This window comes from Falco biarmicus, chromosome 4 (genome assembly GCF_023638135.1).
Source record: "Falco biarmicus isolate bFalBia1 chromosome 4, bFalBia1.pri, whole genome shotgun sequence".
Taxonomy (NCBI): Eukaryota; Metazoa; Chordata; class Aves; order Falconiformes; family Falconidae; genus Falco; species Falco biarmicus.
Genome location: NC_079291.1, coordinates 69,420,471 through 69,708,828, shown reverse-complemented (window position 1 = coordinate 69,708,828; position 288,358 = coordinate 69,420,471). Strand labels below are relative to the sequence as shown.

General features: G+C 38.4%; 7 protein-coding genes and 2 long non-coding RNA genes across 26 annotated transcripts in view; 4 read left to right on the top strand and 5 right to left on the bottom strand.

The window, feature by feature from the left end:
• The window catches only part of LITAF (lipopolysaccharide induced TNF factor), a 14,670-nt gene extending 1,734 nt beyond the window's left edge, over positions 1-12,936 (bottom strand). The window contains exons 1-6 of one of the 3 annotated variants that reach the window (XM_056335912.1): positions 12,797-12,936; positions 8,382-8,450; positions 8,038-8,147; positions 3,297-3,379; positions 600-782; positions 41-197 (exon numbers count right to left, since the gene is read on the bottom strand). In XM_056335912.1, the coding sequence (XP_056191887.1) occupies positions 41-197; positions 600-777 (335 nt within the window). In that variant the 5' untranslated portion in view covers positions 778-782; positions 3,297-3,379; positions 8,038-8,147; positions 8,382-8,450; positions 12,797-12,936. Of the gene's footprint in view, positions 1-40; positions 198-599; positions 783-3,240; positions 3,264-3,296; positions 3,380-8,037; positions 8,148-8,381; positions 8,451-12,796 lie in introns of those variants that run through there. The other 2 variants (XM_056335914.1, XM_056335913.1) reach the window with 2 other exon arrangements.
• A 70,441-nt stretch (positions 12,937-83,377) lies between these two features.
• Positions 83,378-92,058, top strand: SNN (stannin). Of its 4 annotated transcripts, XM_056337749.1 has the most exons (4): positions 83,495-83,531; positions 84,059-84,315; positions 85,380-85,424; positions 90,526-92,058. In XM_056337749.1, exon 4 carries the CDS (start codon positions 90,602-90,604, stop codon positions 90,860-90,862), a length of 261 nt encoding a protein of 86 aa, XP_056193724.1. In that variant the 5' UTR covers positions 83,495-83,531; positions 84,059-84,315; positions 85,380-85,424; positions 90,526-90,601; the 3' UTR covers positions 90,863-92,058. The 4 variants fall into 4 exon arrangements, with proteins under 4 accessions (XP_056193722.1, XP_056193724.1, XP_056193723.1 ...); XM_056337747.1 differs by lacking the exon at positions 85,380-85,424 and having other exon boundaries at positions 83,378-83,503; positions 84,062-84,315; XM_056337748.1 differs by lacking the exon at positions 85,380-85,424 and having other exon boundaries at positions 83,507-83,531; positions 84,062-84,315.
• Positions 85,436-127,680, bottom strand: TXNDC11 (thioredoxin domain containing 11). Of its 4 annotated transcripts, XM_056337742.1 has the most exons (13): positions 127,451-127,680; positions 122,519-122,735; positions 121,694-121,791; positions 119,624-119,753; positions 112,035-112,128; positions 110,054-110,166; positions 108,622-108,822; positions 105,245-106,028; positions 102,689-102,834; positions 101,348-101,457; positions 99,784-99,864; positions 93,186-93,846; positions 85,436-86,388 (listed from the first exon to the last, which is right to left on the bottom strand). In XM_056337742.1, exons 1-12 carry the CDS (start codon positions 127,594-127,596, stop codon positions 93,219-93,221), a joined length of 2,748 nt encoding a protein of 915 aa, XP_056193717.1. In that variant the 5' UTR covers positions 127,597-127,680; the 3' UTR covers positions 85,436-86,388; positions 93,186-93,218. The 4 variants fall into 4 exon arrangements, with proteins under 4 accessions (XP_056193717.1, XP_056193716.1, XP_056193719.1 ...); XM_056337741.1 differs by lacking the exon at positions 85,436-86,388 and having other exon boundaries at positions 92,629-93,846; XM_056337744.1 differs by lacking the exons at positions 85,436-86,388; positions 127,451-127,680 and adding an exon at positions 123,025-123,140 and having other exon boundaries at positions 92,629-93,846.
• A 303-nt stretch (positions 127,681-127,983) lies between these two features.
• On the bottom strand, positions 127,984-158,089 carry ZC3H7A (zinc finger CCCH-type containing 7A). Of its 3 annotated transcripts, none has more exons than XM_056337740.1 (23): positions 157,970-158,089; positions 151,003-151,106; positions 149,809-149,848; positions 148,774-148,971; positions 148,086-148,244; positions 146,376-146,456; positions 146,246-146,287; positions 145,397-145,427; positions 144,605-144,885; positions 142,638-142,845; positions 141,595-141,659; positions 140,668-140,860; positions 138,845-139,006; positions 138,043-138,239; positions 137,727-137,824; positions 136,543-136,724; positions 134,376-134,452; positions 133,722-133,855; positions 133,260-133,365; positions 132,439-132,547; positions 131,840-131,976; positions 131,345-131,508; positions 127,984-130,038 (listed from the first exon to the last, which is right to left on the bottom strand). In XM_056337740.1, the coding sequence occupies exons 2-23, from the start codon at positions 151,068-151,070 to the stop codon at positions 129,849-129,851; spliced, it is 2,922 nt and encodes a 973-aa protein (XP_056193715.1). In that variant the 5' UTR covers positions 151,071-151,106; positions 157,970-158,089; the 3' UTR covers positions 127,984-129,848. The 3 variants fall into 3 exon arrangements, 2 of the variants coding, with proteins under 2 accessions (XP_056193715.1, XP_056193714.1); XM_056337739.1 differs by having other exon boundaries at positions 157,966-158,078; XR_008821666.1 differs by lacking the exon at positions 127,984-130,038 and having other exon boundaries at positions 131,369-131,508; positions 131,840-131,992; positions 157,966-158,080.
• Positions 158,090-158,550: 461 nt separating this feature from the next.
• Positions 158,551-179,139, top strand: LOC130148784 (uncharacterized). Of its 3 annotated transcripts, XR_008821669.1 has the most exons (4): positions 159,441-159,674; positions 159,822-159,957; positions 174,019-174,622; positions 177,080-179,139. It is a non-coding gene; the product is annotated as an uncharacterized LOC130148784 (long non-coding RNA). The 3 variants fall into 3 exon arrangements; XR_008821668.1 differs by lacking the exons at positions 159,441-159,674; positions 159,822-159,957 and adding an exon at positions 158,551-159,434; XR_008821667.1 differs by lacking the exons at positions 159,441-159,674; positions 159,822-159,957 and having other exon boundaries at positions 164,706-174,622.
• A 1,521-nt stretch (positions 179,140-180,660) lies between these two features.
• Positions 180,661-191,638, top strand: PLA2G10 (phospholipase A2 group X). The gene is made up of 4 exons (XM_056336867.1): positions 180,661-180,988; positions 185,369-185,534; positions 188,303-188,409; positions 190,990-191,638. The coding sequence occupies exons 1-4, from the start codon at positions 180,910-180,912 to the stop codon at positions 191,133-191,135; spliced, it is 498 nt and encodes a 165-aa protein (XP_056192842.1). The 5' UTR covers positions 180,661-180,909; the 3' UTR covers positions 191,136-191,638.
• LOC130148385 (uncharacterized) lies at positions 183,264-185,362 on the bottom strand. Its single transcript, XR_008821548.1, has 2 exons — positions 184,585-185,362; positions 183,264-183,809 (listed from the first exon to the last, which is right to left on the bottom strand). It is a non-coding gene; the product is annotated as an uncharacterized LOC130148385 (long non-coding RNA).
• A 614-nt stretch (positions 191,639-192,252) lies between the features above and the next one.
• BFAR (bifunctional apoptosis regulator) lies at positions 192,253-201,876 on the bottom strand. 3 transcript variants are annotated; one of them, XM_056336863.1, is made up of 9 exons: positions 199,506-199,727; positions 199,362-199,411; positions 197,988-198,316; positions 196,945-197,146; positions 196,410-196,579; positions 195,575-195,719; positions 195,157-195,327; positions 194,423-194,625; positions 192,253-193,544 (listed from the first exon to the last, which is right to left on the bottom strand). In XM_056336863.1, the coding sequence occupies exons 3-9, from the start codon at positions 198,251-198,253 to the stop codon at positions 193,352-193,354; spliced, it is 1,350 nt and encodes a 449-aa protein (XP_056192838.1). In that variant the 5' UTR covers positions 198,254-198,316; positions 199,362-199,411; positions 199,506-199,727; the 3' UTR covers positions 192,253-193,351. The 3 variants fall into 3 exon arrangements, with proteins under 3 accessions (XP_056192838.1, XP_056192839.1, XP_056192840.1); XM_056336864.1 differs by lacking the exons at positions 199,362-199,411; positions 199,506-199,727 and adding an exon at positions 201,557-201,876; XM_056336865.1 differs by lacking the exon at positions 199,362-199,411 and having other exon boundaries at positions 199,506-199,728.
• A 225-nt stretch (positions 201,877-202,101) lies between these two features.
• Positions 202,102-262,461, top strand: PARN (poly(A)-specific ribonuclease). Of its 4 annotated transcripts, none has more exons than XM_056335485.1 (24): positions 202,102-202,215; positions 202,573-202,650; positions 203,510-203,589; positions 205,426-205,493; positions 205,588-205,669; positions 206,413-206,473; positions 207,166-207,331; positions 207,530-207,595; positions 208,351-208,389; positions 210,240-210,282; positions 210,932-211,012; positions 213,136-213,192; positions 214,266-214,343; positions 215,475-215,518; positions 216,006-216,048; positions 217,778-217,853; positions 220,067-220,177; positions 220,261-220,330; positions 226,933-226,988; positions 231,195-231,281; positions 238,795-238,869; positions 253,178-253,367; positions 260,150-260,343; positions 261,515-262,461. In XM_056335485.1, exons 1-24 carry the CDS (start codon positions 202,197-202,199, stop codon positions 261,565-261,567), a joined length of 1,917 nt encoding a protein of 638 aa, XP_056191460.1. In that variant the 5' UTR covers positions 202,102-202,196; the 3' UTR covers positions 261,568-262,461. The 4 variants fall into 4 exon arrangements, with proteins under 4 accessions (XP_056191460.1, XP_056191461.1, XP_056191465.1 ...); XM_056335486.1 differs by having other exon boundaries at positions 202,117-202,202; XM_056335490.1 differs by having other exon boundaries at positions 202,164-202,219; positions 203,510-203,570.
• Positions 262,462-288,358: the final 25,897 nt, after the last annotated feature.

Here is a 288,358-nt window from a genome sequence, read left to right as displayed (position 1 = left end):
TAAGAAGAGAAAAATAAAGTGCAAATTGGAATCAACCTACCCCAGCAGGCAGAGGCCACCACATGACAGCCAAGTCAAAGCTCCTGAGTCATATGAGAGACGTGTCACAATCATCTGATTACAGGAGGGGCAGCACATCTGAACTGGGCGGTCATAAAATACTACTGGCTGCTGCACATACACTGTCTGAACTGTAACTGAGCAGAGAAAAATGCTGTTTATTCAATGGGTAAATAAGGAAAAAAGGATAGCTGATCAACTTCTTCTGAGCTAGAACCAGCAATTACTCCAAAAAATTTCACGCTCAGAGCAATGAAACACACAGTGACAATGAGAAATCACCATGGCGTTTCCTAATGCAGAAACACACTGTCTTAAGAACAAGGCTGCATTAAAAACTGCAGAAATCCAAATTATGTTATTGATATTAATACACACTGAAGGGTTCACAAGAATTGAGTCACCTTATTCCCCTCAAAAATATTTTTTGGAAGGCAGGGAATGCCTGTGAACCATGATCTTTCATCTTCTGCACAGCACCTATTGCCACAGCCACTGGACACCTTAACATGAGGTACAGCAGAGTTTTTGAGGCTTACTGGGGTTATTCACTGGTGCAGGCTGCCCCATGTATGGGGGCGGGTTCATTCCTTTTCCATCTGGTTTCTGGCCAGGTTCTGGGACAGGATAGGGGTGAGGATAGCTCACATTGATTCCCGTTGTTTCCTCATAAGAAGGTGGTGCCGATGGGACAGGGCTGCTAGTCAGAGCAGACATTGTATCTAAAATATAATAAAGAGAAAATTACAATGAAAGGCATTATTTACTGAGTGCAAGTGACAATTAATTGGGCTCTATTCAGACAGAAACAAAAAGATAACTACATTAAAATGCACCTTTACCCAGCATAAAACTTATTGACTGCTATTTGTTTCTGATAGTATTATATGTTAGTCTCGATATCATTGTTGTGGTTGCTTTCTTCCCTCTTCCTTTTCGCAGGGCAGTTTTTACACTTTTTCCCACATCAATTCTTCTTTTATGAATTAAAAATACTAAAACAGGGACATGAGGCACCTTTATTAGTGTATATATATAAAAAATTCTCAGCATAAAACCTGTCTAATCCTTAAATTATTAAATTGCCCTTGGGGAATGTAGTTCCTGAGAAAATGGAAGTCATCACTTCTTTCACACTCAGATCAACACATGGTCACAGCAGACAGTGGGGGAACAGCAGTCAGCAGAGAACCAACCTACAACTCTTGTACAGTGAACAACCTAATGCATAAGAGTTTCCCACACAGTGGCCTGAATAATCCTTTCAAGCTAGAATGATTACTTTATCAGATAATTTATTATTCCAAAGAAGAGACAACTGTTGTAAAACTATGCATCTACAACTACCTTCTCCCAGATTATTTTATTCCGTTCCATTGAAGTGTGCAGGTGAAGTCCAGAATTTGTTTGCTGTTTTCAGTGTATTGTAACATTTACAAACACCAGTTTAACAACCATTTGCATCAACAAGATTAATCCCAGGAAAGAATGTAGCTATTTTGTGCACAGTCTGGAACTTCTCCACTGCACATTCTGGAAAAGGTTTTTCTCATCACCATTTCAAGACATTTGTGTAACAGCCACCCTGAGACCAAAGCATCCTGGACTTCTAAATTAACACACAGAGTCCTACTATTAGTGAGCTATGGAAGAACTGCCTAACAAACTCCCTTCTTCCTTTGGTCTCCAAAAATCTGGCTTTCTGTACTTTTTAATATGTACCTTTTCCCACCTATCAGCCTATAAATATATCGCATTCCCCATTCAGAAGAACCGATCACTTTGGCAGCTAGACTGCAGAGAAGGATCCAGCAGACCTACCAGGCCAGAAGCTGAATGTAATCTGACTGTGCCATGAAAATAGCAAACGTCATGCAGGGATGTGTAAGCAAAACCAGTACCTGTATGGCAGCTGAAAATGTGTTGCTGCTCTGGGAAAGCCCCCCAGGAGTACAGTATCTAAGAAACAAATAGGTGAACAGATTCCAAAGAAAACAAAGCACCAGGAACAATCACAAAGGCTAGAAAAGAGGACTTCTGACAAAAAGCCAAAGAAATTGAGTTTCCTTAGTTTCAAAAGACCAGAGAGAATAATGAAGACAGAGAGGTAGCAATGAAAAAGAACTAAACTTCTCTGAGAGTAAATTTTAAGGAAAACTAAAAAAGCCTTTTAAATAATAAGCTTTTCCCTATGCCTATTAATAATACTATCTAAGCAGTAGATAAATCGGCAAGAGAGTTGTGAAGCCTTCCCTCCTGAAAGTTTTAGGAACAGTTATTGTCTGTCAGATGTTATGATGTTATGTCAGAAATTATGTATCATTCAGCGTTAACTGGATTTGAGAACCTCTTCACATTCCTTCCAACTGTATTTTCCATTATTTCAACACTTGCTTTTGAAAATAAATACAACGCCGTTGATTTTAAACACCTATTTTTATGTACGCTGTTTCACAAGTGAGATGCTACACCTTTTTAAGAAAGTAAGGCCCAATCCTGAACAAGCTGCTTGCAAATTAACTCCCTGCTCCTAGATAGAGCTCATTGCAAGACTGGGACCAGAGCTAAATGAAAACCAGCTTCCCCTGCCTAAATCCTCCCACCCCCAAAACCAACCAACCAAAAAAATCCCCAAACCAACCATGATTACGTAGAGTTGCTGAGTACCAAAATTACTCAAGCTTCAGATAAGATAGTAACTGCAGTAAATTGATACAGCAAAAAACATTAACTCAAGGATTAGACAATAATGAAAACAGCAGCAAGAGGGACATTCTAGAAAGGATTTTCAGCATTTTATTTTACCTTAGGTGAGACTTACAGCCTGGGTTAGTAAGTAAACTATGTGTTATACTTCCCTATGCAATCTTTTAAAGCACTAACAGACTTTCTATAATTTCCACTCACACTTTGCTCTCTGCAAATAGGTACAGAGCAGCTTATAACTTTAATCATAATGTTTTACAGATAACATTCTTATATAAAATACCATTGACACAGACATGTCTGGGAACAGCCTAATTACAAAGAGGACAAAAGAATAATATTACAAACCAACCACAGATCATATAAAAAGTGATACAGAATCTTAAGCATCTATATAGAATAGGGAAGACTTTAATTTCTAACACCTTAGCAAACTGTACCCAGCTACTTATGAAACAACAGTAATTCACTAACTGAAAGATAAACAGGCACAAAAGCAAGCTGATGGCAGAAGCAGGAACTGAACCCACCTGTTTTATCTTCTTAAAGCAGACTCTCAAATGCTGCTCCCAAATAATTCAAAAGGGAAGGCTGTTCAGTGACAGGTACTCAACTGCAAGACAAAGGATAAGACGGGTAACAGGGAAGTCAAATACACCAAGAAGTTATCTGCAGGTAGCATATATGCAAATGATTAGGCAACATTAAAGCTATCTCAAATCAGGATATGCAAACATTGAAAAAACAACAAGCACACTAAATGCAAGACTGGGCTTTTTACATGTATAAACAAGAAGTTTCCATTTACATCTGGAAGTTTCCGATCCAAACACCATTAAGCACAGAAAAGAACTAAGCACTTCTGGCTTCTTTTCCCAGACTCTCACTACTCTTTTGAAATGTGGTAAGACAAAGACAATGGCTTCAGCTACTCATCCCCTCATTCTTGTACTCCAGGTGCACAATAGTAAAGTGGGCATTGACTCACTGTGCCCAGCTGCAGTCTTTACCTTTACGTAGATGAATTGCTAGACTCCAGAGAAAAATTAATAAAGCAGCAAAAGCACCAGTTCCCTCCTCTGAGTGGATTTTTCTTTTTTGTTCATTCACTCAAGAGAAAGAATCACAAGTACTTAGAGCTGCGAGCACTTTTCTCAGCCCAAATTTCTTTCATAAGCACACGTTGGAACACATCGGCATGGGACAAAGCGCTTTTCCAGTTCTTTCCTTTCTGCAGAGGTCTACTGCTCTACGTACAGAAGAAAGCTGTCCTGAAGGGAAGGAAAGGGCTGGTAAAAGCCACAGCATTCACAAACCACGCTATTCAAATGAAACTGGATTGATTACTTAGGTTAGCTGGAGAGACCAGGAAGACAAGTAACAAATTCCACTGACAGAACGATGCATGTATACCCTTCTCTGCAAGCGCGGCTCTGTCACTTTTACAACTGCACTAAAGCCAGGTGAGTTTTGGGAATGGAAGCTTTTTGAAACTTTTGAATACTTAGTGAAACTCAGCAGTGTGTGGCATTTTTTGCAGGCTTTTGCATTTTGCAAAATTATATTTCAACTAATTCAAACACTCCCCCCATTTTAATTCCTTAAACCCTAACTGCATGCAGCAACTTAAAACCTGAACTGCCATTTCAACACCGCAAGAAAATTTGCAAGCTGTACCTGAAAAAAAAAAAAGCACACCAGGCTAAACTTTCCTTTTATCTTGCTATTGGAAAAAGTGAATTAAGTGAATCAGAACTTCTAAGGTAACTTACCTGAAGAACTTATTACCCAAGCATTCATTATAATGCCAAGATTTTTACAGCCATCTACCATGGGCTTCAGGGTTTGTATCTGACAAAATCACCCAAGATGAAACTGACTTGAAACTAGCAGTATGCTCACAGGCAGCTACACATTGCAGAAGGATTCAGTGGGGTTATAGCTCATCAGACAAGACAACTGTCCAATAATGTTTAAGTAACTAATTAAAATATAGGCTATGACCTACATAGTTGGGGTTTTTTAATAGCTGCATAGCATTCCTAAGTACACCCTCCTACAACATGGGTTTGTAAAAAGTTGGACGGTTTCTCCAGAGTGCTAACTGAAATACCAAACTGTAAAACCAAGTGTAGGTGAGGAAGACTCTTACTCTGACCTTCTTCATCAAGATGCATACAGATATTACAGGAAAGGTAAGAAAGAACTTATGTTTATCACAGTCCAGAAGCCACGCAGGTCTTAGTGGACACGCCCAAAACAACAGGTTGCCCTGTGATAACCTATGACTGCTACATCTGCCAGATAATACACATTTGTACCTTAACTTGTGCCATTGCCTGTTCCAGGAAGGGAGATGTATTCAAGATTCCCTTCCTCCAAGGGGCAGATTTACTGTAAGAACATTAGGGCGCCATTATCTGTGTCATGCTCCCAAATACAGAGACTGACAAAGCTGCAGGGCTGCAGTCATCTTGCCCTACCTCTTCATTCTCCATTCATGATGCAGGCGACTCAGGCTCAGTCTGGCTCACACGCTTTTCATGCGTCTTCACCTAATGATAATCACCATAACTACAAATCGTCCCCCCCACAGTCATAACTGGACACAGACTTATTACCATTTTCTCACCATTGGATGCATCCCCCATCTTATGAAAGTTTTTGATATTGCCCACATTGGTATGTTAATGCCATGTAGTTTGAAATAGCAGCCTTTTTCTGAGGACAGGATGCAAATGTGTATTCTAAGAATGCAGAAAAATACCTTTTGCCCAAGGACACATGGGGGAAAAAAACAGGAGGGGAAATGAGTCAAAAGCGGAAAGGTAAGTCGAGCCATTCATGCCTTACCCAACAATTACACATGAATCATTAGGCAACAATTTTTTTAACCTCAGCTGGTTTCCCTGACCTGCACAAGAGTCTAGTAGAAACGGATTCCACAGCAGCACGCAGGTTACCAGCAACAGCACCTCAAGGATAACTGCGGGTAGGTAATCTCTTTGCTCCTCATCAGGAGGGGAGGAAAAGAAGGTCTGTGCAGTCCTCACACTTAACATTCCACTTGGGAAGAAACTTACGTGCAGAAGTGTTGCCCTTGGGAGGCTGGAGAACATGGAGGAATTTAGTCATCCCTCTCTCCCTGTCCAGCCAAACCTGAGCCTGGCATCTGCTTTTACCACAACAGCAAGTACTACTCTTTAAGAATAGAAGAGCAAATAACACTCGCTACCTTAGAGAACCATTTTTCTTACCTGACATCTTCCTTAGCCACTCAGGTACAGACCAGAAACGCTCCACTGGCTTTTAAACAGGCTTCCCTGAAACTAAATAATTATGTCTGTATTTGTCTGAAGTCCTTTTGTAACAAACTTTAGTATAAGAAAACACAATTTTTAGTTTAAGTCAGAGTGTATATCTCATAGGAAATTTTTATAAAAGATAAGCATAGCTGTCTGTATGAAAGTTTGAACTAAGAACATTTTCATTGTTTGGTATAGATTTACAGCTTTCCTGGTTTTAATCAAAAGAAATTTCTATCCTTAGAATAGCGCAATAGCAAATGTCCTAAATCAATCTAGTACTATTTCTACCAAAAGATCCAACTTGCCACTTCCAGCTGGCTAGTACTAGGGAGTGAGTTTTCAGCAACATCAGTTCCTTACTCTCATCAGCCACAGAACTGCATAAACACTAGTGTTACAAGGGAAGATGGCAACAGCTCGTGCAAGGGAATGTAAGCAGATTGTGAAACCAGACCCAGCATCTCAGACCATCTGTTTTTATTTTCATAGAGCATCATTCCAAAACTCAGAATCAATACGTATGTGCTCTCAGCAAGAGGAGGGACATTCCCATTACACACATTTATTAGGATGACTTAGAAAAGTAGTAAATAGTTTATTTTTATCTTCCACTATAAGGAAAGTTGCTGAATGTGAATTTATCTGAACGCATTATGTAAAATTGCTTTCTAGAGAATTTCACTGAGAGGTACAACACACTAGCAAAGATAGTATGCAAGACAAGGCAAGGACAGGAAAATAAAGTAAGCCTGTAACTGGCTATCCAAGTTGACTTTTTATAGGAGTGTAAGAAGTGATTATTTTCTTAGATTTCTTAGCAGTTTTCATTTCTGGGGGGACACTTTTTGAATGGTATATATGTTGGATGAAAAAACCCAAGATGTGTAAATTTGGTCATTCACATTGATAACAGAGGAATTTCACCAGTGTGCTTAACTGTAACTATTGCAACTAATGTATCCATGACATTGCTGAGCTGCACAAGGCTGTATTATATAGTTTAGCTACTAAGTATATAAGAACCAATCCCAAAACAAGACATGAGCCAAGAGTGCTGAAACAGGGCCAGAAGGAAAGGTCATCAAAAGGACAAGAAGAAGAGGAAGATGATGAAGAAAGGATGAAGATGTCACATACGATCACCAGAGGACCCATTAGACTACACATGCATAGTAAGAGTGTAGATATGATAAGTAGTTCTTGGAACTGTATGAATATGCTAATAGTTTCTCAGAAATGTCATTAATATGTATAGATTGCCTATATAAAGATAAACTGTGAACAAAGTCAGTATGTACGTTGGGCAGAACCTATCCCCTGTGCATCCAGCACTGAAAATAACGAATGCCTGCTTTCTAACACTCCAAACCGGGTATTGGAGAGCTTTGTCTCTGATTTTTTAATATCAACATTTGGGCAGAAGACAGTAGATCTCAAGCAGGGACATACGAGGTTCCACTCAGAATGAAGACACAGTGCTGCACATCACTTGTTGGGCGCACAACAAAGGAGGTGGCAGGAGGAACAGGGCTGGAGGAAGGACGCAAACCAGCATGGCATGAGGGGCTTGAGCTGAGCAAGGGAGCAGACACCACTGAAAGAACAGGAGATGCGCATGGTTGCCAGGACCATGAGTGCCAAGCCACCGTCTCCCTGCCACTGCCATCCAACCCTGAAAGCTTGAAGCTTCTCTCAGAAACTCATGCCAGATTCTCAACTTCTGCTGCTCTATTCCCAGCCCAACTGCCTTCTCCTGGATGTAACATCCTTCCCATGTCCCCACTGCCCAAGCTTATTCCAAGAAGCTATGCATCTCAATTTGAAAGACATTACGTAAGCAGGCCTCAAAGCACAGAGTACAGCACCGCCTGCACTTGGCGGGGAGAGAAATGGGGCTGGGGGGGAAGTCTCAAGCACTAAGAAAATTAAAAAAAAATTAAAAAGAAAAAGAGGTTTGACTTACTTGGATTGTTGCACGTTTGTAACACACAGCAAAAAGTTTCTGGCTATAGACAACGGTGGTATCTGCTCTTTTAAATCCAGGAAAACACCCACTGGGATTACCAGCAGAATCTGTAGGCAACACACACAAGGGCAAAGAACAGATTAGTTGGAAGGAAACAGAAGCAATAATAGGACAGGTTTTGCTAGAAGCAAACAAAAAGTACAGTAAACATGCCAGCTAATAATGCAGAAATTCCCCATCTGGCTGTAAGTAATTCCACAACAAGAACAGAAGCAGCGAACACACTTTGGAATAGAAAGCTGTAACAGAATACGAAGTCAAAGGGCCTTGAACAACCTCACCTGTGTAGGTCCTAAGCAGGTGGCTGATCCAAATGACCTCGAGAGATTCCTTGTCCAACCTAAATTACTCTATAATACCACAGAAAACAGAAGTCAGATTACTGTACTAGAAAACGATTACAAAGGTCCAGTTCTGGTTTTAGCCATACACTAGAGACTAAATACTAAGTTATGACAAAACTGATGCAAAAGATAGCAGTCATGATGTAAACAAAACAAATTAATTTGCTTTAATGACTTCTTCACGGAGGACAAGTCTCCAGAAAACTGCCTTAATTGCCAGGCTGTATTGATTGCTGCCAGCTTGGTTCAGGTCACGGACACACTAACGCATCCCAAGTACAGAGACTGGCAGCAACAATAGGAACTGTATGTCTGTTAAATACTCATGCCCCAAGTACTGTTGTACGCCCAGCAGAATGCAGATTCTTGATCAGTATCTTGATATCAAAATATTAATGGACCTGACATGCTATTACTTTTCTTTCTTACTTCACAAGACATAATGTAAATATATCTATTTGAGAACACAGGAATTTCACACCATTTTAAGACAAGCTTGATTTTTTTGCTTTTTTGTGAGATGCTCCAGAAACTCCCATCTATTATGGTTCCAAACTTTGTAATAAGTTTTAGGCTTAACTCATAACCAGCTTCTCTTGTTCATCCTTTATATCATTCTTTAAGCAGTTATAGATCCTAAAGTTTTTCTCATATACCTCTACTAGCACAATTTCTCAGCTAGAGTTCTCAACCACTGCCTCCTGCCTGGTAAACCTCTGCTGGTCTTACAGTGTCCATGTTGCCTCCTCACCACTCATGTCTGTATCTGTCCACGTCCACACTGCTACCCTCCAAGATCACCCATCTTCTCCCTTCCACGCTGTACCTAGGCACAATCAACTACCACCACGCACCAGCTGAGCAAGCACAGAGCTCAGTTATGCAGCCAGTCACCCTCAGTGCCTCTGCAGCCATGTGGGCCAATTCCTCCACTGAGTCAGTAGCCAGTACTTACCTTCCTTATCATATATACCACCTACATACTTGCCCACATACCAAGAAGAAAAGTCGTCATCTAAAGCTGTTGTGGTTCCTGCTCTGAGAAGCTATTTATTCAGCCTTTCTTTCCCTCACTATCCAAAAATACCTGCCTTAAACCTTCAACTACAAGGATAAGGCTCTGGGGACACATCTCCAGACTGCAAACCTCAAAGAAAGTCAGTATTATTTCTACACAACATAAGTTCATTTGTAATCCATGACTGCTTTCATCCAGCCAAGCCAATTCCTGTACATGTTTCCACAGTCATTCTTAAAAGTTTTAAAATAAGCCTCAGGTAGCATCTCCTAATTTTACACTTTTTCTGACTATGTCCCTCAAGTCAAAAAGTTCTTTCAACACCTGAAAGATGCCTACAGAGAACTTTGCAGGTACAAAAGACAACACATAAAGAAAAAGAATTTCAGGCTTAAGGATCTGATTGGGGTGGGAGTCACTCCATCCATGCAAAGTATAACTAAGACCCAGCACAGACGCTTCCCGACAATGACACAAGCCTCCTCGCTTTCACAAAGTGCAGAAAAGTCTCTGCAACACTGCCGACTGCCTCCCTTTCACCACACAGCTTTCACCAGGATTTCAGTGAAGCCTATAAACATTTCTATAAAGAACTTAACACAAGTTTGTTCACTCTTCCAGGTTACACAGGACTACTCTGCTGCACTGGAGGCACGGCAATATATCAGTAAATGCTACTAATGTTTGTACATTTCAGTAGTCCCATGGTCTTCCCAGTAGACTAGGCAGAGAGGCGGAAAGGTTTATTAGAAAAGCAATTGTGTACTCAGTCCACTGCAGGTATTACAGTAGCCACGTAGCTAGGGCAAACACAGGAGCTGGTACAGAAGGACAGAGGTGGCTACAGGCACAGTGTGTACACAGCAACAGTACTTGTGGTAACCCATCATTTCCTTGAGGACAGGCATTGTTGCTGTTTCACACCATTCTCATACACTGCAGCTTTGGCAGACTGAAGAGGGAACAAGACAGCACAGATGACTAAACTCAGTGATGATATTTGTGGTATCAAATATTCCACAGCTGTATTTTTAAAAACCACTGACCTCCTGTTTTCTTTAGAAAAAGCAAAGTTTCCCCTTGTGACTAAACTACACAGCTGAATCCTGATCAACTGCCCCCAGTCACAGTGCACTGGTTTTGGCTGGGGGTGCATAAAAAGTTGAGAGAAGCCAGCTGGGACAGCTGAGGGGAACAGATCAAAGTCCATACTGTAGGATCCCATGCTCAGCAACAGACCTAGGGGGAAGGCTGGTGGGGAGCTCACTGCTCAGGGGCTGGCTGGGCATTGGCTGGTTGGTGGGGAGCAATTGTTCTCATTAGCATCACTTGTCTTTCTCGGGGTTTATTTTTCTATTATTTTCCTTTTCATTGCAATTGTTATTATTTTTACTTTATTTCAATTATTAAACTGTTCTTATCACATTCCACGAGTTTTCTCCCTTTTACCCTTTCAATTCTCTTCTCCCCCATCCTGCTGGGTGGGCAGTGAGCAAGTGGCTGTATGGTGCTTAGCAGCTGGCTAGGGTTAAACCATGAGACACAAGTTATTTCTGCTGCACAGACATTGTGTGACTGAGATGTCCTCACCTCTGCTTTACTGAAGAGCAAGTTCCAAGAAATCAACACCCTTTCATAGATTTAAAAATTGTCACGATCATAACTTCCAGCATGAACACTTCTAGTCTTGATATGTAATATTCAATACTTATTTTTAAATGATGATGCATTTTTTATTTCTTACCATTGACTAGTTTTGGAAAGCTAGTTCAATTTTAAAACGCTATGCTTTTTCACCTTTTTCTTCCCCCCTTCCTGGAGCCAGATACAAACAGGTCTCAGGTCTTCACAGTGCTTGGCAGCACCCCTGGCATGGCAACCACCTCTCCTGTGCCTTCCTTTTCTTAAAGTTTCAAATCCAAAGCACAGATAACATTTACAAAGTACTCCAGTGACTTATAAAACTATAACCAAGTATCAGTCCCTTTAAGTTATCTATCAAAACAGAAATTCCTAATAAAGAACAAGATGACATCAGGACTACAAATAACCTCTCCAAAATACTGAGTATTGTGGAGGTAAACACAACTTCAGCTTTTCAACTTAGTTTTGCTAACGTCCCTTCTGCTTTAAATGTCAAGAGATATTTGAACTATTGCTTCACACAGGCAGTACAAACGTGTCTCTCACCACCATGGGCACTACTTGAAGATTAGCCTAGTGACAAGAGAAAGAGGTAATAACCCATCTCTGCTCAGTATACGACAAAACAACAACAAAAACCAAACCCCAAAACAAACAAACAAAAAACACACAAAAAAAAACCCCTCCACAAAACACAAACAAAACAACCAGAAAATAACTGCTTACAAATACAGCTTTCCTAAGCCAGCCTGGCCAAGCAAATATGTTGTTGTGCTTCCCCTACTCTGTCTCTTGATAAAATTTGACGCGATTTAATCCCTTAAACAAGTTCTACTCAGCCCTCTTCACTAGAAATCCCCAGTTGCTCTCCAGCCCCACAGCAGGGGCTCCCTGGCCCGAAGAGTTTGCCAGCTGCTGACCGGCAGCACCTGGAATGAAACACAGGCTAAAGGCTAATCTTTTTGTTAAGCCACCAGGCAGGAGATACAGGTTTATCAGAGCACTGGGGAAGCCCCAACACAGCACTTGCTTGAGCCACCATCTCGGTTACCCGAGGGCCTGACATTAACTTCCCTGTTTACCGTCAAGAAGCATTAAAGTTGTGTAAATTTCTCAGGCGTTCACGAGGGAATGAAACTCAAGAATAATTACCAAAAAAATAATCCTTATTATTATTTTATGTAAAAACAACCAATGCCACTTGGGTCGCACCGGATTTTACACTAGGAAAACAGAAATGCTGCTGCCCAGCGTGTTCTCCCCAGCAGCTGATGTTACCGACGTTTAATGCGGGACTTGCACCAAGTCCCCAACAACCCCGGTGCGTGGCCGGTGCCCCCCGGGCAGAGCCCTCCGCCAACGAGCCGCCGCCCCGCCCGCTCGGGGCAGGGGCCACTCCGCCCGAGCCCGGCGCCCGCCGCCCGCCGCGTCTCGCTTCTCCCGCAGCCCCTCCCGGGCCGCCCCGCCGGGACGGGCGCCGCTCGGCACACGGCCGGCCCCGCACCAGGGTCCGGCCCCGCCGGGGCGCCGCGGGAGGGCTGGCAGCGGAGCACCCCCCCGCCGCGGAAGGGCTGGCAGCGGCCCCGGCAGCGGAGCACCCCCCCCGCCCGCCGCGGCAGCGCGTCCCGGCCGGCAGCAGCCGGGCTCCGGGGCACAGGCCGGGCGCCCCGCATTGCCCCGCCGCTCCTACCGCTGGCAGCGGGCGCCTCCTGCCCTCCTCTCCGCCGGAGCGCGGCCTCCGAACCGCAGCGCTCGGCCCGTCCCCACCCTAGCTGTCCTCCGCCCCCTTCCCCCGAAACCGGGGAGGGCGGCCCGTTGGCCGGAGCGCCGCCGGGGGGCGGGAGCCGCACGCCCCCGCTGCCCCGCAGGGACCGTCCGGCGGGGCCTCAGCGGGGCGGCAGGAGGGCCCCGGGCCGGCGCTCCCTTTGCAGCCCTGCCCGCAGTAGCGGCTGCTCCTCAGCCGGCCCCTGGTCGGCGTAGCCACACGCCACGTTTGGTAGCGCAGGAGCAAAACGCCCTCCCCCAATTCTCCCATACCTGCTGCGTGAGCAAGATCGGTGACTTCAGACAGCACCTAATACAAGAAACCATAAAACGATCAAAGAAATCTTTAACAGATACAGTGATCTTAACTAGTGCCTTTACAGACGATTACATGGGATTCACTTTTTGGAAAACACAGAGTATGTCACTCCATCCTCTACCCATCCCAGCAGCACCAAGGTAACACAAGATGCCTTCCTGGCCAGGTAGCCTGGGAGGGACGCGGCAAGGACCTCCCGCTGCGGCTGGTGGGCCCGCTGGCGAGAGCTGGGATTTAAGTGCTTTAATCTACTTTAGACTGAAGGGAGTCAGTAACTCCTGGGGGCTCAGCAGGGATTGTGCGTTAGGCCTTTTGGGCAAAAGCATCTAAAATCCATTAAAGTCCTATTTTTCTGCTTAAATCTTTTCTTGGACCTCACCCTAAGTAACAGGTATAAAGGCTCAAGGCAAACGAACCCCAGAGCCAGGATTCAGGTTTCACAGGACAGGAGGGGCTCTCGCCCCAGGTGGCAGCAAGCCCAGCAGTGAGCTCAGCTCAATCCCCTGTGGGTACAGTACGGTGTTTGGGGGGCCTCATCAGATGGTGGGGCAGGAGGGCTCTGGCAGCATGAGTACTCCCAGTCCCCTGATCTGGGGGAAGGGGGTGATACAGCAGCGTTCAGTCCTTCCTGCCAGTTAGCATCTGAATCTGAGAGCAGAACTAGACTTGGAGGCTAATAAATTTTCATCATTATCAAGAAATCACATGAGATATTACGATACTTTTCTCAGGAGCAGAATATGAGTAATTTTGGCTTCGGTGCCCTGGCTTAACTAAAATTGGAATAATTGTTCTCTTTGTAACTATATCCCCTTCCCCAGGTGGCTATGAGCAGCTTAGAAGCTGCAGGAGAGAAGCCATGACTGAACACATCTCCCAGGGTGAAATAAGACACAGCCTTCAACTCTGAGCCTTCTTACCCTGACTGCCATGCTCTCCTGTGTTTTTTCCTTTCATCTAGTTAGAGGCTGGCTCATGCTACAGCTTTTACACCTCTTCGGGGACCTCAATAACATTGCTCCCTTTTGCCCTGCTGCTGTTTCCACCAAGTGTCCAAATACAGCAGGCAGTCAGCATCCAATTACCTGTGCATGAGCATATTTCTTCTTACTGTCCCTCCTCCTTCGCACCTATCTCGCCATTCACCAGTTTCTTCCTTTCCAGTCCTTTGCCGGCTAACACTGGGTGACAGAAGCATCAGCTTTAGCAAGTCTATGGTGGGCCAGGCCATTGCAGCATCTATGAGCTGCAGGCCACTGGCCTGCCTGGGTTAGCCAGGGTTTCTGCCCACCCTGCAGGGAAACCCAGCACAGCTTCTCCTAGGTGGCCATCTGTGTGGTGGGACCCACAGAAGTTCTCTTTCTGCAATAAACCGAGTGACTGCGTGGGGACATGGGCAGCGCCAGCTCAAGGCATGCTTGGGGAAATGTGGTTAGAAATTAAGAGAAATCTTTACTATGTCTCCCCCACTCCCCATGAGCTGTTTACCTGAAGATTATAATTTGTTTTAAATAATCATATGAAAAAATGCCCCATGGCAATTTCAGAAGCCTGAAGCCTGGATGCAGTATGCTGTAACTGCAAGAGCCCCACTCCATTCCCTGCCTGGTGGCATGATGTGCTAGGCAGCTCCACCTGCTGCATTTTGGCTGTCAGGCTTTTCTCAACTCTACCGGTAAAGTCATTAGCAGGGCTGCTAAAAGCATCATGGAAACGTACACAGAATATTGTGTCTATTTTGTCATCACCATATTACAGAACACCGGTAGATGTCAGTTCAGCCCACAAAATGAGTGCATGCTAGCTGTATTAGCTTTTGCTTTTACAACAGTAAGTTTCCACCAAAGAAATTAAACAACGTTTAGAAGTTGATGTACATTTAAAAGCCTGTTAGCCATATTTCACATACTGTAATATGCCCTCTGTGTAAAATAAGCAAATCTTAATGTCACCTTATTTTTCTTCTGCCTGGAAATCATAGGACTGGCACACATACAAGTCGACTTTTTGTTGTTGTTCTTTTGCATATATTGATTTGTTGAGGCTAGAAAAGAATTTCTATCAGTTTTGATCATTTCAGTGATACTGGATACTTAGAGTTGTGTCAGAATGCAGTTTCAGACCAGCAATCAATGTACACACATAGATTTACAAAGAAAGCAAGGTACATACATTAAGACGAATGATATGAAAGAATGTTTGCTTTTTTCCCCCTGTTGCAATGGCTGATTCAAGTTGCAAAGCAAACAGAACAATAACTCAATTTAAACAGTTAGTACAAGCAAAATACAGCCAGTCATTTTGGTACTGCAACTGCTGGTCAACATCCTGACTTTTTTAAAGCTAAATTTTTATTTTTAATTTTTTAATTAAAACTACATTTTTAAAGCTAAAATTTAAGCCACTCGTAGGTTTTGTTTAACAATATAAACATTTAAAAAGAGAAACAGGCAAATCTGATGGGGTTAAAAAAAAAGGAAAAAAAAGACACACAAACAGCAGCACCATCTAGATAAGCAACACTTCCAAATATTTTGGAAGATTTATGTTAAAGTAATGAACAAAACCAAACCAGACCAAAAATCCAGAATTATCATTTCTATGTAATTCACTGCTGCAAGCACCAATTGGTTGAAAAAAACCTAATTCAAAGTCCCAAGGGCATGAACTTCCAGAAGGGATCAATACTGATGAAGAACAAATTATTTACACTTACAGTGTCAGGTGGTCAGGTGGTATTCAATCAAATTCAGCTTCTGCCCCTGGGAATATTGATTGCCTGAGAAAGCCGAGCTTTTTATTAAAGTGGTATAGCTTAGTACTGATTTTACTAATGCTAAATCTTTTCTCTGCGCCTCACAGCGAATTTAGTTCACCTATAAGCTAAATTCTTTTTCATGTAACTTTGTGTATAACACTGACAAAAAGTTAACTGGAGAGGATTTATGTGTAATTATTGGAGTCAAAATAGTCTTTTTTCCCCTCTTGTTCTCTTGTTTTCCATTATCAGATACTGTTATGCGTTACTTCTAAAGAATTTGGATAAAGAGTTTTCTGGGAAGTAAGGAAGTTCAACAAATGTAATTGTACGTATTTGTCAAAACAATCGGTATATAGAATGCACAGTTTTTTCTTATGTTCCTCCTTAATTTGGTAATACTAATATAAAGATAAGTATTTAGTGTGATTATTGAGTCTCTTTAATTACGGAATGATAGGGTTTCTTCAAGTTTAGAAAACTATTGTGCCAAATCACTCACTGGATTATAGGAAGAAAGTATCAGATGGTGAATGAATGATCTTTTAATCAAAGGGAGAAAAGTATAGTAAAAATCAATGTTCACAGCACAAAGATAGGAAAATCAAGATTAATGTCTTATTTTTCCATTTAAATAATTAGGTGATAATTAGCTGGAACAAGCTAGCTGAAGAAATAAGAGTTTCTACATCTTTTGATTAGTTCCAGACAAACTTTGCTGACTTTCTGGAAAAAGACATTTAAGACAAGCCTAGGTCATTACAAAGCATATATGTCACCCACATGTTGTAACATAACCACATGTCCAACTGATTAGCAAATAATCCCATCTGGTTTAAGAAATAATGCATCAATTAAAAAACAAAACAAAGAGAAACCAAAACCCCCACAACACCACAAAAGACTAGTACCACTTGCTATTATGTCATTTGATTTCTAGGGACTCGGGTCAAACTTTGCTTCTTTAAAATTCACCTGTGTTTTAACAAATAATAAAACACATATACTGTCAGTGCCACAAGTGTAAATCAATATTCTGTTCTACAGGTCTAAGGTACAAATGGAGATGTTCTGCTGCCTCTGGCTGACAGCAGCCAATCTTCAAGGGAGGTTCTCTCTCACTGACTAGCCAAGCCACCGTGTGACAGGAGCTTTGAGGTTCACACTTCAAGCCTCAAAGCCGAAAACAAGCTACACATCCCACATTTCAGTGTAAAGTGTATGTTCAATGTTGCTGAGGTGTCCTCCAAGCACTGGTAATACTTAGCTGTCATGAGCTGGGCACCCAGTTTGCCCAGATGAGATTCAGTTACCTAAGCAGCTCCTTTGTAGTAGACAGGAACATGAAAACGGGAATTTTGGCTGGCTGAGAAAAGCCTTCCCGTTGGGGGTGTTAGCTGCACTTAGACACCGGTGTGTAAGGCGGGGGTGGGGGGGCGGGGAAGATTGGAGCTTTCTTTGAGACTGCCTGCTGAGGGACAGGAAAAAACATTAGGTACAGAGGCAAACTGACGGACCTTTGTGAGGCACTGTGGCTTTGTGAAGGTGGTGGTCGCACACGTGTATTCAGTAGCCACAAAACTCAGTTTGCGTATCCCTACCAAAGTAGCAAGAGCTCCCTTGTTAGCAACCAGTAAATTACCGCTATGTTGGCTGAGGTTCTGAATGCAAACCACTCAGGGTAGAATACAGTCCCCTTAACTAATTCTATGGGGTTTTATACAGTGCTTTGAACGGTTGGCACTCCGAGTGTTTGTTGACCAGGAAAGAAAAAGATAGTGTCATTGACTTTCGCTTTGAAGTATGTTCTCATTTAGGTTGGATTTAGGGCTTAGAACTTTGATAAAACAAAGACTGGGACAGCATATTAGTTGATTTGGTAAATACTAAAAAAACCCAAAAATTAAAAATCTGCCAAATGCTTCATGAGTCAAGGTAATGAAGGAGAGGCAAGAGCCACATTTTGAAGGAATAATGTTACCATGTAATAATTCTGTGTACTCTGAGTTAACTCAGTTAACTTTAGTGCAGAAGTTAGTTTCAACTTCTGCATGGCCTTCTCCCAGCCTGTTGGGCAGTGAAGCAATAGCTAAAGGAACCACTTGAGCCTCAAGATTTTGAGCTCAGTGGTTTAGGGTTTCATCACCTTCCAAACCCACCCTGCAGTAACTTCAGCACTTTCTGATTGTACTGTGCAGACAGCTTCAGTTTTATTCTCTAAGCTACTTTTAACGGTGAGCGCACATAAAAATGTCTGCAATAATTAAAACCAAGTACCGCCATAATAATGGAGGATAAATACCCCATGACTGACAGCATCATTGCTTCAGTTCATGTACCGAAACAAAACTATTGCTCCACACCAGTGTGGAACTGGTAGGGAAAAAAAAAACAAAGAAAGCCTCACGATAGATAAATAATGACTTCAAGTCAGCTGCCAGACACATGTTATCTTACACAAAACCATCTTCCTTTTCAGTTCCCATTTTCTTCCAGTGTCTTTTACACTTCCCCTGGTGACCCCACACCCACCAACTCCCTACCAGCCCCTGGTGCTGGAAACCAGTGGGATGAAAAGGGTGAAATCTCCAAAAGTTTTGAGCTTTTAAACTGCTCTCAGGTCTCTTCACCCCCCCACACACCCCTCACAGAAGCCACTTGGACACTTCTGCCCGGTGCTCGGCTGAGCGTTTCCTAGTAGTGCTGTTCTCTCTTTTGAGGCTGCAGCTGCCCCTTTACCACCATCTTGGCAGGTAGGGAACTCCTTACCCTAGAGGCTATCCATGTGCCAGGCAGATGCACTGAGGTGGGCTTCCCTGCCTCCACAGAGCAGGGTCAGACTGCTTCTCCCAGGGGAGGCCAAGGTATCGCAACAACTTCTCTTGATACTAAACACCTGCAATCCTCTTTCACAAGCGTGAACTCTCCTCACTGTATGTGCCTTGCCTAGCATGACCATTAAGGAAAAAAAGACATTTATTTCATCTGCAAGTTGGTAATACGTGGGGTAATATGCTTGTGGAAGACTGAAATATTAAGGGAATTATTATGTGAAACAGAAGTAGCATATCAAGTCTGAAACTGCAAATGATCCCCCAGGATTACAGTTGGTAATTGCTAAATTAATCCAAACCTTATATTGTCTTTCTTTTAGTACTGGTTCCTTCTTAATTAGCAACTCCCACAGTCTTAGTTGATCATCATAACAGTTAATAACAGCTGCCAGATTGCAAAACACTATTTCATATTACAGCAAAACATTTAAGTGTGTAAATCATATTGTCTCCCCTAGAGAGCGACACAGCAGTGTGCTGTCAGAAGAGGTAATTATAGATTTATTTTTCTCAGAACAGTTGGCACTTCATGCAAAGGGTTACAAGAAGACCAACCATTCACTGCCAGTAATGGGTCTTCCAGTATAAACAACAAAAAATAAACAGTTATGATAGAAAAGCTTCACATTTAAAAATGGCAGATTTGTGCTGATTAAGTCATGCATTATTTGATGGATTCTCTAATGAGGCCATCAGAAAACAGAGGGGAAAATTATGGTTCTCCAACAATTCACCCTTCAAACTCATCTCCCTACTTCCTTGACAGGGCACAGGAAGGATGTGATTTTAAAAGCAAAGCTGCCTAATTATTTTTCCTATAGACAGAACTGAAGCATGATTTCAGCTGCTGTGATTCCATTGCCGAGTTAAGTGGTGCAAAAATCCCATCTTCTCACCCTTCCTCCAGAATAATGCCTGACCTACTGTTTGGCCAAGCTGTGATATGGTCTTGGCTGTAAATCAGCTGTGCTGGCTCATACTGTATCTGACCAACAAACCCACTGATCTAAATCTTACCTTTAAGCTTCCTGTTGTTTTACTTTAGGCAGCAGTCAAACTTACTTTAATGAACTGCTTTGATCTAACTCTGTGGATCTAAAGTGAGTAAGGAATGATACAGTAGTCTCTTGTGCATAATTTTAACATAATAATCTTTCACACAGCTGTTGTCTGGACACCAGAATTATTACAACCTAGTTGGGGTACAGGCAAGAAATACAGAAATATATCTAGAGATTAAGATTGTGCTGCTAAAAATTCATAGTTATCCAATGAGGCTTTCCTTAAGTCCAGATATCCACTTCTCTGAAACTCTGTTCCCAGCATCACTCACTCGCTATGTGCAAAGCTGGATGCTGGTAAGTGTTTTCTTATGCTACTCTCACTTCATGGTACAAACATTTGAACTTAGTGATACTTGATGCGGTTCTAGCAACTGCAAAGTTAATTGCTATTGAATTGTGTCCTGGTTTATAATCTCCAGTTGTCATAACTTATGTTACATGATATAAGAATAGCTTTGACATAATGTTTAATATTTCAGTTCCCCACTTCTGGTAGGACTGCCTTCATTAAAGGCACTTTAGTGAATCTCTCAAGTCTGCATATAAATTAAATGGCCAACAGTCTTAGCTGAGAAGGTGTCAGTTCCTGTTCAAGAAACTCAGATATTACGTACCATATCTTGTCACTTGATATTGCTTGTCTGCAGGACACAGCAAACTGGGAAGCTTACCATCTGGAGACAAAATCAGTACAAGTGTCATAGCTACAGAACTAAACCTAAACCAGCAATAGCGATGTGAGGATTAATACCCATTTACCAAAACAATGACTAATTATGGTGAAATGCTAGCTCATCATCTATAGCTACACATTAAGAAAGCACTTCAGCAAATTTGCTGGCAGCCTTGAGTGGCTTGTTACACATGGATACCAAATGTTCAGGACACTCCTCAGCTGAAACGAAACCTCTGTCTTTTCAGACTAATCCTTCGTGACAAGCAAGGCAATCGGTAAACAATCGAATATCCTTACAAACACAAGTAATAAATATAAGCGAACCAGAAACTCTCATGATGGCTGAAAGCACTTTGGGATTTGGAGAGCTGGCTGCTCTGCGGTATGCATAGATGCTGCAAGTCTTGATTGTACGTGCAGCTCCTCCTGAATTTGCCCTGCAGAAAAATCATGTGATCCATGTTACAACCAGAACGGAATCTACAGTAACTAAAAATAAACTGCTGCTCCGCAAATTCATGGCTCAGTTTAGTCCAGCTCTTAAATAACTCTACAGCACTGGCCAGCAAACACAGATCCTTACGATTATCAAAACATGCATGACCTCATTAATTGTCATCCGGGTGGGTGATGTTAGTATCTTTCAATACTTGCAATACTTGGTTGGGTTTGGTCCCAGATGTTTCTTTAGTAAGTCATGAGTTCTCTTAGCATCTTATGTTACCCACATTTGTAGATCTCAACAGCAGAACCACCTGATCCAGCTGCTTTGCCACTTGCTTGGTAGCTTTCACTACTTCAGAGGTACCTGGTAATATTGGGTGACAAATTATTACCAGCAGCTGCTTACACCTCTGTAGCATTAATGCTGTTATACGTGAATGGTGGGAAAGCTTATTAATTACCCACCTTTCTAGTATCTCTGCCTGACCAATTAACAGGAACATCTACCCTAAAACTAGAAATGGCTCTGCCTACCTGCAGGACAGACAGAGCTACCAGCACAATGAACATTAAAGTTTCATTAATCAGCATGTGATCGACACCATTTTATATTTCCAGCAATTTTTATTCATTAGATCAAATTTAAATTACAGTATCTTTTTAAACATAAAATTGCTTCTGAGTTCAAATTAGATTTTAAGTTAAATAACTTATTTGAGGCTTTTTCCTATTGGAATCATATTTTTAAGCTAACAGCAAAAACTGCACCTTTGTAACCATTGATGTTTTACTTTTTACAAACTTGGTTTTGGTAACATTTACCATAAGCAAGTCTTATTTTAAATTTTAGAAGAAACAGGCAACGGGCTATCTCTAAAGGACTTCTACAAGAGAAGATCTGTTGACCTCTGTGATCTCTGCATGAAAAGGGCAGTGATCTCATTCAGCAAGCATAATATTTTGAAAAACTTTGGGGGTTTTAGAGCCTTCCCTGTAAAAAAAATCCTTATTGCTTTTGGAAAGGACTTTTCAGTCACTAAAGAATGTCTTAAGAGTTGTCACTTGCTTTCTACCAAGAAAGAATCAAGTTAGTATGGTTCAATAAAGAATACTGATGTCTTAATTTCAAATAAAAAAAAAATATACTAGTTGCTTAAGTCTCTAATAAGAAGAATATTTTTGCTTTTATTTTTGAAGGAAGGAAATTTCTAAAATTATTTTCTTTTTATTATTATTGGCGTGTAACAATTATGCTCCTTTGACAGATGTTTCTCTGAATTATTTCTGATTTGTTCCCAGATGCACATAATTCCAAGTTATTGATTCAAACTTCATTAAGAAGAAAACTGCAAATTATTTTACTTTTGATAGTTTTACATGTGGTAACAAGTGATTCATGTGATTCACACCCCAGCAAAAGAAATTCAGCTTTCTCAAAAGTAATGGAAGCAAGTGAACTCAAGTAACTTCAATTACAAAATCAGTGTCAAAGAAGAGGGATTGTTTGCCTTTAGCGACAAATATGTACTATTATTGTGCAACTAAGCAATTTTATCACACGCACACAAAGTGTAATGGTTTTAAGTATTTGTCTCAAGGATTCAGACATGATGTGGCTTGTCCACAAGGTGGCGCACGCTGCGCCCGAAAGGAACCGACACACAAAACGCTTTGCAACTTGTACGGCACAAAAAAGCTTCAGGGTAATTATCCCTCTTCGTTTTGTTACAAGCACGGAAGAAAATCCGTCTGTAATTATTTTAACGATTTGCTTATGTAATCTAAAAATCTGCTTGCCTCAGAGTACGCAGAGACTTCAGTTCACATGGTAAACAGAAAATACCTGTCATCCAGGGGAAACGGGTTTTCTCTTTGACATTTCAGGTGGCTGTAACCAAGGTAAATCATACACAAGAGGCAGAGGCATAGCAGGGAGAAAGGTTATAACCTTACCAAACGTCTGGTTTTACCCGTGCCTATCTCACTGCCTAGGGAAGCAGGCAAGCGCAGGAGGATAAAGAGCTTAGGGTTCTGAAAGTACTGACCAAACCCAAAAAGACCCAGATGAAGACAACAGCGTTTCATAGGAAGAAGAAACTAAGAACAGTCTAGAGGAATTTATCTGTACATACCTGATAACTAAAAGTGCATCAAATTCCTAGAGTTCTCAGTAGGTCTGTTCAGATTAAAGATAAAACAAAACACAGCTCCCCACCCCCACCCCCCACCCCCGTATCCTGTCACAGATGCTGCCAGAGACAGAAACACTAAGCGAACACAACTGACCCATCTGTCCCCTTTGGATCTCATAGTTTCATTGGACTACACTTTTTGAGATAAAGTTTGCGCAGAGAGGTAATATTCTTCTATTAGACTCACTTACGAAGCTCACTTTCAAGTCTACATGCTCACCTTCAGATGAGGCCCTATGTACCTTAAAGTCACTTTGTTTACATCAGTTAGCCTAGTAAAAGTTTGACTAACTACTCTGCAAAGTTGACCTTGTTTCCACCTATCATAACTGTAGCATTACTATTACTATAGAGACAGCACTGCACATTTTTTGTTTTTGGTTTTGTTTTGTTTTTTTTTTTATATATGATGAAACCACTACAGTCCAGGAGAGTTTCCAAGCCACAGCTAAGGCTGAAGCAATCATAAGCATATGACCATGTCCTTTTGACACCACACTGAAGAGGCGAAAGGCCACAGAGCTGGCTGGGCTCCAGTACGAAGCAGTATTTCCCAGCTAAGCTCTGGCACCGAGTGGCTGAAGCATTAAATGACAGATACACTTACCAAGTAGCCAGGCTTGCAGGTTTGCTCTTACTATAACGTATTTTCCACTTTTTTCTTAGAGTGATCAAATAATAATCAGAACATGTGCAAGTGCCCAGAAATGCTACAAGATAAATAGATATGTACTAATGGCACTTTTTTTTTTTTTACATTTAAACTAAACAGACTGAAGAAACTAGGTGCTGGATTTCATCTCACACAAGGTTAGGGCTCTTTGTGAATACTGAAGCGTATTATTGCTTACTAATATCACTCACTTTCACACAAGGTTAGGGCTCTTTGTGAATACTGAAGCGTATTATTGCTTACTAATATCACTCACTTGCCCAGCTTCTACTTTGCACCCCTATGCTTTATTGTAGCTAGTAAGTTCTCTAAAGCATATATCAGGTCTTCTTACAGGCTTGGGGAAAACAGGAATGACAGAGAACTCTCAACAGCAAGTACCTGAAAATAAGAAAGGTATGTGAGGGGACAGCTGGTAGGTAGAATATAACATTGGTAGTCAGAATATCCAAGTTTAGCTTCCTATTTCCTTTACTGAATTGCTCTGTAACAGAGCAAGCAATTTCACTGAACAGTACTACCACTGATAAAAGGAGATTAATTGCCTTTACTGAGAAAGCCCACAAAGCTGACCTCCAGCAAATGATACAGGAAAGCCAAGTCCACAGTTGCAAGATGAATCAGTACAGTAGGAACGCAGAAGTTCTTCTGTTGTGGATGACTATTATAGGACTGTGCTTGAGCAAATATAATGGACTGTCCATTATTTACAAATGTGTTTCATGACAAACAAGAGGGGGAAAAGATCAATTTAAAAATCTCCCAGGTGCAGAGGTAGAAGTTAAACCCATTGTTCCTCAAAAATAATAAAAAAAACCCCAAACCAACCCACCCTGCCCCCAAGCCTCCCAACAACTTTATACCACACACATACCCAAAACACAAATCCCTGCATAAATTATTCCAGCTTTAAAGCAGGAACTAGATGTTTGTGTAATGTCCCCTCTATGTTTCAAACACAGATAGTGTGCAATGGAAAACCACCATCAGAAAAATCTTTTACTCAGACACAGAAAATTCTCTTTGGTATTCCATCTTATTTGAAGTTATACTGCTTCTGGTGACTGCTGGCAACAGTATCAGCATACTGCCTATCCTGAGAACTTGAAAAATGAGATCAGAAGTTGCTCTAGCAAACCAGGCATTTTATTTTCTTTTCTACAAATCAGTATGTGTGGACTTATAACTGTACATGATACTGTTGTCATACTGTTATCACATTCTCCATTAATTTCTGAGTTGGAATATGCCTACTTTGTTCCAAAATGCTCAAAGCATTCGGTGTTCAGCCATTCTTGATTAGTTCAGACACTGGGTTTGGCTACCCAGAGGAAAGGCAGAAATGTCATTTACAGGAGCAGAGTGGAAGAGTAATGTTAAAACAGTGTGAGATCAGCATCTAACTTCCCCATGTAAAGTAATAATGGCAATGCTACATACTTTTGTATGTAGTATGAAAAAAAGTATTGTTGATATTTTTCAGATTAGTCATGAGTATGAAAAATTCCTAAGAAAACTGAATTAAAACGAACAGATTAATGAAATTCCTACAGACACATTTCATTTCTATTCTCAGTGTCCTACCATGAGCATTCTAAGGAACTATACCATATCTTACTATATTAATGAATCAACTTACAGATTCTGCATGCGAGACATAGAGCAAAATAATCTATTTCTTCCAGTTCTCTCAAGCCTATTCCCACAGAACGTCTCTTGTAGTACTATATAATAAAGGTTTAGTTTAGGCTGAACTTTATTACAGATTCAGTTTTAGTTGTTTCTTGGGTGTAACGGAATGGGTCCCATTTAACGGGAATTAATTAGTTATGGTGGAGAAAAATAAAAAAAACTCTGAAGTGCCTTTTAAACTAAATTAGTAGGAATTGTGTTTTCTTACCACTATGCCTTGTACCTTCCCTGAAAAAAGGGCTCTGTACAGCAAATTTGGATTAGATAATTGTTTCTACCTGTAGCAGCTTCTGCTAGGTCTTGTTGTTGCTAAAACATGGAAAGATTTAGGCTTTTTTTTTTTTTTTTCCCAATTTGACAGCCTGAGTGCAAGAACTCAGTATATTTCGAATTATTATTTCAGAAATCCCACAAAATGTATTATTTGGGGATTATCATCAAAAGTCTCCAAACACTTTGCACACACAGAGCTCAGTTACAGACATCTCTGAAAGTGGTGAAGTTACAGAGGTTTCAGACTCCACTGTCCAGAACTGCTCAAAGAGACAGGCTGATTACAGTGTACCAGGAAAAAACATGCAACTGCAGCTGGCAGTGCAACATCCCTCTGACGGTCAGCTATTATATGTGGGTCAAGAATAGAGGACTCCATACCAGAATTTAATTTTAGTAGTCCTAACAGCACACTGAAACTTTCAAAGGAAGCAGTCAACTTTCAATACTGCTTTAAAAATCACAGGGGAAAAACACTTTCACTGATTTAATAACAGACATGAATTTACTCCAAAGACTCTTACTAATTTCCTAAATTCAGACTAACAAGATTAAGGCATATTTTGAAACGTCCACCAGGCCAAGCTCCACCACAGTCAGGGTTTTACAGTGTTAGTCTGTCAGAAGGCAGCAATGTTGCAGACAGCTGGATGGATCAGGAAGAATCTATTCACATGGTATCATGTACTTCCCCCCGCAGCATAGGTAGAAAATGGATGCAGGTATGAAATATTACATAGATTCAAAGATTTCTCCTTTTTTTTAAGAAGCATTGACCATTGTGTGTTAGAGTAGTAAGGGCTGAAATTACTTATTTATAAACACATTGCTGTGTTAACAGGCTGCTGGTGGACTATTTTAATTTGGTAGCAACAGCCCTATGTTGAGACTGGAATTCAGAGTGCCCTAGTGTTGAACATTTAACCTGCAATACCATCCTTCTGGAAATGCAGCTGTGTTTAACCATACAGTATTATTCTGAGGACCACTGACCTGAAAAGAAAGAAAAAAGCCTTGCTTGTCTTTGCTTCAGTACAAGCACACGAGACGCTTTTACCTGTGGTTATCTGAAGCACTTACAAAACCTCAGTGCAACTCAAAAAAATCTCTTTCTTCAGCAAGAGCTGCATTGAATTCTCAATTATACAGCAAAAACTGGATGGGTGACAACAACCCTGCCAGGACTGTAACTGACAATACTTTAGTCGCAATTCTGCTCTTTCAGCAGTGATGTGAAAACAAACTTGAAAATACAAATGAGTCATGGAAAATGGCAGGATGTATTAGTTAAACCTGCCCTATTTGGGTTTCCAGGATAATGCAAATCCACTTCACAGTAATAGAAATTATCACAGCACCCTTTTTTTTTCTTTTTTTCCTTGAATTAGATAAAATTAGCATCTGAGAAATATGGTAGTGCAAAAAGATACAGCTCCAGCACTTCATCAGGACACTCCATATCAGAATCCTACAAAAAGGACTCAGACATCATCTTTTAGGCCTTCTTTCAGGTATATATTTTCAACACAGTGCTAGATGTTCTCCTTTTAAGCAAAAGGCCAGAGTGCTGCTAGCAGCTAAACCCCCAGATTACTAATTTTCACAACAAAAGTATGAGATCAGCACTAAAAGGAGTGGGTGAAAGATTCTTGAGAAAGCACACTACTTGGGGTAGGAGTGGATAATCTCTCTGCTTTTCTAATCCTTCAAAGGTGTATTTCTGTGGGCGCTAAGGTACCTCCTGACACTTATCATGCTGCTAAATTTGGGAAGCGCATGAGGCTCCCCATGGCAAGATCTCCCTGGTGCCTCACTCAGTCTGATGCTCTGCATGAATACCTGTTGGGAGTATGCCACATAGCTTCAGACTTCACAACAAGAATGTGGCAGCACCCAGATGGAGAAGCAGATAAGAGGCACTAAAACCCCTATGCTGTTGTAGCCTTTGACAAACCTTCGATAGCAATGGAAATAGTAAAGGTACACTTTTCTCCTGTGAAAATCCCAGTTACTCAAGTCAGCAAGGCATCTGTGTTCTCCATTTTCACAATACACGTCTAGTGTCTACCTTTTATATAAGGGAAATGGAGTGGTAGTAAGTCACTTCTATCCCACAGAAAGAGAGGCTGTACAAAGGATGTTAAGATACATGTTAAGACATACTGGTTGAGGGTTATATTAAGTAAAACAGTGCCCTGTTAACTCTCCTCTACTTCCATACTCCCTCTGAGTTCTCATGAAATAGGACTGTCTCCATCTCTTGAGATCTAGAAATAGCTTTGTAGACATTTGCTGTCTTTATGGTCATTTCTTCTATGCTGTTATAAAGACTGTGTGCCACTTGTTACCTTCTACGGCATATGTCAGAGCATGTTTCTGCTGCAACGTGCTGTTGAAGGTTTAGTTACTGTGGTGCCAGACCACGGGATAAGTAACAGAAGGAGCTGTGTCTGTAAAAAAGCCAAATGACCACACCACTGCCAGAAAGCACAACAGTTGTGAAGTTGTCTGGCCACTTGTTTCACAATGAAAAGCAAACTCTGCTCAGCACCAGAGGCTGCATTGCCTGCTCCTCTGTCCTCTCATTAGATTGTAACCTGTGTGCCAGTAAGCAAACATATTGTGTCCCTAACTACCAGCTATATAGCATCTGTAAAGTTTTGCTATGCTGCACGACCTTGCAGCCAGAGTAGAGGAGCCAATGTGCCTGGTCCTTGCCCACGCAGCAATAGATATTTTTAACTCTGCGCAAGACTGCAAACAAGGCAGACGCACCTGCAGCCTGGGTTGGAAAACTAAACAAGAATTTTTACCTTCTTCCCCGAAAGAAAAAAAAAACCAAACCCAACTTCAACACCTTCAGTCTGTTACATTCAATGTATTTATTAGGGGATACAACTTGGACAGATTTCTTGACTCTGTCGAAGAGAAGTCACTACTACTGGTTAAGGACCAACAGCACATACGTAGCTGTAGATTTTCTTGCCTATTTTATTTTGTATGAATTGCCAAATAATGACAATGCTGCATGCAACGCACATAGCTCCTTGGCTCATAGCCCTGTTTTAAACTCAGCTCCACTTTCTAGCAAAGAATTTTCTTAGAATTCTGTTTAGGTGGAAAATGAGATTCCTTTACCTGACACCCAGGTTTTTCAGGCTCACAAAAAAAAGCACCAAGAAAAGGTAAAACATTTTACAACATCAACTTGCGGAATTATCTTAGAACTTGAAATTCAATTTCTGAAAGACAAGACATGCAAAATACTAACTATAGACAGCAAAGATTTATTAAGACAGACACTATTTCAATGGATTCTTACAACTATTTCCTTCCTGCATGTATTACTTTCTAAATGGATTTCTACACCCTTTCCAAGTTGTATGGCATCTATTTTTTCCCCAGCTGCAGGAACTCTTTGTAGCTACCCAAATCTACTAGCTTGCTACAAAACAGTATCCTCTTCCACATTACCTGTGCCCCTTTTTAAAATTTTTTCTTTTTAAACTTTTACAAATAGATTCTTTCAAGATGATACAAGCTATTCCCTATATGTGAGCTCAATTACCTTTTCCTTCCTTCTGCTTTTATCAGGATGGCAGAACTACCATCACCTGCTTTTGCTTTAGCTCCTTTCTTAACTAGACACAATTGTATGACCCCTACTAGTAATTAGAGCATGACAATAAAAAATGAACTTCATTCCACTTCATCCTTTGCTTCTACCCATACATGAGATATTATTCCAAGTCCTGACAAGACCTTTCATCAACTCCTGATCCTTCAGTCATCTTTCATCCTTCACCTTGTGCCCCTATGCCATCCCACCTCTGGAAGCACAGCAGCTCTTCTCTGACCCCAGTCCCGTAGCACACAGCAGCTGCAGGGTCTGCAGCAGGAGAGCTTTGGGAACCAAGGGTGGGACAGACTCTGGGCCTACAATCTTGTCTTATTCCATCTTACAGAACCACTCATATATTCCCATTATGCAGGGCCTGCTTGAAACTCCACAAGATATTGTTGTTTCTTCAAACCATTAAACATGTGTTCAGAGGTGAATTTATACTCCCAAGAATCCCTGCTGACAACAGGATTTTCACAAGTTGCAAATTAAAGAACCTATTTGCAGAAAATTGCTGTGCAGCTGCTGCACAGTAATTACTCTGACAGCTCCTCAATCATCTCTTTCAAAGTGGCACTAAATGCATCAGAGTTCAATACCTGTTTTAAGACTGAAAGAGTATATAGAACAAAAACAAACAAAAAAAGAAAAATAGTAAACACATGAAGGCATTCTAGATCATTGGTAATACAGAATGTTATCCTCTTAGTCAATGGAAATGGCTGAAACTCATCAGCTGCCTCTAAATAATTCAGAATGTTGTTTGACCACAACCAAGATCAGTGTTAATTTGTACTCTTGCTTTCCTCTTGAGTATAACTGAACATTGATTTAATTCAGTGATTAATCTCAAGTAGAAATAAAGTAAATAGTTTGAAGGGGGTTATAACATAGTCACAAGTGGGTTTAAGCATGGTAGCATGCAGTCCTTTACCAATGACATTCAATTTCAGTTTACTAAGATTTTACTTAGATTCACCCTGAATTGTGTACAAACACGTTCCTCCTTCTTTCCCTTTAGAAATCCACAGGTTAATTTGGACACTGCATCCATAGATATAGCAGTTTGGAGAAGCTTTATTGTAAATGGATATTGCAAATGCATGTTCTTATAAACTAAGCTATATTTTTTAAAAAAAAGTTTTGCCGGTATTTTGAACCTTAAAATTATTATGGATGTACCAGGCAACAATAGTAGATGAACGAGAATTCACCACTTAATATGAGGATGGTAAAAGATGTTCATCAAGAAGGCAAGTTTTATCCAAGGAGATAAAAGAAAGGAGTAAGAAACTTCATGGTCAAAAATATTTAACTTTGCCTCTATCAGAGCACAGATTATCTTGCAATTTAGGAAAGAGTTCGCTTATCATGCACAGATGCATGGTTACTAAAGCCATGCCTGAGTGAACAAAGTGAATGAATCTCATGTATCAAAAGTAATGGAAGTAGCATTTCACCACAGATCTTAATACCAGCAAGCTTTACACTCTGCCGGTAAGTCTCTGAACAAATGACGACAGGAAACGTATTCTGAGTCATGAAATGAGAACGCTCTGAGAGAATTCTGTGAGAATTTGGTCATACTTCCACAAAGAATGGCAGCATAAAAACATCTTACATTTTAAAGATGTAAGGATAAAGGATGGGATAGAAATACTTTTTTTATAGCACCCTGTCACTTTTCCAGTGTCACTGAGAAGTCTTCCAAATCACAATTCTTTTGTAAATATAATACACATCCCTTTGTTCTCCTTTGCAGTTCCTGTATGCATGTAACACTCACCCTGTATCCCAAGCTGCTGCAGAATACTGGAGTCTGTTCAGGCACCTCCCAGTACAAACACCCTGAGCTCTCACAGATCTGCTGGGCTGGGCAGCTCTATAGAGTGGATGAGATAATGGTTTCCAGTTGAGAAGATCCCTTTGAAACAAGCTGGTTTTTTTCAGAGCTGCATACAGCCTATTTACTCTAGCCCAGCTCATCTGGAAAAGCAGAGATAATACAAAGGTTCCCACTACTCTCCCATGAATTGCTTGAGTTATTGAAGTCCTGGACATGACAAAAAAAGTGGACTGCATAATTACAGGTGTTAGGATTTCATATACTAAAATATTTTCTGTTCAATCACAGGAATAACTAGGGAGAAAATTGGAGAGTTGAAAGCTGGTGTCTTTAGCAATTTTCTTTCTAGGGCATGTAATTCACCATCAAGCATGCCTAGATAATGCCTTGCAGCCAGTAGCACCGAGACACATACTGAGCTTTGTAGTTCATGTAAGCAGAGAACAGGGTAGTTTGTATCTAGGACATAATTGCTTAGCAATGTTTTAAATAACATTCAAAAACCTTCAATAAAGTGAAAACTAGGCTTTATGTATTAAAAGCCTGCCTAGAATTAGAACGCCCAGTGAGCCACAATCTCTTTTAAATTTAACAAAACAATTGCAAAGATCCTTCCCCCGAAAACCTTACGGTAGGTACATTAATTTTCTGACCCTCCATTGTTTTCCTCACCCAGGAGAGAACGCTGGGTCAAATGACCTGTGCTAGCAAGGCCTAGGGCAGCACTCTGGGGATCTGAAGGTGCGCAGCGGAGGCAGCCACACAGCAGAGCTTTTGCACCCTGTCCTGCTCACCGACCTCATGGACAGCAGCACAGCATGAGGAATCTCTTTTGTCATCAGTAGTGGTAAAAACGTACACTGGCTAAAAATCAGACTAGAAAAGTAACATCTGCTACATAGGTTTGCTTGGTATTGGGAAAACTTGAAAAAATTATTTAAAAGAGCTTCAAAGCCCAGAAGAATTGTCTTTTCTTATATCCAGAGCATTCAGCTGACACTTTCAAATACAAAACCAAAACACTGATAAATCTCATACACCTCTCTGTTACATTCCATACAACTAGACTGACTGTATACTGGTAAATACTTTACCCTTTCCAGAGTTTTAATCATAAAATGAAAGCTTTCATATGCAGGTTATGAATATGAGTTAGTGAATAATAATACTTCCTGAAACAGTCCAACAATACATCTGAAGACAAAAGGAAGAGCTATACTTCCAAACCCAGTACCCAAGCCTAAACAGCTAAATTAACCACTCACTATTATCCACTCTAAATGCCCGGTGACTGTAGGAAATTAGTAGCATGGCTTTTTAAGTGATGCCCCTAACAAAACCAGAAGATAACACTACAGCCTGGACCATAGATGAGAGAAACCAATTTAAGCCTCACAGGAATTTAAACCAAAAAACCCAAACTCCAAACCAAAACAAAATTTTTAAAAATCAGGTTATTTGTATAAGTACACTTTTAGTTATGGCCTGAAATAATTTTTTATTCTGCCCAAAATAGCTAGGCAGTATGGCATATGATAAAATCACAAAGTTGCATTATAGGCTGAGTGCATTTTTTTAGTTTAGAGAAATTACTTGAGCTTTTCATAAACCAGGCTGAAGCCTTTTTGGCGTCATTCTCCATTGTTAAGCACACAGCACACAGCACTATATAAAGTTCTGGTATAAGTACAAGCACTTGTATAAAGTACTAGTACTTATTTATCTAATAACAAAAATCTGATGGTAACAGCACATCTCTTTTTCCCCTTCTCAGTCATTTCAAGTACCTGTTCACTTGGAACTATGTATTCCATTCTCCTTCCATGGAAATTAGCACTGACAGTGTAGAACTTGCTGCAGTGCCCACACAGCACTGGCACTTATACCTCGGGCAATGATCCAGCATGCACTGAAAAAGTAGTGTCTCTTTGTTTGGCATAAATCTTAAACACTGGTCCATTTGTGTGTCTAGTTGGTTGCAGACTTTATCTTTACTACAGTTATTTTCAAGCACTGCTAGCTGCAGAAGCCATAGCAAGTCAGGCAATTAGCTTAAACTGGTTTAGACCTCTATTCATCCTACCCAATTTCAGGCAACTAAGGCGTCTCAATTCTTAATACAGCCACCTGTATTGCAAAGAATAGATGCCCCAAAATCAAGCTTAACCCAAGCATTCTTTAGCAAGTGCTCAGCTTTGTAATTTATGATTTATTTTAACACACTCTCTGTGTAGTTCAGTGTTTTGTTTAATGAAGGATTGAAGCTATTCTTTTCTGCAGAAGTTCTATCATTTACAATTAGAACTTACTGCATCACTGAAACTGGCATGTTTTGAAAGTACTTGAAGTCTGTACTTCCAACAAAATACAGGTGCAAAGTGCACTAAAGAGAGCACACCCATGCCTTGAGCTCAGACCACAATCTGCCTCACTTCCAAGAAACTTCTGGGAAAAATCTGAGAGTGTCTGCGAATAAACAAAAAGAAGACAGATGTCTTTTGCATTGATTCACTCCCTAGACTCATGCTGCCAGTTTCATGGCTGCCAGACTGTAAAAATGGCTTAACCACAGGTCTCATGTTACGACTTGGCACTTAGGTATCACCTCATCCTATTAAAAAAAAAAAAAAAAGATGCAATTTGAAAAGAAGTGGTCTTGAATGTTCTGGACTGAGTTAGGCTGCAGTCTGATGTACACAATTCTGAGACCTTGCTCACACACAAAAGTTACAGAGTTTAAATTGCAGTTTAAACAAAAATAAAATGAGTCATATCCAATCTAGTTAAATCAGTGGAAATCACTCCAATTTCATTAGTACAGACTGTCTCATTCCAGCTCAGCTATTACAGATACTCATAGTTAAACATTAAAAGCTGCTTCAGACTCTTTTCAGGAGTGAATCTCAGTGTGATTTGGGCCATTTGAAAGTTCTATTTATTCTAAGCTATAGATGTCCATATACCTTCTTGTACTCTAAATGCTCAAAAATTACAAGCTGAACAAGTGTAAACAGCTTGTTCCTGGTAATAACCAAAATTGTTGCTGGGGCTCTTTCATTAAAAGATCTTCCAGTCTTTCTGACAACACTGACTTACACACATCTAGTGAGGCTGTCAGTTTACTTAGAGACATTCAGCATTTCCATTTACTGTGAAAATGGAACTTTGCACGTGCAAGTATGGATGATGCAAGTAGAGACCTACGTACAACATAATTGACAGAAGAATCCCCATGAAAATAGGAGAATGTGATAAACTGTATCACAGAAATGGACACAGTTAATATGAAATTAAAATCTACATATAGATCACCAAGGTATCTACAGCTTGAAAAGTGGGGAAAAAGCTTCCTATCTATCCTGCTTCTGCCATGTAGGAATGCAAAACATTAGACCTCCAACCCACACAGGTTCTTTCTTCTGAAGAAGCAAAGTTCCCAAAGGGCTTCTGTGTGAAAATGTTACCAATGCCTCCCGGCTCATCACTGCAGCAGCAGTGTTGTACAGCCAGCCACCTCTCATTTTCATTCCTGTAGATGCCCCTCTTTCTGCAATTTTCTCCACAGTTGCTTGCCTCAGTAATATCACTTTATCTTGTTAGTTTTCACCCTGTTTCTTCATTCTTATTTGGTTCTGGTTTTTTTTCAATGCTTTTGCTATGGTGATAGTATATTGTGCCAGGACTCTTTTCTCTCCTCATTCCTTCATTCTGGGGATCAAGAGACAAATTCTACCTGATCACATCGGTGTAAATCACACTTTGCTAGTGAGAATGGTATTACTGCAGATTTACGTCAGCATCAAAGAACTTGGCTTCAGATTCTTTCATACACTTCCCAGATGCCTCTTTTTTTCCCCTCAAGAGTATTGCAAGGCATTATCTACACTGTAATAAAAGATTAAAAAGCTTTAGGTACATAGTTTATTGCCTATTGTAAGAAAGTCAGAATGCCTTGGTCTTTTAATTGTTTCTGTTTGCATGTTTGCCTTATAGAAGTGAAGCCCAAACCTACTTTTGATGCTTATGTAGGGCTTAAGTCCAACTGAATTGTTTACAAACACAGGTCTCTCTCTGGAGTATAAAATCATGTCTAGAGGCTACCCAGGTTGTGCCCAAAGCTTTGAAGACCTAAGTAATACCAAAAAAGACCTGCCCCTGTTTCCTTTTCTTGTGTCGTTTTCAAGTTGGTCTTGTAGGCCTCATCCAGGACAGCAGCTGCCCGTCCCCCACCACAGCAAGAATTGTTAAAGAATGAGGGCCAGAGCATCCTGGAGCTCAGCACTGATTAAGGGAGGAAATGCATGCTTGTATCGTAAACATCTTCTGCTGCTAACAAAGGGTTAAATAACTTACTCAATTGCAGTCTTCTTTGACAGCATTAAGAATAAAAAAGTACTACCTGGGAGCCAATAAAGCATTTTTCCCAACTTCAGCATATATTCAGAGGATCTGTGCTTTACGCAAGATGGCAAGAAAGAAGCAGAACAGTAGCAGATTTGACTAAAGGAGCGGGCGTTAACAGACTAGGTCTGACATCACGCAGAGGTGTGAAACAGGCCTAAAAGCGTAACATGTAATAATTCAAGGTCAAAGGAATTCAACAGTAACTTACTAGACAGGATGATAAATTGGGAAGTGAGCAAATTGTGCCTTTCTCCAGTATTAGACAGGATGGTGCACATTCCTTAAGCCTCAAAGAATTTAATCCCAGAATTGGCAGGAAGGGTGGAATCCTTTATGTGGTCTGCAAAGTACCTGGAGACACTTTGGGAATTGAAAGGAAATACATAAATGTAAGTTATTTCCCTTGTTAAGGAAGTTGTCATGAATCAACTCTTGCATTATATCTATTGCACTTAATTTCCTTAAGCACCTTTGGATTCTCTGGCAGAAAGGTGGGTTGGAGAAAGTGGGCAGCTCAGGAAAGTTGGAGATCTAGAAGAAAATGGGGTCTCTTTCAAAAACACTTCAGTGAGAGCTTTCAACTCTTCTACTTTATATGCAAAAAACATACTAACATTGGAAAAAAAGGTGACTAAATATATAGTGTACTGATTTCGTTCCCTATCTGACAAATTGTATCTTCTGTTGGGCTGTAATGAAATTTGAAGTTAAATGACAAGCTTCGTTCATGCTGCCAAGATCCTAATGAGCTGCATTCCCAGCTTGCTGAATCAGGAATGAGATCCCTTTCCCATAGAAAATGCTGGCGAGCAGAGAGGCAGCAGAGACAGAAGTGGCGGAAGGGCTGTATGACCTGCAGCACTGGCTGGGGAACTCAGAAGGCAGTGGAAAAGGAACATTGTTTCCCTCACAAAAGAGGCAGTTATAATGACAGAAGACTCACAAGTGAGTATTAGACATCCCCACACCAAATGCACAATACTCCATTCATTCCTTTTCAAGAAATGAACTATTTTCACCCAAACACAAAACAAAACCTGGATTTCCTACAAGAAAAGTTTAGTAGATGTCAAAGCCTACATCACTGCATCACTGATAACCAGCCTTGAAGTATCAAAAGGAACATACCTTTTGTTTTGTTGATGGATTGCAGAAACATTTCTCTTCCTATATGAAATGGTAAACAGGACTTCGTTTACACACACGCATACATGGAGGCTGGTATGCTCTCTTACCTAAACTCTGCAGGAAACTGGCCAAATGCTACAGGAAGTTAGGATCTGTCACTTTTATGGTAAAATCTCTTCTTTGTAGAGCTCTCCTTCAACTGCATAAAATATGGCCCTAGAAAGAAGAGCTGAAGAATAACATCCCTAGAAATTACAAATGAAGGAGGTCTCTTGACTTACTGGGTTTTATACATGGACTTTTCAATAAGGTAGACCATGATCTTCCTATATCCATGAGCAATGCCTGCATCCAGTGCTTCCATAAAACTGAGCGTGGTGGGTTTAGATCCATGCAGATTCTTACATAAGTGTTCAATTTTAGGTGTGAGTTGTATGCACGTAATTTTCTTTGGAGAAGCCCAATATACAGACTGAACAGATGAAAGCAATGACTCTACTAGGCAACGACTAAGATGTTCTTGTCTTTGTCAGTTTATCACACCTTAGCTGGATAGTCTGAACTTAGCTATACAAACAGCTTAGAAACAAACAAGCAAGGAATTTGTGGAGCAGTTTGCACACGTTTTCACAATTTCTTGCAGCTTTCAAACAGGGACTGTCTTACTCCTTTAAGTCTGCTAGGCAATTTGGAAGGAAAGGTATTGAAAACAAACTGTGGATGTTCCGTAATATTGCCACAGAGAGTGGAAGGGAGGTAGCAATACCTGTTGCTGTACCTACACTAGAAGTTCCTAAAACAAGAGATGCTCAAGAGGGTGAATAAGCTGCCATCTTCCTTCTTTCCTAATGCTCTGTAAGTCATTTTTGGCAGAGATTTCAGGCCGAAAATTTGTTGTTGATTTCAGCAACAATACATCCTCCAGGAATTATTCTGAAGATGGACATCTCTGGTTTATAAAAAGCTTTCTATACCACATCATTTACACAGAGAAATGAATTAACTCATATCAGCATTAAATTATAGGCTGTAGTTGTATTGTAAATTTTGCTGGTGAATCTGCATTGTGCAGTTCAGTTGCTAATCAGATCTTCAGTTTAATAAAATTGTTTCCATTTACTGTTAATCACATTTGCAATTTGCTGCTAACAGAGTTTCTGATTGCTGTTAGTAAAGGCTTTCAGGACACTGGGGGACTGCACATTCAGTTCTTCATCTGATCCTACTTTGTACGCCATCATACAATGGACTGCTTAAATAAATATTCTAAAGTAGTTTTGTGACTATTCAGCTGCCGTTCTACATCACAGACTATAGGGAGATTGGATGATGCCCTTTTAAGACTGATGCATGACCAAGAACTCTATTTACTAGCAAAAACATTTATGGAAAGTGAATTTCAAAGCAATTGCAGCATGCTGACAATCTGTGTGTGATCATTTAAATCACTGAAGTACCACCACAAGATTCTCAATTAAGCACTAATGCCTAAATATAGAGATTGCGATTGAAAAATTGGAGAAAGCTTGGAGTGATTTGAAGATTGAAAATTCATCAAAGTAAATAAATAAACTTTAATTCTGTGCAAAAAGTCACTAAATTGGAAATAGTTTTCTCAAATCAATGTGTTTGTAACTCTGCAAAACTGTGGCATGAGTTTTCCCCTTACACAAGAATTGCATGATGAATAGAACAAACACGTATCTCTTCTGACAAGGGCGTATTTGAGTTTGGAAGTATTTCTTATACCTTGTGCTTGAAAATGTATGACAAAAGCAGAAATTAGTCATGGAATGCTGCTAAGAGTTTGCCCAACAAACCAGTTGAGACATGATGGACTTACAGAAAATCTGTGTTCAGGCTTTGGATATAAAAATAGTCCTGTGTCAGCAATGAAATAATCTTCTGTCTTAATTTCTCCAACTCATCCTTCAAAAGTGGTTTATCACAAACACACAATTGTACATGACTAGTCCTCTAAAATCAGTGAGAATGCTAAGATTTCTACAGGACTGATAGCTCAGTCTGCTTACTTCTGTCTTGCATACAGATTTCTGAACAAATTAGACTTTATTTATGTGAGAGCCTTAAATTTTGCTGTTAAGATGTTGAATGTCCTGTAACTAATTAAAAATATTTTTTGTTCCATATAATTGCAAATGTAGCACTCCCTCTGTCTCTCCAAATGCTGGAATTAGTTTTGCCCTCAGCTGTATCTATTCAATTTCCACATATTATAGCTGCAGTTAAAACTGCAAGGGCCTTGTTTTGCTCCACTGAAATCGATCCTAAACCAGCAATTTAGTTCAATGACAATGTGCACTAAATCTTTGCTATCTATTGAAGAGAGAGGCTAGGAAACAGGGACTTGCGGGTCCTGGCTAACTATCCCTGTATGAGCTCCTGCATGACTGCTCAGATCTTCAGCTTGATGCTATAATGGCAGGAGTATTAGCAGTGAGATAGTATTAGAGACAGCATGCTTCAGAATTTCTTCCAAATGCTCTGAAAATATTACTGAAGAACTCGTATTCCTTGCACTTTGCTGTTTGATGTACTTGGATATTATCCTATCCTTAGGTTTGTTTGAGCTGTTTTTTTTTTTTAATTTCTTGCCATGCAAGAAGCTTTAGAATCCTTTTACTAAGTATAGGTGAAGCTAACAGAGCTTTCTCTCTCTCCTCGTTAATTCTGTTTTATTCTTACAAAGTACTTTCGGTGCCTGTCAGGAGAAAAGTCCTCACACACTGAAAACCACTGAAATATGTAGAACGGAATGGTAATGCAATCTTAAAGAGATAAAAAAAATCTTTTGAGCACAGATGTTATAACACTACACTAGTTGCTAGTTTCTCATGCTTTAGAAGTTGCTTCATTGCTACAGAACTACTCAGGATTCCTTCTCTTGAGAAACAAACATCCTTCTCAAGAGAAACAAGTTACAGACAGTATCAGATTTAGTGATAGATGCAGCTAACCATGCCTTCCTTCCTCCAGCACCCCTGAAGTAGTGAAGACCTCCGTAGTGCATCAGGATGGGTCCAAATTAACTCCTCTTTGGTCTTATGCCATTTTTGTACAAAGCAGTAATGTGGCATACTGATAAGAGAAGACAGGAAACAGTATAGCTGACATTCTGCTAGAAATTGTGTGTGTGAGGATGTTCTCCATAACTGGGGGCACTTCTCTCATGCTTATTTGGCCATGCTACTTTACCCACTCCCATGTGAAAGTGGGAGATGTGCACCTGCCAAAGAGCTTGTAGAGCCAAACTCCTGCAAAGCTTTTGGCAGAGTAGCAGTAATTCAAGAGGAATGCCACTTCTTGGCTTCTGGGTTGCACAGATCTTTACCTTAACAATAGTTCAGATTCAGTTAGGGAAGCAGATAGGGGAAATCATAGTTAAAAGCTCAGTCAACTCAAACCCTGCCAAAACCACACAGCATGAAACCCTCTGGAACCTCTCTGGTTTGGATTTCCATCTCTTCCTGCCTTACCACTGTCTGAAGGTATGAAAAAAAAGAAGAGTCCTAGTTTAGTACCACCATCCATGGACCACACAGCATTCTCAGTTTGAAAATGCTGACCATGCTGTTCTGTTGTTCCCACTTCTCTGCCTGTAAAGACAATTTTTGATAGACTAATGAGCACTTTGCCAACCTTTCTGCCTTCTGTCCCTTCCCACACCATACAGTATCTGCTTTCACAGTAACTAGAATAAGCACATTCTTATGCTCTCCTGGAATGAACATAGAATTTTGGTCTATCCATCCAAGCTATCACTAAACCATTTCCCCTAAGCATCTGTAGCAATTTCAGCAGCACAGTGCACTTCTACTGTATGGTGTTTATTTTTCATTTACTCTTGTGCATTTATTTTGCCTACAGCTGTCTGATCACAACACAGATGGCATTAAATTCATTGAGCATTCAGAAAAGCATCTTTCCTGTGGGATGACAAAGTCTCATTTGCCGTGCAAGTTTAATGCACTCTATAGTCTGAAGAAGAGCTGTGTGCATTTCCTTTGCATTTCTTCCACCAAGGCTGCAGTCAAAAGGCTGAACACAAAATCCAGAACATGACCAAGGAGGTTTGTCTCACTGTCTCCCACTTGGGTTCTGTGCTTTAGAAATGAGCTATAACAGTACAAAACCGGCATATATTTGCTCTGTTTGTAGCCAGTACTTGCTTTCCCGTGAGGTGAGTAGTGTCTTGTGGGTGTTCCTTGTGTATGGCTCTGTGGCTTACACAGCATTGCTATATTGGCACAAAATCTTTTCAAAAGGACCGAAAATCACCGTATCAAAATGTTTCTCTACACTAATATTCCACGTGACAACTATTAACCACTCCCTTTGCCATCATAGATGCACAAAGACACTACCTGGACACATGCCAGAGACATTAATGAATCATAGAATCACTTAGGTTGAAAAAGACCCTTAAGATCAAGTGCAGGGGACGAAGCTTAAATGCACTGTGGAATACATAAACATCTCTCAGTCCAAACTCTCTCCTCAAGCCAAACTATAAACCCATTGAAACTCGGGTGGAAAGAAAGCAAAAATGGAAGGATTTTCTCTATACATGTGACACCCCCCAGAAATTCATTAGGCCCTCTTCCAGGGAGAAATGAACAGAACATAATTGACATTAGTATTCTAGGAAGCACCTGTCACTAATCTATCATGTTTCTATGTATATGTTTGTCTGTATATACATATAGGCAGTGTAGCAGCCCCTCAGTTCTGTAATGCTAATATAGCATGTACGTGTGCTAACACAACAAAACAGAAGGGGCAGCTGCACTGTCGGAGCACAGACATCCCAGTTATATGTTAGTTCCCTCCTGTTTCCTGTCCTAGGTCCCTCAATAGAAACCCAGTGTGAAATAAGACATTTCTCTCTTTACTTGGCTGTGATGTGTGGACACCAAGTGGCTGACAGTCAAGGATTATGTGGGACATAGATCTCCAAGCACAGTATCACAGCATAGACTACAACTCAGGCCAAACACTCTGTAGTTCACTCTACAATGCAAAATCTCTGTCAACTCCATAGCTACAAGCAAAAGAAGTTGCTTTGTTCAAAAAAAAAAAAAAAAAAAGAAGAAGACACCCACCCCCCCCACCCCCCGGAAGTTCAGATATTACGTGTCTACAGATGGGCTTTGGTCTGTAGTCAGAGCAGCAAACAGGCTCTTTGTTAATGTGTAAATATTAAGGACTCACAGTTTCCACTGCAGCTGCTTAGTTTCCACTATCCACTCAATCGAGAAATGACATTTGATTGACACTTAGAGTGCTCATACTGCAAATATTAGTTTGGATTCCCTGGCCCCATTATGTCCAAATACATTGGCAACACATTAATTCTTATATATAAAAAAAAAACAACACCAAAAAACAACAAGTGGCAAAATATGTAACAAAATATGTAACATGCTTGTATTACATTTTAAAGATAAATACAGAACGTGTTAGTTGACAAATACAATATTAAGCCAAGAAGTCCCTTAAATAATGTGGCGGTCCGACACTAAATATTACTATTGTTAATTCATTTTTATTCTGTCAAGATATCCAAGCCAAAACAGATCACAGGAATCCATTGACTTGAAGTCATAGCTTTATTCAGGGAAATCACATCTTTTATCTCTGCATGTGAGATGACCATGCCGTGCAACCATTTTTTCTGATAACTTGTGTGGGCTGGTGATTGTTGTAATAGCAAAGTATTGCTGCCTGAAATAACACAAAGGAAATAGGTCTATGAATCTTTTATTCTCTGCTATGGGTCAGAAACTGTTTTTCCTTTTGATGCTTCTCACCAGTTGGGGGATAATGGTTAAGGAATTTTTTTAAGGTATGTTAATAGCTTAGAGTAAGGCATGTACATTGTTGAACTTGCAGTAAGATCTACGTCACACATCATTCTAACACAGCAAGCACTACCTCTGCTCAGGTGGCAGCCTGAGATGCTTGCTTTCCTGTGAGAGAATGAACAATGATAATTGTAGGAATCCTTACTGCCTTTAGACCACAAAGGATTAAGCAACAGTAGGAACAGATGTGTTTGCATGCTCTATTCTCAGCTAATACCCTGCCATTAGGCAACACACTAGCAATAATTCTTTGGCAAGATGAGGGTCCATCAAGATTTAATGAGGATCAGTATCTGCAAATGGCATAGCAGTGCTGCAGAAGCGAGAGTCATATTTTTAGAGATTTCCTCAAAGTTAATACCAAAGTTTCAAAGAAAAGGCTTTAAGAAGAATTTAAAGAGATGCTGGACTCTGGAAATTTGTACCAAAGCAACTAGAAATTTTTGAACGTGAGTACTTTCAACTCCAAATAGGCAGAAAGAATGACTTCCCCAGCACATCCACTGTGGAAGTGCAACCAATCCGCCCAGCACCTTGTGTTCAGTACTGTGAATGTGAGAGTGACTGGTAATCACTTCTCATGAAATCCACATCCGCACACGGATTTAGCGTTAATCGGCACAACCAGCAATTGAAACAAACCACTTTTGCTGCTGCTGGAGGATATGAGACCAATTTCATACAAAGTGCACAGGAATTGCAGATCATCAGCAACCATATTTAGACACTGTTTATTCAGGTATAAGTGAGCACTGGGGTAAATGCAAACTAGAGGGAAAATGTGGTTAGTATCCTGGTGATGTTCATGTGGTAACAGTAATCCCTCAGTAATCTAACACTGGCACAACATTAGATTTCTGTTTGTCTGAGGACTGACACCTGTGGAAACCATTTTAGCTTGCAATCTGATTTCCAACCAGTATTTGTTAAGACAGAGAATATTTGCTATTCCCCATATGTGCTGTGTTGTTGCTAAACTTCCCTGTAAGATGCAAAAGACTAATTGTAACTGTAATGACGTGCGGAATTAAACTTTATAACTCAGGATAGGTTATAAAGCAGGTATGTTTAATTCACCGGCGGGCATCAGGGTGGATAATTCCAAAAGCACCTGCTGCCTTGACTTTTGTGCACGTGTGATTTCAAGTATACATTCATACGTATTCAATAGATGCCCGAGAATAGGTTGGGTTAGGATAATTAGTCTACCGAGAAGTCATTAACATAAGTTTCCTCCCATTTGCGCTTGGGCACTGTCTCCTGGTGGTGGTTGTGGTGGTCATTGAGGATGAAGGCTTGGTAGTCTCCCGAGTTTCTTCGAAACCAAAAAACAGGACAGATCCAGTTTTCCTATCTCAAGGTACAGGTGTTCGCATACTAGTGTCTTATCAGCACAGGAGTATCCCAGGTCCATCTTATCAGTACAAAGGGCCCCAGGACCGGGCCTAATTTGCAAAGTCACACTGTGAAGCTCCTCTTTGTACATACAATGAGAGTCTTAATTATTCTAAGTTTTCCATATCCTATTAATCTAGTTATTTCTAAGCTTTCTATCAGTAAAATACTTTCTGCAGGGCTGAAGATAATTATAATTATAATTATTTATTTTAAAATTTATAATTTATAATCATTTATAAAAATAAAATAAAGTTAAGGTAATGCTTTTGAAGTCAATACACCTAGGTGGGTATAACAGCTTTTAGTTCATTTGCTAAATGAATTCAAACTGTTTATTTTATATCATATTTGCTAATCTCTGACTGTTCCTTTGCCAAATAAATATCATATTTCAGAGGTTGCAGTCATTGTCAGATCTACCTCTTGCTTTATTTAGTTTCTCTTAATCTAGCAATAGGACTACATTATATTAAAGCCCTTTCCTGTTTGACAGCTATGAGGACATATACCTTCCTTTCAATTTCAAAGACTTCAAAATAGTCAGATAATACATAAACTGCATCTAAAAGGCTCCATCCTACTCTGATGAAAAGTTATACTTTTTTTTAACATGATTACAGTTTTCCACAGACCGGTGAAAATATTAGAAGTATTTAAACACACAATAGCATAACCAGCAGAGGTAGAAATAATCATTATTTTAACATTTTCACATGCACTCACCTTCCAGGTTCCCTTTTCAATACTTAGAACATTCAGACTGACATTATCAAAGCCTGAGGCTGCCTGAAGATGAATTCCTCTATAAACAAAAAAAAGCAACTAAGCAGTTTCTAAGGATCAAGTGAAAATAGGAGATTTCACCCATTGTTAAATGCTATGCAATTTAATTTGAATGGGGCAGCAAATGAGGTATCAAGAAATGGTGCCTGAAAAAAAACAAAGGATCATTTTTGTTGAATAACAAGTTTCTGAACATCACAGATTCATTTTTTAATAGAAGTCTCATCTCTAACTTCACAAAATGCTTAGAGGGTTGTAGCCAAACCATGCATTTATAAGATGCGTTTCCTTTGTTTCATTGTTCAGTTTTACTCTTTTGCAAAATTAATGGCATTTCCAGTTGCTAACCTATCATGAGAAGTGTTTTGTTACATCAAGGGGAAAAATCAGACACTAATTTGTTTTGCAATTCTTTTTTTCATTACCTGGATTTAGCACGTTAAATTCTGCTCCCAGCTGCCCTCCCATAATCTCAAAGTACCTTGCGAAGAGTCAAACTTTGTTAATACAGATCTGTACTGTTAATTTAAAAAAAAAAAAAGGAAAAAATTGCCCACCACTGAAGAAGTGCAAAAGAAGCATGTTTACTTCCTTTAAGAAAATTTCTCCATGAGTGGGACAGACTATAACATTCAATTTCAAATTGTGAAAGTATTAAGAGATTACACAAACAAGCCACTTGCTCCAGAAAAGCTTCAGTGAAATAGTATCGTGTCAGAAAAGGCAGTCAGTGTTCATGGGCAAACATAAGTGAGCAGTTTTCCTCTTGTCCCTGACAATCTGTTGACATCTGAGATTTACAAAAATAAATGTTTTTAGCTACTGTTTCCATTATTAGATGATCTAAACACGGTGGGATTTAGGTGTATGTAAGTACAACAGCCTACGTAAAGATCAGCAGCAGATACCCAGACTGCTTTGCTACAAAATGCAGATATTCACCTTGAGCTTTCAATATTTATATATAATAACTCTTAAGTAACAATGCTGGCAAGATCTGTGGTTATAAAACCTCCTAGTTACAATTCTGCTTCTAAGACCATGTATAAATTACTAGCAAGAGCTGGAAGGAACTCAGATACTCTTTTGAAAGAGCGCAAGATAGAAGGAGGCTCTCATTTAATTACATTCAATGTGGCCACATGAAATATCAGTTATCTGGAAGTCATGCACAGTGTGAATAATACCATTGCTTGTATGCATTTTCAAAAAAGAAAAAGTCTGCTTCTGTTAGAACTAGTGTTAGGCCAGGCCTGTTCAAATCGTCTATACCAACATGAAGGGCCAGAGCCATGGAGGGGTGACAGAGTAGCCACTGAGCCCTGTCAGCTGCTGTCACACACAGGCAGCGACGGCAGGGTCCCTTGGAGGCAGTAGTTCAGAAGCCAGGAGCAATGTTGCCATCACTCAGGGCTAAGGCTAATCAGTTATGTCCTCCTTCAATCAGAAGTGACACAGACTAAACCAACACAGCTGTGAGATACTCCTAAGTAGCAAGCCAATCTGAAGAAACTCAGAGCATAACTCAAAATCCTAAAGCCTAAATTAAGTGTGCAAGTGCTACGAGTTCTCCCTTTTTAGAAAACCTAACTTGAAACAAAGATAGGGACAATTTTGAGTGCTCTTACATACATTAACTTAAATCAAATCACCTTTTATTCCTTTGAAATGTGCCAGCTTCAGAACATAATTTTATTTTATAATTCAGTTCCATCAGCCAGTTTATGCCTGGTCTCCATTAAGGAACCACAACTCAGGACAGATATAAGAGCTAAGTGAGATTTAGCATTTATCACAGAGCTGTCAGTAATTCATATCATAAGGGCTTAATGTGTCTTCTCAATTACTCCTGTGCCCCCTTATGGTATGTAGAGAAAGGTTATTTATTCCAAAATCTCAGCTATACTATTTCCAACTTGGTTTGATACAAGCAAAGTTAACTTAAAAGTAATAAAAGGAAGTGCGCAAGCAGTTTTTTATCTCCAGTGAGAAAAAGTTCTGCAATCAAAATTCTTTCTTATGCGGTAAAAATTTCAATCTTGCTAAATTATTTCGATTATGTAATATTAATCTTTGAACAGTAGACCAGTGAACACTGCACTCTATTAAGCTATTCATGATTACAGATTGGTTTAAAATTAATAGGGAAAAATCAGCTATTATTAGTCAATGTAATAGGAATGAGACTACTAGATTTTCTTATTATAATACTGTGTCTTCTACAGGTGAATACTACAACCTCCATGTGCAATACCCCAATTTAAGTTTCAAGCCAGAGAAGATGAACTGAGCAGTAATATTAATAGTTTTTTAGGCAAAAGACCTTACAGACTAAGAGTGTTTAGCTGAACACCTTAGAAGCCTTTACCATACAGTGCATTCCTCGCAGGATTTCCCTCTATCTGCCAAAACTCAGTTTTGCTTCAGACAAAAAAACCCTGGAAGCTAGTCTCCTTCAGTTGAATAGAGAGGAAAAGGAATCTAATTTCCACACTATAACGTTGTGGTTTTTCCTCCTTCATGCCTGCTGCCACCTCTGTTCAGACTTCAGCTTTATCACAGCTGCTGCAGCGGCCGGGAGCACTTTTTGTGTTGCATGGTTCTTGCTGCTGTTGTGGAGGTGCTTCCTGATGAAAAGACTTAAGCGGATAACTGAGCAATTCAAATCATACACAGACACTTTGATTTCTATCCCTCCCCCATTATTTTAAGAAGGTGCCACAGCCACAAAGCTTATCTTGATACAAGATATTTTTCCTTTTAAAACTATTGTTGATCCTTCACCAGAAAAGCACTGGCAGTTGCAGTTTTCCTAACAGCTTTTGAAGGCAAGATGAGAAAGTAGATGATCTATTTACCGTGGACATTTAAAAGAGGCATGCAACACTGGTCTCAAGACACTCACTTCACACTTCTATATTAAAGACTGCTAGTATTATTCTGAGCAATTTATGCATTGTGCAATGCCAATATACAATCACCTGTAGCATGCATGGAAGGCTACTAGACTGGTTACAACCTTGCAATTATTTAATCCATTTTGTATTTTCTGAACCAGATTTTTCTGCTGAATAAGAAATAGCTACAGTAAAAAAATACAGTTGTAGCATTAAAAACTTTGACCATCTCTACTCTAACCGTGGAGGTTTACCTGCTGTGTGTAGCACAGAGGAAAAACTCCAAGTACCATCCTTGTGTGCACGTGAGGCAATCAGAGCCCATAGGCTTGAAAAGTGACAGGAAACTCAAAAACCCAGAAACCACTCATTACTCATTTTAATGTCTACAAAACACAAGCCCTAGTAACACTCCTTTTTATCTTTGCCATCTAACCATTGCTTACATAGCTGGAAGCTAACTATATTTTAATCTTTAAAATTTTAGGTGCTTACATATACTAATGAGGGACGAGATAGGAAATGGAATAAAAAAAATAAGAAAATTCTGGATATATCATAGCATTCCACTTATGAGATTGCTAGATGTATATGGAGGCCATTCTTAGATCATTTGCAGCATGTTTTTTTCCTTTAAAAAATCTTCTGTATTGTGCAATTTACTGTCTACATTATTGATTCAATGAAACCACAAACTGCCATCTCTAATCTCCTCTGAAGACAGGCTGGGAGAGTTGGGGTGGTTCAGCCTGGAGAGGAGAAGGCTCCGGGGAGACCTTACAGCAGCTTCCAGTGCCTCAAGGGGCCAACAGAAAAGCTGGAGAGGAACTTTTTACAAGGGCATGTAGCAACAGGCCAAGGAGGAATGGCCTCAAACTGAAAGAGGGTTGATTGAGATGAGATATTGGGAAGAAATTCTTCCCTGTGAGGGTGCTGAGGCGCCGGCACAGGCTGCCCAGAGCAGCTGTGGGTGCCCCATCCCCGGCATGTCCAAGGCCAGGCTGGACGGGGCTGGGAGCCACCTGGGCTGGTGGGAGGTATCCCTGCCCGTGGCAGGGGGCTGGGACTGGGTAATCTTTAAGGTCCCTCCCAACCCAAACCAGTCTGTGATTCACATTACTTTCCTGAGGATGACTGAGTAATTGAGACTGATAGAGGTGTCATCAACACTGGAGAAAAGTACAGCTTGAGCTCTGGTTACAATAATATATCCTGCTGAAGTTTCAGGTAATATCTCTGAAAGTGTATCCTTCTGCAAAGGAACTTCTAACTTTTTCAAAATCAGGATTTTTGTTTCTGAAGGATTTGGCATGGCTCAATTTCCTCCTTTGTCACAATCTGACAATTACCTAGTTAAGACTTTTCAGAATATTTGATATTCACAGTACATCTTTCTGTATTTCATACATACTCGAAAACATTTCTTCCTAAGGCACTGATACAAAGGCTGAAAAATAACCCTTTTGTCATTGGCTTTCTGGTAGAAGGTCATTTTGACTTAATTTTTCTTTTTTGTCCTGCACAAAGGAAGCAGATATATGTGGGCCAAATAATCTTTGCAGTAACTCCAGAATGTTGATGCAAACATAGGAAGAATATTCAGGGAGCAGAATATTCTAAAAAGTTATGAGAATTAACATCAGAACTTTGCTGTTTTGATTTTGGACATTTTAATGATATGCTGCTCATGGCATTGGTGCAAGTGCCAGACAGCAAAAATATGCAGGAGAGAGAATAAAAAACCAATAAGTTTTCCAGTTGAATACACAATCCTCCTGCTGCCTGAGGCAGTCAATATGACTGCAGTGCACGCATGTCAGCATGGGTCTACAGGGTACTGCAGGCTTGAGCTAGTCCCTGTACCATTTACTATTTATCTTCAAGAATTAGATTTTTGCAGATGTTTTAAGACTTATTCAGTACAGAAAATCTCTCTGCAAGTAGAATAAGGACATTAAAAGAGGATGATGAAAAGCAATTAGTTTAAATTAAAAATTACTACAGTCAGTTCAAGATATTTAAGAAGAAACTAAGACAACTGTTTTACCCAGTCTGAAATGCACGTTTCAAAAAACGAAGGAGGCATAAGAATTCTATGCAAAGGCAAATGTTAAATAATTTTTTTTGCTGGCTTTACATTTTTCTCCATGGAATAGTGGATTAAAAAGAAACAAGTGAAATGCGTTCTCCTACACAGAACAAGATGGCCAAAGAGGCATTGGTTGTATACAGATGCTGCATAGCACAGCTGTACTGAGGTTTAGCTTAACTTTTGGTGGAGATGGAGGACAGACCCAGAAAAGTGAAGCATATCTTTTGAGAAACTCAGCATTTACAATGTTATATGTAATTATCCCACAAGAATGCATGCACAACACTCAGCAGCAGAGCTATTACTAATAATTACATAGTCAATGTAGTAGTGGAAAATGTCTAATATAAAGTCTTTCAGCATGATTTGACCTGCTGCATTCCTACAAATGTTTATTCACTGAAGTAAAACAATATTAATAAGTTGGTTATTTTAAGCTATGACTGTGAATGTTATCCTGTTCAAAAGAGTAAGCATATTTTCATATCCTTTGCCCATCCTTTATGAGCTACTACTATCTGCTTTAAATCAGCTGAAATTAGCTGCTGCTTGGGAGCCATAAAGAGCTATCAATTACTTTTTTCTCTTGTATTAAATGAACTGTGGTTCTTCATATTAGCTGAGGAGTAAGTTTATATCGATACACCTGTATCAAGATGGTCCATATTTATACCTTATGAACAATCACCTGGCTATGACAGTTTCGATGCAAAAATCTTGCTAATGTCAAACAAGCTGATACCATACTGCACCAGCACGTTTGATATCTACCTGTCATCTATAAAAGTTTTGCCTGAAATCTGAAGTTCAGTATGGCTTCACACTGATCTTGGACAGTAGATCAGAAACAAAGACTCTTCAAACTCAGCGTGCACTTATCTGTACTCCAAGCACACTGATTACACCATGTCCCAAACCAGCCTCCAAACATTTCATGCAGTTTTCCACAGGTATTCAAAGCAGACGCCCATTCTGCATCTCCCTTGGCAAGTCCCAAAGTCCAGCTGGGGAGCATTTGCACTAGAAGCACCATCACAGGTGTCATGTTCTGTGAAGTTACCTTTTAAAAAGCGATACATATGATGATGGACCTATGTGAACCATTTAAAAAATGAAGGGCTCATTTAAATGAAAATACTTTTAAATTTTCATTAATGGAAAACTGTTGAAAATCTACAAAATGTGTTTTTGCTGTAGATATGTTGGACTTAATTTTTAATTTTCCTTTCACATCTGGAAAAATTAGATCTTATAAATGAAGCTTCAACAAGGCGAGCAGATCTTTTGTCACCTTTAAAAACAATTTGGCAAGTTGTTTAAAAGCGTTAATTATCCCCAGCCATGCCATAAATAGAAAGGAACAGATGAAGACATTGTCCCTTTAGGCACTGACTGGAAAGCAAAGTGTAGGGCCAATGTTATTTTTCACAGAAAGAAACTATACAATGATAGTACCAAAAATATATTTCAATCTTTCTCCTTGGTTTTAAAGGCTCTAGACTTCTTTGTAGCATGGCAAAAAATCGAACAAATATATTGACTCTATTGCCCAATCCCCTCTGGTGCTAAACTTGTGATTCCTGTGCAAAGCAGGGCCAGGCAAGTTCTGGGCACCTTCTGCAGGCTGAGCACTTTCTTAGCAAGTTCTGTGGAGCAGAAAATGCAAATCCATTCTGCTGGCTGGGATATTTTAAGCAGTCGTTGAGAGGGAAGAGAATAAAAATAGCTTTATTATCACAGCCTTTGAAAGGCTAAAGTGCATACAGCTGGCTTAAAAATGTTCTGTACATAAATAAGAAAATTAAATCTTTTGCTCTTCCACACCTATATGTTAGGTGGTTTGTTTTGGCTTTGCCGCATATTTTGAGGTTAGTCTGGCAAGCAAGGCATTTCACAGGAAACCTAATACTTTTACACTGGCAGAGTGCAAATTCACATCAGTCTGGGGGCTTTTCCAGGAATTCCATGGAAAAGGCAGACTTTTTTCATGTGTCACATGGACAACATGTCTGCAGCAGACTCCATGTGGTTCCTTCCCCCTCCTTTCTCCTACCCCTCTCCCCTCCATCAGGTACAAAGATAATGATGACTGTCTTCAATCACAGACTGATTAATAACATTTCAGATCTGCTCTTTCCCCATATTAATGCAGATTGTATTTGCAGTTCTGATCTGACCTGAATGATTGAGAGCAAATAATTTTTCAGCTCTATTACAGTATATTTTAGATACCATCAAGAAAGAGTCTTCCTTCCAAATGTATAACCTTTGATATTAAACCTAGGTATAGATGCTCCCTAAAAATGCAAATGAGTCATTTTTGTTTGAAAATGTCAGCATCTGTTGAGACTGCAGATTTAAGATTTAGTTCAGAACTAGTCCAGGCAAAATAAATCTTTACAGCTGAAGGATAATATGACAGGAGAGGTAAATTTAAGCATTAGGAACCAAGTAGCTCCTTTTCTAGAAATTACAGAACTATAGAAATCATACAAGTTCTTATTGGTCTGGACTTCTCAATACAGTATCTACATTTGGAACATTATATTAAAAAGAGTGGTAAGGGAAAAATAGATAATCTTTTGAGTTATTGTGTTCAAAAAGGCAAAGTCATTATTATATCATCTAAAAGATGGAATTTTTAAAAGACATTCTTGACAAAAAACCTAGCAGAACTATAGAATGATGTTTGAGATTTGCATTTTATTTTACCAGTTTATCTGTGACTATATAAAAACTTCCAGAGGCCAGTGAATCATTATACAGTATTTTAATTAAAAACCTCTCCACTGACTGAGTGCATGAAGCTCTATGTAACACAGTATCTATATTGGTAGAGCCAATACAGTTCGACCTACCATCTCTGCACAGGGTAGATGGAATACAACCAAAAAGCACATTAGAACAACACAGCTCAATAAATATTGGATTCCAAGTCCAATCCAGTTCTCTTCTTTCACCAAGTAGTCCAAGAAAACTGAAATTTAATAGGCTTAGATACAAATAAAACTATGCATTCTAAAGAATATTTTGCAAATATAAATCCACTCTAAATGAGGACCGAATTACAATCTTCACGACTATTTGGATGATATTTTTCCTCTAATCAACCTGAGTTTTAACTGCTACAGGCAGGATTATAATAACAAAGAGATAATCAATATTAAGGAGTAAGAGTGTTTTGGACCTCAGAATAATTTAGATTATTCACATCTTACATTACATAGGCATAAAAGCATGTTTCCTTATGATGCCTATCAAGTCAGCATTTCAGTTTCAAGACATTCTTAACACACAGAAGGAACATCAGGCAAATGGTTATTGAAATTACTGATAAAGCAGTAGGAATACGCCTTTCACATTTCACGCTTCTGTTAATGTTGGGGGACTGACAAGACAAAACCAGTAAACTTATACTTCGTACTGTTCATCCGAAAGTTTGAAAATAAACATGTTAGAATATTTAATAGAGCATTTTGCACGTTTCTAATTGCTATGTAAATAGACACACTGGTTCATTAACACCTCACGGTAACTCTGGGAAAGGGGAACACTGACAGACAACCTGATCTAAACTAAACCTATGGATGGTCACATACAGATTGTGTTAGAGACAGAATCAGAAAACCTGTTCTGCCTAAGTGTTAGCCACGAGCCAGGAGCTATGCCTCTAACAGAAGAAGACTGGGTTTCCTTGCCATTTGCTACACCTATAAGAGAGTCAAGTTAAACATATCAAGGATGCATCAAAAGTCATTTTTTTGACAGTTATTTGTGAACAAATCCCATTTAGGTCATACTTGCTAGAAAAACTGAGTAAGGGAATAATTGGATTGGGTAGCATGCAAACTAGTACCCACTCAAATGAAAAGAAATGACCTACTTTCACTTTTATTTCAGGCCCTAAGCAAGGATTACAATGTTCTAGCAACAATATGCTATGAGCAACTTATCTTTCCCCCTGCTAATACAGTGCTGCATTTTTTAGTTGAATTGAACGCTTTTCAAAGGTCATGGCTTAGATCTGAAAGCAAACTTTCTTGCCTCTTACTTTTTAATTCCTGAGGCTACTCACCAAATCATCTCCCTTCTCTCTCACAACTGTACTTAACTATCTGCCCTAACTGCATGTCAAAGGACTGACTGGTCATTAATGTACTGCTGAGACTGAGACACCCTGTGTAGCTCGGAACAGAGCAATGCCTAATCATCAGCTCCTTGTACATAAATAAAGAACATTACTTCTTTTGTCCCATGTCCAATCTCCTCCTATCTACTCCTACCTACTATAGATTACGTGAGTCAAAGTATGTTCATAAAGACTCGGCCATCAACTGATAGCTTATTCAAGACTGGTCAGCCTAGCAGATCCTGACACATTTTTCTTTGAGGACTTCTTAAGCGAAGCCAGATTCATCATTGGCATTATTCCACTGGCTTTGCTAAAGCCACAATATGGGTTAGCGTTTAGCTGAACTGAAAAGTGTATTACTAACAAGTGCTGAAGAAAGCTAATTAATACGGCTCATACATACATGGTATGAACGTTTGCATTGTAAGGAAATTCTGTATCTCCTGTTCGCTTTGGTAAAAACAGAGACTTTACAGGAGTCATAGTCAAATAAACATGGACATTATCTGTCTTGCCGCTTTTATTTTTGCTTAACTGTTACACAGATGCCACTGTAAAAATAGAGGAGTAAAGTTAGCCAGTGTTAACTAAAACTTCTGAACTACCAGAGTACTTCTGCTTAGCAACAGTTTTTCAAAGTAGATTTAAATACTATCTAATCTAATTAATCCAGCTTCACACATTATTGATAATATTTTGCGTTTGTGGAATTTTGTGAACAAAATTGATGACAATAATGCAGCATTAAACCTCTCATTACTACACTTTGGTGTAGAAAAAGTGCCTAGAGAAATCCTAAGTTCTTAGAACACTCAGACCAGAAATAACACCCGGATACTCTGAGACCTACTATATTTTTCTAGCCAAGACTTTCCTGCTCATAATTTCATACATCTATAAATTTTTGCCTTTCTGAAGGTGGTGTACCCACTGCAAAGCAGCTGCTTTTCCTAGGGCAAATCAGCTCCCCCTTGAAGATCCTCCTTCCTCCCCCTTAATAACTTTTGGTGTTACTTTATTAAGGACAGAAAAATACTTCACTGCAAAAAGTCTACAGAGGGGAATGAAAAAAGCATATCAACATTTTTGAAGGATACATTAAACAGAAGAGATATATACAGCAGTTTCATGGAAAGAAAAAGTGTTTGTTTGCTTTTCTATATTAATTTTTCATTCTCTTTTACACCAGAGAGCTTTGATCATGACAAACAATCCAGTTGGCTCAGCAAAAAGAAATAAGGCATTAATGAATATCAAATCCAGAGGAAATTCTTCTGGCTTTAAAGACAATATTATAGTTGTTGGCAGTGAATGCTTTTGTATTGGTCATTCTTTATTTTTGTTAAAAGTAACTAATTTGGATACATGTAAATCAATCAGATTGCTGGCTATTATTCAGCAGAAAATGATCAAGGCATTCCCACCCCTGTGGTGGACTGGCTGGCACTAGCCACTGAGAAGAAAGGTCAAGCTTATATGTAAAAAAAGTAATGGAAAGGGAGGTGAAACACTGGTAAACAAGTTTTCCTCAATACTCCCTATACACCAGCACTACTGCTTGGACATTCAAGCCCAGATGCTGCCTTTATTCCCTTCAGCAAGCACTATTACAGCCCCAGAGGAAACTGCATAGTATTTTATGTGTATTGATAAAAGAATGAAACTGATTAATGAGGTCTAGAGGAATGTGCAGATTTTTCCCTCTAACTCACCCCTTCTCTGGACTGACTTTTGCACATTGATTTTTTTTTTCTGTGCAATCAATTTCATTTTAAATTGCTTCTAGCAGTTATTTTGTTGCTATAGGAGCTTCCACAGTTTCTCTGAGCTCTACTGATATGCAGTTCATCTATTTATTCAGCTTCTCCTGTTAAGCCCTTGACATTGAAATCACCTCAGACCAAATGTTTTCATTTCTCCTACTTTTTTGCCTGGCCCCTTGCACACAAGCACCATTAAAACCTCCCACACACAGTGGTCTTATTACATTCTGAGTTTTTCTTTACCTCTGTTTTTCCCTTAATACATTAGGGGTATAATTAAAACTGCTATTTCAGCCTCATCCTGCTGCTGCTGTCCTTCAACGTTTTTACTCCAGTAGTCTATTCAGTCAAAAACTGCTTTGAAGATCCTTTTCTGGTTCTCCTACCTGCACTGGATCTTTATTATCCAAAACCTTTCCTCATCTACCCCTACCTTATTTTCAACTCATATTCTCAAATTATATGCTCCCACCTCTGATCTCCCAATTGCTCATATTCAGTTGTTCAGCAAGCCTCACTGTTCATCTCTGCAGTGTTTTCCTTTCTGTTGTTCATCATGAACAGGAACATTCATGCAAAATTCTGCAATGGAATATTACCAAACATTTACTTAAAATTCTACCGTATATCTTTAAAAAACAGCCAATCTATATAGTTGCTGCTGTTGCATTCAGATCACTGCCTATTGTGTTGACCATTCCTTGCCATCCTCTGCTGCCTCCTGCCTTCAAGAACTTGGGGGCAGCCATGAGTTTGTGCAGCAGCCAGGATTCACGTCTGAACCTTTTGAAGCCACCAGAAAACCAGTAAATCACAAGCACTGGTACAATTGGTTGGTGACTGTACACCAGCTGGGGACAATCATATTCCCTCTCTCTGCAAAACAAAGACCTGTTCATTTTCAGAAACAGTTTCCTGACACACATGATCTGTTTTTTAAAACCATCTTTTTTTGCATCTAAACAAAACCTGACTCTTTAAATCAAACCCCAATGGTTTTGCTTGAAAACTTTGCAGAAACGATTCAACCAGTTCAAATAATCCTGTATGTAATTAAAGCCTTAATTATATAATATAGAGATAATTATGAAACAAAAAATTGTGCTGTAATAAGACCAGCTGAAGTACTTGTCAAGGGCAAACAAAAGCATAAAATCCATTTCATGCTACTTAAAGCTTTTGCAGCCTTCATAACACTATGACTGTTTTCTCATTCTTTTTGCCATTCATAAAATCTTTCTCTAAGCTAAGAAAATTAGTAAATCTCAGACTATTGGGAAAGAGTACAATGAAAAAAGCCACATATGCAACATTTGATACACTATTGTAACACACTGTTATTACCTCTTGGTACAGAAGAAATCAAAACTAGATTAGACAAGACCTGACTTTGAATGGAATCTGAAACCAGTTTCTACTTCTGCCTTTACGACTAAGTCTAGAAACAGTCGATGGTGTTTGAACTCTTGTTCAAACCTGCAAATTATGCACATAGATGTATATTTCAGTTCAAAAGAAGGAGCCAAATCAGTTAAATGTTAGTAATAACTGTAGAGTTATTGAAAACATTAGAGTTTGTATACATGTGGGTTGATGGGGCCTTTTACACAAGAATGCAAAGGAGGTAATTAGCAGCAGCATTTACAGGCAGAACGTGCCATATTGAACTGCCACGATTTCAACCTTGACTTATTTCCTGTACAAAAGAAAAGAAAGCATGATTTCTCCCCTGGGGCTGTCAGCACACTATTAACTTGAGAATCTTTTAAAATCAGCAATCAAATGGTTACTCTAGGACAAAACAAGGAAACATCTGTCAAAATAATAACTGCAATACCCACTCCTTGGAATGAATTAACAGACTTCAGAAACCTATTGAGTCCATTACTCCTTGCTGTTCTGCATTCTTTTAACAGATCATACTAAGTATAATTAATCAAAATTTAAGGGTTTGCAGTGAATATACTAACTGGAGATGGGTCGTTTGCCTGCATAGAGCTAGGTATGGAGCTCTGACATGCTACTGAGGTAAAACACTTCATGCAGATCTTGAAATAAGCCCTGCTTTCAGAGGTGTGCCGAACTAGACACCTTCCAAGCTGCCTTACAGCCTGAATGATTCTGGTTGTATGTCTTTTACTGAGTAAAGGAACCACCTCCTCTGTTTGATTTATGATAGATACTCTGTTATACGCTCTAGAATGAAATCTGTCTTTATAATCACTTCTTATTGTCTATTCACTCAGCCAGTGACAGACTATAGACTCATCTTCGTTTTCTGCAGTTCTGTTGCCTCTTAGACACCTCCTATGTGCATGTGTTTATAACCAAAGTTTTTAAACTGCTGTGACAGATGTCTTGATTTCTACCATTCACACAAGTGAACAGCAGATGAATTCATTTTACTGGAATAACAGAGGTAAGGTTATCACAAGAAAGGTGAATATATATTGACAGTCCTAGGGGCAATCCACACACTGAACAACCATACAAGTATTACAAACCCTGCATTTGCACAAGGACTGTCTCAACTGTCATCCAGTGAGACCAGCCTCAGGAGTATAATTTAGTGTCTTTATCTATTTAGTCTATGCATTCTTTGCTGACATTGTTGACAAATATGGGAATTAATGCTCACTGTAATGCAGTGTTTCTTTGCAGATTATAATGTAGTTACCTTCAATATCCTCCTAAGCGAAGGAATTGCACCTTCACAGTAACAGGATGCTGTACAGGCAGCCAGTTCTGTAGCTGCTGAGATCCCTGGCTAGAAGGCACTAATTTGCATTGGTCATTTGATTTCAGCTTGAAGCCAATCCTGCAGCACTTCCCTTGATATCCAGTGCAAAATAAATTGTCTGTATGACTCTTGAATGTAGCTGCATGAAAACTCCTCACACCTTGTGCTTTCAATAAGCATTCTGAGAACGTCACTATGTGCACAGCGCCACAAGTGAATGACACCATTTTCCCCTTGCTTGGCTTAGAGAGGAGGCAGGTGTTGCTAATAAATTTCTCTCCCTTCTCAATTTTTTAATGACATTATTTTTTATTTTATTCTTCTGCAAGACTAAACACTTGACATTGCAAGGGTCTGGGTGACCACTTACACCTGGGCAGTGGAAGTTAGTAGCTAAAGTAGGACCACAGCACAGTAACCATAGGAATGTCTCCATCATACAGAACAGCCAGTGATTTTCAAAAAAATCTTTCTTGCCTTTCATACACAGATGGCCCTACTACCACAAAATTATTAGAAGATGGCAATTGCAGATGTTTATGTGGCAGGGAAACAAGAATTAAAAGAATTCTTGTTATGACTAAATTACTAGAGGGCTATTAGAGATTAAAGCATGAAGATGTGTAAGGCTGGCCCATCAGGTGTTTGGCCAAAGGATGAGAAGAAAGAATGAGAAAAGTGTCTTCTCAACCTACAGAAATGACATTGTTACCGCTTGAAAATAGTGAACGCTACACAGCTTTATCCCAACCATTTCCTTTCAGACATATTTTTCAACTGTTTGCACTGAAGAAGCAGGAGCTGAAATGCCCCATTCTTGCCCACCTGTACAAAGTGCTGTCACATCATTCAGAATTCCATCACAAAACACAAAACAGGCAAGATTTCCCTTCACAAAGCTCTCCTTAGGCCAGTACCCTGGCACACTGCTGCCTGTAGAAAGCCCCCACAGGGTGGAGGGCACTAGAAATCAGCTGCATGTGTGACAGGATGTTTAACCGTTGCTAGAAATAGTGGTGAGATTCCAAAGCTCATATTGGCCAAAAAGGAAGGCAGCAGCGCAATGAGCAGTGCTTGCTGCTAGCATCCTGCAAAGCAAGTATAACCCAACCAGGGGAGTCAGCTGGATTGCTTGTCAGCAGCCTGCAGTGAAAATGTATGTCATCATCCTAACTAATAAGTAGAGTCACTGTCTGTCTGTTGAATTTAACAATGAAGAGGTTTGGTTTTCACTTTTTAAAATGGTTAGCTTTCAGATCCTGTGCTAGCAAGTACTCATTTTTCTTAACATCTAGCTTTTTTTAAAAAAAAAAAAAGGAGAAAAGGTTTCAACCTTGACAACTTATTACAACAAATAAAGGATTAAAATATCTCTCCTTGAACAGTCCCTTCCATTAATTGTCAGTCTAGTAATTTGAAACTCTTGCAGCTTACATTACCTTAGTGAGCGTAATTGTTTTGGCATAGTTCATTTTTCCATGAATACAAAATAAGATCTAACAGCCATCAAAACCACCAGGATATCTGCATCACCAATAAAGGACTGAACAAAACAACTGTGTTCATTGTGGAGGGCTCTGATATTTTTGAGTATCACACAACGCTTCTGCAGTACATCCACATAGCCCCTTGTCTGGTCGTGTTGTGCAGCCATTCACTGAATTATTATCCTTCAACTACCATATCCCTCTTCAGAGCCTTGGGAAGAATTTAATCACTGTTTCTGCCCACTGAGGGCTCAACATCAACGAAAATGCAAAAGCAAATGCTAAAGAATAAAAGGGCAAGCCAGCTAAAGCTGACTCATGGATATAGGAAAGGGAATGCTAATCCTTCCTTAGGAACTGTCAGTGTATCTCCATTTCTGCCAGTGGCAATATTTTAGGCCCTTCTTCAAAAGGGTGCTCTGAGTATGACAACCCTCATGCTATTACCAATTTCTTAGATATTCACTGAATGCCTATTTGAGCAGTTTTTTGTGAACGCAGAATCAGGTGCTGGACTGCAATCACAGGGGCATGAGATCGTCTGGCTCACTGCATGGTGTTGATCCCACACATAATAGATACCTTAAAGTTTTCTGGAAACATCATAAGACAACTACTGTTTTTAAATTACTTACATCTGCTAAGCTATGTAGTTACCGATGCAGGTAATAAGAGTATAAGATGAAGGCCTTGGTATTTCCATAAAATAAGTACCCTATTTAAATGTAATTATCATTTGGATTTATGAAGCTATACAACCAGCTTCTGCACAACCTTAGGATAAAAAGTGATACCAGAGGTGTGTGTGTAAATTTCTTCACTTAAATAATAGAGCTGTTTAATTTAAGAAGCAGCAGCTTGTATGCGGAATTTAACACTATGTAGTGTCTTCCTAGTGTCCATTTGGGTACACAGTCATCCAGGGCAGCCATGGATCATTGCAGGCAGTCTAGGGCTAAAAGCCTTAGCACAGCTGAGTACAGAACAGACTAGGGAAAATCAAGTAAATCCAGCTGCTCAACTTCTAACATTTAAAATGAAAATACCAGTATTGTGTTATTGTAGCAATACTTAAACACTTCATTATTTTCAGAGAACTCTAAGATTAGTTCCTTCCAGTCAGGTTATCCCAGTAGCATTTATGTCAGCATTTCTATTCTAATAGCCTCCTATTTTAGAGGTTTTATAACTCACCTACCTATAAAAATATACTTCAGTCTCAGAAAGTACAGTCTCCTTTTCTTGATATTACTTATGAATATAGCACAAATTTCAAATTTTATTAGAAGCCAATTCCACATTAGTTCACAGGTGAGATACAAAAGCAGATGTCTTTAAGATGGCATTGAAACAGTATCAGTTATATAAAGAGGGACAAACAAGCCATGGAAAAGAGGAATGAAAAGGAAAGTAATATCAAATTAGGATGGAACAGACATAAAAAAGTAGAAAGGAAAAAGCTAGTAAATGAAATGTTCTCTACATCTTCAAAAGTGTTTTTTTTCTATCCATTAACCAGTCTCCTTCATACAACAGGTCATTATTCCCTCATTATTCCCTGAGGTAGAAGAGAGAGGGGACATTCTGTGTGTTAGGAACAGTGTGAGACATTCAGCAGTGTATCCGGCAAAGTGGTTAGCTCCTAACCCTTGCGGTGCGCTAAATGAAGTGTACACAGAGCTCAGGGCAAACTGCAGGTGAAGGAGGCTTTCCAGAAAGAGACAGCATTGCATCCTGCTGCCTGAAGGACAATTAGTATTCAAACTTCAGCTTTCTATCTGGCAAAGATTTACAGGTGACTGAGAATGCCATAATAATAGCAAATCATTTTATGGAACCTGAAATGAAGTAGAGAAAACTCTGTCCATCAACTTGCTTTACTAGTGGGCTAAAAAAGAAGTAAAGACCTTGCAAAATCCACGTTATGGAAACTTGACTAAAGGAGGGTGCTTGAGGCTTCCATGTGCACTTGCCTAGTACTGAGAAACCCTATAGATTTGGTTCTGCAGCTGCTTGTACATTAAGCTGTCAATCTGGCTTCTTAAGAGGAGTTTCCTACAGAACCAGAGCGAGTTAAGATGTCTTAAGTAAATAAGACAATGATAACAATCTACTGCTGCCTCCGAAGAACTTCGTTGAGATGTCATAAAGCAAGAAAGAGAAATCCAGGCCTAGCATCAAGGCTCCAAAAAATCTGGAAGCCACACCTGAAGTGAGAATAAAATGAGAAAAGAAAGTACTATTTCCAACCACTGAGGGTTTTTTTGCTGAACTATTCAAAAGAAAAAGCATAATTTTATGCTGCTAGAGGGAACTGTACATCTTCCAGGAACCAGTGTATTAAAAGAGCAATAAGTATCAACAGAGATTCTTCCCCATTGTTTCTGGACATCAGTGTCCTTCATGACACAGATCTTTGCCAATTTAATCTAGGGGGCTTTTTTGGGTTTTAGGTACTAATCTCTGCAGGAGGGTGCCTATCAAATTTTCCCCTCTATCAGCTTTGGCTATACTCCAGACATCACCTGGAATGCATAATTTGTATCCCTATTCTGTCCAACTCCAACATGCCATTTTCTGCTTGCTCTACTTTTACTTTTCATGGTCTAACTTAACCAGGTAAAACTGTGCAGCAGGCAGAGTGCAAGCTGAAAATATATAAAACCTAACCTTCATAAATGCAGCAGAAAAACTACATTTTCAGTCTTTGATCTGCTTTTTCACCTACATTTCATCTCCAGAAAAGCAGTCCATCTCAAAAAAATTATTTTCTCCTATAAAAGGAATGTTACTATCTTGTTGAACAGCATCTTAAAACATAGCAAAGAACAGGTTTTATTTAGAAAACCTGTAAATCTTTTTGTCTATCTAAAGGAAAACTTCGTTAAAATGGGATGTTAAGAGATCATTAAGAGATGCTCTTAAAATGAAAGCCTCATTTCATACTTCCCATTTCAAACTTCTCACGCGATGTTCCTTTCTCTACACTTACAGTACAAGCTTTAAAGTATTTGTTACAGTGATTTTTTTACCCTGAAACCAAATAGGCAGAAATTTCTGTACTTGAAGGACCAAAACTGTAAATTAAGTAAGTTTACAGTAGCACGATAATGACAATATATCTCTGACCAAATTAACATTAACTGTTCTTTGGATTTTGAGTTAGTCTGCTACGACACCAGGAACATGTGTGCTCCTTGAGGTCTGGGGCTCTGGGATATCCCTACAATGCAGACCGCCTCCTGGTCTCCTGGCTCCCTCTCCCATCCTTGCAAGCCAGCTGACTCAGCAATCTGCAAGCTACAGCCCCTTGGTTACAACAGACTAAGCAGTGCTGTCCCCGTTGCTTCATTGCCTGGGCAACTGGAAACAGTGAGTATTTTAACTGACATCAGAAGCTGCCTCACTGTTCTACTGCTTTCATCTGAAAATCCATTCAATCTAAATCAAGTCCAAATGTGACAAAATTTGTCCTTTTGTCATGTTGTAGACATCAAACGGTGAGAAAGAAATCATTTCGCTTGTCATAGGAAGATAGTCTCTCTGCATTGTTTGACTGTCTGGACCAGGTTATTCAAAAACGTCGTCCTGAAAAGGAAGCCTCAGACTGCAAAACGAGAAAAGCCTCACACAGAAACAGGATACGGAGTCCTATGTATTTAATGGAATAGATTTAGCCACACTTCAGAACCATATATATTCTCATTAACGACACAGACTACCTGTTTAAGCAAGAATCATAAGGGTCTTGGGAAAAAAAAATGAAGGAGCATCAATGAGAAAAAAATTGCCACCAGGTTGCTTTTTGTTTCTCCTAGAAGCTTGGAAAGATGAGTGTGCATCTTGACAAAGAATATATCTCTATGTTAAATAAGGAATGCCTTTTATTTCAGCCCCTCCACCCATTCATAATACCAGCTACTGATGTTAAAAGCAAACTTTGTCCCTGATCTCAGTTCCTTTCTTGTGTAATGAATGAAAGTGAAATCTTTGCAAGCCTTTGAAGAATTTCCTTCCCTCCTTTTAAATTGTTTTTCAGTCAATGGGAATTTGACAAATTAGTCAATAGGTCACATCGGCAAAGTCCTCATTATGTAAAAGGCATGATAAAGGTAGAGACATATTATTGATAAGGATGATAAAAATCTCACACCTGAGTTGTTAAGGAAAACAATTTTCAGTAAAACTTCTTAGGTCTAGACAAGAAAGGATCCTAAGTTTATTGGAGGTGTTTTGGGGTATTGTATTGTCTAAGGCTGTACTATACAAGATGTCCAATTAGATGTGGTCCCACTGGCATTAAAAATAATCTACAAACATCTACCTAACAAACATTAATCTACAAAAAACTGCTTTAAGGATGACCTTCTGCTATCTGCTTTAAGACAATATGTATCCTTTCCTTGAGCCCGAGGACAGACATGAATGAGCAGTTCCCTCACCATATGATTCCCTTTGTCCTCAGCCAGTGCCACCGTGCCCTGAGAGTCAGGCTAAGGTATATTTTGTAGCAGGGGATAAGGAATGAAACCCTCTGCACTCTGACAAAAATAAATAAATAAATAAATAATTTGGATTATTTTGGTTTTTAACTTGCTGCAGCCAACATCAACTGTAGCCCCTTAGGGAGACTTATTTCATAGAGGTTAGCATTTTGCAGAGCATCCATTAAGCAAGATGATTTCAGCAGCAATTTCTTTTCCAGCAAGTTCCCTACACAGATTATTAGTACCTATCAAACACACAACTTCTTTAAATACATGTCCTTGATGGTTCTGCATCTTCCTAACCTTTATGGACCAGTAAACCTAGAAAGCAAGCTACCAAACAGGATTGTCAGCCTTTGCCCATTTCTTTATTTTTTTCTTTTTTCAGTTGAAACTATGCTACTTATACATATATAAACTGAAGGGAAAGCAAACAAGTTATATCTCTGCCTCGGGAGACTGTTCAGAGTTACACTGGCACTTCTAGAAAGGCTGTCCTCAATGACGATATGGAGAAGAAGGAATTCCAGTTCATCTAACTGGCTAATCTAACCAGCACACTTTGGAACCCTGTGAACCACAAACTGCTACTCCAAACTTCTTTCTCTGGTTCAAAACTCAAAAAGATCTTATAACCACAGCCAAACACATTCAAAAATATCATTAACAATCTATTAAGTGTTGATATGGTTCAACAAACACTCAAATGTTATTTAACTGAATGTATGGTCCGTCTATACTTCAGCTCTTATGAGCTTTATAAGGCATGCTATCGATACAGTGCAGGATACAGACTAAAGTTCTTGTAAGTTTAGTGCTTGTCACTTTATTTTCAAAATGTTTATACTTGGGTCATGGTGATCAGGCAAAGCCACACGTTGGCTTATTGTCTGAAACAAAAAAGGTATACTTATATCACCTGCATGTGAGCGTGAAATTTATTAGTAATTAATATTTATGTTTCAAGAGATTAGATGCATGTGTCATATTCATCAAGAGCCTTTGTTCACCATTTAATTCCCTGTTCTCTGAGGAGGAGGCAGTAAAATGGCAGAAAACTCCAAATGAGCAAAGCTGGTCGGCACTGTTTCTCATTACAATTTTAATAAAAGTAGCAGAACTGTGTGGCCATAGGTACAATTCAATAGAAAGCTGCAGCACTGGCACGAGCTAGCTGCTTCTCTTCTTGAAGTGATTATTACAGTACCAGTGTAGCTCTATTTCTTTTACTTCCTTCAGGAAAGCAGCAGACAGAAACTTCCTAGATTTTGCTACAGGAATCTGAAGATAAACATGGTTATAAATCAAAATGAGGGATTTCATAAAAGGAAACCAAAGTGTAACTAAATGTCATGGTCTGAAATAGCACTTTTAAAGCCTCTCTCTTCAAGAGTGTCATAGTGAAAGCGGATCCCCATTTGTTTGTGATACTGTCTGGTGGATGTGTGTGAGGTATCAGTATGTGACCTTCTGTAAATAGTCTTTTCAGTGTGCATCAGCAGTGAGGAAAAACAAATTCACTGCATATGCAAAACATGTAATGGTCTTAGTAAAACTTTCCCAGGGGAACTACGTGTAAATTTTGGGACCTGGTTACTTATGTTAAATTTTAAACATTTATTTCATAGCAGGCACCCAAAGAAGAAATCACAATACCTTTCTTGTAGAAAGCATAAATTCTGAGAACTGTATACCTTTTTTGTGAAATTTGCAGTCAAGTTGTAGATGGAAAAAATATAAGCACCAAATAACAATTATTTTTAACATAAAACATAAGTAACATTTAAAGAATATTAATGTCCTTGATTGTGCATATTAACTATGAAATTCAGCACAACTACTCAGGGGAGCTACTGCTAGTGATAATAATTGGGTATGTCTCTGGAGCCGAAGAGAGCATTAGTCCAAACTTCGACAGGCTCAGGCTTCTCCTAGAAATAATATAAATTAAAAGTGGTAAAAGCAGTCACAAATGAATAGTTTGTAAGCTACAAATATGTATTTTTTTTAAAGCACCAGATGAGAATGAAAAATACAGAGAAATCCATTGGGTTTTATAAATATTTATTCAGGTTTTAAGTGAAAAGTTTAGGAAGTTTAAATTTCAACAAGTTTTAGCTAATTAAGTGTGGGGGGAAAAAAAAGACTTGGGATTATAAGGGAGTTAATTTTGATATCTCAAGTATTAGGCATGATGTGTGTAAAAAGCTAATGTGAAGTGATATTGACCAGATCAGTACTTCAGCGTTGTATGTGTTATGCTGTAAATACAATCCCTGCTCCAAATAATTTATTTACTACAAAGTGGCTAAACCTGAGAAAAGAAAGTGCTTAAGAAATATACACTTAATTTGGACTGGCTGTGTAGGCAACTGCAGACTAGTGGGTAGCAATGAAAGGAAACAATTATTCACACGAAGAGAAAGACAGAAAAGTTTGAATTTAAGGTTCCTGAATTAGCTTTTCTTCTTGGGCTTGTCAGGATGAAAAGGTTGCAGAACTGTCTGAAGTGGCTTTTTGGCACTTTCCTAGCTGGTACAGACCCTTTAGAACAGTTCTACTTCCCTTTTGTCCCTACACCTCCCATCAGAGGCATGTTTCAGAGAAAAGTCAAAGCATTTTTACATTCAGTGTTCAGTGCTGACAGGATAGTCCAAATAAAAGCAGCGCTCTGGAAAGCATTTTGAAAACTGTCAGTTCAAAGAGTCAGGCAGTTCAAAGCTGCAGAGCTGTAAATTAATCATTTTTCATCCAGCACATAAGTGCTATGTTTTTACTGTGTTTGTTCTTTTGATGTCAGCAGTCTACCATATCTGTTAGGCACAGCAGCACACAAATTCATTCCCCATGATAGTAATCTGACACTATTCATTTTGAATCCTATCACACATTTTAGAAATATACAAATCTCACAGCTTCTTTGTATTTCCATTTTGTTTGAAAAACCATGGTGAAAATAAAATAGTAACTTGTACTTCTCTCCCCTCCACAAAATACTGATCTTAATTTTAATTTCTGTCCTGTTTCTGTTAGCATTTGCTTTCCTAATTCTGCAAGCATTCAGGCCTGTCACGTTGAAGAAATCAAGGGATACATTTCCTATGAATCCAATAAGTTTCCACAAATTTAACCATTCTCTTTCAGTCTTTTTAGTAGCACATGAGAGGGTTCAGTGTTATTTTTACTCTGTGTTAGAGAAGAAAAATAACTTGTTTTCAAGAGGTAAAAAGTAGCAGCAGCTAGGATGATTTTATTTTTATTTTTCAAATTGAAGTCAAGTAGCTGGAATCTGTGTCCAATGTCATGCAGAACAGGGATGTGTTGTGATTTACAGTCATATTGCAGTGGGGTGGATTTCTGGAAGATCTGAGCACCCAGAGATTTCAGTGGCTGCCTCAGGAGCTGAGAGAGCTCAGAAGCTCCAAAAATCAAGAGGGTTGGGTTTTGTAGGATCATATGAGCAAGCCATTTCATTCACGTGAATGTGTGCAATCATACTGTACTGAGTGTTGCACAACATCACCTGAATCTGAGTCAGTAAATCTATGTTTGAAGTCTCTGTTAGATTTTTTTTTTAATGGAGTCAGTAAACAGTTATCTAGCTGGCATGTGACATATCTTATAGAAGCACTATAAAACAGTGTTTATCTATTCATTAATAATACGCATACGAAGAATTATTTATGGGTTTGGCAAGTCTAATTTCTAACTGTGGAAACGTCTGACTTCCTTCCCACAGACTTGTAATTCGCTCTTCATACATCAGACAGCCCAGACAGCCATGGCATCAGTCTCATTCTTATTCCAAACACAAAAATTGCACATATTTCTCATGGTTTAAGCTACTGCCTTTGAACATCTCCATGTTTAGTCACATATAGCCGTCATTAGTTTGTTTAATTTAGTAAAATGAAAGTCTGGACAAACTAGCACATGGCATATAAATATAAAGAGATATTCATTATGCATTTAAACACTTTCTACAGCAAAGGATATCATGGAGTTACAGCCCCATTTCCCAGAAAAATCAGTTTAGAGATTCCATAGGAATTATATCTTCTGTGTAGGCTAGAGAGATTAACAATTCATTAGAACAAGTAGTTTAATTAAAATTTTCTTAAACTCTTGTTAAAAAGCCAAGTTGCCAATTAGCTAAAGCTACTTTAAGATTAGCACACTGAAAAAAGAAATAAAAAAAGGGAAAGTGTTATGGTAATCTGCATCTTCAAGTGATAAAGAGTACCGCCATAGACTGAGCTACTGCAACCTATTTTTAAGTAGAAATTTAAGACCTAGAACACTCAATAAAGCAGAAAGACTGTGAATAATTTCCATATATAATGAAACTCGCCTGTCTACAGAGAGGTCAGCAGGAATCAACCAAGAAACCTTTCACATGGGAATAGCAGGCTTCTCCCATTAAAGTCAAAACAAAGTGCATGCTGTTACAGTCACTATAACCAGGTTATAGAAGGAGACTCAAGACGGCTGACTGACCACAAGAGTTCAAAGGAAATGAGTTTTTACATGCAAAATGATAGCATTTTAAAATTTATAATCCATTTAACTTCTTTATTAATCTATGCGTACCAACAGGATTCCTGTCTTCCTTTCAATCTTTCTTTGTAAAGCATGACATCCAACAATTTGCTTTGCATTTATTATCCGAGTTTTAAAGATATGCTAAATGTTGTAAGAGTGAGAACAATCAGCATGGAATTAGTATAGCTGCCTCTTTCTACATCCAAATGGAGTTTAATTTTGGTATAGATCCAAATACACCCCTAAACTATGCATGCAGTTCATACAAACCCAAGTATTTTTCTGGGGACATGCACAAAAATGAACTGTTAATGCACTCAAATAGCAAAAGTGGAGGCAAGATTCCCCTCTAGATCCAGTCATGACAAACGAGTAATGAGATTGCCTGCAGAGCAAATCCTTTACCTGGGTTTACTTAATTGTCCTTTTCACTGGAGTGTGAATCTCCTGCTACCAGCAAACCATTCATGTTCTCATCTTTTCCCCATATTTGTTTTCTGAAAAGGGATCCAAACAAACAGCTACCTCCAAGCAAGCATGGACAATACTTGGAGCGAAGGGCTGGAAAGGAAACCAAAATAAGCCATAGATAAAGACAGCAACAACAGGCTGGTTGCCCGCTGCACATGAAGGGTCATAAAGAGTGCTCACATATCCTGTAGCTTAATTGCACCTAATGATTATGACCAAGAGCTTGTCACTGCTGCAGACATGACTTAGTTTGTTTTGAAAATAAATTTACAAAACCAGAAGATGTATCACACATTTGATAAGTGATGTGTAACTCTTACAGTTCCCAGACCATGGTACTAGCGGATTCCAAAGGAAACTCCACTATACTTAGTCCTATGGATGATAGGTTCTCCTCTAGAACCTCTTCATTCCTGGATGTCTCACCACTCCGAACACTGGTGAAATGCAGAGGTAGCTGGAAATAGCTGAGTTATTTCAAGTTCCTGTAGCAGCACCGAGGTAAAGCTTCCCACAGAGGAGCTTGGACACCTCTAACACTCAGCACAAAGTAGATGCAAGCTCGCTGTTATGGGAGGTGGCTGCTGGGAATCTGGTCTTAAGCTGTATTACGTAAAAAAACCAGTTATCGTCTATATTTGCATGGGTCACATTGTACACAGTATTTCACGCTGTGAGAGGAAACTATCAGTTTCATTTTTTAGACTAAGGCACAGAAACTAAGTCCCCATGGGACTCTGTGGCAGTTAGGCAGTCTCTTTGGGGTAATGAAATACTTCAGTGACTGTGTGCGAGATCACTCCAAGGCATAATGGAGGAATAAGTGTCCAGGACCTCACCCTAGTTTCCGAAATCTGTGTTTCTACAGGTTCGTGTTCTGGTGAAGTCCTTTTTATAAAAGACTCATTGAGAGTAAAGATTATTACAACCATTTGAAATGGTACTTCAGGACATGTCTTTTGTCATATAACATACAGAAATATCCATAATTTGTCCCCCCCTTGACCTTTCTGAATTACAAATGGAACCACTTATAAAATGGGACTCTCATAAATTATAACCTGTAATTCAGTGAATCCAAATAAGGACTGTGACCTTACTGCAATAAGGAAACTGCAGGCTCTGTCTGTATCTGTAGCTAAACACCATCTGTCTTAATACTTGCCTACTTCATGCCCATATTTTGCAGGACTCTTACTCCCATTTCAGTGACATTATCTAATTCTATTATCCCATGACCAGTTCTCTGCCTACTTCAAAGGCTTGTGTATGCATTTAATTTTGTCTCTACACACATAATGGAACATTTTCTTCTAAAATCTTTCTCTAGTCACACTTAAAGGAAAAACATCTTTACAGATATATAGTTGATTAATTGTATTAGTATTTCAGCTGGGCAAATTAAAACATTTAATGAACTTATATTTTGTAGTAAATTCTGTGTTTCTGCTTCAGGAACTTAAGTGAATCACACAGTAGCTGAACTGTTTAACAGAAACTACAATACTATATTAAATGCCTAATCTCAGACAGAGTAACTTTTACAGGCTTCTCATGCACTATTTGTTGTTTTTCTGCTTCTCTCTGTGTGTAAGTTTAAAAGCCAGTATTTATTCTTCTTCAGTATAGCAACGTATGGAAATTCCATTTCTGTAAGTGCTGGTGCATAAATAATTCATCTAGCACTAAAATACGAGCTTTCCCAGAAGAACTGTGTATTTTATTAAGACTTTATACATGAAAAGAAATGCAGCAGCAGAGAAAGACATCTCATTCTAACTCAAAGGCTGGAAAAATATCCACAGTTGTGAGACACTGCTCAAGCATTGCTTGGCTAGAGGTATCTACAAGAAGGTTTTTTTCAGTGTATTAGAGACAGCACTTCATCTAATCTGTTAAACATTATGAACATTTCATAGAAAAAAGGTTAATTAATATAAGTGTGAATTTCCCTAACAAAGGCACAAACTCCATCCCTGAACAAAATCTGAAGAAAATAAAGGAACAGATAACTATTCTTACAGTTAAAATTTCATAAATCAAAAGTTTTCATAGAAAAAAACCTTTCATTTATCTTCATGTACACAATATCCACACAAGATGAAGAGACGTTAACCATAACGGCAAACTGATTTAGCCTGCGAAGGTTGTGCTAAGGAGAGAAGTGAAGGAATAGGGCAGACAAAACCCCCTATAATTCAGCATGCAGCAACACCTGTGTCTTTTCAGTACAGATCAGACAGCTTGCAAACCCTGAACACTAAGTACAGGAAGCAGAAGACAATTTTATAGCTATATAGGTGCATTTGCCTCATTAGCTTGCAAAAAAGTGACAAATTCAAAAAACAATACTGTAAAAAATTCCACTATTTTGCCAGGAAAGTTTTCTTGCTGTTTATTACAGGGTCTGTTCAGTCCAAAATGTCTCTCTGGTTATATTAACCTTCCTCACATCTATTTCTTACTGCAAGGAGTAGAACCCATTTAGATGCCTTGGTAACATCACTAGTAATTTAACTTTCAGAAAGCCTCCTAAATATGCCCCATTTCCAAACCAGTGTTCTGTGGTCTGCCTGAACAGTACCACTAAAAGGATATGCTTTGGGAAGCTTACACTTTTGTGTGTGTGTTTTATTGAGTAATTTGGACTGCTACAGAAATTTTCTGTCTAGTTCGTCAGAAAAAGCAGGTGGAACACAATAAATGGATGCAGTCTCAGCTGGCAAATTTCTCTTCTTCTGAAGATCATATTCAATATGAACTACACTGAAACAGTTGATGTGTTCCTTATGAAGTATGGGAGCTAAAGGAATCACATGAACCATACCAATGGTTACAACCACAACTTTCCAAAGCAATGCTGGCAAAACTCTTCAAATGCCAAGTATAGTTTTTGAATATAAGTATTTTCCAAAAATAGCTACTGGACTGCTGATACAATTTCTGTCAATGCATCAGTTCTAATATTCACTCAAAAGAAAGGAAACATCTTGTACAAATACAGTTAAAATAACGAAGGAGAAATAATATTTAGCATACTTATGGGAAAATGGGAATCAGGAGATTTGGGTTCTGTGGCACAGATTTCCTATGTGACCTAGGACAATTTGCTTCTATAACTCAAGTGTTGCCAGGAAATTTGGAAACCTACAGCAGGCCTGGCTTCTGGAACCAAAGCCCTTAGTACAATAGACTTTCTTCAGAAGTACTGAATACCCACAACTTCTCTATGTTTCTGCTGTTGCATTCAGCATCTCTGGCATGCAACCCTAAACACGAAGTTGGGCCCACGACAGGTGGAACTTCAAAACTGTAAACTCGTACCCATCGGGGTTTTATCATCTGTAGCAACTTTGCCTCACAAAAAGAACAATACTAATCTGTTTAACACTGGTAGCAGGAGACTAACTGTTGATGATTACAAGCATTAGTAACTTTGAATAGTTCTACAGAACTACAGTGATGATATACCAACATAGATAGCAGTTATATGTAATGTGGTAAAGCAATTCAAAACCAAGTAACTGCCAAATGCACTCTGCACATATGTCTAGGTAATACATTTAACCATAATTCCATAAATAGATGTTTAAAGCATATAGGTACAGAAAACTGTAACTACCAGGAAAATAACGCAGAAAGGTTTTGTACGTTCACATAGTATAAAGGAACACAAACTAAAACCAAACCAGCTAAGGTAAATACATAATGCAGCCGAGTGGAGAATGCTGTAACAAATGAACAACTTACTCAGATATTTCCATTCAGCATGCAAAACAAACAAAATGTCCAGAAGACTGACTTGCATGCTAATATTATTAAGGTCTACAGTAACATATGGGAAGACTTTCATCAATTTGTCATGGAAAATGTGTTGAAAGACACAGAGAAAAGTGACTTAGGAATTCTTACTGTAACATTACTTCAGACCACGTGCCTGTGTGACATCTAATGTAATCTCCTTGGATTTTAAGCAATAAAATGGAATATGGCTGAATGTGACATGAGATGCAGAAGAGGTTGCAATGCATACATATCAATGCATACTGAGCAGTAGTCCGCTCAAGAGCAAAGAGGGTCATTTTTCTGCAAGGGTGAGAAGTCATCAGGGTTATGAACTTAAAGCAGGAAAATGCTGTTAAGTGAACATTGTAGCCCTGAGAAAATATGACGAGTTCAGAGAACATTATTTCCCTGTCAGTGCAAGAGAATGATTCTTCCTCTGCAAGTCAGGCAATATGGAAGGCTGGCCCTTGTTCTCCCTCACTTGCCATTCTGTTCCCTCTTTTCCTCTAGCTGCTACCCAGCTTCACAGGACAGAGAGGAACAGACATAAAACTGCTTAAAACTTTGAGGGAGTTAATTTGCGTGACTCTGTGGCACAGGCTCTGATTTTGAGAAGGTGCGAGCTTTAGCTAAGGGTGTATCTTTGACTGAACACTGAGCTGAAGCAAATGAATGCCTGTTAAATTTGCACATTTAATTTTCCTGAGCGCTCTCTCCTAGGCAAGCTGATTCTAACTGCAAGAGGGAGTGCTTGGAAGCACTTGATATGGCATGACCACACATAACAAGGCTGAGGCTGGTACTGCTGCACTCTCAAGCCCCCACAAGCACAACAGATGAGGTGATGCAGTTGAGAAGGAACCACGAGGAGCCTGAGCATTGAGGAGACTAATAGAAAATGGAGATTCAGTAGACCTAGGTATGAGTGTCATCTCACCAACTGCCTTGTCTGGCATCTTACTATCACAGAATTAACAACTTCCTATTCTTGGCACATCTACGCTATAGATGTCTATAGGTGACACTCTGGATGTCAGAGTGTGCATTTACAAGGCTTTTTTGTATTAATTCAGCAGTATGGAACAGGTCTCTAGAATGATCAGTTTACATTTCTGCCCAGCGTTGTAGAAAGAAGATCAGTTGTGTTGAGGAGGCTTTCCAAGTGTCTTGAAATTAGCCGTAAACCCAGTCTAAGTGCTGTGCTGGGTTTGTGATAATCTTTCGAGTCACTTCCAATTTGAATTTTTTCAGAACTGGCTGTCAGGGTCTGCACTGTCACAAGTTAAAGGTAAAATCACTGGATTCCCTTGTGCCTCTAGGTAATACACTGATTTCTATTCCAAATAGTTCTTGTTTTTCTTTGTTTCAAATAAACCTAAATAGCATTTGAATGGCTGAAGAGCTGTATAATAGATTTCCCCAACAGTTTCTTTTAAGCTTTTCAACCTTCTGAACTGTACCGCCTGCTAGTCTGGAGATCACATATTCTCTGGTGTTTTGACCCACTATCTAAGTTTCATTCCTGTCAGCCATCTGAGCATATTGTAGGTCTTTCAGCTACAGCTGTTGATCTGTATTTAGTTAAATATCATCCCGTTAAACAATCAGAAAATGCATGACTTAGTCATATACCAGAGGAACCACAGAAAGAGCATTTCAGGCCTGTCTGCATCCTGAGAGGTTGGAATAGCAACTCCATCAAAGCTGTTAATTTTTTCCTCTATATTATTCAAGACTGATAGCCAGATTAAATGCATCTTTGAAACACAGACATGAACGCTGAAGATGCTCTGCACTGCTCCGCAGGCTTGAGTAACAACTAGTCATCTGAATAAAACACTGAAAAGCAATTAAGGCTATTAATACAATCTAAGCCATATACATAGACACGCATCTTATCTGACTACACATTGACACTCCAGCAAACAGAAGTAACCTGCCACGACTTAAAATGGAAATAGGAGATACAAATAACCACACCGGTCACAGCCCTACCCAGATACCTGACAAGAAATAAGCTCCAGGGGAAACCATACACTACAGAAAGCAAAACTTTTTGTTTTGTGTATGCTTTCGACCTTAGTAACACCTTTCATGTTTGAATACCTAGAAATTTTGTGGATTTTTCTGTTAAAATAATACATACCTAATGCAAGACGACTGTTTCCAGAATCACTTCATATCCTATACCCCACCTGAAGCTACAGAGTCTTTCCATGGTTACAGTGCCCCAACAAGCAAAATGGAAAGGGGCTATTGGTTTTGAGATAACCTGCATAAGTTGCTGGGGTAGCACTGTCATGGTCTCCTAGTGCTCTGTATTCTCCTTTAGCTTTTTAAACATTTTTCTTGTTCTTCAGATTAACTGTTCTCTGGGTTTGCTGCTAATAGTCTCACCATAGAGTTCTTGACTCTTCACAAGCCTAAAGGAATTAAGGGAATTTCCCTGTATTCATAAATAACTGCCCTCTCCAGCAGCACCATTCACAATATGTTCTGTTACTCAGTTTGCAATATCCTACAAGCCCCAGTACAGCATGATGTCTTCTACTAGCACTCAGCCAGTGCCGTAGGCCAGCTGCTAGCATGGAAACAACTACGGTGTCCAGCTCCAGAGAGCTCTAGGCTATCCAGACTATCTATTATTAGTATAGCTTCAATAACCTTCATGAAAAGGTCTAGTAGAGATGAGGATCTTCAAGAGACAGAGATCTCTAAAATAGAGAGCAGGTGTTCAGTCAGGGTGTAAGAGCATCTAGGGAACAGACACGAATAAATAAATGTCTTTAAAGGCTAACAGACTTTTCAATGTAGTAAAGTGATCTGATTTCTTACAGCAATTAATATCAGCTTCAAAGAATATGCATGTACAGTTTTGGAATTCTGAAGTACAGTGGAAGAAAAAAGTTCAAACATTTCCTAAAAAAATTGCCTTCCAGGGAATAACTGCTGTCTGGAGGCCTCACCATAAGGAATAGCGTATAGGTTTTCTTTTACAGAAAAATGTAATGCTGTTTTGAAGTCTGCATTCACCCCAGGGAATCTGCAGGGACTTTGTATTATAAGAAAGATATCTTGTCATTAATGACTAATGACTCGTGGGTAATCCTGCAGCACAGTCCTTTTATCTGACAGGACTGCACACATGGATGGCTCGCAGCAAGATTACCCTAGCATGGTTGCTAGGCGGCGAATGTAGTGCCTAGAAAACATTTGATGCTGACAGCTACTGTAAACTGTTTTGTAGGGAACAGCTTTACCAGTGCGTTAATTCTGCTGCAATAAAGGATTTTCTAAACTAGAGCTATTCCAAACAAAAACATCATAAAAATCAAATTTACACTGAACTTTTGACATATACCACTTAACCTGCATTTCTCAAAAGATTTATAAAAACAAAATTCCCTAAAAGCTGAGTCAACAAGACAACCAGGTCACTAGAGAAAAAGCTGTTCTGCTCCTTGCCCACAGATTATAGGCCTGGATCACAGGCGCTCACAGCACCCCTCTTCTTGAACTTTGGAGAGAGTTGGCACTGCTCAAATAAGCATCTTAGCTGATGAAACAAGGATGTAAAATTTTACTTGCAAAACAGCCAAAAGCACAAATGTATGCTTCTTGTGCACTGCTCGCTATGCAGGGTTAACACCTTGAATTACTTTGTCTTCAAACTCCCTGTCCCCCAAGGATTTGCGTATGTTTGCAACTACAGTACTCTGCCCAGATTCACACCTTGAACTCTGGTACCCTTGCAGCTTTCTGGCCTTCTTCAGGAGACATGGTGACCAGTGCACCATCTACCACAGCTAACTTCCACTTAATACCCTGTAAGTGCCTAAACTGGCCACAGAATACTACCAATAATTATAATGTAGCAAAAGTAATGCACTCTGACATTTAGGATTTAACACAGTATAATGCAGTTACTGCAGAGCAGAATCAGTTCAGATTATGTCCAGCTGCAGATTTTCAGTAGGAGAGTACACCTAATCCTAAAAAGGAGATAAAAATATCTTTACTTGAGACATGAAACAATGGAAGTAAAAGGAAGAGGGGAGATCATAGATAGGTTAAGCTGCAGGGATGCAAAGAAGAATTAAGACCTTTGCACAAATAGCATCAGAACAGCTTATGGCTCAGCTTCTAGTATAGTGAGTAATTGCTGGTATTTAGGAAATTAATCTGAAGATCTTAATTGGAACTAAAACAATTACTCATAATCAGACTATTATATATAATAGTCTTTCCTACTAATAAATAAAATAGCTACTTCAAGTATTAAATATTGCCTATGTTAAATGTTCTGATTGTTCTGATGCAATATTCCTGTCCTCTGTTTCCTAGGTTGTGGGTTGCCTTCCAGGATCCCAGAGGAGTAAACAATGGCATCCAGGCAAAATTTACCAGGAAACTTGCAGAAAAAAGTGGTAACCAGAGTTATCAAGGGACTAGATGGAGCTGTCTGAATTGATTTGTCAGTTTGGGTGTAGGTTCCTAGACAATTTCCACCTTCCTTGTTTGCATCACTCAAAAAACATTTTGTCTCTAAATCACCTCTAACTTCTCTAACAACATCAAGCAGTTGTAATCATTAAGTGCAGTAACAAGTGTTTTAATTAGATTTCTATTCTTCATAGGTACCAGTCACATAGTGATTTCTGGTTTTCAGTAAAGGCTGAGACTTCCAGTTTGAACTGTTTACTGTGAATCAGTTTCAGGAGTGCCCCTGAAAATCAAAGCAAAATAAGGCAAGTTGGCACAAATGTTGAGATAACGAGGGATTTCTTTTTCTCTTGGCTGTAGTAGGGAAGGCTTAAACTCAGCTTCATCTGGAGAGATGTTCCACCGCAAAGGAGTCACATTAAATGTAATACATAGGTGTAAACTATGATTTGCATGGGTGCACTTACACTGTTTCAGGAAGTGCTTGCTGTAAAAAGCAGAACTATGGTGATAAAATCTAGTAAGACTGTCAAGAAGTTATGAAAGATTTGACTACCCAGCCTCAAAACAATATCACTCCAATATGAATTTCTAGCTCCATATGAATGTAGCTCGAGTACACCATGAAGCATATGGACCAAATAGCTGCTTCTACTCTGTATGCTGAAAAGGTAAAAAATGTGTTCTAAACAGGCAAAGTAGCAATCTAGACAGATTTTAATTGGGTTTCCCCAGCTAACATATTCAGTACATGTCTTGAAGACCAGACAAGAAATAAGGCCCAAGTAAGGGAAGCAGTAAACAAGGAGAGAGCTAAAAACCTGGTAGATGTTCAAAACCATTGTTTGTTTATTTGATCAAATGTGCTTATACTGGTAAACTTGAGAGAGAAAAACTTCGGTTCCAGTGTATAGGATGGGGTATTTACCTGGCTGTACCTCCAAAACTGGCCAAGGTCTTATTATTAAGAAGACCCACATATATACACTAGGACTTCTTTACAATTGGATTTTGGAATACCTGGAAGAAAGAAGAAGATACTTTGTAAAATGTAGGGGTCCATAGTGTAGAGGCTGTGAACTCTTAGGGTCAGCTATCTTTTCAGCACTGCTCTCCCTGTGCTGCTCTTTCTCTTCTGGATTCACTTATGAAAGTGAATCTGTTGTTTCCTTTCTTCTTCCTCTTTTCACTCATAAAAATAAAACTTGGCACCTTCTTTATAATGGGTAAGTGAAAATGCGGAAAAATGTGACCACAGCTTCAGTTTGTTGTCTTTTTTTGAAAAAACAGAGGGAATTTTCTTTAGGTTTTTTAAGACATTTGGGTATTACTTATAAAATTTTCCTAGGGAAGTCTGTTGTGGTCTGGAGAACTGGAAGTGTAATATTAAAAATAAATCAATAAACAAAAATGAAGCAGAGAAAATGAAAATGAAAGAGATTTAGTAGCCAAATCATTTTGGTTGTGTTAATACTGTAATTATTTGATCTGGACGGATGGGTACTTTTTTAAACCTATATACCTGCTTCTCTTCTGGAAAAGGTGGGGACAGGAGGAACACAAGGAAGTTCTTCAAGAAGATTCCCTGGGAAACCTCTATACAGAAAAGGAAGAACAAAATGCCTGAAGTTCAGAAGTACTGTAAGCCTCTGCAAGCTTTAAAGAGAAAGGAATTAATAGATTAAAATTTGGCCCAAATCACCAAGAAGAAAAAAACAGGGAAAAAAAGTATTTTGATTTCTTAGGGGGGGAGGGGTGTCACATTTACTGATTTTATAATCCTAATAAATCCACCATGATGTTAATATTATCTAGGGAAAGAAAAGTAATGTCCTTTCTCTTTACATATTTCCATACTATGCTATAGTAGTTCATGCAGTCAGCTCTTCCCAAAAGTAGCTCAATCACCCCATTTATCAGGAAATGTTCCTTCATAAAAAACAGAAAAAAACCCAACAACCAAACACACTCTTAATGGTTAGCAAACAGTCGGTTTTTAAGACAATTTTTTAATTTTGGTCCCTGCTCCTCTGGAGTATCTGCAGGCTATGAGGGAGGCTAAGCTCTGGATGATCTAGTAGTATCCATTTTTGCAGTTCTTCAGTTTCATACTAAGAAACTAGTCAGGAGCTGACTGCAGACTGTTTGTCCAACAAAAAACAAAGTTTGCTTTGCCAAAGTAAAAGCATATTCTGGGCTACAGTACTGATGACAGAAAAATAAGAGCGTGCTAGTCATCAAGAAGGGGAAAAGGCTACTGCATGCAAGAAGATAAAGTATGTGGTCTTTTTCCATGGATAAGAAAAAGAACTAAAATTTTGGCTCTGCCTCCAGTCTTGTTGCATAAATCTTTATGGTAAAGTGTAATTAAAGGAAATGCTCAACAACTCTACCAAATGTAGTTTCCAAATGTATACCAAAATCTATTTTTCAGAGTAACACAGTTACCTATAGTGCCAAACAAACACTGTTCCTGCAAAGCAAAGTTTATTACACTAACCAGATCTTTCAGCTAGAAAACTGTCACCTCTCATGTCTACTGCAGACGGTTCCTCCAGCCTAATTACAAAACAACATTTGATTTCATGACAACATCTATGGTGTTGTGTGTAAAATAACATGTTTTAAAATAACTGTTGGATCCAAAGTAATAACATGGAAGGATGGGAAGCTGTCTGTATACACCCAGACACACTGAGTGAGCCTGAGATGGTGGCACTATTACCAGATGCCTTTTCTCAGTAGGCTTCATAACTCTGGCATAAAGCTTTATACACAACTGCTGCAGAAAGGAAATGCCTTGTACCTTGCTCATCAGCCTTCAGATACAAAACCAGCTTCCAAAGCATGGGACAAAGATGTTTCAACACAGCAAGACACAATACATTTCTCTTTTTGTGTATTTTGAAGCAGTAGAAACAAATAGGCGACAGCTGTGTTGCAGTAAAATAAAGATGAGACTTCACTGTGTTAATATGACATATAGCACTGGTTTGACCTTTCTAATGATTGTATGTGTATTTACATATAAAAGCTCCTCTTTCAAGACAGAAGGAAGACATGTAAGCAGAAACATTTCTTGTCCCAAGTTAGGTTCTATGCAAAAAAAAAAAAAAAAAAAAAAAAAAAAAAAAAGGCTTCAGCCTTCAGAAGCCTGAAGCTAAGCTTATGCTCAGATAGGTTTTAAACAATCCTTTTCTCCTGGCCTGGATACACAGGCTGTCAGCATGAAGTACCACTTACAGCACTAATCAGAATAAGATAATTCATCATTGCTATTACTGCTGTCACATAAGAACTGTCATTTGAGGGTTTTCTTTTAAATAGGTAAGGTGGGTATTCCTGAAGGAATTGCATTCATGCTTTCTGTACAAAAGGGCATGACCCTTCTCACTGAAGTGGATTAGGGCACCCGTATACAGTGGAGTCTATATCTATGGTTATGTAAGTAAAACAGGCATTGCCTTCTGTTGCAGCACAAAAAAACTAGTAGGCTACAACAAGGCTTTTACCATCCCATACCAAGTTAACTTCAATAAATAGCTCCCAGCCACCAATCCCCCACAAGGTTTCTAAGGTTCATCTACTGTCCAAGATATTTTTTCAGGCCAGTCCCTCTGCTGCATCCTTCTTCTTGTCTCTCCTACATCCAGAGCACAGGCAGGTGGGCACTCACTCCATCTTCCAGATCTCTCTTCACTGACTGCTCCTCTTCCATACCCCTTACAGCTATTTAACTACTTAGCAGGAACCAGCCACAGCTGCACCTTATCCACATCAGCCAACCCACCGCCGCTGCAGCCAGCCCACAGCTGTATATTGTTAATTAACCCAGCTTCATTCCTCTATAGCCTTCAAGATTCAAATATCTAAATGGGATGTAGATATCTTATTAAAGTGCTAACCAAAAGGCTACCTCTGCATCTGCTCACTTGACAGATAAGTTACTGCTATGGCCAATGGTGCTTTCCCAGACAACCCAGACCATTAGTTACTAGCAACAAAAGTGCCACAGTATCAGCGCTTGCTCTTCCTTTCAAAGAAGATTCTGAACTTTTAAGAATGCGTTTAGTAGTACTTTATCACCTCTTCTATGATGGTCGATGCATAAAACAATAGAAACTGATGCTGTGGCTACACTCATTAGATCCAAAGCTTAAATAAAACATTAATTTTACATTAAACAACGACTTTTCTAAAATGTTCTAAACTGGCTGTGGTATCAGGTATTCTATGCCACCAGTGCTTACACAGAGCCAAGTCCTTTCCCACTCCTCACCCCACCCCACCAGTGAATAGATTGGGGGGCACAGGAAACTGGGAGAGGACACAGCCAGGACAGCTGACCCCAGCTGACTAAAGGGATATCCTGTACAGTACGATGTCATGATCGGCATGTAAAGCTGGGGGAAGAAGGAGGGAAAGGGGGGACATTTGGAGCGATGGCATTTGTCTCCCAAGTAACTGTTACATGTCGTGGAGCCCTGCTGCCCTGGGGATGGCTGAACACCCATGGGAAGTGGTGAATGAATTCCTTGTTTTGCTTTGATTGCATGTGCAGCTTTTGCTTTGCCTATTAAACTGCCCTTACCTCAACCTGTGAGTTTTCTCACTTTACTCTTCCAATTCTCTCCCCCTTCCCACTGTAGGGGGAGTGAAGAAGTGGCTGTGTGGGGCTGCATTGCTGGCCGGAGTGAAACCACTGCGATGATATAAACCAGCATCTGTATCATAAACCAGGTGTTTAGATAAAGTCATGGTGACTTCGGAACTTGATCTTTTGTCACAGTCTATCCTCTTACAGCACCTTTTGCCAGAAACCTCTTAAGACTTTAGATGAACCTCAGACAAGCTGGGATCTGTGTTACTAGCAACTGAAGCAGGTGCGAGGAGTTGCAGTACTGCGTCACCTTCCCACTCAGGACCGGCTTCGGCGGGAAGAGGCAATTCCCTCACGCATTTACAGTTACTGACCGCCACCGGGTGAATGACTAAATGTAACGGACACGCTGGGGCGGGATCACGCGGGAAAGTTCAAGCAGACATCACTGAGGGCCAGGGAGACCCGTCACGCCGCCTGCACCGACCCCCGGCGGGGGGATGGCCCGGGCCGGCCGCCCGCTCGCCTCACCCGGCACCACGGGGGCTCCGGGGCGGCTCGGCAGCCCCGCCACACTCCGCACGGAGGGCGGCGAAAGGACCTCCTGCGGGCCGCAGCGGTGGCTGCGGGGTTTTCCCCCGCGGGGGCTGGCAGAGGGGGCGCTGGGGCCGCGGCAGAGATGTGCGGCGCCCTCAGCCCGGCGCGGGGGTGGCTGCGGGGCTGCCCGGCGCGGGGGTGGCTGCGGGGCTGCCCGGCGCGGCGCCTTCCCGCCCGCCCGCGGCTCCCCCGCGCCCTCGCCTCACCGCCGGGCAGCGCCGAGGCGGCGGCGGGAAGGTGGCGCGCCCCCTTGGGGGAATCCTTTACCTCAGCGTCGCCTTCCTCGGCCCCCCCGGCCTCGCTCCCCGCCGGGGGGGCCGCCCACCGCCGCTGTCATGGGAAGGGAGGGCGACAAGCGGGAGGGCGGGAAGCGCGGGGGGGGGGGCGGGAGCGCGGGAGGCGGGAGCGAGGGAGGGAGGCGGGAGGCAAGGACGGAGGGAGGAGGGAGGAGGGGGGGCAGGAGGGCCGCGCCGCCGCCCCGGCCGTCAGCTGTTGCTGGCCGGGCCCTGCGCGCCGGGCGCCGATTGGCCGCCGCGCGGCACCGCCCGGCCCCGATATAAGGCGGCGCGGGCGGGGAAAGAGCTGTCGCGCCTGCGGTGGTGTCGGTGGTGCTGCGGCGGCGGGCGTTTCGGTGTAAGGACGAATGGTGGGTGGGTGGGTGGGCGGGCGGGCGCCGTGCGGAGCCTGAGAGCTGGGGGGAGGGGGGCTGCGAGCGGGCGCGGAGGGCCGTGCTGGGGTGGGTCGCGCTGGAGCGGCGGTGGGGCCGCCTGTGCCACCCCGGGCCCGCCCCGCCCCTTCGCCGGCGCCGCCGCGGCCGAGCCGCTCTTTGTGTCTGCGGCGGCGGCTGCGCTCCGGCCCCGCCTCGCTGCCGGGCGGCGCTGGGGCTCCGGCGGCGGGCCCGGCCTGGGACTCGGCCCGCTCGCCCGGCGCGGCTGCCGCGCTGCAGTCATAAGGCGATGCCTCACGGCTTGTCAGCGGCATCGGAGCGGGCGTGGGCCGGGCCCGCCGCGCTGCCCTTAGCTGGGGCCGAGCCTGGGGCGAGGGGCGGCTCCGCCCCTCCTGCGCCCGGGCTGGGCGCCGCTGCGGGCGTCTGGCCGCGGGCGCTGCCTTTGAACGGACCTGAGGAGCTCGGCACAACTTGAGCTTCTTGCCTTGGTTAGCAGGTGGGTGAGGGGCAGCGGATCGCCCCAGGCCGCCCCTGCCAGGAGCTGGTGGTCCCGTCCTCGTGTAACTCCGGGAAGCCAGGAGCAAGAGGGACTCGCTCGGGATGCGGAGCGTCGGGGGACTGATGTGATCCGTCGCCACAGGGGAGGCCTGCCAGATGAAATCCAAAAGCAGTGTGACCTTCGCTTTTCTAGTAAGGTGATCGTGAAGTCGAGTGTGGACCCCTGGCCGGGCCTCTGACCCACTGCCCCAGGTACGTGCCAGGCGTCTGAGGGCTGCAGCCGGGCGGAACAGCAGCTTGAATACCAGAAATGTGCGGCTGCTATCGAGCTGCTGTTCGACAAAGCTCTACCTTGAATGTATAAATAGAAAAAAACTTTTTTATTGGCGAATTGATGTTGCTAGCTCAGCAATTTTTTTACTATGTCAAGAATTAAGCTTTGCCACAGGATATATGCAGCATGTTCCTTCTGGCAACTGAATGTCAGACGTGACCATGTTATCTTACCAGGGCAGATCTCTGGCGGCTCCATGTAGATGAAATACTGACAGGTACACATCTAGAGTATGACATATGCTTTGCCAGCTATGCAGTTGCCTCTGAACAGGGTCTTAACACTAGTTTCTAGTTCTGCATAAAGTGGCTGACATGCCTGATGGCCAGTGACAACGTAAACCTCTTCCATTTGCTGTGCTGCTGAAGAGGTCTGCCTGCTCTTGAAATTGTGTTGCTGTGTCTGGGAAACTTCCCGGACTGCTGCTCTCCCCTCTTTTCTGTGAAACATTAACTGCTGTGTGGTTTTAGCTTGGTGTGAAGCTTTAAAAGTGATTCTTGATTAAGTGTAAGGTGCTGCTACACCTCGTGGAAACGAACTGCTGTTCCAGTCAATGCTGTCAGGTATCAGTTTTCATTCTAGTGTTTCTAAGTTATTTGAATGCTAAGCTGTCTATAACTAATTAGCCACAGAAAAGCCTTTTTTTTTTTTAGCTGCCTTCCCTGCTCTTTTATTCCTCATTACAAGTACAATAAGGGTTGGGAGGAGAAGATGACTTGCATTGGAGGCTTCTACTAAACAGCTCCCTGCTTCTAAAATAGCCTCTGGCTAAGCCCCAGTTTGTGCAAAGTGACTTGGCTTTATCAGAAAGAGGTGGCATTAACTGGAGTTTAATTAAGAGTAACAGTGACCCCACTTTTTTTGGAAATGGTGAAGCCTGAGCACTCCTGTATTATAAAGGCCTAACTCCCGATGGCTGGGTAGCCTGGGTGCTGTACATGCTTGTGTGCCAATGGCAGAATTACAGCTGTGTTTTTTGCAGAGATTTTTCCCCTCATCTTTCCTTGGCAATAAGGATGCTCGTGTGGTGAGTATGCAGCAATCCTTAAAAGTGACCTTACTGGCACATAGAGGGGAAAAGCATTTCTTACAATTAGTAGCATGTCGTGCAAAGTGCTGTTACTTTGTTTCTTAAAGGTTTTAACATGGAAGCTTAATACTTGCACCTTAAATGTAACTGCTCAAGGACTTGGGTGTGTTTGGGTAACTACATGTTTTTTGAAGCATGTTCCTATAGCTTTGGCTTCTGTGGTAGCAGTATTTCTTTTCAGAAACAGCATGCAGTCGTTAATGATAGCAAACTTAGCAGCAGAATGCCTGTCATCATGAAAAACTCAGTTTAGAAACTAACACCAGCCTCGCATAGAATTTATCCCCTTGCAGGCTTCTGCAATTTAAACTGTCTTTTCTGTTTGTCCTTTACTTAGAGCTTCTGAATTGGATAATAAAATGTCATGAAATTATGTTCTGAGTAGAAGTTGGTATTAGGCAAAAAAGAAGAGGAGTTATTTATGGAAAAATGTTTTATAGCTGATGTTTTCACTGTTTGATTGCTCTAAGAACTGAGAGAGGCTATTTGCAGTTCCCACCAGTGAATCTGACTAATCTTTCTAATGAGTAAATATCCTTAGACGCTTCGATAGCAAGTGTGATGGGAAGGGGTATAGCACTAGAAGCGCCACCAAGTATACATGGATGGTGGGATGGTGTCAGCAATCTTTTTGAAGATCAGGAATTTGCAGCTTTTAATATTCTACAGTACAAGACATGAAGTTGGTGCTGTTCCTGGTACGCTCGTGGGCTTTTTTAGCTCAGGTATGCTTTAACAGGAAAAAAAAGTCTGAAAACTACTTGTAATTTCCATTAGATCAATTTAAAGAGGATCTACAGAATGCTGTATTTCTCCCATCGAGAAACGGATTCTGAAGACAGCTTAATCTTTATTTCAATTGGTTGCTGGTGGGAAGAGCAGTGAGGTTGGAGTTCTGCATCTAGAAAACAACACAGAAACTAAAGGTAGTTCTTACTAGTATAGTTAAAACATGTAAATGTACTGTGCTAAGGATAGAATTAAGACTGCAGGAGAGCTTTAGCTCTAGGTGTACAGTGACCTGAAGCCAGAACAGCATGAACTAGCAACACTGTAGCCTTCAGTAGCAGAGCACTGGAACTATCCAAAGCTAATAAAATAATAGTGCTGTTGTCCTGGTTACTATCATGCACTGATAGCTAGTTGCTCGTGCCACTTTAAATACATACAGATGCCAAATACCTGACTTTATATAGGGTGCTGGCTCCAGACTCCTTGAGAGGGAAGAAGAGGATATGTGTCTGCAGGAGAAATTATTTCTACATCTAGCTTTATCTCGTTGAGAAGTAGAGTTGAAGTGCTTTGAGAAAGTGACCTTGAATTTTTATCTACTTGTCCTTTTCCTATAAGGTGAATGTCCATGGAATAATCCTTCCAAAGATATGTAGGCTTGTTTTCTCCTACAGTTCTTAGCATTAAGTATGGTGTGGTGCAAAGATGTGAGGAGCTTTCAAAATAGAAGCCGGAAAGTGCTTCTTGATGCAACTTCAATCCCTTTCTGTGCTTAGAGAAAGGGAATTTACAGGGCAGTACACACAGATTACTGTGCTCTTTTTTTTGTCCCAGAGATGAAACTGATGCAGATCCCTTGAATTTTTAATTGAATCAAAAAAGTGTTCAGAATTGTAAAGGTGAAAACCTATAGCTTTGGCCAAGAATGATCTTTAAGAGGAATCTGTAAGCTTCTGTCTTGCACTCAGATTTGGACTGGAAATTGTTTAATAAGGGTAAATTGGTCTCATGCATCCTGGAGGTCCTAGTTGTCAGTCTCTAACACTTTCTACTTTGCCATATCAAAGCAAAATCACTTGAGACACAAGAGAGACTAACCCAGCTAGAAGTAACTTTCTAGTGTAAACAGAGTGAGCATGCATGTATAATACCCTGCCTCAAGGACAGGTCCTGCAACTTTCTGTTCTGTGTATATCTACTACTGTTAACATCTCCGTTGTCTTAAAGAGCTGTTCAGTTAGTTGGTGATAATGAATACAAATGAAACCTTAGACTGGAAGGATGAGTCTGATAATGTTCTTAATTGTGTGTAAGGTTAGGAGAATACCTCTGCAAGAGTAGATGATCTCCCAGGTAAGTCTGTCCTCTTGTAAAGGATTCATATGCATTTATTCTAGAAGGAGCTGTCATGACTAAGCTGAGTTGACTTGCTAGAGCAGAGGATAAAAAAGCAAAGCTGTCATACCCAAAGTAATCAGCATGTTCTTCCTGGCCAGCTCTGCACCTTGAAAGTCTCTACTTATGCTCCTGACTGGCATCTGTTGTAGAACTTCATATATTCTAGAAGCATCAGCTGTGTGGGAGCTGCCAGTGACTGGTCACCCACTCACGGAGTGCATATGGGGCCTGCAAGGTTCTTCCCAGTGCCTGCCGAGAAACAAGGCTAATGGATTCATGGGCCTGGCCTTTGTGTAGTTTAATGTCAGGATTTTTCCAAAAAGTGGCAGTTCGGGTTGAATTGCCTCACAGCTTCAAGCAAGCAGTAGCAGTGTTATTAAGCAGTAAAGGTAGTGTTAAACAGAAGTGTCCAAGAACAGCAGACAAGAATTAAGGAAGTACTATGGAGGCCTTCATACAAGGACATGTAGCTCCTTTGTTACCTGAACCTAACATCTAGCTCTTGCTTTCAAACTTGTTTCTCAAGACTGCTGGTGAAGGTTGGTGCCTTGCTAGCTCTTATGCTGAGGCCCTTTTGCGTAAAGATCCTGGTGATAAGAGGACTGTGACATGCAGTTTCATACCTTGAACAGCTGATGCAGTCTGCTCACTTGAAGTCTGGCAGAGGGGCAGCATTTGCAATACTAATTTCCAGTTTTAAAAGCCATTTTCTAGGCGATGGTAACTGTTTAGTTCTAATGTAAGGTTATGTGCTACACTGCTGTAGAGAAACAGTGCTAGTAGGTTGTCATTGCTGCTAGCAGTTGTGCAAGCTGCAGAACAGGGCTTAATGTGAACATGCAGTGCCTGCCTGAGAAGCAAGGTAAACCATCTTTTATGCTGATGCTGTACTGTTGTGGCTTGATCAAAGAGTGCTGCAGTTCAGACATGCCCTGAGGAAAATGAACTACATGAAAGTCACTCTTAATCACCCTCAGCTGATTGCCCTGTGTTGAATAAGCATTGCAGAACCAAGATGGTAATGACAAACATCATATGCCTCTCTGGCTGCAGTGGGAACATAGCTGTGCTGAGGGTGTGATTAGTTTTGTTTTTCTTACTTGGGCAAAATTGGGTCTGCAGGACTTGGTTGTGTTGGGTATGCTATAAGCTGTTGGCTGTAGCTTACAGGGCTGGAAATGTAGCCAGAAGTGCGTGCAAGTTAGCTCTGTGACACTGGACCTGAATGACACCTGTGCTGACCTTCTCTCTAGTGGATGTGTCCTTGCTGAAATGGCTATGCGACAGTGTGTGGGGGTCTGCCATTTCATGAGATGTCAGGAAATAAACTTGGGTCTCCAGCTTGAGTTCTGTCAGGCAGAGGTACCACACTGTAATTGCCTTGACTCTTTCATGTTGAAATGCTGGTGAGACTTGAAAGTACAGTAGAGAACACTCACAATAACATAACAGTTCTGACTCAGACTGACTTCTGAGGGGTTTGTCTGATGCTGCTATTGCAGCTGAGACTGCAACAAGGATGGTGAGGAAGAGCCTTTCCTGGAAATGTGTGTGGCCCTCCATAGACGGGTGCTTGCAGCAGCCAGAAGATACTCCTGTTATTCTGTTGCTGGTCAGTGGCTACGTGTCAGGTGAAATGCAGATGTTGCAGCACATGCAGCTGACCTTCAAACCACTAGGGACTGTATCTGTTATACCTGAAATCGTAGCACTGAGCGCTAACCTGATCCCTACAGCAGTACAGAATTAGTTCCTGGGTAGGGCTGGCTCTGGTCAAGACTTCAGTGAGTTTGACTTGTTGAAGAGTAAGGGTAAGTTGGAAAGAAAGGGTAATGAATGACTTGCTGTGTCTTATGTCCCAGCTGAAGTGGAGGAAGGTAAAACTAACAAAGTTGTAAACAGTAACTTTGAAATTTAAGGTAAGGCTGACATGACCCCTTTAAATAGTGCTGTGAATTTGGAAGTGGCAGTAGCAAAGGACATTCCCTCTACTTTTTTGTCCTGCCAAAACTGCAGCAGACCAAGGAAGTCTTGAAGCTCTTCTTGTCTCCTAGTTTCTTGCCTGCTGCCTCTGTTCCAATTTCAGCTGCAGTCGTAATGCACTACCTTTCCTTTGTGGTTTGAAAGCCAAGAGGAGCAGAAGTGTAAAATAGCAATTTTCTCCTTGTGTTTTGTTAACTCTTCAATAAATCTAGCTCTACCTGCTTCTTATGAAAAATCCATATAAAGCAACATCTGTTGTTTTTACCAGCTCAATGAACAACCCATTAATTACATAGTAGTCACCCCTTCTAAACAGAGTGGTGTTATGGACAGGCTTATAGGAATGCATTAGCATTGCAATTACCTCTGCAGTTAGCTTACCAATCCTAGAACTATGAGTATGTAAGAAGGATGTTTGTAAATTAAACTTTAAAAAGGGCCAGACTTCTAAACCCCAGATATACTGTTTCTGTAGGATTCCTTTAGGAAAACTAAAGGTAGCTGAACTGCTACCTTCTTGTGGATGTGAGAGTTCATTCATGATTTAGCATTTCTATTAAATAGTCTTAAATATCTGCACTAAACTGTAACTTCCATACAGTGTGTATGTATCTTGTCTCACCTCCTGTCTCCTAGTAAAAATTGTTACCTCTTAGCAGGCTGACCATGAGCTATTTTGACAAGCATGTCAAGAGCTGAAATAAGTTTAGCTTTCATTTGTGTTAATTTGATCTAGAAACCTGCATCTTTGAAAGCAGTTTGAAGAAATAGCTTAAAATGTGTAAAAATGGTATGAGTGTGAGAAGCTCAAAGCACAATGCAAGAGGGTCATGTGCTGTGGTGAAGGATACCAACGATGAATGTAATGATGCTGAATATGGTGAAACTGCACCACTTCATTAAGTGTCTGGTTTTTCCACTGCAGGAGTTTGAAGATGCAGCAAGCCTTGTAGTGAGGACAGAATTTCCTTAAAGAAGTCAGACAACCTGAAATACTGACCATGTCTATGGATCATAGCCCCACCACTGGAGTGGTGACTGTTATTGTTATTTTGATTGCTATAGCGGCTCTTGGTGCCTTGATACTGGGCTGCTGGTGTTACCTGCGTCTGCAGAGGATCAGCCAGTCTGAAGATGAGGAAAGCATTGTGGGTGAAGGAGAAACCAAAGAGCCCTTTCTTCTAGTGCAGTACTCTGCTAAAGGACCTTGTGTAGAGAGGAAAGCTAAGCTAACTCCAAATGGCACAGAAGTACATAGCTAACCTGGAGCAACAGATGTATATGGACTATGCTTATGATATGTGTAACCAACAGAAGAATCTCTATACTGTGAAGAACCTGGTCACAGGCATGCTACTCATCAGAAAACACCTTGATGAGGATTAAATAAGCTGCAACTGCATGCACTGAGAAGTTGCACTTTGGATCAACTGTGTATCCTAATTCCTCTATGACAGGAGCTGACTCACCTGGCATAATGTCCATTGCTGGCAGTGGACACAGGGATATACTGGTGTGAAGAGACTACTAACATTTTTTGTTACTTGAATGTTTAGCTGAGCCTATTTTGATGGAGCTACTACTGTAATGTGAACTACTTTACAACTGTGAACTGTAAATAGGCTGCCAGAAGCTTTTTGCGTTGTGTTCCACAGCATATGGGAATAATATGATGCAACTGTGTATAACCCATAAGAGGACTTCTGAATCGCAACTGTAGATGAGGTTCCAGACCTTCAAAACCAAATCTGCAGTTAAAGCTTGCTTTGGCTACTAACTTGAGTGTACAGCCATCAAGTCAGACCTCCTACTCTTAACAGTTTATTGGACTGATGCAGAATACTTCTGAAAAGAAGGTATAAGCCTTCAGTATTGCTGAGGGAGGAAACAAAGGAGCTACAAGAAAGGAAGTGATTTCCTTTAGTTGCAGCTATGTGGATTAAGCTTTTGGCTGCTAAAACGGTTCTCTATGTAGCTACTGCAAGGAAACTGCCGTTTTGATGGATTCCAACCTGGGAACTAATGATGGATACTGAACCCTCAAGGATGGTCCAGAAGGTTTCCAGGACTTTGAAGTGGCAGTAGAGCAGGCTGTTCTCTTCTGTAGGTCTGCATGCTGAAACTGCAGAAGTGGTTACTTATTAAAACTGATTAAGTGCAACTAGTATGATTATTTTTTTTCCTAGAACCCCCTGTTTGGGTATTTAAGAGTTAGGGTATATGTTAACAGCCTGTTGTAAAAAGGCATTTTAGTCTACAGACAAACCGTAAACTATAGAATTCAGTTAATGTATCTTATAGATAATGCTCTTGATTTAACTGTTACTACTACAAGATAAGTTTCAGTCTTTCCTACAAAAACACATGTTGATAGGGGCAAGGGAGATTGCTGGTCAGTTTGTAGTTCTTGGCTAGCAATGGTGAAAGCCTTCCAAATGAGGACATACCTTCCATTTCCTGATCTATGTTATAGTTTAGCTATAGGCACTGTAAAAAGATGTGTTAAATGGGGAGTCCCGTACCTCACAAGGTTTGGGGAGAGCAGGAACAACACTGAGCCACCAGTGGCAGCTTACTGTAAATCTGTTTCCTGAGTTAAGCTACAAATAATGAAGTCCAAGTTCTTCAGCTCTATAGGAAGCATTAGACTTGCTTCTTGTCCCTGTATATATGGATTAACTAAGTAACATAGGCCTAGTAAGCTTGCTTGAGAATTCATACCTATATGCAAGACAGTAATGGCCTAGACAAAAAGTCCTGTCCCCTTCTTCTACAGTAAGATGTTGACTTGCATTTTTAGTGCTATGCTTTTTCTTTAATTGAAGGCTATAATCAGAAGCAAAACTAATGCTGTTAGTAGCAAAAAGCTCCTGCCTATTGAGTACAACATGGGGTACAGCTGATAGAGGGCTGTCCTTAGCCTGGCACATGACTTTAAGATACTAGTCTCATGAGACTTGCATGGATAGCCAGATCCACACACTTCAACTGCTATATTCAGACTTCTTACAAATCAAGGAGAAAAGGATTAATATAGTAAGACTTTCTTTAGTTTTCAGTAGAGAACAGTTCACACATGGCTCTTGCAGGTTTCAAGACAGTCAGATACCTTGTATACAAAGTGATATGATGTGCTGAAGTTCTAGAACAGAATAGTTGTAGCAAGATGACTTTGTCCATTCAAGTTCACTGATTACACAGATGAAGTATGTCTATTTGAATTCAGCAAAGAGAATGCAGTGTAAAGGGCAAACTTCAGAAACTACGGAAAAGTACAAGTCAAAGGTCTTAACTTCTCTCCTAGTAGCTGTAAGAGAAAGCCAGTGAAAAATAAACTGGTCCTTAGAGATGCTTGCATCACACTGCTGCCCCTAAAAATCAGCATCTTTAATTTAAATGGATAGGTGTTTGCAAGTTAGTGCAATAGTAAAGTGCAGAAAGTGTTTTCCATTATCCTCTTCTCTTTAGATGTGGGTAAGTTCAAGTATACAAAAATATTCCATTTGATTTTTGTTTTTCTAGATCACATGGGGGAAGAAGTCTTTATTTACAATGAATTTCAATAAAATTTGCATAAATACCTACCCAATACTGCATCATTTGACTTTGTGTAAGCAATCATTCTGTCCTGTTTCCATTACTGTGCTGTGTCTCTATGATATCAATATTGTCAGTCCTTTTTTCCTCTAATGTGGCAGTAGCTGTTGAAATTGATATATCATTAGCTTCAGAAAGCGTTTGCTCTGTCTGAAGTGGTTCTTTAATTTCATCTTTGTTTTGTAGCTTTCCTTCCCTTGCTGCCACCAGGATTCTCAGTAAAGTGTTTTCTTTAAGGAGATTTTCTGATGCATCAGCCAATTCTTGAAGCTTTTCAGCCATTTCTAATAACTCTTGATTCTTCTGGTTGTATGTGGCCTGTAACTGCTTACTGTGGAGCTGCAGAGTCTTGTGCTGCTTTTCCAGTGTGTGTTTTTGCTGCTGTAGTCTGTGTTCCTCTCTCCTAGCTTCAGAAAGCTGTGCTTCAAGCTGCTCATGGGCCTGATGAAGGGCACTAATTTCTGATCTTAACTTCTGAATTTCTCTCTCTAAGTGGGAGATGTGTCCTTGCTGTAGAACTGTCTCCTTATGTAGGCATTCTTTGGTACAGGGCTCTGATAAAGAAAAACTTGAGTGATGTAAAATAAATTTAAGGAGATTGGGAAGGTTAACTGAAAAGTCTTCAGGGAACTTCACACTTTGTTCCTTCCTAGAAAGACATAAGTTCATATTAAAACAGATAAGTAAGCAATGATAATCTTATTTAAGCATCTGCTGTTCAACTCTAACTTGGTATCCTTGCTTTTTTTGTTTTTTACTTTTGTGGTTTTTTTTTAATCAAGAATGGTTAACATAGAAGTTAAGGGAAACCTATAATAAAGGTGGAACACAAAATATTTTCTTTTGAAGAACTATTTTACCTGTATTCCAGTCTGGGTGCTGTAAGAAACTCTGCACTGGATTGGTATTTGTCTGAGACCAAAGTTTTCCATCAAATTCCAGGAAACAAGTTTTACTCCATCCCTATTATGGGTTATGAGCTTGAAGTACACATAGCATCATTGTTGGGCAGGCAGGTGTGATCAGAGCATACTGATATTAAATATTCTCCTTCAGCTTATTAACTAATGTTGTGTTGCTAATTCTACATACATTGTTAGATGTTAAATCCAGATGCATAGAGCTATCAGGTAGGAATTTACTATTTTGAGCCTGTATGTTATCCTGGAATAAGTAGCTTAATGTGTTCCAACATCAGAAGGGTATTGTAAGGAACAGAGGAGAGTTTGCTTTTAAACGGCTAAGCAGTCGCTTTAGTCAGATGCAAGGCCCTTTTTGCTGTCAAAACCTCCAAATGTTTTTACTTGTTCCTCTGCTTTGTCCTTATGCCAAAGTGATCAAGGAAGCAAATCAAACAAGTTAAGTGTTTTTAATTCTGAAGCTCATTATACAGGTGTGAATGCTAAACGCAGCATATGAAAAGGTAGGCCCACTGCTTTCTCCAGCACCATAAACTGTTACTCTTAACCTGACAAGAGGCCAAGCTGCCTCAAGAATGGAATTTCTTCCTCAAGACTACTAACCACCAAAAGACACCTGCAACCTCCAGCTGTGTCACATGTTAAAATTATTGCCCCTTTTTGACCATGTGCATACTTCTATCACAAAACCCAGGAGGCTAAACTGTCCTCTGAGGATCAGACAGGAACTAACGCTTAACCTTCTCTTTCTGAACCAGTACCATCTTTGACTTCTCACTCAGCGTGTTTCAGTAAAATATGAGTTTGCTGCCTACTGCAGTAGAGCCACTTACTCCAGTATGTTTAACTGGGAAGCTTGCTAATAGTTTGTCACTGTATCATCTTCAGCCTTTGCCAGTCAGAAGCATATTCTCACTTTCATTAAGGAGCTATCAAAACTGATAAGAAAAGCTTAGTTTATTTCCCCTTGGCTGCCAAATTCATAACCAGGTTTATATGCAGGTATGTAGCATGCATTCAGCCATTGGTTAATTACGCAAGTCAGGAAAAGGACACAGGACAAATCCAAACAAAAGTTATTCCAAAGAAAGCCAGATTCAAGTTTAATGCCTTAGTTGACTACTGCTGCTCCTGTACCAACACATACTATGGGCAACTCCTATGTCCCCTCAATACGTGACTATGTTTCTAAATTGCTTATACTGTGCATCTGGAACAGAGGAGTTATTCAGTGACCAATTACAGCTGCCTCAAAAAATGCTTTCTGTGAAATTAACTCATTAGCATGAGAGATATAAACCTGTGCTAATTTCATTTACTGAGAACTACTTACTGTATTTCAGGTAGAAGACAGATGCCATATTTTATGAATAATTTAAGAACTCCAGCCAGATGAGACTCCTGTTCATCAAAATTAAGCTATTTCTGGAAGCATAAGCAACACAGTTTTTCCTCCCCTGCAGACTTCTGGTGATCTATCAAGTTACTTTTGTAATTACCATCAGCACTTTCTCAGCTGACAATCAGCTCACATACAATTTTAATGAATCATTACATCATTTAGGAAAAAAAAAAAAAAAAAAAGTCTACACTAAGCCAAAACTGACTCATTATACATTGGCAATATCTTACTACATCATCATACATTCTTATTGATCGAAAACACAGTATGTATCAGAAAAGCTAAAAGGCTATTTAAAACAAAAATCAGGAAGTATTAACAGCATGTAGTGAAAAGAATCTGAGAACAGAGTTAATCTGCAAAAACTGTCCTATACGGCAAATGATAAGGAGCTGCACAGAAAGCCTTAATATGCGGCACCTTTATATCCAAAATTAATACAGGACTACTCTAGTAGTGCTACTGATACTACAAATACTATCAAACCCTAATTTTCTTCATTACCTAGATGCAGCAAAATATAAAACAGACTGGAAAGAAAAAGCAGGAGACAAAACAATGCCTAAAGGTAAGGTACCTTTATGAAACCAGTTAGAACATTACAAAACCAATCTTAATAAAACTATAAAGTCTGTCACTCCAGAGACAGTCTGTCTAGAGCTGCTTTATAAAACAGAATAAGGCAGGATAAGTACCTATGAAGAGAAATAGGGTACACCAGACTTTGTAGTAACAGAGGGAAGATAGTAAATTGTTTCACTGCTCTAAAACCTGCTTGAGCTATGCTTTAAAATAAAATAAATAAAAAGTTTCCTTAAGTTCTCTATGACACTCACTCTGTCTGGTTCTGCAAACTAGATCCTTCTTCAAAAGGGGGAGAGGAAGTACCTTAAGTTTCCAAAGAGCATGTTAAGGCTCATTGACTCTAACAGTAGTCTTAGAACTGTAGCTGCAACAATATCTGGAAATCAGTTTCTAACTTCTTCCAGCCCTAAAATTAATCACGTTAGAATTTGAATGGTTGTTAACGTGGTTAGATCTATTCGATCTTCAGCTTATGCCACTTAACCTAATGGAGTAGAAGACAACAGAATACTACAACTACTTGTCTCAACTGTCAACAGCACCTCATGAAACACACGTGGCTCATCTCAAAATCAAGACTACTCATCTTTAAACCAGCAGTCTGCCACTCCAGCCAGCCAGAACTAATGGACTGTGCAAATGAGAAAGACTGAACACTGGAAAATGTGCAAAACCGAGACCCAGTGAGAACTGCTGAACTTGACAGGGTATTGGCACTGAAGACTGCAGATTTTGCTAAGCAGCATATGCAGGTAACATTGCCATTACGTAGACAGGTACACACCTTGGAACGCCTCTAGCTGAGTTCCTGCTCAATTAACCTAAGGAACAGTGAAGGACTGGAAGCGAGCTGGAGGAATGTGGCAGAGGGAGCCTGAGCTGAGGCTGATTAGCAAGGCTTACTGTACAATGTGGGGGAGATGATGAGTTGGAAGTTGGGGTGACTCAGAACTGATATAGATGAAACTATTTCTGTACTGAAATAAAACATCAATTTGGAGTTGCAAAACTTAAGACACAGGTTTAAAGATTTTTTTGGTAGTAACACTGCACAGCACTAATAGTGCAAGTTACCATTTGCTGATGATAGAGGTCTTGAGGGAGAAAGAAATCAACATTTTTATTTTACATTGCAGGTATTTATTATAGTGCTTGTTTTCATTTCCTTTCTATAAAAACTGCAATTGTGTAAGGCTGAGTATTGATCTTCTAAAAAAAGGAAAACAAAACCCAAGGTCTAATGCACACAGCATACGTGTAAATGCCAAAAACATAGCTGAAACAATAAATGGAGCACTTTTGAAAGCTTGTGGCTCTATTGCACCTAGTATTTCTTTCTTTCTTGTTCCTCAGCCTGTGAGAGGCTGGATGCACTTTCACTGTGTGTAGTAGCACAAAGCAGAAATGACACATGAGTTTGACACCGGATTTCAGAATTTCTCCCTGCTGCAAAGGAAGAATAGGAAGAGTAGGATTCAGGACCCTTGTATGCCATATCAGGTCCCATCCCAGTCCTAGATGTATTCTCCTGCCCTTTTACATCCCTAACTTTAGGGCTCTTTTTTTCCTGACCCACCCCTTTGTGCCTTTCTCTACACCACCCCTTTTGTCTTGCCTTTTTTTTTAACCCGTTCATGAATCAATTCCCTTCCTCCACATCAGCCTAGAAATTATTCTCAATTCTAGTTGTCTCCTTGACACTACACTTCCCTGTCCTACAGTCTTTATTTCTTGGCTCTTTCTTTGAGGTCTTAATTGCTATATATAGTTTCACTTCATCAGCATTTACACCTTGTTTTACTGCTGATCGCCTTTGGATATTTCCCTCTGCAGGTGTTAAACTGCTATTGGAGCTTCATTTGTTTTCTGTTTTAAAAAAGCAACACAAGGCTTCTAGAATGCCAACAAATCTGCTGCTACTTTTCTCCTGTGAAAAGTCCAGCACTTGTTACTGAGTCAGAATGAAACTCAAAATATTTTGGCAATACACACAAATTCCCATGATGTAATTCTACAGTATGTAAAAGTAATGCTGTGTTATTCTATTTTTTTTAAATAATTGCTAAAAAAAATAGAAAAAATAATATATTTATGCCCAAATGAAATAGTGAAGTAATAAGTGTTGTTTTAAGAAAGAAAGAGATATTTCAAAACCCACAGTTTTAGTTTACACAGGAAGTTCTTACGGAGAATTACTTTCAGGCATAGCTTTCACCTCAAGACTGTATCACACTATTTGAAATATGCATAGTTTAGAAAAAAGAATTTAAAGAAAAATCTTATGCTTAACAAACACTGCAGAAGGACAGCTCAATAAAAGCCCTGAAGTACTTGCAGTAGTTTTTCTAGCCATATAACATGACAATCTTCCAATAACTTTTATGGAATTTCCAAACAATTTTGAGAACATTTTCATTTTTAGCATATTTTCTTACTGTGTCATACTTCTGCTTCTTCAACTACCTTTTTTCACTCCATCCCGTATTCTCTTTCTACTTGATCATAACATTCATAATGGTTGTTGGTTTTTTTTGCTTCATATTCTCTTACAGCAACACAATCATGTCACCAAACAAGACTAATGATATCACAAAAGCAGCAAAAAGAAAACTATATTCTGATTTTATCAGGAATGAAAACATCTCTTATTTAATGTAAATTATGAAACTTCTTTCAATACAAAAGGGAACTTAGCTGACAAATATAAAACAGGAAAATTTAACCCTTATTTTTGTTAAATCCAGACAAGATATGAACTATCTATATATATAAAATACCATTTCTACACTATGTAAAAATTAAGGATTTTGCTTCTCCTTTAGAGGCCAGAAGTACTTCAAGTCATCCTCTCTGCTGCTGTTAGACTAGTTCTTCACTGATAGAACACTTCCATGATTTATACAGATTGTCAAAGAATCTGATCTCCAAAATACAGGTACAACTAGACACACATATATTCCCCCAAAAGCCAAACATAAGAACAATGAAAAAAACGCAACCTGAAAGAACTTCAGTTTGAGTGATGAACACTCTGAAGTCCCTCTGATTGTTACATTCATTCTACTGCAGAGGAATGATGGAGAAATAAAAATTCACAGATTAGGACCCCTGTAGTATTTCCAAAGGATCCATAAGCCCTCATTTAGAAAGCATTTGCATAACAAGCAAATCCTTGCATTTTACTGCAAGAATCCATTATAATATTCTTTGAGATGCCTCTTAGATTATCCAGTTAGAAGCGATTAGGTACAAGTTGCACTAGATCTACATTGCACCACCACCTACATCATTTGTCCCCCTTTTCCCCCTCCTGCAGTCACTCATTAATTTATTTGGACCATGCCAAAATAATAATTTTAAATACAACCAAATAATAAAATTAACTGAAGAATAAGGTTAGTAATACTGTTGTTCATAAAGAGAGAATTACAAACAATTAAATAATGACCTTTGGAGAGAACATCCACTATCTGCATACTGTCAGCTATCCATGTCTGCTGGGTGTGTTTTTTTGTTGTTGTTGTTGTTTTTCTAAAATTAGAATATGCATAAAGCACAAATGCATGTATGGAAATTAATTACTGTTTGTTTTTTTCCTCTACTAAGACATGTAACAAGATAATTACTGTAACTTAGTAAAATGAAAACTAAATCCCCACAGGGAAAATAATTACATTACCTCTGCTGAGGAAAAAATAAAATGGTTGGGAGACGGTCTGTCATAAATTCCCATGGAAGGTCATTCCGAGTGATATCAATTCTGTTAAGAAAAGACAAACTGATGAAGAGAACAGGCAGATGAACAATCTGTATTTTCTTGTAAAACGCCATTTTCATGTAAAACTAGTGACTGGGAAGAAGGAAATGCAAGTGTCTGTGAAAGTAAGTTTAAATGTGTTATGCCAAAAATATGTTGCCCATATGAGTCAGCAGAATTAATTATCAATATTGAAGATGATGAATCTCTGTTTAACAAGTATCTGGGGGGGGGGGGGGTGTATTCTAGAAAAGTATGTACAGTATTACAACTGCTCTAACTCAGCAATTAAATTGCACAGTCACTCATTACACACACATCTTCATTATGTACACACCTCCCTTCTCTGAAACAAACAGATCTGCCTAACAGTTTCAACACAAGACTGAAGATTTTTCTATTCATTAATTTGTCCCTCAAAGCACAACTCTGAGTATTTTCCCATCACATAGTTTTGGGAGTAAGTTACTTTGCTTCTTCCAAGGACAAGAACATTCTTAAAGGCACAATTTTTTCTAAAACTCTACATAGAAAAGAACACAAGATTTTGTAAATGAAATACTTGTTCATTTGCTTGTTATGCTTTTTGCTGCATTTTTAGGTTTTCTTTGATTACAAATATAATTTCATTATAGAAAAAAAACGCAGATCATCACATCAGTAATAATGCAATAAAAATAATGCAACAAATGAGAAAACTTCAAAGTCTGGAAACAGAATGGATGTAGATTTGAGAGTAGCATTGCATCTGTGGGAATAAAGCACCAACTACAAGCAGGTGGTAACTTCAAATTTTTACTTCAGGTTTTTTTCCTATACATCTCATGCTGCCTCCTGGAGCAAGTTCAGTCAGAATGAAACAAGGACACAGTCAGAACAGATGTTTTAAGTACTGATGTATTATTAAATACATGAACAAGAATGTTTGGGTTGCACTAAAACACTAAAAACGCTGGAAATGACAATTTTGGTTTTGTTTTACCTTGATCTCCAATTTTTCTTGCTCTCATTCATCCTTTCCTCTTCCCCCATCCTACAGGGGACGGGAGGGGGGGGGAAGTGAGCGAGCAGCTGTGTGGTGCTTTGCTGCCCATCAGTCAGCCAACATACATATTGTTGCAGGTTATCTCAAAAAATTTCTCCAATACAGTACTACAGGATACTATTATTTGCTACAAATTACCAGACAGAGGGGTAAAAATTATTTTCTACTGCTGTTTTATTGACTCAGTTCCTGAAATTAGGAAGTTTCAAGGTTAATTGCACTATTTAAAAATTCATTTTAATTAAACTGAACAACTAATACAGTGAGATTGAAAACCACTGAATTTATAGAAAACTGAATAATGCATTAAAAAAGAAATGAAGTAGCTGACATTCACATCTAATATTGCAATATTGTACAGAGAAAAGTAGTGATTATTTTCTAGGCTGATGACCTCAGTGAACTTATATTTTCTAGAGATGCAATTAGAATCTTTTTTACCTTGCCACAGTGAAATTATCTGGAGGCAAAAGCCGAGCAAGTTGAATAAAGATATGATTAAGAGATGCACAGAATCCACACCACTGTGCATAATAGAGCAGCAAGACATTCTGAAAAATGAAATGGAGAAGAGTTTGATTATCTGTTGTAGTTAATCTGCAGTAAGGGAGGACTAGTCTTCACAACATCACCAACTTGGACCCCTTAAATTGTGAAAGGAAGCTATATCCTAATGTTAATAAACCTTATTATGTGTTACTTACTGATGCCCTCTGTCTACTGAATTAACACACAAAAACTCTGGGCATTCTCTTTCCATAAAGACAAAACGAAGAGGATTATTTAGGAATCATCCCTAAAATGGTGAAAATACACCAAACTTCACTATGCTTCCCAAAATTCTTTTGTAATCTTAAATCCCTATGCATCTAACAATGACCGTGTACTTAACATGGGAGGGGAAGATGGTGTCTAGACTTCTGCTTTTTGTGTCTAACTAGCAAAGCAGGCATTAGGGCTGCTGAAAACCAGTTATTGGAGATGCATACCTTCACTGAAAAGATCTGGAAAACAATGGATATTAATCCTTACTATCACATATTTAAGGAATCAAAGTAATTAACTACTCTTTTGGACGACATCTTAGAAAAAGCAATTTCATGGCATGCAGTTGGAAAACTTTTACCTGTCAGAGTTTTGGTTTTCCTTCTGTGTGCTTTCAAATAATGCCTTAGGTTTAAAAGCTTCTAATTTTTTTCCCCGTTATATCTACTCTGTAATAATTCTAAACTTTTTTAAAGTGTTTAAAGAAATGAAAATATTATAGAGAAAAAAAAAGCTGTGGCATATTTATTCCCTTTGAGGTATGAAACACAGAAATCAGAATGTTCTTCAGTGTCACCTCAAACCCTACATATTGAGCATGCGCTCCTGCTACAGTGGCAGAAAGGAAAATGAAAAAAAAACAACCACCAAGTCACAGGCACTTCTCTTTAAAAAAAATTAAAATCTGTATTTCAATCACACAGGAAAAAAATCCCACACCTTCTCCTCCCACAAAAACCCAAAAACCAAACACCCCAAAACCAAACAAACCTTCAACAGCTGCACTGACTTTTTGATTATTTTAACACTAGAAGAGCTTTTGCAGATTTACTTAAGATCACACTCTTCCCAATTCCTTTTAAAAAAAAAACCACTTTTGAATTGTTACAAAGTAACATGTTTTATGTTACAAATAAGCAAAGCACATCAATGTCAAAAAAGCAGGAGAGGCACACACCCCACCCCCCCAGGAGTCTGAGCCATGATTTACAAGAAACTTTTTCAGTAATGGTGTACCTTTCCACTCGAAAACACTGTATCGTGAAAGGTATTAGTAGTCACTTCAGTGATTACACGCTGTTCAGGAAAATGGACTGAAGAGTCATCAACAAGATGCCTTTTCAAAGGACTGTAGAGAATACTGAAATTTTTTATGAAGTTCTCTGAAACAAGATTGATATATAACAAAAGTTATTTCAGTTTCACAAATATATGATTTTGGCAGGTTTTACTTTGAAATTCAGAAGAACTTACAGAGAAAATACAAATTCAAACTTGCTTTCATTAATTTTTGACAGTTTGGTTATCAACTCTTGAGTAACCACCACTGATACAAAAACACAATGAGATTTCACTTTTTTGTCTTGTTCATTACAGTTGTCTTTTCACTTGCCACACTAATCTTCTTTCTACTCTTATTCAATGTACTATAATAATAATTCTCTACACTCCTAATCTAAGTATACACCTAGTAAGTAATAAAAGTATCCTCTCATCTCATTTTTCACTTTCTACATGGCATTGAAGTATTTGGCCCTTATCTTGAAGGCTCCACTTCTATTTGCATTTATTCTTTCATTTGTAATTATTTTCCCTGTAATTATCCTTTTGCTTTAGATCTTTTAAAGACTGTGCTATTCCCATGCCAATATGACCAGCCAGCTTTTACTTACCAGTGACCACCTTCATTCAACTTTCTCCTTAGTATTAAGGTATTTAACAAGCAGCTGGCCAGTGGTAAACATTGAAAACAAGCTCCAAAGCTCTCAACTACTTTCAGCTACACTGCTCTGAGCCTGGGCCATATTCTCTAAAATACTGTCAGGTACTGACTGTGTCCTCCTTTTCAATTTAGATAGAGAAATACTATTCTATGCATTATAAAATAAGAGCGTTCAACAACCAAGACATAGTATCAAACACATTAATTATTTGATCAAACAGAAACATCTTGTGCTGGTATTTCCAGTCCAAAAACTAGGCCCAAGTAAAACTGGCACTTTAGTACATACATATGAAATACCGTATCATCGTTTATCTCTGAAATGCAAGCAGCCATACATTTCATTTTATATTTACTATTTAGCATTTCAATAAATTCTCACACCAGATCAAATTTTTCTTTCTAGATCTGCAGATTTGGAATATCTATGTATGATTGAGTAATAACTGAAAGGAGGGGGCTAATTAAAAGACATACTTCTGAATTTTAGAAGCCATCTGTAAAAACTGAAACCTGTTAGAGGTATTAAACACAAATCTATTTCACTATTTTAAAATGTCAAAAGTTAAAAGGCTTAAGGAAGCAAAATAAATTTTTTTAAAAACCCACACACCCAAACATAAATCACAACAACTCCTTACAAAATACGTAGAAGCAAAAAATTTTCCCAAAGTTCAAATGACTTGGTATAGAAATACACTGTTACTCAGCAGAGAAACCTTCATGATGCTCAGGAAATCCTGTGACCCCAAAAAAGTTTGACAGGAAGTACTGCTAGCAGAAAGGGGAAGGAAATGTGTATCTCGTCACTCTGATCTTATTTTCCTGAGCATCCTTTTATAGTCACTGGGGTTTTTGTTTTTCCAGAGTGTTCTTCTGGGGGGGGTGGGGCTGGCATGCAGGCAGGACACAGGACTGGAGAGGATCCTTAACAAGAACATGACTATTTGTACTATGTTGTGCATGCTTTTGTGCTTATAGATTTATGGCAAAATATAAATGTAATTAATGCTATAAGAACTATATTGATACACCTTCTTGAACAATTTATTTTAATAGTGTGTTTACCTGAATTTACTTCCATGTTTACTTACACTGCTAGACATTAAAAAAACCCCTGCATTTTCTGCAGGTAGACTCCAACTTCATCATAATAGGTAAATGCATGTGGTTGGGCATGTTGCGTCTTACTCGGTAACTTGCAAATAAACCAGACCTCTGATTGCTGGGTGGTTGGGGTTTTTTTGTTTGGTTTTGTGGTTTTTTTCCTCCTCCAATTCAGTCAAGAGATAGAGTATGGACAGATTTAGCAGAAATCACTTCAGAGGTCTGCCTTGAAAACACACACCCTTTTCAAAATAAGCTGAAAACAATTTATAAGTTGGTTTCAGAGGACAAGAAAAAGGGCTAGTCTTGGCTAAGTGAGTAGTATCTCACAAAATTCTGGGGTATTTTAGTACACAGAACAGCTGAGCAAACACCAACATCACCTTTAATACACTAATGTCTTCTGTAATATCAAATGTATTAGATGCATAGTGATTTTTTTTTCCACAAGCAAGGTAGTGTAGATTTTACAAATTCTTTCAATACATCAGACAGTCAAGAATCACATGTTTTGAGGTTCACTTCTTTTGAAGCAAATTATTTTTGGTATATAAAACTTAGTACTTACATCATCTAGAACACAATTCTACTATTTGGTTAAATACTAAATAAATTAGAATAAATTACAATTTGCAATGTTGACTATGGTCTCACTTTTCATAATGGCATTAAGTTTTCTATTCATAATCTTACTTGAAAACTTAATTTTCTTATTTCAAGCATTTATACAGTGGATACCATACCTAGGGTAGATCCAACAAGTGACTGATTTTGATCCAGGACATAGTGCACTTCTTCTTTTAGGTCAACAATGGCGGCAAATTCCTTAAGATGAGTAGATCTTGAAGCTCCTAGTCTCTCTGCATATATCCAAAAAAGATTTGAATCCAGCAGATAAAGATTCAAGGTTTTGTTGGTCCTGCAGCTCAGACCAGTGATGTTAGTGCCACTAATATGAAGGTCAGGAATAAAACAATTCCTATCCTCAATGTGAGGAATAGAATGCTGGGTGTTATCTTTCTTCCCATGGGAAGAAAACGCTACTTTGGGGGTCTGAAAGATGGTCTTCTCAGAACTAATGAAACTTAAAAAATGCCTGTTTACCGTCCTGCAACATGCAGTGTAATAGCTAAAGGGACTGTAGAAACTTAAGAAATTGCTGCATTCTATGGTATTTGATATAACTTGAAAAAAGGTATGTTCCTGGAGGTAGAAAGAGTCCAAAGCTGCTTCTATCTCTAAAAAATTACAGTGTGGCACATGGACTTTATTTGGTTTAACACCAAGTGTCTGGTTAATGCAAAGCTCACAAACATTGTGAGTTCTAGATATTGAATGCCACTGTGGAAGCACCACTGTGTTACAGCATGGGTACTTGGTTATTGAAAATGTTTCTGATAATTCCAAATGTGCATCTGGTACAGAGGAATCAAAAGCTGGTGAATCAGTGTCTTCTAAGTGTTGAGGGTCTGGCTCAGCTGCCTGGCTTTTATTACAGTTGTGGTATTCCAAGGCCACTTTGGTAATCTAGAGAGGGAAGAAAAAAAATACAAAAGGCAAGATTAACTGTGTACAGTTCACTCAAATGCGGGTATCTGTTGCAGGTTTAACTATATATGCAATTAGAGATGGAGTATCAGAAACACGAAGTCGGCTACTCTCCTTTTTTCTTAGAAAAAATTACAGGAGGCTCTGACTTGACAACATTAGATTCTCAGATATTGCAGCATGTAAGAATTAAATGTACAGAAGAACAAAAGAACAGTTTAAAATTTTTTTAGTCCACTACACTGACCTCAAGGTCCTCTTTGCATCATATTTATCACAGTGCAATAAAGCTACATTTTAATGTTAAATCCCATTACATGAAGCGTTAATTAGTACGGGTTCCTGAATTCCCCTTATTTTTCAATATGAGGAGAAAATAAACAAAAGCATTCCCATATGAAAAGAGAATGGAGATTATTCCTGGTATAGGTTGGTGCACAAGTTTTGTAACCATCACCAACAGTGTTGAAGAAATTTTAGTATTCTCCCAGCCATAGGAATATAGTTGTAATCCTGCAGGTGTACTTTACATATAGTAACACGTAACTCACTGGAGAAGAAAGAAAAAATGGAAAAAAAAAAAAGAAAAAAGCCTTCCTCTCAGTGCAAGCATACCTGTGCTGCATCACCATTTTGTTTTTCATAACCAAGGAGAAACAAGCACTGAAAAAGGCACGTGTATGGACCATAGAAGGAATTCCCTTTCTAGGGGATAAATAACAGAACATACAAGAAAGGAAAATGAAAGTAAGTTTCCCTTCATCCTCATCTATCACATTAAACATAATCAAAACATAGAACATAACCACACTGCCTACACAAGAACACTTTGATAAGAATCATTATAATTATCAAACGGATGTTGAAGCATCACATCTAGAAGGGCTGCTGTGCCACAGGACCATCAATATTAAGATGTGGTCTATAGCAAGTTTGTTACAATCCAAGAATTTGTTGTTAGATGTTTTCACCCTGAAAACAGTCAGTTAAATACTTAGAAGAAACTTGACCCCTCGATACTACAATGTAGCCTGAAGATTTTGACTACCTACAAAGAGAAACATGAGAAGAAATCATGAACAGAAAACCAGATTTGCAGTAAGAAATCTCATTTCAGTCAGCTATCAGAAAAAAAAAAATTTGCTCTGAGAGCTTTCAACATACAACTTGACAGCCTTGTTCTTTGCAACTGCCTTACAGTCATGTGGTTTCATTGCTTGACGAAACCCACAGGATGGCTGCAGTAAACATCTCTTCCTATGGTAAACAAGTTGCATAATATCTCTCTATCAAAGTGCAGCTATACAAGATTAACTGGAATATTTTGTATCTCATTTCACATTTTGATATAGATAAATACTGTTATTTAGCAGAATGAAATCTGAAATGGAACATCTTATGTTGCACTGATTTAGTCTAAGTAGTACCTGTTACTAGAATGTTTAATCTGTGACAAGCATTCTTGAATTAAGTCTGCCAACAATAAGACAGGTTAGTAATAGAATAATCACAGTACTTTCCCAGTCTTTCCACAAACATTTCCCCAACCCTGTCTTACAGCAGTCTAGGTTTTATTGTGTCTATTTCTACTTTGGCTAAATAATTGTATCGTAAGTTATTTTCATTTTTTTCCCCATTGCTTCAGACACTGCAGTATCAATTAGGCCTCCTTGTGGAAACCACATATTCCAGGACATATGACAGTCATTCACGTATGTAAGTCAGCATTGCCACCAAAACGTGGCCCCACTTTTCATCTTCCACAGATGCTCGTTTCTTATTCCACGCTGTCCTATGTGATGACCCCTGTGCAGCTGTGTGGTATACTAAATGAGACAATGGGTTCCAGCTGAAAAATATTTTCCAGCCAAGTGAAGTTTCCCTATCTCATTTTACTGCACAGCTACACAAACTCCTGTCCTGGGCAGTTCAGAAATGAAAATAATGGCAGATAATGACAAAACTGGAAGACAACTAAGGAACACAGAGGATATAAAAATAAGATTAGTTCACAGTAGTTTTTCAACTGTTCTATATTTCAAATAACACTGTCTGGTTTAATAAAAGGTCCATTCTTCCTTGCTTAACCACCTCTGGAAAGATGGAAGGAGAGGAGAAATAGAATGAGGTGAACAAAACACCAAGTCTAAATTTAATGACACTATTCACCAAACTTCAGCGTTTCATATACCCTTTCCCTTTGAGAAATCTTTCAAATGCTCATCAGATCATACTCCAGATATTCTTGCTCTTTCACCTGAACTATTAATGTCAGCTGGAACAGAAGACCAAAGACCTGCATCTCTCACACAGCACTCACCACAGAAAGAAGGAGGTAAAGGAAAAGGTGCCTGTTCCAAACAACTGTTCACGCGAGACAAAAGTATGTTCTGTGGGATGCAAACCGGCGTAAGGCAGTTGTGATAATGTGGCTTGAGAAAAAGTGTTTTTGAATAGTTGGAACAGTGAAATAAAATGAGGCATCTTCACTATTAAACTCAGAACCCTGACTAGAGTTCTCAAGTTCTAGCATTTTTGAAGTAAAAAAAAAAAAAAAAATTATTTCACTTACTTCGTCTAAAAGAGGATGAATTTCTGCTAGGGGGTTGTAAGGTATAAATATGAGAAGTGCTGGTCCTTTCTTCAGCTCATTGTTTAGAAGAAGGCTTTTTCCACCATGTGGTCTCAGCCAGCGTATAAGCATCTCTCTATTTTCTACAGCCCACTTGCAAATGTTCTCAGCAGTATAGTTCATGATGTCACTTGGATAGATCTTGAAGGGGAAAAAAATAATTATTTGTCCTCACTTCATTTAGTAATGAATGCAGTTCTCAAATATGGCATGCTTTTGTTACTGTAATGCCTAAAACTCTCTTCCTAAATTTAATGACACTATTCAGCAAGCTTCAGCATTCCATATACCCTTCCCCTCTTGGAAATCTTTCCAAATGCTCATTAGATCATAGCAACACACATAATCTTTCAGGAAAAATGTATTATAGCAGGGAAGCTCTTCTTTCACTACATCTTTATAATCTTTACTTTTCTCCCTAGTATATATTTTCTTTCTAAGTAAAAGAGCTCGGTCTCTAAGTTTGTATCATCACATATCTTGATTTACAGCATATTGGAAAACTTTCCCACTATTCACTCACTGTATTTACTCATTTTAAATCAGCCTTTTAAGACCCTACATCAAGACTGCATTTGAAACTGGTATTTCTTATTACTGAATGTGGGGAACAGAAATGCATAATAAAAACTGCACACAGCTTCTAGGGTCGTATTAATAAATTAAGGCAAGCTTATCTTAAATCATTTGCACAAACAGAAGTAGCTTTATGTATTTACCACTAGTTTAACGTGAAAAATCCATGTTTTCCCTATCTCAATAGACTAAAACACGTTACAATACCTGTCTTCACAGAGTTTCCACTTACAGTAGCAGTGTGGATAGGTAAGGTCTCTAGGCTAAATAGCAAATCTAAAAGTTAGTATTTGCAGTCTTAGTCTTCCAAAAATGAGGCACATGGCTTAAGAGTTACTATAGATTTACAATTAAATTGCATGATTTTTCTAATCAGTGTAATGTCATACCCTTAAACTTAAATGCAAGTTTTCACTATTCCTGCTCGCTCTCTCCACAAAATCTCTTTGCCCATATCCTCATTCAAGTAGCCTTCTAATTCTGGGCCACCGAAAAAGGTAAAAAAATCTAGGAAAAAGCTTTTGTGTAGTCATTTCTGAGGTGCTTGGTGGGGGGTGGGGGTGGCATTTGTTGCTTTTTGGTGTTGGTTTTCTTTTGATAGAGACAAACAAATCGGATCTTACCTTCTGTTTAAAACGGCTGCTGACTGGTAGAATGAAAATGTGTATTACAGTACAAAAATAGTATTCTGTGTCATAAAGCTCTGTGAAACACTTATTCATGGTCTACTACAACAGAGCTTCAATCTCCATGTACTGTCTCACAGTCACTACAACATAATACATACAATACTCACAAGAGATGCGTTGACATGTCTGTGCAAATACACACTGCCTGAACGCACCAGCGAGATCTCCTCTGCAACATGTTTATCTGTGATCACTCCAAAGCGTATTGTTCCAAGGTAATCTGAAAGGGAAAACTTCCAGTTTTTAAACACAATTATAAACACCAAGCTTCTCTCCTGAAAGCCCCAGAAGAACATCTCCAAACCAAAAAAACTAACATTGCTGTGTAAAGGCAGAGAAATCTTACTGAATATAGCAACTGCCAATATTGATGGTGAAGTGAGGTAGAAGAAAGTTGACAAGAGAAGGCAACAAGAACAAACATATTCCTCTTATGCACTCAAGGTACAGAGAATGTTAACCTGAATTGTCCAGTTTCTTGATTTGCATATTAAATATTGTCGTGGTTTAACACAGCTAGCAACAAGCACCACGCAGCAGCCACTTGCTTGCTCCCCCTGACCCAGAGCGGTGGGTAGGAGAATCGGAAAGGAATGTAAAACTCAAGGGTTGAGATAAGAACAATTTAATAATTTAAACAGAATAAAAAGGTAAGAACAACAACAATAACAATAATAACAACAACAATTATTATAATGGAAAGGTGGTGAAAAGGATAAAATCCAAAGGAAAAGGGAGAAAGTATAACAAGTGAATCACTGTACAACTGCTCGCTACCAGATGACTGATGCCCAGCCAGTCCCCAAGCAACGATCCCCCCCCAGCTAACCCTCCAGGTTTCTATACAAAGCATGACACCCCACAGTATGGAATACCTCTTTGGCTGCTTCAGGGCAGCTGATCTGGCTGTGTCCCCTCCCAGTCTCTTGTGCCCCCCCCAGCATTCTGGCTGGCAAGGCCAGAGAAACCAAAAAAGTCCTTGACTTACTATAAACATTACCCAGCAAAAACCAAAAACATCAGTACCTTACCAACATTGTTCTCACATCAGATCCAAAACACAGCACTGTACTAGCTACTAAGAAGAAAGTTAACTCCATCCCAGCCAAAACCAGGACAAATGGTATCAGAGATGCACCTTGCTACACATTATGGCATCTCAAAAGCCAAGATAAGATATTCGTATAAGGAAGAGGTACAAACATAGACTGTTCAGATGAAATACATTTACAGTAAATATGTATTTTAAAATACATATTATAGTATTTATATATTTATAAATATGTACACACAAAGATAGAATGCTTCTCATCTTTACGTTGCAAAAAAAACATCCCAACATATAAGTGGGCAAATTACAGAGCAAAATATAGGAGAACAGGTCTATATCATATTCCAAGTCAGCTGCACAATAAAAATCAGGATAATGGTATCAATTTCCTTCACTTGCTGACAGGCAGAAATGTCCATAAAATGTGTTAATCTTAAAAGTTATGGAAGTTCTATCCACAACTTACAACATGTGCCCCTACCCTATACATTAATTATATACAATGTTTGCATATTTAAACACAAGTGGGTTTGTATTTTAGATGAGTAATGCAAAACAACACGGGGAGAAAGCCCTTCTCTACCATGCTACCTTGTACCAGCTCTGCAACTCCACCCAGGAAAGCTCTTTGTTGAATTTAGTTACCAAGTACTGACAGAGACAAGTTCATCCTGATGCCTCTGAACGTGGTATCTCAAACGTTGCACAAAATACTCTTGGATTCAACTTAAATGATAGTCTGATTATGGCTCTATATGGGTTGCAGCTACACACGTAGGTTTTTGAGGAAACTGTATCTTAAGGCATCCTTGAATAGCAGCCTGTCATATACTTTATTCCGTGATGGCCGATCACATAATAAGCCTTTTATGTAAGCAAACCTCACGCTGTAATCGAAGAGTCTCATAATTAAATCAACATCAAGAAACACTCAAAAGGGATTAATTCCCAAGTTACAAGATATTACAAAAAACAACTGAAGCCCATATACATAACTCATTCACAGATGCCTTAAATAATGAAAATGAAGCTTTTACCTTTCTTTAATGAATGCAATGCTGACGTGAAGAATGTTAAATAACCAGGCGGTTGAGGTGAAGCATTGAATTCAAAATATCCTAGAACTCCAGGCTGAAATAATAAGAACTAAAGTTAGTTAAGCTATTTTCAAGTATAAGTATATGGGACACAGCAATTATTTGCCTACAGTAAAGCACAGCAGTTTTTTTAAAAGACAACATTTACTGAAGAACAGTCACTTCATGCTGCAAGAAAAAATTTAATATTAAAAGACTGAACATAATCAGTTCTAAGGCTGTCATTCAAAAGCTATGTATGACAGAGGGTTTTTATGGAGGTAGATGCATGTTTCAAACCGCCTATTTCCCATGTTAGCTATTACAGTTCACTAAAAGCAATTAGTATTTTTTCACAACTACTTTATGAGTCAGTTCCAGCAGCAGCGTAAGAACCAGCAGCATCATAATGACTTCTTTTAGAACTGGAATATCAAATGTGATTTTTCAGAACAGAAGTTAAACAGCAACATTTTAATTGTTCACTGTGTTGCACATAATTAGTGACTACATATGAATTCACACGTTGTGCGTAAATACCTGAACTGCTAAGCGAACTTATCATCCCATCATTAAGCTATCAGTCACTGTACATTCTTTCAGTATATCCTGCAGGAGTCAGTGAAAGATCAGCTGCACGAAAATAAGGAAAGAGCCTCATATCCCACCTGCACATCCATAAAGCTCTTCAAATTGTCAAACAGACAATTCAGAATTTTAAAGACTCATCTCTAAATAGGCCTATGAACTTTGCCATGTATGAAGCCTGAATGGCTTCATAATAAATTTAGAAAGAGAATCTGGGAGAAGCTGACTTGGAACAGAGAGATGCACAGTCTTTAGACCTCTCCTGTTCCAGAATTTTGATTATGTTTTGGTTTAAAATTTCACAAAATATAATCCGTTAAAAATTATTAATGTTTTTTTAATGCATCACTCAAATTGGCTCAATACATTTTCAGGACAGAGTATGTGATGGAATTTGGTAATTTTGTGTTATTTGTTTCACAGTTCCACCAGTGTATACAGAAAGAACATCTGATATACAAAGAAAGGGCACTCTAGGGATTGATGTAGAACAAAAGAATCCAGACTCACCAATCACCCATTTGTGCAGCAAATATATTCCCACATAAGTATTTTAATTTGGTATTTCAGAGGCTGCTTTATTTTTGTTGAGTTTTACATATACAATTTTTATTTTTAAAACACAAACATATTTTTTACATGTTACTGTCATTAGTGATACGAAGTAGTTATTCATACCAGCCATATGAATTGAGCTAATTCAGTATGAATTAGCAATCTCAGGATGTTCACCAATAACAACTTTGCCCATTCCAACTAACAACCTGCTCTTTTTAGGCAGCAATTCTCTTTCACAAATGAATGCTAAGCACAAAACCCTTGTTCATAAAGATTCCCTCTGAGGGACCCCAGGAAAATCATCAATAATAAAAATGAGTTACAAGCAATTAGTGAAATTTCTGCAATAACAACTGTCAAGCCAGAAATAAAAATATAAATAAAATAGAAATGAAAAAATACAGGAAAACAGCAGCACTCACTTTTCTTTTTTAAACTATAAACAGGTTAGTAATTAGTGTTCGTCTTTTTCTTCTAGTACCAATTTAAGACAGTAAAAAGAAACAATCCCTTATAACAAACTTTTAAAGCATTCAAATGAACCAAACCAATGAGACAGGTAAGATGATCTAAATTTTAGTTTCCCATTTCCTAGGACCATTTTTTAATACCATTTCTGTACGAAGTGAATTTACAGTATCGAATAGCGAATGAAGGAAAACTCAAAAAAGTGGCAGTAAAATGAGACAAGAAGCTAAAAGTCAGACCTAGAAATATTTATAAAGTTACTAAAAAAGGTGATGTTCTGATTCTGACTGCCAGTTCTGTTGTACACCAATAACAGCTTAAGACTTCCAGATTGTGAAGAGTAAGATGTTCCTTAGAGACATGTTTGGAAAGTGTTTTTTTCAATAAGAAAAAACTGTAGTGAGACAGTATATATTAGTGCTATATACCTAATGAGTAATCTGGTTCATTAATGTCCTTTTAATGATCATCCCAGAATAGTTAAAATCTCCTCCCTGTTACAGGCTGCAATTATACATAAGAGGAAAGTGTCTAAAATGCTCTTTTTCTTCTCAAGTACTATGGATATTTTCCTGTTCCTCTGTCAGAATGAAGAGATTCACTTGCTTCACTTATGTTCATTTTAACAAAACTGAACGCTTTAGGTGCAAGCAACTAACAGGGAATCTTGCTCCGTACAACTAAGAGTCAAGCCTTACAGAAAAGGTATCGCAATGGAAATAAGAGGTTCCTGGTTTTGAATACAAATATGCTAAGAGGAGCTTGACAGCAGCAACTCCCACTTACTTTCATGCAAGAACCTCCAAACAATCAGTCACTGGTGTAGCAATAGCTACCTGCACACAGTTTATGTGGACATCTACATACAAGCTGTTATTGATGATGAGCCGCTTCCAGGCAACCATCTTCATGCAGGCAGTCAGGAATAATCAGCTGAATAGGATTTGACTTGCTGCTATATAAAGTTGGAGGATAAAATATTGCAATGTGACACAGGGATAGTTAAAAGACACAGCACGAGCACTGGTGTTGCTAGAGTGAAGCTTACTGGAGCTTTTCTGTCCATGAAAAAATTTTCAGCACCTGTCTCAAACCAAGTGTCTGTAGGAAAGGTTTTGGACCAAACTTGACTGTGTCAATAGTGAAGAGTCTCTAGCACCATCTCCTAATGAAACTCATATATGGAAATACAAAATCATTAGTTGTAGTGTAGCCTATTTCTTGCTTGGTCTCTACACCAGAGGAATGGAAAGCAATGTGTGATGCCAATTAAATCAAACACTTAATAGACTTGACAAGAATCTCAACAATTACAGAACAGCAAGTTCATGAAAGTTTAAGAACTAGCAGAGATCTTCAGGTGAGTATTTTTTATTGGAGAACAGCCAGCATGGTTTTATTATTGAACCATTCCTCACATCTATCACAGTTCTTTGAAGGAACGAGCAAGCTGATCTACTCAACGCAGCATACTGTAACTCCCCAAAAGCCTACAAGAAATTACTGAACACAATGGAAGAAACCAAGGTGATAAGGAATAACACAGAAGGTCCTCTTGTAGATTGGTAGAAAAGATAGGAAACTACAGGTAGAAGTAACTGTTTTTCCAGAAAGCCAGGCAGCCAGGATGTGTACTGATGCTCACATAGTTCAGCATTTCCATGAATACTTTAGAAAAGGGATAGAAGGGTGAGGAACAAAATATGCGAAGGCTATTGGGAATCATCAAAACTACAGCTGGCTCAGAAGAGTAGCAGAAGGACAGTATTAGATGACTATGTGATGAAAGAGCCCTGAAATGTAAAGTCTAATAAATGTAAAGTAATGGGAACACAGAACAGAAAAAAATCCCACAGCTACTGATTAGCTTTTACAATTAGGTAAATGCTTTTACTACTCAATTAAGCTATTTCTATCCCAATTTGTATTTATTTGTTTTTGTTTTGGTTATAACGCATTGAGGTAAGGGAGATTGTTTGGTTGGGTTTTTTTCCAGATCCTCAGACTTGTGCAGGTAGGCAATTCCTGCCACATATCTGTAAACACAGAAAACAGCAAAAGGAAAGGAATGTGTTACCTCTGGGGAACAGAGGAACCTATATTATATTCCACTGATTTTATACTGTAGAAGAAACGGTTGACTGATATTAATTAAATTTACAAGTCTGTTGATTTTCTAACTGCATTAAAAACATTGTATATCCAGAACTGAAAGCAAATTCTCACATGATCATTCAACACAGGCACCACAGTACCCCACACAAGAGCAAGCTATTAAGTCAAATCCACATATGGGTCAGATCCTACACAGCCGGTTAATGCTCAGGAAGCACTCCTACACAAATAGAGCACGGCAAGCTGACAGCATGTTAAGACACATGTCAGCTACCTCCCAGAGACACCAACTCCTCGCTCAACTCTCCCAAAGCCAGAAAAGTATAAGCTCCCTGGGCACATTTAATTTTCAGAAGTGAATGAAGCTTTTTCTCTAAGTACAGAAACCGCACGTTTTCTTCCTCTGTGCCTCAGAAGGATAAGGCCATTTCTAGTAGCTGGGTTAGTCAGATGAGACATGCCAGTTTGGATTAAAATGAAACTGTTAAGTCTCTGCAGCTAAGAAAACAAAAGAAGTCTGATTATAGGTACTTACAGGTACTGTGTATCTTTGTCCTGATGTAACTTACATACTCCTATACTTTCAAAGATTTTAACTGTTTTCTAAATAGGACTTTTTTCCTTGCTCTCCAAAATTAAATTCTAATTCTTATCCAGTTCTAGTTTTGCACTAGTATCATTCCACAACCAGAAAAAAAAAAAAAACAGTAACAGAAAATGCAGAAGCTTAACTTTCAAATCTTCAACCAGATTTTTTTTCACGGGGTTTGAGCTCCCTCTTGTGAGAGCAATACAGCATCCCACAATAATGATCTGCTGGAGGAATGGACACACCACCACATAACTAACTAACACCACTTGCTCTTACGTTTAGCTGGATTACGTTAATCAGTATTTCTAAGAAATAAACAGATGCTAATTAACATTTGAATACAAGATAAAATACTGCTAGATTTCAGAATCTCTTGGTGCGGTTCAACTTACAAAAAAAAAGCTTTGAAGTTTTATCTTGATACTTTATAGTACTTGTTAGTTCTTGTTAAGCATGCTAACAAGCTTAATGGATTTCAATATTCAGTTGAGTGTGGGTAGAGCTCCTGGTTTTCTTTCCTAGATGCTTCTTCTATCAAAAGCTGGCTACTAGAATTTGAACACAAGATAAAAGCACCAAAATCTTCACATATTAGGCAGAAAAGGACAACTAGGGGCTTGAAGTTGTGACTATCAGTAAATTAACAGGTCACAACAAAATGCCCTTGAAACAAGAAAAGAAGGGTGCAGTCGCTCTTTTAAGTGTGAAAACATGCACTGGACAAAGCTTCAGCTCAATGTGATGCCCTGCAAATTAATCACCCATCTACTAATAGCTCACCAGCCTACTGCATACTCCAGATTGTATTATCCTATAGCTATTCATGGACAGACAAACAGAACAGTGAGGACCAAAAGCAAGTGACAGGCAACTACTCCACAACCTACTGCTTCCTTAATATGGCAGACCTTAACACCAAAGGAGGATGAAACAGCCATGGAACAGAACAGGCACTAAGTGCCTATCAGCTACAAAGAGGTTCTTTTCAACTGAAATTTTCAAGTCAGAAGTAAATACTTGTAAGTTTGTAGAACCCACTCCCTAGAAGAACACTGGACTGAAAATTAGATACTGATGATGACAAGTCCTTCAGAAAATACTCTGAGCTTCAAATCCATTAGCTGTTCAATGAAGGAATCACAGAACCCTGATCAAGAAGCAGACAGTGGTCAAAATGCCTAACGATCTATCATTTACCAACTTCTCTCCTTCCCCTTCTGCTAAAGATTAGTATTTTTAATATATAAAAGATCAAAAACCAAGGAAGACACCAGCCACAGCTCTCAAAATAGCCATCAGCTTGTGCCATACATGTAACCTACTCTATGGAAACTTTCTCACTTCTTAAACACAGGAGATTCCTCCTGGATTGTATCTTCTACAAAAGGTATAAAGTTCCCCAATTTTCATGGAAAACATTAGAAAATGTTCAGAATCCAACTGTTCAACATGATGAAATGTGCTTACTTCTGGTCTAAAACTAATTTTCCTTTGTGCCTATGTTTCCTTCTCCATCCATCTTCATAAACAATTTTCTCTGTCTTAGGTCTTCTCCGTATCTCAGCTTCTGATCCTCAGGATTTGTTTTTCTTACTGTGCTCAACTGGACTTGCACTAGCCAATGCCATGTCCCCTGAATGGATCTTACAGCATGACTTGGCTGTTATTTTTGTACCCCCTTCTCCCCCTCTTGCTTAACTTTACAGAGACAAGACAGTGAACTCCTAGTGCCACAGCTGGGGAAATAACCTTAGCCTTAAAAGACTGCGGGGCAGCAGGACAGATCACACTCTATTCTTAGTCCATTTCAGAAAAAAGAGCCAACAAACACTGAACATAAACAGAGGCTGGGCATTTGGAGCCACAGAATTTGAACCACAGGAAGGGGTGGGGCAGGGGAGTTTGAATATAGAAATAAAAACATCTGTTCCATTGCTAAGCAGTGTTTAAAAAAATATTTTCCGGTTCCCCCATAAATTTGTGTTTTGTCTTGGTCTTTTTCAAACGGAAGTGCATCTTCTACCATAAAGCAAATTTAAGCTTAATGACACTATGCTTATTAGTTACCTTTTGCAGACTACCAAGAAATAATTCACATCACAGACTAAAAACCAAGCATGATTGTTTTCAGATCTCTACAGGAGATTTTAGAATGGCAAAACTAAAGCAGTAAAAGGACAACTGAATTGCTTGTGATTACAGAAGTATCAGCATCAGACAGATACACAACTCTCTACCCCTGACTCACAGTCATCACTTAAAAACACTGGAAAACTAAATCCATTAATAGCTCCTGAGGGATAAACCGAAGCGTGAGCAGCACAGCACCCACCCATGGTAACTGGCAGTGTGCATCCCCTTATACTTGGGAGCTCTCATTTAACAGCATAGGCCATGCTCCATCCTGCAGCAGAACCAGACATTAGAACATGCGCTAATTCAAAGAGGAATTCTACTTCATTCTGAAACACCGGAAAGCCCTTCCCATGTTTTGGCCACTACTACAGCATCAATTTGTTGATCAGGTTTTCCATTCTGCTCTAATAGCTTGGGGTTTAGTAAGATTATGGTATTTCTCCATTGTGCACTACAGAAATGAACAGTTATAAAGAGATTATAAATGGTTCTGTTGTAAACACATTCTGTCTAATTGGAAGTTACTAATCCACTAGTATTGCTACCAATCTTGGCACCTCTGAACACAACAGACTGAAAATTAATAAAACACAACGTACCAGTGGATTAAAATCATGAAGTTACAGCATACAAAGTGGTTAGGAGCCATTATTTCAACTGATTTCACATTTGTTTTTCCTTAACAGACTTATCTTACTAGAAAGGTTTAATATTCCTTTAAAATTAAAGCAATGATTAAGTCTTTCTCACTCAAATGTTTTCCCAACTCAGACTGCAAGATTTTTGCAAATAGATTTCTCCCTTCTTTTTTGTTCATATGTAACTTTTTGGTGAGGTAACAACCTCAATTCTTGTCTCTAGATACTAAAGTACTGTAAATTCTTAGCATCGCTAAACCATAAGAGTAACTATACAGGGAACCAACACTGTGAATTTGTCATTTCATATTTTTATGATTTTAACAAATGTACAGGGCACTGATTTCAGGATCCTGGAAATAAACTAGTACTTTGGAGCAGATCAAATTAAATTGTGAAACAAATCAAACTCTTTCTGAACCACAGTGGTAAAGCCAGAGAAGAGAGACAAGTACCTCATAATTTGAGAGGAAATCTAGTAATTTTGATCGAGACGAGATGTAGAGTAGTGGTGTCATCACCCGGCGAACAAACTTTTCAATATAAACAGCACTCATAGGGCCTTTGTATTCAATTGGTCCAAAACTAGTACCAAAAAAAATAATAAAACATTAAGACTTAAATTAACAATAGAGAGAGTCCCTCCTAGGGGGTGGCAGAGATAGGAGTTACATAGACAGCATGCTCAGCCTCTAGGGAGTTGCTCTCTGTGTTAATTAACAGTGGCTTCTGTTACTGACAGAGGAGTTGTGTTACCAGACTTGAAGTACAGCGCAGAAATTGCAGTGACTCTTAACACAGTATCTGTGGGTAGGTACAGTGTGTTGGTGGGGACAAAGGGATGGAGATCATCTCTGAGTCTCACTAAAGAAGTTGGTAAAAGGCAGTTGGTAAAAATATAAATCATATGATCATATACATATCTTTCTGCTTTGTCCAAAGTAAATACCTGTGACTTAAAAATACAGATCTGAAAAATGTCAATATTTTCACTCCATTTTAAAAAATCTTTAGAAAGTTAAACCAGTATTTTTACATAGACTTTTACAAGAACACTCAATAAAGGAGGGACCAGTCCAGTCACACTGCTGCTGAATAGACTCAGGGAGTCTACAGCTTCTCCCCCAGCCATCTGATAAAATAGTTCACACCACATTAGGTAGTGCTAAAACAGAAGGCAGGCTGAGCTTTGCAGCTACCATTTCCAGAGCTTCTCCTTCATCCCCTTGAAATCCTGCATCTGATTTATTATCTTGAGCTTGGACAAAGCATCACAGTCCAAAATGAAATCAAACACAAAAAGCATGAGGAAATGGTCCATTCCTGCTGAAGAATGTAATGGGATGCGCTTTTAAATTTAGTTTATATGTACAGACAAGGAAAAATATCAAACTTGAACTGAGATACCCATACTCAGATGCTCTGAATTGGTCTTCTACAGCACAGCAGATTACTCTATATCCTACACTGGTTTATTACAAACATTTGACTAAACAGCAACAGCACTGCTTCAACATGTCACATGCCCAGTACCCAGCACTCGAAGTTTAATATCTCAGGCATGAGGGATGCATATTGATATGAAGTATCAATACGAATTTACATCTTATCTTGTTGCAACTCTGTTTAAGGTTACTGATAATATCCAAGTGTATCTGTCTATTGTGCTGTAATTTCAAGATCAAGTAAGTTTAAGTCAATGTACATCCAAGTGGGACTGTTGGGGTTTTATTACAGTTTGAATTATGCCAGTGCCATCTGTGTCTATTCCAAGTTCAGCTGACAAAGATCAGGATTGCTCCTCCTCAATACATAAATCCCCGGAAAAAAAATCAAAACCAGCCTCTGTAACAGAAAAGAGCTGCAGTTCAAGACTAGAGTTCACAAGTAAAATGCAAGTGATAAACTACACAGCATCCAGCTCTATTGTACCTAGCATTAGAAAGTGTTTCCTTACCTTCTGCTCCACACAAAGAGGAGAAAAAAAAAATACGTACAAATACTAAAAAATAAAAGTGAGACTATATAAAATTTATGCAATGATATAGCAGTATCTGGAGCATTAAACAGTGTAAAGTTCAAATTTAGAAGAAAGCCTTCAATACATAGTGCCATTTAAATATGCACTTAAATTTCACAAACTTCAATAGCCTTTAAGTACACACATTATTGCTGCCACAAATTGGGACCAGTTGATATAATCCATCTACAGAGCAAGCAGACAACTAAAATGAATATATAAATTTGAATTCTTTACTTTTCATTGGAGACAGAACTTCCAGGGGATGCAGAGGCAAAAGAAAACTTCCTGGGGGACGAAGAATTGTGCTCCATGTCATTTAACTGACATTTACAGCCCTTCTTGACACCTAAGTAGCATACAGGATGAGCTTCACCCAGAATCTCCTTCTCTACAGCTATTTACTAGAGCCATAAATATAACATTTTCAAAATGCAACATTTTATGCAGTATCTGTTTCCCAAACCAATAATAAAAAACTCAGACTGTACACATGAAATCTTACCTCCGATGGTATAAGTGTATCACAGGAAAATAAAAGAAATGCTTTTGCTTTCTGCATTTCCCCTGGTTCCACCAGCAATTTACAGCCACAAACAGCACCTACAAAGCAGGTAAAAATTCACAGCTAACAAAGTGCATTACCATGACCTGCTTTATCTAACATGTTTTTTTTTTTTTTCCAATCCATTCCATGTCTTTTCTACTCAGTATTCCATACCTGGTCCGCTTAATTCTACCATATGAGTCACCTTTTTAAAAAAAAAAAATATTTTTTTTTGGTCATTCTGCAACAGCAATCCTTTTGGTCACTTTTCTTTCTAGTTTTTAAGCTTCTTAATCTAAATCCTTCAAATTTACTTAGTCATAATCCATATCAATTATGTTTTCTGCAGAGTAGAGCTCAATGAGCAGAGGTTTAGGACAGCTGTACTTGTGAAGCATTCACAGGTAACCAACTGCTAGAAAGCAGTGCCATGGCTGCAATCTTATATGATTACCAGTGTCTCCAAGGATCCTGGAACTGGAAGCAAACTCTGTAATTTCTGCTGAAGGCAGGTCAATAAATCCAAGAACACTTTACAAGAAGTAGCTTGTAGAGCTCCCCATTCAGGAGCAGAAATAACAGACAACTGACCAGGGAAAACAGGTTGCTTCCATTTACTCTAACACACTCTATGTTAAATTAAAATTCAGATGATTGGCTGAGTTACCCCAAATTTTGAGCACTCAAGTCCTGCTGCTCACATGGGATGACAGAAACTAGCATCATCTTGGGACTAAAAAGCTATCAGGTCACATTTACTATTCGTATCTTCTCTGGAGTTACCTGGTCTGACAATCTGCTGGCCACATGTTCTATTTCTTCTCTTGCTGCAATAGACTGGCCACACCATGGCGCATAGAAGAAATACAGCACAACTTCTGAGTCCTGTCGAAGGTGATCTGCATAGTCTAATTGTCCCCGAAAAAGATCAATGACTGGAGATCTTGTGGAGAAGAAATTCACTGGAAGCTTCGCTGGCATTGTTACATCTTTTGCTCGGCTGCAGAAAGGAAATTAAGAGTGATCATTGAGACTGTACAACAGTAGTTTAAAAAGTGTGCCCAAAGACCTACTTTTTAACTTTAGCAAAGGTCATGCAATGACAAAACTTTAGAAATTGATGCAAATGACTACAACTTACATTATCTGATTAGTTTCATGAAATACCATAAAAATCTAAAGACTGCCCTTAACAAGCTTTAGAAAGTCACACTGTGATACCATGCACTACGTTTATGGGTGTGTTAGCTCACACTCTTATTGCTGGTTGCTATAGAGCATAAAATTACCAGGAAGAGTGATTTCTTTGGATTTCTTCCCTGGCCTCATCCTCTTTTAACACTTGTACTTTAGGTAACAGCACCCTGATAAGAGAAGAGACACTGGTCATGAAGTTTTGTGATGTGATGTTTCTATAAACAGATACTATTACCCTGGCTTACACTTTACTTCAAAGTATTCTATACTTGTATTCTTTTATATTGTATTAGAAAAAATACATAAATGCCTGTTAAGTTTATTTTACTGGTTAGAGCAGGGACTGCAAACTGTTCAGGGCCCATTTCCTCTTCAAAGTAAGAGCAGTATTAACAAATACAAAGTCTCTATTTAAAGAAATTATGACAGATTAAGTTTCTTCAGATAAATTAGTTTGACTAGTAATACCAAGAACGTAAAACAAATACTCAGGAAACCACTTCCTATCAAAACAGCAATCAATCAATTTAGAACTTGGCATTTCCAAGGTGTTCAGAAGTTGTTATTGTATAAACTGCCCTAAATGCAAGTGAATGATCATATTCTTCTTTTTATTATTATCTCAATTCCAAAGTTTTCCACTAGCTGTATTTACATTAGAGCAAGTCAGATTAAAAACTAGGCAGCAACAGTGTAATACTCAATTCTGCCATGGTTCTTTATGTGACAGGAAGCTTTAGGGCACACTGTGCATTCCTTTACCTTGTAACACAACAAGAAGCTAATACAAAAACCATTTCACCTGATATTTGATCCTTCTCGGTTACAAATGATGCAGTTGTAATAAAATTATTGAGACCCAAACACTGTCAAACTGTTAGGCAGCCTCCTAACAACACTGCCACATTTTCAAACTTTACAATCATTCTGGTTTGTCAGAAGTACCTTTGGGCTTACAATACAGCCCACAGAAGCCACAGCTCTTCTCTCACTTCCAGGTTACTAAGCGTAAACTTAAAGCTCAACATTTAGAAAATATACTGGGAATGATTCTTAGAGATTATGGAAATACTTAATTCATACGTAAGAGACAGTATTTGCTTCAGAATCCAGAATTTTGAAAATACTAACTGGTTCCTCATGTTTACAATTCATTTATTGCACTACTGAAAAAAAAATTACATTTTCACACACAGATGGCCAACACTCTAGTTTCTTCTATGGACTTCTACCTTTGTCCCTTCCCTTCTCCCTCAGTCATAACCTAGCACCTCCTTTTCCAACCCTTAGGTTCTTATGTCACTTCATAACCAACACCTCCGGTTCCCGACTCCTGCACCCTGCGCTTACCCAAGCTGCTAGCTTCTCCTGGTGATTCCTAACTGCCAGCTGGACAGGACACACCACCGATGCACTATGGCTCTAATTCACAGGTCAGCGCACCTGGATTAGTGGCTAAAAGTGAAACACGGCAGCTAAGTGTTGATCTCACACTAACGCGTACTTCTTCAGAGATACTAACTAGAATTTCTCCTCCTCTTTAACTAGTTTAATGAAAATGAACAACCTAAATATGTTTAAAACTACTGTTTTCTACAATGAATTAAACTGAAAGTGCACAAAAGAGTTACAGCATAAGCCTTAAAAATGCGATACAAAATTGGCTCCACATTGCATGAAACCGTAAAACATACCAACAGAAGTCCCATGACATGAATGAGTCAGAAACTATGTGGCTACCTTCAAATATGAAAAAGCCTCCAGTAATTATTAAAGAACATAACACAATAAATCAATAGTTACCAGCTTCTTAAGCTGACTTGCTCTGTAGCGTCTCCCTCTGCAAAACCAAATGCATAACACAGCACTGCCATGCAGTTCCCAGGTTTACAAACAGAATAGTGCTCTGAACCACCTAAAAATTATGCAAGTATAAACTGAGGATTACAGAATAAACGATTGTGCAAACACAATTGTCAAATACTGTCTATTAAGATACTGATTGCGTTATTTACCTGCTGCACGGAGCCTATAAAACCTTAAAACTCATTTCAACAGAACAACCTGGTAATAAAGAAAAGCACCTGCAAGCACCTGTAGGATCAGCCCCTTTGACTGCAAGGTCCTCAGAGCGGGGTTGTCTGGAAAGTCATTTGCATAGTGCCAGAAATCATTCAGGTTCTAAACCACAAGTTGCCCGTAACAGTACGTTCAGCCAGGCTTCATTTGGCCACTCCCCGAGCCACTATAAACCAGCAACACCTCAAACCCCACCAAAGGATTGTGCTGTAAAGGCATTTTCCCTTTCCACACTTTTTATCCACCGGTCTCCAGAAGTCCCGTGTTGCAGCCGTAGGGACGGCACTGTGGGGCTGCGAGCGGCGCCGGAGAGCCCCGCGCCGTCCCCGCCGCGCCACGCGTGGGCGCCCGCCCCCCCGCCAGCCCCGACACGCGTGTCTGCGCACAGCGGGCGACCCACCGAGCCAGCGCACCCCTTCACACACGGTAAAGCGACCTTAGACACTTGGAACAGCTGTTCACAATTACGTTTAGTCACAATTGTCACTGGTTCTCACAAACCACCTCCCCATTTAAAGGTACCGCGTTCTTTTTTTTCCACCCCACAAGTTCTGTGGGGAGGGGGCTTTGTTAGTAGGGGGCTTCCTTTGCTCGAGGGTGGATCTTTAAGCATGCTAATATGGACAGTTCCCACGCACTTGAAGTAATTTCTGTTTGGTCTCATTAACCACTTGATTCTCCTGGAGCTTACCTTCTGGTGCCCCAGCTTGACACACTTACAGTGTGTGCTCCTTCTCCCAAGGCCAGGTTTTGTTAACCATTTGCAAGGATTAACTAACTTCCCTGGTTTTCAGATTCTTGTTTTTCACTATAGATATTGACATATTTCTTTTTTCTTTCTCTTTAAGTAATTGTTACCAATAGCTACACATGGAATTATCACTCTTGAGCGTGTCTATGTTTCTGACAGCAACAGAACAGGGAATACTTTCCTGATACTAGTTTACCTTTTTAACTACAATCTGAAAAGCCAAACCCCTTGAATCAACCTTCCTGTAGAGTACAGGGTGGTGAGAAGCGCATTCCAAGCACATTCCATTTGTGAGCTTTCAAACACGGCTAGCAGTAAAATAAAAGGAGCATGCAGGTTTTAAATAAAAGGGGAGCAGGAAAAAAACAGAAGCACCATTGTAAGTGCAAAACAACAACAACAAAAAAATCCATTCAATAGACAGTAAAACAGGGAAGTAGTTAACTTCAGAAATCCTTCACTATACGTTCGGTAATATGACAAGAGCTTTACACTTTAATCTAAATTATCCAGTCACTGCAAGACAAGACTGCCAGGCAGAGGCACTGCTGCTCATAGAGCAACTCACATACAGACTTAAAATTCACTCCGACTCAAACCACACATCCTCTGCAGGCAGGTGAGAAAAGAAGGCCTCACTACTTTTCAGAGGCGTTACCTGTGAATCAAGCACTTCTTGGAAGAAAAATTTGTCAGATTTTGCAGAATAGGACAGTAATCAGATCCTTATGGCCTTTTCCCACTCACTCAATTAAACCCCAAATGCAGTAAATGTTCTTAAATTACTCTCCTTGTAAATTAAGGATTTGAGGCACGGCACCGCTGCCTTGGCCTAAAGAATGGAACCGGCTAAAGCATGGAGCTGCCGCCTTGGCCTAAAGCCCCCCAGGCCACACAGGCCCCAGCCCCCACAGCCCCAAGCTCCCACGCGCAGGAGCCAAAGGCACCGTGTGGCGAAGCCAGCTCCGGCTCCCACGGGGAGCACCACCAGATCGGGGTGGGGGTGGGGGGTAAAGCCGCACAGCGCCTCCCTATCTGAAGCAGGTGCAGGTGACTGGGGTGCCACCACGAACGGGAGCCAGAAAAGACCTGCTGCTCCCCACGCTGCACCCCCAGCCGGCTGAGGAGAGGGGCTCAGCCCTTTCGCGGCTACGCGGGGTACGAGCAGCTCTCTGGGCTGGAGGAAACCAGCGTTTTCCAGAAAGCGCCTGTCCCTCAGGTGCATGTGCAGCCACGCGCCCACCACCACACCCCAACGCCCTCGGTCAAGGCGTGTGTGTCCCAAAGCCACCGCCGCTTCTTCCCGAGCAGGCCCCTGCGCAGGGAGCAGGGCGCTCCCCCTGCCCCGGCAGCCCCTGCCCTACGCGGGGCGCTGGGCCCCGCGTCCCCCGCCGCCACACGCCGCTGAGCTGCGACGGTGCCCGCCCGCCACACGGGCCCGGCCAACGTTGCCATGGCGATCGCATGTCGTCGGGCCCAGCAGGAAGATGTCTGCCTGCCCCTCAGCCGGGCCGGCCCCGCGCGGAGCCCGCCCACAGAGCGCGGGGCGCCGCCACAGCGGGCACCAGGGGACGCGCCCCGGGCGGTCACCGGCCCCGCCGCCGGCAGCTCCGGCCCGGCCGCCGGGGCACGCACCCCCGCCGAGCCGCGCCCGCTCCCCTGAGGCCGCCCCCCCCCCCCTTCGTTACCTGCAGGTGACTTTGAGGGCGACGAGGAAGGCGCAGCCCAGCACGATGGCTGCGCCGCACAGCAGCTCGGGCCGCCGCGCCATCTGGGCGGCGCGGGGCCGCAGCCGAGGGGCAGCCGCGGGGCCGGAGCCGCCGCATAACGACATCGCCCCCGGCCGAGGCGGGGAGCCTGCGGGCAACGGGCCGCTCCCGCTCGCACACGTCTCCCTACAGCCCGCCTGTCATCCGCGCCGGGGCGGCCCCTCCGCGAGCGAACCCGCCGCCGCCACGTCGCGCCGCCCGAGCAGGCGCAGAGGCGGCAGGGGCAGGCGGCACCGCGGGGCGGGGAGCGGGGGGGGCGCGGCCCGCCGGCGGGAGAGGCCCGGGCGCCCCCGCGCGCTGCCCGCCCGCAGCCTCGGGAAGGGGGGGCCGGGGGTCCCCGTGGCACGGCCGCAGCCACCCCCACCCCCCCGGGATCGGCGGGGTCCCCTCCAGAAGCGACCACCCCCCACCCATACCCCCCGCAGCAAAACAGTAAAGATTTCACACTGTCCTTACAGAACAAGGGTTTCATGTTTAGTTTTGTCTAGAATTACTTCCAATAATTTACAGAGCACTTACATTAAACAGTGAAAGCATGAAATTGAGAAAACAATTCAGAAAGGCACACGATACAGTCTGGTTGTCACATAACGGTGTCCATAGCACTCTACGTCAACCTCAGTTTATTACAATGTAAGAAAACGGGCATTGCAGCAGGTGGCATTGCATACTCCCTATGCATACTGTACATCCCGTTCCACGCACTCCAGCCCAGCCTGTAAGGGAACAGCCACCTCGCAGGTTCCCCCGGCCCTGGCCAAAGCATGGTTAGTATTTGTTGTGCTTTTCCTTCAGGAAAGCAAAAGGGACACAGCATCCAGGTTCATCATGTGTATGAGCATCACTGAACTTTGGCTCAATACCGTTTACATACACAATATATGGCCAATGACTACATTCAAACTACTGAAGTCATTCTTAAAGCTCTTCTAATTATGTAAGGTCAGCCAACAACAGAGAAAAATACTCTCAAGAGGATGGAGACATCAGTCATGGGGAAAAAACAGAAACTAGCTTTAGCTCTTTCAAATGAATGGCTGAAAGCAGCTTAGTTTTTTTAAAAAAAACAAACAAAAAAACAAAAACAAAAAAAAACACACAACAAACAAAATTAAGCCAAACCAAGCAAGCTGAAAGTACAATCTGCAGAGAAGCCAAAACACAACAGAAGCTCCAGCGACTGTAAAGCCCAAAGGCTCGTCAGCCAGATGTCACCTCGGTCCATGAATGGTTTTCCACTTCCCCGAGTCTGCAGGAACCGCCATCCGACATCCCATCCACCCTGCCGCAGAGGCTGTGCTTCGTGCCCAAGTTAAAAGCCTGAAAACGTCCCAACACTGCATAGCTCCAAAACGCTTGTCTACTTCTCAAGTTATTAGTTGGCCGTTTTTGTTATTGCAGTGATGCGATGAGCTAATGACAATACAGGAAACTGCAAACAAGTAGCTGGAGGCACAAATACCAACTTACTAAAATTTTAGCTACAGGTGCTGAAGCTTTTGCTAATAGGCAAATCATTGTTTGCTTGTTTTTACAAAATCTCAAGCCTGAGAGGCTACATGCAGAAAACAGCTTTGTGTAAAGTTCTCTTTATTACAGGCAACATTAGTCCATACAATAATACACAATACTGACATACAAGTGTAATCTCTCAAAATCATCATTTAAACAGCAAAGACCAAGAAACAGAATTTTAACTACTTCATTTTCAAAAATTAATGTTTTTCCTCCCAAGATCCTTTTTCAGTAAATTATATTGAAACATACAAATAGAGAAAAAATACCCATTCAACATATATTGTAGTTAAATGGTTATTTTGTTTAAAATCTTTAATAAGAAAATCCTTTTTAGCAACCTACATATAGATAAGTAACAAACTTTGTTTTAAACAGATCCTCTCCATTAAAAGATCTGAAGAATTTTCATCCATCATTTTCTTCTTAGCCCATAACACTCTCTTTTGCAATACCTTGATACCTTAAAGTTTTTCAACTGAAGGACTGATACTAGGGGGCTTCCTAGATAGTACAACCTCTCTTCCCCTCCCCCCCCCCACTTCTATTTCCTAACTTTCTGTCCAACAGAAGGTGAGTAAGCACATAATACTTCAGATTTTTTTTAATCACCACTCTGTTTCATGAGAGCATAGACAGGTCTGCTCAATCCCCCTAAATCTACTATATTTTGCTGTTCAGGAGGAACAATATATGCCAATAAAAGCAGAAAACCTGCAGCTTTTCTGTCACATGCTTTTGATTATTGTCAAATTTTCTGGCTTATGCTTCCAGCTGATAACATGTATGTGTCATCTCAGTATTAGTTTAAATCTTTAAACAAAAAACTATATTTTCCAAAGTCATTATCACTGGGAGCAATCAAGTGGTCTTTTCTGGCTTTGCTGAGCTTCATTCTTAAAACTTGTCTTCGTTCTTCCCACTCATGGAGTTCAGCATTTCCATGGGCAAATTTACAGTTGTTTCCTTCAGTGCAAGTACCAGCCATATATCTGTTAAGACAGATTTCAAATAGTGTTTTCACAGAATTATCATGATCAATATTGTATCTAAGTATTTTCTTCTGGTCATGTTTTTCAAATACACTAAAAATATTAAGGAAAAAACCCTGGAAGAGTACTTTAAGTAAGACGATACTAATTCTGTTCAGCATTTGCTTATATTTTTTTCCCAGCTGCTAAGTATTTATAAAGGACAAAAGATAGCTCCTTTCTTTGTTCTTCATGCTCCTACTTTATTGACTCATTTCATGCTTGAAACCTTTTATTTCATCAGGTCAAATTATCAGGTAAGTGAATACCTTATCTTTTAAGTCACTAAGCTAAAGAACCACCATTGCTAAAAAAAAACAAATTAACTACCCTTTGTTAACTAAATTTTGGGTTTAGGTACTCAGTATGACTTAATCTGTTTTATCCTAGTATTTTTTACTAAGTTACAAGCACACCAGTTTGTATTCACTTTATACAGCACATCAACGTTTATTAGCATTCAAAACATAAAATACATTTAGGATGTTATTAAAAATTTAGTAAGGGGATGCATGTAAGGTTCCATGCAGACTGCAAACAAAAAATAACTCGCTTTATATGCTGTGTAATTTCTCAAGATCTCGAAGTCATTCAAAACCTTTAACTTGAAATGGAGTAACAAAGGTATTCATACCAGTCAAGTGAATCTTAACTCCAGAATGCAGATCCCAAAGTTTTTAGCCTTCCAAAACGATTACAACAGTGAAAATAACTTTCAACAGATTTGCAAAAAAATCAACTGCAGTCAGGAAAACAGGCTGCAGTTCAGAATTAAAGGGAGCAGCAACACATACAACCAATGCTGGGGAAAACCAACACGTATTGGAAGTTCTCTTCCACATGTTCATAAACGACTTCCAATAGCAAATACTCAACTTTAACAGATCTGTTTTGATGCTAACAACATTTCTACTTGCCTTAAAGTGCCCAAATCACTGTCCAGCTAGGTACTGTTCTTGTGTTCCACGGATAATTAATATATAGATGCCTAAGTAAACTTGCAATAATACCAGCAAGATTTTATGCAGCTGCAGTAAACTTGCAACCATTGAATAACATCACATAAGCAATTAATTTGGTTCCACAATTAGGCACCTTGTCACTCCCTGAGTAATATTAGTGTTAAAATACCATTAATTACGTAATTTCTTCTTGAAAGATGCATGCAAAAAAAGAAATACTACAAACATTGTCTGTCAACCGCCTTAATTATTTATACTATGAACTGTCATTTTTCAGCATTTTTAACATCTTAAAAACCACATACCTATCACAAATGCTAAAATATCCCGTTGGAAAGCGATACTGCCAGCAGTTTTGATCGTCCTCAGTGTGGAAAACCTTCTCTTTATGCTTTTCAGAAGAAATGTGACCTTGCCATTGCTTCTCACTATTACAGTTCTTTCCACACATCCAACAGTGAAAATCCACCTGTTTTACAGGGAATTTGAAAACAAAACATTGAGAATTCAATACTGTAACCACAGAACTGCTCCTAATACATTTTGAACATTTTCTTTATGTTGGCCTGTAAATTGCTGTTTACCTAAAGAGATATAGTTATTTAAACAATCACCTGAGGTTTACGATCTCCACTGGCTTTAGAGTGTCAGTTAAAGTCTGCATTTAGTGTAGCTAGCTACCACCTAAGAAAGCACCAAGAAATTAAGGGCAATGATGTATGCTACTGGTTGCAGGGGGAATAAAAGGCAAAACAAAAACCCACAAGTTTGAATTTGGAATTATACCTATGATTACTTACTGTAACTTCAGCATAGTCAGTCGGCATGTGAATTTGCTTCCCATTCTCTTTGTTTGCCTGTGCAGCAGCTGTATCATCTCCTTTTTCTGGTTTTTGACTTTTTAGCCATATGTCATACAACTGCTCCAAGTCTTGAACTAATGAGAGCAGAAGCTAAAATAAGTAATTAGCAATTAAGGCAAGAGTTTGAGAATGCTAGATGAATGATTTGAGTTTGCAAGCATAATTCAGTCCCCACCTATTGTAAGAAGAAAAAAGGAAGGACACAATATAGACAGTTGCACAGTTTAGAGACAAGAGCCAAGAGCAGTATGAATCTCTGGCTACTAACCAAGACCCATTTCTGCCTACCTAGGGGAAGTAAGATGTTACACATTTCTGAACAGGCACCCAAAGTACAGGTAACAATTGTGCCACCAGGTAACAACCGTGCTGCCGTGAATCAACACCTGAATTTCGAAGTACTAATATAAACTATGCTACAGTTCTTTGTAAATTTAGCCTGCTTTCTTGCAAACCATGATATTATCATTTATGTCATTTATTACTCTTGATTTCTGATTTTTCAGTTCTACCCAGTAATTTGCTCTTCTACTTACTGCTGTTCTCCTTCATATAGGTCCACATCTCTCTTTCCTCAGGACTGTGAGCAAATGAGCAGTTCCCATCATACTGACACTTCTTGCCTGAAGCAATATGATTGCACAACTGGAATGTGAATAAAAAAAATATCCTTATGAATATAAAGTAAAATGGATGATAGTAGAAAATGGTTTGGGTTTTGATTTTTTTTTTCCAGTCTTGGCTAGTGTTCCCCCTCCCAATCAGACACGTATTTGTTGTCAGGCTCTGGAACAGGCTGCCCAGGGAAATGGTCGAGTCACCATCCCTGGAGGTGTTCAAAAGATGTGCAGATGTGGCACTTAGGGACATGGTTTAGTGGTGGACTTCGCAGCACTAGGTTAACAGTTGGACTCAATGATCTTAAAAGTTCTTTCCAACCTAAACAATTCTATGATTTATTTCACATTAAAAAAAAAGTCATCTTCATTTTATAAAAACCTCATGTATTGTAGTTAGAAAGAACAAACTGCTGGAAGCAAGTACTATGGCTGTTTTTTGCCTCTGACCAGATTACCAAACCACAGATACGTTTGAACTCTTTCTGAAGTATTTACTGGAAATAGTAAGAACTTAGTTAAATCACTTTAAAAAGTTATTAACTTCCAGATGAGAAAGGGCTTCAGTAATAACGTGTGAGATCAGTGCTCTTCAAAGGCTGAATTCTGTAGAAACACTATAAATATATTCCCACCAACTCCCACGGGAATTTCTGCAGAACTGACTAAATCAGCCCAATTACCAGTATTTTCCAGTTATTTACTTTCTTCACTAAAAATTTTGGCTTAGGTTAACATACATCAAATTGCAGAGGCACTTGTTTCTTTGCGGGAAGAGGACGAATGGTCATCCACTTCTTACGTTCATTAGACATTACTAGCACCACACGGCGATCTTTGGTCCATCTACAAACCAGATGCATTCAATGAAAAAAAATATATTAAAAAAAGGACACACAGTGTACACAGAAGCAGAACCAAGAAACCCCAGAAAGGTTCTTTATAAAGCTTTCACCACATATTTGAGATTTAACTAAATTCTACTGAAACTTTACCGTAACTGATAATTAAAAAAATCCCAAAGCAAACAGCCAAAGTGTTTCTCCTTACCAATTATTAACATACTACAAAAACTACTGTGTTCTGTTTCAGCATGACTTTTTATTTCCTTGTATGACTCTTTCCCAAGCAGTAACAAAGTTTGCCAAAAGAGGTTTTAAACGGCTGACAGAGTAAAATTTTCACAGTTTGGTCTTACTTACGGGTGTCTGGCCTTTGCACTACAGTACTTTTTGTTTCTGTCTGGCTCATTAACTTGACCATTTCTCCAGCACTGACCACAAACAAACTTCATCTTCAAATTAAGTGATCCATACCTCATTTGGTTCCCAAGGATCTTAAGCCAAAAAAATAACAACAATAAAAGGTATTTTGTATCTGCACAGAAATTCATACACAATCATGAATTCCAGAAGCAGACGCTACACTGCATGCCTTGTAATAGTTTAGCTTCTAATTTCAAACCAGACATTTCTTTATAAATGCATTTTTATTTAACTTATTTCTGATTTAGGTGTAGGTACCCAGAATTTGTGATAATATATACAAACTAAACACATAAAAGTCCTACATATTGAAGAGCTAATTAATTGCTCTATGGCAGCTGACTTTGAAATTATATTTAGGTTTTAAATCCACCTATGACAGAAAAAGTGAAGTAAAAAAAGAGCTGCATAAAAGCAAAGCAGGTATTTTAGTGTGAGTGAGCAAGCTGAAGAAAGCCTAAAGTGAAAGAGATTATTGGAAGAAAGCATTAAAAAAGTAATTTCTAAAATAAGCTACATTATACACAGACACAGAAAAAGAATTATCACCAAAGTCACTGTGGCATTAGTTTAATGGAAAAATGAAAATACCTGTGATCCATGTGCACTAGCTTCCATGTTCTGCCAGTATTTCTTTGATTCTTGAACAATAGTATCATGCAAAATACCTATAAAGAAAGGGGGAAAGTTCTTCAGCACTTACAACTGTTGTAGAATTACACACATGCTCAAACTGGAATGCTACTGAAGCCCCTAAGTTTTTATCCATTTTTCTTTTTATATATTGTGTACATACACTCAGACACTCACCTGTGGGTGTAGACATATGTCCACATCCATACACACACACACACATACACTGAAGAATCATGAGAGCCTCCAAACCAGAAAAACTGTATGTATCATCACATCAAAAAGCAAACATCAAAGTTTGTTAAACTGCAGAATGCTCAAATAAGTAAAGATGCATGTTTGAGTATTTATTTAAACATAATGTACTAAAACCCTAATGACAATCTAATTAGAAAAGCTACATTTTATTACAGACCACAGAAAAACTACCCAAAATGCAAGCTAACAGACCCCAGATTGCTTCTGCCTTCTTTACAAAGATTTTAAACAAGCCCTTGTTGATTAGGTTCTGTTCCAAAAAAAAAAAAAAAAAAAAAATCTTATTAATGCTTTGTATAAGGTTCCTATTTGAGCTATACACTGTTCACATACACTGTAACATTTACTGCACTCATTCCACATAAATACAGACTGTCACCTGTGTTTGGATTTGAGGTTCGGTAAAATGTTTCTTTCCTAAGGTAGCATTCCTTTTACTTACCACACCTTACACTCACAAGAGGAGCCTCATTCAAAGAGCAAAGACTGAGTTTTTACTGACTTTGGCAAAGCATGACTGCGTGAACACATCATAAAATAAAAAATATGCCTCCTGTGGCACATCAAGTTTCTTGGAGAACCCAACCCCTACTTCAAAATAGAAATTATAGTGTAAGCATTTTCTATCCTTGCCTTTGTAGGGGTGGCTGGTAAGAAAGTAACTATTTTACTTTCACATAGAAACTTCTAAAGGCTAATCCAGGAGAGACAGAACAGGGAATAGGCAAAGAAAGCCATCTCTTGCCTCTGTTTGATTTCCTTCCTCCAAAATGTTCAGGTCAGTATGAGATCTCATGTCAGTTTACCTGAGCAAGAATCTAGACAGAAGGGTGCAGCAACAAGGAGCCTCTTCTTCAAAGAACAGGCAGACAAGGATAAATCACAGACGTAAAGGGGCAAAACCACCAGAAACACTGTAACACATTGGGATTGCAAAATTTTCCTTTTTTCCTCTGTGCATCACAATGATCCAACATGATTACTTAATCAGTGAAGTACTGCTCTCATACAGAGCCAGGTAGGAAGAATGAGCAACTGTTACGTGCTACAAATTATTTACCACTAACAGGTCAATTGCTTTTTCTAAAAAAAAAAACCAAACAAATAAATAAAAAAATAAAGTCGGTCATGGAGAGTTTGGAACTCATGACCAAGAAATGGACTGTAAGTACAGATATGTCATTCAAAAGCTATCCACTAGAAATGAAGCAGTAAAATTTATCTTCACAGAAGCCAACAAAAACAAGCAAGATCAACAAAAAGCAGCCTAAATGTCCTTCGTAAGCAAGAACAGAAAAATAGTTAAGCTTTATCAACACATACACTAATGAGAGCCACAGTAACAAACCAGAAAGATTTCTTTTCTGGCTCACTATGTAAGAATATCAGAATGGCACTAAGCTAAAAGAAAGGTTTAACTGTGCAAAAACTTGACTCTTGTACTGGGGGATGCAGGGAAACAATGGCAAAAAATTAATATTTCAGGTTTTTGTTTCAGTGCTCTGTGAAAAATAAATTTGATCAGTATCTTCCAGACTTTGAAGGTTTAAAAATAAAAACAAATCTAGTTCGATTTAGATTTAATATCTACTCAAGACTTCTAGTTTTGTTCCAAGGAAAAAAAAAATCTAATCATATTGACTAGTTTTGACAGTTTTTATTACCAAAAACTTGCTAATTTTGAATAGCTAGTAGCCTACTCAGTACTTTTCATCATGTTTACATTACTGTTTATTGAATATGCTGTATCGAAGATTCCAGCAAATTCTAAGTGAATGCAGTGATTCCAACATGCTAATTTCATAAGGGAGGCGACACAAGGAAGAAGCGGCATTACAATGAAAAGTGAGCATTTTACCAAACATACCTGTTTCCTTTTGCATTATCCAGACTTTAAGCTCTACCAGACTGTGAGCATAAAAGCATTTATCCTCTCGTAAACAGCCATAATGCACCTCGTGCCTGCAAAGGTCAAGCTGACATCGAACTTGAAAAGGGCGGATTTTCGAATATTTCACCATAGTTTCTCGCAAAATGTGGACAAGGCACCTGTTTTGAAAACAGTGTTTTAGATACTGGTTAAAATTAATTTGCTCATGTGTGGAAAACCATGTAAAATAACCATCCTCCATCACAGCTTATTCAAAAGTCTTTTTAACACTTTTAACTTGAAATCAGAAAGCCAAAAAAGGTTCCAGAAGGAAGTAGCATCTAATTGTCATTTCTAGGCTGAGTAAACCAGTATCACAAAACAGTACTCTGGTGAAATCCAGAGGCCCCTCTTCTGCAAAGCATTACTGAATTCAATCCAGCTGGATCACCGGGTTCCAAGAGGGAAAGCATGTCATGTCCCCTTTCAAGTATATATCCTGATCTAATTACAAGTATTTATTCTTTTGTAGAGCACCATTAAAGAAAGAGTTGATGCATCACTGTAACAGCCTAGCTCTTACAGCTGTAACGTTTCCTCAGTATAGGGGAGTACAAACAAAGTAATTAAACTGCTCCCACTTACGTTACCATCATATAAAAATGTAAGTCTATTAATTCTCCAAAACTTATTTAATAAAGACACTTTCCCATGCTTTTTTATCAACTGTATTAATAAAGAACACGGTCTACTTGAGACACTGTAATTAAGGTAAACCTGTTCTTAACAGAGTTAAAACTACAGCAAAATAAGCAAACCAGACTGAAGAAAGAGCAAACATGAATTCCTATATTAATTTAACATCACACATCAATTTACATCAATGCAGCTCAGTGGTAGATGAGCTATTAACAAACTGACACTAAAACAGTCAGATTCAAACATGAGGGTGGATGCACTAATTTTTAATGCACTAATAAAAAACATACTTCTCTTTTAATTTAGTTACATGAGACAATCCTTGTTCACAAAGTTTGACTTCTCAATACCGCCAAAGCATAACAGTCTGTTACCAAGGACGAGAAGTTCATCAACAGGTAAGAAATCGAAGTCAATATTTTAAAAATGCCGTGAAACCTGTGCTTTTAATTTGAAACAAAGAGATGGTATTTCAGACATACTTGTTATCTTCAAAGTCATGCATAGCAGGATGAGAACAAGAAGATGAGTTATCCTTGTTCCTTTTGCTTATTATTCTGGGTTTGTGATCAAAACATTTCTGGAATACAAAAACAGATAATTATAGCTTATGTACTTTATACATTTAAAAATATACCTTACCTTAAAAATTTTAAGAGACTTCAAGCTAGCCAGACTATTACTGAACATGCATCTCAAAATTTACAAAATAAGTCATGCATGAACCACAGCATTTCTTTCCAGGTAATTTTATTATCTATTATAACTTTTATTGTGTCATTAGAAATAAAGCAGCACCTCACAAAGAAACATAAATAATCCATGATGTTCTTGAAGAAGTCGGGACACAGTCAAGTTGATCTTTCCGTTTCCTCCAAAAAGAGCCTCTCGACTAAAGGCTCCTTTGCGCTCCAGCGTCCACACATCGATCTCCTCTTGACAATATGCAAATGTGCAATGACCTGGGTATCTACATTCCTCTTCAGCAGCAACATCTGAAATGGTAACATGGAATATGACATCGCTATTACACAACTTTTATTGGAAACTATTCTTAAAACTTCCACTAACTCAGTTTCAAATGTTTTTAATAAAAAAGGTGCATCTATAGTAAATGAGTCACTGAAATCTAACAGAAGAAAAACCTTAATGCTGAAGGACTTGCTGAAAATGTAAAACTCCCCAGAAAGGCTGATGCACACCTCCATCAACTACCCTTTTCTAGTCTAAGGCAACAGTGCTGAGAACCCAGAATACCCTTTGCTTAAATACAGCTGTCAATTAATCCATGAGTCACCTTGCCTACATCATAAGTAGAGGTTCATACTGCAAAAATCTGACAAGAATGCATTTTTCTTATTGTTTGAATAGTGACAGCCCAGCATTTGGAAGCAAAGTTATTCATGGAGAGTAACAGTACAGAAACACAGTGCATGTTCTCTAGATAATCACATGAATGCTCAAAATATGGTTCTCCTTACAGCCTTTGAAAACACAAACAACCCAGCAACATCCCTTCTCCACCTCCCATAAGCAAGAAAAAGCTAAACTATATAACTTTGAGAGTAGGCATTAATATTTTACCTTCTATAACACGTACCTTTACATATATAATATGGTCCTACATACTGTGTCTTTGTTGGTCTTGGGCGTATTTTTTTCCATGATTTATCTTCAGAGTTTTTTATTCTGCCAATTAGAATATCCTTCTTACATTTATGTTCTAAACCGGGATGGTAAGCATAATCCAATAATTTAGGACCTGAAACAATCACAGATGATTTCTTATATTTGCATAAATTGCAGCATACATTTACCATTTCCATACACAGACTGGCACATAAGCCCAAAAGCAATACATGAACACACTGTATAGAATTCCTACTTGCACCAGCAACTCTGAAGAACCAAAAGTCATTAACAGCTATGTAGAGCAGAATAGAAAAAAAACTCAGTACTTACAAAAGGACCATTCTCAGCAAGAAAAAACCTACAAGTTATCTGGGGAGGGACGCTGTGTTACAACCTTAAGATTACTTTAGGACAGCCACAAATTGCTACCGTCTTTCAAATTCCAAAGCATGTATTTCTACAACACTAATTTTAAACTTAAATTATTTATTTATAACAAGTCAATGCAGATGAATTCCAAGGATCAGCATCAGCTCTCTTAACCTTCAACTGTTATTGTATCAGAACAGTTAATATGTTCAGAGACAAAATTCGCTACGGAGGAAGCATACACGTGCCAAAAACATGAATGCCAATACCAGAACTTTGAGATTTTGGAAACAAAAATACGCCTAGCTTTACACTCTGTCTTTAGGACAATACTGTGAAGTGAAGATTACATTACCACCAAAATGAAGACAACAAGGATAGTCTGAAGACAAGCAATTCTCAATGAATTTTGCTATTTAAGGGACCCTTGACAAGAAGCTGATGGAATGGTACAATTTCAAAAGGAGGTAGTAAAAGCAGGACACACTTAAAGACTTTGACAGAGATGCAAAGAAACAGAAGAAATTGATCTTTTGATACAAGAAGTGAAGTTAGGAACATGCTAAGTACTTCCAGCAGTATTTTATAGTTCCTGTTTTTAACAGATTGTGTTCTATGTTTTTTCAAACATGCCTTCATGTATTTACTTTGCTTCTAAAAGTAATTCTAAACTAATACAAAGTTTTTAAAACTACAATCGTCATCCCCTAAATATCTCAATACAATTTTTTATTAGCATAGCAGTATCAATTGATACCTGTAACTTGAAACACAATGCTTATTTTTAAGATTAGTCGTAATAAAAGCTACTGCCTCTAGAATATGGCTCTGTTTAACAGCAACAGCTCAGGCCTACAAGATTAGTTATATTAAAGCCCAATGCTAGTTAGGATTCTTTGAGTCAATACAGTGGAGTTAATTATTACTAAGGTTTGGAAGCCTCTGGATTATGATTTAGAATTAGTTTCAAAGAAGAATAAAACAGATGGGATGTGAAGGTTACCAGGTACTTTGAACTGCAGTTCAATTCCCCATGGCCAATCAGAGAGAGTATTGCAAGTTTTTTTTAGTCTTGAGTAAAGGTGTCATTCTTCACCGTACCCTGGGGGTGGGGAGGAAAGCGAATACAGAATATGAACAACCTCACATACAGGTTGGGGAAAATGTGTGGTGATTCATGGTGGGTTTAGGAATCAAGAAACTATTAGGATAAGAAATAAAGACAAGAAGAAAGAAGATAAAATAGCTGTTGGAACATTTTACCAGTTCCTTAATCATAGGATCACACTACACCTGCAAAGAACAAGTCAGGGTTAACACTGTTTAGAAGACAACAGTATTTCAATTTACAAACATTGAAATGTTAAATGCACGCTTTTATTTTTTAAAAAATCAACCAAACTGAGTTGAAAAGCACCTTACCTTTTTTGACAAAACATAACTGGCAGGCCTGTCTTAGCTCATGTGTACCTTCTAATGGGTTTCTTCCAGTAAGTGCTGAAGATACAGGTATATTAGCAGTTGCACTGCTACAAACATTTGAAAAGTCATTTCTAGTTTGGCCTGCAATTCCCATGTAATTTTCAGACCCAAACAAACTACTAGGGCCATTTATCTGTTGGAAGAAAGCATATTTTACTCCATCCATATAATTTAATTTAGCTACAATTACAATTTAACCTACTGAAATGATTCTTCAAAGCATAGGAAGACTACACACACACAAAAAAAAAATCATAATCCAAACTTAACCACATGTCTAAGAAGGGACACAAGAGATTTTACAAAAGCCACACACCCAGCACAACTTAAGCATATAACAAGACCCAACCAGGTATAGGGAGAACAGCAGCACTTGACAGGCTAATTATTACTCCATCCTGGCTCATGAGGATGCAATCCTTAATGCCATCCTTCCCCATACAATCAATGGCCAGCAACACTATTGAAAACATACAGCACAACTAGAACACCAAGGCCGGGCAGATCCTCAGACACAAGGTGATCTCTGCTCTGCTCTTCTAACTAGGACAGCTCTCCACAATTCCTACTATTTGGCAGTCAGATCATAAGAGCATTTCTCTTTCTTAGATTGGTTATTTTACACTTCCACGGTATTTCACAGCAAGTTCCCCGGAAAAGTGGCTATGAGAGTAGTCAAAGTTTGCATATATAAAATAAACCTTTGTAAATTTTTTCTTGTGTTCAATTACTGTTGCTGACCACTACTGTACAACTGTTTTCCAAGCCAGAACCATATTTTAATGGTAAGAGTGCTTATTTTAAAATCAGAAACTTCTACTGGAAAAATTAAGATCTATGTTAAGCCTTCAAGGCGTTAATACTTACAAACAATGGGGAATTATTGCTGCTAAGTGTTGGTGTTCCATCTCTAGAAGCTGAACTTGAGAGGTCTAAAGGGAATAAAAAGTTGTTTTAATTATTCCATTTACTCAAAACATCCTATGTAAAAAATCATTTATCATTCCTGAGAAGTAGAAGTATCAAAGGTCTGGGGTTTTGACTAACAACAAAGGTTTTTTGGTTTGCTGTGATTATTTTTTTCAGTTATGTAAAAGCCCCTTGTAAGCATCTGGGCTGAAAAATTACTAGGTAATCATCTTCAATATAACCATCTGATTAACATCAGCAGTAGCTTCACAGGCATATGCTGAAGCAACATGAAGATACTTGTGCAGTACAAAAAGGGTAGCTAAATAAGCAATACCTGACCATCAAAAATGAGGAGATGAAAGCGGGTTATTCTTCTGTCGTTCTAGTTTTAATTTTATTTTGTAAATTTGGCTTTGTTCTACAGACAGCATGCTCCTCTAACACTGACAATTAGAGACAAAACTATATTACCTTTTCTAGTTCACTGACTATATCTTTCACACACCTGATTTCACTATATACTTAAAAAGTCCCTGGAGTTTGAATCCAAACATGCAATCTTTTCAGAGTACACTCTTATATTAGCCTTCTAGAAATCTTGTTTACTGCGAAATCATGAGAAATTGTTTAAGCCTTAAGAACACCTTTGTTTAGGGACACAGACACACACACATAGACACAGCTGGGAACTGAAGGAGTATCGTTCCTTCTTTATACTTACTCAGAACAAATAATAAATGCAGAAAAAGTGAACAGAGGGAGTCTGGAGCACGCTTATGCAGACCCCAAGTAAACAAAAGATTTATTTATGAATTCTTGTGTACAATCAACAGTGATTATCAATATTATCAAAAATTGTGAGCACAGCTCAATTGTTATATGGGTGTTACATATTACTGAATAGTTGCAAAACCTCATTTGTTAAATAGAGAAGCCAGCTGGATCACACACAACTCCCTCTCTTTGTAAGAGGTTAAATATTAAGACTAATTTCTTACCTCTTTTTGGGTCACTGATTGAAAAGGTGCTTAATGGTGAACAAAAATTTTCCAGTGAAGAAGCCAAAGGCTGTGAAAAGATTTCTGAAAGAGAAGGTGAAGGAACAAATCCTGTACTAACTGGCAGTGTCCCCAACAAAGAGGCAGAGAAAGGTACACTAGGAGCTACACCTCCTGCAGGCATCGGTCCTCTGGCTCCTGTAGTTTGCTGGAAAAAAAGAAATTTAAAAAGAATGTTCACACATGGCAAAACAACTCTCCAGAACACAATCTGCAATAGTATTTCTTTTACTAAAGTTTTTGCGAAGTTTTTATAAACCTACTGAAACATAACGATAGGTACACTACAGTACTGTACAGAGCTACAGTACACTTAAGAGAACTACAGTCATCACCCTGAACAGTGCTCTAAAACCAGGAACTGCCAATGAGTCGCCCACTGTCAAGGTTCAGTTAGCTGAAGTTTATTATTTTAACAGATTTGGATTTTTTTAATCTATCAGATTGGAGCTGAATTTCCAAATTATGTTAAAAATGTAAGACAACAGGGAATAGTAGGAAGAGACAGAAATCAACATGTTTTTTTTCTAAATAAAGAGAACATAATTCAAATTGCAGTACAGTAAAGAGTTAGCTTTTAAATAAATCTTCAGATACCATCAAATGAAACCATGTTCAGCAAAGGCCTGATGACCTTCTTTTCACCATAGAAAATAACCTGTCCTTCTGTACACCGTTGTTAGGGACCTAGCAAGTGGGGGAGTTTCTCTCCCTTCTGTCATCCCATGAAGCTTCCCCCTTGTATGGAGGCTGACCAAATCGTTCTGCACAGTTTGGCCAATGTGGAACTCCCTCTGTTCCCCAAGTTGTTAGCCTACAACTCAAGATTCTGCACTACACAAGACGGCAGTCTTCTTGGAAGATTTTATTTCCTCTCTTATTTTTCACTACAACAAGCTTCCTTGGGTCTCTTCAAAATAATTACTTTCTACATTTCCAAAATAATTGCTACAAAACTAAGTGCATAAAACAGAGAATTAGAAGCCCAATCATTTTTTAATTATTTACAACTGCATCCACAGCTGAATGAGGAATTAAAATCCCAACTAACTGAAGAATTAAATATACCACAGCCTCATTTACCACTGCAATAGTAAGGGCTCCACATGACTGGCAGGGCCACAGCAGAGTCAGTACCCTTGGTAAGAAGTTCAGGCATCTCTGCTCAGCAATCAGAGCTCTTGTTTTGACTAATAGTTGAAGAACTCTGTATGCTTCATAGCCTGTTCTAGCTGTGGAAGGACGGCGTAATGGAGATCAACTCTTCACATGCCTAAACTTCTCTAATAATCTCCTCTAAAAAATATAAAAAGTTAAAACTCATGATGGTCTAACTATTTCTGGTTGTCCAGGAAATGGATCTGGACAATGCTCCAACTGCAGAGATACTAGTGAACGCACTAGGAGACTACAGCACAGGCACTACTGTCCTGCAAAGCTAACAGCATGTGCTTAACTATAATTTCTACAGCTACAGGGTGAACACTCCAACACACCCTCAGGTCCTGAGAGGGTTTATTTGCACCAAAAAAACCATTACAAACTAGCCCAGACTTCAAACGCCTACTTCACTTTCATAGTACTCCCTGGAAATAGTATCCCTCCCACTGTGGTAGTATTAATAGTAGCATGTAGCAGTATTTCTGAAGTAATCTCTCTCTCCCAGCAACTTCACTCAGGTCTTCTAACATGTAAACCCAATGTAATTGTCCTTGGAGTTCTGCTGGGTCCTAGTTAGCATCTTTACAGCCACATTTACAAGCATCGGCACCTGAGAAAATCAACCCAAATATGCACAAATACAGCTCAATGTAACTCGCATATCACTACTAACCCACTTGAAAAAATACAAGATTGCACTCATAAGGACAAACTTCTGAGAAAGAAAACAAACAAAAAAGTCTTACCATTATGCTTTCATCTGGATCAGGCACAGAGTCAAGTAATTCATCAAGTTCTTCACCAATAATTATATCTCCATCTCCACAATCTAAACATGCTTCTGGCATAGAGAAAGAAACATTCCCTCCATTTGCCAAAACTGCAGAAGGCAAAGAAAGCTTTTCCACCTGAAGAGGCATAACAGAAGCTAAAGATGGTACAGGTACTGATGCCACTTTAGACACTTCAGAAACAAAGTTTGATGAAGAAGCAGCAGAAACCATCTCTTTCTTCTGGTCAGATAAATCTGAAACAGATAAAATGGGAATGACTGGAACTTTTGTTCAAAGATGTAAAAATATCTTCCATAACTTTTACCCTGACAACGTGGGAGGTGAGCAAGTAGAGAAACATGAAGAATATTTAAGCAAAACCGCATTAAATGCCTTCAGCTTCCACTAACTTCTAATTCACGTGTACCTATATCTCAGTGTTTATATATTACTCAAAATAAAAAAGACAAGGAAAGTTACAGACCTGATACTTGACTAAATCTCTGGCCTATTCTCCACTCCCTATTTTTCCAAGTAACAGTTATGAGATGATCACTATAGGAGCAGTTACAATGATATCAAGTTGAAGAGACCAAAAGGAAATCTGCTCAGCCACTTAAATATGTAGTTTTAGAGATAAAAAGATCAAACTTTTTGCAACAGATCTTTCAAATGACAAGATTCATTTTCTTAAGAAATTTCCTAACAAATATGCACGGCATATCTAGCTTGCTAGCATTAATATTGTAACACAACAAGACTCACCTAACTCAATATCTTCTACAGAAGAAGAATTCTGTAAGTGAAAAAAAAAAGCACCTCTCAGCACTTTGCACAAGAGCCACTAAAAATTTTCAAATACATATTTACAGAGTAAAAATGTAAGTCCTCAGAAATTTAGGTCTTATAAAATTTGAAATTTATGAAATCTAATGGAATTTACTGGTCAAATAATTTTTTAGATAAAACATCCATTTAGAGACTAAAATCCACTCACGGTATCACTAAAAATCTGCAACCAACCAACAAAAGGGAGAGTGATACTTCAGTGAATGAGAGTCTAAACATTACGTTAACTGAGCTCTTCCTATGTTTCCTCGCACATTTACAGCTGAACTGTCTATGTTCCCATGAAAAAAGTCTGTAGGATAAAGATGGACTCTGTTACTGCTGTTCAGACACATTACAAATAGCAAGATAAAGGCAAGTTTGGCTGCTAACCAAGGTCCAACTTGGACAAATGCATAAATTAAAAGGGATTTTTATCCCAGCATGCTTAGCTTTGATGATTGTCAACAAAATGAAATAAATAAGCACATTAACTATGCCTTTACCTCAAGACATTAAAAGTAAATATATTCATTACACTGGATTTAATGTTTTAGCTAATGTTTATTCTATAAAGATAACCTGGATGATAATCATAAATTACCATGCTGCCATAAATATACAGCTAAACCGAACACAAAGATCAAGAGAATCCTAAAGCCCAAAATAACAGCATCTTACATAAAATGTCAATTCCACCACTTTCACTTCATCATCACAAAATTATGAAACAATTATTCCCTGTAATTTAAGGCCAGCTTGCACCTGAAACATGTAAAATCTTACCTGAGTTGATACATCACTAGAAATTGAATTTGAGGAGGGTGGCTGCAATGAAAAGATACCTTCATTAAATACAAAACTGATACCAACTGAGTGAAACTTCAACGTGTACAATGCTACAAGAAAACCTTACCTTTGCTCTTACATATGCTTTCCTTATTTTTAAGCCTAGTTTTTGAGCTAGTTCTTGGGTAAGCTTAATCACACTTTCATCCTAAAAAGACATAAACAGAATTTCATAATTTACATGTATTGTCATCTGGTCAAGACGTCCATTTACATCTCAGTCTATATTCTGAAAGATTCCCATAAGCAGGATGTCTCAATGCATCTTTACTCTTTCACAAATACATGGGACTGCAAGCTAACACTGAAAAATACAGCTACCTTCAAGCAAAATTAACTTCAATATTTGGAATTTTTTTTAAAGCTAAAAAATAGAACTATCCTCCTCTTCCATTTATTTGAATTTAAAATAACATACAGATTTTCCCAAAACCAGAGAAGTTCAGAGAAGTGGGTTTTTTTGTGAGTGGGTATTTTTTGTTTATTTGAGGAGGGTGTTTGCTCTTTGACAGGATAGGAGGTTTTTCACAAACTGAGGGCCACATTTCTGATCACCATTATGTCAGCTACTACATAACACTGCTGAATATTTAATGAGAACTCCATATTTTGGCAGTAATTCCATCATACAACTAGAAAAGTTGAGTTAAAAACCTGGTCTTATTTCACTCTGTCCTGTAACTATACTTTTAATTTTTTTTTTTTGTATTTAGCTTTAACAACATGTGCTACAGCTAGAAAAAGCTATTTATAAAACTTACATAAAGGTATATAAACCTTAAGCAAAAACATTCAAATCTGGAGGTGCAAAGTGAGGAACCAGAGTTACACGTTCAAATAAGCTGATTCTGTCTTTGGAAACACAACTGAAACCTCCTCTATATCAAGAGGTAAACCTATGCTCAACAGTTTGTCTAGCCATTTCACTGTAACTTTAATATAGAAAGGAAAAAAAAAAAAAACAACACAGTACTCTGTCCCATGATCAGTCTGTTTTGAGCAAAGCATGTAGTTTCCATCAGTATTTTGGTTCAAATCAACTATGCGTTTCTGCAGTGAAATCTCAATCATCCTCACTCACTGCTTGTTAGTTCACATTATGAAGGATCTCAGAAAGCCAAATTAGATACATTTTGGATGAAACTAAACTGGAAGTGCTGCAGGAGAGCACCTGATGCACTCCAACTCTTTAAAAAAAACAAAGAAACCCACTCCCAAACCACCACAGAAATCAGATCCTCAGGACCAGCATTGCAGATCCTCTCCTATTACGCCACACGCTGCTTTCTAATACAGATAGTCTAAGATTAGTGATTCACTTGCATAGCAAGTGATTCAGATGGAGAAAATGCACAAATAAGAACGTTACTAAACACCTGGAAAGCTAAAACACAGTTATAAAAAAACCCCTATATCGTACGTTATAACAATAGATTGTTTTTCTCCTTATGTCGTGAGTATACTTCTGACTGCAGAGAATTTTAAACAATTAATTCAACAGTTCTAGTGTTTATTGCAAACATTTATGGCTCTTGACTCCCACTGCAAAGCCACTATTTCTACTCCTGAAAGTTAACACAACAAACTGAGTTCGGGGACTATCATCTCTGCTATTAGTCTCCTCTTCCACAGCAAAAAACAATTCTTCAAGGAATAAAAATGTTTTACTGCATTAAAAAAAAAAAACAAACAACAAAACAAAAAGCCTTTAATGGTCTTCATATATGTTTTCTGTATTAAATCTTTAAAAATAATCATCAATATGTCATATACCTACCTGTGGCACAGCAAGAGAACATTTTGCTACAGCATCATAAGCCTTCTTATACCTGCCCAGTTCACTCAAAGCTTTTGCTTTCCGATAGAGCGCTCTGAAATTGTTTTCATTCAATCTTAATGCTATCTCACAGTCTTCTAGAACCTTTTCATGCAAACCCTATGAGGAGGAAAAAAACCCAAAGGCACTAATCAGAACTATTATCATTGAAATATCGAATGTAAACTCTATTAGATGAAGGTATTGAAACACTATATGAAACATTCACCAAGGCCACTGCACACTGCATGTGTGAGTGTTGCTAAGTCAGCAACTTATGCAACTAAAAACAAGCAGTGCCATCATTCATGTAAAATCTAGTAACAGTTATGAAGACAATTTAGCTCTTTCACAAGAGCCATCTTATTCTACAGAGAAAGCAGCAGAGGCAGGTACAATCAGCAGTATCAATGGATACAAACACCGTTCCATCAGCTTTCAAACCTAGCATCTCTCTTACGTTAATATTCTAGTACTATAACTTAAAAGATCTCCATGATTGTACTTGTAGAGAACATGCCAAAGCGATGATTTGAAACATGGCAATTCTCAAGCCAAGAGCTTTTCGCTCGCTAGGAAACTGTCCGTATCTTCATACACTGTTAGCACATTGTTCTGGAGAAATCACACAGTTTAAACAGAAGCTTACCATATTTGAAAAACATGCTATCCTGTTCACGTGCAGCTTCTCTAAAATATCATCAGATACATGGATTTCTTCAGAATTGGCATAATCAGCTATGTTTATAGCTTCTGTATAGTGACTCAGTGATCCTCTCCAATCACCTTCTCGATATACATCATTCCCTTCATTAAAAAGATTTCTGACAAGCTCTCGTATAAATAACTGGAACAAAGGAAAGAAACACTCATCAACAGCAGTTTTCTGATCTTCTGTATTTCCAAATACATTTTAAACCAGAAAATTTATACTCGCAACTTCACAGAATTGAAATGCAAACCTTTTGTCTAGATTAGTATTTTTCTTCTGATATTTTTCCATGACAATCTCTAATATTCAACACCACAATACATGTAAATAAAATAAAGGCTGAACTACTGATAAAAAAATTACTTGGTGTAAGTAACTTTAAAAAGACATACATATGTTCCATACATTTTTCAGCAAGCAGCAGCCATAGCAACTGGCAAACCAGTAGTGCAAAAAGGTTGCTTTGGCAGAACAGAAGGGGGTTTTTAATCTAAAACTATCAGAATGATTGCATTTTTATCTAGTATGTTCTCAAATCCAGTGAAATCATTTACTATTAGATAACAATGCTGAAAAGATGAGTCTGAAAATAAGTCAAAAATTATTCAAAATAACAACATGTACAGAAACAAAATATGTTAACATTTATATGACTGAGGGTTTTTTATGTCACTTTTGCTGGGCTCTTCTAAATTTAGAATAGCACATTGTTTTATACAATGGATGTCCCGAATTCAACCCTAACACCAGTAGAGAAAGAGTTAATCTGAACTGCTGTACAAGTGAATTCTGGGCATCAAAATACCTGAATATCTGTATCACAATGTTAGTCCTCCACCTCCAATACTGACACATTGTAAATCACCATTCATACTGTATCATTACTTAAATGATGATTAAAGGCAAGAATAAATATAGTAATCCAGGTCTGTGTTAAAAACCTTTCTGGAAATGCAGAAGTAATTTCATTACCTCATATTGTTCTTGTGTCCCTGGGTAGGGCAAAGTAGATCTAGAAAAAGAAATTGCAAAATTTACTTATACATATTGCTTTTAGTAAGAACCAGTATTCTCTGTGATAATCTTTTAAGCAGTCTCACTTGCTGCAACAGGCAAATCTCTAAATATTGTCTATTGCCCGCACTGAACAAGGCAGGAGCGCTGTAGATCAGTTTTGATTAAACATTCATGTTTTCTTATTACTAATGACTCATTTTCATTTAAAGTTACATAGCCAGTCTTAACTGTGCTGTTTAAAACTTACTAAGGTTTGGAATGCTCCAAGTTTAAAACCCCGATGTTGTTTGTTTAAAAACAACTTACTTCCCTCCACTTTGCAGAAACAGGTTGTACATAAGGAGAACTGCAATTTTCTTGTAATTATTATAAAATTACTATCTGTCAAAAGAACTTATCAATTTTAATTAAGTCATACCAATGACAGTACAGGAATTATAAGAGGTCTTCTGTATGACAACAGACATTTTCTCTAGCACAGAAAAGAGGTATTTACTTTTAACTTTTCAGGAAGAAAACCAGAAATTCTTTCCATAGGTTGTCTGAGAACCTGTTTCTAAATAATTTTTAAGAGGGCAGTCACCTTTTTTATTTTTTAAGAATGCCTTATGTGAGCAGCGAACTAGTGTGAAATTTCACAATGATTTTAAGCTAGCCAGGATCTTCTATTCTAGAGAAGATTTTGGCATTGAATCAAATGAAAATTGACTACTAAGATCATTTTTTCATCAGGTTACATTCTCACTCTAGAGAGTTGAAACATGGTGGTGGTGGTGAGCAAACCCATCCCTTTCAGTAGCAACGTAGTCTCAGGTGTAGTTGTCCATAAGCATAAGGTGGATTTTCAGGCTATCATTTTCTACCCACAAAAAAAAAAAAATCAATGCTGTTTTTTCTCAAATGCAGAAAAGGAATACCCTCCCACCTTGAATCTGCTGTTTGGGAACAAAGAGGGCTTCTGTCTTTTCTTTAAGACTGCTCCCCATTTCTGTGTAAGATAAGCAAATACTCTGAGGAGTTTTAGCAAATACTCTGAGCAGAAACACAAGTTCTCCTCTGTCCTCCGCTGGTGCTATATTAAAGGGACTTTCCCAGAGCTATCCATCTCACATGTATAAGCGAACAAGAATAAAACCACAAAAATCATACTCTATAAATTGGAGTCCTTTCTTAATGTCCTGTTGTCTAGCGCTCCTCTCTTCTGACACATTGGACATGTTATCGTGAACATCCACTTTTCAGATATGCCACTCCTCAAAAAGGAATAAAGATAAATGGCTGTTAATATATAGCATTTTGCATTTGGACCAGAAGGATCCAATCTCACATCAACACCAAGTCCATAACACACAGATGATACTGCAGCACAGCTTCAGCACACACACTCTGAGGAAACCTCAAACACTGAAGTGCCCACAGCAATACAGGTAGAAGCCCCAAGTCAAAACCAACAGCCCAGTTACACAACACTTCTACTGAAAACCTTTCTTCCAATTTCTACTTTATCTTTGGTTTTCCACTTACTTACTCTGATGCTGAGCCGTTTTAGCAAAACGAAACCAAATTACAAGCACAGCTTGCATGCATTACTGCTAAACCAAGCTAAGGCTCCACTGTCCCCTTTTAATAACTTTACACTTCTTTTATTTATTTGTTGGAGTAGAAATAAATTCAAGACCCTGGTATATTTATTAATAAAACCCAAACTGATCAGAAAACTACCATTGCCTAATTCTTGAGTCTCTCATCATCACCCAACTGCCACGGTGTAATCAGAAGCAAAATACTACTGCTTTAATAATATCTACCAGTTGACCAAGGTGAACGTCTTGGAAACTACCAGTTTTCAAATTCATTTTAAAAACTGTATTACATTAATATAATTTCACATCACCAGCTTGACATTTCAATCCAATTTAAATAGTCTTGATCACTGATTTTTTTTTCCTTCATGTCTCTTTCATTTACTAGATTTACAGATGTTGGAGTTGAACAGGCTAAAACAATCTGTATAATCTTCAAGATAAAGCTTCCTGCAGCACGGCAGCACAGCTGCGTACAGTTGTGACTAACTGCAATGTAAGAACACAACTTATTTTTACAAGAAAGATCACCAAGACAAAGTTTTGTTCTCAAAACACTGAAATTCAGAAAAAGGCTTTTAGCTTGAGGAAATACATTTTTTTGGTGATGAAAATTACTTTTTGTAAAAATAAAAAACCTAACTGCATGCAGTATGTCTCTGTTAGTCTGGAAACTAAGCTACTAAGCTAAAAAAAGCCTGTATTTTGTGCCAGGTTACCATTAGACATCAATGATGGAAGAATGAAAACAAAGTAAAGCAAAAAACCAAAGTAATTCCCAGCAAACTCAAGAAAATCACAAATGAGAATAGAAACCAGATGGAGAAGATACCCTACTTTCCATGAATGATTTGGAATCATGAAATGATCTGAAGAGCTCTAATGTTTACAAACATTTCCAAAGCATCAAAAAATAAATACATGAAGTTAACTCTTAATGACTTGAAATTATGTTGGTCTTATCGTAACACATTCCTAAACAATCATAAGAAGCAGTAATTTTCTTAAGGTCACTAAACAAATTAATGGAAGCACTCCAAGGCCCCCGTTTCACCTCACTTCCCACTGTGACCTCCTAATATCAGCACACTCTTTAAATAAAAAATAAAATAAAATATACAGAAAGGTCTGTAGATCATGAACAGCTACAATAGTTCGCCAACATGAATTGTTCAGCTATTGCTTGTTTAGGTATATAAATAGCACTCAGTAATCTACACTCCAGAGGAAATAACATGAAAAATGGTTACAAAATGAGTTTGTGGTTATTTTATGCATCAACTTTTCTTCCACAAGTTAGTAACACACACTGTACTTTCAGCACATATATGGAAGATTTATTTATTATAAGAAAAATGTTTTAATGAATTACAATAGCATGTCTATGAAGAAATGTAATTATAAATGCCAAAAGGAGATATATGGGGCATCCAAATATTTTTTGTTTACTCATTCACAGTTTAGGTTTAGAATAAGAAATTCTCACACTAACCGAAGACAGCAGCAATATCAGTATATGCTTTCCCACAAAAACAAGTAACTCTGTAAAACATATTTTAGTCCCCTGAATCATCAATTGACAAAGTAATACCTTGACAACACAAGAGCCTGGTGTATATCTGTTTTCCCATTCTTCTTCCCCCAGTCCGTTGAGATCCCTTATGTGCCATGGTTGGCATCTTGACTTCTCCTGTTGCTGCCAAACTCAAATCTCAAATCACGTCAGGCTCCCAGAATTATGAGGCTGACTGAAAACATACTAGTTTAAAAACCAAAGGTGTTCTTTGTTTCCGTTATATGCCATTTGTTTTTGAACTTCTGTGGTGCACTTCATTCTTTTCTTAAGACTTTTTACCACGACTTTAAAGTCCATAATTATTTTTTTTTTAGTAAGGCTTCTGTGAGGATGAGGGAGATGGACTCAATGACCCTCATGGGTCCCTTCAACCTTGAGATATTCTGTGATCCTCTATCAAGATCTGGGCAAGCATTAAGATCAGCTTTACTGATTTTAAACAACCCCAATACTCCATACGAACAACTTGCAAAGAGATGAAAAAAGTCCAACACAGTAACAATTGCATTTATTTGTCACCTCTAGCATAAATATTAAAGATTAAATGGAATACTGAAACTTCAGGATGCCCAGATCCAATGTCTCCATGAAAATAAAGTTAATGGAAACGTTACAAACTGGCACCACAGATAAAAGAATAGCTAGCAAGTGATGAACATATGTGAGTGGTGTAATTTACTATTCAAAGCAGTTTTCTGTTGTATTCCTACTTAGTCATTTGCATCTGTACCATGTTCAGGCAAAAGTTATCTTTCCTTAACACACTAAAGTTATCTTTCCTTAACACACTTTGACAGTCACATTGCCCCAGTATTTGATTTTGCAGAGGATTTAAAACTGTTTCAGATAGCAACCCTAACAGCATCTCTCCCATCCAAATTATCCTTAGATCCTTTTGAGCAACCAGAAACACATTAGAGTCAGTAATATACAAGGCAAATAATCATGTCTTGATTTTTAATGTCACCCATCCACTTTGAAAGTTTAAAAAACCCCACCCTATTTAGCAACAGCTTTTCTTTTCCACCTGCAGGAGCAGAATTTAAAACAAATAGACATATGTACATACGTTTAAAAAGTTAACATGTTGCTTTGCTGCTTGTAACTATTACTAGAAAAGCAAAGCCTATACTCTTGCTTTACTCTTTGTGCAGTTCACTGAAAGAGACAAGCTAAAAGAAAGAAAAAATAGCATGGGATCTAAAATAAAAAAAAGGCAGATAAATGTATGAGTAATTAAGGTCATGGGCAGAACTGATTGTTGCATTAAATGTAGTATTTCGACAACTGCTATTACATGAACAACACAAGCTCAATTTATTAAATCTAGTAAAGAAAAAAAAAAATAGCTGCCTAAACCCAAAAAAGTTAAAGAACAATTTATAATGTTTTATCTTTATCACAGGCTTCAGCTTGCCCTGTTTCACAAAAGCAGGAGCCAAATGACAGAAAGTACTCTGCCAGTAGCCAATGTCACCTTTTCTGATAGATGCTGGTCCAGTTATACAAAAGGGAGATACGGAGGAAAACAGGCTTGAACCAGCTCTGGCAGACAGCAACACGTACACTTTTCTCTCACACAAAGCCACTTACACCTCTGACTGGTTATTTGTTTTCCTTACAGCACAGGGCAAGAGAATTTTCTTGGTTTCTGTATTTTGGCACTTCTGAGGCATTCAAGGTAAGTTTTAAAGGATATTCACAGTATTTAGCATAGGCCTGGGATAATTCTTCAGGCACAAGGGCTTGGAGTACAACAGTTGCTAGACTATCTTGCAAGGCAAAATTGATCTTTGGAAGGCAAGTCAATAAATTCATACAGAACACAGAGTGCTGGGTTTTTCTGCAGAAGGAATACAGGCCCCTTTGTTACCCTGAAATGGAAAGTCACACTCCTTAAAACTCTGAACAATCTAGCCTTTTAATTTTAAAACTGCAAATTCATCTACAGTTTGCCATGCACACAAGTTCCCCCAGTTGAAAGTTCACTCCCAAAGGATAAGGAACTGGACAGGACCAAGTCTTTTCTCCTGCTGCATACGCTTCTGCAGACAGCTTGCTTAGAGGTGAACAGAGAACAGAGGAAAAATGCATTTGGGGACCAGAACTACTACCACTGGGAATAATGACCTTCATCTGACCAAATAATTCTGCTATTGTTCGTTACTGACATTAATGGTTCCAGTTGTCATAAATACTTCATATAAGCATTCCCTGTACCTTCAATCCTAAATGCTGCGAACAACTGCACAACAGTGGTCCTCACTGCACCTCCTTTTCCACAGAGCTAAAACTTACAAAGTGCAGCATATACATGTGTTTACAGAAGCATCCCCTTGCCATGCATCACTGAGTTGACTATTAATGCAATTACCGGGTTACAGAAATCTCAAATTAGATCTTTATACAGTACAAAGCACACTGAAAATTTTATCATGATCGCTGCCGATAGATCTCTACCAGCCTCAGTGGTTCAGCTGAATTAGGAACCTTGACTGGGATCCAAGTCTAGTGAAAATCACACTGAGCAAAGAGACCCCCTTTTGTACTCTACCACCAGCATTCTTCCCGCTCATTATGACACAGGCAGGAGAAGAGGTAACAAACTAAAAAGAGTCAACTCAGTCAAAAATTAACCCAGCATCTACACCATTGTATGTCAAAACTTTGATCAGCAATCAGAAGTTCTGAAAACAGAAGTCTGCATGTAAAATAAAAACATGAACAGCTCACCAGTGTTTGCATAAAGGAAAACTGCAGTACAGAAAAGAGAAGTTACACTCTGGGTCCTAGAATAAAGGGATGACTGCAAAAGAACAGGGAAGACTGCAACAGAACAGTAGGAGTGAATATATGACTGAAAGGCAGGCCACATAAATCCCTTTCACCTATAAAAAGTGAAAGCCGATCTCTGCTGCTACCTCCTGCACCAGTAACAGCAGCAACTAGCATAATCTGTTCAGGCATCTGGCTACAAAAAGCTATATACATATAATCCCCACCCCAGAAGCACAAGAGAGCAGGTCCCTCTATCAAGAGAAACAGGTGAGAAAAGCAAGTGGGACACGTGCAGCTATACCCTATCTGCCTCCTATAGAAGGAACTCACTGGCAGAATCACCTCCATTCCCCCCACTCCCAACTCTACCAAGAACCAAACCAGACATCAGGCACCTGCCCAACACAGAACAAGCCTGACCCAAAGCAGCCTTCTCAAGGCAACTTCATTGCCTATCCTAACCATCTGACGGTATTAGTTGCAATTATTCATTTAAAAACTACAGCGCAAATTAAAACATACATTACAAAGATTGTAAACTGCTCACCAGACTTGGACCGGCATCAAGATGAAGAAAGAAAAACAGAAATCTTAACACAAAACAGAAATCTTAACACAAAATCTTTTAGAAATACCTTCCTCAGATAGCATAGGCACAGAAGATTTAATATTATGCTCATGCATCACTAGGTCATTACATAAGACATTTCAAACACGTAACATGCTGCAGGGGGAACAGGGAAAACAGCACACGACACACATTTCCATAGTTTTGAGTTAATTCCTCTGCTCCATCTAATACTTCCGGCCACAATCACACAACTCCGTTACGTCAAACAAAAAACCAACTTAATCCACAAACATAACTATTTCACTTTTTATTTCTGTAAAGAGAAACAATCTTGGCTGTTGTCAAAATGAAATATCCAAATTAAACAAATGCAAGAAGACACCCACCCCAACAGTTTAACATCGATTCATTCCACGTTCTTTATTTTTTAGCCACATCCGCTCCCACTCATTCCCCACACATGAAATAGTAAGATACAGTTCAAGGTTTGTTTTCTGTTTTGATAGCTTTCCTACATGGCTTTTTCTAGACCCATGAAAGAAACAGGAGAGAACAAAGGTGCTTTTCTAAGTCGCTTCATTTTCCTGGGAAATTCAGGAGTGGGGCTGGAGCCTTTGGTTTATGGCTCCCTTAGACACTTAGTAAAGAACAGCTCCAAAATCCGAGCTGAAGGAGGAGTATCTTATCACCAAGTCCAGATTTATCGACAGAATTTTCACCAAGACAAGCTCTGTCAACAGATTTTGACGAGCGTATTTGACAGCCTTTGCGTTTGGGTTGGGTTTCTTGCGGGTTTTGTTGTTTGGTTGTTTTGGGTTTTTTTTGTTTGTTTGTTTTTTGGGTTTGGGTTTTTTTTTTTTACATCCTGCAACACAGACAGGACTTTCTGCAAGCCAACCGTAGCAGCGCTGCCGGAGCGGGAACCGCCTCCGCAAACCAACGGGATGGAAACGGGCCCCGCGTTCTCCCGACGGCCGAGCCCCCGCTGCGGCGGGCCCGGCTAGGCGCGGCGGCCGCGGGGCTCCTCCCGCCCGCCCTAAGCACGGCACGGCGGGCCCGGGCACACTGCGAGCCGGGGCTGCACTGGCGAGCCGGAGCAACAGGAGAAGAGCTCCCTGGCCGCCAATCCCCGCGGCCCGGGCCGGGCCGGGCCAGGCCAGAGCCTAGTGCGCCCGGCGCCCTCAGCCCGCCCCGCACCGGGCCCGCCTGCCGCCGCCTTTGTTCGCGCCACCCGGCTGCCGCGGGGAGCCCTCCCCGGGGGCGGCCGCCACCCGGGCCCGCCAACTTCTCCCGCACAACTGGCGGCGCCCGCCGCCCCCCGCAGGCAACCGGCAGCGGGAGGGCTGCTTGCACCGCTGGGAGGGGCCGGGCGGCGGCCCCGGCGGAGGCGCGGCCCCACCCTCGGCCGGAGAGCGGCTGGCCCCCGCGGCGAGGGGAAGGGCGGGAGCGGCTCCCGCCGAGCGGGACGGAAAGGCAGCAGCCGAGCCGAGCCGGGCCGGGCTGCGACCGGGCGCGCCTTCCTCGGGCGGAGGGGCCCCGCCGCACGCGCGGAAAGCGGAGCGCGCCCCTCCCCCCCCCCCCGCGCCGCGCAGCCCAGCCCCTACCTACTCCTCAGCCCCGCGGGAGCGCAGCGCCGTGAAAGGCGGAGCCACCGAGCCCGGGGGCGCAACGGCGACGGCGGCGACAACGACGACAACGGCAGCGCCGCCCCCGCCCCGCCCCCGGCAGCGCCGCCGCAGGCGCCCCCTGCTGCTGGGAGGCCGCGGGCGCGGCCTGGGGCCAGCCTGATTGGCCGGAGCCCTAGAAGCGCGGGCTTCCCCATTGGCTCGTCACCCTTATTTTGGAAACAGGCACTTCTGATTGGTGGCTCCCAAGGAATTCTTTGCTGCTGATTAGCTGGCTGCCTAGCGTCCCCGCCCCCTTTTTCATCAGAGGGCGGCAACGCGGGGCTCCCCCCCCCCCCAGCGCCCCGTGTGGCAATGGGACAAGTAGCGTCCTCGCCATGACTGAGCCCGGCAGCTGCCGCGCTTCGGAAGCGCCGCCGCGACCGTTTAAACCTTCCCTTGGCTGTCCCGGAAACAGACTGACGTAGGCGGCCTGCTCGCGGCGCCCTATGGGATGCCGGTGACGTCAGCCGTTTGTTCCGGTACGGCGCAGGTGCTACTGCGCATCTGTGGGGCCGGCGGCGGGCGCCGGCGGTGTGTGCGCCCCGTGCGGGGCCGGCGGGGCATCGCGCCCCGGGGCTCTATGACGGGCCCCGACCCGGCGGGTCCGGGCCCGGGGGAGGCAGTAGCGAGCGGGCGGAGCGCCAGGGGCCGGCTGTGCGCCGCGGCCGTGCGAGACGGGCGACGGGCAACGGGGCCCGGCTGTGCCCGCCCCCCCCCCCGGGTGGGTGCCCGCGAGGGCGGGGGCCGGCGGCGCCCCTCGGGCCGTTGGAGCTCCCGCAGCGCGCTTGTGCAGGCACCGCTGCCGGGTGGTAACGCCCGTCGGCCGGACCGCGAAGGGGGCTGCCGCTTCCCCCGCCGCGCACACGCGCGGGGCGAGGCGTGCTAATTAATGCCTCTCGTGCATTAGCGTTAATGATGACACTGTCGGTGGTGCAGCTGACCGGTCTTGTACGGGTGGCCCCAGAAACAAAATATAAAAAGCCCGCGTGAGACGGCGGCGTAGCCCGTGCGGCAGAACCGCGCAGGGGGCGTCCCGCTGCCACCGCGTGTAATTACCGACCGCGCTGGCCTGTCAGCTGGGTTCTGAAACCAAGCAACAATGTAATGGCAGCAGTCACATGTTAATTAGTTAGTGCTTAAGTGTACAGGATGAAATTTAAAAGTCCCGAAGGGCTTAACGCAGAATAGGGCTTTTGCTTACTGCAGGAGCTACAGCGGGGCAAGAGGAACAAAAAGTAAAAAAAAATCATGCACAGAACAATAACTATGCTCATGGGTTATAAACTATGAAATGGACCATAAAAATGGTTAAAAGGCTTATCCAGTTCCAGCTGGCAATTATTTGAACACTGAGCAGCCTAAAGGAAGCAGCATGATCATTCTCGCCCAGAACAACCATTGCTGAGGTAAAATCTTTCCACTGGTAGTAACACGATGAAAATATTAATCCTAGCTGTTAATCCTTTCGATTTATAGGTGTTATATAAATCACGTTGCTGATTTTTCTAAGCCTGCTCTTAGGATTGGCTACATAGTGTTCACCTGTAGAGAATGGCTTGTTGAAAACTCCACTGATGCGCTGACTGATCTTAGGAATGTTTCAGATGTAATACAGACTGCAAAAGTGAGTCTGCAAATTGCATCAGGTAAAGTTAAGGTACTAAAAATTCTATACAAATACCCTACCTATCAAATACTTGGTAAACAAAGTAAGTTTTGTGTTAGAATTAAGAGGTTATTGGCCAAGCTGTCACATACTGGGGTGGTATAACAAGTTATATCTTATAAAGCAGATTTAGAAGCACAGCTGTGTCTGCCATGGCGCGGTGTTAAAGTGGGAGCTGTAAAGTCACGGTTTCACTGATGGGTACAAGATGTGCAGAATACTTTGAGATTGTGACAAGATAAAGAACATAAACACCTAACCAAGTAAGTTTTTGGGGAAGTAATATTTTTAGCTTTTATATAACTTAAATTCAGAAGAGTAACAAGTAATTATCTTCCTTGTTTATATTAATTACATGATATAATAACTGCTCGGAGGAAAAAAATAGTAGTTAAACCATCTTGAGGTAACTTTTCATGAGTTAACTGATGACAATTAATCCTTTTACAGAAATTCATTACCTTTCATTTTAAAATATTACTTGTGAAAGCCTACATAAACTTACCCAATAACTTTTTTGACAATTTCAACTGCTGATGTAGTTATACTGTGATGAAGAATGGAACTTCGTTACTGTTGTGTGTGAGAGAGCTTAAAATTTTTTTTAAAGGCATTTGGAAATGTATTTATGTATCAAAAAGGAATTACCCTGGTATACTGCTAGAACATGGCTAAAGTCAGCTAGACAATCTTGCAGTTGCTGTCTTGGAGAATTACCCTTCTGCCATATTAAAAGGAGTTTTAAGATGACAGATGTTTCATCACTGTTTGTACTGATGATCTTGAACAGACAGAGTTAATTATTTGTCATCATTAATTATGAAGGAGAAAATTAAGGTACTAGGTATAACTAGAAGTTACAGAGCTTTTCCACACTTTGGAGAACAACAGGTGTTCTGTGATAAACTTAGCCACTATGGTGAAATTATTAGTAAGAAGCATGTTTTATTTGCTTTTATAACACTGACCAAAAACCTCCTCAAAGTTGCATTAAGGGCATTCTATATCCCAAGTTTCAAGCTGAAAAAACAGACTAACGTATTGTAGGACAGGCTATGGTGAAATTGTAATATGTATCACTACATTTGAAGTATTTTAATTTCTGATATGTTTATTTTTAAATCCCAGGGAAATTTTGTCACCTTTTATTTGTGTTTTTGCTATCATAGTCTAGATTTTAAATTTAGAATGCCATATATTTAGGAGACTCTCCTTTAAAAGTACATTCCTATAAAATCTTGAAAGATACAGTCTGAACAACAGTTGTTACCTGTGTCCCATTATCCTTTTTTCATTACTTTTACCTTAAATTCAAACCAGCTATTGCAACTCCTTTTTTTTGTTTTGTTTTGTTTGTTTAATCAGAAATTGGAATTGTGCAGGTCAGGATGGGTTACTTGGCAGCAGAAGCCGTGACACAGCTTCTCCATCGTAATACTTCTTATGTTCCTACACCTCTCTTGCCCTCTTTCTTTTTCAAGTGCTAGAATTTGGGGCAGGGCAGGGGGGTGCAGTAGGGAGTTGGCACAAGAGAACCGTAGGGGTCACGTTTCAACTAAAAGGCTCCCTGATCTGGTTCACCTTGCAGCCATGCAAACAGCTGTGCTGGCAACAGCAAAATGGCTTTGAACAGTGTCCTGAAATAGACAAAGACCTCAGAAGATAATATATGAGAGAAATAAACTGAATTACGCAGCACTTAAGTGGCAGAAGTTGCAGTATTAAGTCACAATGAAAACAGCAGAAACCAAGATCATCTTATTTAACTAGGCACATTACAAAGCACTAAAACATACTATTTATAAGCACTGCAGTTGTAATTACTCACATTGTTCTGTGGACAGCCCTAAACTTCATTCATATTCATGTCAGAACATTTGCAAAATAGATTGACATGCTTGACAGCTGCTATTTCAACAAGTTGGTTACAGCAATAGGTTTGTTGATTAAGGCTAACCGAAGGGAAAATGAAAGGCTGGCATGAGCAGCCTTTTTCCCTATAAAGCAAATTTAACATGGATTATTCTCTTCAAAATTATAAAAATCTTGTAAGATTGTCACTGTTACTAAGTAATAGCTATGTTTTTCATCTTTATGCTCGTTACCATTCTGTTATGTCTGTCTATATATTTATTAACTGGAGGTAAATGACAACAGTTGTGATTTTATAATGATTTTCTCTTCCTGACTGAAATTCCTTAGGATAGCAGTGTTTTTAACTCATTAGTTATTCAAAGAAGTGTTTAAACTGAAGAACTGTGTCATGCATTCCAAGAATACCCAAACTGTACTGCAAGATTCAGTCACTGATCACCCAGTCCCAGCCCCCTGCCACAGGCAGGGACACCTCCCACCCACCCAGGTGGCTCCCAGCCCTGTCCAGCCTGGCCTTGGACATGCCGGGGATGGGGCACCCACACCTGCTCTGGGCAGCCTGTGCCGGCGCCTCAGCACCCTCACAGGGAAGAATTTCTTCCCAATATCTCATCTCAATCAACCCTCTTTCAGTTTAAGGCCATTCCTCCTTGGCCTGTTGCTACATGCCCTTGTAAAAAGTTCCTCTCCAGCTTTTCTGTTGGCCCCTTGAGGTGCTGGAAGGCTGGAGACCCAGAGTTTTTGTTGCTCCGCCACTGGTTCGTCCTGTCTTCCAGGCTTGCTGTGTTCATGTCTGTTTTCAGATTCAGCCAAGCTACAGCCTGAAAAACATGCAATCATAGATTTTTTTAAATACTAGTTACTAAGAAGAAAATACATATTCTATCCTTTCCACTGCATTACTGCACAAGAAGATGTGTTCCTTTTTGTTTATCTTAAATTATATAATATTTTAAGTTTTATGATTGAGTAGTTAATTTTTGTGAATTCCCTTGTTTAAGTAAAGTGATATTTTGAGCTAAGGAAGAGTTGGCACTTTAGAGAAAATGGAAATTAAGACATTTTTGCAGATACCTTTTTCAAAAACATGGCCAGCTTTTTAAACATTTTTTTCCCCACAACTAGCTTGCAAAACAAAGCAAGGAAAGGGACTTCTCTTGAACTCTAAAAAAAATTTTGGAGAGAAAACACAACAAAACCAGTCTGAATTTTCTAATTCACATGTTATAAAGTAAATTGCTTTGGAACCCATATTTATTATGTGCTCCCTGATCAGGAGGATTACAAAGCTGTGAATGATAGTTTTACTTAAGTGGAAGACAAGTTTTTTTCAGCGCATTCCTGTATATGCAGCATCTGAAGTTCTTATCTTGCAACGCTTTCTGACATTAGGATTACAGTTCACTGGAATTTCTGATGTAAATAAGTTATTTCTGTGTAGAGATCATTCCAGGAATGTATTCCCTTCAAAACTGTTTTGGTTTTGATGTTTTGACTGATTTGAATTACTTTTTTAATTTGATTCAAGGCCTCGTTTCTTTCCCAGACCCAGAATTCTATGTCATATATATATATATGCAATGACATTGCTTTTTTTCTAGTGGTTATGGAATATAACTAGATATGGAATATATACTTATTCCAACTCCCATGTGTATTTTGGGAAGGAAAAAAAAAATCTCCCTGAATAGTTAAAATGGTAAATTTAAAAAAATACAATTTTTTTTATCATCTGTAAAAACAGTCAGTTTTGGTCAGACATGAATATATATATGTTTTAGCTACTACCAAAGGAAATATTCAATAACAAAAAATATCTGTATAAGTTCTATAAATAGTTCACCAAGATAGAGCTTTGTACAAAACAAGAATATGAAATGCAGAACTGTTTTGGTGAAGGCATTCTCGGGAGTATTGACCTGAATTAAGCAGATTGAAACAGTGGAGCCATATTATATCTTTACGAGAAGAGAAACCTGCAGAAAACGGACCTGAATTAAATTATGAACAGTTCCCTTCCAAAGGCAAGTGACTTAACCAAAATAATGCCCTTTATTTTAAATAATCATGTGTAGATTAAATATAGTTTAACGTAATCCATTCTAAAAGTCAGTATGCAGTTGATGGGGCTTTTGCTTGTTTTTCTGGGGTGCCCACAATATTGTTTTATTTTCTGCCAGTACTTGACACCTCTTTTGCTTAGGATACCCAGAGATGTGTGAGCATCACTCTGACCAAAATAGGTAGATCTATTGCACATTTTTGTGGCTGGCCAGTGCATGAAGGAGGACTCCCACCAAGAGGATTGCCAGTATTAGGTTTTATTTTGGCTGATAGTGGTGGATTCTTAATATCTCCATGGTAAAACATTGAGTATTGCATGCAAGTTACAAAATCTGTGGTATTTTATCTGCTCTATCATGTGCATACCATGCTGCTGAAAACCCTAACTCCCTGCATTACTGAAGCAGCAAAAGCTTTTCCTTTTGTACATTGCCATTTCCAGCAGTTGCAAGTCAGATTATGGGCTTGACCCTTGAAAATGAGATTAATTTTTTTGTTTGCTTTTTAAACAACAAACACATCAATCTATACTCTTATTTTTGAAAGCCATACAAAACCAGAATATCCTATACTAGGCAACAGTTACCTCTGTAGAAAGAGTTTTGGCAGGTTTTTTGACTTTTTTGTTTATTCTTTCTTAGAGGTCTATATATTATTTAGTTATCTTTAGAATTGAGCTAAAGAGCATAACAATATGTTCCTACACAAATGGCATGTTGCAAAGTTTTGTGACTCGGTATTCTAACCACCACGCTTCAGATATAGCTCATTTACTGTTGGCATACAAAGGTAATGCCCTAGCAGAGAAGTGATTTCTGCTATCATGAAGAAATTGATGGTGGTGGACGAGCAGCAGGGTATTTGGAGAACAGCTACAAGGCAAGTTAAAACTATAACTTTTACAATATGAGCCTGATGTTAGTTATGAATATTTTTATTTTCTTTAGGAAACTACTTAGCTTTTTTTATTAATTTAAGATTTCTTGCTTGTTAAAACATTGTTGGAAATTGTTGAAGCCAATGAAACACCTGTGGGTTTTTGCATAGGAGTTAGTGTAGAAACCCATCAGTCATATCCGTTACGTAAAAAATAAATACTAGTATACAATAGAGAGGACCTTGGGTTTGTTTCAATGTCTCAATCGTAATCCACAGCAAAACAACCCTGGGGAGGCAGAGCCCCACCGCTGGGGAGCCGCAGCCCCACGGGTGCCCTGCTGCGTGCCCTACCGGGCTCACACAAAGTAGGAAAGTAACAGTTCCTTTAGGCTGGAAGATTCCAAATGAGAAAGGGCTTGAATTACAAAAAGAAAAGAGAAGCCATTTCAGCACAGTATTTTAGCACACAGAAAACGGATGTACTAAGTGGAGCTAGTTGAACTTTGTTAATGGCAGTCACCATCATGAACATTAGCTTCGGGCCTTATGAGTAGCCTCAGAGGATAATCAGGAGTATAATATCTTGCAGTGTGAGGAGGTTGTGGATGACTGGTCTAATAAGGATGCGAACGGAAAAGAGAACCATTTTTTTCAAAATGGGTGACCTGTTAGAGATCTTCTGTTAGCCAGGAAAAAGAAAGTGGAGGGGAGGGAGTGCCAGTCTCTGCTTTTAACCTTCTCTTAAGAGTAGCAAGGGTTATGATGGGCATGTGGGAGATGGATCTCTGCCCCCACTCTGCCCCCAGCTACCTTTACTCCCTAAGTTACTCAGACCCCTCAGTGTGTTTGGAAACAAATCAAAATGCACCACCTCACTTCGGCAGGGAGAAGAAAAAGGAAAAAAAAAAGGGAAAAAAACCCCAGACGTGCCTCTCAGACTATCGGTGATATTACAGTTTAGACTGTCTCCTGATGTTGTCACACAGTTTAAACAGAAAGAATGGCAAAACTGGAACCACATGAAGCCATACCTGAAAGTGCCCCTAGAGCAGCTACCCAAACCCACTCTTCAAGTTCACTGTCCCAAAAATGCAGTAGTTAAATCTTTAACCATCACAATGAAGATGCCAAGCTAATACATCCTTCCTAAGTGTTAGTTGTCCAAAGTATGAAAATATGCAAACAGAACTTGTTGCTGGACTAGCAAATTCAAGGTTAATTTGCAGAGCCATACAGAGAGCTTTGAAAATGTGATTTAAAAATGAAATGGAAGATGTAGGGCATTTTGTATTAATTCAGACAAGAAATACTAAAGAGTAAATACATTTGAGACACTGATACAAATAAGAGTGCTGCTTTCTAAGCTCTCGCTAGATTAACTTCAGTTTTCCAGCTTACTGAGCCTTGACATTGCATACCCTTAAGATCTGTAAATCTTTTAAGGTGCTTTACCATTTTCTTAAGGGAGTCACACATTTGCAAAATTCACTATCAGACAAATGTATCTGTCTGGATGTAAAGGTTGTATTTCAATAGGAATCATATACATCGCTTCAGTTCTTGGTTTAATGATACCTGATCCAGTCCAGCTAATTATAGGTAATTTTGGCTAGGGTAATGAGTAGCCAGAAGTTCAGGTAGTTCTGCGGGCAGTTCTCACAGCACCTTATTTCATGTCCAGTGAGCTAAGGACACTTGCTGAGAGTGCAGAACATCTCTTGAAAAATGAGATACTGGTTTATATGTATCAAGTTACTTCAGGGATTCAAGGAAAGCACATCATGAAGGTATTAATTTGTCAACTCCTTTCTTTCCGAGAAGCTATTAATTTTTGATTTGTTAATATTATGTTAGTGTTTACAGTTTTCCTAAAGAAAATAATATCAGGACTTCTCCTACCCTTTAGAAATAATCTTATTATTTATTGTGATTAAGAAGGTTTAAATGTAGCAATCTATGCCCACTTAATTTATTGGATCATTTCATTCTATTCCATTTTCTCTATACTGTTATCTTACTTGTACATTCTAAACAGGTATTGCAGATAAAGCTGAGGAAAATTGCACCTATTTTCTGCCCTATTTGCTAATATAATATTTACACCACTGTTGTAACTAGCTAACCCATTATCATGAACTTCATCTGTTTACATCAGGTCTTAATTTTATCATTTTCTGTAACTGGCTGTGCTGATTAATTTAACAGTGTAAGGTGTGTCTGATTACTTCCTTTGGAAGACAGAGATTATGACTGCATCTACTGTAAGCATGAATCTCAGGAAGTGTTTTATTCAACATATAATGCTTGTTGTAGCTGTACTTTAGAGCTGGAGTTTTTTGTTAGATTCAGTATCTTGATTTTTCACCTCTGTAGTCCTGTCCTTATTTGCTTGGCTTTATATTTAGAGGTTAACCACAACAAATGTTTAATGCTAGAGAATTTTAGTGTAACTGAAAAGATGCAATATGGGTAAAGTGAATTGATCTCTTTTCTAGCACAGGTTATATATGAGGTTTAAATCTACCTATAAAGAAGATGTGGGAGGGGAAAACAGTGGTTTATAATTAACTCCGTTAAAGAGTGGGCTTTAGCAAATAACACAGGCAGAATGGAAAAATACCTCTCTATGCAGGGAGAGTTCTCTGCCAGAATAGCAAAGAAACCTATTTTATTATTTTTTTTTAGCTTTGCCAAGATCTAGAAGGTTTCAATCTCTTAGTAATGTAAAAGTTAAATTAGTGTGACTTCTTCGAGTGTACATTTAATAAGAGTTGTCCCAGAGAGGCCAGGGAGCAAGGTGTATGCTGACTCTTCTGTCTTTGCACATACTCGTGCCTACTTCAGCCAAGCAGACTAGTCCAAAAGAGGCCCATTTGTAGAGCAAAAGTTTCGTGGATGTCAAATGCTCAGCACCAATGCACATTTCAGGGGTTTTACTTTGCAATAGCTTTGGTCTGAACATACGGGTTGGAGCACACCTTCCTGTCTAATTTTCTCCCAAGGGAATCCAGGTCACGTGCTCTGAGATGACTCTAAAATGAACCAAAGCACAGTACCTGGGGACAATCAATTTGGCTCATTTCTGAGCCAAACTAAAATGCTAACACAGACATGCACTTGGCCAGTTAGAGTGCTCTTTGCAGGAACGATCTCTCTGAAGGAAGTTTTGCAGGAGACCTTTGCATAAACAAGCGGGGATCAAGCCAGATTTTCTCTTTTTGCAGTCCGGTATCCTAATCACAAGCTAGAGTGTCACTGGTGTGTGTTTCTTTCTCTGTTGCTAAGAGACACTAATTCTTTTCACAATTTCAACAGAAAGAGTGGAGGCAGTAGTTCCTTACAAACCTCTAATCTGGCAATCAGATTATCTTTTCGTAGGTGAGCTAAGTAGGTTAAATCTCTTCAGAGCCTCTAAACTGTCTCTCTCATCCTGAAAGCTATTAACACGTTGGCACTGTGTCTGCTTCCCTGCAGTCTTATGTCAAAATGGCTAAATGTTACACGTCTCTGCCTTGCTTTGCTATATTCACATGTCTAAAATAGAAAGTCCCCGATCATCATATTGGCTCTTAGGAACGCTTAACCCTCTCCATATACTATGGAGGAAGCTCAGCCCCTTCTCAGAGAGAACCAGCCACGACAATGCTCAGTTGTGGACCAGTACCTTAATTCCTGCAAACAGTAAAAGCAGCTATCCCATCAGCGGGTCTTAACTGTCATCCTTATTCCAAAAGGTCAGTCAGTCATCCAAAACTCAGGTTTATAACCACTATTAAAAATAGCAAAGTATTTTCAAGCTGACTGACTATAAAAATGTACTAAAGGAATTCTTCAGGTTTACCTGTGGCACATTCCAAGGAATTGGAGTTTCAAGTCCTTAACAGTAAAGTTTACTTTTTTGCTTTATATCATTCTACTTCATGTTGGAGACCATACTGAAAACCAAAATAATTTTGATAACCTGTCTCCTAAAACCTAGTGAAACAAAAGCCACATTACAAAGCTAACAGTTTTACATATAAACTGAAAACCTGACTGACTTTAAATAAAGTTTTAAATAAGGCATGGCCACACTTGACTAGGTTCTTTCGAAGAAAATACTTTTGACAGAAAATCAAAGGAGAGCAAAGTTAGCTGAGGCATTTCTGTTCTACTTTATTTCTGGTTTTATATGGCTGAGCATCAAACTGATTAGAGGGTTTTTGTGTTTTCTTTACAATCACTACTGAAATACAGGATGCAAAATACAACTTTTTCAGAGGGCAGGGGAGAGAGGAGTCTTCTTTCAGCAACTGAAACTTTAAAAAAGTGTGTCAAAACTAGATATTAGAAACTTGTACGTTTTCCTTTCACTTCTGTTATGAAGGAGTAGATTCTTTGTTTCAAATCAGAAAGAAACCCAGAATACTTCATAATTGAGATTCTATCAAAAGAAAAATATTTCAAAACAGTATTTTAATTGTTGTGTGTCAAACTAGGAGGATTAACATATTAAGGAAATCATAGAAGTAGAGCAGAAAAGCATGAAAATGCTTTGGATGGGGCTTTGAGCAGCCTGCTGTAGCGGGAGGTGTCCCTGCTGATGGCAGGGGGGTTGGAACTCTGTGATCTTTGAGGTCCCTTCCAACCCAAACCATCCTGTGATGCTACGAATGCTGCCATTAACACCCTAAGAAGGTATTTTCTTTCATTAATCATACATTGCATCCCTCAGTCCAGCATCTTGGTACTCAAACCGATATGACTCTATTATAAAATCTCAGGGGTTTCATTGATTATTTACCACTAAACTTGCTATATAAACACAGTCATTGGAAGTTAGTGATTCCACAGGGAATTATTCTGAAGAATGCCTGGAAAAATAAGGTTAGCGCATTTTCTTCTCATCTGAAAGAGTCAGTATTACCCAGTATGCATACTGCTCCATAAACTACTATGTTACCACTGCCTAATGCAGTAGTGCTGACACAACTGCAGCTGTGAGTTGTACTGTAAGCATCTAGGTATGTACTAATTATTCCTATAAATATACATGATTTCAGAAGCGATAAGAGTTCCATGACAGTAGACTAGCACAATATACTTAATTTCACAGAGTTTTTTGTGAAGCATGGAAGAGAATCCAGAGGAGCTGGCATTTTACAGTGGCCATTACAAATAATGGAGCTGCAAAACCTTTCACAACAATCTTAGTGCACATGGGTATTACAAGGCAGGACACATGAAGTAAGAAAGGAATGTTTTTAGGAAACAATTGCAATTGCAACAGAATTGCACTGCCATTAAGACAGAAGTTGCTACAACAGGCAGAGTCCTCCTGTTTCTCATACCTTTACAACTTTTCATTTATTTCATGCTCTTTAAATGTTTTTTAAATCCATTTTTGTGTTTCCAACCACTTGTGCTTCAAGAAAAGTTTTGCATTTGTGTTTGTAGTTTTGAGCTTGTATGCTGTAAGACTCTGACCAAGCCTTAGATGGGTGGGTTTTAACTCCCATGCTGTACTCCACAGCGCGGCACCCCACCCGTTGGCTGTACACAAAAGGCGGTTTTAAATTGACGGGCGAGTTAACCTTCCAGACCTCAGTCTGGAGCATGTGTAATTATGCTAAGTCATTGTTAGAAGTTATTTTAAAAGGAAATGTTGCCTGCCTTCTGAGGTTTTTCTACATACATATAGTTTGGGCATGTCAGCCTTTCTTTAAAACTACAGCACTGCTCTTGATAAAATAAGCAGCTCTAGCACTTTAAAGGACAGAAAATAAGAGAAGGAGCTAGGCTTTTCCAAGTTTATTCTCCACCTTGCCACTTTGTATACAGCTTAGGTTATCCTGGGTCTCGTTATTTAAATTTGTAAGATTAAGCTTTCAGTTTTTAAACCTGGGCAGCTGTTGCAGTGATTGTTTACATGAAAATGTAAGTTCTTCTGTAAACTGTTGAATCTGAGATACCAGAGAGTTTTACACATTTTTCTTTGTTACCTTTTAGAGACAGGAGGAGTGTGCTGGTTTAACTGAGGACAGAACCTAACCTGTAGTAAATATCGTTTACACTTTATTTGTATTTTCTCAAGACTAAAGTTACTTTGGTTGTCAGTTGAAACATCTAATATTGAACTTACTGCCATTCCTTCCTTTTCTCAAAGGCTCTCCCAAATTATTACCTCTAACAAATATTTTAATGAATAAACCACCAAAAAAGTTTGTCTTTATTAAACCTTATTTTTACTATAAAAATATGAGCCACTTCAAACATGCATAGTCCCATCCTACTCTAAGTCAGTCAGTTTTAAACCCTACCCTAATCAGGCTGTCCCATCTCTGCTTCTAGTGCCTACTCTTGATGGAACTTTTTTCTGGCCACAGGCCCCTTACAAGATGTTCTGTTAACAGAACAGGAAGTTCCTTATCTTCTAAAATTGTGTGACTCCAAATTTAATTATATGCTTTAAGTGGATAGAAAATATGCCTTGCTCAAAGAGAAATTACTTGGGCTGGTACAAGAAATTTCAGGGCCTATGGAATACAAGTCAGATGAGATGATCTGACCTTCAGGTCTTTGAATAAACGACAAGTGATTTAAGAAGCTGAAGAAGAAAATGTGATGGGCAGAGGCCAGAACCAAGTGATGAAAAACAAAACTCAAAGACCCTAAAAATCCCTACCAGTAAACAGTTACACTTGTTTCAATGGCAACCCTTCTCTAAGGGATTGTGCTGCTCAGTGTTCTCACAGAAGTTCCTAAGGCCAGTATTTCAAGTAAAATTAGGACTGCTGCAGCTCCTCCTCTTCCTTCAACTTGCAGTCATAATGATCATAAAAGGACCCACCTAATCCCAATCCTTCCAGTCGCAGGATAATCAGCTAATTATGCACATTACAGAAAACTGAAGGGGGAATGCAGTATATGTGCTATGGTACAAAATACTTCTTTCTTTATATGACGAAGTGATCATTTAGTGGTTATGTTATTTAGTGCTTACTTTCTGTCCAAAGGAAGATGCATTCCTTTCCTTAGGATCCAGGCTGAAGTCATTACAGAGAATCAACTGCTCTGCTTTACATTTTAATTCTACTTCATTGCATGCATATGCAAAACATGTTTGCACACATCCATAGGCAAACTATCTGTTGCTTCAACAAAAATTAATAAATGAAAATGCTACTTGATTGAAGTGAAGAAAGTGAACCTTCAGCAGCATCTCAGCACACAATTATCCTCGAACACCCATGCATTTGAAAAAGTGATGGACAGTACTGACTTTTTCCTTTTAAAATAAATATTATACAGGTGTTTTTTTTGGTGGTTGTCAGAAAGCACAAATTAAAAATTCAGTATGATATTTTACAGAATAAATATTAATTAGAATTGCTTATGTAATTAAGTTTGGGTATACCTTGCCTTGACCCTCCGTTCTAAATAAGGTTTGGACACAAGCAAAGATTATCTGTTCCTGGCAAATCCTTCCTAGGGATTACATGGTCCATAAACTAATAAGGGTTTATCTTTTCCTCTTTCTGAGAACAGAAATAACTACAGCAACATGGAAACATTAACATGGCATTAAAGAGTTCCAAACAATTAGGAAACTAAAAGGTTAGTATTCTCACAGCAATAGCAAATCACCATTACGTTCAAGTATGTAGATCTTATGTGCAGACCACACATAAAATTCAGAGTACTCCATGTATGGAGTACTGTTCTGCTCTGTGAAGTAAAAGTGTCAAGTATGCATAAACTCTTTATTTTAAAAGATAATCTGAATATGGTCAACATAAAATTTTGTATGCAGCACCATATTATTCCTATTTTTTGGGGTGCCATAGTCACAAAACAAAGCTAGACAAAATATCTACCATGCAGCATAATTTAGATGAGAATACTGATGGTGAAATAACTGAGTTTATTTATAACTAATATATAAAAAATTAGAATGCACTAAGTTTTACTCTATAAAAAGGTACAAATACGTTTAGTACTTGCCATCTGAAAGAGCTTCATGATCACTGTAAAATGGCTATTTGAGAATCTGTCTGTTTATTTGTGCGAGCTCTGAAAGGGTAATGAGTGAAAGCTGTAACGTAAATTTGAAACTGGGAAGTTACCAAAGGTGGCCTCAGAGGAATGAACTGCTTTGTGACTAGTCATCTTTTGACTGCTGATCCTTGAGATCACCTGTGACTTGATGCTACATATATTTTAGGATAAGTGCTTTAAAGAATTTAAATCCATTTAGCAAGATTTACGTATCTAACAGTTGAAGAGGAAACTATTCTTTTTAAAGCTTTACTATGACTGAGTTCTTGCTCCCATGTTTTCTTGCTGTCTTGCACATCGTGACGCCAGGTGGCAAGGCCCGGTACACACAGTACAGCAAACTGCCTTACTCTGTGTGGTAAATACAAGGAGGATAATGGTTCCATCACTGCTAGTACAAATTGGGTCGTTTATAGCATTTGGTGTATTAATTTTATGATGGCAACTCATATGCAGTTGAAACTTATAAAAACTTTATACATAGGAACAAGATTCTTCATACATTCTTTTTTTAAAGCATAGAGGCCCTCCATGTATTTAGGATTGTGTGAGCTTTATTAGTTACAGGACCTGCAGACAAGAGTTCTTCTAGGTGGCTGTCTATGAAATTCAGTAAACACATTATCACCATGAGGAATTTGTGTATTTTTTTAAAAAACCAAGGAAGCAATTTATGTGTTTGGATCAGTCATATTCCTTGTATTAAAACAAAACCAAAAAGAACAATCAAAGCTTGAGACTGCCAAACCCACTGGTGTCCTAGTTTTCAGTTTGTACAGTGGAAATTATGCAGCGTTTCTGTATGTCTTTGAAGATTCACTGAACTCTGTAAACAGAATTAAGAATCATCCTCTTCCCTGAGCACTGTCATATTTACAAGCTACTGGGACTTCACTTCAGCAGCTACCTTCAGACTCAACTGTTTTCTTAGCTTTTCCTGACAATAAGTCTACAACTCTTTTGCTCTGAAGCGTCCTGAACGTGCCTTCTCTGGTCGATAACTGATCACTTTTAAGGAAATACAAAAGCCTGTAGAATCACAAAATCTTTTCCAGTTTTAGGAAAAAGTATTCTTAAGCCAATGATGGATACTGCAAAGAAGCATAAGCTTAAGTCTTTATAATTACTGGATACATAAATTACTCTAAACTGTTTATATTATATAGTACCCATGGCGTTTGTTGCCTTCCAAATGCCGTGGAAAACAGGCCTGCATAGAAGACTTAATAACATGTTCGTCATGACAGACGGCCCACATTTGAGAATGCACTTAAACTCTTACCTTCTGTTGAGATGGAAGTCCTTGCTTCTCACTGGAAATCGAAATAGCAGCTAGTGGCTAAACAATAGCAGCTAAGCAAACATTTTACTGAACATATTTAAAATATTTAAACCACTTACACTGTATGCACGCTCCTCAGGAAATGGCTATTATATCTTTTGACTCACTAGTATCTGTTTTATTTCAGGTATAGCAAATCATGATGTTAGTGCTGACAATTCTCTGGTTCACTTACTCCTCATCCCAACCACACTGCAAAAGCTACGAGCAAAGATGGGAGACAATCTACCAACAAAGATAACCACAGCCTGCTTGACAAGGGACACATACTCAGTTCTTCAGCACTGTTGAGCCTCTTTTTGATCCCACATGTCTTTAAGATACCAGATTTCTGGTATTCACTTCTTTCCTACTCATAAATGCTCTTGCTAATGCCAACACTCCCCATCCCTCAGTGCTTCCAGGGTTTTTTTGCCTCTCAACAATACATGCAGTAACTTCCCAGTTCCCAAAACAGTCTGGATGCCATTTCAGCTGTTTTAAAGACAGATGGCTGTTGTGCTGATTAGCCTGGAACAGATAAGGGCTACATTCTACCCGCCTTTCCTTTGATGGCCACATAACTTAGGGGGTTTATCCTCTGCTAAGTGTCTAATTGCCATAAAACTCTTCACAGCCAAGGAGGCAGACATCGGGAACAGAAAAAATTATGAAGGCAAGCTATATCGCAAGCAGGCCAGGCCAATACGGTGTTGCACTGTTGACAGGATGGAAGAACAAAACAGTAGGAGGTGAGCAAATAAACAGGTATGAAAAACCTGCATTTTATTTTTAAGCAATTTAAAACATCTGGAGACAATGAAGAGCCACTAGGCATACTAAAAGGAAAAGTTACACAAAATCATAACGTGCATTTCTGTGTCTTCCATCTTGGTGGAACATAGTCTGCTCAGTCTCTATAAATCCAGGTTCTGTCTTTGCCTTGAATACTGCATACAATCCTGCAGCTTCCCCCTGTCTCAGTAAGAACTGGAAGAAGATTCAGAAATGGTCAACAAGGACAGACAGAGGCATAGAAATGGAATTTCAGAACAGTGAGTTAAAATGGTAGGGAAGTAGTTCTTTATGAAAAGGGCACTGCTTAGCTTTATGACAAAGCTGTCTAGATAATAAAAGTAGGTGAAGTCTCGGCTCTCTTCGAATTCGGTACAGATGAATTCCCCTGTGCATTTGCATAGAGTAGTCACTGATACATGGCAAAAATTTCTCATTGCAGTAGAATAAGCCTACTGCCTTCCCTCCCTTCAGGACATAGTTTCATGAAAACCTTTAGGCAAAAGGAAAAGTGCTATTGGAGTCTCTGCCTGGCAGGGTGGAACTGCTAATTTGAAGCTATCTGCTATCACATCACAAAATCATGGAATCACGTAGGTGGTAAGGGACTCCTGCAAGTCTGCAGTGCAACTTGCCACTCAAGGCAGGTCCCATTAAAGCAGGCTGCTTGGGCCATGTCCAGTTGAGTTATGAATATATCTAAGGATGGAGTTTCCACAGCCTCTCTGGGCAAGCTATTTCAGTATTTGACCATCCCTTTGTGGAAATAAATAAATAAATTTGTTTCCTGTATTTAATTTCCCATGTTGTGACTTGTGCTCATTGCCTCTTGTGCACCCTCTGGGAAGAATCTGGCTCCGTATTTTCTACAAGTGGTAGACAGCAGTATGACCTCCCCTCACCATCATGTTTAGACCTGAGTAAATGCAGCTCTCTCAGCTATTTCTTGTATGTCATGAGCTGCAGCTCCCCAGAACAGTTTGGTGGCCTTCATGAGCCTTGCTAAAGCATATCAATGCCCTTCTTAAAATGAGACACAGAACTCCAGATGTAGTCTCACAAGTGTCAAATAGATGGGAAGAATCACATCCCTCCAAACCTACCAGTTACATTCAGCCCAGTATACAGCTGGACACATATGTTGCAAGAGCACACTGTTGACTCATATTCAACTCGTCCACCATGACCCTCAGCCCCTTTTCTCCAAAGCTGCTCTCCATTCAGTCAGTTCCCAACACGTCCAGCTGCATGGGGTTATGCCAGCCCAGATGCAGGGCTTTGCATTGGCGTTCGCTGAACTTCATGAGATTCCCCAACAGCTAGCTCATTTTTCCAGTCTGACTAGGTCCATCTGAGTAGCAGCCCTGCCCTCCAGTGTATCAACCACTCCCCCCAATTTGGTATCACCCACAGACTTGCTGAGAGGTCACTGTCCCATCATTCTGGTCGTTACATCAGCCATTTCAAGAATCCAAGTTGATGTAACCTCTATAAAAGAAAGCAACTCAAACATCCTTCCAGAGATCTGCCAGAGATTTCAGAATTTGTTTTACAAAAATGCAAGAGCTGCATTGCTAAGTCTCTTCTCTAGATTTAAAAAGTAGCCCTGAGTTCCACAAGAAGCAGGCCCTGGGTCTTTTCATGGGTGCAAACACTGAAATGTAGAACTTAAGAGGGTGTAAGAAATCCTCTGGAAGGCAGAGATGACTGTTGAAACTTAAGAGCTAAGGAAGCCAGGAATTATTTATAGAGTCCTTCCGTGGGATCTTGCAGTCTGTGGCTTTGCTCAAAGACAGACGATACATTTTCATATCATAAAAATGGACAGAGTTGCATCAGTATCTAGATAGTACTCCAAGAACGTACTTGCAATCTTGTTACGTGCCTGGGTGATTGCATGCAGAGGATGCTAGTAGCCATTGTACTCACAGGAACAGAGGGTAGAATCTGGCACAGAACAAAACCAAACAAAGACAGATGAAAAAAGAAAACTGTAGGAGGTAAATTTAGCTCTTCTACATACATTATAACTGTAAACCAGTTTCAAGAACATTTATGTAATAACAACCTTCCCAGCACACAGCTGTCTTCTACTGGCAGCTGTGAGCTAGCACAGTGTTTTTGCAGAATGGACAGAATAACATCGCTGTCAAAGGGTATATAAAGGACAACGCTACAAACATGGTCCCCAAAATTCTCTCAGAACATATGCTACTCATAGGCTTACTATTACCAAAGACATTACAGTATATAAGCTGGTATAGTCTTAAAGTTGGATTTTGTTCTATATGCTAGAAATAGATTTGAGATAATACCAAGTGTATTGGCAAATACCACTAAATGGCTTAGCAGAATGTTTTCTAATCTTCCACCTGGAGCTTGTCTCTTCAAACTATGCTTTATAACTCCTACAGTTTTTACATCCCCAACAACATGAGCTGAAGAAAACATCAGTAAACAGAAGCACTGGTTGTGAAAAGGAACTAAGAGAAGGTGGAAGGACATGAAAGAGCAGAAAGCCAGCCAAATCTCTAAAAATGGGAACAGAGGCACTGAGCGTTTCCAAACAAGTACTTGAATTCAAGTAAGGCTGATTGTTTTTTTTAATGAAGACAGTGATAAAGAAGTTGCTTGTGTACTTGGACATTCAATATCTGAAGGAGCATACACGGTGTAAGGGATGTGTTCCAGGCCAAACCTGTGTCCCAATCCAATGTTTAAGAAAATGTGGGGTAACCTGGGGACGTTTGCCAAGTATAGCAATCAAGTAAATACAGTCAGTTGACTTACTGTTGGGAAGCGGCTCTTCAGTTCTAATTATTCTGGTACCTTCACAGTGTGTTTGCTTTCTTTATGTCTGAGCAGCAGTCAGTGACACAGAAGAACCCAGCTGGGACTTAAGCTGGATGCAGAACGCCAAGGTGCAGTTTCCCAGCTCTGCTACAGCCATCCTGTAACAACACCTTAAGCAAATCACCCTGCCTTTATTCCCACCCCTAACAGTGGGAAAATAATTTGTTTCACCATTCTTTATTAGGTCATTACTTCAGCAGCACAGCAAAACACATCATATAGCTTAATTGTCACATGTTTAATTTGTGTCCCAAATTTGTAGGACTTCTTTTAGATCCCTTCAGACCCTAGTACTTCTATACTCATCATTATTACTACAGATCTTCATAACAGCTAAATGTGGTGTATATATAAATTTGACCAAGGTAGGTGGTCAATGCTTTTTCATTTCTCAGTAAAAATAACTGCTTTACTAAATAAAAACTGTTAGTGGAACAAATTCTTCTGTTAATACAAAAAAAAACCCCAGCTTTGCAGCTGTTTAGTCAGCAGTAAATTAACTGTTAAACTGCTTGCAAAATCCTTCACTTGCTCACAGTGAAGTGGATAACTTGCACTTACATTAACCATGTTTCAAACCATTCTAGCCCCTTCCATCAACATTCTAACATTTTGGATTAATATACTCACCATCTTCCTGCATGTAAAGAATCATAGACACTGAAAAATGAGGCTTTTACAACTAACTTAACAACTTTGCCCATAATGTTCTTATGCTGTGAGACTGTTCCTCAGTACAGCTATTATGTCCCAATTATATTAATCTATTCCTCAGATTTAAAAGCAACTTAATTAAAACAACCATTAAGCACATGTAACCTTGTTTGAGAAAGTATATTTGAACGCCAAATGCTTCTCCCCACCCCTGCACAGCTCCAGCTGACAGAAAGAATTAATCAGTAAGAAGGAAAATGCCATTTGTTACATGTGACTTATAACACTTACCAAATGCTTCAGAGAAAAGAAAAGGAACAATACAGAAAGCAAATATGACAGGTCTACACTGCTGCATAAGCTTTCATTTACAAATGTAAAGGAACTTTGAAATAGCATTTCTAAAAAAATCACTCTATCATTGTAATCCATATTAACTTTCAGTCTGTTGCTGGTATATTTTCTTAGCCATATGCCGTGACAACTAACTGGACAACCTAAATTCCCGCCCAGTAAAAGTATTCCCTTGCAATAGATTTCTCCCCCCCAGCCCCAATTTCACTAGATGTTCTGCTTTGAACTTTTACTACAGCTAGTAAGAAATGCAACTCCTGACTTGCATTCCTTACTTCATCACCTCATATAGTTTTTGTCACTTCACAGCTGTGCTTTCTGATAGAAGCAGCTGTAGCCTAAACATTTCGGTCTTGCTTGATTTTTCAATGGTTTTAAGATTACTTTCCTTCCTTCAGAGAAAAAGCTATCAACTGCACTAATCCAACATCCAGTGCACCAAGGCATTGCATCAGTCAGTCTTCTGAAGAACAAACATGAAATGTAATTCCTGTTGCTCCCCTGGATACTGTTTTCATTGTCATATCCAATGGTATGCTGGATGGGATACTGTTCAACTGGAAGTTTCACTAAACAGTTGTTGAACACTATTAAAACATTCTAATAGGTGTGACTTATTGACCGGAAGAGTTGGTAAACAAATGCAATATAAGTGACAGTATGAAAATAGAGTAACAGTAATTAGCAATGTGACTCCATGAGTAATACGGAAATTGCTTTGACCCAGTTGATGACAGTAGCAACAAAATATTAAAAAAAAAATTATTATTTTTTTAAATCTATCCCAAATAGATCGTCTCTCTTTTAGGACTTGTACATTACCAAGACTTCTCAGGGTCATTGACAACATTTGTGGTTGTCAGAGATCCTATTTCACTAGTATGCTAGTCCAGCTCTGTTGGGAAGTGTCTGTGGTCCACTATGGTCGTAAGACCCAAAAGACAGGGCTAGAAGGACCAGCGGGCAGCGTGTCATAGCATGTTGTACCAGAAGCTGCTGGGTATCACTCAGCAGGGAGCCACGGTCGCACAGGGAGCCTCCAACAGCTTTCATCCCTTTGCAGAATACAAGCTCTCAAGCTGGAAACCCTTTCTCCTTTCTTTATACCATGATCTCTTCTGCACATACTAGTTTTGGCTGGGCTAACATAGAATTTCTGGTGTTCTGCATGTAGCTGCACAAAAGCATACATCAGGTGTACAAAGCCATATTGGTATCCTACCTTAAACTGATGTGCTTCCACATTTATCCCTCACTACCCTAACTTCAGTGCCAACACAAACATTTCATAGAGCGTGAGTTAAGGAGAGGGTAACAAAACCAAGTCCGATCTGTCTGTGCATGCTTTTTGTCTTTTGAAATCAGACCACATGCAATATTCTACCTCTCTTCTGAATGAAGGAACGATACAACACACAAATCAGAGCATTTTAGTGCAAAAGGAGAATTATCCTTCAGTATGTATGTCAAAAAAAATTTTCTTTCTTTGATGAAATACCATTCACTACCAAAAAAACTACCAGCTGCTCTGCAATAGCCAGATGACATGGCCAAGAACAAGTTCTTGGTAAGTTCTGTAAAAAAACTATTTTTATCTCTCCTTCCTTATCCTAACAGTATAGGCCTCAATGGAATCCAATGGGGGTCATATTCTGGAATATAATAATGCAAAAAAAAAAAAAAAAAAAAAAAAAAGAGAGAGAGAGAACCCAAAAGAAAAAAAAGAAAACAGACACACACAAAACCCGGTACCCAACATTTCAGGAGTCCTGATTGCTTGAAAAACTGTCAGGAAACCCACTGGTTTCAGTGCCATACTAAAAGGTCTGATGAAATACTCTGAACATAGCGGCAAGGGAAAAAAAAAACCGTGAAGGTAAGCAGTGTTGTCTGCGTGTTGAGAGGGGTGACAGGACCGTGATTGCAGTATGGCATCTAGTCGTGGGTTTTGCAAAATAATACGGGAGCTGGAAAGGGAATGGAAAAAACCCGCAAGGATTCCACAGCTTGTGAAAAACCACTCGGCACGCGAAGGCTGCGTTCCGGCGGAGGGAGGGCTGCCCGGTGACTCTGACCGAGGTGCAGCTGTCGGTAGCCCGCTGAAGAGCGGCTTGTTCTTTAGCCCTCCAAGAAGAGCAGCGATCGGGAGGTGAAGCTCGGCCCGCTCGGAGTGCGGGTGCCGCGCGCGGCGGGTGCGGGTGCCCACGCGGCTCCTCCCCGCCGCCAGCGCCGCGCGCCCCGCAGCGGGACCCGGCCCGGCCCGCGCGGCCTCTTATAGCCGGCGCGCGGCGGCCTTGCCCCACACCGGCACGCGGCGCTCCCGCAGCCAGGCGCGGCTGCCCGCACCCGCCGCCGTGGGACCCCGAACCGCGCCGCGCCGCCCATGGGACCCCGCCGCCCGCCTCTGCCCCTGCCGCCGCCGCTGCTGCTGCTGCTGCTGCTGCTGCTGCTGCCGCCGGCCGGTGAGTACAGCCGCGGCGGGCGGCGCGCCGGGCTCAGCCCGGGCCTCGCGGGGCGCCCCGGGGCTGCGGCTGCCGGGGCCGCTCGCCCTTCCCAGGGCGGGACGGGGCTCGGCTGCGCCCGCGGCGGGCGGCGGGGGGAGAAGGGCGTTCGGAGAAGCGGTGGCGGCGAGCAAGCGCCTTCCCGCGCGGAGCGCCGGGCACAGCGGGGTGCAGCCGGGGCCGCCCGCCGACACGTGCGGCACGGCGGTGCGCCGGAGGCTCTCCCGCTACTTTTTTAAAGCTCACCAGTAACGTGCAAAATGTGTTAAAAAGCTCGGTATGTAGCATCAGGCTGCAGATCGCACTGTGATAACCAGCTTCGGACAAAGCCAAGTCACCCACCCGCACTCTGCTGCCGGGTGCTCAACAGTTCCCCGGCGCGACGGCTGCGGGGACCCCCAGCGGGGAGCCCCCGGCCGGGAGCCCCACGGGGCCTGCAACATCACAACCGGCTTGTGCTGAAAGAATGAGTCAGGCTTTATGAATAAGTTATGGGGCGAGAACGTAATTAAAGGACCCCTGCCTCATACCTGAGCATAGCTGACTGCTCACTTTGCAAGTATTCCTTTGTCTCCTACGTCCTATTTATTAAGCAGTATTAAAGACCAGTTGTCATGATCTGCAGTGCATTTCCTCACAGGTTTTTTTTAGCTATTCATCAGTTTAGGATCTGAACATACTCATTTCTTTCACACTTATGTCAAACTGTATTATCATCCCTCTTTGTCAGATAGGTAAGTGGGCTGACAAAAAAAGCATCCACTACTTTTAGGTTCCCGTGGTGACATGTTAGAACTCGATTTTACCTACCACTACTTAAATTATCTGGAACTTCCAACTATACAAAGCCTGGCTGTCGCTGGGTATTACAGTATCTCGGTACTCCAACCCAGGATATCCAGCAGGCTACGAGCACACTACTAGTAAACATGGATAGGCATCGTTTTAAAGTGATTAAACTAACCTCATACTGAACCTTTGTGACTGCTGTGAGGATAAAATCCAGTTTTTCAGATCAGCATTCAGCTGCCTTTTAATTAAGAGATTCTCATTTGTGATCTTGCACTTTTTTTTACACATTCCTGCACAGCCTGAAAATTCACCAAACCGAATCTTCCAAAAAGGAAGGACATGAGTCTTGATTCATTCTTGTAACAGATCTGTGCATAGAATGACGCAGGGTCGCAGGGGGGGTGGGTGGGGGGGTGGGCAGCGGGGAGGCAATCCCATAATTACAGACCATAAGGTAAGGTGCTTGCATAATGGGGCCAACTTAAGGTCCCCACCAAGCTTACTGCCCCAGTTCTACTTCCTGACCTCAGCATGCCCCTATTATTCCTTCTGCATTTTGATCATCCTCCAGACTTCACCATTTGCATGGCACAAACCTCAGCAAGAACGTTAAGGAAAGTAGTGGAAGACTCACTGCTGCTGCCAGCCTAGAGTGATCGTTACAGAGAGCCTGGCTTTGGTCCGATAGCTCTGAGTCAGACATCACAGTCACCCATTCTGTAGGCAGTGAGGTAGAAAGGCAATGTAATTTACCTGTTTCTCAATGCTTGGTCCACAGTATCAAAACAGGCAAATTGATCCTTTCAAAAAATTCATACGTGACCACAGTTTGTAGAGGTAAGCGCATCAGTAGCCTGGGCAACAAGATCTAGCAAAAAAGGCCGTTCCTGATGGCTTATGAAATGAGAGGGGGGGGGGGGAAAAATCTCAGGAAAAAAAGAAACTTCTATAAAGCATACAGTTCAAATGTTTCCACTTCTGGCCAGATCTTGGAGATACATCAGAAAGTCTGCTTATTCCCAAGTTTCAAGTTCTGAACTACAAGAGCACTATAACTGTACAACGGAAATAGCAGTATAGGAAATCTTACATGTATTTAACATCAAAAAATGTTTCTGAAGCCTCAGTTTCTGAAAGAATGGCTTAACATTTCTTTGAAAACCAACAAAACATCATAGACTGTATTAGATGCTAATGACTAATGTAGTTATGTATTATAATCATGCAAACCTATGCATCTCAAAAATAAATCTCTAGAAATAATTATTATGTTTGCATTGTGCCCACTGCAAAGAGTAAAGTGTTATGGGACCTGTGACCTCTCACAAAAAAATCTTGTTTCTAAAATGATTTTTTCCTCTACGCATATGGAAATGTAAGGGACTGGGTTTTTTAATAGTAAGCTATTCAGAAAACTAAGGGGAAAAAAAGGAGAGTAGGAAGGTATAGTGGAAAATATCTTTCAAAGACATAACAATGTACAGCATTTAACACAATCTGAACTCTTAAGAGCTCACACAGGCAGCAAAACAAGACAGCATGATGAAGTTCAAACTCTGCAAACATGGCAGGGCTCCAATTTGGGCAACAGGAATTACAGTCTTAGAATCAAGCATAACACCAACACAATGTGATTGCTTACTTTCTCTCAGGCTGTCTTTACTGTTCACTCAGTTTCAGTCTTCAGAAAACCACCTCACGGCTTTTGATCTCTCTGGCTTAGTCATCACCATCACAAAGACAACTGCTGCATAGATTTGTGTGGGGTTTTTTTCTTTTCCCCTCTGCTATTTCTTGGTGTCTGAAGTAGCCTTAGGATTGGTATGGTTTTAGTTTCCCTTCAACCTTTACTTTTAAAGCAGCTACATCACATCCAGTTGCGAGTTTCCTGATGAGCTATCCTCTTGGTTTTTTCCTCTCCCAAGTATCTGTCTTCAAAGTTTCCTTTCAAGAGTGACAACAGCTTAAACTTTTGACAAAGTTCCAATTCCTGTTATGCAATAAACACTGGAATTAAATATTACAAGAATATTAAAAGCCAAGACTAGACTCTAGACTATATTAAAATAACAAGACTAGACTCAAACTGCGTAACTGTAAATTATTTTTGTACACTTGTACTTATTTCCTGTGACCTCTAGATACAAAAGAATGTGGGTTTTATTTTTTTCATACCTATTATAAAGCAATGAAATTAAAATAAATGCAATCTAAAGCTTTTTTTTTTTAACCATTCTCACATACTACCGATTTTATTTCTTAATGAGATGATTTCATGAGGTGTTTAAATCCCTTTGTTTCACGAAATTATGAGTGCTGGAGGTCACCAGCATTCCACATAGTTCAAGTTACTCAGCTGTGCTGGGAACAATATTTTCCTGGCAGATCTTCCATTATCTCATTACAGTTAATCATATAATCTATTATAATAGATTATTCTATTAGTCTATTATAATAGATTACATGATTGCACAGATTATATACAAACTGTATAATCATATAGTTATTCTGTAGTAAACAAATATCAAAACAATGAGAAAGTCTATAAATTTTTTTTCTGCTGTCTGTCTCTCCCACAGGTATTATCAGTTATTAAATCTTCATGTCTTCCCCAATCTGTATCTAGTACTGGGAGTTAAGGTTTATAAACTGTTCTCCTTATACCAAAATAAATCATTAGTCTAATTAGTAAGACAACTCTAATCAGCAGCATTCCACTAATTTGTTTTGTACTCATCCAGCTTCTTCAAAACTGCTGCAATTACCTTGGAGCCTGCGCTGTCCATTACTATTAAGGGTCTTCAATCCGTTAGCTCAGCCTGCAGGACGACATGAAACCCCCCAAAAAAGTCATCTGGTGTCTCAACATTTATCTGCTGCTCTGGACCTACTGTTTTAGTACTGACACAGGATGGTTAAAATAAAGCTCCTAAATACAGTCTAATTCTGGGGAAATAATGGTGAGAATCCCTTAAACAACAACAAAACTCAAACAAAATGAAACAGGAAAACATAAGCAACGGAAATTACTCCAAGCACCTGCCCATTTCCCTGCTATACACCCACCCTGCCACCCCCACCAGTTATTTGGCTCGTCTAAAAAGGAGGAAAACCAGAACCCCATCATAGAGGACATGCTTGTTCAAATGTAAAGCATTACATTCTACAAAATAACAAGGGCAAAATTGCATGTTATGATAAGGAAAAAATACTGCAATGGTTAGGGCATCTAATTTTAGCAGGTTAGTGGACCCAGACTGCAGAACACATGCTAGCTCTTGCCAGTTTCAAGACTGGAAATGACTGAGGTCTGCCACTGTATGCTGCCTTGCTGGGAGGAAACCACTGCAGTTATTCAGCATGCTGTTCACTACACATGGGGGTAAAAAGGGACTAGGTCAAGCAGTGTGGCCCCAAAGAAAAAAAAGAGGAAAAAAAGAAAACTGTTATTTTCAAGTACTGACATTCATTATCAAAGTTTTTTTTAAAACATACTATTTTATATCTGCATGTTTGATTCAATAAAAAAATAAAGGTCTTCTTCCACAGTCTATAAAGGCGCTTTTGGGGAAGCCCATTTTAGAAATCGAAGAGGACTTCTTGAATTAGCTGGAGCCATTAGGTGTACTACAGGACGATCTCCTTTTGCCTACCTACGCTATGGATGCTACTGTGGTCTGGGAGGAAGAGGATGGCCCAAGGACAGAGTAGACTGGTAAGCATAACTGTTTATCTGAGTGATTAAGTGCTGAACGTATGCAGATGACAGAGTAAAAGGGCAAAAATATGAATTAGGCCTATTTAACATCAGTAAGGGAACTGAGTATAAACACCTCAGACTGCTAAGAAACTCTGAAGCATTAAAATTGCGTTACCGTAGATCTACATGAGTCTTACTTGCCTTTAACTCAAACTCTCATTGCACTAATACTGGATTCACAGTCCAGCTGAGCTTCTTTGCTCTTGCTGTTTGGCCAAAAGCTGAAGATCTAAAGTCTTCTTGGAGAAGCTTTAAAGCCCAAACAGTCAAGCAATCCATAAAAGTAAAAATTTAAAAAATAAAATCACAATTCAAAAAATCTTTTGATTCTACTACCATCCATCCCATCGTATTAGTATTCAAAATAATACATAGAAAATTATGCAAAATTCAACCTATTAAAAAAAATGTTTGAATAAAGGGAATTATGAATTGTTACTAAAATAATTGTAAGACCTTTATATTTAGTACTAAACTTCAGCATATAGACTATTGTAAATTTAATTTATAATTGAACATTAGCTGCCAGGAAGATGATTTTCTGGTTACAGTAGTTAAATAAAAGTTTTATATTTTCAAGTTTATCATTATAATGATGCATTTCCCCACCATATGTGACATCTCAAGTTCTGACTTACCAGACAGATATATTGTAAATTAAAAGGAAAGCAAATGTCTGATACTCACATTTAAGGTAGAATATATAGAAAGTTGAAATCTGATTTTTTAATTTTTCTTTCCTAAAGATACTAGTCACGATTAGACCTAAAACTTCTAGAAACTTTGCCTACATATTTCAAGTTTTTGGCCAAGTAATCTGTTATTCTGAAGACAATTTGGTATAATGTAGTTGCGACTTAATGACTAGATACACATACAAAAAGAAGGGACTATTATTACTTCTGGTCATCTGTATACCTAAAGATAACGATGGAGAACCTGCAGTTTGACAGTCTTTCATTGTAGGCCATTTTTTTCGCTTTTGAAAGTCCACAGTAGCAAGAAGCTTCTTCACAAAACATGGTTAGCTATTTGTGGTCTGGGTTTTAAGAGCTACAGAATGTTAAGAACAAGCCAGAAGCGAGTATACTTACTCTACTGCATTTGAACAGAATGAAGAATTACTCCAACTGAATGTAGAGACAAAAATTCTTACCAAGTTTGATTTAAGTTTTGAGCTACATTGTGGGTTGTTTACATTCAGAATTATGCCTGAAAACTTAACTAATTGAAAATACAGAAATACTTAATCTGAATTAACACCATCTGTAATGGAGTTATTCAAATAATAGTTATTGCAATTTACATTTTTGCCTGCCGCTTATAAACTTTGGAAGACACAGTCACATATTGCTTTCATAAGATACAACACAAAATTCTTAAGCATCTATTTTTATTTAAAACACTTAAAAGAGGACTAAGGTAATGGTGACAATTTTTGTAAACACGTGAAGATAGACAGCACTATGGCAAAAGAAGCTGCATTTCCTAGTTTATTTACTTCAGCACTGCTACAAAGACTCACTAATATTTTTGTTTTGTTTTAATTTCTGTGTATTAAATGGATGTATTGAGCTACTTCACAGGTATGTGTTGTCCAACTGTTAGGTACTGCACGATCTTTAAGTGGCGATTTGAGTGGAATTACCGAGTAATTACTTAATAAGTGTAGAAAAAAAACAGTAATTGCAAGTGAGAGCTCACAGCATTAACTTTTTCTATTGCAGACACAAATTCCTCAGGCAATCTAAACACCATCTAAACATCATGTGCCTATTGTAATATGATGGTTTTAGGCTACCAGGAAGAAACCCAATGACTGAATGCAAAAAGCTCATGGATACAACCCTATTCTCCCACCAAGTCAATAAGGAAAGTTAGTTTGCAGCAAAAACATACAAGCTGTCTAATTTCAGGTCCTTGTTACCTCCCCCCTACTTGCTATTCTAGGCTTGCCATGACTCTACACCAGAAGAATAACTCTTAAGCATTAAAATACACCATTAATGGTTACCTGTAGTGTTCAGTTCCACAATGTGATAGCCTATGAATTTGTTGTCCCCATTATGACAAGAACAATATTGAAATCATCATTTTGGGCAATTTTCCAAATTTTCTCATGATACCGAGCAAAGATGTTTAGTTATATTATGGCACTGAACAGCACCCGTGCCTATTCATTACTGAACATTTCTCCTGCTTTCAGCTTTTTTGCCACCATGTTAGGACTTTGCTGTAACATGACATTTATGATGGCGTGCTATGGCTTAACAAATTTTCTTGTCCCCTCCCTGTCAGTAACCATTACAATAGCATCAGTAACTGGCAGAAAAGGACATAATTCATCATCTGACAGAATATCGTGTCATTTGATCTTTCTCTTGGAAGGGGCTAGGAGAGGCATACCCACATGAAAGTTTATTGTGTTTAAAACTGAGAATGCTTTGAAGATTCCTTTTATATTTATTTGTGAGGAAGTTCAACTAGATCAAAGTGTATCAGACATTTTCCTCAGCACTGATTACATGAAAGAGTAGTAATTTTTTCCCGGGTGATCTATTAAACCATTACCCTGTTTTGGTTCAGGCAACTGTTTGTACATTCATGTATGCTGACTTACTATTTCACAGCCTGTAGAAACATGCTGATAAAAACCATCCAGATTACGTGACCATAAATCACCGCAGCATGAATTAAGGCAAGCCCATTTCTGTTACTCTTAGGTGCTGCTTTAACCATGACTGCTGCTATGGTAAGGCAGAACAAGCAGGGTGTCACCCAAAGACAGAAAGTTACCACTGGGGATGTGAAGACAATGCTGCTGTGTGTGGTGAGTGAACAGTTCCAGTTGGGCTGTTTTGGTGGTGGGTTTTGTTTTTTGGTGTTTTGGGTTTTTTTTTTTTACTTCTACTGATTGTCTCATTGACCTCATAGACATTTTCTTAATTAACTGTAAAATTCTTATTTTACCATCCTTCCTTTTGTGACTTCTTTGCTAGGGTACGCTGTGCCTCCAGAAAGCACAGCTGTGCCAACCGAATACAGTTTCCTGACCTACTGACATACATAAGCAAACAAAATTCTGATCTACAAGCTCCTTACCCTTTCAGAACACACACACACTTTTTACTCAGCATTTACATGTGTTGAGGAACCCATGTTATGCTACTCCCTAGAGGTCTCAAGCTGGAGAGCAACTACAAACAGGAGGCGAGAAAATTACAACTGTTTAAAAAGGATCCTTTTTATACTTAGCAGAAAATATTTCACACCATTTATAGGTTTATGATGGACAAGCTTTTGGCATACTTATCACTGATCGTTTGCACAGCCCACTGCTAGTGGCTGCAATTTATGAATGAATTCACAAATACAGTGTCAAGCACTGAGGTAATAAAGTATTTGATGAGTATGTTTATTTATGGAAGTAACATGTCCACAAGCCATAAAACGTTATTTTGAAAATATTTACATAATTGGTGTACAAGTTGCAATAAATGGCTGACCACATCCTGATAAATTTTGTTCGATTGCTCTGAAATATTAATGTAATATACTTGCCATGCTGTAGTATAAAAGAGAAAGACAAAGAGGTCTCAAAGAAACAAACAAAAAATGTTCAACAGGAAAATGCAGCATTTCTTTTACATTATTTGTTCACAACTCCCAAAGTTTCCAATTCACTTCAAAAACTTTCTGAAACTGTAACTTCTAACAAGCCCCCCAAATTTGCAGGCTTATTTTTCTTCTTGCTAAGTTTTGGGGTTTTTTTGTTTGGCTGGGGTTTGGTTTTTTTGTTTGTTTGTTTTGTGCACTGTTTGCTTTTTTTTGTTTTATTTTTAAATCAGGTGCTAGGTCAGTTACTTTGCATGTAATTTTATGCTACTACCTAGAATGCGAATCAGCTTGAGAATTGGTGGTTAATTGCACCACTAAAATGCAGACCCTTAAACAAGTTTGTGTACAACAAGTCTGAGTTTCTGACTACCATAGTTTAAAGGCAACACAGTAGGCCATTCAGAGAAAGCACAAAACCATCTCATTCTGTAACTCAATTTAGAATTTGCCTAACCTGAAATTAAAGTTTTTGACACCCATTTCCTTTCCTCCTTTTCATTCAACCTTATCTTTGCCCAAGTGTCCACCTCATGCAGACTCTCTACTTGCTAATTTTCTCTGCTCCAGAAGTACTAAGCATCTTCTCTCAAACTGTCGAACTACCAAGTTACAGTCCACCTATATTTGGCTGTAAAGGTTCTGCTCCTGTTCTAGTCCAGAAACTGAGAATATTTTTAAGTATTGGCCGACATAGTAGGATGTCATCAAGAAAGCTGAAAAAAATGTCCCTGATGTTCCATGGGGAAAATTAATTTTTGGGCAATAACAAAAGAAGGAATAGTTCTTGGTTTCGGTTTGGGGTGTTTTGTTTTTTTTTAATCCTGTCATGTTGTTTATGCTACTGACACTATTAAGTAGTTCTCAGGGTAGCTAGTTGCAGTGTCAACATATATACATTAAGAACACTTCCATTTCATAGCAGAAGTTTAGTTCATTCACAAAACTGAACACTTACTCTGCTCCTAGACAACTCTCAAGCAGAGATTCATCTAAGCTTTCAAAATGATAAGTACTCAGACAAAATATAATCAAGGATTCTTTAGTTTACAGACAGTTGCGGAGAGAAAAAACACACGTTTCTGGGTTGGCACAATAAAACCGAAATACGCTGCTGTAGAACAAAATGTTCGTGCCAAGAAGAAATGTTCATGCCAAGAAATCTGTTAAGTTACAAAACTACAATTAAAAAACCAAATATGGCCAGACAAGGATTTTATCGTACTTAAAACACACTTTACCTAACTTCTTACTGAATGCCTACATAAAAAATGGTGGGCAATTTAAGCTGAACATGGAACATCTTTACATCCCTTATTTCACATATATAATTTTAATGCTATGTCCTTTAGTAGATTAAAACATGGATGAAATGGAAAATGTCTTCCCAAACTCAAGTTTCACTAGAGCAACAGGGTGGGCAGGGGTGATTAGAGACCACTTTCTAAAGAGGAATCAAAATTCCTTTATTAAAGAACACTAAGAAGAGTATTTAAGTCTTTTTCCAATTGTTGTCTTTTTACCTGCCAAGATAGTTCTACCGATTATCAACTGTCACTAAACCAAACCATGCTTGTATATTCCCTGTCACTGAGATGTCCTAGCATGGAGCTCTGTCTAAAGAACACAAAAGAACTGCAAGTCTTACTAAAGCTCAGTGCAATTGCTATTGCATTTGAACCCTAAGAGCCATTTATATGGCAAATATGGAAATAAGGTAGCAATTCTTGGTATTCCATTTGGTATTTTTAATTACTTCAAACTAACATAAAAAGTTTACTGTGTTTTCTTTCAGAATCACTAGAAGACAAATGTCAAAAAATGGCATGTGAATGTGACCGCGAAGCTGCCAAATGTTTTTCTAAAGCTCCCTATCATACAAAATACCTTTTGTGGCCAGACTTTATGTGTGGTGAGATTCAGCCTTTATGTAGGTATTAGATACACAACATCTGTCTTTATGAAAACTCTGTATGTATTTAAATCTAGAATGACTTTTTTTTGCTGTTGTGGCTACAGAGACAACAAATGATTTTCCCCTTTCTCGGTCTTCCTTCCTGCTACCTTAGCTTCTCCACATCCCAGAAGGGCCAAAGTAAACATTTATTGTCTTTCTTACCTTCTACCATGGACTAAAAGCAAGTTTGTTACTTCTACGTAAGCTTGTATCGACTAAATAGCAATTCGAGTTTGTCAGCTTAACAAGCGACTCACTTAAAATTAATTTTGTTTATATTCAGTCACAGATTTTTCACATTCATAATATCATTCACTGTCAACTTTTCATCCCCCCTCCACTGGCTATAACATACAAATCAAACCTTTCCACTAACATTTACCTTAACATTTGTTAACTTTGAAGTGATCGGAAAAAATGCATAAAGTGACAGTGTCAGCAACAAATAACCCTCTCATCTATATTAAACACTTATTATGAAGCCTAATTTAGCTTTGTATATCATTCACCTTAAGTAGTCCTACCAGGTATTAAAAAATGTGTAATATTTTTTTTTTCTAGTATTTACTTTTTAAATACAGTTTTCTAAGAAGTTGTTCGTTTGACACGGCTCAAAGTCCTTACTCTATGTACACCCTGAGTTTCCTGTGGGCACAGGGAGAAGTTCTACCCTTAAAACTTCAGTTTTAAAAGTGCAAATGCAAACCATCACCAAGACAAATACATGAGAAAAGTAGCAGTCACTGGGGCCAAATGCCTTTCCCCTAAGTGTTTGATCTTGGACAGTATCAGTCTGCAGAGTTCAGAAGTGTATATACCTGATAAAGGTGCAAGGATGATTTTAGCTAGGGTCACTTCATAGTTTTTTGAAACCTTGTAGGAAGAGAAGTCAGTAACAGAAATTGCTGAGTAATACACTTTTTCATAACTGCTAATTTTAACAGTTTTAAGAACCAGAAGTGTTTTACTCTACTTTCACCCACCTCAACTTAAAGATGGCAGCGCTACAAAACAAGTCTGCACAACTCAAAGCTAATGACAGGCAGTTCAATATAAAAAAAAAAACCCAAACAACAAACCAAATCCCACTTCTAGGAAGGATGAAGATTTCAAAAGAGATCTTTAATTTTTAGAAAGGTTCATAGGCAAATTTAAAGTTCATAATAATGATACAAATAAAAAAAAAGCAAAACAATGTAGAACGCAAGGGGACAAAGCTCTTGGAAAAAAATCTAACTTTTGCTTTGTCAAAAAACATACACTAACAAACAGCAATCCTGTTTACACAAAACTTTACAGTCAATATTCTTGCACAAGTCTAGATACAGGTATTATATTGCAGTAAGATGTAATTACAGTGTCAGGTCGCGTTTCCAAAATAACCCTTTTTAAGAGATAATCCTGAATTTAAGAATTAGCAACAGACTTCAAGAGGGAGCATTAGAGAAACTATTGATGAAGTCTCACTGATCTGAAAAAAATTTTTTTTCAATGGCAATCACCACATTTTCCACACGACAAGAAAACTCAAGCAGTCTTTGCCTTCAACAGCAGGAATTTTAGAACAAACTCTACTGTGAGACTGCGTATTTGACAGTCACAACTTTGTATGTAAAGCAGACTGAAAACACTGAAGTACTTTCAGTATCATCCTATCCAATAAGAGCTTTCCTTTGGCAAACTTAAGCTGAGGAATACATTCCTGGTATGAAATGCTAAGTTAAAAAAAAAAAGAAATTAAAAAAAATCATTGTAGCTCTTCAGAAGACACTGATTTTAAGGCAGGCTCGGTATGAAATGCTAAGTTAAAAAAAAAAAAGCCAAACAAAAACCAAACAATCATTGTAGCTCTTCAGAAGACACTGATTTTAAGGCAGGCTTGAAAATAACCAGAATGGTCAAGACATAATAGAGAAGTTTGATCAAAAATAGGGTGACACGACTGCATAAGTTTTACATAGCTAAATCTGAACTGTAATTTTTCTGGATTTTTTTCAATAGAAAATTCCTTTCAGATAATAAAAGCCCACCCTCGAATCTAGAATCAGCTGGTTTAAGAGTAACTTACCTTAAGGCTTTTTTGTATGCTTAAGTTAACATAATCCACCACTTTCACTGCCACATATATTAAGAAGAAAAGCAATATTTATTTCAAGTGTCCATCTTTAGAAGCTAAACAGCTCCAAAGTTCCAATGCCAGTCACTGCACTTGTGTCTCCAGACGCCTTACTTCTTTAACCACAAGATCAATGTTTATAATTGGGTTAAAGTACAAGGCCCAGTAAAACAAACAATTGCAGACAAACTGAGGAATAAAAGGCCAAAAGATGGCAATAAAAAGACCCTGTGTTGAGACTTTCCAGAAATGTCTCCACATTCTGTGAGGAATAGTCCTGTGAAAAGGAAAGGGAGAGGCTTAGAGGAAATTTCTGTTTTGTTTTTACCCGTTCTAAGAAAAGCTAATATGTGCTGCAGCCTCAAATTATTTAGCCCTTACACTCAGGTACCTGTAAAACATCATTTTACACTCCAGAAAAACCTTCTTAAAATACAGTAATACTAGATTTTATACGAGGAAGCATTAAATCAATTTATTCAGACCACAAAGCACAGCGAATTAAAGTGGCCAAATTCCACATTTGTCATGCACACCGTTCTCTTTTGAACACGTTCTGCCCCCTAGCGGCTGGCAGAGAAAGGGAAGACCCAGTATACACCAAAACAAGAACATCTATGCAAGGTCTAAAACCCATAAATAAAAGATCACAGCAATTAGGAAACAATATGCTTGACTAAAGGCTAAAGCAGTAACTGAAATCTAATTTTTATGACCTATCAGAAATAATACCAGTGTAACCGAACTTATTTATGATCCTGAAGAGTCATTCTTTAATAGCTATATCATAAGCATCACATGACAAAATTATTATGTATTTAGTTCTCAGCTGACAGATAATACCAGTTACCATAAAACGCAATTCTCAAGGTAAGAGTTAATATTTACTCAATGGTTAAGAACATGATTACCATTACTGCGTTTGCTACATCTGGTCAGTAAAACCAGCTGTGAGAAACCCTTTGAAGTATTCACAGAAACAAAGATATTCAAGAGTGAGTACCATTATATGTGCGAATTCAGATTCACACTATTAACCTCAGAGTTGTTGTTAGACACCGAAACTTCAGTAAGCAACTGTGAAATTGTAAGACCGTTACTTTCTATTTATAAGGCTGTGTACTTCCTACACTCAACAAGCTCAGTAAGACTTACTTCAATTCTCTTCTTGACCAGAGCCTCCAAAAGGAGAATAACTCCAGAACAGAAAGCAACATGGCATTTACAATTATAAATCTTGATGTCCAGTAGTGCACATCCAGCCAATCCCAAGCAAATTCAGCTACCAACTGGTATGGCAAAAATAAATACTTTACAATGAATTCTCTCCACTGTTTCCAAGAAGGATCTTTAAGGTCCTGTAGATTAGGATAAAAAGACTGTTAACCAATTTCCTATTAACAAACACAATACTGGCTTATTTCCACTACTTTTTTATTGAAAAATTGTTTTTTTCAAACACTGAAAATACTAATGTATCCTTATTCTACTTTCTGGTAGATAATACTATAACACAGTAATTTCCATAAATTAGAATAAAACATCACAGCCAGCCAGACCTTATAATGCCATTTGTTAAAATACAGGTATTTTGGGTGAACAGCCTTCCTATAGTCACGCAAATGTGAAAAAAAATTAGTTTTGCAGATTTAAAGTCTTAAAAAACTTAAATCAATCTTATTAAAGGTAATGGTCACTAACACCAGTGATCACATACAATAAAAAATCAAGGAACTACTTACTTTGTAGTACTTTTTTTTTTTTTTTGAGAGTTGCATTGTGAAGAGATGAAATGGTGAATAATTACATCATGTGTTTTTATTATGCTGCTAGTCTTAAAAATGCTTGTAACTAAAGCAAGTAACATATTTCATGTTTTGAGCACTTACTAGTAGTTTTGTGACAGTATCTTCATACTTGTCTTCTTGCGTAGGACAGATTGCATGGATGAAAGGTAGGAAAGCTTCTGCATAATCAAACAAATATAGGTATAACATACTGAGTCTTGGAGAACCCTTCAGTGCATACAGAAGAAAGAGTGATTTTCCTGGATTTACCGCCTGAAAGGTATCAAATTATCAAGGTTCAAAAAAAGAAAAAATAAAATGAAAGGGACATGGCAGTTCCTAGATTTTTCTGGCAATCATTCTTCAAAGGATTCTTTTTCAAATACAACAGTTCATTAAACTGAGTATTGTTTATAAGGGATACTACCTTAATACTCATTCTGGCTTTAAGAGAGTTTTCTTTTAAAGATATTATTTCAAAAATACTTAATATACGTGATAGACTTTATATAAAATTTACCTTATATTCCCAAAGGTTCTGTGGTGGTTTAACACCTAAAGTTTTCACACATTCCAGTTCTGCCATAATAGCTTTTCTATGGTTACTGTTCTCTATACTGTAAGGCTCTTTCATGAAATCATCCTCAGTCAATGTTAGGAGGAGTCTACAAAAGCACAAGAATTCAGAAGGTAAACAGTGCCTCTTCACCCAAACGCTATGACTAACAGATTAGCAATACACACTGAAGCAATTACTGATAGAAGTTACCATCTTTTGGATTATAAAATCAGAATGGTTTGGGTTAGAAGGGACCTTAAAAGATCATAGTTACATTTGAATGTTCTGAATCAACTGCATCTTAGAGCCTGGGTTTTAAATACTCATCAAGTTTTCTCTTGCCTGCTTTCAGCATGCAGATTTATCAGCCTGTTGGCTATTATTGAACACAGTTCTTCAGTACTTAACAGATCTAGCTGGTCTCCTGAAATCAGACCTAAAGCTCTTGGGTGGAATGCAACAATGCATATAGTACATACATATTTTCACAAGAAATAAAATGTGGGAGGGCTGGATCATACGTCAGTAGAATTTTACTTTCAATATAATTTCAGTCTGCATTGTCAGCATATTAAAAAGTTATTAGAAAATTTTCAGTTAGCTTGTTTAGCATCTACTACTAAAGTTTACAACTACAAGTGTTAAAACTTCTCCTGAATTTCATTGTGATACACCAACAGAGTATTCCCACAATCTATGGAATAAAGTACAGTCATTTCACAATATATTGTCCCTAATGAAAGCTATCAAGTAGCCCAATTACATGACAGCTGTTCCTGATAATGAGGCCTCTCACCTTCCATTCACTTTCTCCAGTAAAAATCTTTCTTTATAATGGGAAGCCCATGGGCCCAACTGCTCTAGCCAAAGTATCACTTCGTCAGCAGTCCATTTAGCAACAGGCTTGTTGACAAGATGATCTTCTTCAAATTCTCTGCTACTCCAGTGATATCCAAGTAGAACTACCTATAGGTAGATTAAAACAAAAAAGAAAACAAAATCTTTTATCTGCAAAGTAAATATATTAATGATGCAAATAAACAGGCATTAAGGGGCTTGACATACAGAATCTTCCATTCTATAGATCCTAGAATATTCAGGTTCTAAGACAGTATCTTGAAGTTTTACCCAATTTGTCTAACTTCCATTTGCTGTATATTGCAATTGTAGCTCCTGACAGACAACTCTGAATGCTACCTTATTTAGTCTGCTCAGCTTAAGTCTTTTCTGAGCAGATGACCTTTTTAATGTGCACGTAATTTTTAAGTATATTTGATTGCATGCTTACTCTTAATGAAGTAAATATGGAAAATCATCCAGACGGAACTTACTGCTACACAAGTTAAAGCTGTTAGAACGCCTGAGAAAAACCCTCCTCCTCGAGGATTAATTCTTCCTGTGTTCGAAACTGTAGGGATCTGGTCATTCCCGTATTTTTGGAAGGTTGCTAAGCTGCGTGCTACATCACTGTTTTGTTGAATATCTTCTTTTCTTTGTTCAATGGCATCAGAAAATAGCTTTTCAATAACATCCCTAATGGGAAAAATATTTGTCACTGTACTGTAATCACTGAGGCTTAACATTCAGAAAAGGGACTAATTTTTGGATTTTTGTTTTTCAGCCTCTACTAAAGACTGCCATCTTTGAAAGCAAGAAAACAGTAGTTATTAATACTTAGTAAAGTTAAACTTCTATCAATTACTTCCAAACAACATTCTCCTTAGTTTCTAAAGATAGAGGAAGTTAAAATACCACATAAAGAAAAATTAAATTATTATTTCTTATATAAAACTAGAATTGTATGTGCTACTGGAAAGCTTTCACTATTCAAAAATGCTAAGCAAAAGACAACATAAAAGCCTGCCAACAATCCTACCATCTATTTATTAAAATATTATTAACCTAAGATAAAAGTATTACAAGAGCTTGTGGTAATTCAGGACAGCAAATTGGTATTTCCAGTTTCATTCTGCAATAAAATCACATTTCTTCTTATAAATAATTCTTATTACAGAACTAATTACACAATTATCAAAGATCATTCTAACCTGGAATTATTAGAAAACAACCAGCTGTATTAAAAGATGCAAGTGTCTCAATACTAAAAAAGGATCCCTCCTCTCCATCCCCCAAACATTCAAAGGGACCCCCCCCAAACCCCAAAATAAAGCCAATTAACGCACCCCTTAGTTCCATGTCGAAAAATGTGTTTGAACAGTTCAGTACAAGTGCAGAACATGAAGGACTTCAGGATTTAAATGTCCTCTCCACAGTTCAGATTACCAATAAACTACGAAGATATGCAGCAAACTCAAGAAACCAGACAACTAATTGTGTTTATTTTAGAAATCCAACAATGGCATAGTACACTCACCTGAGGAGGATGTTGACTTTGGGGAATCCTTTCCATTTTTCTCTGCATTCGGGGCATTCATTCTTCTTGGATGACACCCACCACAAGGCTAGGCAATGTCTACAGAAACTATGCCCACAGTTCAGGGTGGTGGGATCGACCAGAATGTCATAACAGCAGTGGCAAAGGAACTCACTAACTGATATCTGCCGACCCATCTTGGGAGTAGCACGTGTTTCAACATTTGCCCTTTCTGTTTCACCTTGTAATGTCTCATCTTCTTCCATTTTCTTTTATGCCTTAGGCAAACAGAAAGCTCTTAGATCCTCAAATGTGGTAAGGCATTACTTCTGCAAAGCAACAAGATAAACCTCGTTAAGAAAAAAGTTACTATAGAAGTTCAGAATAGCAAGCAGTATAGTTTATTATTGTAATTCTTTTGTCACTGGGATAGTTTTAAACTAACTTAGCTCTCCCCAACATGAAACATGATCTATTTTTTCAACACCATATTCATTGCAAACTACAATCAGAGCCAGATTATAGATGTAAACAGCTGAGTTCAGTCTCCCTATATTTTTTCTTGTGTTAAGCAACACATGAAACAAAAACCCCACTATGATTCAGGTAACTTTTGACAGTATCTTTAATCAAGATTTTAGTAAAACACACCAATCAAAAGAAGCATCATCAGAGAATACAAAAATAAAACACCAGTATAATGTAATGACTGAATTTTTGTCACTATTCTTTCCAAGAATATGGAATAAAACAAAGTTCAATGCTAGACATTGCGGAGCCATGCTGGGAAAAAAAAAATACCAATTTTGATCCACAAAGTCATCCGCTTCAGAATTATAAGGGACTGATCTGGACTGATCTGCTTGCCATTAGGGAAGGACTGAACTCCATATTAACTTCACTGGTAATTACTCTTTGCTAGTATTTCAGAAAATGCACAGATTCTGAGAAGAGTTTCAGATTGTTCCAAACTTAGAAAACTATAAACTTTTTTGCTTAATGTTCCTAATGTATTCTCTCAGATGGCTGTATCTAGTTTCTTGAGAAAAACACTGATCCAGATCACTTAACACTTATGATATGTTAGACGCTATCAAAACATAGACGATTTTCTCCTCAAGGACTCCACACCAAAATACACTTCCACTCTCCACCATGTGGCTCCTGTTTACTACTCGGTTACCACCTTTCCATCCAGATCAAGCACAAAGGGGTGAGCATGCCAGTGGGTAAAGACTAAAAAATTATTAACAAAAAAATACAAGCAGTGTAGAAATACAAAGCAATAGTGCAACTAGGACCCTAGGACTGCTCACAAGCATTCAAAGCAAAGACTGTCGGCGCTTTAAAAGACAAACCTGAAACATCACTTACAACACAACTAAACCCGAGGGTTTGCCCCTAACAACATTCTTCTCGTTTTCCTGGAAGAAAAAGGCAACAGGATTTCCGCAGGTGCAAAAATGTTTCGCCACTCTGTGCCCCAGGTGGGAGCAGGGTCAAAAGCCGAAAGCTTACTCGCCGCTCCCCTGCCGCCTCCTTCCCCCCAGGGTGCTCCCCCGCCGCTGCCACAACGCCGGCACCGGCGGCTCGGGCCCGCCGCGCCGTGACAGCCCTTCCCCCGCCCCGCCAGACCGGGCCCACCGCGGCGGTGTCAGCAGCGTGCCCGCGCCCGGCAGCACGCACAGGCCGAGGCTCCGCAGCGGCCCGGCCGGTCCCGGCCCCGGCCCAGCTGGCGGAGGCAGGACTCGGGGCCGCGCACCGCCCCGCCCGCCGCGGCCTCCCCCGCGGGACGCGCCGGGCCCTAGGGCCGCCGGGGGGTGGCGCTGCGGCCGCGGCTCTGCCCGCCGCCTGCCGGGGGGCGCGGGGGGACACGGCCGCGGCTGCCGGCGCCTCCCCCCGCCCGGGCTGCGGCGGGCTCCGGCACGGGCGGTGCGCTCTAGCAGGGGTCACCGCTGGTCTCCCTTCTGCTGAGAAGCAGAGCAAGCTCATCGACGCGGTCTGTTCGAGCGGAGCCCATTTCTCTTTTATCTTCAAGCGTCGTAATTCAAAGCTCTAAAAACCACCGGGCAGGAACACGACTGCACTCACGTTTTGCTTAATCCGCTCATTTCCATATTTGTGAGAACTGAGCTATGTTTGCTGAACGTAAGTCTACACACCCAGGTAATCCTCCTTCACAGAAACTGCGTTCAAGGTTTATTTTGCAAGTGAAGATCTAGAAGTCTAATCTGAGAAGTAAACCCGACTTTTAGATGCTAGTCTGACTGTAATGCTAACGCATACTGCCCCAGACTGGCTCACACAAAGACTATTTCTACCACATGAGAGCACAGCTATGTAAACACACATTCACAATTATTTGTACCAGCCTCTGTTCCCTTACTGCATCTCTTTCTGACTAGAGTCCAAAGAAAATCAAGTGCTTTTCTTAAAGAACTGTTGAGATTAATTTTTCACTGTATAACACAGTGATGTTTTCTTATATTTTGTTCTTGTTCCACTTTGATAAAATCTACAAGTCCAGTTCAAATGACATTTGAGATACCAAAACAAAATAATTAACTTTTTAATTAGCCTATTTCAATAAAGAAAATAATAGTCTCTCATAGTTTGCTCTCCCATATCCAGATCTCTGCAGAGGACAATTATTATTGGGCTGACACATATATAGCTCTGGTTTTGTTTGCTTTAGAGCTACCCTAATCAAATTCCTTATGGGAAAGAAAAACACCTAACTGAAAAGTCTGTCAACTGTTTGAGCAATGATCCAATATCTGTATACCAAACTTCCATATTTAGTTGTTTTACTTAACAGTTATTGCTTCTTTGCTCACATGTGGAGCTCTGCCAGCAAGACTGCAGTATTATCACTCAAATCCATTTTGTGACAAGATCCAGTTCTGGCCTTCTTTAAAGTAATACATTAACGGTGCTAGGCAAATTTCCTACTGACATGGAATAAACAGGCATTTATGCTCAAGTGTACATGCCGTTTCAAGATAGTTTTTTAAAACACAAAATTCTAGCTATAAATGGTTCAGGGATCATAGGAATGATAATGGATACCAAAGCAGTTTTCAGCTTTAGTCAAATTAAAACTCCACCAGTAGCACAGAAGTGCGGACAAGCCGTTAGATCTGTACAACCTAGCTTCCAAGGCTGATTTTATGAAAAGATCTACCAACCAGCTCATATTTATTTGTAGCTTTAATTAATATTTGAAGTCCTAATAGGCAAATCCTTAAACTACCCTAGCATGAAAGTACTAAACCTCTTCTAGATCAGAGGAAGTTCATCTAGATCTAACCTTAGCACAAGTGAGGTGAAAAGGTGGCTCGGAATATTCAGGCTTTGTTCTTGAACCTGCATACTGCCCTTGCCCACAGCTACTGCTTTCTGCTATTGTGCAGACACCTTCTGTGTCAGGTGTTTCCTTCCACCGCACAGGTGTGGCGACATGATGCATGGCCTTGAGCTTTGTTTATGGTTATTCTGCAATGACGTGTGAAACTTTTACCATTTTAACAAGAAGACAAATGCTTCTTCCGTAATACTTTCAAGCCTACCAGTTCCTCTGGGCTTTTCATCGTTAAGGCATAATCTCCAGTAGCGCCCTGCTACCCTCCTGTTGTCTCCTCAGCAAATTCCCATCCCTTCTTCCTTGCTGGTGCTAGTTTAGCCTTTCCCATCTGAAAGGCAAATACCGTGTTTTCCAAAATCTGTGGCATTTAAAAACATCCCACAGGAAAGCAACTGTTTTAGGCGTGCCGCTGGCGGGCTCGTTGCAGCTTTTCCGCCTAGCCGCGGCTGGCAGGGCTGCCTTCCCCCGCCGTTACGTGACGTGACGGGGCGGGCAGGTGAGGGGCACTTTTCAGGGCTAGCGGCCCCTACAGCACCGGGTCTCCTGCCGCACACACACAGGCAACCCGACCTCCCCTCCAGCAGCGACAATGGCGCCGGCGCGCCCGCACGGCGGGCCCAGGGCCGCCCTCAGGCCGCCGACAGCCACCGCGCCACGAGACACCACCCCGGAAGAAAATGGCGGCCGCCCCACCCGGCGCTCACGTGGGCGCTTACGTGCAGCGGGGCGGTTTCCGGAAGCGCGCGGCGGCGGCGGTGGCGGGCGGGGCTGGGCCGGGCCGGGCTGGGCCAGGCCGGGCCGAGCCAAGCCAAGGCGAGCGGCGGCCGGGCTGGTGCGGGCGCGGGATGGAGGTGATCAGAAGCAGTGAGTGAGCAGCCACCCTTGCACGCCCTTGCTCGGTTCACATCTCACGGCCGGCGGCGGGAGGATTCGAGCTGGCGGCGCAGAGGGTGTCCCTGGGCCCCGGCATCCCTTCCCTGGGCTGGCGGTGGGGTCCGGCCTCAGCCTCTCTTTCAGGGCGAAGAGGGTCCCAGTTGCTCCCCTCGCCCCTGAGGGCGGCGGGCGGGCCTCCGGCCGCGCCCCGGGGGTGAGGCAGCGGCGGGCGGGCCAGGGGGCGGCAGGCCCCGCCGGCCTCACCGGCCCCCCAGCCCGCCTGGGGGGCGACGGGCTGCCTAGGCAGTCGGTAGTAGTCTCAGGTGTGTTTTCCCCCTTTACCCGCAGATTTTAAGGATAACCTAAGCAAAGTCTACGAAGCTATTGAAGAGTCGGACTTCCTGGCCATTGATGGGGAGTTTTCAGGTACAGTCACGCCTGTGTTGTGCTGGATACCTGTCTGGGGCCCTGGTTTGCGCATGTAACGTATCTCGGTATTACTTTGAAAAAGATAAAGCTAAGGCTACCACAACATGAAACCACTTACTATACGTGTGATAGAAAGGCTTTGGTCAAATAAAGATATATGTCATACTCATGCTGCTTCTAGGCTCTCCCCACAGTAATCTTTTAATGTGTTAATTGCTTTCTGGCTGCAGCTCAGGAAAAAAATAATGAAGATTTTATGTGTGTGTCATAAATTCAAGAGATTGGGATAAATTAGGGGGGACCTGCAAGTTTTTGGACAGGGAAAGGCAGCAGTAAGAACTTTTATGTTTGTAAAACCCAGAGGGTCTATGCATCAGAGAGGTGTCTTAATGATTTGGGATACACGGCTCAGTCAACCATGAAACATAAATGTGATCAAGATGGGGTTTTGTTTGCAGTACTTTTGGAAATATGGTTGTTCTTAAGTATTGCTTAAGATGACTAAGTCATTCAATGCATTTACGAACAACACTCTTCCCATTTTTCATCTGGCTTTCATCCTGCTTTGTGCTGTAAAGGCCCATCAACATTATCTTGCTGGTAGGTCTTTTCATGTCACTATCATGTTGAACAGGAACCAGAGCAGCAGAGAGTTACTGCTAGAACACTACCATGGAACTGGTTAGCTTTTATGCTAACATGCGTACTTTTATGCAGCAGAAAATCTTTCTCAACTGAAATAATCTAAACATGTACGTTTAAGTGAAAACATTTTTCTTAAATTACAATTGTTGCATTTCTTTGCTGTGGCTAATTTTGAAAAGCTTACTCAAAGCAAACTGTTCTGCTTTTTCAGGAATCAGTGATGGGCCTTCAGTTAGTGCATTAACCAATGGCTTTGACACTCCAGAAGAAAGGTATCAGAAACTTAAAAAGGTAAAGTGTTTACCTTGACTAAAATGAAAATACTAGGAAGAAAGTTAGAGCTCCATAGTTCAGAGTGGATACAATGTTGGGAAACGTGACAGAGGTCTGTATGGTCAAGTTACCTAGAGCAGATGAGGATTGCTTGTTTCGTTGTCTCTACTAACACAAGAACTGGGGAGTGTTGCATTAAACTTGCAGAAGTCATGGTCAGAACAGACAGACAAACTTGATTCATCATGCAGGGCCTAATAGGTGTGTCAAACTTGTTAAAGGATGTTAAGAGTGTTAAAATTTAGCAGTTCAAGGAAGGACTTGGTAGGAGAAATTCAGCAACAGACAAACTGCATCAGGACTAGAGTCCTTCACAAACTACCTCCCTCTGCCAGCATGTACTGTTCGTAACAAAACTTAAATGCCAGCTGCCACCACTTCTGCCTCTGGAACACACACCAAAAAAAAGTGCTGGATAGTGCAGAAAGAGTTTTGAAAAACAGCCAAATGACCACAGGAGACGACATATGGTGTGTGAAGGTCAAAAGGTCAAAACTGTGATGTTTTGGATTGTGAGTTTGGTGTTTTTGTTGTGTGGTTGGTTTTTTTTTTTTTACCAAAAGAGAAAGGAATCAGAAAGAGAAATGCTAAGCATCTCAGCGCATGCTGTTTCCTGAAGTGTCCAAGGTGTCAATAAACACTCTTTACTAATAGTCTGTGAAGAGATATTGCAGGATGAGGGTATTCCTAGTTAGTGCTCCTGCGGGGAAATTAGGACAACAAATGGCAAAACCTGAGGTGGCTTTAACTTAAAAAAAACAACAACCAAAAAGCATAAAACTCCCAACCCCCAAACACTAAAGGAGACAGTAAAAGTAGAGACTAGTCTGCAGAGCATCCAGGAGGCTGGAGGATGCCATATTCTCTTCACCTGGCTGAAAATGAGCTTTTGAATGCTTCAGGGTAGCTGACAATTCAGCTCTGCAGGCACGGTCAAGTCTCTGTTGCTCAGTGTAAGAAGAGGTCTGGTGTATTGGAAGCAGCCTGAAATTCCTTGTTGTCACATTCTTAAGACTTAACTCTTACCAGCTAATAAATTAACTTGGTTATTGATATTTTTGATCTTTATACTTAAAGATAAGAGGATGAATTTTGTACTTCCTGTTGTCACCCATTATTTTTTCCCTATGATAGAATTGAATAATTCTAAGTGTTCTTTGTGTTTAAAATGAGTGTTTGACCCTCAGGAGGAACGAGTCTTTCAGTGAGACTGCAATACTTATTTTCTTGTACACTTGCAGTGGTGTTAAAAACCTTTCCAATACTGATTCAACAATACTAGAGGGGATGATGATAAAGTGCCTGGTGACTATGCTGGTACATCTATCATGTTATCCACTGTTAGCCACGTTGATTAGAAGAATACTAAATGTGTTGTTACATACATTTGAAAACTATATTCAGCCAGTGTCCCTCACAGCCTGCTCCCACAGTATGGGGATTGTAAATGAACGTTGAGAAGGAGGCTGACAGCTGCTTTAGATGCAGCATCTTGTGTGTGTGTGTGAGCAACAAGTGGAGAGAGATGAGACTTCCCTCAGTTCTTGTCAGTTTATGAAATGGAAGTGCATACTACAAATCATCTTTGGGCAATAGTAAGATGATCAAATGGGGATGAGAACTAGTTGAAAGACTCTGGTGTATTTGCTTCAAAATTACCAACAGAACAAACATTGGTTAGAAGATTCAGATTTGCTTAATTTTGAAATGGAGAGAAATCATATTTATGCACCTGGATTATCTTTAAATGTGCACAATTTTTATTCTCATGCAAAGTTTTCCTTTCCTTTGCAGCATTCTATGGATTTTCTGCTCTTTCAGTTTGGCCTTTGCACTTTTAAATATGATCATACAGAAGAAAAGTATGTTATTTTCTTATTCCTTGCTTTGTTAATTGAGGAATTTATGAAGTAATATTGATAAGCTGTATTGACATGCAACTCATCTTTTTCACAGGTATATAATGAAGTCATTTAATTTCTATATTTTCCCAAAACCCTTTAACAGAAGTTCACCAGATGTCAAATTTGTCTGTCAGGTTAGTAGAAAAACAAGTCTGATTTTGTTTGGTTATGGTATACCTGCAGCAAACTTCTAAAATACTTCCAGGCAAACTCTACATCGTTGTAGAGGGAGAACTGGTTGGTTCTTTTAACCTTTTAAAAGGCGAAAAACATAACTTTCTGGTTTGTGGATTTTTTAAATAAATAAGCATCCATTTAGTAGCAATCCCTAAAAATGAGCTTTATGGGAATATCTTTGACTTCAGTATTTTAGTCTTGTCACAGATTATTGTGTGGTTTCTGGAACTGGAGATAATGTTCCAAACCTGGCAAGATGATTCTATACATAACCTGCCCTCCCCACCACACCCCACCTCTTGTCTGACTTCCTGCTCGCTTGCTTGTTCTGTTTGGTGCTTTATTTCCATCTGCCTGTCTCACTTTCACTGCTTCCCAGGCTATTGCTAGCATTTTTCTGATCTCGGACTTGTTCTCCTGTAGCATGTTTTGCTTTCTTTAGCTTCCTCTCTTCACATAGCTCATTCTTTCATCTTTATGCTGTTTAGTGTATTTATTGTTCTTGTACTTTAGGAAAGTTGAAAGTAAATAACAAGAATAGTATAGCCTAAACTCTGTGTGGCTTCTTTAGGGTCACAAACTTGGTTGTTCTTGACTTTGGACTTTGTATACTGTCTTAAAAAGTGTAAAAATAACTGAGTTGATCTTTTTATGCCACAGATACTCTTGTCACTTGTAAAGCTATTTTCTTTTATTGCAGAGTTCAAGTATAGATTTTTTAGCAAACCAAGGATTTGATTTTAATAAAGTGTTTCGCAATGGTGAGTTTTTGTGGTTTTTTTCGTTCTTTCAATGTCAAGAAGAAAAAGGCAGTCATTTGTGTTACTACCTTAACACATAATGAAGTTCTTAAATTTTTTCTTAGCCGATCTACTGTTGTGCTGATAGTTACTCTTTTTCAAAAAACTCATTGTATAGATTCAACAGAATAGAATTCATATTTAGATAAGTGCTTTGTTGTTTGGGTTTTTTTGGTGGCTAAACATAAGTAGATAGAGTAACAAGTTATGTAGCTGTGTAATGGACCAGTAGCAACATTTCAGAAAATATATCTGTGCATTGTAGTAGGTGCTGCTGCAGTTTATTATTTAAGTGATGCAGATATCAAGGAAGAGGAGTACTAAATATTTTTGTGATTGTAATCTACAGCTCTGCAGTCCTCAGACTTGGGCCTTGTGCAGATGAGGCATATAGCTCTTCAAAGAGTCCAGTGGTACCAGCTAATTGGCATATGCTAGAAGGAAGCCTGCATAGACACAGATAAAGAATGGGGTCTTGAACAAATGACTGGAAGGGAAGGATATGTTTTAAGCCTTCAGGGGTGTAATACTGGCAAATGCTTAGTTAGTAATAAGTCTTAGCTAAATCATACATCCCTAATTTATCTCTAATTATGATGAGCTTTTAAATGTGTTCTGCTGTTCTGTTTGTTTGTTTTGTTTGTTTTTTTAAGGAATTCCATATTTAAATCAGGAAGAAGAAAGACAGCTAAGGGAACAGTATGATGAAAAACGTTCTCAGGCCAATGGTGCAGGATCTCTGTCATACATTTCTCCTAATGCCACAAAGTGTCCTGTAACAATTCCTGAAGATCAGAAAAAATTCATTGAGAAAATAGTGTAAGTAAACTTGTTTAATATGCTGTGATGTTGTTGAAACTAAAACATAAACAGTAGCGACATGTATGATGAAGCTATTTTTATTACTTCACTAGCTGTGCAAGAGTTTTCTTTGTGCTTTCTTGTCTTTTGGGGAGAGCTGTAAACATCATAAAAAGGGAACAGTAGACATACAAGCAAATAATCTGTTTCTTCCAGGGAACAGATAGAAGACTTACTAAAGAATGAAGAAAATGAAAGTTTGGAACTGGAGCCGTGTACGGGGTCAGTTTCTGAAATTACGTATCTTCTAAAATAAATATTATTTTGGCCGTGTAAAATTACATGAGTGACAAGGAAGAACAGTATCTTTACGTGGGTTAACTTGAGCAAATTCTACATTTGGCTGATCTCTTAAGGTTGAGAAAACGTAGCAATTTATATGGATATCATACTCTGCTTGCATCTAGTGACAACATACTTAAGTATAGCAAAGGAGTGTCTTGCATATGTGAGCCTCTTGCTATTGCTGAGGTGCTCCATAAGCCTTGGATGTGCATTTTATAAACATGTTTCTCAAATCTATTGAGCTGTTGGTTATTCATAGTTGACACTGCGTATTGAAACTTGTTTTGGCGGGTCTCCTTCCCTAAGTCAGTTTAGCTTTGGAATCCAGGTCTTTAGAGAGTACGGTTGTTTTAAAAATAATTAAAAAATTGCATTTGGAAATACTAGAATATTGTGAAGCTGGGGGTAAGGTAACATCGCTGTATCTGTATTTAGTAATCATGACTACAGAATATTTGCTTTTGAGAAGATAGGTGGATAACTGTACAAAATGATGCAAATGCCTTTACAGCTTGGCAACTGAACATCAGGGTTCAGTAAAACCCTTCCAAGCCTATAGGTACTGGTAGCAGTGACTTAGGCTTTAAAAATCTTTATACAAATGAACATGGAGCCAGCTTTAACTGAGCATTATTGCTTTGAAACACTTTTATAAGAGGAGTATTAGTAACACAATTTTCTTTTGATTTTAGATTTCAGAGGAAATTAATTTATCAGACCTTGAGCTGGAAGTAAGTTACTGGTAATATTGCCTTACTGTATTTTTGTTAGTATTTCTGATAAGAAATCTGGGTAAGATCTGAACTACTTAACTCAGAGGCGATTCATTTAGATTTTTTTCCTTTGAGAGAAGACTTTTATGATGTTCTGAAGATAAATTGCATTAAATAAGTTTGTGATGATTCATCTGAATATTTTAAAGCTTAGTATTTTATCATTCTGATCTAAAATCTGTGAATAGAACAGCACAACCTAGAATTACGTGTCAAATGCAACTTGACAGGTTTTTAGTGAACAGAAGGTACATGTGCTTATATAGATTGTGGGCTTTACTTGAAAAACTACTAGTTCTGTAGTAGGTACTGGTATGTTTGTAGTTTTCTGTTAGATGCCGAGGATAAGCATTTCTGATGACTTAAAAATCCTAATTTTAGTAGTAATTCTCTTCTCCTTTCTTGGCTTTATTCCTCATCTTTGCCTAAATATATCCCCTAAGGCCTTAGGAGAAACTGTAAGGCTGTAGAGATTTTCATTATTCTGACTGTACTAGTAAAATGTGGAAAATTTTTTTTGTAAATCTAGTTAATTCAATGTTGCAACAGTATCTGGCACTTTGCTGCTTACACTGAAAGTGGATAAAATAAAGCTTTCTATAAAATGGAATCTCAAGAAGTGAGCTTGAGAGCTAATCTGAAAAAAGAGGTGTGTTTTCAGGAATTTTTCTGTATGAAATTTTTAATGTAGTGGTAGAATATCTATAGCTTCCGGTAGCACATAGTGTTTTGTTTGTCAGATACTTTTTCTTGCATCTTCTCTCAGTGGATGGAAGAGTGTGTTCATGAACTGTATTTATTTTAATATTCAGCTGTGTGTATACAGCTGTGTACATTGCGTGTGTTTATTGGCAAGAGAAAGCAAAGTTGTGAAGTTAGCATGGAGATAATGAAAGCAGAAAACTCTGGAGTTACTGATTGCCCTTGTGTCCTGAACTCTTCACAGGTAATTTTCTCCATTGAAGAGTTCTGTTATGCAAGACTGTTTTGATGCATGCAAGGTCTGTGACATGGAACAGCTTGGAAGTGAGGTCTAGGTTCAAAATTGTGTGAGAAATCAGGGTCGAGAGGACACAATAGTATTCTAGTATGTGTTCTCTAGTACTAGTTTTAGTAGTAGCCAGAGGATGAAGGAAACATTCTGGTTCTGTGGTGGTTATATAATTGTAGTAAGTTTATTGTAATGGGAAGATCAGAGTAATACCTACTTGTTAAGCAGTGAAAGACAATATTCTTTGGCCTTGCTGTTGGTGTGAATCTGTGTGGCTCTGTGTATGGTAGTACTTTGGTAATTGAATGTGATTGTGGCAGAATGATGCAGCTGTGTAGCAGAGGTAACAACACGTATTAATATTTTCTGTTACAGCTTACTGTTAACAGGAAGGTTTGTTTATAAGAATAAGTGACATATGAAAGGCATGCAGTCACAAAGAAGCTGTGTTGTGGCTGCAAGTAAATTGGTGCTTTCTCACTCATTTTGGCTTTGTATTTCTTGAAAGCAGAGATTCTAGATTGTGAAGAAATATCTAGATGGTGCTTACTTAATATTACTAAAAGAAGTTGTTACAGGTTCCACAGCAATAGAATGTGAAGTCTCGTAAGAAAATACAGTTTCGTGCTAGCTACTGTTAAATAATGTAAGGAGGCCAATTTAGCTAGCTTATTGCTTCAAATTTTTTATTATTTTAAATTACAAAGGAACTTTTAATGGTTCTTTTGCACTTAAGACTTACAGTAATAATGAAACTTGAAATTATCAAAGCACTGTTGTGATACACTGTATTTACTTTTCATTTGTTTTGACGTAGGTATCCAAAAGGTATCCATGTTGAAACTCTGGAGTCAGATAAGGTAACAAGGCATGTTACTGCCCATAACATCTGCTGTGTTTAAATAAAATTGTATTTCTCACTTCTACCAACTCTCCTAACTTTTAGATATAACTTGTTTTATTATGCAGAATGAAAAACATTTTAAATGGAATAAAATGAACTAGTTTCTAAATGTTAAATCTGACCAGCATATGAAGTGTAAACATGTATTTGTGTGGCTTAATAGTCTTACTTTTTAGTGTCCTTTTTTTAAAAAAAATATTTTAAAATGTAGTGGATCTGAAGTTCAAGATTGGTGGAAGTAGATCTTGATCTTAGAGGAAAAATAGTAGCATCACATGTTATATCCTCACTTTCTAGCACAAATCTCTGCTTCAAAAGACACTTGAAATTCACTGTTTACAAGGAAACCCCGATAACCTTTCTTCAGTAGAAAGTAGATTTAGTAAAAGTTAGGATTGGTGGATGAATCTTATACAGCTTTCTAAAGTAGGCTTTTGGGAGTAGGTGATAAAATGGTGCTTAAAATAGAAACAGTCATGGTGGCAAGTAACTGCTGCTGAGGTGTGACTTCGTTTTTGTTACAATGTAAATATAGAGAAACTTGCAGTGGTCTTAAATATGAACTTCTCAGAGTTATTCCTCAAACTGTACATTTTTTATTTTAGAAGGAGAGATATATTGTTATTAGTAAGGTAAATGAAGAAGAACGGAAAAGAAGAGAACAGCAGAAACAAGCAAAAGAACAGGTAAATAAGTACCATTTCATTAGTTTAGGTGAAAGAGGGAGGGGGAGAATCTATGACTTCAGTCAGCTATGCAAAATTGTGTGGTAGGGTTTGGTAGTATTTCCCTTTTGTTTGGCTGTGTATGTTGTTTGAAATTGGTCCTCCAAATTCTACCAGATAACTTAGGCTTTGCAATAGATCATGAAGAGTTGCAAGACAGTCTGCAAAATTTTACAGAATGAGTAGCTGTGAAATACTGAACAAATGTTCTCAAGCAGTGAATTCCTCCTTAGGTGAATCTGCTCTATCAGAGAAGAGTGGTCTAGTAATAGGAAAGTCAATTCGCATATATTAGTGCTGTATAACAACAGTCATTGCAAAAAGTCTTGCAGAAATTCTCAAGCAAGTTTTCATGTTATTTGGATTCACAGCCTGTCCTTGGAGTAGCATTCTGTTACAAAACTTGCTTGCTCTTAGTTGTCTGAGTTAAAATGTGCTGTACAATTAATGTCATCTGATTTTTCTTGATAGAAACATGCTGCACATGACTACTGTAGTAACAAGTTGATTGGAAGGTCATGTCTGGTGTGTTCAGGCACTCTCGTTTATGGTACTTGATATTTTAACTTACTGAGTCTGATGCAAGTTTCAAGAAGTCGTAAGACTTGAGTTGTGGGAGTTCTTGATCACACTCTTGTGATTTGTGCCCACATATCACAAGATAAAGTTTCAAGATAAAGTCAATTTGGGTGGAGCAGATAACACTTGCATGCAGAATGCCTCTTAAGAGGGAAAGAGATACCTAACAGATCTCAACTAATGTGACAACTTTTTCCAAAAGGCAAGTTAGGGACAATTTGCTACTACAGCAGATTTTTCTGAAGTGGCCTTTATAGGTGTATTACTCTGACTAGTGGCGTTCAGAGCTGAACGAAAATAACAGTGAATGTTTTTATCGTATTTCACTTCTGGTTGAACAAAGACAGATAATGCAAGGGAGAAATTACTTCCTTAGACTGGAAAAAGAAAAACCTCTTCCAGAAAAAATTCTTTAAGTGAAACTAGAATGGATGCTGTAGTCAGATCCCCACAAACCAATCTAAGTTCGTTTAAAATGTGTAACTCGTATTATATAATACTGTATTTGTGTAATATTACAGTTGTATAATCTTCTTGGTTTTTTTATATAAATAGTGAAGAATGTTTCTTCCCTAGTCTCCACGTTAGCATAAAAATACAATGATTTAATAGAAATAATCAGGATTCAACCTGCTGCATTTTATAAGAATATATGTAAAAAATATGGTTGAAGATACATAGGTTGATTTTATTTTTTTGAACTGTGCAGTCTAATAGTTGTTGGACACTGTTGAAGACAGTGTAGTGATGATGAACTACAGCTGTGTTGACCTGGTTGGGGTGAAGCTAACTTCCTTTGCAGCAGCCCTTACATCGCTGTGCTTAGCATTTGTGGCTAAAAGTGTTGATACCATAACAAGTGTTTTGGCTACTGCTGAACAGCACTTGCACAGTGTCCAGGTTTTCTGTCTCTCTTCCACTCTCCCCCAAAACCAAGTAGGCTGGGGGGGGTGTGGGCAAGAGGTCGGGCGGAGGTGTCCATGGTTATGGTGTTTATCTTCCCAAGCAACCTTTAAGCATGCTAGGGCCCTGCTTCCTGGCAAGTGGCTTGACATTTGCCTGCTGATGGGAAGTGGTGAATGGATTCCTCTTTCTGCTTTGTTTGTGCATGTAGCTTTTCCTTTTCTTGCTAAACTGTCATATTGATCCATGAGGGGTTTTTGTGGTTGGTTTGTTTGGGTTTTTTTCCTTTTGTCCTCCCTGTGCCCCAGGAAAGGGGAGTGAGCAAGAGGCAAAGTGAGTGTTTGGCTTCTGGCTAGGGTCAACCTACCACAATAGCTTGTAACTTGCCCTACTTTACAGTGAAGTAGAGCTACATATAAAACTGCAATTCTGTCAGCAGTGTCCTGCTTTGATGTCATATATCTTCCAAATACTGGCATTTCCTCTGTGGTCTGTGCTTGGTTATGTTGAGAAACAGTTTGAGCCAAACTGTTATATCTGCCAGTTTGCAGTTTTGACAATATTTGTGTTTGTTTCATTAATGTTAGAATCTTTGCTTACAGGAAGAATTGAACGATGCGGTAGGATTTTCCAGAGTCATTCATGCTATTGCTAATTCTGTAAGTTAACATAATTTTTAATTACCTTCGGTTGTAAGAAAAAAAAAAAATTCAAAGAAAGAATTCCTTTGCTGTTACGTGTTGGAAGATAAGGTAAAATACAGGCTGAAGTGGTTTATCTCTTTTTTTTTCTCCTTTTCTCATAAGTCAGTGTTGCTTCCTGTTTTACAACGATTGAGTATGGTATGTTAAGTAAGCTCTTAAATTAATGACATGAACGACCTCATTATCTGTAAGAGTCAACAGTACCGATTTCTTAGGGCTCTTAAGAAGTAACTAAACTTTGAAGGGCTTTTTTTTTCTCTGTCCCCAAAAGATTATTTTTTTGTTTGGTTTTGGTTTTGTTTTTTTTATTTTTTCCCTGGCAGTTAAAGGCTTAATCTGAGAAGGTCATCTGGTTCACTTCTACGTACTTAGTTAAAATAGGCTATAGTTTTACATCTGTCCCCTTCAGCCCAATTATTTTTATGTAGTTGTTACAGCCTGCTGTGTAGAAAAATACCCAAACACACACATATTGTTTCCTCTAGCAAGTGGAGGATGCAGGGAAGCAGAAAAGGTTGTCATGTCAAATGAATCAAAGTTAACATTCAAAAAAATTCTTGTACTTTTTCAAGAAGGGACTTGCTTCTACAGCATCTGGCATGAAAGATTATGCACTGTGAGAAGCCAGATCATGCCCCTAATAACTATCATATATTTACAACAGTAAAGAATATATTGTGAGTTGTTGTACAAGTTGTAAATTAAAAGGTAGTGGACTGAGGAATCATTTGACTTAAATCTTAGATTACATTTGGAAACCAAGTTATAAGTAGCTATTCTAGCACATCTTCTCAACATTTCAAGCTGCTGCTGAAGGCTTTGATAAGTGGTTGGGAGTGGAGGAAAAAGTGGGTGCTCTGAGAGAGTGGAGAGGAGTCTGTGGGGCAGGCAGAGAGCAAATGGGGAGGTTAGATTTGTATTTGTTCCCAGCTGCCCTTGGCTGGTGCCTGGGATAGGTGCTTTTCACATATTGCTCTTGCTGCGGCCGTGGTTGGAAGTGTAACTAACATTTAACGTTCTTCTCACAGGGCAAGCTTGTTATTGGGCACAATATGCTGCTGGATGTTATGCATACTATACACCAGTTCTATTGTCCCCTACCTGATGTAAGTAATCTTCTGAGTGTTCAGAGGATGAAATAATTTGTGTTTAGTCTCGCCTCCAAACTTTCTTGTGAGTGGAAGCATATGACAGTCTATTAAGAACAACAGAAAAGTATTTTAAAAAGAGCACTTCTTCAGTGCCACTGACGTATTTTCCTAAATCTTCACGTAGAAAGCTTGGGTGGATTTATTTCTTCTCCTTTACGTTTTTAAAATGTTCAAATTAAATGTTGGAATTGAATTGTGGTTTCTGTTCATATCTCTTAGTCCCTCAGAAACTGCTTGGGTTGACTGATTACCTGCCATTGCAGGTAAATTTACCTTACTGACTTGTTAAGTTACTCGTGTGGGGCTTCAGCATTATCATGTGGCATTTTCCCCCTTGTAGTTTACAAAGTGGGAATACACATTTTCATATAATTCGGGTCAAGAGGTGGAATGTCTTGAGTAATTAGAGGGAGTGTATTTTCATGACTGCAGTAGGCCAGTCTAATGGCTCATGACTGCAATAGTCTTAACAATTAAGTAAAGCTGAGCTATGCATTAGAACCGAGGACGTTGTCTGAAGCAGCCAAAGGTCTCATTAGAAGGCTGGCTCGCATGATAGTTATATCACTTGCAGTTGTCAAGGGCTTGTGGGTATTATGGGAAAGGCTTGGTTATGAGGTGGGAGAAGGGAGTCTGGGATTTGTTCAGATGGTGTTGGGACATAAGCAGTTGTCAGTTGTTCCTGTACTTTTGACACTTGGAAGGTCTAAACCTGCAGGCAGTCAGCTGTCCACCTGGAGTGACTGTATGTATTCCATTGACGTACTAAATGCTGGGAACACTTAACTGTAACTGTTAACACAGCTGCAGTTAGATTTAGTCTAGGTTATATAATAAGATAAAGTATTGGAGGTGATAGAACACTTATGAATCACGACAAATCAGAAATAATTAGTCTGTAGTTCTGTGTAATTGCAGGTGGTATTTATGGTAATGCTGATGAATGTGTCTCTTAGGAGGTGAGAATTCAGTCACTGTATCTCAGTTTTAGAAGCTGATTGTATAGTTGTAGCTACTGCTGTTGTCCTGAGACTGATGAACAGTTAACTTATTTGGATTTTATCTTCTGGTTTTACATTAAATTAGGACCTAAGCGAGTTCAAGGAAGTAACATCATGTGTCTTTCCCCGGTAAGTCCTTAGTTCAAAATGTCAACAGCTTTAATATTGTTTTAGCAAGCTGATACTGTTTGTCCTAGCCCTGTAACCTAGCTGTTACTGGAAACAAATCTGGGAGCAAATTAGATAGTTTTTCAAGTATTCTATTCTGTATCTCCTCGTTTTCAGAAAATCAGCACTGCTGTTCTAATTCTTGGCAGAACAAGCAGTTTTGCTATCTTGTTGTTTTTGGCGTGGCGTTTGGTGTTCTGAATCTGCACTACATTTGGAACAAGACTTACTTGCTACTTATTGTTTGTATCTCTTGTTATTGCTTAGTTGCTGTCCTTTTTCACGCTGAACAAAGCCGAGGAGTGTTTTGGCTGCTCTGAGATCTGAGAGTAATTTTTCAGTAGGGTGAAATTGCTGTTACCCAGCTAATACACCAAAACATTTCTGAGGATTTGACAATGTGGACATTGTTCTGTTTCAACTCACTTATGTCTGTCTTTGTTCCTAGGCTATTGGATACTAAACTGATGGCAAGTACACAACCTTTTAAGGTAAATTTAAGATAATGTTATAGAATGATTTGAGGATATGAGTTTGCTTTAAGTGTGTATGGAAACAAATTATTATTTTGTTTAGAGAAAAATGTCTAACAATGTTTTCTGTGATGCTCCTTTTTTTGTAAAAGAATGCTTTTTCTTAAAACCCCTTATCCAAACTTACAATATATTTAGAATACAAGTTTTTACTTTTGTACAAGTGGTTTTTGTGTTTATTGCAGTTTTAAGGTAACTTGGCAGCTTTGAATTCCAAAAAACGTAACATTTTTGCTACTTAAAATGTGATTATCAGATTTTTTTATCTTGTAAATCAACACAAGACTGCATGTCTCCTCAGGAGGAAAAAAATGTTATTCATGAACAAATAGGACCTGAAAGCTGCTTGTATACTCAAAGCTTTAGAATATTGTGAATGCTGACTTAGATTTGTCTAGAAAAAGATTCTTGAACATCATCATTAGGTTCTGTTGTGGCCTGCTGTTCAGTGGGTAGTCAGCAGGAAAAAAAAATTGCAGGTTTCTTTTAAAACCTCTTGCAGCATGAATTTTATTCTTCCAGAGAATTATTGGGATAAGTGATCATACTTTCTTGCTTTCCTGTGTGCCTTTGGAATGAATGAATTAAAAACCATGCTGGTGAAGCAGCATCTATCTTTCTGCGTATGTCTCTGACTTTAGAGCATTGCATAACAGAAAATCTCATTAAAGTATACTTAGATATTTTCAGGTTTGTCTTGCATACTATTGTAGTAAAAATAAAGGCTTCTGTATTCTGAAAACTCGATCCTGCACAAGCTTTATGTTTGGTACAGTTATGTTGATATTTGTAATTTTTACAGTAGATGCTTGGAGTTTAGGCTGTTGTTGTCAAATGGTGCTTTGGGATGGCAATATAATGCATCATTTGAGCTTGTTCATTCTACTGACCTCTTGATAAGTTTTCAGACAGTAGACTTTGATCAACTGTAAACAGCTGTCTTGATTTAGAACCAAAGGAAGTTTTGTCCTTGTAAATTTCATACAACTAAGATATTGTGTGAGATTTTTTTCCCCACTTGTTACTGATTCTGCATGAATTTTCTTTGTCATACTGATTGACAATGTATATTTGATTAAGAACTTCAAGAAGTTTGGTTTGAAGATATTAATAATCTGTGTATCTTTTGGTGACATTTTTTATGTGTATATATAGATACAGTATTGCAACTCAGCAAAGCTGAAATGTAGGAGCAGCTTTCTCATTGTCAGGCTTCTTTTACTGTCTTATTACATTACTTGAAATCGGCAGTATTTACACTTACAAAACTGTTGAAGAATGTCCAGTCATCAAGCACACTTCAGTACTCGCTTTGAAAGCCTTCAACCACTATGATCGATATTTAGGATATTTTGCCTTGCTGTTTGTGCTTTCTTTTTCCCTGCCATGTAGGAACCGTGCATGGAACCTGATTCAAATAGAAATATTACTTTGGTATAATTCATCATCAAGAATTCTGAAAAGTATTAATAAATGCTTGTGACTCGTTATGTTGTAGGTGAGACAAGTTAACTTTTTAAAATATGTCTTGACAGACTTCTCTGGTGTATTAGTTTGAAATGAGGCTATATATAAATCTTTAGACAGCACAAGATGGCAGCAGTAAATACTCATTTTATCCTATTTGATTTCAGTTTCCAGGGAAAATGTGCTTGGCATTGGCAGTTAATGATGTCTTTTCTTGCAGGAGATCATTAATAATACATCCCTTGCAGAACTAGAAAAGCGTTTGAAAGAGGTTCCATTCAGCCCTCCTAAAGTTGGTACGGATTAATCAAAATGGTCTTATTTCTGAAATGTTTTCCTCTTTCAGAGGAAAGAGAGTGCTTTGATTATTTTTGTTCTTGATCTGGAATGTGAATTCATCTATTAATAGTTAGTGTTTTGATGAAAGGGACTTTAAAGGTGGACAATATACATATGTGCAGTTATATTTAGAGCTGTTGGTGGAAGTCAGTAGGAATCCTTCCACTTTATTTCAGGTAATAGAAGAATGGATGTATTCAGTGAACAGCAGTTACATCATCTTTTAATGATGGCATTTTGGTTTTTAGGTTGAATTTTGATGACTAACCTGAAATTGTTTTAAAACAGTTTCATTTGGTGTTACTGTCCTTCACATCAAAGCTGGAGCATTCTAATAGGCCCTTGGACAGAACCAAGGAAGCGTACACAGTAGTGATTAGTCAGGTGTGTTTTAGAAATTTATTAAAATTCCTTTAGAGCTTTCTATGCTTTGAGGTAAATGAAAGGATGTTTAATCAAAGGGCAAGCTTATCTCAAGGTTCTGGAATTTTTCTTAAGCTGCTGATTTAGAAAAGGGAGGGCAATACTGAACAGTAGAGTATTTTGGAAGGGGAAGACTCAATGCATAATCAAAACCAAGGTAAGTGATGCTTTTTTATATTGCTGAATGCGCAGAGCAGATTTACTTAAGCTGTAGTAACGAGAGATAATAAGATGGATAATCTACAATCTTCCTGGACCATAAGCAGGAGCTGTTGGTGCCTAGACCCTAAGTAGTATCATGAATATGGAGTGTACAATAATTGCATGCAGACCTTGTACTGGCGTAGCCTCTGTCACTTTTTCTCAGGTTGTAACATAATTTTGCAGCTGTCCAGTACTATTTTGGGTGATGTAATATAAAATAAGAATCTTACTGTATTTTTTTCTTGAGCAAAATATGACCTTTATTGTTAACTGACTCAGAAGTGTTAATATTTAATCAGGGATAATTAATGTGGTTCAGAACATCCAAAGCAAAGCATGTTTTAACTGTTAATTTATGTTTTCTTTTGGATATGTAACTATTAAAAAAAAAATAATCAAGCACTAAGGAACGTCCTTTTCGGCTCAGCCAGTATAGCTTAACATTGTTTGTCTAATCTCGGACAACTTAATTTTTTAAATAAACATTACAAGGACTCATCTGGAAAAAGGCCTGATGTTTCTACTCTAGTTCTATATACAAAATTTGGATTCAGGTTTCTTATTACAAAATACAAATATATCTGCTTACATATTTATATTGTGTAAGTTACGCTGCTAGTATGTTTGTATCAATATTTTAAATTCGGGTATGTTTAATTATTGTTTTAGCTTCTTTTGATAGGTTGAATGCAACAAATTAAACAGAATTACAGAATTCATGTTTCAGTATGTACCTTAATGTGAGGTTCATGATTCTGGCTTTTTAAACAGTTAACTTTATTCTTCCAGTTCTATTCTCAGTATAACTCATAGGGGGAAATAAGCCAGCTTTTTAGAAGTTGAGAAGCTAGACAAAGGGGTGAAACAACTTCAGTGCTGGGAGTGGGAAAAAATTAAATGACAAAGAAGAAAGTGTGATATGCACATATTTCTCTGTTGCTGAGATAGGGTACTTCCAGACACTTCTCTTCAGAAAAGTACCTGTTAAGGTTTCCACTTTCAGAAGTGATTCAAGGGATACTTCTCCAGCTTTTCACAGAAACACCAAATGTGACTGTCAATAAAGTCATCAATAAAGAATTCTTTAAACACTTAGTTCCATCTTCATCATTTAAATAACTCAAAATCTGATCACACGTCAATCTGATGGTTAGCAAGCAGGTTAATATTCAAGTTTTCAATTGACCTGAATGTCTTATTTTTTTAAATGCAAGACAGTCAAGAAAAAAACAAGCTGTGTGGGGAATCCTGCTGTCATTGTATTAGAATTAATACTCCATTTTGGCTAAGTACGTCTGTGAATGGATAGTTTTTTAGTAGAAAGAAGTTTCTACCCTAGGAGCCTATTCTTTTTGAAAAATAAAATCCCAAACTGGGCTTTTTTCAAACTTCTGAGATTTCAGAACTTCTGAATTTTCAGAAAATCATATAAATTAACCAAATTATGTTTGGCTGTGACAAAATAAGCATGTGGGTAGAGCATAGACATCTGCCTTTAACTTTCGTGATAATGTGTTTACAAATATTTTTTTTTTCTCCTCAGAAAGTGCAGAAGGGTTTCCAAGTTATGATACAGCTTCTGAACAACTTCATGAAGCAGGATATGATGCTTACATTACTGGACTGTGCTTCATCTCTATGGCTAATTTCCTAGGTATCTACGTAGTCTTTTTCAAACCTTCTCTTTAGTGTGCTGTCTGTAGCTGCTATGTACTGAATTTCTTCTTCGTTCATCAGGTTCATTCCTCAGTCCTCCGAAAAACCATGTGTCTGCTAGATCAAAACTCATTGAACCTTTTTTTAACAAGTAAGTAGCTGTCAAATTAGAAGACCTGCTAAAACGTGGAAATAAGACACGAGCCTTAGAATATGTATCTCTAGCCTCAGAATCAATGGCTAACTGCATTTTTCCTTACACTTCAGTTTTGATTGGCTTTCTGGTTCACACTAGTAACACTGCAGAGAGGCCGGAGGTTGTAAAGTGAATACCTTTTGTTTTGAAGAGAATGGTTTACTTTATGCCAACCTGTAAAAGGACACTTAAAAGAATACCTGGACTGCTTTAAATGGCCTTGTCCATGCCAGTGTTGAGAATATGTTTACAATTTGGAAAATTGTCTCTGGAGTAATCTCTGGGAGTAGTGGAACTGAAGAAAAACTGGTCAGGTATTCTTTATGTTGTAGGACGCTGTCAGAAACTGGTGATAGTTAAAACCGAGCACACTAAAATGTCTGGAAAAACTAAAATATACCTACTGTAATACTGATCCAAATAACGCAAAGCTATTGTATTAACATTATCAGGTAACCCATTTTTAAGAAGGTATAATAAACACATATGATGAGTAGTTTACGGGATGATGCTATGATCAGTATTTTGCTTTTTGAACTGGATCTTCATGCAAAATCCTGGAACAAATTGAAGTAAGACTTGAGATATCTAGAAGTCTTTATGCACAGATTTGATTCCTTGTGTTTTTAGTCTGTAGATTTTACCTTATGAAAGCTTCTAAAGATAGTATAACCTGTCACATAAAGGGAAAGGAGTTGAAATTAAAAAGCTGTTAGAGCCTTAGTCTGTCTGTTTGTTTGCTTGTTTAAATTCAGGAGAAACCCATCCTTTCAAACCCTATCATATAGGGGTCGGCAAAAATAATTACTTTAGCTTCAGATGGCCCACACTAATGGGGGAATAATTGTGACTGATGGCTTTTAGCTTTCATCAGTCTGGAAACCAAATTAACGTATCGAGAGCAGTTAGGTGATTCTCCTGACACTGAGATGTGTGAGGCAGTGCCTCCATATATTCTAGCAGACATTATAAATTATATGTACATTCCTTAGGTTGAACATGGACCCACAGTGACAGCTTGATTTGCATGTGAAGATGATGATAGATCAGCATCATTTCATTTTAAGATAGGACTTGCCACAGGATTATTTTCAGTAATACCAGCACACACACTCGCCAACTAGTAGATGCAAATTGAGGGGGTTATTTTTTCAATCATTAACCAAAATGCTTTCAGTTCTTTCTAGAGATGCATGTCTGCAACAAGTACAAACTGAAACTTAAACTGTCACAATAATACTTTAAATTTAAGCTTTTCAAGTTAATTAAGTTGTGTACTTCAAATGTGGCTTTCCTCTAACAGTGACATTTCAGAGTTTTGAGAGGAAGCCTGCTGTGTCTGTTCTGGATTCAGAGTTAACACTGCCTAACTGTAATGAAAGGGAAAGTTAACAAAAAAACTGCAGGGAGATCAATATAGCAAGAACTGAAAATTACTGTTTACAAGAAAAAAGAAAACTTATCCATTCTGTCATTATTCAGACCTTGTAGCTTCTTGTTTCAGAAAAGCTATCTATTATTTTTAAGTCATGGAAACTTGGAAGACGTGCTATGTCTTACTTTCACATAATCTTAGAAGCTTTGCCATATTCTAACATCTGCCACCTCGCCTCAGAGCTTGGAGATGAGACTCCTGATAGTGAGCAGGCCAAGGCTTGTATTTTTAAAGCTAATTTTTTTAAACTATAATGCAAAATAACAAACCAGAATAAGACAGATGTAAGAATAATTACTTTTTAAAAAAGAAAAAAGATTTAAGTATATCTCATAAGTCAGAGCTGTTGGATCTTTAAATGAAAAAGTCTTTTGCTCAGTTCAATATGTCCTTGCAGAGCAGGCCTCCATCTCCAGCACCTGGTCTGTGTAGCACCTTCAAGTAGCATCCAGGGCTTGTGCAATTTACTTAGTTATCTTAAGGTCCCTAGTAAGTATGTTGCTTCTGGGGCTTTTTTGCAGGTATGCTCTGGGCTGCCAGCTAGCTTCCTGCTACACCTAGTTTTCTCTAGTTTGTGGTCTAGAAGCTTTCCCTAGCTGAGCATCCTCTCTTCCTCCTGGGGAGAAAAAAACCTATCTTCCTCCTTCCTCCAGAAGTTCTACCTGATCCTGTGGGCAGCAGTCAGAACAAGGAAACCTTTTCCTTTGTGCTGTAGTCATGTTCTTCAAGCAAAACACAAACTACAACATGCAAACAGTAAGCTAAACAAATGAAAGTTATACTATCTGTCACAAAACTTTTTCCTGAAAGAAGCTGAACAGAAGTAGTTTTTTATAAGGGAGTTAGTTAGAAGCAGTGTTCTCAGTTTGAGCTATTATCAAGATAGTCTTGAAAATTTCTTTAAAGCAGAACACTTTATGATTCTTTGGGTTGCTCCTAAAGTCTTAATTTCCAGATTTCTGAATACTAGGTGTTAATATTTAAATACAGTTTAGAGATTAAACTTTTACATGATTGGTGTGACTGATGGGATTTTGAAATGTTTTCTGTTTGAATAGACTTGTCACTAATGTGAATAGTGGAAGTAAATTTAAAACTGAAAAATCAAGCTTTGATTTTTAGGAACTTAGCCTTCAAAGGAAAGTAATGCTTTTTTCAGTAGTTACTTTGACCTCTCTTTGTCAGTAAAGTTACAGAACTTCCTGGATTGCCATTAAAGAGCAGTGGCCCACATATAGCTTAATGTTCATATAGGTTAATGATGAGCACAGGTAGAATCTTTAGCTTCAACTTCTTGTAAGAGTGGAACCGATTAAAACCAGACTTTGCCTTAGGGTCGTTCAGCTCTTTAGGCATAAGGCAGTAAGTTATATGGTAATTCAACAAGCCAAGATTTCCAGAGATGCATTTCTGTAATCTTTATGCTTTCTTGTATATTTGTATGTAGTGTCTTTGAAAAATCACGTTCATGTGAACAATCTGCTCTGAGTAATCCCTGATGAACACTTACAAGTTGAGGTGATGGGACTTTTTATATTGTAATATCTAAACTCTTATGTGTATAATTCGGATACTATATTCTGTTATATATTTCGGAGTTGATTAGAAATTTTTTGACCTATTTTGTTTAGAGCAACATCTCTTCTTCCATACCTCCCTGCCCCCACCCATAAGCCCCTCCTAAAGTTTTAATGACAACTTTATTTCAGAACTCTTTGGGTTGTTTGAATATTGGGGTTGTTTTTTCTCTTGATGTAGCTGGAGGCAGGGGGTGAGAGCGGTCTAGAAAAATGAAAACGCCATGTTTTGTTGAGCTGAAGAGCATGATGGTCTGTAGAAATATGAATTATCTTAGAAATGGTGGGGTTTTTGTACAAAGGGATATCAGAAACCAAAATCTGTGCAGATAGCTTGGCTTTGTGCTGTAATTGTGGAAAATGTCTCACCACGGAGCTAGGTTCTCTGGCATGTATTGCAAATCATTTAATTTCTCCCTCTGCTTTTCTATATTAATCTAATTTTCTTTGCAAAATTATTGCAAAAGAACATCAGCATGCTTTTCTGCAGTTTGACTTTTCGGTCATAGTGTAGGAGTGAACACTTGCTGTCCTTGTGCTTTCAGCCACATGTGGCTGTACTGGTTACTGAGCTGGATTGGTAAACTGATCTGGGTTTTAAAAGATGCCTTTTCTTTTTTTTTCAGCTGCATCAGTTTCTCTATACAGTTTATCACACAACTGTGAAAAGTTTTGTCTTAGCTCAAAGCAGAGGTTGAATGTTGACTGCTTGAGACCACTTAAGCTTTGCTGTGAAGTGGCATGATTGTAGCCTTGCCCTCTCCTTATGTTGCTTGACTTGCTACAGAAACAATTGTCTTCCAAGTGGCTGTCTCCAGATACCTCAGAGTTCCTAGGATATTGTTGTATATTGAGAAATAGATGTCTATCCTCTGACCATGTGTTCTGGCTGTAGCCTTTAAGCAGTGTAGGAAATATTTATTTTATTTTATTTTTAGCTTGGTCAGTATAGCTTTTACATTACTGTGAATTAATGTAGTAAAAAGTAATGCCATAGCTACAACTTCGCGAATCTAGCTAATTTAATATAAAGTAGGGTTTATGTTGTACAGAACAACCTTATTAGTTTAAATTTTCTGCAGATAGATGAGGAATCTTACAACCATAATTATGGATACTTAATTAGAGATTATGCTGCAACTCAGTGTTCATAATCCATATGATATAAGTTAGTGCTACAAGATGGCAGTTAGTGCTGTAATGTACCTTAAGTGCACTTAATATGAAAGTCAGTATTTATACTATGTCTTCAGGGAGTGTGAGTGTGTGTGCTGTTTAGAGTTGTAGTTCTTTGACCAAACAAATAAATACAGGATTTGTCTGGGAGGATAAAAAACCTGATCTTAATTATCTCAGGTATATAATTTTTTTGGCGTAAGTCTGTCCTTGTTGGCCACTGTATTGCTTTCCTCAACATGATAAAACCTGGGGGAGGGCAGCTTAACTAGACTAGTATTCTCCCCAGAAGTCTTTGTTGTATTTTTAGTAAACCTTGTCTTTATTTTTATGAAATTTGCTACCTAGGAAATGAGTAAAGTAGCTGGTTACGAGAGTTCTGTGAAGGCTTTTTGTTCAGGTAGCTCAACTTAAACCACATCTGCCTCTTTTTTTTTTTTTTTTTTTTTTCCTTGAAAACTTTTGCTATCCTGTATGGATGATAGACAACCTTCATCCAGTGAAGACTAAACTGCTTTTACTGACTAGCTGAAATACTGTATATTTAGGTTGTGCACTGGAGTCTGAAGAAAGCTGTGGGTCTTACTAACAGTGACATTGACATTATTTCAGATGAAGATATGAGCGCAAATCATGGGTAATAAATGGAACTGAACATCTTTCGACAGTCTGAAGTCCAGCTTACATTCAGAGCATAGATCCCAGACCTGCAAGTTCTTTTCTGCCCAGATAGGTGCTCTGTGATGGTGATAGGATCCTGCCTGATGTCTTCCAGCAGAGATGGAATATAGTCACTTCCTTTCTATTGCTCCTTAGAAGATCTATCACACACTCCCCCTTTGTATTCCCTCTCCCTTTAATCTCATGGAAGATAACCTTGTGGCCTGATCACTGTGTCTCCTGTCATTTTCTGGGTGGATGGCTTTTTTGTTTATTTGTTTTTTTGCTCAGCAGCACTGCATGTCCTGTCAGTATTACCCCAGATCTTTAGAGGTCAGAGTAAGGATGTTTTCTCTGTTCCCTTGTGGAAGCTGTGTTCTGAAGCTAGCTTTGTTCTCAAGATGTCACTCCTGTCCTGTTTAGACAGATAGTTATAGTGAAGCCAAGGCTATAGGAGTATGGCACCTAAGACTAAATGTAGGAAGAAGCTGTGGCTCCTTTGTAAAATAACTTCATTACTCAGTGTTATGTTGAAATTGTTAAAGTTTCTAAAGTTAACTGATGCTGAAGCGTCTTAATTTTTATTGATAAAATCCCTTTTAGGTTCTGTAGTGCTCAGGGGGACACAGTGCACATTCTACTATATCTTCCCTGAGACTCAGGAAGAGAAATCAGGTGGGACAGTGTTCATCATAACTGGTGCAGTTCTCCAAAGACCCTCTGGTTCACTTATGAGCCTTACAGTTCATTTGCTCCACAGTGTTTTGGGTTTGGTCATGTTTTTTCTTTCTCCTGAGTATTTATAGTAAAAACAAGTTGCCAACTGCATTCCACGAGACTTTTCAGTGATACAAGTAACCATCAGGTCATAATATTCAAACTCGTAAAATCTAATAGTGAGCGTGCTGTGATACAAAGAATCTCTAGGGAATTACAGATCAGTCTTCACTCTTTATATTAGTTATTACTTAGTTGAATACTGTAACCATAACCTGATAAGCCTTTTGTAAGCTTTTTGAAGATATGATAGGAAAGCTACTTACTTTAGCCCTCCAGTGAACACTATACGTAGCAAATGTTTTGTAACAGCAACATGGCATCTGTATCTATGACAGGATTTTAGGCTGCTTCTCTTATTTTGGAAGGAAATAGTTTTCAGAGCTGAATATGCGCTTTTATTGGAAGAATTTATAAATATTTTGAGAAACTCTTCAGTTACACGTGACAGAGCAAAAGACTTGTCCTGGTTATCTCCATAAAGTGTCATGATGGCTTTTGCAGTTGTAGGGTTTTAAGATCCATTCTATCTACAGCATGATGCAATGCTCAGAAGATGGGAAAATGTATGTTTATTTAGAATGACAGCTTTTGCACTATCCACTGTGTAACTGGCTCTTACTGCACAGAGCTGCTACTTTCTGAACGTTCATTTCTCCATTTGTTTTAATTGTAACAGTTTGGGGCTTCTTTCTTCTTGTTTTGTTGAATAAGTAAAATTATTAGCATGGTGCCAAGTAACTTGCTGAATCTGGATTGTTAGAGAAGGAATTGGACTTAATTAGAGGTCTATTTGTTTTAATACAGCTTAAGATATGGTTGGGATGACTTCTGCTTCTTCAGAAGCAACATTAAAAAACTGTAAAAAGGAGAGCTTAATAAAAGGTCTTTAGGCAGAAATTTGCTAATGGTGCTTTTCCATTTTGCTTCAGGCTATTTCTTATGAGAGTAATGGACATACCATATCTCAATTTGGAAGGACCAGACTGTAAGTAGCTTATTTCTTACTACTTATTTTTTACTTACTACTGACAAATTTCCTGGAGGAGGAAGTGTAAAGATTAATTCTCACATATCAAAAACATGGGACATCAGCTGTGTTCAGGTTATTAGCCACTTACCAAATGGTTTAAACATACCCCCTCTTTTTTTTTCTTTTTTTTTTTTTTAAATGAAGTAGTAAAACCCTAGGTTCTTCAACTTTGACCAGAAAATCTGCATTGCAAAGGAGATTGTCCAGAACAGATATTAAACTCTTGTAACTAAATGTAACAGACTTTGAAGTTAACAGCTTTATGGTTATTTTGGGTCACTACTTTTATGTGCCATGCAACATATAAAGTGGAGTATTAACACTTTCCCCCTCTCCCATCACCCCAGCAGCAAATACAGGATGCAAACTAGTGAATAGCAAATGGTTGTGAAATTTTTCTGGCCACTTTCCTTCACAATTTGTGGGCAGCAGTACCTTCACTTCAATCAAAACATCAGAATTCTTTTGTCACATGAGGTTATGACTACATAAACGGAAAAATAATACTTGGAATATTTTTACACTTCAGGTTATTTCAGGTTACAAACCTGGGGCTGTAATAAGTTAGTAATACATATAAATGAAAATAGATTTTACTAATATAAAGGTCCTTAGTGTTATGGGATGTTACACTCCGAGGGAGAAAACTTCAGCTAAGTGTTACCATTGATGTCTTGACTTAGGAAAATGTGAAGCCCTGGAGGTCAGTCTAGTCCTTGACTAGATGAAAGCTTGATGTTTTACTGTGAAGTTAGATACACAACCATCTTAAAAGTGATACCCATCTGGAAGCAATACTGCTGTGAAGACATTTTCCACTCCATGCATCAGAAAGCTCAGACTGGAGGAGTGACCCTGTATTAGATAATAGTAACAGAATACAGTTCCATAATGATGAAAGTAACTACTGGAGTGGAAAATATATGCTGTAAGGGCATATGTTTAATTTTTAAATGCAGTTAGATGACCAGATCACTGTGCTCTGTCTCTCTGTGGATTTGTTGGAATGGTCATCTAATTATGTTGCATGCTTCTTTCACTAACCGTTTGATATTGAGTGGAGAAATAGATAAATACTCTAGGTCATTGAGAGAATGCCAAAGCTACTAAGCTGTAAGGATGCTACTTCCACTTGCTAGCCAACTTGCAGGATTGTTTTGATTGTTTGCCAAGAAGGGATGCCAAAAAAGTCTGCCTGTTAGAGTCTCTCTCTCTTATCTGAAAGCCACTCCTGTAGAACAGAAGGTGCAGATGTTACTGCAGAATCTGAACCAGGGAGACTTTCTAAGCCTCAAAACAGAAAGTACGTCTAGGGTGGTGTGTTGGGCTGGCTGCTTTAGAACCTTCTATTGCTGTTTTGAGATTTAAATGCTACTGTAGGTTGAGGAAGCTATTTGATTGGTTGTCTGTAGGGGCGTTTTCACAGAGCAGTAAAGCCATGCAAAGAATAAGGCCACACCTCTGTGATAGATATACTCAAAGACTGTATAAAAAAAAAACACCAAAGGTGAGGCATAGCTAACTAGGTGACTGTCCTAAGTTTTGTTGTGTTTGTCAGTTTTTGTCATGTAGTGTTACAGCTAGTTTTGCAATGTTTCCAGGAATAACAGAGTTTGGTAACACATGCTAGGTCAAAAAGTATTGAATATGTGAAAGTGACTTTCATCATCTTCTTCTGTTACTGTGTATTAAAAACTCCTTTCAAAAGAATGAAGTTGCTGCACAAATTGACTGCAAAGCAGAATATGAATAAAGTATTTCTCACCTGAGTAAGTGGAAGGTATAGAGGTTTAACAGAGGATTCAAAGTGAATTTAAGAATAAACTGATGCTGGAGGGTTAGGTGTAGTTTCTTCTTTGTAATCAATAGAAAAAGGCTGTTATAACATCTGAAACTGGAGTTGTTACAATTCTCTGCTACTGAACTGCTAATAAACCTTTGAATTGGTAGCTGTTCAATAGGCTCTACAGCAATGAGTTGATCTTCATTGGCTTGTTAAGACAGTTTCTGGGGGTTTGGTGTTTGGCTTGTATAGTGGCCAAAAAACTGAATTCTGGTGCTTAAAAAATGTTGTGTCCTTTTTGGTTTTTGATGTAGCAGATTTAAGGAACAAGACTTCACTTGTGCTTATGAAAGGATTGCTTTCTTTTAACTACTTGTGTCTCCATCCAACCTGATGCTCATGCAAACCAGAGAGTTTGTGATAAAACTCATGCTAACCATGCTTGTTCTGAGCAAAACAGATTAAAGCACTTAGAAGAAAACAGCAAGTGGCCGGAGGCTGGGCAGTTATAACATCTTCAGTAAATACTGTTTCAGCTGGAAGAGGCATACCTCCTTCCTGTGTACCTCTCTGCAACATCAATTTTATTTCAGCTGGTACAATCAGATGAAATAAGTACCTTTTTCTAAGCTGCATGGTTTCTGCTCACCAACCAGTTGGATACCATGTTACAACTTACGTGGTTACACATGTACCATGTTACAACATTTACAACAGGTTCATGTTTTGGCCTCCCACTTTTTTGCAGCTGGAGAACTAGGTTCTTTATACTATGTGGAGCAAGACAAGTAGTTACTCAAAACAAAACTTATGAAACTTATTTTCCCCTGACTTCATTAAGCATTCAGTATTTCAGTTATGAGATGCTGTGTTGTAACTGTGTTATTTTTGCTGTTGGTACCTGCATAATGGTGCTTTCATTAAGTGGTGGTTTTTTTTTTTTAGCATTTTAATAGTATTATTGAATTCATGCTGCAACCTCTTCCTTAGAAGACATATGCATTTGGAAATCTGTTCTAATTTCATTACATGTTTTGGTTAGCAGTTTGATTTTGAGTAACTATTGTGTTCTGTTGAGTTTATGCAAGTTGTTAAATTATTTGGGAATAAAAATTCTGTTAAACCTTTGGGCAGGGGTGGCAAGGCTTAAAACCAAAGAACATAATCTGTTCTATCTGTTCAGGGAAACACATGTAGATGTGGTGCTTAAAGGCATGGTTTAGTGGTAGACTCGGCAGTCCTGGGTTAACGGTTGGATTTAATGATTTCAAAGATCTTTTCCAGCCTTAATGATTCTGTGATTCTATGATTCTCAAGTTCATGCAAAAATGAAGCCTTACTTGTGGAGTAGAATTACACCTAGAAACATAGATGCTTCTACTATAAAGCACGTACCAGGCTGAGGACACTACTACTTAATCAATCTAATGACTAAATTATAGTAATTGCTGATGCTTAGCTATATTTATGAAAGTAACAATGCATAAGGCTTTCATCATAAAATAGAGCGAACTTGCATCCTTAACTACATGTAGCAAAAACATCTAGTAGGTTTGCCCTTGTGGAGTGGGGTCAAGTACACATGAAAGTTGAATATAGCAATAATAATTGGTTAATGGTCCAGTTTTGGACACATTTGCTCTGTGAATGAGATCAACCTTGGAAAAAACCTCCTAGTTTAATGCTGAAAGCGAAGGAGATCAGAAACTAGAGAAGTTTGTATCACTAAAGAATTCAGGAGGGTAATTCATGAAGATGAAAGTCAGTCTCTCCCTCACCACCCCCTGACCCCCCCATCTATCTATACCCAATATATATACACTATATATATCTCTACCTAAAGAAGATACTTCTGCACTACTTCTTTAGATGTTGGCCTTTTTATGCTTTTTTTTTCTTGATGTAGTTTTTAATATTTAAGAAAAAGTCTGTCAGTGTGTGTGTTCTAGCTTGTACCTAATGTTATACGAAAACTGAATTGAACCTTGATAGAAAAGTGGCAACATTGAATTATTGCTGAGAACTTTTTAAAGCTAGAGCTGGAGCATGAAGAGGCTGTTGTTTTGTTCTTCTGTCCTTGAACCTGGTGCAAAGGATGGGAAGGACTGGATTTGTGGGCATTTCCCACTGCATGTAATGCTGTTTCAATTTTTTACACGGATGAAGTGGTAGGATTTAGTATATTTATTTAATGCATAATTGCAGGCACGTTTTCATTGGTGCCTGACATAGTTACATAGATCTTGGCCAGTTTTCTTATTTAAATAAAGAAAGAAAAACTAAAAAAAGCTACATGACCATATTAGATAACTTTTTTAGGATGTTCTAAAGATACTAGTAGTGACTCTTATATTAGCAAAACCTTTTTTGTTTCACAGTGCAGCCAAAACGAGATCATGTTCTTCATGTTACTTTTCCCAAAGAGTGGAAGACTAGTGACCTTTACCAGCTTTTCAGTGCCTTTGGTGAGTAATTTAGTCTATCCTTTCTTCTACATTCCTCCCCCTGCCTCACCTTTGTCATTAGCAAGTACCTCTGGTTTTGTTTGTTATTTTTAATCTGTGGATGCAGACTTACTCAAGTATAGGTGACTATTAATTTGCCTTTTGTAATTCTTGAATAGTATCCTGTGGAATTTCTTTTTAATGGTGGTTGAAAGGGTTTGCTGTGATTAACTGCTCTTTAGAAATGTTTTTATGTGCTGCTTGTTCAATATTGTGGACCTTTGATGCTTTTATTTACAGCCTTTTCTGGGAGGAGGTAAGAGTTTATTGTATAGGTGGGTAAAGAGAATAGACATTGGTGTGAAAGGCAGACCAAGGTTTTAGGGGTAAGGTTCATCCCGCTTAAAGCCAGATGCTAACTTATGTAAGTCTAGGCAAGCAAGCAAGCTTGAAAATAGCCAATCTGTTTTCAAGATTGTGAACACCATCCAAGTCAGAAGAAACAACAAAAAAGCTATCTTATAAATTGGGAACTAGTAGACCTGTTGTTCCTCTACTATTTGTATGTAACGTAAGGACATGGAGATACTAATTAATTGACAGTGATCTCCTAATACCTATCTCTTGCAGCAGAAAACAGTGGTTATGCTTTGCGTCCCAAAATCAGAACAAGAATAGTCTTTCGTACAGCCCTGTGTTGAATGCTGTTTCCAAGATTTTTATTGCAGATTGGTTTCTAGTTTATTACTGCTATGTAAGGTAGTGCTTTGAAAGAGGTCTTTCGGGCTTGTAAAGAATTTTGCAGTAAGGCTTTTTACCTCCTACCCCCCCCGCTTTTTTTTTTTCTCCGAAGAGGTAACTTCTTTTCATTTCTTAAAACATCTAATGTAAAATAATAATTACTCTTATATTAATAACTTTTTGCATGATTTCCAGAAATATTTTCTTGGAATACTTATGTTACTGAAATATTTATTTCTTATTAAATATTAGGTATTAATAAATATCTATGCATCTTGTCTTCCTCAAATTCTGTAATAAGGATTTTATCAGGAAATAGCTCCCTCTTTTTCCTTTTGTTTTTTTTTTTTTTTAAAGCTATTTACCAAAGTGTTTATTTGGGGGGGGATCACTTTGTCATTTGAAAAAAATTGCCACCCATCTAAGCTATATGGATTTCCTGTATTGCCAAAGGGGGCAGGGACAGCAGCTTTGAGGTCCTTTTTGAGGTCCTTTTTGGCACTTAGGACCTGTGCCTTTGGGCTCTACCAGATCTCCAGCACCAGCCATTCACGAGTAGTGGGAAAAAACTGGCACTTGGGGGTGCCATAGAAGTGGCCTTTATGCTGGTCCTGCCTGGTGGGCTGGTGTGGAGAGGAGGGTGCGGACCCAGTTGGGAGGATCCAGCAGGTTTTGAAAGCGATGCAGGTAGGGGAGCAGCTGAAAGGGGGAGGAAGATGAGGGTCTGCCTTTTATTTCTGGTATTAAGCAATTTTAGAAAATTGTATTTATTTTTTTTTTTTATTGAATGGATTATAATGCTTTATAGTACATTAGTCTTGGCAGCTCTAAGCAGAGCATGTATGACTAGATTGGTAAGTTCCCTGTTCCTAAAAATTTTCTGCTTGGCACTGTAGTTTCCTCTTTTTCCTGCCCTCCCATTTTACTTAAAAGTCCCAGTACCAATTTTATCCATTAGAGTATAACCACTGTAAAAACTGTGGGTATTTTTATGTGTGTTTTTAAGCAGATAAGTGACTAGGTGGCTCTCTTATGAAATAACCCTTTCCCTTTTGGAGACAAGTAAATGAAGAGGTGTCTGTTTAGCTAGGACTTGATCAGTGTACTGGAGTTGTATCAAAGTAATGTACCACACTTAACAACTTAAGTTAGAGTTGTAGGGTGGCAAATGGATTCAGGGCAAACTTGAACATAACCTCCATTGAAATGATTGCTGTGGTATCCATAAGGACGTTTAATAACTAGTAAAAGGATGGAAGCATGCTCGGTATTGTCGCTCCTGTGCTTGCTGTGGATCACCACGCTAGTTTATAGAATGGTACTGTTCTCCTCTTCACGTAGAATTATGACTTGGTAGTCTGTGCAGGGTCTCTGGACCTATGTAAAATTCTCTCAGTTCCTTCTGACACTTTGATCTGTACTGCAGCATGATGCTGGTGTAATGCTGGATGGGATTTAATATTCCCCATTGGGAAATATAGAATGTGAGCATGTAGAAAGTTAATGAGATCATTCCAGAGTTGCTGTCACAGGGGTAAGAAACAACACGGTTTGGACATTGTTTCTATAGGCTTTTAAAGACTCAGCCATGTCATTTTTCTCATTTTATGAAACGCAAGCAGAGATCACTACCACCAGGGGTCACGCTTACACAGCTCAAAAATAGTATAAAATTTTGAAATTCCCATTTCTCTCACTTCTCCAGATTTCAGAGCTGAATGTTTTCATATGTGGATTTACAAACCCCTCATATTTGGGTAGTACTTAATCTATATTTTGTTTTAGGTCTTAGTGCCATGGTATCTCAAAACAAGCTGCAGGTTATTCCTTCCAGCTTCCAGGAGTACCCATGCTTTTTCAGTTGTAGCTGGACAGAGAGTGTGGTGCAATGTTGAGGTTAAGTGATTTGCCAAAAGCCAGAAAAACCAAGGCACTAACAGACATGAATTATCCCAGTTTATTATACAAGTTAAACAAAAATGTTTTAAAATAAAGCTTTTACCTGGATTAAAAATCAATAGATCACTTGTTAAATTGAATAGCAACATTAATTGGACTTTATAGAAAACTTATTTTGATTCTGGTTTAGCTTAGTATGAATTGAAGCAGAGTTGTAATCTTCCATGAAGCTTCTAATGAAAGCAGTGAAACAGCTGAAGGGGCTGCAGTGTCAGACTTGGAACTGTTTTACATTTGCTACTCTAGAAGGGGTGTTCATAATTCTGAAGTCTTTCAGTGCTGCATGCATACCAAGCAGACACCTGTTCGTGCAAGATGTTTTTATAGTCTCATGGGTGAATGTAGTTTCACTGTACAAGAACTTGCAGTACTCTGCAGTCTTTTAGAACACTTACTTTCTTTAAATTCTTACATTTGTGGCTTTGTTCTGGTCATGCTGATGTGAAATATGAAGGTATTAAAATAGTATTTGCTAGAATACAGTTTTTGTGTATAATCTTCATTTCTACTGAAATGAATGTCTCTGGGCATTAAAAAAAAAGTAATATCAAACTATTATAAAAAATACTAGTTAAAAATTTTCCAAGTGAGTGGAGTCAAAACTGTGTGTTGTATTTTGTGAGAATGTGAGTTGTCTTTAAGAGGGAGGTGAATGCTGGTGTAGTTCACGGAATCAGAGGTGATCTTGAAGATGCATAAATTACTTTAAAAATGCAATCGGTCCTTTGTGTATTTAAATCTTGTTCTAGTAGTCCAAGCTACTATATAGATGAGTTTTCAGTGACTCTTAAACACATTTTTGAGACTCACTCACAAGTTCCATATACTATGACTGTTCCTGTTAACCCCTGTGCTACAAACTCACTGCTTAAATTTTCCTTCAAGAATTAAAAAAAAAAAAAAGTGGAGCTAGATAAATGTCCCTTTCAAAGGTGACAGTCTAGTTTAAGGAAAACTTCTAGCACACTATATATATTAAATATTTTTCTAAGCTCATGTTCATATAGACACGTAACTTTGAGTGTTGTTTTTTTTTGGTTTGTGGTGTTTTTTGGTTGTTTCTTTTGTTTCTGTGGGAGTTTTAAACTTTTAATCCTATTTTTTCTCTGTGCGTTTCTGGCCTTTCCTCCTTCTTCTCATGCCAATGTTTCCTTCAGCTGTTCTTGCTTTCTTTGTACTCTGTCTTCCTGCCAGAAAGGTGGAAGCTCTGTTAACCCTTCTCAATTACTCACCGGGAGAATATTGTTTGTGTTTAATAGCTGCTTCAACTGTTTCTATTGTCTGATGCAGCTGGTGTCCAGAAGCTGTTAGCAATCCTATCATGGTGTCAATGGGGTAATTTTTTTTAATTGTAAAAAAATGGAATATATTAATAAAATTTTTTGTTAAATGAAGGTCCATGGAGTCCTAATATCTATGCTGTCTAATTGCCCCTAACAGTAGTGTAGGAAATGTGTAAGAACAGAATGGAAGTAAAGCAACTTTCCTGCCTTCTAGCAATCTATAACATAGGGACTCGTGAGCTAGAGGTCACACTTGTGTCTTTTAGTTGGAGACTTTGACAGCTTTCTGTAAGTCAATCTAAAATCATTCTTTATCCCATATGTATAGTCTTGTCATCCACAGCACTTGGTGGCAGTTCCCTAATTGCAGTTAAGCATTATGTGAAAAATTATTTTGGTTTTAAAACATCTGTATATTTTATTACATGTCCCTTAGTTGTTTTATAGTAAAATAGTGAATCCCCTCTGCACTTCTTTCATATAATTTCTGTTCTCATGTGTTCCCTGTAGACTTGTATAGGTGTCTTCCTTAGAATTTTCTATTGAAGGCTGAGTCCTAGTATACTTAGTCTCTTACACGGAAGCTTTTCTATAGTTTTGGTCATTGTGGTATAAAAACTGAAGGAAAATCTGTTTGAATGACCTAATCCATCAGTATTATTTTGTCCTGTGGAATTCAGTGTTGTTGGCATATTTGTGTTTATATAGAGAGAATTTCCAAATTTAATTGTAGAAAAGAGCAAGTTACTTTGCACCTTCATCTCAGAAGCAACAGATCAGATTTTCATCTATTCTTATTTGGGTGAAGATGTTTTATTTCACTTGATGATTTTTCACATTACCCTTTATTTGCAAGGGACGTTTTTTGACATTGCACGTGGTAGCAAATAGACAGGCTCATACAGGCTAACAATGGTGTTCTTCAAAGTATTGAAGACATTTGATCTATTTTGGAAGTGTAGAGAGAGAAGTGTTCTATTTTATTTCTCTAGTGCTGGTACTCTTACATTGCTGTATATGGCTTATTTGGGTAAGCCTTCAAGTAAGCTGGCGTGCAGCTGTGTTGATTGCTAAATATTGTACTTCAAGTGCAGATGCATATGATTTTCACATCTTTGTTGCACTTTCACCTTACTTCTGAAATGCACAATATTTACTGAGTGCTTAACAATACTGCTGAATGATCTAATTGATTTACCTTGTCTCTCATTTCTTAATAATAATGAAATGTGACAGTCTGAAAAAAGTGTATTTTAAGTGCGGAGAATTGCGCAAAAGCATTTGTTGTACTTCTCTTCAGATTGCAGCTCAGAGTGCACTACTTAATATTTGACTAGTTCTTGAAATTGTGTATTTAAAATATATAAATCTGAGTAGAAAAGCAGCATATGTTGGCAGGTATTGAAACCCTTGATTATCTAAAATACCAAAGTCATTTAGAGTGCAGCAGCCTTTCTGCAGCAATGAATAAGCAGCTGATACTGAAACGATGTGCCATCAGTGGGTTGGATTTTTATTTATTTATTTGTAATTGGTACTTAGTGACAATCTGGGCACTAAAGGCCGCCTGAGTAGTAGGTGAACTCCTTCAGGAGATTTTATCCCATCTCTGATCCTCTAATATTTTACTCTTAAGGGCACAATTGCAAGATTTTCAGGAGAAATTTTCTTTCTGATCTTTCTTTTGGTCTATTCAGGGTAGATAGGAAAATAATTAACTATGTATGTAGGAAAGGGACAGAAGGGACAAAATCTGGGCATCCCTTCCATGTTGAACAATTACAGAAGAGTGTGGTCTTGGGTGTCTCAATAATTACTTAGAAAAATTTGTAATTAGTAATGCCGAAAAGGAGCACTTGATACACAAAGAAATTCAGAACAATAACTTGTCAATGCACTCAGAACAATATTAAATTGTGCAGTTACTTCTAATATTTAAAGGAGGCTCAGTGTTGGGGCCCTACATAATGCACTACTACAATTTTGAGTTGCAATCATAAATCATCTTGGGCTTTTCCCGTGTTGTGAAATGTTGTGTCCTGCCAAAAGCATGTTCTCCCTACAGTAATGGCCCTTACCTGTAGTCAGCAAAAATCTATGTTCTTCGAAGATTGAATTATTAGAAATTAATTTATTTTTGCTACAGGGTGTTTAAAGAAATTCTAACTTTTGACTTCCCAGTGTAGGCTTTTCTTAATAGCAACCTTAGGCCCTTAGTATAGGGAAATGTCAATAACCATACTGAATTAATTATGGTTTTGATGATCAAAATAATTATAACTTAACATCCTAAATAGCTACTCAAATGTATAGCATGCAAACTAAATCTAACTAGGCTTTTATTATTTATAATTAGAAAATCTGTTTATTATGTGACTGGATTGCAGAAGAGACTGCTATAATCCTGCAACCTGTAGGCTAAATTGCATTTAAATAGATTAAAGATCTCAAAATAATGTATTTTAAGCATTTTGCATCATTGTTTTTAACCTTGTAATGTCTGAAGGTTAAATGGTGGTGTAATGATGTATATAAGTTGATTTCCTAGTCTACCTGAAAAAAATTGCACCAGTTTTCAATATCTGAATTGTACTAACAGTAGAGCACTTAGGTGATAACAGGAGTTGTAAATGGATTTCAGACTACAATAAGACCTTGTGTCTGGAATGGAATCCTTTCCTCCACTTTTGCTTGATTATGAGCTCTTTTAGCGCTGTGTGACGTTTTAAGCCATTCACATAGAAAATGTACTAACTGCTTAATGCATGGAGGAACTTGGTTCTAGTCACTGTTCCATTGTAACAGCTTCGAAATGAGGTCCATGATTTTGTGCATTTGTTCTTATATTTACTCAAGTTTTCATTGCACATCCAGGAAATATTTTATAGTGGGTTGCAAACAAACCAGTCTGAAGATTTAGAGTGTTGCAGTAACTGGAGTTCGTCACTTGTGTGATCAGTGGTTGTCCCCAGCTCACCTGCTATTGGAATTTCTTATCTTGGGTGTTTGTAGTAGTAAAGGAACAGTGAGTAGTAACTGGAGCTTGTCCATGCTGTGTCTTTAGGAAATACTGCAGTTCTGAAGGATGGATAGATTTTAGAACACAACTTTTTAGTACAGAGCTGAAATTTCCCAGAAAAAATTGCTTGAATTTTTGTTGTAGAATTATATAGAACGGCTGAAGGGAGGACTAAAAAAGCCCTAAGATTACTTGAATTGTTACAAGATTTATATTTAATTTTAAAAAAAAGCTATGAAGAAGCAGAAGAATACCCTCGGAGTGAAAAAGGTATTAGATGCGTCTCTTTCTTTTTGGTCCTTACTTTATTCGCTCTAAGAATATACAGGATGCATATGCAGCCCTAACAGTCACTGCTTTCTGCACAGTTCCAGGCTCATGTACAACTGCGTGCCTTTACAGTGGACAAAAGCCTTCTCAGGTGAAATTCCTCTTAGTTGACTACTTTCTTTTATGTCATGGCACATCAGATAAAATCTGTGACTGAGCCTAAGATAAAAATAGTCATAATCATTTCTTTTGCTTTTTCTAGGTAACATTCAGGTTTCATGGATTGATGATACGTCTGCATTTGTATCATTGAGCCAGCCAGAACAAGTACAAATAGGTAAGTCTTTCTGAATTTACTTCAAGTAAATTTACAAGTAAATTAAATTGAATTTACTTCATGTAAGTTCAGGTATTGTGACTTGATGTCATCTGGCTCCTGCAAAACGCTCTGAGCCAACAGGATCTGTGATTCTAACGGCAAAACTACTGACTTGGTTGAGATGCTGTAGGAGTAGCTAAACTTTTATGGTATCAGCATGTGGGCTGCAGCAAAGACAGTAAGCCTGAGCTGCACTTGGCTGAGGGTTTTGTGTTTCATTCCATGATCCTTTAACTACCTGAACTTGCTAGTTTCTCAGTTGATGCAGTATTTATTTATTGAGGTTATTTACTGTTACTTTGCACAAAGCAGAGCTATCAAAGACTTTTATGATCTTTGCCTTCAAATATCCTTTGAACTACTATAAGTTTCCTTTGGTTTACATTTGTGAGTAACAAATACAGTGGTAAGGCTTTTGGTGGGTTGTAGAACACATGCAAAATAATAGTCTCCTAACAGTCTGGACTCCTACTATGTCTACAGTTTGTGTATTAATAATGTGTGATCTCTCTAGGCCTTAATTTTTATTTTAATTTTTATTCGAACTTTTGAGTTTAGCTTTGAAAAATGTTCATAGGCGTAAGTTCTACAGGATGTATACTTGCTTAACTTCTTTCTTGAAAGTTCATTGGTGTTGGATTTTTTTAATATATTGCTTCTGGGTTTGTATTTTAGGAGAGATGTTAATTTAAGAAAAAAAATTGTGCTTGATTACATAGTCTTAGTGAACCACATTCCTAATTCAGATAATTAGGACAGATAGCAATGTTTTACTATTTACAATTGTGCAAGGTATTCTAGAAAAAACCATTTCCAATGTAAGAAGCTGACTGAAAGTGTAGAGCAAAACATTACCTAGATATCATAAGAAAAATATAGAATAAGTAACGCTCTTGAGAAATCATCAAGAATTAAGTGAAAGACAAAGGAAGAGTCCAACATATTTCTGAATGTACTGAAAATATTCCTTCTAGTAATGAGGAAAAACAATCTTTTTGGGGTGTGGGGTTTTAGGGTTTTTTTTGTTTGGGTTTGTTTTTTGGTGCTAGTTTTTGTTGTTAATGTTGTTTTGAGTTTGGGGGGGTTGAGTTTCTTCGCTTTATTGTTTGGGTGTTGGTTGTTTTTATGATTTTCAGTTGATTGTAGTTGGATTGACAAGCTCTTACGGGTTTCTGTAGTTCTTTTGGGCTTGTATTTGAGGACTTACCCTTAAACTTACTTCAGGCAACAATGACTGGAAGTGGAGCATTATCCACGATTATCTGGGATACGTTATGTAGAGTCATCCCTATTTACTGAAATGCTTGTATTTGATATGCTGTGGAGCTGGTATAAATGGCAGTATTGATAGCATTTTTGATTAAATGGCTGAAATTTTGTTGCACTTAAGAGCAATCCTGCCAGAATTCCCACAATTAAATTCTAAAAGGAAAAAAACAAATCGGAAAACCCCATTGAGTTCACCATCGTCTATCTTACAAAGCTCAAATAAAGAAGCTTTCAGGTTCTGGATACATAATCTGTGCATCTCTCTTACTAACATCCTGTGTGTGTTTATCATACTTCCTCATACATACATATATCTGCAGAGGGTTTTGAGTGCTTACCAGCATTTGTTTCTTCATCTATGTACAGATATAAGGACCATATTACTTCTCACTAGAAGTTCCAGATGAAGAGTTATGTCAAAATAGATGTGGCTCTATTTTAGCTGGCTCTGTAACTCAGGAAAGCATTGCTAGCACTTCTTGCATGTGTTGTCTTAGTTTCTTGCCTCTGAAGCATTCGTGATTTGTAAACTGTATGTATTATAGTTAGTGGTGATACCAGCACACCATCAAAGGTTTGAGGAAAATCCTGTTCCTGCAGCAGCGAGTACATTACAAGACTGGAGGGAATAAGCCTTAAACTATCTTAAGTTTTAGATAGATATCTTAACTCTGAGCTGTGCAATCACAAATAATCCATTTGTGAAGTAGCAACTTGCCGGGAGTGTCTGAAGCTCTTTATTTGTGACTGCATTAATCTTATTCAGAGTTTGTTTTCCATGTGTGAGAGAAAAATTGAACAAAGGGTTGGAATTGTTCCACCTTTTTGTGTTTCCAAGAGGACTTTCTTTGTGGTGAAATACAACAAAGTTGTGTTTCCTGCTTTCTAGTTCAGATGCCGTAATGTACAGAACATGTAGGGTCATTGTAAGCGTATATATCTCTGCCTTTTTTCCATCCTCTTTTCAAGCTGATTACTTGTTTCTCTGAGTGGGACTTACAAGACTATTTGTTTTCACTAAAAAATGTGTATTTTAAGCCATTTCATAAGCTGAAAATCTTCCTATGTGCTGCTACAGTAACTTCCCCACTGCTATCACCTCAGTTACTTACCGGTTGTCTGAATGCTTGGCATACACATTCACCACCACTATTCTTTTACTATTATTTTTATTGTTTGGTACAGCAACTACATATTGTTAAAAGAACTGAATGGCTGCAGAATATTTAAACTGAATCTTTCTGGCAGTGCTCTGTGTGTATATGGCTTTTTATGCTTTAACAAACAAGGAGGCTTGTTCTGTGGCCTACGTGCTAGAAAACAAGTTATTTGTTTGAAAGCCCAGGTGATTATAGTCTTTCATAGATTTTTATGAAATTAGATTAGTAAAATCTCATATACTTGAAAGCAGTCAGCCAACCAAGCTGATAAACTATAGCAAACTCAGTTAGCAAAAAGCTGTGCAATTTTTATTGTAAAATTGCTTAAACCTCTTAGGTGTTTTTTCCCCTGTAATAAATGTATCATAAAATCAATTCTTTTATTCTGTTTCCTGATCTTAAATTCTTTAATGAACTGCTTTGGCCATAAAAGTTACTATTTGAACTTGTGATTTAGTGATCCGTGTTTAAGTGAAGAACCTAGGAAAAACTAATGATGTGGACTGGTTTTTAACCTGTTTATATAAATATGTCTGCATCTTCTGGACTATATAAAAAACCTTGGAGAACTGTCAAACAGTATGATACAATGCAAGATGTTGCTGCAGACATGTTTACGCTTACCTCTTAAAGATGTTTCTGGCTTTCAGCTGGTATTAATATGTGTAGTTAACAAAGCACACATGCAACAAAAACATTTATGGAAAATAAATGGACTGAGGACATCAAGGGTGTGTGGAAGTTTCCCTGTACTGATAAGGTGGTCAGATTTGCATTATATATGAGTCTAAGCACTGTAAAAACATCCAGACTTATTTTGCATCCCTTTTAATAAGGGAACTGTGTAGGAAAAGCTATGAAAAATTGGATCAGTTTTGTAATAATCTGCATGGAGTTGTAACTGATTCTAGGTCTACCAATTTCTTTTCTAAAGTCAGTTCAGATCGGGGAGGTGTCTTTATTTTTCAGTTGTAGCAGTGATTCAGCTACTGAGTATTTGACTAAAGTAATGTAAAGTTACAGAATTGAACAGCAAATCATTTAAAGACTGATTTGTAGTCATGCCCTGATGTACATAGGATAACCAGCTTCTGAATCTTGCTTGTTTCTTAAAAACTTTTCTCCAAAGCTTTTTCATTTTCTTCAGCTTTGTAGGTGTTAAAAAGGAATTTGAAACATGTGATTTGTCCATATTACTAGTTTTGTGTAACTGTATCTAACCATTGTATTGAAATTGTGATAAACTTGTGTCCTAAATACGGAGTTTTTCTGTGCTATTTGAAATCTCTGAAAAGCTTTGCTTTACTTAAAGATTAATTTATACCAGATTAAAAAAAAAAAACAACCAAAATAACAAAACACAATGGGGATTTTTTTTCTTTAAAATGTCTTTCACATTTCAGCTAATTAATTGTAATTCATTTTCATGCTCATGCTTAACCTCTACATCAAGCAAGTGACAGATATCTTAAAATGTGACACTTTGTATAAGCTTTCTATACTGTTTCTGTGGCTTTTAACTCTGGTGGCTTCAGGTATTCTAAATGGAATAAAAATTTGTTCATCTACACCCTGGGAATATGTTGGATTTCTCATGTTAATATGTATAGAAATCCATTTTGAATATGTAGGTAATAATAAAATGTATCTATTCATCCCCAAGTGCTCTTTAAAATAATGTTCCTGAGTTATGTAATATCATGGATGATAACCATTAAGACCTAGTCAAAAAGTGATTGATAAAACATTGGTCCATATGTTTTTCTGTTTAAAAAGTATAAATCTGATTAACTGAATTGAACTAACAATTAGCTCTTCAAATTTCCCATGGTAGTCAGTAGTGTGTATGTGACGAGGAAGAATGCATGTTACAACTTCATAATTGTTAAAGTGTTACCGTGAAGGGCCTATGAATCTTTGCATAGGATAAAAAGACTTGTTCCCTTTGCTATTTATTTCCCTCTGAAAAAATAAGTAGGGGAAAGGGCGGTATTTTTATAGGCAATTTTGGAGCTGCTCCTAGGTTTCAAACTGAACATAGCATGCTTAAACCACATAAAACAAAAACCTTGGGGAAAAAAGAAGCAAATCCCTTAACCTTCTTATTTTGTTGCTTATAACAATGTCCAAGATTCTTCACTTTATTTGGTTATTCATGTGACTTGCATATTGGCAGACTCTAATTTAGTATGAGTAAAAAAGGCTTATTTTTGATAAAGTCATATTGCTCTTTACAGTTAGAACGTAAACTGTGGCTTGAAGTGGAAGCTGCACTAAGGCAAATGTTAGTTATCCATTTCTTAACCACCATGGAGTTAGGTGCCTGCCATGTCTATAAGTGCAAGTTTTACCTGCGTTAGTGGGGGAAGATTGCTCCTGAGTTCTAGTAGGCTGTTCTGTATGTCAGTTATCACTGTTGAACTGCTATGTTGTCATGTTAAAGGTAATGAGTTTGTAAAAATGGTGGTTTAGATGGCTCTAAGTTGTCACTTCTTTGCAATATACTCTACTGTAAACTGATTTCCAAGTTACAAGCACCTGAAAACAATAATGGACGTTTTCTGTTGAGGTTTGCTGTTCAAGGTAGGTAATTAATAAGAATTTGTTAAATGGTTGATATTCCTTCAGCTGGACATCTGGGAGACAGAGCTTACTGTAGCCAAATTGTATTTCACGTGGTCTCAGCATTGCTGTCAAACATGGAGCACATGCTTTTAAGTCTGTAGCAAAGGTGAAGCAGTGTGTGCTCTGACAGTTGTTAAGTACAAGAATTTTCAGAACCAACTTTTGTTGTACAGCTTCTGACTCATGACTTTCAGCTTCCTAGATAAGCTTGCTTTTGGATGTTGTTCAGCTTTGTATATTTATAAAGTTGGCTTTTCATCTGGAAAGGTTTGAAATAAATACTATTTCAATGCTTGTTGACTTACATGGGTCTAGACTTCACACAAATAGTCTGGAAATGCTGGGGAAGATGGGAGAGCCTTCAGCTTGTCTTAACTTTAAATCCAGTATTTTATTTAAGAAATTGATGCAACCTGAAATATTTCAGAATTTAAACCATTTTGGTATCTCAGCTAGTCTTGTGAGTCCTGAACTAATGCTTAGTGTCAATGATAAGTTCTTGTTATTCGTGGTTTCCTTGAATTTTGTTTCCAGCCAACTTTCAGTGACTCTTTAGGTCACCGGTTTAAAAAGAATCTAGATACACTCTTAAAGGGAGGTTTCTTTAGCTATCCTTGTTCTTGTGAAGTCTTCATAGGCCATCTAAAATGTACTTATAAAAAATGCTGTTATTTGAGGGTGGGTTGATTTCTAAAACATGGGAAAGTCTTATAAATATGTTAAATTTTTCCAATGCTTGAAAGTAAAATTTGGTTTCTGTTCTGAGACATTTTACATAGTTATAGGTTAGTGAAAATAGTGGGCAAGCTTATCAGTGATACTTCAAAAATATACCTGATTTGTTTTCCGTTAACAACTAATGCTTGCTCTTGATTCTCTTCGCCTAAGGCTTAGGTGCAGTTTAATAACATCTATGTTCCAATTGTGAGCAATTTCTACAATATTTTAAGACCAGTGGTTCAAATTAAGAGTAATTTTAACCTGAGAATCTTCCTGAGAATGTTTTTCTTGCCGTTTTAAAATACAATAAGTACACCTAACCTGAAATTTTGAATACATGTGAAAAGCAACTGCTTGTCATAAATAGCAAGTTTTGAAATAATGTTAAGTTGTTCCACGTGTTAGTACCCTGATACATGAGCTCATACAGATTTACAGCATGCAAGATATCTTCTTCCTCTAGGCATTGAGAAGACCAATGTATTTAGACAGCAGGGGAGCAATGGACTAAAGTGCAGCAGCTGAAATTGTGATGGCCTTTCAATGATTCTTCTTTAAATCATTAATCTTCTGAACTTGCGCATTTCTCACAGGGCTGGATTTTATGGTTTATTAGTGTTTTATAAGGTTTACTATAGAACCTTCTACTTAGCATGAATGCTTGCCACCACAATTAAAAAATATACACATATATTTTGAGATTGTGTGCTTATTAGTCTTTTCTCACTGAATTTGGGGAAATAGCAGGTAGTATCCACTGTATTAACTCAGATTCTTTGAAAAAAGATGTATTTCATAAAACTGTGTTCTCACCAATAAGATAATGTGAAATTCATGTCAGATACACGCTCTGGGCAGCAAACTTCCTTAATGTAGGCCAAGGAAGCTGGAGTCATGCTGCAGTATGTCAGATCTCAGCCATTATTGTTGTTTTACTTTTTATTCAAATTATGTGCAGTCTCAAACATTTTCTCTAACTTTTTGTGATTTTCCCTCTCCTCCTCCCATCAAACTTTGGTTTTTTGAGATCCATAAGGTTTTGATGTTTTAGGGAAGCTTGGCTTAAATTTTGCATTAGTGTCTGCCTACGATGCTAAATTTGCAGTGTTGAATCTTATGTGATGCATATGTGTATACATACACTAATATATATATATAGAGAGAGAGAGTAGGCTACAAAAATATTGCTATTTCTCCTCTTAATTTTTGAGTGGCTTGCATTCTTGTGCTGCATCAAAATGGCATTTTAGATGACAACGTAATAGTTGTAATAATTGTAGTAAAGGTATAATCACCTTGTATGTGTGTGCTTTTGCATTATTTTCATACATTTTGGATTTTTAAAAAACATACGTTACCTTAAAACTGAACATAGTTTTTCAAAAGATTGTAAAGATGTCATACGTGCCTGTATGCTATGTAAGGACTTGAGTGAAATGGTTTCAGTAGGAAGACTTCAGCAGTTATCTGTAGGTTTTGCACTCCTTGTGGGTGCTAATGGTTATCAAAATGGAAAAGTTAAAGATTTAGTTTTATTTGGGATGCCTTTTTAGATGAGGGGGACAGTATCAACACACTTATTTGATACAGTAGTGAGTATGTTAATCCTGACAATGGGGTGCAATCATTTCTCTAGAAAATTTATCTGATGGATGAACTCTTTACCTGGATAGCTCTTTCTGAAGCACCCAACATGTGGAGCATTAATAGGCACTTTGGTTAAAAATGTCTGTATTAGTCTTGAGCAGTCTTCTGGACAGTGCTGCCATGGGGATGTCTCCAAATTCAGTTCACTAGTTCATGTTCTGAAGTTTTTAACAAGTGTCAGAAATGTCATCAGGTTTTACAGGATTGTGCTTCCTGCAACTGCTCAGCCTTAGCTGAAATGTTTAGTTTGCTGGTATTAAAATATAGCTCGTGGTTTGTGCCACTCTTAATCCTTCATGGTTACATAAAGGGGGTTGACTCCCCACTCCAACAGGGAGCTCTCACTGCTTTTCTTTTGCTGGTTCTGTGTCCAGAAAAATAATAAAGAAACATTCCTGCTTGTTCAGTGAGGTGAACCGGCTTATCAGCAGGTCAATAAAACCCACAAACACTGTAAAGGAGGGCACAGGACCAGGTGGCTTGGAGCTGGGGCTAAAGAACAAGATTCTCCCATTTGGTAACAAGTGTTAGATTAAATCGGCTGTCTAGCCAGACCATGGGTTCAGATTCCTTCTGAAAAGTCTTTCAGATCTGAGCTTTCTCTGCTTTGAGTAATAATAGACATTGAGACCTCCTATCTGACTAGAAAGGAAATGTTCCATACACTTTACATTTTTCATTTGTAGATTAACAATCTGAACACTTTACTAGTACTGCTGGAAATTACAATTCTCCAGTGTTGATTTGAAAGCATTTCTGTACTAGTAAATGCAGGCAATTGAGATATGGTGAGTTTCTACTTGCGTTGTTCAGGAGTCTTGACCATAACAAGAAAATGAATTGCTGGTTGATATGTTTTAGTCATTTTTACAGTGGAACCAGTGGTATAAATCATAATGTAGGTATTTTACAACTTTTGGCATTACTGATGCAGAATTAGGAGGGCCAATTACAGACTTGCCTTCAGGCACCTGCAGCCTTTTTTCTTATCAGTTAAAAAAAATCCCAACACCAAAACAAATAAACAAACAAAAAAATTTCAAAAAAACACCAGTACCCCTGTAAGTTTGAATACAGTAATTTTTTTTCTTAATATACCATTGGAAGTCTTCTGACTACCTTTTAATTTGATTTGGATTTTTTTAAAATGAGTTGATACATTTCACAGCTTTTGTTTCAATTACTGAGGTATGTAAACAGTATTTTGAATTTTTCTAAGTGATGCTGGGATCCAAAATTACACTGTATTACAGGTTTTAATTAAAATTCACTTACAATTTTTTTTTTACTGGTAAAAACGTTTAACCATGTGGAAGTCTGAGCCTAATTATTTATCTCCTGACCTCAGAGCACACCTAGACTTTCCCCTCATGATGCTTCAGTGCAGGATGATCTCAGAGAATCTTTCATGGAATCTTGATACTTTGTTTTATGTAAGTCTCAGATTTTGGAATATATTTAAAAAAAATAAACTGCAGTGAGTTTTTTTCTTCTCTTTAACTTTTCTTGAGGACAAGGATATCAAGAAGCACGTTGATGTAGTGTCACTTCATTCAGCAATGCTGGGCCAGTCTGCTGTAGTTGCCTTGACATGTGCAAAAGGGTTTTGGTGCAGCAGCGCAGCTATTACGGAAAATGGAAAGCAAGCAATCAGGATTTCTGTAGCTGAATTAGCAGTTATTTTTTTACTCCTTTCAGTCACAACTGAAATATGTTTGACTCTATTAGATGTAAAACTGTGCAGAATACTTATCCTGAAAAGTTTTATCTACTTTCAACATAAGGTTTCATCTCAATAAAAGCTTTAAGCAAAGGGTATGCAGAGTACATCCAACTCAACAGAATAGCTGCCTTGTTAGTGTGGGTTCATGACCAAGGCTCTAAAGAGTCCTGTCTGTCGTGTAGGTGTCTTACTCTGCTAAATTAATGAGGCCTTAGATCAGTTTTGACAGTAGCAGTGTTGATAGATTTACTCTCCTAAAACTCCACTGTGCTGTTCAGCTGATTGGTGATGAGTTGGTGTGAGCATTCCAGATTAAAAGAATTAAAAACCTCCAAAAGCCTAAGAAAAACCAAACCACCAAAAAAATCCCCAACACTTTAAAAGCAGGATTTAAGGAAAAGTTCAGATTTTTCTGTTGAAATACAAATTAATTTGAATCCTCTGACCTGGTGACCATCAAAAGTAACACAGTTTAGATAACTTTTTTTGTAACCACACTTGAGAAAATGGTCTAATCCACTACCTTCAGTTGTTTTTTTAAAATTGTTCTTTTGTCAGGACTAAGAGTAACATACTATGTTAGGGCAGTTATTCCCAGGATCACTTCTTCCCTGCTAAAGAAACATACATGTTTTGTAGTCTTCTAGATTCTGCTACGTGCCAGTGAAATTTTGAAAATCACTGAATAATACAATAAAGTAGCCAGCTAGTTTAGAACTTCATTCACTCTGTGTACTGGAAGAGAAGAGAGTACAAACACTGTGAGATTGAATCTGCGCTGTGTTTCTGTATATGAATGAGTGCCATTCATAATTAACTCTGTTACTACATGGACTTACTACAGAAGGAGAAGGAGTTGGTATAGCCTGCCTCCTTCCTAATCCTAAAGATTGCTCATGGTTTTAAAAACTGTTCATTTGGTGTGGTGGGCACGGAGGAAAAGCTGTCCCAATGCTGTCCTTGTTCTTTACAAGGACATTCTTTAGTTTGGCTTTCAAACCAGACCATTTTAAGAAAAAAAATAATGGTAATGGAGTATTTTTTTATCATATGTTTTTGTTTGCTTGTTTGGGATGTGCTGGTTGTCTTGGAGATGGACCAAGGTTTCATTTCCCCAAGTCATCTTGTAGTACTACATAGACCAGCACATGGTTCCAGCCCCACTGCCAGCTCTGCTCCCTTGTTTTAGGCAAGGGATGGCCAAAGATCTAGTGAACGGGTGTGAGATTGAGAACTAATTAGTTTGCATGTATAGATGGAGCAAAAAGGTTGTGATTGGAACAGGTTTGAGAATAAACTGCTTTGACACTAAAGAAAAATACATTTGGGAAGGACTATTCTACATGAAAAAAAAAAAAGCCAAAAAAACCCAAATCAAACCTGGGATAAAGAACCAAAATGGATAATAGGATGTGGCTTGGTTAAATTGGGGAAAACCCAGAGAAAACAGGAAACAGTGAGTTAAATATTGAAGAATGTTTAGTGTTGCGATAGATGGCAAGACTGATACAAGTTAGACACACCCAGAAAAGACTGAACTGGGAAAAATACAAATTGGAGGGGCGAATATGTGACCAGAAATCAGCAGAAATGTTGACTAATTATTGAGAATTCTGTCAAGTTCATGCATCTTTTCCTCAGAGAAGCTAACAGAGAGTGTGCCCAATGCTTTTTATATTGAATCAACACTAGCAACTATCAGTAACTTCCATAATTCTAGTGGGAGAGGCTGGAGAAATGCATTTAAAGTTTCTGGTTCAACTATTTAGTCATATGTATAACAGTGTGATGTACCTCGCAGCAGAAATTGCCGGGGTATGCTTAAAGGCCTGAAAAATGCATATAGGCTAAAAAAAGAATATTAATATTGGAATGCCAATTTCACTAATATGTAACATAATGTAGGTGAGTTATGCATTGAAAAGTCTATGGCTATGTGATCACATACTATTTATTTTGGATTTGTGGCTTCTCTGGGGATATGTTAATACATTTGCTGTGTAGGAAACCAACCGTGATAGAATGCTTTCTGTAGTGGACAGTTTAATTCCGTTTAGGTTAGTTTGAGACACCCTCTGGTTTGGGGTTGGAGTCTTTTCTCCTGCTTTCTGTTTATAAAATAGGCACATAGCACTGCTGCTTCAGCTCATGAGCTTTACTTTGAAATACTGAATAATGCCATGATGCAAAAAAGAGCACATGCAAACTTTTGCTTTTTTAAATGCAGCATGAATAGCCCTAGGAGTCAATAAATAAGGCTGTGGAACTATATGATGAGTAATGAGAATAAAATGTTGAAATTACTGAATTAGCTACTCACTAATTGAATGCTGTCAATCCACCTGAGGCAGCAGTCCTGTGTTCTACGTAGATGATCAGATAAGATTAATGCAGCATCTGTATAGAGGTCACTTTAAGTCTTCACTTAAAGGTGAATTTTTACTTTACCATTTCATAAACTTGAGTGTTTAGTATTGCAGCCTTAATCTCTGTAGTTCTGTGTATTTATTGTGTTTATATATTGTGGGGGTTTTACCTACACAGATCATTTATTTGTCTGTTTATTAAGAGGCTTAATATTGTCAGTGGCCATCTGTCAGGATTTTGTTCTGCGTAAATGCAAGGACTTGATGAAAGAGTATCTTTTTACACATTCCTCTTGCATCACTTGACAGCCAGTCTGTTTAATAGCTTGCCTCATAACTAGGGAAGATGCCATCCTCTAAAATGCTTTTCCTAAAATAGGGTGCAATTAATGTTACTCTACTGTAAGACAGAAACTTAACTTTATGACTGCAACTAGTGTAATGAAATGTAGCTATTTGGTGTTGGTTACTAGGTCAGGTTTCTCACAGAAAGATTTGTCTTCTCATGATTTAAATAAATAAGTAAACAAACTCCCTAAATTCCCTTTTTGTTAGAATTTGTTAGGATTGTTAGAGTTTACAAAGTATTCTAGCAATGCATTTCTTCTGTTGGCAATGCAGAGTGATGTAAATGTGTTTGCTTTGTTTGGCAATATGGACTGCATTCATCAAAAAAGCATCAGAGAAAATGTATTTTAAACTTTTACAGGGAGCTGCTTTTCAGTTCAAGACCATGCAAGATTGATTTATCTGTATGGCTCCTTAGATTTTTCCGTATGCCTTCATTTCAGTTGTTCAATGCATGAAATGATATATTCAGCATATAAATTTTATATTAACTATGTATAGAGATAGTTGTATATGCAGGTATTTGTGTATTTATGTGTAATATGAATGGGTTGGTATAAAATACAGGCCTTATTTCAAGGAAGCACAGTTGTCTTTGTTCAAAAATATTAACTCTTACACAGAAGTTATTTTAAAATTACCTTCAGGCTGCATAAGGATGATTCCTCCCACCCCCATTAAATACAGGCCAGGTTTTTCAGCGAGAGCCATAACTTTGGCTCTTAGTTTCTGGCAAAAGGAATAATGTGAAATGGTTATTGTGTTTTAACAAATCACTATTTATCAGATGATCCATGGTAACTATGTGCATGATTTTAGCTAGTAAAAACATGCTTGAGTGAACTAAACAAATTTTACCCTGAGGAATGTCGGCTTGCATGCAGTAAGTGTTATTAATTCATTCATGATGCCTGCACCATAGCTTCATGGGCAATAAATATGCTCCTAGTTCTTATAAACAGATCCTGTAACTTCACAGCTCAGCCCAAATATAAGGGGTGCGAAAGGAAGTATGCATAACATCTCTTTGGTTAGTGCAACAATCTCATGAGGCTGTTGATCATAATTGCTGGTATCTATTCTTGGGATTAAAATTAAATACCTGATGCTGTTGCCTAGTTTTACTAAATTTGAAAAACTTTGCAGCAGCAGCATCTATGTGCTGTGACGGGTATTGTAGGTAATTCATTTCACAGTAGCATAGCCAATATGCAGAATGGATGCTCTGTTCTGAAAAAGGGGGGGAAAATAATATTCACTTATCTTCCTCACCTTTTTTGAATTGTGATGTTGGAACTTGCTTGGACTAGATGTAATACCGAATATCTGTATTCAAGGTGACAACACTTCAGCTAAATCAGAAGTTTGGATATGCATCTGAAATATCTACAAAAAGATTACAAGTAGTAAAATCAGAATTTTGTCTTCATTACAATTACGGTATTTCGAAATGTGTAGCCCAAATATATGAAAAACATGTATGTTTGTTTGGGGTTTTTAAATATATATTTAAACTGATTTACTGGTTGGTTTACAATACTTTTTTTCAGTGAGTTACACTGAAAACAGCAGAGGACACCACTGACAGTCAGTTTAATTTGCTGAATCATCTGTTATAGTGATGGCTTCAGGCCAGAGCTTGGCTTGCAGACTAGAGGCTGAGAGCTGTGAAGATGCTGGGACTTGAAGGAACGTTGGTAAATTTTTGCTGAGTGAAGGCAGTGGAAGGTTTTTCTTTATTTTCGAGGTGATTCTAATTTTGCATGGACAGAAATCCTTCTACCTTGAACTCGCAGTCTTTTTTAGTTAAATGGAGACCAGACATTAGAAAGATCCAAGCACAGAACAGCTGGATATTAGCTGAGTGCTGCTTCCATGGATATCTTGTGCAACCAAAAATGCAGCTCAAATAAGCTTATGTTTCACAGCAATCAAATAGAGTTTTGGCAGAGGCTTTGCAAATGTCGTCTTTTCCTGGCAGACTTGCAAAATAAACCTGCTGGGTTAAGTTATGAGACTAAAAGGGGAAAAAATCCAGGAAATCTTTTCTTGCCAACAAGCGATCTGGAAGAGGGCTGCAACTGAAGAATTGATGGTTTCTAATTTAAAAGAAAAGTCTTAAGTAGATTTAACCCTTTTTGTATGAAGCCTGACTCTGAGAAGAGTTTTGAATATCTAATTCAAATGTGAATTTAGGAGAGTACAATTTTTTTTTTAATTTTCTTTATTTTCTGTCTCCCCCCCCCCCCCCCCCCCCCCCCAAATCATTATCAATAGAACTAGAAGTTGTTTATATGAACAGAGCAAGTAGTTCACTGCCTTCTGCTTTTCAAAGTCAGTTATTTCAGGAGAGGGCATGCTGTCATTTAACGGTGTTTTGTATATAACATCACTCTTCTTCTCCATAGCTGTAAACACCAGCAGATATGCTGAAAGTTATAGGATCCAGACATATGCAGAATATGTTGAGAAAAAACATGAAGAAAAACAGGCAAAGAGAAAATGTACAGAAGATAGTTGGAAGGAGATGGAGAGAAAGCAGTTAAAAACTCAATGCACACCTTATGTTTCCCAGAGTCGATACTACTGTGTTAACAGGTGAGACTTTTCTTGCATTGCCAACTCTTGTATTTTTATTGAATTTTTATTAGAAGTCTAGCAATTTTCAGGTAGTTCTTCACCAATGGATTACTTTTTTCCTGTACATATTTCTTTGGATATAAATCAGTAGTGGTATATCAGCTGTCACAAGATCATAGCTAAAGGAGCAGAGGGCGTTCCATCACAAATGTGATTAGACAAATTTCTAAGATACTGGGATCCTGAGGGCAGGTCAGATCACAGTTTCGGAGCTTGATGTAGCAGTACCATTTCTTATAACCAAAATAAAATAATTGTTTTCTTAGTTTGACACCTCTGAATAGCTTGTGTTATCTGGAAACTTAGCTGTCATTTTATACCCCTGTAAAGGCTGTATTGGGTTTTGGATGACTTTCCGTGGTAATACTTTCCATGCCACAGAGGAGGGTATAAATTACAATCTTGAACAGTCCTGATGAAATCGTTCTTATGTTTCAGAAACAAGAAGGCAAATGATGATACTTGCATGGCTTTAAACTTTTGAAATAAAACCTGAAATGGGTTTTAGTTCATTATTTAAGGACAACAATAAGTCAGGAGATGCCAGTTTTGATTCTGGTATGTTGTATCCTGTAGTAGGTGTATTTGCTGTGTGTATTTGTTGTTCCATTTTTACCCTCTCATATTAATGATGGCTTTTAGATACGATGGTAACAGGAGGCTTCGTAGTCATCTGTGTAGCTGTGAATAGGAAGGGTCTTTTAGTGTTAATGTATTTTTGTATATTTTAATGAAAATATAAAATATTTTAAAATAACACGTAATTATCCTATCACGTTACTGCCATTTTTTTCTTCCACTACCCCCTCCCCCAGAGTCTATAAATTCGGCATAAAAAGGTGATGTTTTGGGGGTTTGTTGTTTGTTTATTTGGAGGAGTTTTTTTGATTTGTTGGTTTTGGTTGTTTTGGGTTTTTTTCCTGGTTAGTCAGAACAAATGAGGTGGTCATAAAACGAACACTGAGGTCTTCCTGCTTTTTCTTTCTTGGGAATGCTATTATAAGTCCTCTCTCTCATTACATCTTCTGATAAATGCTATCAGTCATGTAATAAATATACTAAACTTGTTCTGTTCTTCTGACTTAACATGAGCTTGTGATTTGCCTACTTCGCAAAATTAAATGCAGGTGTGTATTTTGGCTGGCAGTCAGATGTTCATGGCTTTCGTCATGGTGGGAATTCTAAATGTGCTAGACACAAGTTTGATTCCAAAAAAACCTATGGAGGAACCTGGTGATAAAATCCTTATCAAATGAAACTAGTTTAATTGAATTAGTTTACTTAGGAAGACTTGGAATTGTATGCTGTGAAGAGATGAGGAGCTCTAAAGATTGTCCTGATGCTAGTTTACACGTGGCTAAGGTTTAGGTCTATAATTAAGTCTATTACTTAGTCTGAAAATACATACCACATCTTGAGTCTACTGCAAAGAAATACTGAGTCCTAGTTTTATTTCTACTAAGGGAAGTATCTCTTCTGGATGGATGTTGGCTTTGGGGTATCTGACAGATTCTAGACAGGTGGTTAGAGTGGCAGCTTATGGTTTGAACCATAGACAACTTCTTCTTTTAACACATACTTCAGAAAACAGTAAATATGGAACACTGATTTGTCATCTCCTGAAGAAGTTTAAGGACTACCACAAATGTATAATTTGGAAAATTGCTGAATAAAATTTTCCATGAATTCTTTCCTTAAAATTATGATACACCACAATGAGTTATATGCCTAAGCACTTAATCTCCTTGAAAATTTTTAATCTATTTTTTCTAGTGTTGTAAAATTCCACAAAAAGCACCCTTGTTTTCAGATGATCAACACTTTGATAGTCTTGGATAGCAGCCTTTATTTTGTTGATAGAACTTTTTTGTAACTGATGTTACATGAATTTTTGTTCTCTCATTCCATTAATAAAGTGATTTGGTTCTGTCCCAAATTCTCATTCATGCAGGTCTTTTGACATGTTTTTGTTAATAATATTTTTATTTGTTACTAGTTAGTGTGTTCTCTTGTCAGCTAATCTTTTGTAAATGTTTCCTTTTAAGTGTAATTTGGTTAGGTATAACGTGGAACTGCAAACCTTGTGGTCTTTCAGTTCACTCCAGGTGAACACTTTCCTTTTGTTTCCAAAGATATCTCCGAAATATTTATTTATATTCTTGTATATCATATATAACCATTTTAATATAAAATATAAATATTTATATAAAGCATTCAGGACAAATATATATGTGTGCAGGTATATGTGTGTATATTTGTCCAGATTAATTTGAATCATATATAATGGAGCCGTCAATACTGTGATGTATCTAGCAGCTGATCACTTAGAATAGTTTTGTGTTACTACATCCATTATTTATTTATTTTTTAACAAGCTTGCTGCATCAGTTTCTGTCAGGCAGCACAGTTGCAGAATAGCTGTTGCTCTCCGTGATGGCAATATATCCTGAATTTTTCATTCAGTAATGAAGTTGTTGGGTGTTTCTTGTAAGGAACTTTTGTCTTAAACTGACAGATTGAGAAGTATGTACCAAAGGTTCTTTAATTCCTGTCCTACTAAAAAACCTACAGTCTCATATTATAGAGGAACTACTCTACAGAAAATATAGTATAGTAGCAGTCACAAGGTAAAATCACTTGTAATTAATATATATCCCTTGCATATAACTTCTACTGTTAGATATCAAAACTGATTTTAATGGAAATATGCCTGATCATTAATGTCAGGTAGAGAAGTAGAGGAGAAACTGATGCATATGACAAAACTTCAAGCAGTTAGTAAGATCTGCTTCTTTAAAGCCGTTCGCTATTCAGAACGCACTTTTGAAACAGATGAATCATGGCCTCTTGTGTATTACACAGTACTGGCTGTGTTGTGCTAGCAAATAACTGCCTGCCAGCCAGCTCTGCTGTGACTGTTAAATGCATGGATTTAAGATCTTTTCTTTAGCAAAATAGTGTTAAACCACAGGATGAAAAATCAAATAGAGTAATAGAGTATGTTCTATGTACAATTGGGTATCCTGCTCTACTTGTACTTATGTATTCTAATTTTCCTGGTCATCATCTAGGAATTAGTAAAATAGAATAAGGTCAATAGCAGAAGACTTGCATTAGTATGAAGTACAGGAAAGCGATATGCCATTTTGCCTTACACATTTTCTAGCTAAAACCAGGTCTGCTGCATCTTCTGTCAAGTCAGGGTGCTGTTTGTAGCACTGCTTCCTTGAATTTCTTTATTTTGCGGAAGATTATCTTATTTTTGAAATGTTCATGGATTTCCTCTGATGATTCTTTTGTGTTTTTTACAGAAATGGTCGTTTATAGTGGTTCATTACTAAATAAAGGATAAGAATTGGGAAAAGCTGAGTCATTAAAGATATGGAGAATAAATATTGCAAGAAAATTATTATGGTATTCCAGTATTATAGTGTTATTTCAGGTGATTTCACCTGCTGTTAAGCTGAAATGACTGATTGTTGTGTTGGGTCATAAACTACTCCCCTCCCTCCAGTGTTTTTCTAAGTGGAGAGAGAACACAGGATTGTTTTTGTTTAAATGAAACTTAATTGAAGTTGGAGGTCTGTATATATCCAGGCCAATTCAATATGCTCTATTGTGATGGAAGTAAGTGATCCTTTTGTAAGTTGGACATGCTTTTCCAGAACATTTCCAAAACAAAATGTTTAATGCTACTTTGTCATAATTTTTTTCCTACCTCTTGCCCCCCCCCCCCCCCCCCCCCCCCCCCCCCAGTTGCTGATTTTTCAAAATAATTGCCATAGTACTAATTGGATTGCTGCTATTTATTAGCTGAAATGATGTCACAAACTTCATGGGCAGTTTAATCAGATGGAATCTGTGCTCTTTCTGGCAGTAGAGCGATATAGAAGTCCTCTACATCCTGTTGATGCGTTAAACTGTGTTTAGTACTGATGTTCCTAGTCATACTGCTGGAATTTAACAAAAAAACTGTATTCTTCTGTGATCAGGATTGTACTGAATAGGAATAGAAATCATAAATAAAATCTAGGGTTTTGTGTTTATACCACCTTTCTCCCTTGGCATTCATCCTTGTCAGGTTTGCCTGTGGGCTGGCGTTAAAATAGGTCAACAGAAGGGAGAGGTCAGGGGAAAAGGACTAGTGGAAACTGCTGTCATTGAAGAGGCTTAGAACCCCGCCTACCATCGTCACTGACTGTTGTGAAAGCTATATTGTGTTCACTAAGTAGATTTGCCAACTGGCAATGTATGATAGGTTTTTCTTGTGGTGGGGTGTTTTGGGTCTCTGCTGCTGCCCACCCCCTGCCCACCCCAACCTTGGCTAGTAATTTTATTTTAAAAGTTAGAGCAATCTGCATTTCAATATACAAAAGAAATTTCAGAACCTCTTTAACTATATTAATTTAAAAAATAATTATTATTGCCTGGGTGACTGTTGTACATGTGTGTTTTGAAACCTAAGTGCAATATTTGTTAATGGAAGATATAAGTCTGTGTCTCTAAATGGCTCAGGTATCCACACAGTTGAGGACCCTACACAAGTATGTCTGAATGGCCAGTTATTAATAGCTGTTAGTCTGTACTGTTCTTCCACTTCGTTTAGTTGTCTCTCAACAGAGTAAGGAAATTGAGACAGAAATATGGACATACTCCAAAATAGTTGGTGCAATTAGAAAACTGAACTTTGCTCTGAGTAGTGCTCTAACTTGTATATGCAACCATAGTGATTTGCTAGAATTACTAAGTGAATAAATGACATTTCTTATTTTAGGTCCAAGAAGAATAAGACAAAATCAACCCATATCTGTCTATAATCCATGCAATCAATGAATGAATGTAGAATAAAATTAGTATTCTTGGGAGAAAGCAAGAAGTCAAAAGTTCTTGATTATAAAATATATTTTGGACTTCGTGCTGCCAGTCTTTCGGTGGGTTTTTTTCCCCTTGAGGTTATCTGCAGAAAGAACATAAGGCCTAAAATTAATTTCTACTTTGTTCTTTGGTACACAGCTAAATGTGCAGTGAAGGTCAAGAACTTGTTTCTCTTTATTTGCAATAACTTCTCAAGAGTTTTAAGTTGAAAAAAATGAAATTCATCCATAAGACCTACAATGAGTGCAAGTTCCCTTCTAAGAGCCAAGTGCTCATGATATGTCTAAGAAATCCTGGGATCATAATTTATGGCTCCTGAGTTTTTATTCCTTATGTATTTTTCAGAATAATTTTCCCAAAAGTATATTTCTTACAATCTTTTCTAAACAATGGGTTTTTTTTTAAAAAAGAGTAGTTTCTCATTTTCTAAATCCTTTTTTCTTCACTAGAGCTTTTTTCTTTCTCAACCTAGTTTTTGCCTGTTTGACAATATTGACGTGTTGATGGTAGTTGCAGTGTGACTCAAAATGATGCTTTGTAAGAAATCATGCAAGAAGGCCTTCTGTGTGTGAATGTTTGGAGGAAAAGCCAGCTATTCATCAAAGTAAATGGTGTTTGTGCTCCTGAAGTGGCAGTAAGAGCATGAGGTGTAATCATATGTTTTATGTTTGTTTATTGCCTTTGGACATCCCAGAGAGGTCTGTTTTAAATTGCAAAATGTTCAGCTGAAAAAATTCCATTTCAAAACCCAAACTATACAGCCAAATTTAACAGTCCTTTAGCTGAAACCTTATTGAAACACCATAAATCCCAGCTATTGTTGATTAGAAAGGAAAAAAAGAAAAGCTTATAAAGCTTTGTTCTATAAACCTGTATTAATTTTTATGTAAATAAGAAATAGAACATGGCTTAGATGCATACAGCCATTTTGTGTAGTTCTTGATGAAAAACTAAAGGTTTGTAAATCTAAAACTTCCTTTTTTTTTAACTTGGTTGTTCTAATGGAGAACTAAAATGGAAATTTAAGTAGCTGACTTTCACATATCTAGAAGTTTGTAATGGGAACTATTTTTTTAATTAGCCCCTTTGCTACTCCATTCTTTCTTATATTCATGCTAATTTAAATATTGTCATTTGTATTTCAAGGAAACTTAACAATAGCATTCCAGTTGAATGAAAATCTATGCAGCGTTACTTCAATGTATGCTAGATGAAATGGAACTCCTAAGTTCATCTTCATACTGTATTAGTCAGGCTTCATTCAAATACTACCTATGAAATGAGTGTGCAATATTTTGTGGTTTTTATTTTACCAGTCTGTTGGATGGTAGTACTCTTCACTTTAAGGCGTGATTTAAAGTTTGTCATATGGAGCTTGATGGTTTTCTCTACCTTTATGTTACAGAAATGCTTTTAGAATTGCTTATAGTTCCAGGAGAGAAGATCAAGTTAGCATGTAGAACCTTTCAATATCAGGATGTGGTTTTGAGGCTTAACAGTTGTGTATAACTTGGTGTCTATCGAGAATGCTTTACAAGAGCTTTCGTAACTAAGAGAATAAAAATTAAAACTAAGCAGGGATATAGAACAGCTTTAGAGTTGAGTGATCTCATCAGAATAGCAGCTAAGCCTGAGCCATCTGTAGGACAAAGAATGAATGCCTTCATGTATGTAAGGTTGTGTTAATAGATGATTTATGGAATTTTATAGTTAAGTCCTCTTCCAAATAATGTAAATTCATGGTACACCACTTCCTACAGTTTATTCTACTACATTCATAAGCATTTATTAGATGCACAACAACTAGTACCTATGTAATAATTTTTCTTGACTTGTTCATAATTATTATTTCATGTACATTTCAGTTTTACAGGTACCAGTACAGTGGGAAAGAGAAGCATGAGTCCTATTCAGGAGGAAACTGGTTCTGATGATATGGAAGAGGGAGAAAGCCAAAGTCCAGAATATGATCAGACTCAGTCCTGTGCAGAGTCCTTGCCAGATGGTAAAAAGAGAGCCAAAAAGTTCAAAAAGATCAAGACAGAACAAGTTCCAGCAGGTAAGCACAGTGTGTGTGCATGGTTTTCTTTTCTGTTTGGAACTACCCTAAGCCTGAACAGAATTGAAGTTTTCTTGAATGTCTTAACTTACTGCAAAGTAACTTATAACAGTGACTTACCCTATTACATTCATAGAAGTTCAGGAAAGTTATTTAAACTGATGATTGCATCATACAAAAATTGTAAAAAAACCAAAAAAAACCAAACAAAAAACCCCAAACAAACATAAAAAAAACCCAAACCACAAAACAGAAGATAGGCAAGTGGCAGTCAGATGACTATGTTTCACCTGGTATTTTTGCTGCATTGTGTGAGTTATTGCACCTTTGGTCACATGAATTTAAATCTCAAAGTATTTTTATTGATCTATTTTTTATTCCATTTCAAGTTGTTAGTAATTTATTTTAGAAATTTATTAGACTATATTAAAAGTATTCATATCTTAATTATTGGTCATCTGGAGCACTGCCTGTATATTAACAGGTAAAACTTCATTTCAGTATCTGCTTTAACCACTTTTATCCAGAAAGTGGTATTGTATACCAAGCATTCTTTCTCCTGATTTGGTGAAGTAAAATATTTCTTAGCTGTTTTCAAAAGCTGTGCTTGGAAATTGCTTTCTTTTTGTAGTTCAGTAGGGCAATTGGGCCATGCAAGCATATGCAAAATGACAAGACTGTCTACTGTAATTTCGAGTATAAAATTAATCCTCTGTATTTGGCATTATGGAAATGTACATTATTGGTATTAGTGTAATTCATCTTTCTTCTCCAATTAATTTGGGCTGGAAATATTCTTCAGTGTCTCAACTGCCTTAAACAAGAATAACTGCAAGTGCACTTGGGAAAACTGTTATTTAACTTTATCATCACAATTACTGTAAAAACAAAATTGCATGGATAAAAATTACTCATTAACTGCAAAATATATTAGTTACTATTAGGGTAAGAAAATTGATGTTGCTTTTTTTAAGTGCCTACTTAAACAGTCTTTTGGTTTCCCTTTGTAACTATTGGCTTGCCAGTAATGTATCTAGAGCCTTGCTCTAGAGGAGAAACTATGTCTTTGTATGCTCTGAAAGAATAAAAAGATTCTTGATTTGATTTTTATTCCTTTCAGTGTTTGTATATTGAAGTCTTCAATATACTGTTCCATGACTCTGTCTTTTAGGAAGCCTCACAACTAGTTCCACTGGAATTTTTGAAGTCCCTGAAACATGGTAGGAAACAACTGCCTTAACAAGTGGAACTGATTGAAAGCAGTTGCAAGAATACACCTCTTGGAAGCCATACTTTATTTAAATAAAGTGGTGTTAACAAAGCAGTATGTGTCCTGAAAATCAGTTTAATTATTTTAAACTGTTTATTGAACAGTCACTGTCAATTTTACTTGTGTGTATATTAACTAGTATATGATTCGTTGTTGATCATGTGAAATACTTGCTGTCGTAAATGATGTTAGATTTAAGAAGCAAGACTAAATGCATTTTGGTCACCTACTTTGGCATGCTGGCTATGAAATGTACAAAAAGAACTGGCACTCTTAAGACTTTGTGCTAGGCTGTTTGCTGTGCTAGAGGGGAGTTACTACAAATCTCCTAATTTTTAGCTATTTTTTCAGGCAATATCAATATGCTGTCAGCATTCTTAAAACAGGTAGAACTGCATCTTCGCCTGTTGCTTTTTACCAATTACTTTATCTGGAAATCTTCTTTAGTTTTCCATTCTGTATCCCCCACACCCTGTGCAGCCAGTATTTATCTAAATACCAACTTCACATGTAGCTTACCCTTTCAAGAACCTGTAACTTACAAGTTTCTCAAACATTAATTTCCTGGTTGGAGGTAGCTTTTCTTTGTTTTCACATCTTATTGCTGTTTTCACTCTTATGTCTTGATCTGTTTCTTCCCTCCTCCTTCCCCAGCTTGTGGGGTTTTTGTAAAAATGTTTTTGGTACCTGTGACAAACCTGCTAACTGCACCAGCCCTTTATTTGTTTAAAAAATTATCTGCATTGGTAGATTTCAGAAAATGTTTGATATTTAACATTTTTGTATCATGGAAATAAAAAAAAAATGTATTTCCATAAAAATGAAAATTAAAAAAATTTTCTTAGGAACTGGTTTGGGTTTTATTTATTAGCTTCTGAAATGTTTTTAGGGAGCTCTTCTCTTTTGTTTTTTTGTTTTGTTTTGTTTTTTCTTTTCTTTCCTCACAATAGAACAATGTATTTGTCAGCCTGTGATTAGCAGACCCTTTTGGTCCATGAACTATTTTCAAGATATTTGTGAAACATAACCAAGAAAATCAAGCCTGTTGTTATTAAATTTAAATTGCTCTGTGTTGCCATTGGAGGGAGGCAAAAAAAAAAGTTCTACAAATTAGCAAGTTCAAAACCAGTGCTGTGGAAGAGTGGAATATTTTGAAGAAAGCTTCATCATATTGTTTTTATATTAGAGTGGGAACCACTGTTATTTAAACAATACAATAACCTGTCTGAAGGTATGACAATATTTGTTGTTTTTTAAATGATTGTGAGAGCTATCTTGAACTTGCATTGCAAAGGAAAAACATAATTTAAAGTTGTTAAATGTGAAATGTTTTATTTCTATCCTTGGATTACTACCAGAAGTAGTATAATTAAGTTGTGTTTTTTTTTTAATAACAGCCATATCCTCACATTCTCCCACTAAAATGTGGGAAAGATGACAGTTATTTGTGGTACAAGGGGAAATTAGTAACTGAACTCTTCTGCCCTTAAGGATCCAGAGACTTTTCTTCTCTGACACTCATGACCTTAGGAGTAAATACTTAAATCACTTTTGAGTATCCAAACCTACAAGGAAGCTGCAAATTTAGTTCTCAGAATATATGCAACACTTAGAAGTTGTATAAAATCTCTTACAGAGATGATTCAGATAATTTATACAGTGTTCTGTCCAAATGTTGGGGGGCTGTTATTAACTATCTGTCCTAAAGAACTGGTATAAGATGATTTGGGAGGGAGCTTAATCATTGATGTCGAAAGGATACAAATGCATTTAAAAGAGAGGCAAGGAGGTCTCTGCTCAAGCGATAGAGGCCTGTGCTGTCTCTGAGAATCTACCTGGAGTCTTTACCCTGAGGCATGGTACTGACTTCACTCTTGAACAGCAACACTTACACACCTGCAGGGAAAATATAAGTCTTAATTGCATTACAATACGATCCTTTCAAAACATGTTTCTTCAGAGTAGGCCATGTATATCCTTCTCTGAAATATGAACGTTAATAGATATTCCCTCTATTTCTACCCTCCTCCCCTCCTGAATTGTCATTGTGTGGAGTAGGATGTTATTTATCTCTACCTGTAAATGATATCTCTTATGAAAATAGTGCGCTTCCTTCTTTCTAGCCCTTATATCAGTTCGATTTTACTGGTTAACACCTGGGTAAGCTACAAAAGCGTGACTGTCTGTATTTCTGGTGCTGAGTTTGGGTGGAGAACTGCCGGGGTCAGTGGCAGGTGGTGCCTAAGGAGGAGCCGGCCCCACTGAGACCCATCGCAGCGCGCAGTTCTGGGGGGGTTGGTACACTTCCCTTCCATCTAAATGACATCATTGATGCTAGAAGGGGAAGAATGTCACTCCGTAAATTAGATCCACATTTGCTTCCTCTAGTATGTTTAAAATATGCGCATGGAATTGAGATCTTTACAGCATTTGTTTCTGAAAAGCAAAGCTGTCATCACTGGTCTTCAGGGCTGCGAGTTTCCTGTGTCCCGGTCCCTGGGGGCTTTACGTGCCAGTTACCTGACTCCAGAGGTATGGCAGGGCATCCCGCTGGCTTTGTCCTTATGGAGGGAGGCTGGTAAGTTGCTAAGAGGCAACGTTCTGGCCTGATAAAAAGGCAGATGCATCTGTGTAATATTTTGATCGAGTAACACTTTTGATTTACCCCCCTCCCCCCCGCCCCTTTCCCTTTTTCTCTCTGGGGCTGGAACCCACAGCTCTGTTCAATGTTAGAACTACTGTTTTGCTTTCTCTGTGGAGGAGTAGCGATGGGTACACCTAGCTCAGAGTTCTGTGTAGTCGAGGCTGGCTAGGGCCGAAGCAGCCATGGGCAGGAGGCTCCTCTGCCTCTCTGGCAGGTGTTGGCGCCTCCCCGCTCCCCTCAGGGCTGAGGTGGAGCCCACCGGGAGCTGGGGGCTGCAGCTGCCTTGAGGGTTCTTGGTTTTGCCTTCCAATTGTACAGAACAGCCAGCCTTACCTTGCTGTTAGTGAAAAAATACTGCTGAGGTGAAAAATTTTTCTTCTGTAGCTGTTGGTGTCCTGGGGGAAGGTTGTTCTTGCTTGTGGAGAGTGGGAAGTGGCCTGTCCCTCAGGCTGGCGGTGAGGGCGGGGAGCTGGGAGCTGTGGGGGCGCGCTGAGGAGATGTTAGCACCAGCATGCAACAGTGTACGGGAGTGCTGCAAGTAGAGGTTGAATAAAATGAGGAGTTTTATAAGTAACGTTGAGGAGAGAAGATGAGAACTTGGGAGTGTAGACCTGAATGTGAGGCATTCTGAAGGAATGGTGTGGTGAAATGTGGGGAAGTCAGTCTCAGCAGGCAGAGGAGGTAGGTGGGCTGAAATCCTTCCTCTTCAGAGGAGTAAAAATGTCTTTATTTGACTGAAACTGAAACTTGACAGTGATCATTTATCAGTAGTAATTGAGTGCTTCATTGTTTGAATCAGAAAGCATGTTAAAACTGGACTTGAAGTAATTTTTTAATCTGTCTCAAGCATTTACAGGTGAGGGGTATTAACTTGTGTCAGAATCCACAGGACTGACAGCACAAGGTATAGGAAGTTGCTGGTAGACAAGAAATAGGGAGAAAAAGGTAATGATGTAGTGTAGAGTAAAAGGGAAAAGCACAAGTGTCCATACTGCATGGATTTGAATGGGGACAGGTAAGAGAGAATGATCCCATGTAAAACTGAGATTGCTGGGACTGCAATGGCCTGTTCTTGATCTCAGTTTTGAGCTTACGGTTTGAAGCAAAAAGCTGAAGGTTCAATACAATTTAGATGGAGGACTAAATTTAACTCTCCATCCAGCAGAGAAACCAAGATAAAGCTAAAACTTCCAGCGAATCTGGGGAAAAAATAAATTTTATAGCTCACTCGCTCTTTCTTTAATATTTGAGTTCTGTCGTGGTGCCCAGAAAATGTCTGGTACTGTGGATGTGTTCTCTGTCTTTAAATCATGGTAAACATAATGCAGACAATGTCCTCTGTAATTGAGTTTCAGAGCTTACATAAGACTACTCCTGATAATCAAAAGTTCTTGGCTTCTGAAGAGTTTAGACTATTGCCAGCCGAGCAGATGTGTACACTGGAAAAGATTGCTCAAGTTAGTCCACAGTACATTCAGTAAATGAATAAAAACTTGTCTGTATTGTACTGTTGTAGCTTTAAACTTAAACTAACATTCACTGTGTGCTTTACAGTAGTACTGCCACACTTTGGTGGGTTAGGCTGGGATTTATAGGGTTAATATAATTAAGATATTCTTTATGCTTTAATAGCTATGCATGAAGTATCTTTAAAAACATTTTTTTCCAGCAGAATAATTATTGGCTGCCATGTACTTCCATGAGCACTATAGCAGATTATAGGTCAGTCCCAGCCCAAGAGGAGCTCTTATGGAACACACCTATTAATAAATGCAATATAGAAAACATTCAGCAAAACTGAAAATTTAGATTTCCCTGCCCTTATATTAATTTCCTAAAAATGACTGATAGTTGTATTTATGCATGAGTATCTGTAAGTTCTTGCAAATATTTTTCTAGTTTATTACTAGAGTGACGCTATACAATGTAGTTGCTACTAGTATTCAGTTGAGCATGAAAATCTGGAAGTTGTGACTGTACTAAGCCATTTGCATCCTAATCTATGATCTGATTACAACCCATCAAATAACAAAAAATGCACTTGTGTTAAAGCAGATTACTTCAAAGTCAGTCTTTGAAGTTACCAATTCTTTGTATAAACCTCAAAAAAAACCAACCTTTGCACTGTTACTATAGTAAGGACAGCTATTTTGTTCGATTCTAAAAATTTTGTGAGCAGTTTCTCTCAGTAATGAGTGTAAGTGTTCATGTGTACATATGTATGCATGTTCTAACTTTTATCTTTAATATCTTTGTCTCTTTCAAATGTGATTTTAAACTTAGAATGTTCAAGGAAGACTGAACATGTTTAGTTCATGTATAGACTTAGTTGTTTTTTTTTTCTTTTTGAATTACAAGTTAGATGACTTCGTTGTGGGCTGCATCTTTTGCTTCAAAAATAAGTCTGCTCTGAGCATGTACAGTGTGCATGTCTGTAAGTCTGCCATTTAAAATTTTTGCAATGGGGGAAGTTGCATGCTGCATTTGCAATAAATAACCAATACGTATTTGCTAAAAATTGCACAATAATTTAAAATTGGCCCTCTCTTTTGTTTGCGAAAAGTCTACACTTCAGCCTTTCCTTTCAGTTCTCTCATGCTGGATTTAATTTCACTTGCCATATTGCTGTTGAGAAGTAGTTATCAATAGAAACTTTTTACTACAATAGCATAGAACTGCTGAAAGTGGAAACAATAGTTCAGTTGTCTGGTCCTATGATGACCATATTGTTTTCAACTAACAATGCAGTGTTATAAAGAGATGATTTACTAGAGATTTTCACCTTAATATTACCAGAGTCCTTTGCCTGTAGATTTATAACCCTTTCTGCTAGATTGTAGTGTACTAGCCTGGGTTTTTTAAGTAAGTGTTATTACTAAAACAGATTGAGGAATGGTTATGGTGGGCAAATGGTTAGCCTGTGAAGTTAATGGGAAGTGTTTGTACTTGGTAATTTTTAGGAGCTAAATGAGGTGTTGCTTGAAATGTTTAATATTCCATTTTCAAAAAAGTTTGTTGTATTTTCAGTATTTTAATCAGGTTTAATTGAGGTAAATTTTTCAGTCTCAGAGGGTGCAACTCTAAGGTGTTCTAAAGTGTTTATAACATCTTAATTTCTAATTTGTATTTGCAGTTATACACGGATGAATGTGTGAGACTCACACCTTTGGTTCTCATTATGTTCAAGAACAGGAATTTAACATCTAATTGATCATCTAATACACATCTGACATGAAATTTGGGCTAAGTTCTCAGTAGGTTTGAACAGAATAACCTACTCTCACATGTCAGTAAAGCAGTCCTGTCCAGAAGCTTTTTGAACCTTGTCTGCAGGCAGTAGCACAAACCACCCCCCTGCCCCCTCCCCAACCAACCAACCAACCAACCAACCAGTGTATACTAATATGGTGTATGTGTGGTACATTTAGATAAAAAACGCCAAATGTCATTACCATGCTCCTGTTTAAAGACCTTCAGCTTAGAATTCTATCAGTATATAAACTATATATGGTAAACATGGTGCAGTTGTTCAAAAAGAAAGCCAAGTGTACAGAAAGGAACGCTGCATTTACAGATTGTTAGTTGTATAATAGTCTTATTAAAGGGTGTGCCTAAAGTAAAATGAAGATTCAGCAGCAGAATCACTTGTTAGTAACCTTTAGTCTTTTTATGCTTAGCTTTTTTTTGGGGGGGGAGGAAAGAGCTGGAAGAATTACACTAAATATAAACTAAATATGAAACAGTATTTTAAATTACAGTTTTAACAAATACTTATTTTCCTTACAGTTACTCTGAAAAAGTTTTTTTAAATGCTCATGATGACAGTAGGAATATGCTGATTGTGTATGAGCACTAGCTTATATTAAAATCTAAATTTAATGTAGCTTATCTTAAAAACCTTATAATAGCAGCTATAAAAACTTTTAAGAAGGTGTTTGAGTTTATAAAAAGACTAATGAATAGCATGATGCTCCACTTAGTATTACCACTCTGTGGTGAGCAAGGTGGAGCTGTTTGTTCACCTTTGAATCTGTAAAAGAGGTGCTTCTAAAATTACTACTCCAGCGTGTAAGTCTAATAAGTAACAGCAGAAAGTAGCACTTTTCTGAGGAAAGTGCACTATTTTTAATGGCAAAAAAGGGTGCAGCGTTATGAGAGGATTCTCAATTATAGTCTGACAATTTTCAAATACTTGATGAATGCACAAGCTCAGGTCTGTGTTTTTTGAAGAGAACTTGTCTGGCTGCTTTTTGTGTATGTTATACGTACTCTTAGGGTATGTGCGTTATGAGCAACAGCTAGAAGCTTTTATATGTGTATTCCAGTATTCTAAAAAGCAGACTTTCTTACTTTGACTTGTGAAAACATGCACTTAGGCCAGTGTATTTTTGTGGAACAGAGTATTTCCTATCAGTAGATGCTTTTCAATCTAGTGTAGATGTTCTCTCAGTTTAAATAAGGAATTTGGAAAGTTCTGTGTTTTGCTTCTATGGGAGTTCAGACGAGACAGTTGTGATATGTTCTGAGTTCTGGGTTCTTAAATAAAGGTAGTTCCCTGTTTTCCTTCCCTTGCATACTTCCTCACTTTAAGATAATGTACACCAAATTCAACTATGACTACTGCATTCTCATCTATTTCAATGTACTGATATGCTCACTCATGTTAAATAAATCAAACACTTGTTCCTTAAATACTTTCCTGAAAAACAAATACACATAAACACAGCTGTACTATTGCATTCAAAACTCTTTGAAAAATGTTTAATGTTTACACTACATACAGTTTTACTTGTGTGTATTTCTTTTATTTTTAGAATAAATCATTGGGATAAAAATACGTGATTTGAACACAGAGTACAATTTCAAATAAAGGCATGCAGTCTAAGGTAGATTTGTAGACTGTAATCAGTATTTAGATCTCCATTACTCATTTCGACAAATAGATTTCAGCTTGTTTCCATCTGCAAGAACTGGAATTATCACTGTGTTTTGAAATTGCAGTCTCTACCTCTCACAGGCTGTTTTATGACTCGGGCAATCTGTGCAATCGCAGTGTATTAATGGATATAGCACTCCATTTTCACATGCAGACTATTTACATGAAATGGAACATAGGATTAATAATTTGGTATGGTGACTATTTAACATACTGGAAAGGATTATGGAACCAGTGTGTGGCTGTTCAGCCATGCTACCACCAATGCAAAGGAATCCCTGCAAGCAAAGGCTGGAGGCACTGGCAAACTGCTCATATAACAGTATAAAGAACAGTATGTTGACAAACATTATAAAAGCCAGAGAAAAATTTTTCCTTGAAGGCTGAAGAGCTAATCCAAAGCCTAAAAAATTCGTAAAGCATAGTAAAAAAAAATGGGCAAAGAGTATCAGTAACAATGAGAAGTTAATTAGTTGTTAGAATTTCGAGTAAGTCTGCACTTTTAATATTTCTTAAATGGAACTGAAAAGTCTGTGCAAATAAGACCTCACGTAGGCAGTGTTCAGTGATGCCCTTTGACAAGGAAATAACTAGCGGAGATTTAAATGTGACACTAGATTGAGAAAATAAAGAATAAAAGTGTTTTCATGTTTTGTTGTGTAACATGCAACTATATTAATACTGCTTGTAAGTGTTGAATACTCAGCTGGACTGCAGGATATAGATGTTCAACACTGAAGCAGAATCATACCTTCTGTTTAGGTGTCTTGTCTTTGTTAGGAGCAATTAATACATAGTCATTTGCATGTTCTGTAACTTTACATGCATGTAAAAAAAAAGCTAAGAAGCTCTGTGGTTACTGCTTATTTCCCATAGCTTTTCTGTTAAATGCCAATAGTGTGGTATTTCTATCACAAATCTTTAGAAAGTATCTACATATTTTTTATGCTAACAATATGCAAACATTTAGTCCAAAAGATAATGGAAGATGAAAGAACCAAATGCTTTGTGCTGTGCAAATTCCTTTTCTTTGTACATTCTTAATAAGAACCTGGGCACCTAATTTAATAATTTAATTTTAGTTTGTAAAAGTGAGCAATATTTCCTTATCAAGCATTCCTGCTAGGTTTATTATATGTATGTTTCTTTGAGACAGCTGGAAGATTCTATATACTCTTACGTTTTCCAGTTTTCTGCTCAATTATTCAGTTAAAAGGTAATTAGAGTTTGGAGAGAGAGACATCACTATAACAAGACATGTTTGTCTTGGTGATCATCTTTGAACAGAATATTCAACTTCTATTCCATTCTAGGTTTGGGTTTTCTGGGGGGGGGCCTTGATTGTATCGCAAGGTCCATTCTAAAAATAAAATACTTACATTCAGAGCTAGGTAACAGTTTTGTATTTGATGATTGCAATCAAATAGGTGTGTGATATGGACAGGAAGAATAAGGCCAAACATTGGCATTTCAATTCTCTGGGAAACAGAACAGAGTAAATGATTTCTTTTTGGCCTATAAATCTCACTGAAGTTATATTTGCTAGCAGTCCAACTGTAGAAACTTCTGGGAAAAAACAGCAGGATGCTGACAGTCATCTAGTATGCTGAGTAATTTCAGTGCTAGCTAAATCATGTTCAGGAAACTTGGGGTTTGGCTTTCTTTTTCATGCTAATATGTATTTGCATTTCAGATAGATTTAGAGTTGTGTCTGGCAAAATGATCAGATGATTTTCAAGTTTCATTTAAAATGTGAATTGCTTTCCAAATTGAATATCTAACCTAAGTAGGTTAGTAAAAATGTTTACTGTAGTGAGATTTAAATACAGGGACTTCTAGTAGATGAGAAAAAAAATCAGGACTCTTGCATTAGCTTTTACATTTTTTTCCATTGCTGCTCTTGCTTTCTATATTCTGAACCTAACAGACATAGATGTTTACTCCGTAGATTAGAAGAGCCTTACTAAGATCTATCCACTTTCAAGATAAATAAAAAAAGAAAAAATCTCACTGAATTTTCAAAGCTTGTAGTGTAAACAGCAGAGTTATCATTGTAGATAACGAACTGACGGAGTGCTGCCATATTCCAGACTCTTCAGTGGAATAGAAATCAGAGTGAATGATCCTTAGAGAAAATCTGAACTATGCCACTGATCCCTCTGGATGGGTGGATCTATTTTAGCATGCTCTGGCTGGCTTTTAGGTAACTGAAATTAGTACTGGAGACTGGAATGGAAAAAATGGGTAATATAAATAAGTTAGTGTCCATAATCATAGATAAAGAGTATCTGCTTAATAATAAAACCAAAGCAGGAATTTAACAACCCTTATAAAATTCCAAATATTCAAACAGAAGAATAACTGGAGAATTTACGTAGTTGAGTTGAAAATCTTGAGTGCTTTACTTATATTTCATTAGGACAAGGTAATGGCTTAGTGATTAAATGATATTATGCCACATTCAAAAGCACAGTCTCCCACTCCCCATTCGTTTCCTGAAGTTTGAGCCCTGTTTAAATCACTGTAAAACTACTTGGCACTTAATCATATTCTGACATGCCAGTTCCTGCACTTCCCTGGGATCCAGCTCACTCTCGCGTGTCTGCAACTGTCTTGCACCTTTCATGCTCTGAAAGACTTTTTTTTTTTTTTTTTCTTTTAGCACTGAGTTGACTGGGAGATTAAAATGAGAGCCTCAGAATTTAAGCAGCTGCCTAATTTCCCTTTTACGATGCCCAATTCTCATGCAATACGTGCTACTGAATATTATATTCTATGGAATCCTAAACTTGGAAGCTGGAAAGCTGCTAGAAATCATTTGTCTGAAACTATAGTAATTCTTCACAGAGTGATTTGTCTGTGTTCCACCCTGGGATATTTATCTGAATTTTAACACTAAAATGCATGGTTGGTGAGGATCATCTGCAAACATTTTGATCTGTATTTTTATATGAACTTACATCAGGTTTTGCAACACATATGAATAATGACTTTTTCTTCTCCTTTAGTTCATTTGTATCTCCACTGCTCTGTTGAGGATTACATAGCAGCATACAACTCACCCTGAACAGTTCACAAATGTATTTTCAAACTTAGTGTGGATCAAGATACACTTTAAGGGATTCCCTACTTGCTTTCACAGTCCTTATAATTCTTGCAACACAATCTCATTCTCGAAAGATAGAAATCTTCTTTGATTACTGGAACTATATGTAAATAGCTATGGCTGGGAGACTTTAATAAAGTATCTTCTGAAAATGCATATAGCTTGTAGGTAATATTTATTGAGACCTAAATTGTGTAATCAGTACAGATAATGGCGGCTTTAAACACAGATTTTTTTCCATAGTGGTGATAAAATGTTGTGAGTTGTTATCTTGTACTCTAAAAAAAATCTGAGTGTCAAGATTTTTTTCTGGGGTACCTATATTTAGCCATGAGCTGGATAGCACCTCCCACCTGAAAAGTTTGCATTTTAATGCTCATGCTGCTGTAGCAAAGCTCGTTTAAATTAAGCTAATATTTTCATTAGTTTAAACTTAATTTTTCTTAATTTCAGACAGAGTTCTGATACTCTTCCTGACACACAGAATTCTTCTGATCTTAACTTAGTAATTCTACAACTTCTGGGGAATATCTCAGGACTTTGGTTTATATAGGGTTGCACAGTGCATAGTGAAGCTCAGCCACTCAAACCTGCATAGTTTGAAGTGTTTTTTAAAGGTGAATTGAATATATTTAGCTAAAGTTTCTAGTTGAGGATGGTTCTTCAGTGAACCTGTGAAGATCTACATCGCTATGAGGGGAAACAGTACAGTATTTCCTGTTTTACTAGCTCTGAAGTAATTGCCCTGGCAGTTTTACTGGTGCTTCTTTCAGTTTACCATAAAACCATAGCATGGAGAGCTTCACGTTTTCCCCAAAAATAAACCCCAAAATTTTAGGATTTTGATAGATCCCAGGGGTGGATTGACTCAGTACTTAATCCGATTGATACTGTAGAGATGTTTTACTGCTAGAAAGCTAGAAGAGGATGCTCTGCTTAACTTTTGTTTCATTAGTCTAATATAAGTATATTCTATCGTTTTTGTTTTGTTCTGGTTTTCTTCCCTTTAATAGCCACCTAAAAGGAACGGCCACTAAAATGCTAAAAATGAGGGTGAATGACACATTGTAAAGAAAGAGGCTCTATGCCAAATTCCACACGTTTACACTGCCAACATTTATCCACAACGTTGGCAAAGTGGAGAAACACGTCTGAGCTGCTGTGTTATTTATGAGACGGATAATTTTATTTTTTTTTCTGGTAGGACAGCACCAGATAATCTGATTTTTTCACTGTCAGTTTAGCCACCAGTTTTGATTATGACATGGGGCAACTCACTTTAACCCATATGTGTCTCTGTTTCTCCATCTGTAATGTGGAGGCAATGCTTATGTATCTGATATTAGTACTCTGAGACTGAATTCAGTTAAGATCCAGGAGTATATTGTATTTTTATGTGAGGCATTATTACATATGAAAAGGATCATTACTTATATGAATTTAATGAGTATTTACTGAGGATGTTGTGAACTTTGTCCCTAACACCAACACACAGTGAATTAACTGGTTTTTTCCATCTATTAATAAGTGTTTGACAAAATCAGGTATGATAGTTTTCTTCAGTTTTCATTTGACAGATACAAGCATACACGCTTAAAGATATTCTGTCTGGTTTGTCTTTCTGAAGTCATTCCAGGATGTCTTCACTGTGAAATACTATGGTTTACCATCTTGGTCCTTTCCCTCCCTACTGTCCTCAGTGTTATAACTAAACGGTATTATTCTGTGTTCTAATTAAATGTTTAGGGATGGTGCTATGTTACGGAGTCTTAGTTTATGTAATTATTGCCCACCCCTCTTTTTTCTTTTTCTGAAAAGACCTATAATGCAGCTTTTCCTGGTATTGCGAACTCCCAACAGAGAACATGAATTTAGAAATGTATATTCATTTGGTGGGAATGTTAGTTTGAGCAATGTGTACCAAGTCCTTGTGCATGTGACAGTTAATTACTGTGTAAGAGACTTCATGTAGAAGTTTATGTTGGGAAGTTGCCTTAGGCAAAAAAGACAAATTCTTACATTTTGGAATGTCTCCACTATAGTAAGCAATGGAAACATGTCTAAGTTCAAGCAGATAAATATTCACTCTAAACTTAACCTATGTAATTACACTGCTTCACAGAAGCTGTTTCTCTATGAAACTTGAATACTACATAGGAATACTTACAGCTGGGAGGAGACGGGAAATGAAGTAAATGAACAATTATAATAGCTTTTTTTCGGAATCGTAGTCCAGCTTTTCTTGGTTAACACTAAGTATTTGTGTAGGAATGTGGAGGTGTGTGGGACAATACACCCTTTTCATCTTGGTATTTGTAGGAAAAGGCATTACTTTTTTTTTATTCCTTGAATACCTGTGCAAAAATACTTTCCAGTGACATTTAGCATCTGTGACAATTCTCTTCAAATATTTTCCCAATATAGTTTAAAGCATCATGTAAATGCGAGGAGATGAAGCTTTATCCTGTTTCATATGGTCAGTGTTGTTAGACATATTAATTTGTTTCAGTTTGTTTCTAGTGTGTTCACTCTTCCATAACGGATAGACAAGACTCTATGGTCCAGTCTACTTACTTGTAATGCTCTGCTAACATTAAAAATAGGGTAAGTGGAATTTGAGTTAGTTTATTTGGGGGAGTGGGGTGTTGGTTTGTTGGGGTTTTTACCTTGAATTCTCCTGAGTAGGTGTATTTCCTTGCAACAATCTAACTTGCCCTTTATTTTTTGCTTTTGAGTTTGTGTGGAACAGAGCATACCAAAGAAGAAACAATGCTTTAATTTATTTGTTTTTAATTTCAGCTTCCATTTAGGCTCTTTGTATTCCTAGTTTTATTTTTTGAATGAAAATTTCAACATTAATTTAATTTTCAAGAGTAATTATTTTTTAAAGTTTCAAGAAAGTCTTTGTTTTATTTTATTCTATTTTATTCCAGTACAATCTTTTCTCTTGTACTTTGTTTGGACATACTAGGACTTCTAAGTAAAAAGTAATGATTTTTTTTTTTTAAAGGTCACGTACATTCTGCCAACTAAGAATATTGTTGGTGAGCCAGATATCTCCAGGAGAAGGCTTATAAAGGTGGCTTGAAAAGTGCCTGGGATTTAGAAACCACATAGAACAGAAACTCATAAAATACATGATTGGGTGTGGGTGTGGGGGGTGGAGAGAGAGAGGGTTCTCTGAGCCTAGAAAAAAGGTCTCTGGAGCTCATGAAAAGAAGGTAGCAAACTCTAAAAAATCTTTTTATTTGCTTGGGATATAATTCCTTGTGTGTTATATGCACTGCCTGCAAAGTGCAGTATTTGACTCTGTAATAGAAGCACCTCAAGCAAATCATTACTTGAACTTAATTTGGTCCAAAATAATTAACTTAGCCGAATTGTCACTTACACTTTGGGGTTTTAATTTACAGGATAAACTTTAAAAATATTTTGCTGTGATATAAATGTTGAATGTGTATGGTAAGAAGCGGGATTTTTGTGCAGACTAACTTTAGCACTTAGTTTCCTGACTTTCAACTGACTTTATTTTCCAAATTGCAGTCTTATATTGCTGCGACAGAAAATCTCCTCTGTAAACAGAAATGACATAATTAAATCTTCTGTTTAAAAGCTTGTAGAACAAGCTTTGTGTACACAATGATGTCAATTTAAAAGATGAACAATTGTTAGTTTTCGCATTATTTCTGTTGTCCTGAAGGCAGAAGTTACAGCTATTATTTATGTCAAGGAGAGAGACATTACAAAATCTGTGATCCTGCCCACAGTTTCCCACGAGCCGTTAGTAAGTGTTGGGCATGGATAAGCTTTGTGATGGGAAAAATTTATATTTATCTCAAAATTTTAAATCGGTAAACTGAGTTGCCAAACATTTTCTTTCTGCATTAATTCATCTGTTTCTGAGGATGAGAAACACTCCTATATAAAAGACTGAAGTACTCATATTCCAAGTATAAGAGAAGGATAAATTTTGCTGAAACTTCTAATGAAAGCTCATCTAGTTGAACCTACACATGAGTTTCAATAGCAGCAAACCCTCTGGAGGACAGCTCGTCTTATGAATGAATAGTCTTCTGGAGCTGCTTAGCTCTTTTCCTGTCAGCTATAGAGCAAAAACAATGGTCAGAGCAAACTGATTGTACCTTAAAGTGACAATTTATTTGAGAGGAATTTTACCCAATTGGGAATTAATTAGAAATGGTACTTGTGGTAAAAAGCTCAAGTCTGTGGCATGTCACATTCGAAGATTTTAATTCTGTCTCTGGATTAATTAATTTTTGCCTTGGAAGTAGTGCTTCTGCATCTGTAGTACATCAATGAGAAATATGGGTGTCTGGAAAGTTTTTTTGCCTTCTGAGACACTGCAAAAAACCTGAATAACAATTGATTCTTGGTAAAGTACAGGAGAAGCCAGATGGTATATGCTCTTCTACACGGGTAGCAGGGGAAAAGTATAACATAAGGAGACAAAGTAAATAGTGCTGGTTCTTTATACTTTGTGGCCAGTTGTAAATAAATGCAAAGAAATTTAATTTATGACAGGTTATAAAATCAGAGAGGCACCTTAATCATCTGTCTGCTAAGAAAAAGACTTTTGGAAAGTCAGGAATGCCATAAACATAAATGAAACTACAGAAAAACAAGGTAGAAAAATACGAAACTCGACTAGCCATTGCTTTTTCCATGTATTGTTAATATTACATTTAGCACGAAGCATCTTTGCCTCCTCTAGATATCGTAGTTTCGTTCTAAAGAAGGAATAACAAAATACCAGAAAAGAGGAAGAGCAGCTTCTCGTGCATGCTTACACTTGCATGTAAGCAAGGAAGAGCCTACAAGGCACCATTATGGAGAAATCCCTCAAACCCTCTCCAGGGGCTCAACATGCTGGAGTTGAGTTCCTGGAGTGCCTTTATACTAGTGCACATACTATGGGGAGTAAACAGGATGAGTTAGAGGTCTGGGACGTGAAAACATGGTGGGTTGGCTTCCATGACTGGAGTGTTGCAGTGGAGGGATATGGGGTCTTCAGGAAGAACGTGGTGGGAGGATGAGGCAGGGCAGTTGCCCTTTATGTGAGAGAGCAGCTGGAGTGTGTGGAGCTCTGACTGAGGATGGATGAGGAGCCAATTGAGAGCTTATAGTTTAGGATTAAGGAGAGGACAGGTAAAGGTGACATTATAGTGGTTGTCTGCTATAAGCCACCTGACCCAGAAGAACCAGCAGATCAGGCCCTCTGTAAACAGGTAAGAGCAGCCTCAAGTTCCCAGGCCCTGGTCCTCATGCGGGACTTCAACCACTCCAGTGTCTGCTTACACTCATGTAAGAAAGCTGTGCATTGGCATAGACTATTCTTGAATCTATAGAAATACGATGTGTGCTGTTGCTGCAAACAGAGGGACTCGGTTGCTTCAAGTTTCAGGTTTTGTTCTTTGTACCCACTAAAGCCTAACAGAAGTAGTAAGTAGTATGTGGACATGCATGTATTGCATGAATTTCTACAGAAATATTTCTTGTCCTAGTGCTGGGCTGTTGGACCATTGCATGGTAATGGGACAAGACATTGGTTGAAATGGAGTGTGGATGGGAAGCAACTTGAACAGCTTGTGAAGCCTTGGAGGTAAAGGAAAGGAGGGATAGAAAGACAAGTGTGTGTGAGCAAGAGAAATGGAATTGCAGTATTGAAACACTGCCTAACATGCTTGCTTAAGTTCAAGGTTACTTCTCCTTAAATATACAAAGAGGAGATTTGTTAATATCAAGTGAAAGCACTTAGAAATACTGGGGGTTTTTTAAAGTAATCTTTTTTTAGTTTCTTTTGTGTAGATCACATAAATGGGATCAAGACTCTTACCAAGATCAGGGAATAAGATGCTACAAACTGTATTGTAGGAATTGTTCAGTTTTTTTATAATGGAATAGGTAAATCTTTGGTGAGCTATTCCCATTAAAATAAAAACAGACTAACCTTTGACCCATGCAACCACTGAGTTATGTTCATCTTACGGGTGGACATATGCAACAGAGTTGGACCTTGTGATTGATGATTCATTACTGTGAATTCAGAATGTTATACAAGAAGTCCCTTATAATAAATCAAAATACGAATGCAGTTAAAACATCTGAGTGATTTTAAATTCTTCTGAATTAAGGTAGCAGGCAGGAAAATTGTATCTAAACCCCCTATTTTAAATAATTTTTAAGTACAAAGTAGATTTTCCTTGATAGTCTGATTCTTAACAATTATTAAAGAATCAAAATGATGTAAAGTGTTACTTTTTATTTCAGGATGACCTAACTAGGACATTAAGCCCAGGGTTTCCAAAGATTGATTGTTTTGACCTTCATGCAAATTTTTACTTCAAGCACATTCTGGTTTTAATATTTCTTTCCTAAAAGCATACTTTAATTTCTTTGACTTCAGTTGAAAAATTCCAAAATGGATTTTTATAGACTTTGTATATACTAAGTAAGTGCTTTTTATTAAATGCTTTTTAATAAAAAGACAAAATTAACGTACAAAACACCCAAACCAAATGTATTGAGGGTTGAGCTTAATTTTACTTCTGCACAGGCCTATGTAAACTAATAGAACTGCAAAATGATTGAGTTACTAAATAACAGCACTTAATAAGATATTTGGAAACTAAGCCAACTTCAGATAACAAGTTAGAGTTCAAGCCTTGTGCAAACAGGTGGAATTTAAGTGGCTTGAATTGATTTTATTATTGACGTTTCTTAGGAGGCTGAAAGAGACTGAGAGAAAGCTTTTTGAAAGGCTGTAGACAAGGGAGAGTCACCAGTGTGTTTCTCCCCAGAATTTTAAGACATGGGTTTTACCTCCTGGGGGAATCTTCTGTTTGAAATGTTGTAACTTTGCCATTGTTACACTTGCCAATATTCACACTTGCAGCAAGAAATTTACTAACGTACTTGTGTGTTAGCTCAAACTATTTTGCACATGTACAATTAGAAATTATTAAATAGGGTTTCAGATAAACAACATTCCCTGACAAGCTTAAGCAAAATTTTATTTCAATAAACCAAACCATTAGGGAAGCCATCCATTTGAAAATTATCAAGGACCTTGAATTTAATATTTATGTCTACATTACCTGTTATTGAATTGCTGACTCTTGTCTTCCTTATTATATGAAACCCACAAGCAGGGATATATAAATCTTGGGATTTATATACTGACTATAATACATTTTTGTGATTATTTGTTTGCTGCTATAAATCATCAAAACACAAATTGGTCGATCTCCTAACTCACAGTTCACTAAAGAACTGTAATGTGTGCAGTCTCCATCACTTTCCTAACCTGTAATTTATTATTTTTTTTTATAATTTAAGTGGAGAAATAACGTCAGACACATGGCAAACTGTTAAAAAAACTCATGTTTTGTTACCTTTCACTTAGCGGTTTCCCATTTGGTACTTCACTTTGGATGGTATGTGGAACAAATAGGTGGAAACTGGGTCATAGGAATCTTTCGGGTGCCAAAAACCAACTTAGTGGAAGTAGTTGAGCATAGCTTGTATTTTCTAAGGAGCTTTTCTGTTCTTGTCTGACTTTGGCATAATACTCTATATTATGTATGTTTGAAACAATTGTAAATGAATACTGAATCCATTTGGTTCTTATCAGCTCCTGTCAACAGCAAATGCTTTTCATACAGATCTATGTCCACTGGAAATAGGAAAGATTTTATTTGAAATGTTACAGCTTTACTTTTACATTTTTATGATCCTTAAATTTCAGTATTCTTAATCTAGACAAGAGATGAAGCTGTAAATCTCCAGTCTACTGAAGGCTGTTTATTAGGTTAATGCTTACTTTGAATATTATTAAATAAAAACAGATTTCTGAATATTGTTGAATATTCAGTTGAAGGGGTAGATTATATATATGGTCTATTTGTTTGTCTGTTTTCATTTTCCTGTTGTGGTTTTTTTTTCCTTACTACCTGTCTTTCTCCACAAAAATTACCATTTGGTTCTACCAGATCAACAGAGACATTGTCACTATGTTAGTCGCTATGAAAACTATCTTGAAAGCTGTTGTTAGCTATAGCTAATTCAGAATAAAAGCTTAGCATTTCCCAAATGAGACCCCTGACAGCTGCCTGTCTGCACTGGTTAGAGCTGATCAGCATGGTTGTTCTCCTCTCTATGCCTCAGACTCTACCTAAACATCATGTGTTGGCAGGAAGCAGGGAAAGATCAATCCAGAATTCATCCACGTTGCTGACCTTATGTTTTGGAGACACCGTTCTGACCCTCCTGGGAAGAGTATGCTTAATAAAGCTTGAGATTTTTTTTTATTAATTTATTTGCCTTTGATCTGTAGATGTTCAGATTGAGTTCTTTTGCAAAATGTTTAGATACATAGGGAACTTTGTCCTGGTGATATCTGACATCTGTGTAACCTAAAGTTGATTTAAAGGATTTAGCAGAGTTTTAGACTTCAGTATCCAACTACGCTAAATCTTTTTGTCCATCCAGGCCTTATTCTTTGCACAAGCTGTAAGACCGTACTTAAAACCAAATTGCAGTATTTTCATGTATGTAAATGGTATTTCAGAAAACTTATACCCTGCTATTTTTGAAGAATAATAAAGTAATCAGGTAATTATTATCTCCAGGGAACCAAGCTGAGTTGTAGTTACAGGTAGATGGTGTACAGCAGCACTTGCATGTCAAATCGTATGCACTGGCTGGGTAGAACAGGAACTGATACCCTACTATGGATGTCTTTAATTTTTTTAATCTTTAGACATGGTACATGTTTGGCGACAATCTAGTGTCTCTTGAACTGTGTCACCTCCTCAGATTCCTTCCCAAGCAGAGAGGGAATAATATTGTATTTTTGCTAGAACTCAGGTCTTACTTAAGCCTATAACTAGTTTTCCATGCCGAAACTTCTTAACAGCTAATGAGTGATGCTAGTGGCTTATTGTTCACTATTAAGAATAACAAGAAAGTAAGGTAATACAGGTACTAAAATTATTTAATTTCAGGTAAGGAGGGTGTGTAATCTGATATCCACAGGATGTCTGAGTCCTAATGTATATTAAAATGGATGGACTAATTTAAATGAAATAACTGATTCTGGGCCTTTTGGAATAGAAAAGCACTGTTGGTTAAAGAAACAGCATAGACGTGCTTCAGAAACAAAAGCAATGCCTTGCCTTCACTTTAAAACAAAACAAACAAAACCAACCTCTGAAATGATAGTGAGTCAACAACACTTAATTTGTGGCACAGGAGAATGAGGCAGTTATGAAACACATCAACACACATGCTCTCTCATTACATTTTTTGTTGTTTAATTATCTTCCTAATGGATTTCTTTTTTTCCCAAACAGAAAAGCTTCTTGTTTATTCTTTCACTTGGTTTTCACAACTTATGTCTCATTCATTTATGTCTCCATTAGCTAAATTTCCCTAATGGTTTCAGAGCTTGACAGCAATGATACTGATCCTTAAAAAATAAACAAAACTCTTCTGTTCAGTTCAGTTCTGACAAAAGTCAATGCAATCTCTCCCGAGTCAAGATGCAAAATCAGTGGGTCATGAGTGGCTGGAAGAAATAATTGCACAGTCTAGATTGCTGCCCAGTTATTTCATAATAAATGTGAGGTTCTGAAACCCCAGGTTAGCTGCAGGTATGGCATGAGCCTGTCCAGGAAGGATGGCTCAGTTAAGCCTTGTCTCAGTGTGCAGAAAGAATAGAAAATGTGGTGTTCTGCCCAGTAGTAGGCTCACAACTGCAGATCACAGCACAGGCTGTCTGAAAGCAGACAGGTTTGTCAGGGGGAATTATTGATGTGTGGGCAGTGACACTAAAGAAAGCTAAATTTACCCACGTTTGTATAACTACTGTTACTTTTGCCAGGCCGCTTCATAAAAGACATTTCCCCAGGTGGGAAAACTTAATGTGTAAGCCCCGTTCAGCTTTCATCTACCTAGCATTCTTATTTCTGATCATTAGATAGTATTTTGAAAGAATTATAATTCTTAGGTCTCACCATTAAGTTTAAATAAGTGATCATTTACAATTACATCAACAGATTAGAAGTGTACTGATCTAAGAAATTTAATTCCTGCAAATAAACCTTATGCACCTTTTTTAAACCAGCTCATTTGTTTCTGTAATTTGTGTAAATTGTTTTGGAACAGAGATTAATTTCTTTCTTTTTCAGAAACATTTACCCAGACCAAATGTGTGTTATACAGCATTTTCTTTAGTTACTAGGCTGCTTAATGTAATTATATCTTGATTCTATTGCTAAGAAGGACCAACACTGAATCTTACCCTCTTTTTGTAATGTATTGTCTAAAATTTAATAAGGCCATGCTTTTACTGCTAAAAGCTGATGTGCAGGATATACGGCAGTGTGCAATCTTATGAAATAATCTGTTATATCCAATTCATTCAATTCATTTACATTAATCATGATTTGTTTTGTAATATAGAACTGTTTTTTTAAGCAATTGAGACAGAAGTTTTTCATCTGTCACAAACATGTTTTGTTATGTTCACAAGAATATTATAGGTGATAGAAATTCTGCAAGTTACATCCTTATGTTAAGGTGCTTAATGTAAATATGTAAGAGACTAGTCTATGGCAGGTTGACTCCTAGCATTCTTTTTCATCATTAGTATAACTGGAGTAAAAACTACAATTGTTTTCATTTTTGGGGCTGTTTAGTTGTTTGTTTGTTTTAATGCGTTTTTGTTCTAATCAGTTTGTAATTAGATGTTCACAACATTCCACGTCATTATTGGGCCAATTATTTTTTTTTAATATCAGCACAATATGGTAACATTGTTTGTGTCTGTAATAGTTAAAATCAAGGCTTACCTCTACTTAGATTTGTGTGAAGTAAACATTTTAGTATGCCATCTCTTTGTGAAATGAAACTTCATGCAATTCATTGCTGTTTGATCCTATAGAGTAATTGTTCACAATTTTTAGTTATGATTTGCATTTAATAATTTTCATAACTAATTGAAAAACCCACCTTACAGGGTTTTTCAGTTGGTTTCAGGCCTTTCACAGTATGGAATTACAGGCATTCTGTTACACTATCTGACAAAGTACCAGAAGATTTCATGCGTATCATTAAATTGCTGGTGTTGTTTTTACCATTGCATTGTGAGACTTAATATTATAGAATTTGTGACTGGAATATGGAAGCTTTAATGTTCTTCACAAAGTCTTACTAATTAAAATATTAAGCAAAAGATAGAAATATTCCAAAGGAAAAGTTTCAGGTTTTTGTTACAAACTTCAATTCAGCCTAGAGATGATGAATCTTTTTGATGGATTACTGAATAGACTGGACAAAGAAGGTGTTACCTGTTGTTCCACAAAATTCTTAGATTTCCTAATATTTTCATACCTGACTGGCTATCTGTCCTTTAAGACAGATTTTTTGAAAGTTAATACACACAAGTACTGCTGCTGTATGCTTTTGGTATACAAAATTGGTAATTCAGTGAAAGATCTCAGATGTTGACTTTGCCATCCTGAAGTGAAGGGCTTTTTTCTTAATAAGTATGGAGTTCCAAAACATATCTGAATTTCATGTTTCACTCAGCTTTGGTTTTCCTCATTCTTTCCCCTTGAAATTCAAGCTTCCACTTCAAATGTATACTCATAAAGAAAAAAAAAAAGATTGAAACGCATCCTGTACTTTTCTGAGCACTAGTAGCAGGACTAGGCTATTTGACTATCATTAAATGGATATGTGCTTTACATGATTCTTTTTTTCTCTTAAGAAAGGAGTATGATGTCGGGATTTGATAGAGCATATCCTGTCCTACATGAAATAAATACATTCCTTTATATAGTTTGAATAAAAATCAGTTTTATATCTGTAAGCAAATTGAAATGCTGTAGAGGAAATAGTTATGGAGAAGTTCCATACAAAAGATTTAGCAAGCAATTGCTAGTTTAAAGAATGGTTTGCTTTTAAAAGTTTGGACTGATGAGTTATTTGGTTTGAGGACGTGCAGATCTTCTCATTTAGTATGAATCTGATGATAGTCCTTAAAATGCCTTTCAAAAGAAAAGACAAAGATTTCATAATCTCTATGTCAGAATTTTCAGTAATGTAAATTCATTATGTATGTTAATACTTCCTTCATTAGCTTTGATGTCTAATTTTACAAAATGTTGACTTTTCTATGAGCTCAGTGATAAGGATTTTGCAATACTTTAAATTCTAAGTAATAAGTGCAAGAGAGGACAGACTGCTCTGGAATGACTTACACCAAACTTTGTCAGATTTGGTGACATAAAAGGTTTCTCTTCTTTGATCGGATTTGTCCAAGAGTTTGCAGTGAGCTAAATCTCTAACTGGAATTTTAGCATGTGAATCACAGTGAGGTCTCTAATGACAAATATATTGACTGAGTGTCCCAGGAGGAAAAAATTGGCCACTTAGATCTCACTAAAGAATAGTTCTATAGTTCTCTCTTGACCTTATTCTTTATTAATGTTTTATTGTTTCCTGTGTGGAAGGCGGGGGGGTGGGGCGTGGGGAGGGGAAACCAAATCCAACATTCACACAGCTTCTTTTGTGGTCATGATTCACCGCTATGGCAATCAAGCAAAGCTTGGAAGAATACTGCATGGTTTGCTAGTGCTTTGAAGTGCATGGCAGTGAAAGCTATTTGGACTCAATTTAACTTGAACATTGTGCTAATGTGTGATTTCCAAAGTTTCTGCTTGTGGTTCTCCACCCAGAAAATAAGATATTGACAGCGCACTCTCATACTTTTGTCCTAAGAACACATTAGGAATACATAATAATGAAGAGGAGCTGAAAATACTAAAAATGCAAATGATTATCCTGAAAAGTTGCAGTCAAATTATTCTTACGAGTAAAGAAGTCAAGGACAGAATTAGTTTAGTTACCTGTAATGTTAAGAAAAGAGCTCTGAATGTTGACCTTATCATATTTTTGGTATATCTACAAATGGTTTGAAATTCCAGTTTAGTAGCTTGGGTGAAATTTTACAATATATTGAAGAATATGCATTTTCATTAGGAACAAGTACTTAAGCAGGAAATCTTCCTCTGGGATTTGGCTAAGAACATGGGAAGAATAGCAAAATAAATAGCAGCTCAATTTTTGTTAGAGTTATTTAACAAAGAGCACTGAGGTGATGAAGAGCCATTTGTAAGTATGACTGCATGGAGTGTTTCCTAAAATCATAACTATGTTAACTTTTATTGAAAGTGAAAATTGGACAACTGACCTGGAATTTTCAACTCATGCAATAGTAAGAAGAAACATAGGCTTGTCACAGGATTCATAATGTCCCATCAGCTGGAAACTGGAGGCTGGATTGCTTTCTTTCCATTCTAGCTCTCTAAGACCATGTACCTTTAAGCTTTGTTTGATTGGAGTTGAAAGCAGGTTTCTCTCTGGTTCAGTTTCCAGTCAGGATTGCCTTCTATTCCTTGGTAAATTGTGAGACTTTACTGGCTACTTGCACATGCTTCTCCTGCCCCGAGGATGAGTTCTAACAGCTGCGTCCCTAGGTTCTCTGAAAGATTAAGTACATCTTTTCCTTTAGCCCCCATTTTACTCACTCAGTATTTACAGTTCACCTCTTAGAAACATGCAATAGTTGAAGTAGACAAGCACAGATATGAAAATTCCATAAAATCAATGATTCTTTATATTAGCTGGCACAAAATATCGTACAGTTGAAAAAACACTAAATATATTTACTGTGTGTACTTCCCTTCCTCAGTTTTGAATGTTGTTTTGGGCATAGTTTGTGCACTCAGTGTCATCCATTTTTATATATAACTTTTCTAAATTATGTTGCACGCATATCTGTGTCAGAATTCTGAAGCCAGTTTCCCTCTCACTTGGCTGGCTCATAGTTAGCAAAGCATGCCTCATTGTTCCTTCTCCACGCACAAGTTTTCTCTCTGTGACTCATTTCCCAAATGCTTTAGCTTTTGAGGTTCATTTGTAACATTTGATCTTCCTTTCAGTTTTCTTGTGAAATTCCATAGCTCCAAACCCTGGCTTGCCAGAAGAGTTTGGGTGAATGGATTGCTGTCTGGCTCAGGTGCCCACTGTCCTTGTATTTTCCCTCTTGACTGGGAGCTGCTAGGGTGTGACATTTTCCACAGTCCCATGTCTGAGACACATATGACTCAGCCCTGACAGCATATGGTTGGCTTCACATCCTCTGAGGTATTTAATGATACAGCAATTTCTTAATCGCAGCCAGGATTCATACTTTGTACAGGGATAGATTTCCCACATGCTGTAGGACACATGCTGTTTCAAATGCAGTTTCTTAACACTTTTGAGTATTTTACCTACAAGACGTACTGGTAGCATTCTCCATTTCACACAATACTTATTCATCTGGCTGCTGCTTATATGCAGGGTATGTAAGCAAATGTTAAGAGTAGAATAAAATATGAAAAGTGAGAATTGACACACCGTATAACTTCTAAGTAGAAAGGTTAGTTACAAAGCCAGCAGCTGCATTATATAAATCTTACAAAGATACAGCCAGTACATCTTTGAGCAGAAGAATCTCATGTTGATTGTGAATCAGAAATGTGAGAAAAACTGATGCAACAAAAGCCTGTTCCATATCTTTCCAGGCTTGTTTTAAACAATTCAGTGTTTGTGAAGTTTGTGAAAGTCTCTTAAAACTTTCCATAACAAAGCTATCACGTGTATCTCAAATTAATATAGATGCTGTTTTTTGGGCTGCAAACATTTAATATAATCAGCATTTTCATAGCTTAGTTTTATGAGAATATGCATAGGGCAAAGAAGGCAAGGCACTCAGGGAAATTTTGCCTGAACAACCTGGTTGGAACCTGTTCCAACTTCAATGTTAGTCATGCTTTGAGAAGGAGATTGGATTAGAGATTTCCAGCAGCCATTTTCAAACTTGTTTTCTATAATTCTGAAGTATTCTTTTGGTAGTTTGTTTTGGGGCTTTTTTGTTGTTTTGTCTTTCTGTTGTTTGGGGGGGTTAGATTGGTGGGGTTTTTTTGCTTTGTTTCCTTTTTTTTTAAAGATCACATCAAGCACATCATAAAGATGTTGAGCGGCATCAAGCCGTATATATCACAGCTTATTTCTTGATATATTAAGAATAATCCATTTTTATATGCTTTTTTTCTACTTATCATCATTCAAAATAACAACCAAGTCTTACTTGATAATACTTTATAGAGAAAAAGATGATACCTTCTAACCACATAGAAGTCTGGAGGCTTGGAAGCATGTATTTTGGCTTTTGTTACCCCTTAAGCCAGAACCTTTTCTTTTTTTTTTCTGCTCTAATTTTAAAGAGAGTAATAGCATCATCTGTTATTTTTGACTTGCACACAGTAAACTTTCTGTAAAGGCATTGGAGCAACATCACTTGTGCTTGGTTTTGTGCTACCCTTAGTGTACAGTTTGCATATCTGGCTGAGCCAGTCTAAGAGGTACTTCTGAAGAGAACAGTCATCTTGATCCTGGCTTCAAATTCCTGCTTTTCTGTTGTTGTTCAGGGAGCTAATGTGGCAGAAAATTAATTCCTTTTCTGTAAGGATAATTTTTTTGCTTGTCTCACTTCCTGAACTTACTGAAAAAGATCAGACAGGTCCTTCTGACAAGGATCTTTTCAGAAGATGCTGGTTCAAGGGTAGGGAATGAGAATTTGTGGCCAGAGTCAAGAGAAACCCTTTATGTCCAAAGGTATTGTATTGACTTAGCTCCATCATCCACACTTTCACTGTCACACTGACCATTTTCAAATTAAATGACTTTACTTAGATTTTTCCAGACTCATGTACATATGAACTTATCAGCTAGAACTCATAATTTTAAAAACTTTTTGGATATCAAATGACTGATTTTCAAAAAGTGAAGAATGCTAATTAGTGTACAATAGAATATTGAGATGAAAAAATTACTGAGGCAATTTTGTGTTCTAATTTTCCATCAGTGTAAATTTTATTATATCTGCTTTTAATCTCATAACATTAAATATATTTCTTGCATATGAAG

What these genes read in the sequence shown, in the direction of transcription:
- SNN (XM_056337747.1), top strand. Translation starts at nt 90,602, where the DNA reads ATGTCTATGGATCATAGCCCCACCACTGGAGTGGTGACTGTTATTGTT.
- TXNDC11 (XM_056337742.1), bottom strand. Translation starts at nt 127,596, where the DNA reads ATGTCGTTATGCGGCGGCTCCGGCCCCGCGGCTGCCCCTCGGCTGCGG. An exon ending in ATTTCCTCTCAAATTATGAG is followed by an intron (nt 112,129 to 119,623) that starts GTACTTGTCTCT and finishes TTATTATTTCAG; the next exon opens with CCTGGAGTTCTAGGATATTT. An exon ending in GATAATTTCACTGTGGCAAG is followed by an intron (nt 99,865 to 101,347) that starts GTAAAAAAGATT and finishes TTTTCTTAACAG; the next exon opens with AATTGATATCACTCGGAATG.
- ZC3H7A (XM_056337740.1), bottom strand. Translation starts at nt 151,070, where the DNA reads ATGTCCAATGTGTCAGAAGAGAGGAGCGCTAGACAACAGGACATTAAG. An exon ending in GTTATGTTTTGTCAAAAAAG is followed by an intron (nt 139,007 to 140,667) that starts GTAAGGTGCTTT and finishes TGATTGTTTCAG; the next exon opens with GTCCTAAATTATTGGATTAT. An exon ending in AGTGCAAAGGCCAGACACCC is followed by an intron (nt 133,366 to 133,721) that starts GTAAGTAAGACC and finishes TCTGGTTTGTAG; the next exon opens with ATGGACCAAAGATCGCCGTG.
- PLA2G10 (XM_056336867.1), top strand. Translation starts at nt 180,910, where the DNA reads ATGGGACCCCGCCGCCCGCCTCTGCCCCTGCCGCCGCCGCTGCTGCTG. An exon ending in GCTGCTGCTGCCGCCGGCCG is followed by an intron (nt 180,989 to 185,368) that starts GTGAGTACAGCC and finishes CTTCTTCCACAG; the next exon opens with TCTATAAAGGCGCTTTTGGG. An exon ending in AGACAATGCTGCTGTGTGTG is followed by an intron (nt 188,410 to 190,989) that starts GTGAGTGAACAG and finishes GTTTTCTTTCAG; the next exon opens with AATCACTAGAAGACAAATGT.
- BFAR (XM_056336864.1), bottom strand. Translation starts at nt 198,253, where the DNA reads ATGGAAGAAGATGAGACATTACAAGGTGAAACAGAAAGGGCAAATGTT. An exon ending in AGAACCTTTGGGAATATAAG is followed by an intron (nt 195,328 to 195,574) that starts GTAAATTTTATA and finishes GATACCTTTCAG; the next exon opens with GCGGTAAATCCAGGAAAATC. An exon ending in ATACTGTCACAAAACTACTA is followed by an intron (nt 194,626 to 195,156) that starts GTAAGTGCTCAA and finishes CCTAATCTACAG; the next exon opens with GACCTTAAAGATCCTTCTTG.
- PARN (XM_056335485.1), top strand. An exon ending in TCTATTGTCCCCTACCTGAT is followed by an intron (nt 214,344 to 215,474) that starts GTAAGTAATCTT and finishes ACATTAAATTAG; the next exon opens with GACCTAAGCGAGTTCAAGGA. An exon ending in ATTGAACCTTTTTTTAACAA is followed by an intron (nt 220,331 to 226,932) that starts GTAAGTAGCTGT and finishes ATTTTGCTTCAG; the next exon opens with GCTATTTCTTATGAGAGTAA.